The sequence below is a fragment of the Eumetopias jubatus genome, unplaced genomic scaffold, assembly GCF_037043125.1.
Source record: "Eumetopias jubatus isolate StellerSeaLion01/CBP00866 unplaced genomic scaffold, mEumJub1_p1.0 scaffold_10, whole genome shotgun sequence".
NCBI classification, from domain to species: domain Eukaryota; kingdom Metazoa; phylum Chordata; class Mammalia; order Carnivora; family Otariidae; genus Eumetopias; species Eumetopias jubatus.
In genome coordinates this window covers 125,323,602-125,567,394 of record NW_028274816.1, presented here as the reverse complement: position 1 = coordinate 125,567,394, position 243,793 = coordinate 125,323,602, and the positions used below count along the sequence as shown (strand labels likewise).

General features: G+C 41.2%; 4 protein-coding genes, 1 non-coding gene and 3 pseudogenes across 11 annotated transcripts; 6 read left to right on the top strand and 2 right to left on the bottom strand.

Annotated features, from left to right (window-relative positions):
- The first annotated feature begins 1,076 nt into the window (after positions 1-1,076).
- Positions 1,077-16,203, top strand: GIT1 (GIT ArfGAP 1). The gene is made up of 20 exons (XM_028109326.2): positions 1,077-1,303; positions 6,765-6,898; positions 7,376-7,488; positions 7,611-7,716; positions 8,226-8,443; positions 8,529-8,623; positions 8,953-8,995; positions 10,911-10,959; positions 11,392-11,464; positions 12,037-12,134; positions 12,532-12,643; positions 12,774-12,907; positions 13,072-13,224; positions 13,361-13,591; positions 13,684-13,737; positions 13,905-13,991; positions 14,114-14,187; positions 14,292-14,474; positions 14,594-14,657; positions 14,814-16,203. Exons 1-20 carry the CDS (start codon positions 1,252-1,254, stop codon positions 15,024-15,026), a joined length of 2,286 nt encoding a protein of 761 aa, XP_027965127.2. The 5' UTR covers positions 1,077-1,251; the 3' UTR covers positions 15,027-16,203.
- Positions 16,204-16,595: 392 nt separating this feature from the next.
- Positions 16,596-22,802, bottom strand: TP53I13 (tumor protein p53 inducible protein 13). Of its 3 annotated transcripts, none has more exons than XM_088028402.1 (7): positions 22,708-22,802; positions 20,282-20,350; positions 20,013-20,054; positions 18,000-18,128; positions 17,679-17,873; positions 17,026-17,590; positions 16,596-16,934 (listed from the first exon to the last, which is right to left on the bottom strand). In XM_088028402.1, the coding sequence occupies exons 5-7, from the start codon at positions 17,835-17,837 to the stop codon at positions 16,822-16,824; spliced, it is 837 nt and encodes a 278-aa protein (XP_087884528.1). In that variant the 5' UTR covers positions 17,838-17,873; positions 18,000-18,128; positions 20,013-20,054; positions 20,282-20,350; positions 22,708-22,802; the 3' UTR covers positions 16,596-16,821. The 3 variants fall into 3 exon arrangements, with proteins under 3 accessions (XP_087884528.1, XP_027965109.1, XP_027965110.1); XM_028109308.2 differs by lacking the exon at positions 22,708-22,802 and adding an exon at positions 20,542-20,705; XM_028109309.2 differs by lacking the exon at positions 22,708-22,802 and adding an exon at positions 20,542-20,705 and having other exon boundaries at positions 17,763-17,873.
- Positions 22,651-36,034, top strand: ABHD15 (abhydrolase domain containing 15). 4 transcript variants are annotated; one of them, XR_015769364.1, is made up of 4 exons: positions 22,651-23,582; positions 25,595-26,116; positions 29,692-30,097; positions 34,009-36,034. XR_015769364.1 is itself a non-coding variant. In XM_028109307.2 (3 exons), the coding sequence occupies exons 1-3, from the start codon at positions 22,714-22,716 to the stop codon at positions 34,010-34,012; spliced, it is 1,395 nt and encodes a 464-aa protein (XP_027965108.1). In that variant the 5' UTR covers positions 22,651-22,713; the 3' UTR covers positions 34,013-36,034. The 4 variants fall into 4 exon arrangements, 3 of the variants coding, with proteins under 3 accessions (XP_027965108.1, XP_027965106.1, XP_027965107.1); XM_028109307.2 differs by lacking the exon at positions 29,692-30,097; XM_028109305.2 differs by lacking the exon at positions 34,009-36,034 and having other exon boundaries at positions 29,692-32,406.
- On the bottom strand, positions 33,061-184,489 carry TAOK1 (TAO kinase 1). 2 transcript variants are annotated; one of them, XM_028109304.2, is made up of 20 exons: positions 184,336-184,489; positions 129,019-129,240; positions 102,707-102,778; positions 97,674-97,775; positions 96,385-96,430; positions 95,744-95,840; positions 93,951-94,064; positions 90,997-91,088; positions 83,011-83,104; positions 80,560-80,641; positions 77,239-77,406; positions 74,429-74,632; positions 72,414-72,548; positions 64,646-64,882; positions 62,547-62,675; positions 60,279-60,482; positions 56,771-57,010; positions 52,928-53,140; positions 50,881-51,063; positions 33,061-42,298 (listed from the first exon to the last, which is right to left on the bottom strand). In XM_028109304.2, exons 2-20 carry the CDS (start codon positions 129,148-129,150, stop codon positions 41,837-41,839), a joined length of 3,006 nt encoding a protein of 1,001 aa, XP_027965105.1. In that variant the 5' UTR covers positions 129,151-129,240; positions 184,336-184,489; the 3' UTR covers positions 33,061-41,836. The 2 variants fall into 2 exon arrangements, with proteins under 2 accessions (XP_027965105.1, XP_087884527.1); XM_088028401.1 differs by lacking the exons at positions 93,951-94,064; positions 95,744-95,840; positions 96,385-96,430; ... (2 more) ...; positions 129,019-129,240; positions 184,336-184,489 and having other exon boundaries at positions 80,560-80,615; positions 90,997-91,086.
- Positions 80,678-80,770, top strand: LOC114214043 (U6 spliceosomal RNA; annotated as a pseudogene).
- LOC114213942 (large ribosomal subunit protein uL15 pseudogene) lies at positions 126,379-126,892 on the top strand (annotated as a pseudogene).
- Positions 154,522-154,628, top strand: LOC114214040 (U6 spliceosomal RNA). The gene has a single exon (XR_015769406.1). It is a non-coding gene; the product is annotated as a U6 spliceosomal RNA (small nuclear RNA).
- LOC114213941 (L-lactate dehydrogenase A chain pseudogene) lies at positions 160,506-161,480 on the top strand (annotated as a pseudogene).
- Positions 184,490-243,793: the final 59,304 nt, after the last annotated feature.

Here is a 243,793-nt window from a genome sequence, read left to right as displayed (position 1 = left end):
CAGGCCTAGTCCTGGCCACCCCTGCCTCTTCCCCACAAGCGAAGTGCTCTTGGCATTTTGCTGCTGCAGGGATGGGGGCTGGGTGCACGCGGGGCACACGTGTATGGGGGAGCATGCTCAGTGCAGGGGTGCACCCACGTGCGGCCTGCGCCTCCGCTTCCTGTCCCCCACCTACGCCGTCTCCCTGTGAAGTCTAGGAAGAAAGGCCACCATAAGAAAAGGTCCCTGTATGTTCTATGCACACGCCCTGGACACACAAACCTGCGGTGGCCCAGAAACACCGTGGAGGTATACAAGACGAATGCAGAGTGGATATTACTGCACACAGGCACAGTGGTCACTCCTCGGGAGGTCTTTAAAAACAGCCCAGATTCTTTCCTCTCGGGATGGAAGCATGGATGAGGTATAGATGTATTTTTAGCTGGGAGGCAGGGGAACACCTGGGCGTCCATATTGTTGGCGTTGTGCGTAATCAGCAAGGGTGTGACCACACGCACACCTGGACACACAGATGTGGATGCACGGGGGGGGCGCAGGTCGTTCACCTCACCTCAGCCAGACATAGGCGGGTACCCCAAACCACAGCCGTTTGACGAGGAAGGGGGCCTGGGCCTCCAGCTCCTTACCCTCTTCCCTGTTCCCCAAGGGTCACTGTCCCCGGGCCTGAGCCCCCTGGGCCACCCTCCACCTGGAAAGCGAAGGGGATGGGGCTGTGAGGGTAACTCACACTGCCACGGGGCCGAGGAGCGCGGGAGTAGAGGCCAGGGGCACAGGCGACGCCGCCCTCTCGGGCCTGCCTAGCGGCGGCCGCGGCCCCTTTAAACACCCCCGCCCCCTCCCGCCCGCGCTCCCGGCTTCCTTTCTCCGGGAGGCGCGGCCCGCAGGGCCGGGCGGCGGGGCGGGTGTGCAGGCTGCCCCTCCCCCGGTGGGCAGGGCCTGCGCCGCTTCCTGCAGGAGCGGCCCGGAGCCGCGCAGGGGGCGGAGAGAACGAGCGGCGAGCGGCGAGCGGCGGCAGGGCGGCGCGGGGCGGTGCGGGGCGGTGCGGGGCGGAGGGCGCCGGAGGGCGAGCGGGCAGGCGGGCACGGCGGGTTCCGGGCCAGCCCCGGGGGCGGACGGTTGGCCGGGCGCGCGGAGCCTAGCCGGGGCCTTGCCGGAGCCGGGCCGGGCAGCAGGGGCCGCCGCCGCCGCCCGGGCCCGCCGCCCGCGCCCCCCACGCTGGCCCAGAGGGCTGCGGCCGCGTCGCCGCTGAGGATGTCCCGGAAGGGGCCGCGGGCGGAGGTGTGTGCGGACTGCAGCGCCCCGGGTAAGCGGGGCCGGGCCGGGGGCGGGACCGCGCAGCGAGGCCGCCGGGCGGGCGCCGGGGCCTGGCGGGAGCGCCGTGCGGGGCCGGAGGGCGGGGCGGGGCTGGGGGCTGCGGCCTTCGGCCTCGGCCCCCGCCCGGGCCACTGCGGAGCCGCGTCCTTGGCGGGAGGGCCAGCTGGGGGGCCCCGGTTCCCTCGCGTCCGTGGACGAGCGAGGAAGGACATTCCCGGCGCCACCTCCCACCCCCCAGTCTGAGGGAGACAGGCAGCTAGCTGCACCCCCCCCTTCTATCTCTGTATCCCAACGGAAGCGCCAGCCTGGGGTGGCAGGAGGGCTGTGGCGGAGGCCAGCAAGGTTTAGGAGGTGGGGGCGAGTGTGGTTTTGTGTCATCTCAGTGCCACCCCCGCGTCTTGCACCTGCTGCTTGCATGGTCTGCGCGCCCGCTGAGGTGGCGGAGGTCAAGGGGCAGAGAGCTGGGCAGATGGGCCAGGGGAGGCCTGGATAGTGTTTCCTCGTGAGCAGATGACCTAGGACTCCCTGCCCCTGGTTCCCAAGGCCAGGGCTCCTTGCAGGGCCTGGTGTTGAGGGCCAGTCCAGCCTGGGCATCTTCTTTGAGGCATCCCCAGGCTGCCCAGGGGACTGGGAGCAACTAGACTCAGCTGTTCCTGTGCCCCAGGAAGGCCTGCTTCCAGAAGGTGGGCTGAGCATTGTCCCAGCTTTGGGCACAGACCCCTCCTAGCCCTGTAGCCCAGTCTGGCCAGAAATGGGTAGGGAGCAGTAACCCCCCCCCCCCGCCCCCGCCCGGGTGCCTAGAGTCCCAGGGTCGGGCTGGCTTCCTGGTCTGCCTCTTGGCTGTATTTACTGTGGTGTTTCCCTTCTTCCCAGCAGTCAGGTCCAGGCTGATGTGAAACCCCCCTGAGCTGCTGAGGAAGTGAGGAGCAGTGACCTGAGAGGCTGCTACCTTCTGATGTGGGAGGACACTGCCAGTGATGGGGCTCAGCAGCTGGCCTGGGGAAGGAAACCCTGGCTCTTGTCCATCCTCTTTTTAAAAAAGGAGCCATCTCCCTGGGAGACCTCTGGGCAGGCTCGGTGTGTCTGTGAACTCCAGGGGGACTAAGGGCACAATTAAGTGTGAGAGTGTGAAGTGCTGTTTCGTGGACCCATAACTTCCAGCCTCCCTTTGGACAGACCCAAGACCCCAGCAGGCTGAGAACCACAGATACTCTGGTGGTTCTCATGGGTCCAAGCTAGAGTCTTGGGTGACTGTGGATGCCTGGCAGAGGCAGGGTACTCTGTGGGTAGTTGTGACCTGCGACTCCTGTCAGGGCATGTCACAGTCTGGAGGGCCCTGAAGAAGCCATCGGGGCTGATGTATCCTTACCCTAATGAGCCAGAGACCGGGATCTCCTTCCCCTAGCCACATGCCGGTCTAGGGGTGGAAGGGGTAAGAGGAGAGCTTGCCCTCTCTGTCCCAGGCTGTTCTGTACCTCTGGGGGGGCCCGCGTAGCGTGGGGGTGGGGACAGAGGGTCCAGAAGGATCGGGAGGAGGGTGCTTAGCAGACATTCATCCTATCTGCTCACTCTGTGAGCCATGGCAAAACTTTCCTCACTCTGGGCCTCAGTTTGAAGCCTCTGGATGCCGAATGGGTTCAGGGAGGAGTGGTGTGTATCTGATGTCTTGGATTGCTCAGTTCCTGTCTGCAGTCATTGTCCCCCAGAGACCTTGGTGCGCCAGGTACCTCCTTTTCCCCTGATCCAGGATACAGGTCAGGAAGCGGCAGGTGGTGAGGTAGGCAGGGTGCTGACAAAGTCTTACACATCACCCTACCCCAGCACCTGGCATGGTGTCTGGCACATGGCAGGCACTCCCTGAGTGTTTGGATGCTTGTCAGGACCCCAGCTGGCTACTTGGGGCTACCCCATTCCCCCACCATCTGATGTGAGGAGTGGCATACTCAGTGTGGGCACTGTACCACCAGGTACAAGGCTTGAGGGTAATCAACAGTTGGGACCCCACTGGCCTCTGCCTCCTACCCGGTCATAGGCTTCTCTGGCTGTGAAAGGGCTTCCAGCCCTAGGAGTGGGGCTGTGGCCTTTTGGTGGTTGATTAACGTGGGGAGGCCATGGAGGTGAAAGGTGAGGTCCAGGTGACCCCGAAGGTCTGCGTGCTCCCCCTGTTTCCGGGCCTGGGCATACAGGTGACAGGTGCATTTTGTAAGGCAGCTGGACATGCCATGGTTGCTGTGGCAGCTGGTGCTCCCTCATCAGGTGCCATATGTGTACCTGCCTGCCATGGGAGTCCAAGGGAGGGGCAGGAGTCAAGGAACCCTGGAGAATGTGTTCTCCCCCCTTCCTTCCCCTCCACTCACTCTGCCACACAGTCCCGGCCCAGCCCAAGGGCCTGCTCCTCATCCCATGGGTCTCCATCTCAACTTTCCCACCTTGGCAGCCCAGGTCCCAGGAGTGAAGACCTCGGGGTGCCTGTCCTGCAGGCACTTGGGTGAGCAAGGATGGCTCCTGGCTAGGGACATTTCGGAAACCTGCAGGCTCATTTATTTCTTCACAGTGTAGATTGTGGGGTGGGGTGAATAGGGGGGCTTTCTTCCTCTTTTTTTGAGGTTTAACTTACGCACAGCAAAGTTCCTGCACCTTACTGTTTAGCCTGGTGAGTTTTTACGGTCTGTATACCTGTGTAACCGCCATTCCAGTCAAGAGTTAGAGCATTTCTATCACCCTCTGGGCCTTTCCTCTGCCTCCTCCCAGTCAGCACCCCCCAGAGGTAACGGCCACCCTGACCTTTATCCCCATGGATTAGTCTAGCTTGCTTTCAAGATGGTGGGCTTTTCCCTCTTTTCTAGTGAGGCTCTGCTCCGGAGACCCTGGCCCTTCTAGCAGACCTACTGCCCCTGGAGGCCCCGTAATGGCTTTGGGTGGTGACATGAATTCACCTTAGTAGAGGCCTCCATGGGTAACGTTATGGCAGGATCCCTCCTACCACTTGCCCCCACGTTCCAGACCCCCTGTCCTGAGGCCGAAGCCCGGGGAGGAAGGTTGGCAGGATGCTGAGGAGGTCATCATATCTCTTAAACCTTATGTTCCCTGGGGGCGCCTGGCTAGCTCAGTCAGTAGAGCACGTGACTCTTGATGTGGTGAGTTCAAGCCCCACTCTGGGCCATTGGGCATGAAGCCTACTCAAAACAAAACAAAACAAAACACCTTATGTCCCTGTCCTTTCTACCGCAGGTTTGATCTAGGGAGCCTCTTGGGGGCAAGGGTCCCTTAACCATTTGACTTAAAGAAACGCTTCTGGCCTGAGGAACTGGCTTAGGTCGGGCTTAGGGGCTCTGGCTGGGGTAGGCCCAAGGCCCCTTGGGCATATAAGTAGGTCGTAGGGTTAGGGTGGGTTTTTCATCTGTGTAATCAACTGAGCTGGTGCCGGGGTGCCCCGGGCCAGGACAGTGTCGCCTGTTCAACCTTCCTATTTCAGGTCACTGTGGAGGAGAGGTAGGACCCCCTCCCCCAGGCTGGGGGAGTGCCGAGCAAAGCCTGGGACCCTGTTCCGCAAATCCTAATCTCTTGGCCCCTGCCATATTCAGAGGCTCACCATGTCTGGCCGGGCTCTGGATAACTGTGCAGCCCTCTCAGGCCTGGCTTCTCCAGTAGGACCGTGGGCCTGGGGTGGAGACCTCAGGGCGTCCCATTTATGATCCTGGCCTGGGCGGCTCCCCACTTACAGGAAACCCCACCATTTCAACAAGAGGAATTTAGGCTGCGTCATTTCCAGCTTCCTGCTTGAGCTGCTGGAGGTGGCTGGCGGGCAGACCCCTCGCCCAGTAGTGCTTGGGAGTGGGGGGAGGGAGCTTTCCATGTGCCTCACTGGGGTCCCTCCCTGTTTGGGTAAAGCCAATAGAGTGTCCTGGGGCTCCCCCTCTTGGCACAGGCGGTAGGTCCCTTCCTCACGGGCCCCTAGGATCAGCTCCCAGAAAGGTGTATGGCAGGCACCTTGTTGCCCTGTGTTTTGGGGGGATGCCTAAAGAAGCCCAGACCCAAAGAGCTGAACCCCATCTTTTGCTTCTTGTTTCTTCCTCTCCCCATCGAGGGGATACTGGCTATAGGCAGAACTCAGGCTGCACCTTGACTCAGTCTCCTTACAATTCCCCTGGGAACTTCTACGGAAGTCTTTGAGGGGAAGGGTCTGAGAATCACCTCCTGGTTGGAGAAGCTCTCATTACCCCAAGCCTGTCCCTCCCCTGGGGGGCCCACTTCTGGACTCCCTGAGCACTGCCAGGCAAGGCAGAGAGCCAGTCCCCCACTCCACCCTCCCCACAGGGCTTCCTGAGACTGGGGCAGGGGGCCTGGGCAGAGCACAGTGTCCTGGGAGAGAGGCTCCCTGCCCCCACTCTCTGGAGGCACACAATGGCTGCTTTCTCCCCCATGACCTTTCCAAAGCCTGAGCTGTATACAGCTGTCTCCTCCCCATCTCCCAAGGGGCCCAGGATGGGTGGCATCTCCCCTGCCCTTGTAAAGGACCCCAGGAGCTCCCACCCTGTCCCGGCCCCTCCTTGTCGCCAAAGTTTGCTTCTCCCCAAGGAGTGGAGTGGCTTCCAGGGCCCTTGCCCACTTGAGGCTTCCCCCTTAGGGGCAAAAGCAGAAGGAGAGCAGTGGGTATGACCATGGCCTGGTGTCTGGCATCTCAGTGCCTGGTTCCACATCCCAGCAATCCCAGTCATTAGCTGTGTGACCTTGAGCAAGCACTCTAACCTCTCTGAGCCACTGTTTCTCATTGTAAAGCAAGGATAGCATTTCCTGCCTTGCCTGACAGGGGTGAGAGCGTGTGGACAGGTCCAGCTTGTACACAGTGGGTATCCAGCATTAGTTCCTTTGCCCTCCCCGGCCCTATTTAGAGGGGCTACAGCTCAGCCCATCAGTGATGCTGGCAGGGGGCTCAGCATGAAGAGGCCTCTTCCCTGCCAAGATGAGGGTGGAGGCAGGACCCCGTGGAAGGGCCCGGGGGTCCCACAGAAGCCTGGGTGCAGGAGGGATGTGGCACAGCCCAGACACAGGAGGGGTGCCTAGGGCTGTCCGGCAGGTGACAGCAGAGTTGCATCCGCTCGGGGCCTCCTGCCTTCCGTGGGGAAGGGCTGGGCTGGCTGTCTTGCTCCCTGGGAAAGGCTGCAGAATAGGAAGACATGCCCGCTGTGTCGGCCCTGGGGGCCCTGGGGGCCCCTCCCCACCCCCCCAGACAGGCAGCTGTCAGTCACCTGCTGTGCACCTCTGGGGAGATCCCTCCTACACGGCAGCTCAGCTTCCTCATCGGTGACCCGTGTGTCCCTTCCCAAAGCTCCTGGGCTTTAGGAAGCTGAGTGAGGGACTGTGTCAGCCTACTGTGGGCCCAGAGCAGGTGCCCAGGACACACTGGCCCTCATTGGGCCTTGGCTGACCCCCTGCTCCCACCCCGACAGACCCCGGCTGGGCCTCCATCAGCAGGGGGGTGCTGGTATGTGACGAGTGCTGCAGCGTGCACCGGAGCCTGGGCCGCCACATCTCCATCGTCAAGCACCTTCGCCACAGCGCCTGGCCCCCCACGCTGCTGCAGGTACGGGGCTAGGCCAGGCGGGTCCTCGAGTGGCACAGAGTGTGCTGAGCAGAGACACATTGCCCCCCCCCCCGCCCTCCGCACACACACCACTCTGGATTTGGCAGCTCCCGGGGGGGGGGGCAGCACCCCCTCCATGGGGCAGAACCCAGTCCTGACCCTTTCCACCCGTTCTTGCTTGCCGTGCAGACAGGCCAGGGCCCTCTCCCCAGCTCTGCTGCTCACTAGCTTGGCCACATAGTGCGGAGTGGGTCACTTCACTTCTCTGAGCCTTGGCACGCTTGCCGTGCGGCCTGAAGTGCTACACAGGACCCAGGTGCCCTGGCGGCCCGACTGGGTGGAGGTGTGATGGCGGCAGGCACGCGGCAGGGCCCTGGGTCCTGTCTCCAGCCACGCCGGCTGTGGCCAGCGCGGCGGTGTTTCCCCCAGGAGCCAGTGCGCGGTGGGCACTCCTGACTTGGCGCCTCTTCCCTGCAGATGGTGCACACACTCGCCAGCAACGGGGCCAACTCCATCTGGGAGCATTCCCTGCTGGACCCCGCGCAAGTGCAGAGTGGCCGGCGCAAAGCCAACCCCCAAGACAAAGTCCAGTGAGTTGGGCTTGGAGGGGTGGTGGCAGGGGCTGCCTGGCCTGGGACGCGGATCCAGGAGGCGGCCAGGTGACTAGCCTCTCCCACTCTCCTCCCCACTGCGTCCTGTGTGGCCTGCCCAGCCCCATCAAGTCAGAGTTCATCAGGGCCAAGTACCAGATGCTGGCGTTTGTGCACAAGCTTCCTTGCCGGGACGATGATGGCGTCACCGCCAAAGACCTCAGCAAGGTTGGAGGGGCCCCCACGGGGGACGGGTGGGCCTCCTCTCTTGTCACCCGCGACACCCTGACGGCCTTCTCCTTCATCATCACCGAGCCCTAAGCGCCAGAGGCAGTCAGGTCCGGCAGGAATAGTGGGCACAGCAGGGGGATGCGATTGCATGGTCAGGCGGCACGTGGCCAAGGCCCCTCAGCTCCTCAGTGGACACTCTAGGGCTAAAATCCCCCAGCCGCCATCCGAAAGGGGTCATTTCTTAGCCAGTCAGGGCCTCAGTTTCCTGCTGTGTAAAATGGGAAAGAAAGAACGGCATCTCCCTCATAGACCAGATCCTGTCTCGAGTAGAGCTCACGGCACAGGTAGATGGTGACTGATAGCAGGGCAAGTCCTCTGTCCCCCTATACCCCGACTCCAGCTGGGTCCCTTGGAGCCGCTAGGAGTCCCAGCAGCTGCCTCACTTGGTACAGCTTGGGGGGAGGGGGGCTCACACGCACATTTGTTGCACACTCTGCTCCTTGCAGCAACTGCACTCGAGCGTGCGGACGGGCAACCTGGAGACGTGTCTGCGCCTGCTGTCCCTGGGTGCCCAGGCCAACTTCTTCCATCCAGAGAAGGGCACCACACCTCTGCATGTGGCTGCCAAGGCAGGGCAGACACTGCAGGCTGAGCTTCTTGTAGTGTATGGGGCTGATCCCGGCTCCCCTGATGTCAATGGCCGCACACCCATTGACTATGCCAGGTGAGGTTCGGATGATGGGTGAGGCTTGGGCGGGTGGGGGTGGTAGACGGCTGCTGCAGGGCTGAGGCACGCCCCCTCCCCACAGGCAGGCGGGGCACCACGAGCTGGCGGAAAGGCTAGTCGAGTGCCAGTATGAGCTCACTGACCGGTTGGCCTTCTATCTCTGTGGACGCAAGCCGGGTGAGCGGAGCTCGGGGCAGGTCCGGCTGGGCCAGGCAGGTGGGACCCGGACACACCCCAGCAGCAGGTGCCATGGCGACAAAGCCGGCTGGGGAACACTGTTGCTAGGCAACTGGCTCCTGTGAAATTGATGCGGGCTCTTGGCTACAGCCCACTGGGATGGGGGGGGCTAACTTCAGGCAGCTCCCAGGGTTCTGGGGGGGGTGGCCTGCCCTCCGCCCTGTCCCCTGACACTTCTGGGTGCCAAGCCCTGCTCATGGCAGTGAGGGGGACTCCCAGCTGCTGAGGCCACCCCGCACCAGTGACTTGGCATTTTTATTTTTGTTCAGATCACAAGAATGGGCATTACATCATCCCACAGATGGCTGACAGGTGAGTGCCCACCTGATGCCCCTTCCCGGAGGCTGTTGGATGTCACGGGGGTGCCTGGGCCCCAGAGCCTCCAGCCCTCCCTCTCCTAGGCTTTAGGGTCCCCCACCCTTCAGGGGCCCTGTCCAGTCCTCACTCCCCGATGCTGGGCCCCAAGGCAGGTGAGAAATGTCAGCTCGGCACGGGGCCAGTCCAGCCTGAGCCCCACGGCCGTCCCACACAGGCTTGAGTCCCAGAAACACCCGCCCTAGGAGTGGTAGATTGCTGCCTTCTGTTTCCAGGGGCCCTCACCCCACTGTAAAATCTTTAGACAAGTGAAAAGACTATGGGCTCCAGTAAGACGGTGGGATTTGACTAACTTTGGGACCACTGACCAGGCCTCTGGTGCGCTCAGAAATTGTGCCGGGGCTGGGGGAGCAGGGCACAGCACAATTGAGGTGTTTCTGCCTCTGATCTGAAAAGCCTCAGGCGCTTAGGCTGGAGGGGGGGGGAGGGGAGGAGACTTGCTCAGCTCACAAGATGGATGCTTGCGCCACCTGGTGGCCACCTCTGGTGGCCAAGCTTTGCCAAGCCTTGCCTGCTGGCCTGGATCGCAGAGAGAGGAGGCTCCCTCCTCCTCCAGGAGCCAGTGTGGGCAGATGGGGATGGTCAGGCCTAGGCACCCTGGATCTTTGAATCCAGACCCCCTCTGTTCTGAGACGCCGGGACTCCCTCCTGCTTCTCTGGTCTTACTCCGCCTGGTGTGCGCACCTGCTTGTATGTCTGGTGTGTCTGTTACAAACAGATCTGGGCGTGGTCTCAGTGAAATGGTGGCCAAGCACCTTCCCAGTGCCAGCGACTGTTCCTGGCCCCGAGACACGGGTGACTCAGACGTGATCTCTGCCCTTAAGGAGCTTACAGTCTAGAGAGGGAGGCAACCTACTCAGACAGCTCTAGTTCAGTGGCCGGGGGGAGGGGGTGCAGCGAGAGAAGTAAAGGCAGAGACAGTATAAAGGAGCAGAGCCGTGCTGGGCCCTGCGGGCCGTCCGTGCGACTGGAGCACAGCGTGAGGAGCAGGACTGGAGGAGAGACGGTCGAGAGGTTCTGAGCACCGATGTGTGCAGTCGGCTCTGCCGTTTATTGGCTGTTTGACTTCAGGCAGGCTGCTTAACCTCTCTGAGTCTTAGTTATCTCGTGGAAACGAGGGCCACGGTGCCTACCTTTTCGGGGCATTGAGAGGATAAAGTAAGATAATGCGTGCTAAGCCCGTAGCATATTTCTTAAGTGAGCTTTTGGTAGGAGCATGGCTGAAGTCTGCCATAAGTATCTTTTGTCACTGAGCCGTTCTTAAGGCCGGGGTGGTGGGGCCTGATGTGTCAGAAAGATCACCCTGGCTGCTAGCTGGAAACAGGGATTGTAGGGGCGAGCCCGGAAGTGGGAAGATGGATGAAGAAACTGATGCAAAGGCCCCGGGGAGGAGGGACTGATGGCAGGACGTGGGGAAAGCTCCACCGGGGCTTGAGGGTGAGGGGACCTCCGGTGAGCCCTGGGAGCAGGCGCTGGTGCTGGGTGAGTGGGGCTCGGAGGGAGAGAGCAAGCCGGGCTAGGAGCAGGTTGAGGGGGAGGATGAGTTCCGTCGTGTGCGCGGAGATGGGTGTGAGCTTGCCGTGGGTGCTGCTGGGTAATTGCTGCCTCTGTCCTGTTCTTTCCTCTGCTGCCTCTCTCTGGACTTAGATCTCGGCAAAAGTGCATGTCTCAGAGGTATATGGTGCCTGCCGCGGGAGCAGGCTCTGGAGGGGGGCGCGGGAGGGTGGGGGGGGTGTTGGTGTGCAGCATCTGGGGTGTTGTCTTCCCGGGATTCCCTGCATGTTCGGGAGTCACGGCGGGGGCCTGGCCACCTCTCACGCCTGCCCTTCCCGTCTCCCTCCGTCATCCACAGCCTAGACCTGTCCGAGTTGGCCAAAGCCGCCAAGAAGAAGCTGCAGGCAGTGAGTCACCATCTCTGACCCTCGACCCCTGCCATCGCTCCCCCTTCCTCTGACCTGGTGTCCTTTTCCAAGTTTTCCAAGTCTTGGGCCTGCCCCTCACTCTAGCCTTTCTGGCTCCCTGCCCCCCACTTCCCTGCCTTTTGTCTCTGACCCTGCCCTCCACTGGGTCCAGGGCCCTAGCTCCACCTCTGACCTACGGGGGCACTAAGTGTTCTGATCTGGCCTCCCTTCTGTCCTCGCTCCACCGTGGAGCTTGACAGAGACCCCTGCCCCAGTTTCCAGTTCTGAGGCGGGGGGTGGGGGGAGGTGGGCTGGGCAGCGCAGGGGACACAAGCCGTTTCCCACATCTTATGACCTCCTGCTTGAGCTGGCCTTGTCAGCACTGGGGACCAATTGATCTGACAAAGTCTGGGTCCCCCTCTTTGCCTCTAGCTCAGCAACCGGCTTTTTGAGGAACTTGCCATGGATGTGTATGACGAGGTGGATAGAAGAGAAAATGACGCCGGTGAGCCAAGAGGGCATCCGAGGTCACGGGTGGATGCTGGGAGGGGCCGGGGCCTTTCCGGGCGGGGGACTGAGAGGGTGCCTGGGTGCAGTGGGCCCAGCAGGTCTGCATATCGGCCCCTGCTGCCTGTGAGCGGCCTGGCCAGCAGCCTCCCGGCCGCCAGGCGGAGCGTGCTGAGTTGGAGGCAGCCAGCCTGTTCCTCCGCCCCCAGCGGAGGGCCTGGGGCTCATCTCTGCTCTGGCTGCCTCCCACTCTGGCTCACTCCCCAGTCCCACTCCACCCCCCTACATCACTCCTTCCTGACCACAGCTAGATTCCAGCCCAAACTCTGGGCTGGGCCTGGCAAGGAGTCGCCTTGTTCTGTTCGTCATCGGCCTAGCCGGCCTCGCCCAGCCTTGCCCTGACCCAGCCTTGCTTCTGTGGTCTGAAGACCACCCGTGTTTTGAACACGAGCACTTGGTGGGCGTGGGGAGGAGCGAGGAAGGCTGCGCCCGGCACTTCCCCACCTCCGCCCCGCGGGCCTGGCCACGGTGGACGCTCCAGACGATTTGCTCCCTGCTCCTCCCCCACAGTGTGGCTGGCTACCCAAAACCACAGCACCCTGGTGACGGAGCGCAGTGCTGTGCCCTTTCTGCCTGTGAACCCCGAGTACTCAGCCACACGGAATCAGGTGAGGGGGCTGGGTGGGGGGCTTGGGGCAGTCTCCTCCCTTCCGGGGGTCGCCAGCTCTGTGGGTCCTGCCCTTCCTCAGCGGCTGCTGACTGGGCTGCCGCCTGGGCCTGCTCTTCTCCCCTGGCCCAGGCCTCCCTCAGGGCTCTGCTGGCACTGGGATTTGGAAATGGGGAAGAAGCTGGGTGTTTTGAGCACTTGCTGAGCAGCCTCTGGGGGGCATTCCAGCCTCTTCTCGAGAGCTTCCCTAGGCACCCAGAATCCATGTCATCCCTGACCCCCTGCTCTGGCCATGAGCCAGATAACAGGGGACTCCCTGACAACTTTGTTCCCACCCCACCCCATCTATCAGCTGTAAGGGGGCCCATCATGCCAGCCGGGTTCTTTCTGCCTTGTAGGGGCGGCAGAAGTTGGCCCGCTTTAATGCCCGAGAGTTCGCCACCCTCATCATAGACATTCTCAGTGAGGCCAAGCGGAGACAGCAGGGCAAGAGCCTGAGCAGCCCCACAGGTGGGAAGGGCATGGATAGGGCTGCGGGCAGTGGGCACTTTTTTAGAATATTCTTTCATGGGTCCTTTTTGGGGTGGCATGATAGAAGGGTTGTGTGGCTGAATCCTGAGTGACAGGACTGTGCCCTCAGACAACCTCGAGCTCTCTGCGCGGAGCCAGAGCGACCTCGACGACCAGCACGACTACGACAGTGTGGCCTCGGACGAGGACACGGACCAGGAGCCCCTGCGCAGCGCTGGTGCCACTCGGAACAACCGGGCCCGGGTCTGAGCACCGCCCCACCCCGGGCCTCCGACGAGGCCTGCCTCTATCCCCCTCTAGCTTGGGGCTTCGGGGACAAGTGGGCTGGTTATGGCCTTGAGAAGAGCCTTCTGCGGGCGTTCACCCCCTGCCCCTGATGGCTGACTAGCCTCTGTCTCACTCTGCAGAGCATGGACTCCTCAGACCTGTCCGACGGGGCTGTGACTCTGCAGGAATATCTGGAGCTGAAAAAAGCTCTGGCTACCTCCGAGGCAAAGGTGCAACAGCTCATGAAGGTCAACAGCAGCTTGAGTGATGAGCTCCGGAGGCTGCAGAGGGAGGTAAGGGCAGCAGCACTTACCCAGGATGCTAGGACTGGGGGCTCCCAGCATCCTGGTCGCGGAGGGTCCCCTGCTCCCGGAGGTGGGGCTGCTGCCTAGAGCCTCGGGAGGTCCTGACACCACTGTGCACTCTCAGATCCACAAGCTGCAGGCAGAGAATTTGCAGATCCGGCAGCCGCCAGGGCCGGTGCCCACACCCCCACTGCCCAGCGAGCGGGCAGAACATACATCGATGGGGCCTGGCGGGAGCGCCCACCGCAGGGACCGCCAGGCCTTCTCCATGTATGAACCAGGCTCCGCCCTGAAGCCCTTTGGGGGCCCACCTGGGGACGAGCTCACCACCCGGCTCCAGCCTTTCCACAGCACTGTGAGTTGCCTGTGGGTGTCCAGGCCTGGGGGAGACAGGGTGGGAGCTGCCGTGGAGCCCTCCGTGATGATGGCTACTGTGCCATCCCCCAGGAGCTGGAGGACGACGCCATCTATTCAGTACACGTCCCCGCCGGCCTTTACCGGGTAAGCAGGGCCTGGGGGAAGCGGGTCCATGTCTGCGGGTCGGTTCTGAGCCCCAGTGGGTGCAGCTTTTGTGCTGGCTGCTGGGCACAGAGGTGACCCGCGCTGCTGGGAAGCTGGAAGGCGGGTGGCAGGGAGGAAAAGCTGACTCCAGCCCTCCCGGCTTTCAGATCCGGAAGGGGGTGTCGGCCTCTGCCGTGCCCTTCACTCCCTCCTCCCCACTCCTGTCCTGCTCCCAGGAAGGAAGCCGCCACACGGTAACGTTCCCATCCCCGGTGCCCAAGGGGACAGGCCGAATGAGCTGTGTGCGTGGACAGCCATGGGCTGTGTGCATCTGTGAATGTGTACGTCACCTCCTCCCCCTTCCCTGATCCTCCAGAGCAAGCTTTCCCGCCACCGCAGCGGTGCTGACAGCGACTACGAGAACACGCAAAGTGGGGACCCACTGCTTGGGTGAGGCACCCCCGGGAGGAAGGCAGAGTGGGCCCTGGTGTGTCCGTGAGGGTGCAGGCAAGCGGCCTCACCACGGGAATGTCTCTTTCTAACCCCGGCCTCAGACTGGAAGGAAAGAGGTTTCTGGAGCTGGGCAAGGAAGAAGACTTCCACCCAGAGTTGGAAAGCCTGGATGGAGACTTCGACCCTGGGCTTCCCAGCACAGAGGATGTCATCCTGAAGACGGAACAGGTCACCAAGAACATTCAGGAATTGTTGCGGGCTGCCCAAGAATTCAAGCATGACAGGTATGGGGGTGGGACGCAAGGCTCATAGCAGCCCCTGGCTGTTGCGAAGGGGAAGGGCGGCCGGTGTTCCACTGTCCCTGCAAACCCTCCTGATTTTTACCCCCCCTCTTCCTCCAAAGCTTTGTGCCCTGCTCAGAGAAGATCCATTTGGCTGTGACTGAGATGGCCTCTCTCTTCCCCAAGGTACAGGGGCCAGAAAGAGGAGCAGGATTGGGAGGGTCTCCGGGTGGGGCAGGCGCAGGGAATGTGACTGCTGCCTGGGTGCGGATGAGGACACGCCAGGCCACGTTCGTGGCTCGTGGTTTGAAGTCCGAGGCACAGCTCTCTCCTCCCGTGCAGAGGCCCGCCCTGGAGCCTGTGCGTGGCTCGCTGCGACTGCTTAATGCCAGCGCCTGCCGGCTGCAGAGCGAGTGCCGGAAGACCGTGCCCCCAGAGCCCGGGGCCCCTGTGGACTTCCAGCTGCTGACTCAGCAGGTGATCCAGTGCGCTTATGACATCGCCAAGGCTGCCAAGCAGCTAGTCACCATCACCACCCGAGAAAAGAAGCAGTGACCACTCTCCCTGCACCCTCACCTGCACCCTGGGACCTCACTGGCCGTGGGAGCTGGGCCACTCCAAACACTAATCCCCACCCCCAAAAGAGCCACTGGCGCAAGTGCCCTTCGTGCTGCCACTTCCCCTGGCAGCCAGGCGCCCTGGTGCCCACCCCCCCTGCAGCCCCCACATTCCATGCACCTCCCCCTGTACATAGCATTCCCCCCCGCCCCGCCTCGCCGTGCAGGGGCCTGTAAGGCATCACTCCCAGCCCCTAGCCCTCTGGGACACCCTCAGCAAAGGGTCGGGTAGGGACACTCCAAGTGGGGCCATTCCCCCTACAGGCACCCCACCCCCATGAGCCAGTTCAGCCCTATTGGGGGCTGAGCGGGGGCATCCCCTCCTTTGTACATAATCTCTGGATGTCCCCGCCCTGTAGCCACCAGCCCCCCTGCTGCTCTCCTTTAATGCCAAACGGCCCCTGCCTAGAGCACAGGCCCCAACCTGTGTTCCCAGGGTCCCTAGCAGCAAACACTGGAAATTGTTTTGTTTTGTTTTGTTTTTTTCCTCTCTCTTCTCTTTCACTCCTTAATTTTAACATTGTGGTAACTGAGTGTCCCTGCGTGCCTGTGTGCGTGTGCGGGGCGGCAGTGCCGTTCCGGAGGCCTGGCCCATCTGGAGTTCTGTGAAGGGTGAGGGGACCGGAGCAGCAGGACCAGTGTTGGGGGTCAGCCCCCCCTTCCCCATTCTTGGGGCCAGGGACTGCTGGTAACCAGCTGGGGTCCAGCCCGTTGCCTCCCCTCATCTGTGCCCCCACTCCTGCCCCTTTCTCCATGAACTTAACAAAAACCACTTCCCTGCATCTCACCCCCCTCTCCCTTGTGGAGGGGGCTGTGCTGGCTGGGGCAGAAAACTGAGCACCTGAGCCTGGGGCTGGCTCCCCAGGGTCCCTGACTCAGCTGAGAGCCCCCTCCCCATAACCTCTGAGAGGCCAGCACCTGCGCCGCGGCGTCCGGATATCTGGCATCTGGGCTGCCGCCTGGGAGGCCGGAGACGCAGATGGCAGGGCCTGCCAGCTCTCCTCCCTGTCCCACGTCTGTCCTGGGGGCCAGGCTTTACTTGTGTGGTGGTGGGTGGGCTGACTGTCAAGAAGTGTGTCATGTACATTTGTATCAAAAATAAATAAGTGACCATGTGTTGTTGCTGACACTTAGAGAATTCGGGGACCTGGTGGGGGGGATTGGGGAGGTGGCAGACACGAGAAGGAGAAAGACCAACCTGGCAAGAGCACGAAGCAAATGAAGACTCCAGCTGCTGTAGACCCGAAACTATGGAAGCCCTTGTGTTCTAGAAAAGGAGCTGGGTGGTTTCTGTAATTACCACCACCTCCCCCTCCCCACCGTGGTAGCAGGCCAGGTTCTCTCACACTTCTAAAACTTTGGCTAAGGCCAGGTGGGCAGGAGGAGGAGGGCAGGTGGGTGCCTAACTTGATTTTGTAAACACCTACTTCAAACAAAACCTACGAGGCCCAGGACAGTGTCCTGGGTGGAAGTGTCCGTGTGGCAGACGCACAAGCTCAACCCCAGATTCTACCAAAATAATTTAATTAGAAACACAGGCAAGGGAGGCCGAAAGGGCCGCTTTCCCCATGGCGAGAAGCAAACCACACCACAGGGACAAGCCCCTTCGCGATGCACAGGCGGGACTGCTCCGTCTGGCCACCAGGGGGCGGTCCGGCACAGGGTCCACGTGGCAAGAGGTCGCGGCCTCCCAGGTGACAAAGCAAACCTGACACGGGCAGGGCTGGGGCAGGTCAGTCGGAGCTGTCCCCATCTGGGCCGCTGTCCGGGGTGGGTGAGAGCAGGGGTCTCCGGCGGGAGCGCTTGACCCGGCGGGGGGGCATCAGCAGCCTCCGCTTCAGCACAGCTACGGGCAGGGTGGGGACCGGTCAGAGAATGGCAGCGAGACCAGGGAGGGCCAGGGCTGGGCTGGGTGGGTAAAGAGAGTAACTGCTCACCAGCCACCGTGTCCTGGCTGTCTGCCGTGGGCTCCCAGTAAATGCTCTCCCCGCGTCGGAAGTTTCGGTGCAGCCGAGTGCAGAGCGTGGCCAGAGTGAGCAGCACTAACAGGAAGGTCAGGGCCATGGCAGCCCAAGCAGCCTCCTCCGTGCGCGGGGTGGGGCCCCGGGCCACCCGCGGTGACACGGGAGGTGCCGCTGCCCAAGGGGCTGGGGATGCCTCCCCTGGACAGGTGCAGCCCCCTGGGCTGCTTTGCCCTTTGGGCACTTGAGCCTCTATCCTGGAGCTGGCATTGCCTCCCAGCTCCTCAGACAGCAAGCGGAGAGTGGGCACAGGCGGCGCATCACCCCCCTCACCCCGAGCTGCCAACATGGGCTGCCTGGCCTCCAAGCTCCGAGGGGAAGCAGAGGCGAACCTCAGGCCTGAGGGGGTGGGCTGGAGACCCAGGGCAGCCCGCAGCCCACGCCTCTTGGCACCACCAGGAGGGAGGGGCCTGGACCCCCTAGTTGCCTCCTCTGCACCAGGGGGCCGCCAGCTCCGCAGAGTAAAGGCCAAGGCTGGAGCCTTTGGGGAGAGAGACAGGAGTCACCCTTTCCTTGCCCAGATAGCCCAATGCCCAACCCCACCACCAACCAAGCCCAGCACCCCTCACCTGCACACACCCTCTCCAGCACAGCCTCCCTCTACCTGGCCTTGGCACCAAGGACCCAGAAAGCCCATCAGAGCAGAGCCATGCCTTCTCCTTCCTCTGTCTCCGCCGCCGCCTCCTCTTCAGCAGGTGGGCAGCCCAGGCCGGCTCTATCCACGCCATCTCCAGCACCACCCCCCATGCTGCCAGCACCAGGGGCTAGGAAAGGGGAGCTAAGATGAAGGTGGGGAGCAAGTAGGAAGAAGTCCCTGAATTTTCCTTCCCCTGCACACAGGGCTACCGCCTCTGCCGGAGCCAGACAGTCACCTTTCATCAACCACTTACCCGCTCCTGAGTAAGGCTAGAGTCAGGGGCCAGTGAGGGCTGGGCCACACAAACGTGGGCCAGGAGGGCAAGCTGGAGCTTCAGCCAAGGGTGCACGCAGGGGTGGTAGAGGAAGCTGACATCCTCGGCCTAGAGATAAAAGCATGGAGACATCACGCCAGGACCAGAGCGCTCTCTGAGAATCCCAAGGCCTCCCATCCTGGGGGGCCAGCTTAAAGGGATTCCTGGGGTGGCCAGATGACCCATCTTCAGGACTCAGGAAAGGACAAAGAGCCCTGGATGCTGGTGAGCATTCCCTCCTGCCTCTGAGTGTTCCTCTCATCTCTCCACTCCATCAGGTGCCACCCCTCAAAGCTCACAGTTAACGCTCTCAGACCCCACTCTTCAGCTGTATTTCTCTGCACCTGCAACAGTGGCTCCCCAGGTCCCCAGTCTAGACTGTAAGCATCCCCCACAGGGACACCAGGTCTTCTATTTATTGACTCTATCTATATATTCAATCTCCCCCCAAACATCCAAATACAGGGCGCTCAGGCAGCAGATGCACAATCCCACGATGGAAACACTTCATCAATTATTAATTATTCTTTGACTGAGCTGACCTGATGCTCAGCACTGTGCCAGATGCTATAGGAGATTCCAAAAGACAACTCCTGGACTCTGCTTGCAGGGAATGTAAAGGAAACAGGGCAATAGAACTAATGCAAATGAAAGAGCAAACTAATAAAACTCAAAGTGGCTAGTTGCTCAATTATAAGAGCTAAGCTGTAAGCATTACATGAATTTGGAGAAGGTGATGAGTAAGGGCTGGCGTGATCAGGCAAGTTCTCAAGAAAGCTGACTGGGCTTTGGAGGTGGATGGGATGGATGGCAGGAGGGCAGGGAGCTGCCCACTTCAGCTTCAGGTCAGGATAGGCCCAGTGTGGAGAATAAGCAGCAGCAAAGGTACAGCAATGGGAATGAGCCTGGAACTCACATGTGTGGTGAGTAGACCAACACAACTGGAGAGAACCAAAGATCTGGGGAGGTCAGATGAGGTTTATTTAAGCAGGGCCTGAAAAAGCTGGGGGTAGGGGTGGGGAGAGGCATCAGATGGGTATGACCATGATAAGATGAGAATAAAGAGCCATTGAAGGTTTCTGAACAGTGGAATGATTTAATGAAAGGGTGTTTGAGGGAAGGAATCAGGTAGGTGGCATGAGGTTTCTTGACCTGGAGCTATTACAAGGTTCAAAAGATGTTTTGGCTCATCTCAGTTAAACATCTGCCTTCAGCTCAGGTCGTGATCCCAAAGTCTGTGGGACCCGCATCCATCATCGGAGCCTGCATCCATGGGGACTCCCAGCTCAGCGGGGAGCCTGCTTTCCCTCTGCCCCTCCCCCACACCCCTCCCCCCAACGCTCCTGCTCCCTCCCTCCCCCTCTCTCTCAAATAAATAAAATAGTAAAAAAAAAAAAAAAGGTTAGATGTTTCAAAAGGAAAACCCAAAGGGACAGGGAAGCTATCTGACCACTAGCAACGAAAACAGAGGCAGCCATGCAAGGCGAACCCACGGTTTGGTGCCTGGTAACCTCGGGCACACTCTTTACCTCGGCACACCCTTACCAACCCCCTTGCACTTCCTTACAGCTTCCTACTCCCCCCAAGTGCTATCACACACAGCTCGTTTAGTCCTCGGGAGCAGAGACGTTACTAATATCCCCTTAAGAAAACTGGGGCCCAGAGAAGTCAGGAGCCGTCCCACAGTCACACAGCAGAGTTGGGGCAAGGGTTGTTTTTTGGGTCAGGGTTGCCCTTGCAGCCTCCTGCCTACGGGCAGACAGCTACCGCCCGACAGCATTCCTGACGCAGCACTGACAGGGCAGAGGCCCGCGGCTCCCTGTCCTGGGCCTGACAGCACTGTCTCCTCCTGAGGGAAGAGGTGGAGAATGGAGCTGGAGAGCAGAAAAGGCGGAGAACGCCTGCCAGGAGCTCGCGCTTTCCCACCGAGGACGGCCCCCGCCTTGCACTTACCGGCCATCGGCTCCTCCGCGCGTAAGTCACTCTCGGCGACACCTATGCATGGGGGGAAAAGAGGGCTTAGAGCAGCTGGGGGACTCCGTGCGGGGGAGGGGGGGGCAGCAGGCCCCACACCGCCGGCCGGGAGGGAGACGTTGGCGACTGACGGCCAGAGGAACCGGCAGAGGTCCTCAGAGCGTGACTGTGGAGGGCGCAGCGAGGCCAGAGCGGGGCTGGGCTGCTCCTTCACACCCTTCTCTCCCACCCCCCCGCCAGGCTCCTACCTGCGGGGGCAGAGGCCACAGGCCGTCGGGACAACCGGCTCTCGCTTCCTCCTCCGGCTCCGCCACCACCTGTGGGTCCAAAGCACAGAAGAGCTGCGGCACTGGGCTCGGCGGGGGCCCTGCCCCTCTCCCTCCCGGGCCCAGCCCGCCAGGGGAGGGCTCCTAGTCCCCTCTCCACGCGCCACTCCTTCCAGGACGAACTTTCGGCAAAGCGCTTTGAGATCCGAGGCCGAAGCCTTCTCGCGAGCGGATGGCCTTACCTCACTGGGACCTAGGAGCCCCGCAAGGGCTGCCAGGAGAAGCAGCTGGGGCGAAGGCGGAGGAGGCGCCATCCCGGCCCGCCCGGGAATCTGCCGGCCGCCCAGCAAGCCAGGGGGCGCGCGCCCCTGCGTCGCCTCCCGCGCCGCCCGTGTGCCCACGTAGACCCCGGGCGCGCGCGCGCGGGCGCCGTCCCGCCCCCGCCTCCAGACCGCGCGCCCCGGCGCCCCAGGACCGCGCGCCCCCGTCTCGCCCCGCCCCGCCCCCGCAGCTGCGTGCTACTCTCGCCCCGCCTCCGCCCCGCCCCAGTGCCCGCCCACAACCGCAGACCCTGCGCGCACGCGTCCTAAACTCGAAGCCGGAAAAGTTTCGCGCACGAGCCCGGCCCCAGTGCACCGCGCTGCAGGACAGGCGGGGATCCCTCCTTAGCCCGCGCTTTCGTCCCAGCGCGTCTCCGCGGCCTGCAGAGCGCAGCTGCAGTGCATGGGTGGTGGGATCATGGAGCGAGGCGAAGGGCGGGAAATGAGATCCCAGTGGACCGAGTAGCCCCGGAGGGAATACCGGTACGCTCCTCCGGCAAACCCGCTTCAGACACGTCAGTGTGACCTGCAGCTAGAAGAGGGGCAGAATCAAGAAGTCCGAGCTGCGGAAGGAAGAGGGTCACCACTCTAGAGCTTCACCTTCAGTCCATCCCACCCGTGCCCTCGCAAATAGGGCCCGAACCCAGAGGAGCTTCGGAGGGTCTCGGGCCTCTACCCTCCCCAGGCCCAGAACTCCGAGGAAGCCGAAGCCGGGCCTGGGGCTGCTTTGCTCCCCCACTCCCGCCTTCGCTCTTGTTTGTTGAGCGATAGCCGGCGTGTGCTCAGGGAGATATTTGTCACCGTGAGGTGGAGGAGTCACAGGCTTCGCCCCCAGCAGGGAGCGCTGGCCGGACCTCCCCTGAAGTGGGGGCGGGGGCGCGGGCGCCGGCTCTGCTACCCTCTTTCCAGAGCCCTTCTCCTTGGCCCGGCTCAGGATTTTGGGGAAAGACGGGAACGTGTGTGGAGGGTGAAGGTTGAGATGCCCAGCCTCAAACTTCGAAATAGAGCCAAAGTGGGTTATTTCAAAATAGAGCAAGAACGTGACTTACAAGGGGGTTAATTATCCCTCCCTCCCTCGTTCCCCTGTAATTGCCAGTTACTGAAGTGATGAAGGGACTGCAACCTAACCCCTGCCACAGCCCCATCACAGGATGACAGGCATCCCCCTAGCAGCGCGCCTGTGTGCATCTTTCCCCCCCAGTTTGGGGCTGTTGCTTCTGGGGAAGTCTTTCTCAGGGAGCGGTGTTGAGGATTTCCATTAGCTGAAGCCCCTCCTGGGAGCCCCATGCGCCGGGGGGGGATCCGGACGGCGCGCTGATGCAGGCCAGGGAACGAGCAGCCCCCGGCAGCAAACCTGCTGTGGGGCGGGACGCCGGCCAAGCCCCCGCGGGCCCGGAGACGGACCCCCCGCCCGGCCGGGCTCTAGCGCAGTTGAGGGTGCCCGCACGGCCGAGAAAAACACCGAGGTCAGAGAGCGCGGCCGAGCCTGGGGAGGGAGGAGCGGTTAGTGGCTCCGGCTGCAGCTGCAGCGGCCCCGCGGGAGCCCGAGAGCCCGCGCTCGGAGCTGGGGTTTATTCACTTCTCCCTTTTGCGACTTCTCAGCTGCGGCCCCTGAGGGCGCAGCGACTCAGGGTCTCCCCGCGCAGCTACACACCAAGCGGGGCCGAGGGGAGGGGTCGGCGGGGACTCTGATGCTTATCCCGGTGCCCCGATCCGAGTCTCCCCACTCTCTGCCGCCAACACCCCACTCCTCGGCTTGCTGCCCTCCCCACTCCCTTCCGGCTCGCTGGCGCGTCCTCGCTCCCTTTTTGTGGCCTAGGCTCCTTTCACCCTCTGCTCCGGCTTGTCGCAATCGCTGTACAAAGGGCCTGGGGCGGGATTGGGGGGGGCGGGCGAGGGGAGCCGGGGCCGAACTGGCTGCCTCTGCAGGGCCACGGCCAATCCCGAGCGCCCACCGCCCACTCCCACCCCACCCCCACCCCACCCCCGCGCAGGAGAGCCCTGGGCAGCTCCGCCCGCAGAGCCGGGAGCTCGCCGAGGGGACGGCCCCGCCGCCTGCCACCCTCCACCCGCCGGGGGCTCTCCTACCTCGCCATGCCGCCGTGGGGCGCCGCCCTCGCCCTGCTCCTGGCCGCGCTCGCACTGCTTGGCCTGCTGGCCCCGCGGCTGCGGCGCGCCGTCGGAGCGAGGACCCTGCCGGGAGCCCGCGGCCAGGACCACGAGAAGGAGGCGGACGGCCGAGGGGCCGCGGCCCCGTTCAGCGACGGACGGGAGCCGCTGCCCGGCGGGTGCAGGCTCCTCTGTAAACCGTCGGCGCTGGCCCAGTGCCTGCTGAGCGCCTTGAGACGCTCGACTGCGCTGGAGCCGCGCCCGCGCTCCTGGCTCTCTGGGCCCCACCTGCAGACCCTCTGCCACTTCGTGCTGCCGGTAGGGCCGGGGCCTGAGCTGGCCAGGGAGTACCTGCAGTTAGCGGACGACGGGCTGGTGGCCCTGGACTGGGTCGTGGGACCTTGTCCCCGGGGCCGGCGGGTCACCAACGCCGGCGGCCTCCCCGCGGTGCTGCTGGTGATCCCCAATGCATGGGGGCGCCTCACTCGCAACGTGCTCGGCCTCTGCCTGCTCGCCCTGGAGCGCGGCTACTACCCGGTCATCTTCCACCGCCGCGGCCACCACGGCTGCCCGCTGGTCAGCCCCCGGCTGCAGCCTTTCGGGGACCCGTCCGACCTCAAGGAGGCGGTCACTTACATCCGCTTCCGACACCCGGCGGCCCCTCTGTTCGCGGTGAGCGAGGGCTCGGGCTCGGCGCTTCTGCTATCCTACCTGGGTGAGTGCGGCTCCTCCAGCTATGTGACCGGAGCCGCCTGCATCTCGCCCGTGCTGCGCTGCCGCGAGTGGTTTGAGGCCGGCCTGCCCTGGCCCTACGAGCGGGGCTTTCTGCTCCACCAGAAGGTGGCCCTCAGCAGGTGGGTAACGGAGGCCGCAGACCGGCTAGAGGGAAATAGGGATCTTGGGCTGACGAAGAAACGGCCCTGCCTGGTATCGAATCACATAGGTTTAGGGCAATTTGGGCAAAGTTCTCTTCACACACTTTCCGAGGCTGTCCAAACCCTCCAGTCTAGACAGAACCAGGGAAACAGCTTTAAAAGCCATGGACGGACTTAGCATCATTACGCTAGAACAGGGACTCCTGCCATGGGGCCCCACAGCCTCAGGTTCGCCCCAGGGTGTCCTAGCAACCTGAGCACCTGCCCCACCTGTAAGCAGAGGCAGCGCCAGACAAGTTTACCACTTAACCCACAGCTTGTCAAATCAGCAAAGAGGGTCCTGGAAGCAATTGCAACTGATTGTCCACAATGTTTCCTTGTAACATCTGAGGCTGGAGGTGACAGGAATCAGAAATTTTGTGGTATGTGATTTATTAACATTCTCTGGACCCCACGAAGGTTTTTGCATATTCCTTGATATTGATCCAAAAATGTAAAGAGTATGTCAACATACTTTTTTAAAAAATCTCCAAAAGGAGAGCAATCCACCATTAGGTTGACAGGTGAGGCTTTGGCACTGAAGAGGCCTGAACGACCATGCCCACAGCAAATGACCAGGCCTCAGCTTGCACTGTTGCCTTCCTAGGAGGTGGCAAAATGAGGTCAAAGACATTCAAGCAGAAAGTGTGGTGAGGCAGAAAGACCTGGGATGTCCAGTCAGACCCACGTTAGTTCAAATCCTAGCACTGGGTAGGTGCTCAGAAAGTGGTGGCAAATTGTGATTTCTCTTTTTCTCCTTGCTCCGTTTTGTTCTGAGAAGGTCAAACCCTGAGCTTAACAATGGCCCGAAGTGCTGTCACGGCAGAGCAGTCCAAGGCAAGGTGTTCTCATATGGCTTAATTGCCAGTTTCCATCCCCAAATGACACCCCCGCTCCCTGCCCAGTGCTGACTCGAGGCACCAGCTGACGGATAAGGTGAGGGAAGTGGAGAGGAAATCCGGGCCTTTAGGTTCTGTGCTGCCCATGGAAGTTTGGAATGGAAAACTCAGGGCAAGCCTCTTTGAATGTTTGCCGGAGACACACATCCAAATTCAACTGGAAGTCTGGATTGGTCCACCCAAAGCCCTGAGCTGCCCATCCCAGCCTTCGTGTCAGGGTGCCAGGCTCTCTCCATGGAGGTTGAAACAGGAAAAATGTCCCTCTTCCCCAGAGCAGTGGTTCTCAGGCTCCCATGTGGGAATTTACCCTCTAAAGTAATTACACTCCTGGCTACTTCCTCTGCCGCTCAGCCCTCTCTAGGAATACCTGTACCACGGCTCAAGGTTTGCCATTATCTGGACAGCATGTTAGCTTTTAAATATTAGACTAATATAACCTGAAGTAAAATGTTAATGATGGGGGGGATGTCACCTGCTGGTTTGAATAGTCTGAGCCAGGGAGTTCTAGGAGGGGTTCGGGAGGTGATGGTTCAAAGCAGGTTGCCTAGAAGGTCAGGAGTCGAGGTGAAGAGGAGGGCTGTCACTATGGATCAGCCGCTGTGAAGTCATTTGCTGCCCCAGGGCTAGGCAGGTTAATGCCATGAATGCAGGCCTGGGAGGAACTGTGACACAGGCATGAGGGGAGAAATGCCCTGAATGCCAGCCCATGTTGCCAGACCTTTCCATTTCCCAAGAGATCCCAAATATCTGCAATTTATGTGAAATCTCCTGGTTTTATATGATGACAGTGGGGTGCCTGGCCTGCTCAGTCCGTAGAGCATGTGACTCTTGATCTCAGGGTTGCTGTCCCTCCTTTGGGCATAGAGTTCACTTAAAAAAAAAAAATCTTTAAATGATGACAATGAAATGGAAGTTTAGTATCATACGGCCAAAGGGTGGCCTCTGTGGCCAGAACCTGGCCCGCGGCCTGCCCCTCTGGGACTCCTGCTGTCGATTCGTTTTCTCACTCCTCCCTCTCTCTCCTACCTTCCCTGTTCTGCGTCGTGCTGCCAGGTACGCCTCGGCCCTGCAGGACACCGTGGACACCCACAGACTGTTCAGGAGCCGCTCCCTGCGCGAGTTTGAGGAGACCCTCTTCTGCCACACCAAGAGTTTCCCCATCAGCTGGGACACTTACTGGGACCACAACGACCCCCTCCGGGACGTGGATGAAGCCGCTGTGCCTGTGCTGTGTATCTCCAGCGCCGACGACCCTGTGTGCGGGCCCCCAGACCACTTTCTGCCCACGGAACTGTTTCACAACAACCCCTACTTCTTCCTCCTGCTCAGTCACCACGGAGGCCACTGCGGCTTCCTGCGCCAGGAGCCCTTGCCAGCCTGGAGCCATGAGGTCATCTTGGAGTACTTCCGGGCCTTGACTGAGTTCTTCCGAACGGAAGAGAGGATGAAAGGGCTGAGCAGGCACCGGGCTTCGTTCCTGGGGGGCCGGCGTCGCTGGGGAACCCTGCAGAAAAGGGAGGCCTCTCCCTCTTCCAATCTGGACGAGATCTTTAGCTGGAAGCGATCGTATACGAGGTGAGACCTGTCCCAAGAACAGAGCTGGGCATGCCAGAGTCCTGAAACGGCCGTGAGGACGGAAGGGGGCCTGCAGCTGGAGGCCTTTGCCGCTGATTCGGCCCCCTCTCTCCTAGACTGGTCTGTGGAAAGAGATGGAACTTCCAGCAAGCTGGTGCTCACTTTACCCTGAGAACACTCCTGCCCCAGGCTTTGGTCAACACATTCCAGCTCTTCCTGGTCCGCAGCTGGGCTGTCACTGTCACGCTCTCCAGTCACCAACCCCCTAAGCCAAAGAATAGCACCCTTTGAGTCTATGGACTCGAGAAAATGCTCTGTCCCTAGCGAGGACCCTAGAGAAAATGGGTGTATGTGCGTCATCGGGAAGCTCTGTCCCACATAAATAATCAGCCCTCCGACCCTGATTCTCAAGCTGGAGCCACTCAGTGTCGGGAGGACAGGATGTTTGTGTCTCAGTCCCACTTCCCTCATTCGGTTCTGTGGTTGTGGCACTCTGCTGACTTCATGCTGCGGCCGCCGTGGAAGCAGCCTCCTAGAGCCACGGGGCTGCGTCAGTCTTGCGTGAGTGTGCGAAAGGCGGCCAAGGCAGTAAGTGCGGTGCCGAGGCTGGGCTGGTGAGGACCTCAAGGTACAGAGTGTGTCCGTCGTCTGCAAGCCTGAGGTCCGGTCTTCCAGACCAGTCCTGCGGATCTTGGTTGGGCTGATCTGGGGCTTCAGGCTAGGGTTTCAAGCCTAGGGAGATCTTCAGGATGATTTTAGGAAGAGGGAGTCCTCGCACACAGGGTCCGCCAGCCTCTGGGGCACTCTGGCTGCTCCCTCCAGTACCGTTCCTGGAGATTACTCCAGAAAGTCCTAACCAGGGCTGGTTTTCTTCTGCCGTGCGGGCTTCTCCTAGGTGGTGAAGAGTATAAACCTGCTATCCTTGGTGTTTTCTGGGTCGTTGCCCTCTTTTCTGACACTACTTCTAGCCTCTTCCTTTCCAGAGCCTGGAGAGACATCTGGGACCAGAGAAAACAAAAGTTGCAAGAGGTTGGCAAGCGCTTACTCAGTGACGTGAATATTTCACATTACCATGCTTTTTCTGCTCAATTTATTCAAAAGGCCATCCGTGTCAATGTAGAAAAGGCTTCTTCCTGGATCTGGCCACTCAGGGGCTGGTTTTATGGTGTTTGGTTTTGTGAGGAATAATGTTGAAGATCAGAGTAAAGCAAAGCATGGCATGGATTGATCCCCACATCCTGGTTTCAATTAGGCCATTAAACATTATCATAGGACATCTAGTTCTAGGTGTTGCTACGAAGTTTTATTTTAATTTGTCATCAAGAAAGAAGACACCTGTTATAACAGGAAGCTCCCTCCTGGCCTCACAAACAGCAAACCAATTTTAAAGAGGAGAGATGTTATCAAAAGCCATGTCCTGTGGCTCGGTATGAGGAATTCCAGGGGCCATAATTTCAGGTTTGGATAATCTTAGTCCAACCATGTTCTAGATCGAATAGGCAGTAACTAGGGTGCCTGGGTGGCTCAGTGGTTAAGTATCTGCCTTCGGCTCAGGTCATGATCCCAGGGTCCTGGGATGGAGCCCTGCATCGGGGGGGTTCCCCCTGCTCCGCAGGAAGCCTGCTTCTCCCTCTCCCACTCCCCCTGCTTGTGTTTCCTCTCTAGCTGTGTCTCTCTCTGTCAAATAAATAAATAAAATAGGAAGAAACTCTGAACTATCCCAGAATCTCACCTGAGATGCAGACAATGCTCAATTATATCTAAGGCACATTATCCTGTCATAAAAAAAAATCACTTCCCTCCTTCCTCATTTCTTGCTCCCCCTCCTCCATGGTCCCCACCTGACATTCTTTCACCCTTTCTGAGCAGGAGAAATAATGAGGAACTGAAATTTAAAGCCATTCTACTGCTCATTTACAGCATCCATCTAGGGTTTGCTGAGGAAGAATTACTGACGTCTGGCCATCCCCTCCCCCCAGCATCTGGTACAATAGGGATTTCAGTTAATTAGGGTGCTGCAGATCCCCCCCCCCACCATGCAGGACCCCAGGATCATTCAGAACTGACCGCAGTATGGGGGCAGCCCAGTGGGTTTTAACCTGTTGGGCTTACGGGGCCCCAATGGCTGAGCTCTGGATTATTTCTCTAGGCCGGATACCATGGAACTCTGGTTCTTTAAGGTAAAAGCTTTTGGAGAAATTGTGAGTGGTTTTCTTTTCCTTTTTTATAAGAAAGCCAAGCTTGCAGGGGTGGGGGGGTGGGTATATACATGTAACATTTTTCTTTCAGTGACAGCCCAGGTTTCACTCATTCCCTTGGACCCACAGCCCTAATACAGAGACTGATTATTTCTCCTGTGTCCCCTGTGCCACATGTGCTTATAACCTATCTCAGGAAGCTACTTCTTTCTCATCTTCCCATCACTTTTTCAGCAAATTCTGCCAAAAATGTGCAGTTCCTGTTCAAGCAGGTTTGGGTGACCCTGACCTTCAGTCTAACACTGAAGGAATCGTCCATATTGGCTCTGTTTTGGTGAACAGCTAATCACACGAAACCAGCTGGAAGAACCCCAGGCACACTATTCTGAGACAATATGTGACCCTTGAACAAAATCCCAAGTTATGAGTTTGAGGAAACAAGAAACAACAAAATAAAACTAAGACAACCCAAAGAAGTACCACTGAATTGGTTTTCCAGGTCTCGAGTCTTAAGCGATCTTTGCAGGCCTCATTCACTTGCTTGCCTTCCTTTTGGTCTCTTCATTATTTATTACCACCTTCAAGTGGTAAGAGAAAACAACAACTCCCCAAACACAATGGTTTAGAGGAGGTATGATCTCAGAAGTAGATGGAGTCCTCTGTCTCCTCCCATTGAATCAGAATGCAGGGAGCAAAGGACTGAAGGCTTCTGCTCTCGGAGACCTAAGACTGTGCTTGCTATGACTTAATTCTTAGTATTTTATGTTCTTTATACATAGGTTTCTAGGGTGTCTTGGCCAGAGATGATGGTATGTAGAAGAAAGCACCAGCTCCTCACTTTGAGGAGATATCATCTCTGTTTTGAGTGAAGGTATCCTTTTTGAGTACTGTTAAAAAAGAGGCCTTGACACAGGAAGTATCAGCTTGGCTTTATAGACAACCTCAAAATTACCCCCGAGTCAGAAGCTCCTCTCTACTTATCTTCTACCCAGACCACAGATCTTTCGTCAGTCAGCCACCCTTGGTATCTTCCTTTAGAAATGAACTTTAGCATGAATTCCTCTCCCTGCTTAAACAAGCAGATACAATTGGCCACTTGGGTATAACTTGGTAACAATGCCAGTAAGGATCTGTGATTCCCTAGCCAAGCCACAAAGGATGGCATCAGAAATCTTCCCTAGTTCTTACCATTGGCAGAGACAAGACTGAGGAGTTATACACAGAGAGTGCCCAGAGACGGAATGAACACCTCAGGAATTCTCACGTCACTGGTGGGACATGTAAGCTAGACTGCTGTTTGGCACACATCATGGTGGGGACATAAGCCAAGAAATAAGGGTGTCCTAAATGAGTTTTTGTTTTTGTTTTTTTTAAAAGTAAACCCTATGCCCAACATGGGGCTTGAACTCACAGCCCTGAGATCAGGAGTTGCATACTCTACCGACTGAGCCAGCCAGGTGCCCCAAGATTGGATAGAAGGTCACTTCTCATCTGGGAGTTGGTGAACCAAAATAATGCAAATGAGCTCGCTGGGTTGTAAAGACTTTTGGTTGGCTTGAGAATCAAGATCACAGACCTGATCCAGATTCTGGGAGCTGGGAGATGACATAAAGATTTTAATGAAAATAACCTTGCCAAAGTGACCAGAGGATGTTTTAAAGTGTCCAGGAAGAACTAAGAGTTTGAAGGAAAAGTGGAATTTCATAAAACAAAGACACTAACACATCAAAAATTAATGTCTCTAGCCTCTCCGCCTCCAGCCTTCCTGTATAATGATAATGAGGTAATACCCTAGTACTTATCACTAGTGTGGTTGAACAAAAACTTCTCCCCAACTTGTTTGCTTCTGAATAATAAACTGCAGTCTCCCCTGCAACTATGGAAAGTCATTATTTTTTAAATCTCTAGAAACAAAGGCACTGTTTGTCTTCTGAAGTCCTCAGTGTACTGAGCCATACATGCTTACCTACCTGCAGAGTTAAGAGAGTCTCCCTGCACATTCTCTGTTCACCGGCTGTTGCTTCACTTCTGTACATCTAGCTTTGTGTCTCCTGACACTAACCAGTGGCAGCTCTGTTTAATCAACAACCAGGCCTCCTGCTCTGGGCTAATAATTTCCCAGCAAGCTCAAAATTCCCTGGTCATCGATGGTACCTACAGAGATATTTCCCACTGAGCAATTAGTAATTTGGGCATTGAATATAGAGTACTGAAGTAGCTTGGAGATGAGGGTTCTAGTTGCTACTTTATCTGTGACTTGTGTGTCTTTGGGAAAGTTATTTTACAAGTTGCTCCATATGAAAAGACCGAAACTATAAATAGGCCCTAATTTTTTTTTTAAGATTTATTTATTTTAGAGAGAGAGGGGTGCGAGCGGGGGAGGAAGGAGGGAAGCAGTCTCCCCGCTGAGTGAGGAGCCCAACATAGGACTCGATCTCAGGACTCTGAGATCATGACCTGAGCTGCAATCAAGAGGAGGACGCTTAACCAACTGAGCCACCCAGGTGCCCCAATAGGCCTTAATTTAGGAGATCTGTTAGGATATAATGAAATAGTAAAAGTAGGTGAGATCCCATTCTCCAAGTCTACTTAGTTCATCAACCGGAGCTCAAAGACCTCTATGATGAGGTGTTATCTGCTTTCCGATCAGAATGTATTCCCCAATTCTTATAAGGCCAAGAAGTTCCAGTTATTCCACTGCAAAGCTGGGAAGGGCCTACATGAGCTGGGTCCTGGGTTGCTCATTTGAGGGCAAACTCTCCCACCCCCTTCTCAAACGTGTACACATACACATACTCAATAACCTTGTTATAGCTAATAGGTTTCACACTGGTTCATTTGTTCTGCTGGCCAAAACCCACCTGTTTTCCTAGTTCTTATAAATGATAGAGAAGATGTGGCTTTAAGATCTCACCATTATTAGTGATGGAGCTAAAGACCAGAACTCAAATCAGTGCTATTTATGCCATACTTTGCCTTCTAGTCCCTGGCTGAGATGACAGTATAAATAATGCCCATTTTAGACTTCATAATGTAAAGGATGGTAACAAAAGGGGAAAGAATTCCTCAGAGCTGCTCTAGTACACACCTCTGTGGGAAAGCCATGCACATTAATCTATAAATGGAACCCTTAAAGTTGCTTATTGCATAGCCTCAACACCCTCTGCAACTCTGTCTCCCTCTACCATTAAGAACAAGTATCTGCAGGGGCGCCTGGGTGGCTCAGTGGTTGAGCGTCTGCCGAAGGTCATGGTCCCAGGGTCCTGCGATCGAGCCTCGCATCGGGCTCCCTGCTCAGCGGGAAGCCTGTTTCTCCCTCTCCCACTCCCCCTGCTTGTGTTCCCTCTCTCGCTGTGTCTCTCTGTCAAATAAATAAGATCTTAAAAAAAAAAAAAAAGAACAAATATCTGCAGGTATGGTAGCAATTAAAGTCACTAACTGGCCAAGACACATACAGGAAAGCCTTGTTCTGCAGCTGGCATCTCTAAGATGTAAGTGACAGCACTAGCTTATCATCACTGGGGCTGTGGAGCTAGCCAAACACTGTGGTAAACTTTTACTTATGTTCAAATTTCTTTTACAGTCAGGTAGGATAGGCTTTGACCCCTAAACTTAACTCAGAGCATCTTTGATGCATTTAGACAATGACAAATTAGACATTTGTTTTGGGTTGTTGGTAGTGGATACAGGCTAGAAGTACAAGTTTTACAATACTCTCCTTCCATGATAGTCCAAAGAGCCCAAGTGTAGGGACAAGGCAGAAAGAAATCTTGTTTCTTAAACCTTTTTTGAGTTCCTCCAAATTCAAGGTAGGATGTTGAAAATGCTGGCGATAGGCGATCTGGGATCTAATCATGGCTCTCCCACCTCGCTGTTTGACCCAGGCAAATTACACTATATAAATTGTTAATCTCAAAAATAGCTCAGTATCACCATACTAGGAGTTAAAAAGCTGTGTTAAGGGCACCTGGGTGGCTCAGTTGGTTAAGCAACTGCCTTCAGCTCAGGTCATGATCCCGGAGTCCAGGGCTCCCTGCTCAGCGGGGAGTCTGCTTCTCCCTCTGACCCTCCCCCCTCTTATTCTCTCTCACTCTCTCTCAAATAAATAAACTCTTAAAAAAAAAAAAAATCTGTGTTAAAAAGTTAAAAGTGCTTTTCCAGACAATATTCTATTCAATAAAATAGCCAATACTTTTTTAAATGACACTTAAAACTTTCCTAATTAAAAAACATTAAACTCCCCTCTCCCCAGTTTAGCCTTCTTACAAAAATAGTCACTTTAACAGTGTTTTAAGCAATGGGCCTAGATATTTGTCCCATACAGGGGCAGAAAATATGATGATTTTCAAATCATCAAAAGGTGAGACCACCTTCTGAAGTTTTTACAAGGTTCAAGAACTGCATATATTCACGTGTCCATATACCATGTGTGGGAGGAGTTGGGAGTTCTATAGACTAGAACAGAGGTCTGTATAAAAACTGAAGAACCTGCATCAAACGATTAGAACCTAAAGTAGAATCACCTCACACCCACAACACAATAGGCCACTTCATTCTCTGGGCAAACAGAATATTGAGGCAATTAGACCAGAGGGTTTACGTCCACATCAGGGAGTTCACTCTTACCTCTTTCTTACACATTTTTGTAATAACACCAACATCCAGCACAGTGCCTGAGATTATCCAATAGTCAAATATACTTTATCTTTGGAAATAAAATTACTTAAAAAAGCTAAGCAGACACTCTGTGTACTAAAATTACTTTATTACAGTTGATTTTTTTAAACATTTCCTTTGCTATGATACAAAGGATACTTACAAACAAAATATTACATATGACCTTGTTTTCGCTCTTATGTTCTGACAACTTGGTAACAGCTTTAAATGCACAATCTATACAATTAATACAGGTTATATATGAACTATAAGGTATGTTGAACCAGAAGAATACTGACAATATACTGTACAATAAGCCTTACCAGTTAGTGCTGCGGACCATTTCTACCAAAAGGAAAATGCACATCTGTACAGTCACCTTTACCAGCTGGTGCTGACAGTGAGGGGAGAGGCTTCTTCCCCATTGCAACCCTTGATAAGCCTCCACTGTGGGCATCTGTTTGGTCCGAAAATTGAGAGGACTGTGTATATTTAAAATTAGTCATTGGTAAAGTGGCAGAACATCACTTTCAACACGATAATCTCTCACCAAAATATCAGTCCTAGTTTTAAAAGACCACAAGTCCTTTGTCTACCACGAAAACCCTACAGGCTCAAGGGCTTTGGGAGATGAGAAGATAAAGGCTGCCAAAAAAGGAGGCAAGAAACCAAGCCAAAATCTAGGTCTTGCAAAATCATCATTTTTCCCTTCACCAAAGGGAACTAGAAATGTACAAATTCATTGATGAACCTCAATGATAACGTATCAGTTAGCTGATAACCCTCATTTTATCTGGACCCCTGACTTGTGGGAATAACTGAAAGATTGTTAATAATACATACCACTTTTAGAAAAGAACTTCTTGCTTAGTTAAAATATTCCCTTTAGCCACCAAAGCTGGTCCTGGGCTATTACAGGTGTGCATTCATCTCTCAATGGTCTACTCAGAAATGATAAGGTTACAGCTTTTTTTCTTTTCTTTTTTCTTTTTTAAATAAAAAAAGCAATTGACTGAAGCATTTTTCTTTTTTTTTTAGGTAAATAGCAAAAATAAAAATAAAAACCAACCCTGGCATTTGCACAAATAATGCAAATGGAGCGATATGGCCTTTAAGGTAAGGAGTTAGTAGAAAGGAAGAGAGAAGTGAAGAAAATTCAGAGAAAACGATGTATTAACTTTTCTTTTTAAAAATTTCTACAATACATGTGCAAAAAAATCATGCTGGTTGAGGAAAACAAAGGGAAATGAGTATATAAAACTAAAAACATAAATAATATGTTTGGATGACTGGTGAAAGCAGAAACCAACCTGGGTTACAAAAAGGATTATACATTCAAGATGCTCTTAAACCCAGTGGGATAACTTATGTTAAAACTGTGTTAATAGTTACGTTAAAAATCTCAAGTTTGTTTTTAAATCTTCACAATACAAGCAAAGCTGTTTTAAAATATACACTATACATATTTCTCAAAGTCTCTCCAACCTTATTAATGTGTATTAGGCTTTTTCATATACTAAAACAAGGGGGTTCTGAAAGCTAGATTGCTCAGAGTAACCCATCCATTATTTAAATGTCTGTCTTAAGTTTTAAATGGGTTAAAAATTTTAGCAGACTTACATAAATACGATTTAGCAACACAAGTGTTAATTTAAAAAACTCTAAAGCATTTACAAATTATCTGGTTGGAATAGTCTGGGAAAGTTATGTGCACTATTACTTTAAAATGTTATTTACATCAGACCACTGCTTTTGTAAAAATTTCTCTAAAAGATAAAAAATAAAACTAAATAAATTTGGAGAATTAACCTATTCTAAAGTAGCAGAGAAGGATCATAAAAGGAAAGGTAAAATAAGAACAAAATTATCTTCTAATAGAAACCCCACATATCCTCTCCACTTGGATTTTGCCCTATGAAACCACCTGCAACTCCTATTAGGCTCATATATCAAGTGTCAAGATAATGTGGTAAAATATCTTGTCAGATAAATTACTGGCCTCAAGTGGATTTTTTTTTTTTTAATTTTTCCACCTTGTGTCTCTGGCTTGGATTATTTTAGAACACATATATGTAACTAATTGGTGGGGCACTCTAAGTAGGCACAATTCCCATTTAATGTGGAATAAAAGGCGTAACACATAAAATGTTGGGGAGAAGTGGTGGTGGTTTCTTCGATACTATGAAATGCAAGGAAGCACATTTGGAATGGGCACCAAAAAAGAGCTATCTGGCAACACACCAGGGGCAGCCAACATCTTAATAAACTAAACATAGCTGTCTATGACAAAAAGGGGGTTAGAAGGGTTCTAGGACCCTCAACCCCTCACTGTTTGATATGTGCCAAATAGTCACATGGACCAGCCAGAATCTGAAAACATTAAGCAGTTACATCTTTAAATCACATAATTCACTCCATGACCATGTGCAATTTATAATAACAATTATGTTCATGCTGAGGCAATGTATTTGAGGGCTCAGAAGAAGCAAAATGTGCCACTGAGAGAAACCTGTTCCCACACGACTGGTCTTCATGCTTTCAAGTGGCCCTAATACATCTTTGAAGCTAAGCCAAGCCATGCAAAAGCAAAGAGTACACACTTTTCATTAACAGTGGTATCTCATTTCTAAACTCCACTGACCACAGAGTTGCCACTGAAACATAGGAGTACTGAATGCACACAAATGAGGGCTCACGGATTTTTAAAAATGCATTTCCCTCGTCTGTGTTTACCAGCCTTTCATACCTTAGGCTACAAGAAAGGTTTAATGGGGATAATGACAAAGGAACATATGTAATTCTGGAAAAAGGAAAAATGCTCCAGAAATGGGATCAGTGTGCCAGCAGTTAGCATAGTTCATTTCATCTGAAAATTCAGCTACAGAGCCCAATAAACAGTTCCAAGCCATAATGTTACCACCTGCATAATTTACATAAACATGAGAACTCTTGCACTTTATAGACAAAACACACATCTGTAAACATGGCCACTGGGGGAGGGAGGCTCCCTACCTCATTCATGATTGAAAACATGTAATCATTATATTAAATAAAATGACTTTGCTTCAAAAGATGTAAAACCTGACCAATGATTATGCTTCATTTCCCCGTTTAACAACATTTAAGCATTAATTCTAAAAATGTCACCTAGGATGGTTTCAGGATTGGATGCTAGGACCACAACTGGTAATGACAGCAACTCCTCTCTAGCTGGCACAGACTTATAAACCTTAGTACAAAACCAAAAAATACAGAAACTAGGCCAATTTGTTAGCTACATATTTACAGATAATTACATGATTTTTCACTCATAATTGCTAAAAACTACGAGCGAAAAGGAAACTGTGCAGGCTGAATTACCCGTACTTTGGGGGGAATCCTTGGGCATCAAAACGCCCTTTTCATTCATTCAGAAGTCTCTTCTCTCCACTTTTTCATGGCAAGCTACCTACAATGTCCAGGTTGGTATATCCAGTGGGCATCCTGTCTCAGAGAGGATTAACTTTTTTCTCTATTAAAGAAGAATCTCTTGTATATTTAAAATCAAAAAATAAACCCCACACAATCAAACAGACACATACACACACGCAAAAAAATATCTCTGAAACTTCAAAAAGGATTGCTGGGAAACAGTTAACAGTGATGGTGACATAGTAAGTGGCTCCCCAGTTTTAATTCTCTGCCTTTATTTTCTTTAAAGGATATCTATTTTTGGGTGGGTGGGAGAGAAGTGCAAGTTTAAGAAACCCACAACAGGCAGATAAGGTGCATACTAATTTTTATTTCTTATAATCTGAAAACTATCATTAGGCCAAATGGGTTCTCTTCCCTTGTGTGAGTGAAATTTTGGAAATCTGAACATAAATGAGGGAAAAATTAGTCAACATGACTTTAAGGGGGGCTACCAGAATTCAGTAGAAACTATAAATGTACATTAACGGAAGAGTTCTCAGCTTCACTTCTTGCTCTACACAGTGTTTAAATAAAACTTACTTCCTTACAAATTAATAGTCATTTCCAATGTAGACCTACTGTGGTGTTTTCATAAAAGTGCAGACAACATAACCACACACACAGCAAAATAGACTTCAATCAGTAGTCCTTGCATACAAGAGGCAAGTCTGCTAAGTGTACAGCACACTCTTCATCCTTTAAGGAATCTGAGGATGGGAAATTTCCAGTTCTTAACTAGGAGTGAGTGAGTGCCTTCTCAAAGGCAATGCTACAACCTGGTTAGGGGCACTATCACGTTACATGAGGGAAAAACAAAATAGAGAGAACTGATTTCTCTTTAATAATGATCTGTATTTTGGTAAGCAGCTCAAAGATGACAGCCCAAGTTTTGGCTTTGTTCCTTAGAGAAGGTAGTTTTCTATCTAAGAAACAAGAACCTCTTCTTCCATCATTATAGGAGATTCACACTTATACACCTTAAATATATTATTTTCTGACTTGAATACAAACTAAACACTTCACATTGTGAGCATGGGACAGAATGAAGGACCATATAAACTTCCCAGGAAAGGGTTGCTGTGTTGGGCCAAATCTGTGCTTGAATAGCAGTGGCTCAGAAGGGCTAGAAGGTGCACGAAGAACTTACTATTAGCAAGCAAGAGGCGGCTCAAGGGAGAAAGCCCCACACCAATACCATATCCTTCTCTCCCAGTGGCCATTTCCTGTTGATCTCATAGTTTAGGAGAACCTTAGATGCTTTAGCAGTAATTCCTTTCTCGGCTGTTTCGGTCCTTAGCAAAATTTATAAATATTAGTATTAATGGAATAAAGAGAGCAGGAGGATCAATGGCATCACTCCTAAGAAACACGTTTAGATTGCGCATACGGAGACCGTGACTTCCTGGTTCTTTTCATCATCTCTGCAGAGGAATCACCACCAGTGTTTTGAATTTCCACGGTTCATTTCTCTCTGCATCACTTATCTTTTATTGCATCACAACACAAACTCACAGAAATGCTGACTGGCTCCACCCCAGCAGTATTTTACTGCATTGCAACTTATGGCTCCACGTTTACTTTCTTTCCACCCACACAAGTGCTAAGAAGGGAGTAAAAAAGAAAAGATTGCATCTAATGACCACCTTCTCATAAATATCAACCCAGAATACTCATTCTTAAGAAACACATGCATTCTTGCCTTAACTGAGGACTGAAATAACAAAGTAAGAGAACCTTAAGCGCCCTGATGGAACTGTACAGTATGAGTTACATCCACCTATCTATACACACACACAGACACTCATATGTATATACAGTATATACATACAAATGATAATAGCTATACCAAAATGTGCATATTTAACACAGTTTTAAAAAGCCAGTAGATCATGGTATAATACAATTTATTTCCACTAGTGAATGGCACACATGGAGAAATGCAAAGGAGGTGTTTCAAGTACAATATTTTTCACAGGTGAAAATAAACAGTATTATTCCAGTGTCCAACACAATGTATTCTATAAAAGTTTAAAATGCCAGACATTTAGTACTTAAAGAAGTAGAAAGTTACTAAAGTCTGCCTTATGGTCTGAAAAAGATACTCATAGAGTTTTCAATTTTTGGATAAGGGGTGAGGAAAAATAGGAGGGAGTGTCAAGGACAGTTTTAGTGTACTGAATGGTCTTGACAGCTAAAAATCATGACTATGCTAAAAAGTTCAATTCACCAAAGAAATCCTTGGCCTTGGGTACCAAGCATATTATACCTGTGGGGGTGGTTCAAATGCAGGACTATTCATCTCTAGGCATCGAAATGACTAAAAGGAATGGCAGCTCTAAATTAAAATAATATAAACACATTTTCCAGCTAACATGATCTATATCAATGAAAATACTTTCAGATACTATAATTGGGGGTTACAGTGAAATTTAATAAGAAGAGAAAAAGTATGTGCAAAAGGAAGGGAAGCCAATTAGGAATAATATATTTCAAGGTATGAGGTTTTGCATTTTTAAAATGCTAACTTAAAAAAAGGAAGAGAAAGTGAACACAAGAAACTTTTTACTGCCAAGCTCTGGATACCAGATATAGCATTGCAACTTTCTGATATGCTGGACAAATTTCCCATATTTTTTATTTTCTTAAATACATATATACCAAGTGAACACCAACACTGGGGAGGAGGTAGTATTAATTTGATCAAATGTTGACATTTGTACACCGATTCAGAAAGTGCTTGCTTCTTTCTTTAGGATCTCTCAAAACCTTTCAAATTTTCCTGCTACAACCTTTACTCCTGGATGATTCCTACCATGTATGAGATTCCTCAGAAGTTAGATCTTACAAACACACACAAACCAATTAACTGTAATTATTTTTGCAAACTATAAATATTTTAATTAAAATTAACTTAATGGAATAATCCAGGTATCATCATGACCTACACGTAAAACTGGTTGCCACACAATTAAATCAGATATAAAGCCCTACTGGATAGACATTTGGAGTCAGTATTCAATCACAATTTTACAAGTATATATGAACTCAGTATCTCAATTTGACTAATTTAAGTCCATAAGTAGATTTTAACATGTATCACTGGTAATGTTTTGGATTTTAAAGAGTTTTGTATGCAAAATTGATCTGCTCCCCTATTCCACCCCTCCAGTAGTACAGATGGGCCAGATTAATAGTTTTGTAAAAGGTATCAAATTCCATTACATTTTTGGACATTTAATTAATTCTAAAGACTTCTCCTATCATCTTCTTCCAAACAGGTACATTTCTCAATTTGTTTGAAATACTGTATATTTTAATGCAAAAAAAGATATTGAGAAAATTAAAAGCCCCTTTAATTAGATAGGACAAGTGCATATTATGTTCACCTAAAAACTGGTAATCTTGAGCATGGCCAAAAGAACAATGTATCTGAGTGCTACCTGAAACACTGCCTAAAACTGAGTGTGAATTCTACTGTTATTTTGGTTTTAAAAAGATTTACATTAAAATATTATTTTTTCTTCCAGTCATCTTTAAATGAATGCCAGAAACACCTAAAGGGGAGGATTCGTGGAGAGACTGAGCTGACATACCTGGGGAAGATTTACATTTGGTTGACAAAAACCAAGATTTCAACAGTGATAGATTACTGTTTGGTCATTAGTCAGGTCTAGGTGAAGAGTATCATTGAGAGGGACTTAGAGAATTCTAACTTGGAGCCCTCTGACCACATTAAAAGTAGGACCCAAAGTTAGCAGCAAGGGTTCTTCAAGACAACTGGGGAGGGGGCAGGACAATAACTTGTAAGAAGTTCTAGTCTCACTGGAAAGGACATTTTTTTTCCTTTGATTCATACTCATAGCTCCTTATCCACCTTCAACTCAATTTCCACACTGGCTGTGGAATACCAAGTAACATCTGACTTTTAGCATTGGGTTGATCCTTCATTGCAAAACAACATAAAACAAAACAAAATATGCCCCTTTCTGGAAAAAAGTTAGCTTTTGTTAAGAGATTCCCTGACCACTATAACTTTATTTTTTTTTAATTTGCCAAACTTGCTAGTTCCTTTTCAGTAGTACTTTAGCACTGAGGCTAGAGACTTCTGCAAGTGGTGTTTCCTATTGTGTGATGTTAACATGATGCCAAATGGTCACTAAGTCTCAAGGAACTAGAAGTTTGTAAAGTACTGCAGCAACAAAAACAGCCAGGAAAAAAAAGGACCTGCACATGCAGCAAAATCTACAGTGGTGAAGAGGATTAGTCAGCAGCTGGTAAAGTCATTGGCTCAGTGACTCCTGGTTCACTATGGCAACTACACATTTAAATAATTGGCTATTCTACTTGTAAACAGGAAATCCCATAAGCCAAAGGGGGGATAATCAAATTATGTCTTTGTAGTGTGATGAGAATTCCAATGGATGGCAGTTTGCAAATATGGCATCATTCATATGCCTCCGGCATTTGACTCATAGTGGCTATATGTCTCTGTTTTTATACAAAGTAAAAGTACTGTTTGGGGTCTTGGCAGTTACAGAGCTTAGCTAGGATGAGACATCACAGTATAAGCAACAAAACGTTAGGATATATAGGCTTCATCTCCTCACTCTGCTGCTGAACATACCCACCACATGAACTTTCAGGGGCCTCTCTCACCCTCTGGTCTCCCCTTTGAAGGCTCACAGGTTTGTAGATGCAATTCCTACACAACTCAGTGATCTCCTGAAGCACCTCCATCTCACCATGCCACAAAGAAGGCACAATTGAACGGACAAAACAAAAAACAAAAACAAAAACTGACAAACCTATGCAGCACTCAGAAAAAGAACTAAGTTGTTTTCTACTCTCTGAAAAAGTCAATGCAACCCTTTAGTGTTCATGGATTTCCACTTTTTTACTCCAAATGAGGCTGAGAAGTCAGACCAATTTAATAAAGAAAATACACTGATTGGGGGATACAGGTGTGTTTCCATAATCACTTGTTTCAGCATATGCTGCCTGCTGTGAGTGGCTCATGAGAATTTGGGGTACGCAGAAAGGCTTGAGATCTTTTCACAAATTTCTTAGGATATAGTTGCCCCAAAGTAATGACTCAAGCCACTGTGCTGCATTCTGTTTTTTTCAGTGTTCAGTAAATATCCCCAATCTAGCCGATTTCTTTTTATATAAACACATCAATTCCCCTTTTCAAAATTTTCCCAAAAGTTAAAAAACAAAAAACCCGGCAGCCAAATACTATGACATCCCAATTAGTAAACACAAACCAGAATGCTTTACAAAAATGAATGAAATATACCATATGCACTCAGCTCCCACACTGTAGTACCCAAGTGAGGAGGCTGCTGTGATGATGTCTGTAGGCAGTTTCTTTTGGCAGACAGCTCCAGCGGAATTGCCACTCTCAATTATTAAGTTATGTATAAGACATGTGTGACCCATTGGATATTTGTGAAGTGACACTCGTGCTTCTGCTCATGCCCTGCTCTGTCCGTCCCCCAGAAGCTGTCCGCCTCAGAGCCTGAGGGCTATTGCGGACTCCCATACTGCTACCTCGGGGTACCCCTTGCATTGGCCCTGAAGGGTGACCCCATGGCTGGGGTCCACCTTGCATTGGATGGCCCCAAGCTTGTGGTGGGCCACCCATGGGGTGACCCCAGTGAGGTCCTGGACCCCCAGTAGGATTGTGAGACCAACCAGAAGCTCCCGGGTAGCTGTGGCTAAATGCCTCAGGGGAGAGATTGGAAAGGACCATGTTACTAAAACCTAGTCTCATGCTTTCAGAGTCAAAAGCTTCAATTTCTCTGGCTTGACGCTCCAGCAGGCTTCGTATTCGTTCTGTGCGTTCATTCTGCAAAGCCAACATCTCTTCTTCAATCTGTTCAGCGTTGGGGGAGAGAAGGAAAAAGAAAACTGATTTATTTTTAAAAATCTATAAACTAAGGAAGCAATAATTACTCAGCTTTGAAGTGAATCACAAAAAGTTTACTCTGGCTACCTTATGGATGTACATTTAAAAACTGAAATGGGGCGCCTGGCTGGCTCAGTCTGAAGAGCATGCAACTCTTTTAAGAGAGGGAGAGAGAGGGGCAGAGGATCTTAAGTAGGCTCTACACCCAGCACAGGGTTCAATCTCACAACCCTGAGATCATGACCTGAGCTGAAATCAGGGTTCCAGCCCCAAGGTGGGTGTAGAGATTACTTAAAAATAAAAAAATAAAAACTTTTTTAAAAAAATTCTATAAAAAAACTTAGAGATGTACTGTAGGAATTGTACATAATTTATATTTTTAAAATACATGTAAGATCAGGGATGTCTGGGTGGCTCAGTCAGTTAAATGTCTGCCTTTGGCTCAGGTCATGATCTCAGCGTCCTTGGAATGAGCCCTGCATTGGGCGCCCTGCTCAGCGGGGCATCTGCTTCTCCCTTTGCCCCTCCCCTCTGTTCACGCTCTCTCTCATGCTCTCTCAAAATAAATAAATCATATCTTTAAAAAATGAGTAAGATCAAGTTCTTTTTAAAAATTAGATGTTTTTATATTTATTTTTCATTTGACTATAGTTGATGTTACATTAGTTTCAGGTTAAAATCAAGTTCTTTTTTTTTTTTAAGTAGGCTCCAAGCCCAACATGGGCCTTGAATTCACGACCCTGAGATCAGGGGTCACGTGCTGTACCGACTGACACAGCAAGGCACCCCCGAAATCAAGTTCCTAAAAGCAAAGGCAGGGGCGCCTGACTCAGTTGGTAAAGCATGTGACTCTTGATCTCAGGGTCATGAGTTCAAGCCCCAAGCCCCATGCTGGGTGTAGAGCCTACTTAAAAAAAAAAAAAAAAAAGCAAAGGTAATAATCTCTATTGAAATAATAAATCAAGGCAATTATGATCAATGGCTACTAAATCTATTAGTAAAAAGTTGAATGAAAAAGAAAATGGGTAAGGGGAAACTAGCCTTATCAGAAATCCCATAATGTCACTCTAATAAAATAAATATGAGGGGCATCTGGGTGGCACAGTTGGTTAAGCATTTAGGACTCTTGGTTTTGGCGTAGGTTGTGGTCTCAGGGTCTCAGGATTCAGTCCCGCATTGGGCTCTGGACTCAATGCAGAGTCTGCTGGGATTCTCTCTCTCTCCCTCTGTCCCCACTGCTCATGCTCTCTCTCTCTCTAAAAAATAAATAAATCTTAAAATAACTATGGTACTTGTATGAAACAATTAGTAAAAGAGAAATAGAATGAAGATCTCAGCATTTATTTATTTATTTATTTGACAGAGAGAGCATGAACAGGGGGAGGGGCAGAAGGAGAGGGAGAATAAGACTCCTCGCTGAGCCAACATAGGACTCTATCCCATGACCTTGAGATCATGAACTGAAGGCAGAAGCTCAACTGACTGAGCCACCCAGGTGCCCCAGTTTACAGGCTTTTAATGCAAGACAAAAGCAGTAATTAATTTAATGGGAGAAACAAATAGTGCAAGCACATTTGGCCAACATCTAGAAGAAAATGGAATGGAACCCCATCTTACACCACATTCCAGACAGACCAAAACCTTAAGTGAAAGCAAACAAAAAACTAAAAAGTTTTCATTGAAAAGTTAAGAGATTCTGTGTAGCTAAAAATTCATAGTTGGGTAGCCACATAATTAGTTCTGGAAAACTAGAAGTATTACAAATAAATATAGTTGACTGTATGTAAATTTTTATTAAAAAATATATAGTAAAGTCAATAGAGAACGAAAAAAAAAGTTGGAGAACTTTATGAATGATCAGACTGACAAAACCTGAACCCAATATCAATATTAATAGCACTTAAAAGTGTGGCAGTTAGACATTCTGTATCTCTCTTTTTTTAAAGATTTTATTTATTTGACAAAGAGAGACACAGTGAGAGAGGGAACACAAGCAGGGGGAGTGGGAGAGGGAGAAGCAGGCTTCCCGCAGAGCAGGGAGCCCGATGTGGGCCTCGATCCCAGGACCCTGAGACCATGACCTGAGCCGAAGGCAGATGCCTAACAACTGAGCCACCCAGGTGCCCCAGACATTATGCATCTCTTGATGTGATGCAAAAGGAAGTACACTATAACTCTTATGAAAATTCCCTGCAAAATTTTTTGAAAGAAAACAAAGTTTATTTTTTTTTAAAGATTTTATTTATTTATTTGACAGAGAGAGACACAGCGAGAGAGGGAACACAAGCAAGGGGTGGGAGAGGGAGAAGCAGGCTTCCCGCAGAGCAGGGAGCCCAATGTGGGGCTAGATCCCAGAACCCTGGGATCATGACCCGAGCCGAAGGCAGATGCGTAACGACTGAGCCACCCAGGTGCCCGAAGAAAACAGAAAGTTTAATCTAAATATAATCATGCCTCAAGACTTAATTACCAGTTTACAGGAAATATGAAGAGAGGAATACATTAAATGACACTATGAGGATGAAATAAGCCAAATCCGTATGTGAGAATTCCTACAGAGAGCAAATGATCCAATCCTCAATAAAAAAAAAGGTGTGTGGGTGGGGGGGGGTAGTGGTTATAGACTAAAAGAAAGACTTAAAAGATAATTAACCAAACGAAATGCCTGGACTTTGTTTGGGCCCTGATCCAAATAAATCAACTTAAGAGATAAAAGGGGAAATTTAAGCATGGACTGAGTATAATATTAACAATTCATTATTAATTTTGTTAGATGAATTATGGTTATGTTAAAGTCAAAAAGTCCTTACCTCTATTTTGGAGTCAAATGATGGTATGCTGAAATTTCTTCCCCACCTCCTCCCTCCACCACAAAGTTTTGTGTGCACAGCAGGGGGATAGGTAAGAAAAAATTAGCAAATTATTGAAGCTGGGTGGTGAGTACTTGGGGATTTCATTGTAATAATTCCTCCTACTTCTGTGTATGTTTGAAAATTTCCATGATAACAAGTTTTTTAAAAATAAGAAATAAAGAGGATTTATTATAAAGGACCATTAAATCAGTTATCAAGGTATTTGAGGATTTAAGCCAATACTCATTGCTCTCTGCAGAAATCTAACTCAACAAATGTTTAGTTTTTATGCATCAAATTTTCAGGAGTGTCCTTTTTAAAAAAATTAAAAAAATAGTGTCCCAGTTTAAAAAACTAAACATTTGTTTAGTTTTTATGCATAAAGTTTTCAGTGTCCTTTTAAAAAAAGTTTAGCATGGGAGACATATGCAAATAAAAGATCACAACAGAATGTGATACGACATAATAACAGATTTACAAGGTATAGCAGAAATAAAAAGGAATGGAGTGATTCGTTCTATAAAGGGAGAAAGATGAGGGCAAAGTACTCCCAGAGAAGGTAGTAGAGACTGGATTGTGAAGGAAGAATAAAAGTTTACCAGGAAGAGAAAGGGAAGGAAAAGATATTTTCAGCTGAAAGAACATGTGCAAAGGCATGGGAAAATGATAAAATAAGAAGTATTTGGACCAGAATGGATTCCAGTAAGAAGAGTTTGGAAATTATTGACTGTTCTAAGTACTAAAGTGTTAAAAAGTTTCAGAGTGAGCATTTCATATATGAAGGCTGAAGGAGAACTTAAGATTAGACATGAATGCTGCATTTCTGAGGGAAAGACATCAAATTAACTGTGGTGATTTCTGAGTGGTGGGACTACAGACATTTTAATTTCTATTTATGTTTTTCTAAACTTGTTAAGTTTTGTGGGTTTTTTGGTAAAGATTTTACTTTTTAAGTAATCTCTACACTCAATGTGGAACTCAAACTCACAACCCTGAGATCAAGAGTTACATGCTCTAATGAGGGAGTCAGCCAAGTGCCCCTAAACTTGTCAAGTTTTAAGAAAAATGATTGTGTATTTGTAAAATAATTTTCCACTTTTATAACTACATATAAAATGCCCAATTCATACAGAATTTACATATCTCTAAGGATTCAAATACAAATTTATCTTTGAAATATTTTTAATGTAAAACTTTCAAAAATCCATTTACTAAAAGCATTTATTTTAATTCAAGGGATCTAATAAATAATGTGAATGTGCTGAGTATATAACTAATCTGAATGTGTTGCATATTTTTTTTTTTAAAGATTTTATTTATTTATTTGAGAGAGAGAGAATGAGAGATAGAGAGCACGAGAAGGAAGAGGGTCAGAGGGAGAAGCAGACTCCCTGCTGAGCAGGGAGCCCGATGCGGGACTCGATCCCGGGACTCCACGATCATGACCTGAGCCGAAGGCAGTCGCTTAACCAACTGAGCCACCCAGGCGTCCTGAATGTGTTGCATATTATCTAAATGAGACTCATGACAAAAATATAAACACATTAATGCTTATCAACCTTTAATCTAGTAAGCATTGCTTCAATTTTGTTTGCTGATTAGTTTTGTCATTTAAGAAACCCAGAACATTTTTCAATAACATAAAAATGAAACTAAGATTTGTGATAGGCTACCTTAATTCCCATTTCTTTAAAACATGTTACTTATTTTTTCAAATTAGCAAGGTGGCTTCACTGGGTAGATAAGAGTTACCATAATTAAGACTTTTGAGAGGCTCTTCCAACCTATCTCCTTTGAAATCAAATGTGATATTTTTGTGTGAATATTTTCAGTTCAACAAAGAAAGGTCCTATAAAATGTTCCAATTGTCAATTCTTATTTAAAAAGTACCAATCATGTTGCTGATGCTGTGAAATATTGAGAGAAAATTAAATGAAATAATTTAAAAAAAGCCCATTTATAATTTGGAGATACTGACACTTTTCATGCATGTATAAAATTCACATGGGATTTAACATTTATAGTGATGTTGTTAACTTGCTGAAATTTTAATGTAAATGAAATATGAGAAAAGTTGTAATAAGACCTCACATGAGTCAAATGAGGCTTACTTAGTTGGTGTCTCAACCTAAAGAACAGTTTTTGGTTCATTTGGAGGCTGAAAACAATCCTCAAACAGGATTATTATTCATCTATAAACAACTAACATTCACTCCAATTCCACCTCTATTTTCAGACAACTGTTTCTTTTCTGTACAACCAGTAAGTACAAAGTGCAGAAAAATAGCTGTTAAATGGATTTGGTAGTTGCTAACTGACCCAAACTGCTTTATAGACCTGTACTTCACTTGAAATGTCAACATAAGCCCTAAAAATCAAGCAGCAACTCAAGGCACTATAGATTTATCATCCTATTATTTTTTTATTACTTTTAACACTAAATGACGATAAGCATTTTCCATTATCAAAGTAATATTTAAAAAGAACAAATCTACTGTATTAATATAGCCACTACTAGCATTCTTTCAATTCACTATAATGTCTTTTTTATTTCATTCAACATATCATAAGCATTTTCCCAATATTAATATTGTCTTTGTAGCTATCACTTAAATGACTAAGATTTCATTGGCTTGGCCATAATTACTGATCTCTATTTAGATGGTTAGGTGTTTTCTTTTTTTTTTTTTCCGAGTTTTTATTTAAGACTTTTTTCTTTTAAGATTTTATTTATTTATTTGACAGAGCACAAGCGGGGGGAATGTCAGGCAGAGGAAGAGGGAGAAGCAGGCTCCCCACAGAGCAGCGGGAGCCCAGCGTAGGTTAGATGTTTTAAATCATGATAAAATATGTTATAATGGGGGCGCCTGGTTGGCTCAGTTGGTTAGTCTTTGCCTTCGGCTCAGGTCATGATCCCAGGGTCCTGGGATCAAGCCCCATGTCAGGTTCCCTGCTCAGCGGGTAGCCTGCTTCTCCCTCTCCTCCCCACTCATACTCTATTTCTGCCTCTCTCTCAAATAAATAAATAAAATCTTAAAAAAATGTTATAGGGGTGCCTGGGTGGCTCAGTCATTAGGCGTCTGCCTTCGGCTCAGGTCATGATCCCAGGGTCCTGGGATCGAGCCCCGCATCGGGCTCCCTGCTCTGCGGGAAGCCTGCTTCTTCCTCTCCCACTCCCCCTGCTTGTGTTCCCTCTCTCACTGTGTCTCTGTCAAATGAATAAATAAAATCTTAAAAAAAAAAGCATGTTATAATGACTGTTTATATGCATAATTTTCCCTATATTTTGGATTTCTTTTCCTTAGACTAAATTCTCAAAGTCTCAAATGCTTAACAATTCCAAAACTCAATAAATACATCCAAACTGCTTTTCAAAATACATTTACAGTATATGAGAGTACTACTGCACCTTCACCAATGGGTATCAGTTTTAAACCAGGCTTTGTAGAACTTGTAGACTTTGGTTCATATATTGAAATAAGATTTTACCTGTTACTAATCAGTACTGTTTAACTCTGAACCACCAGGTGGAGCTAAAAATACAAATATATATATATATATATATTTTTTTAAAGATTTTATTTATTTATTTGACAGAGACACAGCGAGAGAGGGAACACAAGCAGGAGGAGTGGGGGAGGGAGAAGCAGGATCCCCGCAGAGCAGGGAGCCCAATGTGGGGCTCGATCCCAGGACCCTGGGATCATGACCCAAGCAGAAGGCAGATGCTTAACCGACTGAGCCAGCCAAGTGCCGCCAAAATACAAATATATTTTTATTTTTTATTTTATTTTATTTTATTTTTAAAGATTTTATTTATTTATTTGAGAGAGTGAATGAGATAGAGAGCATGAGAGGGGGGAGGGTCAGAGGGAGAAGCAGACTCCCTGCCGAGCAGGGAGCCCAATGCGGGACTCGATCCTGGGATTCCAGGATCATGACCTGAGCCGAAGGCAGTCACCCAACCAACTGAGCCACCCAGGCGCCCCCAAATATATTTTTAATAGTACCAATATTTCTTTCACGACACTATTTCTTTTTTTTTTTTTAAGATTTTTAATTTATTATTTGACAGAGAGAGCGACAGTGAGAGAGGGAACACAAGCAGGGGCAGTGGGAGAGGGAGAAGCAGGCTTCCCGCGGAGCAGGGAGCCTGACACAGGGCTCGATCCCAGGACCCTGGGATCATGACCTGAGCTGAAGGCAGACGCTTAACGACTGAGCCACCCAAGCACCCCTCATGACACTACTTCTAAAATACTACAGATGTTTTCCTTTTAGTGATAATTTTGAAGCGTAAGTGACAGAACTTCAGACTGAATTTAAATGTTCAAATTGGAATCAGATTTATAAATCTAACAAACTATAGATTTTTCTCAAAATTTATGTGTTCTCTCTCATCTTGAATGAGAAACATAACCAAGATAATTTTTAGAGCCAAGTGCCTCTCAAAGAAGCTAGTAATAAAGACAGCTGTCCCAGGGAAATAGTAACATTTTAGTTAAGTGATTTTTTAAGACAATTTTTTTGAAATATAAGGCGGCACTGTAATTTTATCCAGAAACAATAACAACTTTTTTACAAGTATTCTCTTATAATGGACCTAAGACTATACCAGCTGTTGGGAACTTATGGCTCAGGAATTCTTAAACACAGCTCCGAATTCTGGATACAACTGATATTCTACTACGGTCGATCCTTGAACAACATGAGTTTGAACTACATGGGTCCCCTTACATGTGGATTTTTTCCAGTAAATACAGTATAGTCCTGTAAATATATGTTCTCTTCTCTTGCTTAGTTTATTGTAAGAATACAGTATATACACACAACATACAAAATATGTGTTAATTGACTATGTTATCGGTAAGGCTTCTGGTCACTTTTGTATGTGTAAGAAAAGGTACATGCAAATTTTCAACTGTATAGGTTGTAGCAGCCTCTAACCCCTATGTTGTTCAAGGGTCAACTATACTTCTAACAACAAATGCTTTCCTCTTTATCTCTCAAAAATCTTCTGCCCATCATTCTTTCCCCCAAAACACACACATACTCACACACACTCAACTTTACTACCTTAAAGGATGAAATGAATTTGGGGATTCTAGTTCTATTCTTTAATATATCTGACAAAGAATAAGTAAAAAATAAATAAATACAGATACATCTAGAAGTAACATCTTCAGCTTGATTTTTCACCTGTGTGAAAATAATCTTCTGTCCTATAATTATCTTCCACCAATCTGTATAGTTGCAGGTCCAGGATGTATAAGTAAAGTATATATATTCTTGATCCTTTGTCCCTGCTTCTCCCAGGCAACTACTAACGTTCTTTTGCTTCACTAACCAACTTCCAATCTCCTTAGGTAGAGCTAGGTACATAAAAGAAGTGAGGAACACAGAGCCGTAGCTACTCTCTCCCAATTCAACTGTCTTCACATAACCTCATATCCTTCCTCTAGCAATTACTACTTAATTATATTCCCTTGATGTTTAGTACTCAATAATTATAAGGTTCATTACTAAATCAGTAATTTTAATTTAAAAGAAAAAGAAGAACACTACCAAAAGCAGAATTAAGGAGATACGGTATTGTGAAAACAATTCAATGCCACCTGTCAATATGAAAAAAGATTTATAAAATGCTTCTGCTGAAAGCAAACACTAGCACAATTACCTTCCTCATATTACTTATACCTTTTGTTCTAAGAGTGCCCTGCGGAGGGAGACCCTCTGTTCAAGCTCTCGAAGTTCTCGATCATGTTGTGCCTCGGCTTGCATCTTGATTTTGCTTTGATACGCATTCAACAGCTCCAGTTCCTGCTGCAGCTGCATCTTCAAAACCTGGCACTCTGCTTCCTGTGCTTCATCCAAACGTAGCTGAAAAAGAGAAAGAAAATATCCTATTGTGAGTTATCTATTCCTCACCTATGGAAAAGAGGAGGTATGAGAGAAGACAGAGTACTCTTTTGTAGGATAACAACTGTTCTCTCTCATACCTTGGAGTAAACATCTCTGAAAAAGGAAGGCCTAGTAACCATTGATGACATTAGGAAGATAAAGCTATCATGAGCTCTTTGGAAGATGCCTAAATAACCACATTTTTCTTAAGAAAAATCTAGAATATGATCAGATGATATAAGTTAAGACTCTGAATGTTTTCTCTCCAATGGAAATAACTATAGCATAAGGACCAGCAAGCAGCCTACTAGCCAAATCTGGGCAGCTGCCCAGATTTTTTTGTTCTTTAAAGATTTATTTATTTATCCTAGAGAGAGAATACGAGCGGGAGGGGCAGAGGGAGAGGGAGACAGAATCCCAAGCTGATTCCTCATTGAGCATGGAGCCCAACAGGGAGCCTGATCTCAAGACCCCAAGATCATGATCTGAGCTGAAACCAAGAGTCAGGAGGCTTAACCAACTGCACCACCCAGGAGCCCCAAGAATGGTTTTTACATTTGAAATATCTTTTTTTTTAAGATTTTATTTATTTATTTGACAGAGAGAGGGAACACAAGCAGGGGGAGTGGGCGAGGGAGAAGCTGGCTTCCCGCTGAGCAGGAAGCCCAATGTGGAGCTCGATCCCAGGACCCTGGGATCATGATCTCCAAAGGCAGATGCTTAACGACTGAGCCACCCAGGCGCCCCTGAAATAGTTACATTTTAAATGGCTATATAAGTACCCACATAATATCTTCAATTTTGCCTCCTGGCCTACAAACTCTAAAATATTTACTATCTGGCTCTTTAAGAAAATGTTTACAAAACTTATACAGAAAATATCTTGGGGTGCCTGGGTGCCTAAGTCAGTTGTGTGTGACTCTTGGTTTGGGCTCTGGTCATAATCTCAGGGTTCTGGGATAGAGCCTGGCATGGGGCTCCGAGCTCAGCAGGGAGCCTGCTTCCTTCCCCCCTCTCTGCTCGCCCCCCACCCCCTGCACGCTCTAAAATAAATAAATAAATTTTTAATTAAAAAAAAAACGAAAGAAAATATTTTATATTTGTACTCAAATGTGACCATTTGGATTCCAAATACAGTACTACCTTTTGCTCACTACCTAACAAAGCTGCTGCTCCAATCTTGATATATGCTATTGGGATATGTGCTAAACACCTGAGAGGCACTGGCAGAGAGCCTGTTTAAAACTTCAGGTCTAGGGGCGCCTGGGTGGCTCAGCCAGTTAAGCATCTGCCTTCGGCTCGGGTCATGATCCTACGGTCCTAGGATCGAGCCCCACATCGGGCTCTCTGCTTGGCGGGGAATCTGCTTCTCCCTCGGCCCCTCACCCCACTTGTGCTGTCTCTTTCTCAAATAAATAAAATGTTTTTTAAAAAAAAACCCTTCAGGTCTAAATGTACCAATGAGAATTCTATATATATCATGCATGCTTCCAAGCAATGCTCCAGAGAAGGAAGAATATGGACCATTACTACTATTTCCCAAGCTGCAGGAGAACGATCATTTCTAACTAGTATTTTTTTTTTTTAAAGATTTTATTATTTTGAGAGAGAGAGAATGAGAGATAGCACGAGAGGGAAGAGGGTCAGAGGGAGAAGCAGACTCCCTGCTGAGCAGGGAGCCTGATGTGGGACTCGATCCCGGGACTCCAGGATCATGACCTGAGCTGAAGGCAGTCGCTTAACCAACTGACCCACCCAGGCGCCCTCTAACTAGTATTTTAATTGCTGGGTAGAAGGAAAGGATCACTAACTTAATTTATTTTGCCTAATAAAACAAACTCACAGCTTGTGTGGAAAGCATTTCATTAATGCTGTGGTCATACTGCTCAGCCAAGATGGCTAACTTCCGGGTCTGCTCCTCCTTGAGCCGTTTCAGAACAGCCTTGTGCTCACTCTTTGGTGTCGTCTCCAATAGGTGATTTCTTAATGCTTTATACTGTCTGGTTTGGATTTTGCAGGTGTCCTGAAACTGCTTTTTTATTTGGAGTTCTTTAGACTGGGAAGAAAAAAACAGATGCATGTAATTTTTAATATATGGCATTTGGTGTACTTTAGGCTTACATTAAAATAAAGGCAACAAGGAGAAAGGGAGAAGAAAAACAAAAAGGTCAGATCATAAGGCTGCAGGTACTTTTGCACTTAGCTATTGGGTCAAACCACTGGATTCTATGCATTTTTATAACAAAAGCTCTAATTTAAAACATTAAAATATCCAGAAATTCATTTATCGCAGGACTTCCAGCAATACTTGTTGTTTTGTTAGTAAATTTGGTGACTTGAGTAAATATTAAAATTACCATGTGTACTGATGACAGAAAATTAAATTTCTTCTCATGCATTAAGTATAGTAGATATAAAAGTATTTTACTGGCCAGACAATATTTTATCAGATCTCTGAGGGAGAAAATAAGCGTATTTACTCTGTTCCTTATCTGAGGCACTTTGCTTTAATTTCTTTTAATAACAATCTCAACTCTAACTACATACTGAATAACAGACCCCACAAAGCAGAGTATTAGTAACTAATATTATTTACATTTAATTATCTTTTCTTTAAGGGAATAAACTAGATAGAAACATACTTAGTAATGGTTTACTCTTTAATGCCATAAGCAAAAACTTGAAAGTCAGTCAGGTTAGCTCATCTTTTAAAGGTCAAACAAAAGTTATGGGGCAAGGGAGAGGGCAACTTTCTTGGGAGTGGTAAGAGACATGAGCTACATAAATATTTCTGAGATAAAATAACTGAGCTCAGAGACAGAAGAGTTTTGGCTTTGGTTTCCGTTAATCATGAGCTATTATTCTATAAAGTATACTCAGTGAGCCTGTGAGAATATATTCATTTACTACACTAAGGCAGAACCTACACCTGAAATTATTTTAACTTAATATAAATACTGCCAGATATTGATTAGTTGATTCAGTATGCAACAAATGCACATCTTACCAAAGTAAACCACTTGTCAAGGAACTAGTCATTCACCACCCCTTGTAACATTACAGCATCAAATAGATCTTTTCTATATTTCACACCAACTGAAGCACTAGGTCATAGTCATGATACTTTATTCCGTGAAGGGTCAAGAATTGTCTAACTAGAAAGATAAACTCTTGGTTTAATTATGTGGAGTAGCACCACACTTAAATACTGTCCTTGGTTAACAAAATTCTTCCAAGTTAGCTAGGAGTGAAACAATGACATTTAGACATTCTCTCCTGCCTCTGTATAACATTCAATCTTTTAATAAAAGTTTTTATTTTTAAAATAGGATACCTAGAAAACTGTAATCATTCCATATCATTAGCCTAATGAGAAAAAGGAACTTGTAATTTTTTTGCAACAAGAACAGCAACACTTACAATCAAGAATAAACTATAGAAACCCCAAGTGCTCAAACTAAAGTCCCCCTACTCCCCATTAAAGTCTTGAAGGAAGTTGGAAGAAACAACTATTATGACTTAGGCATATAAAAATAGGATGACTTGGTGTTTCTTTTGTTCAAATGGAGCAAGTAGACAGATATATATAACTAAGAGGAACACCATGATTTTCTTCCCTACTAAAGTAACAGAACAATTTCCTTCATGGAAAATCTCAAGCTCACTGGTCATCAAAGGAGGCATTCTAAGTCATTCAAAGTCTGACTATGATTGTGAAATATTATTTTTCTCCTCACCATCTGTAAAAATAAAATCTAGTGTTAACAAGCTTTCAAACGAAAAAGGCTCCAAGAGCAAACAGAAAGGAAGGCTTAAATATCAAACAACCAACTATTCCAAGTCTTAGAGAAATGCAATCATATCAGATTTATGGTATGACTAGAGAAAACTAACAAGCTTTCAGTGTGGTTTGCTTCTGGGTGCTGTTGACTTTATTTATTTATTTATTATTATTATTTTTAAAGATTTTATTTATTTATTTGACACAGAGAGAGAGCGAGAGAGCGAGAGAGAGCGAGGGAGAGAGCACAAGCAGGGGGAGCGGCAGGCAGAGGGAGAAGCAGGCTTCCTGCATGAGCAGGGAGCCCGATGTGGGGCTCGATCCCAGGACCCTGGGATCATGACGTGAGCTGAAGGCAGCGGTTTTACCAACTGAGCCACCCAGGCGCCCAGGGTGCTGTTGACTTTAAAACAGTTAATTTTACAGACATATTGTTTTAAAAATCTTTTGGGGGAAATTGTTCTGTAGCCAAAAGAGTATATACCCTCTTTATTACAAAGACAAAATAAATCTGAAAAATCATTATGAATACCAATTTTTCTAAGTAATGATTAATGAAGGTTATATGGGTAGTCAACATAAGCTACTCTGTAAATGATGTTTATTAGTTATTTTGAAGACACAAAAAAGTGAAATTTTATCCCAGTTCACAAGGAAAGAATAAACCATCTTAATTTTGCTTTTATATTTCATTCAAGACAGTCTTTTAGAACGGAGTTACATGGGAATCAGTTACAATCGGATATAGTATAGTTTCTAGATTTTAACAAAGACTACCTCTGTGAATGAATTTCACTTCACTCCAGGACAGTTAAAAAAAAAAGTTTTATAGTTAAATTCTCAAATAAAAGGGGGTAGGGTAAAGTTTAAAAAGGAAATACTACGGGATATGGGCCTTACTGGATGTAAATAAAAGTTTAAAATTTGCAGACATATCCAAATTAACTGAGGTACTACTACAGATGACAGTCTATGCAGTGGATGATTTTGTTTTTGCTCATTAAGAGTAATGTGATTATATTCCTTCAAATATTTATTACAAGTTATAAAATTTGAAAACGTCCTGTAATTGTTAACTCTGGTTGACTCTGGGCTAGACCAGCTGGCTGGAGAGATAAGGGGAGAGAGGGAAATCTTTATAATATCCTTTGGTATCTTCACATTTCATACTATGTGAATGAATTCCTGTATTCAAAGTAAATACAAAATTTAAAGTCCTTTGGTATTATATATCACCAACACTTATTTATTGGGGGGAGGGCCATATAACAACTTGCTCTACTCTGATGTGCTAATTAAAAAAAAAAAAAAAAAAATATATATATATATATATATATATATGCCAACTACCTACGCCATGGTCTTACCTACACTACCAAGCAAAGAAAGCAAGCAAGCGGACTGGAGTAACACTGTAATGATTTCTTTGTTCATTTTAAGATAAGTACAGACAATGAAGGGAGAGGGAATAAAAAGACATTTTCTATTCATTGGCTTCTGTGCTGATTAAGAACTTAGTGTCTTTTTTGGAAACAAATCATATTTAGAGTAAGTAAGATTCCAAAATTATATTACTTGGAACAACAGAGAGAAGAAAACAGGTTAGCATGTTGACATGTCAACTATAGTATCAGCATTGGACATTTGGATATATTAAAAATCAGAATTTTGATTCTTATTTATGGCATGTCCTACAACTGTATACGAAAAAGTTTTGGTATACTGCTGAGAAATACATAAACCAAAAGTCTACAGCTACATTAAAACTAACCAAACATTCTTAAAGTGAGAAGAAAAAAGTTTATTCAATTTCTTTATGCCAGACCTCTGTCTTAGACTTTTACTGTTTACATGGATGCCTTTTATCTCTTTTCCCTTTTATCAAGAAGCTTAGGTTAAAGGTACCTTTAGACTCTTAGGCTGTTGTCGAACCTCCATGACATGCTTTCGCCTTAGTTCTCGTTCTCTTCGCTTGTTATATTCCAGCTGGTTGGTCAGCTCAGTTTGATGCTGCAATCTGATCAACTCACAGCGCATCTTCTGAATAGTGTTGAGATGACGGAACTCCAGTTCCTGCATGGATTCATGCTGTCGCAGTAGCATGGCATGCTCTAAGTCCTTTTGAGTCTGCCTTTTATTTAACTCCTAATCCACAACACAAAAAACAAAGGTATAATACTGCTGTATGATGCCAGGAAAAAAATCCTGAGAAACAAAACAACCAGGAAATAGATGTAATCCTCTGATTCAATAATGGCTACATAGTAAGTATGAGGGTTTTATAATATTTACTATAGTAAATGAACAATTAGTAGCACAAATTTTCTTTATGCTGTCCATTTACTATTTACTAACACTACTTTATGCATTAAGTTTAAAATCTATCAAATCTGTCTCAAAGGGTTTACTGTCCTTCCCTCTTTCCTTTCTTTATTGTTTCCTAATTTTATATTTGAAGAAGGTTCCTAAGCCATCCTCTGAATTTTTTCAGAGTATACTATTCAATTCTATTAGGAGGAGCATACCCAGTGTAGTGTAGTGGTTAAGAATATGGACTGTAGAGCTAGGCTACCTGTATTCTAATTCCTTTTTTTTTTTTTAAGATCTATTTATTTGAGAGAGAGCGAGAACACACCTATGGTAGAGAGGGGCAGAGAGAGAAGGAGAGAGAGTCCCAAGCAGAACTAAGCACGGAGCCCTACTTGGGGCTTGATCTCACAACATGGCAATCACGACCTAAGCCAAACCAAAAGTCAAACACTTAACTGGACCACCTAAGTGCCCCAAGGCTGCCTGTGTTCTAAATCCTTGCTCTGCTATTTATGAACTGCAAATCCTTAGGTTAGTTATTTAAACTCTCTGCTTCAGCTTCATCACTTCTCAAATGGAGATAATATAGCTATTTCATAGATTTAGTGTGAAGATGAAATAAGTTCATAAACAGAAAGGTCTCTGAATAATACTTAGCACATCATGCTCGATAAATTTTTTTTGCAGATTAAAAAGAACACGTGTTGGGCACCTGGGTAGCTCAGTCAGTTGAGGGTCTGCCTTCAGCTCAGGTCATGATCTCAGGGTCCTGGGATTGAGCCCCGTTATCAGGCTTCCTGCTTAGCAAGAAGCCTGCTTCTCCCTCTCCCGCTCCCCTCTGCTTGTGCTCTCTCTGTCAAATAAATAAATAAAATCTTAAAAAAATTTTTTTAAGAAGAATAAGTGTACCCCCCCCACCCCACACACACACTGTAGAAGTCAAACTTGCCACCTTTGCCTCTGCAAACCCTTTCTCCAGAGCTCCAGAGGCCAACAGTCTGGTGCAAATGCTTTCCAAAATTCCCCTCATGCTTATTATGACACATCTATTATATAAAACATACAGTTTTAAAACTAAATACCAAAATACATTATAGGCATGTAGCTTTCTTCAACTAAACATATAATGGACATGGGGCGCCTGGGTGGCTGAGTCAGTTAAGCATCTGCCTTCAGCTCGGGTCATGATCCCAGGGTCCTGGGATCGAGCCCCATATTGGGCTCCCTGCTCAGTGGGAAGCCTGCTTTTCCCTCTCCCACTCCCCCTGCTTGTGTTCCTGCTCTCTCTCTGTCAAATAAATAAATAAAATCTTAAAAAAAAAAAAATATAATGGACATATATCCCAACCAGATCAGTATAAAAAGATCTTAAGTTTCAATAGTAAGCTTCTGCTCTACAATTCCATAATTTTTCCATTCTTTTGCTTTAAACACATTTTCAGTAAATATCCATGCATGACGCATCATATAATCATGTTATTATTTCTTTAAGATACAATTCCAGAAGTGGATTTGGTGAGTAAGAACATATGTGTCTATTAAATTTTAAAAGCTATTGCTGGGGCACCTGGGTGGCTCAGTTAAGCATCCAACTTTTGAATTCAGCTCAGGTCATGATCTCGGAGTCGTGAGGCTGAATCCTAGGTTGGGCTCCATGCTGGGTGTGGAACCTGCTTGAGATTCTCTCTCTACCTCTCCCTCTGGCCCTCTACCCCTCATGCTCTCTCTCTCTAAAAAAAATAAAATAAAAAAGCTATTGCTGTGGGGCACCTGGGTGGCTCAGTCGTTTAAGCATCTGCCTTCAGCTCAGGTAATGATCTCCAGGTCTTGGAATCGAGCCCCACCATCAGGTTCTCTGCTCAGCGGGGAGCCTGCTTCTCCCTCTCACTCTCCCTCTGCATGCTCTCTAAATAAATTCTTAAAAAAAAAAAAGCTATGGCTGAATTATGCTCCAAAAGGACAGTATCAGTTTATACTTTATACTTACCAATACTGCCCATTTCCCCATTTTTTTTTTTAAGATTTTATTTATTTATTTGACAGAGAAAGAGAGAGATAGCGAGAGCAGGAACACAAGCAGGGGGAGTGGGAGAGGGAGAAGCAGGTTTCCTGCTGAGCAAGGAGCCCAATGCGGGGCTCAATCCCAGGACCCTGGGATCATGACCTGAGCTAAAGGCAGATGCTCAATGACTGAGCCACCCAGGCGCATCCCCCCCCTTTTTTAAGATTTTATATCATTTACCCATGTTAACAGCCTCTTGAATTATTCTTATCTAATTGATACAACTGTTTAAGATTTATTTATTTTAGAGAGCGAGAGAGCACATGCAAGAGCACGAGAGGGAGGGGTGGTGGGGCGGGGGGGGGGAATCTCAAGGAGACTCTGAGCTCAGCCAAGCAGGGAGCCTGGCTCAGAGCCTGACGTGGAGCTCAATCCCATGACACTGAGATCATGACCTGAGCCAAAACAGAGTTGGGGGCTTAACACCAACTGTGCCACCCAGGTGCCCCTCAACTGTTTTAATTTGAAATTCTTTATCACTGAATTTGAACAGTTATGCTATACTTGAAGCTTATTTTATGCCACCCTGGAAATAAATTTATCTATGCTCACAGGTGTCCCTGATAATAAAAACAATTGTTCTCATTGTGATAAGTTTTCCACATTTGTCCAGTTAATTATATAATTATAACAATGTATTAAATGCTAACACACAATTCATGCTTTAGATCAGAAGGCATAAATTATCCAATTAATTTTCTCATTTAAAAATTGTTTCCTTCATTTTTCATGGATTTAATATTTATTAAATAAATATTTAATACTGTATGCTTACTATGCGCCAGACACTAGGGATATAAAGACCTGACCAGAACCTGTGACTTTATATAATTTCCATTCTAGTTGGGGAGAGAGACTTCTTCCAAAGAGTGTATATGTGTAAGAGAAAGAAGTGCAAAGAAGAACATTTAAAGTGAGAAAGCAAGCCATGTGGATTGAGTATCTGGGAAAGAAGGATTTAGGCCAGGGAATTATGAGTACAAAGGCCTTGCAGCTGGGATATGAAAGACGTATTTCTGATATCACATCATTCAAACACACCTCCCTGACAAGGTCCTGCTCCAAGTTATGGCGTCCAAGTAACATTCTTCTCTTAAAGCGACGGCACTCCAGCTCTAAGTATTGCCTCTGTCGTCGTAGCAGATTAGCCTCTTCCTCTGCTTGGAAATGTTGTATATTTTCCTTCTGCTTTGAAAGCCATTCTTGTTTTTCTTTTTTTGGGGTGCTCTGGTTTTCATTCAGTTCCTGGAAACATAAAAAACTCAGTTCAAAATACATAAAAATTAAGTACATGAATACGGTTAATATAAAATTTGGTATCTGGTAAATTTAAATAAAAGTATTTAACTATGTCCTCTCTAGTGCTCAGGCAGGGCAATGACCTTAAGGAGGCTGGTAACAGTTCTCCTTTTTCTTGAGTGACCAGTGGAAAAAGAGAAAAGTACATTAGAAAACATGCATACCTTTTCGCTTTGCACAGCTACACTTATGATTCAAAAGCACACAATGATTGGTAAATGGAGTAAAAATATCTTTCTTTAAATCCTTCCCAAGAAGAGATAGAAGGTAGTGCTTTCAGGTAAAAATCACATGTAAATTAAAATTAGGGCTAAAATACAGTTATGTCTCACTTGGTATTTTTTTTTTAAGATTTTATTTATTCATGAGAGAGAGAGAGAGAGAGAGAGAAGCAGAGGGAGAAGCAGGCTCCCAAGGAGCAGGGAGCCCGATGCGGGACTCGATCCCAGGACCCTGGGATCATGACCTGAGCCGAAGGCAGACGCTTAACCATCTGAGCCACCCAGGCGCCCTGTCTCACTTGGTTTTTAACATTCTAAATATCAAGCTTTTGGCAAGATTATGGATGTACTCAATATAAAAAACTTGGAAATTAAATTAATTAAATTAAAACCATGGGAGAACAGAAACCTTTTTTATGAATGGTATTTAATATTTAGCATTAATGACCACTGAACGAATCAAAACCAATGCTTTTCTGTAGCATTTTAAGTATCATCTCAAAAACTACCTACATGAAAATACATTTATATTGGGCAAGATGAGAACATTCATCATATACTCAATGAGGTGAACCCTAGGACGTCAATTAATACTAGTATATTTTCAACCTAAAAAGCCATCAATATTGTAAAGAATACAAATCAGCCATCTTTCCTAAGTCTAAGCTGATTTTTCAGAGACTACTATGGTCCTTTCCCTGTTATTCAAGAAAAAGACAAATTCTTTATAACTTAAGTTCATAAGATATTCAAACATGTAAAAATAAAAAGCACATAAATTAGTAATTCTCAAATGAGGGTGTATATGCACACACACTACAGGAAGAGACAAGGATAACATAGGCACATACACAGAGAATCACCTGGTATCTTTTTTTTACTTATTTAAATTCAATTAGTTAACATATAGTGTATCATTAGTTTCAGATATAGAGTTCAGTAATTCATCAGTTGCATATAACACCCAGTGCTCATCACATGCCCTCCTTAATGCCCATCACCCAGTTACCCCATCCCCCCCACCCATCTCCCCTCCAGCAACCCTGTTTGTTTCCTATGATTAAAAGCCTCTTATGGTTTGTCTCCCTCTCTGATTTTGTTTGTCTTATTTTATTTTTCCCTCCTTTCCCCTATGATCCTCTGTTTTGTTTCTTGAGAATCACCTGGTATCTTTCTCAAAATGTTCTGCCAGGAAATTTCCCCACCAAAAGTCTAGTATGTCCCTTCCTCTACACTGAGAATCATTCGAAATGAACACACGCATGCACCACGCACCTATTATACACCTAAAGGATTATTTAAAGATTTATTATAGAGAGAGAGAACGTGCACATGAGCGGCGGAGAAAATCTCAAGCACACTCCCTGCTGTGTGTGGAGCCTGAGGCGGGGGGCTCCATGTCAAGACTCCAGATCACAACCCCAGCTGAGAGCAAGAGTCAGACACCCAACTGACTGAGCCACCTAGGCGCCCAGGAATGGTTTATTTATAAAGAAAGAAATGTGTGGCTTTTTTTTTCACAGCTCACATATTTTTATTTCTAATCAGTCAGTTACTTAACAAGTGCTTAGGAAAGCTATTATAAATAAAGTAACTTATGTTTTCAGGAGATGATTCTTTTTACACCTCAACTGAGGATCTCAGTCATCAGTCTTCATTCAAACTGATACACATTTCATGGTGACAAACAAGAAAAGAAAAATTTATCTTCATGGTTCTATGAGTTGCTCAATATTACGTATAATCAATAAGCAGATAACTGCCTTGAAAATGTTTATAAAATAAGTACCTCCTTAAGCTGTTCTTTTCGAAGTTTATATTCTCTTTTCTGGGACTCCAAAAAACTATTCAGTTCTTTCTTCTGTTGGGCCTGAATATGTTGCTGAAATTTTTTCTCCTCATTGGCCATCACTTTAGCCTATAGAAAATTTAAAAAAATGAATCAAATTAGTTAAGTTGATAGATTCAAAGCAGCATCTGAATACACATTACCAAGGATACCATTTTTTCCCATGATCAAAAAAATCAGTGTAAGTATTACCAAAATGAGAATACCCAACAAATTATTAATACTTGTTACTCAGTAACCTTTTTTATTTTTATTTAAATTTTCGGCAGTTAACATATAACAATATTGGTTTCTGGAGTACTCAGCATCTTCATTTGAATTTCAGAGAACCAATAAAATGGAACGCATCTTTAAAATGTTGATCTTGTACAGGGTCAGAATGTTTTCACCCCTTTTTTTTTCCATTTAGTAGGAGGAGTATGTTCTCCTCCCAATAAAAAAACAAACAAATACACATTTATCTAAAATATAATTCAATCATGACTTCTTATCCTGGTTGACTTGTATATGAAATAATGTAATGTTTATCTTTAAATTTAAAACTTGACCTTTTATTTATATATTGAATATGAAAATATTAATTATTAGACATATGTATCATAGTTTTCCCCTTATTTTATTTTTTATTTTTATTTATTTTTAAAGATTTTATTTATTCATTTGAGACACAGAGATACAGAGAGAGAAAGCATGAGCAGGGAGAGAGACAGAGGGAGAAGCAGGCTCCTCGCCGAGCCAGGAGCCCGATGTGGGGCTCGATTCCACGACCCCAGGATCATGACCCGAGCCGAAGGCAGACGCTTAACCATCTGAGCCACCCAGGCGCCCCTGTTTTCCCCTTATTTTAAAAGTTTTTATTTTTCAGTAATCTCTAAACCCAACATGGGGGTCAAACTTACAACCCCGAGATCAAGAGTTGCATATTCCACAGACTTTTGCTAGCCAGGAACCCCTTATTTCTGATGATATATGCAATGCATAATCATTGTAGAACATTTAGGAAGTATAGAAAAACACAAAGAAGGAAAATATTACATGAGTTTAGCACCCAGAGATAACCAATATAAACATTTTGGTGTATACCCTTCCTAATATTTTCTATGCATATCTATTTCTTAAACAAATTTGTAATCATATTCTATATCCCGTTTCATGAATTGCTTTCCTAAATATGTTAGTATCTACCTCTTCCTAAGTTATTAAAAATACTACCCAATGACCAACAGGATAATTCTTTCACCAAATTATTTCAAAATCAAATGTTTATTTATACCATAAATTATTTTGCTAAATTCTCTACTATTGTAAGAGAGTGGTTCTTTATTTTGGGAGGGGAGGAAGGTTGAACAGAGTAGCTATGATAAATAATGCCTTAATGTGGACTACCAGACATATTTGAAGATATTCTGTGAATTTACTGAGATGCTTACATTTTACTTGACAAACGTGACTATGAAAATAAAATGAAACTAACGGGACATCAAAAACCTTTACAAGAAAAGGTTTCACATAACAAGAATCTTAAAAAATGTGCTTTTATCATATAGTAAAATGACACTTATTTGTAAATAAACAAATGGGCTAAACCTTAATCTGACTCTCTTAATTTATAATCTTTAACATTCTCCTTATACATAATCTTCAATTGTTCTCTGATATAAAAATGCTGCTATAAATTTAAGGACAGTTTCCAAAAAATACACAGAAAAGGGAATCACAGATGATTTTTTTGAGACCTGAACCATGTTACTAATAGGTGATTTATCAAACTCTTCAGATAACCAGAGTACCTGAGGCCCAGAACAGATGAATGAATGACTTACCCACTGTGACACTAAATCTATCAAGTATCAGGAAATAATCCCGTGTCTATTGGTTCCCAGACTCAGTACCTGATATTATACATGTTATGTAAATGTCTCTCTCTCCAATTGATTTGCTTGGTTCTGGGGAAGAGATACTCTAACATCAAAATATTATCTTGGTTAATTCTGGGACGGTTACAAGCTAGAACAAATTAATAATACTGAATCAGCCACCTCTTTTTCCATAGCAGCCTGATGTTTCTTGATAAGTTTCTCCATTTCTGCAGCAAAATTGTTACGCTGAGTTTCCAGATCTTTGTCTAATCTGAGGCGATGTTCATCCATCTCAGCCTTTAGCTTATTTTCCAGAGTCATCAACTGCTTTTGATGTTGCCGCCTCATTCTCTTATAGCCAGACATCTGTTCTCTAAGCTCAGAGTCCTGCTCATGTTCTTGCATTTGCCTTGTAACCTAGACATACAAACAATGGACAGAAAAGAACAAAATAAAGCAAAACATTTCTTTCAAAAGCACTTTAGACCACTCTATTAACTAAGTAGGCAATTAATTTAAGAGATCCCAGTTAGCACTTTTCAACTAAATTTCCAGCAGGTCTTTAAAAGAAATAAACAAGTTGATTCTAAAATTTATGGGAATATAAAAGGCCAAGAATATCCAAAACAATCTTGAGGGGGAAGAAAAAGTTGGAAGACATATACTTCAGCAATCAAAACAATGTGGTATTGGGATAAGGACAGACTGAACTGATCAAAGGAACAGAATAAAATCTAGAAATAAGGGGCACCTGGGTGGCTCAGTTGTTAAGCGTCTGCCTTCGGCTCAGGCCATGATCCCAGGGTCCTGGGATCAAGTCCTGCATCGGGCTCCCTGCTTGGCAGGAAACCTGCTTCTCCCTCTCCCACTCCCCCTGCTTGTGTTCCCCCTCTTGCTGTCTCTCTCTGTTAAATAAATAAATAAAATTTTTAAAAAAATAAAATAAAATAAAATCTAGAAATAGACACATTCTCAGTCAACTGGATTTCCTACCAAAAATTCCAGTTAATTCAAAATGGAAAGCGTTTTTTAATAAATCCTGCTGAAACAACTGGTCCCTTGTTATGATTAGCACTGGGTGTTATATTTAAGTGATGAATCACTAAATTCTACCCCTGAAATCAATATTACACTATATGTTAACTTAGTAGATTTTAAATAAAAATTTGGAAGACACAATGTATAAATGTATAAATTGGATTTTTAAAGTGAGGTGAAATTCATTCACAACTCCAAGACTAAGTCGCATGCTCTTCCAACTGAGCCAGCAAGGCACCCCTAAAATTAATCATTTTTTAAAAATATTTATTTTAGAGAGAGAGCAAACAAGTGTGTGAGCAAGTGTGGGGAGGGGCAAAGGGAGAGGGAGAGAATGCTCAAGCAGACTCCCTGCTAAGTGCAGACCCCAACGTGGGGCTGGATCCCAGGACCCTGGGATCATGACCTTAGCTGAAACGAAGAGCCAGATGCTTAACCAACTGAGCCACCCAGGCATCCCAAATTAATCATTTCAAAGTGAACAACACAATAGCATTTAGAATATTCACAATGTTATACAACTACCACCTTTATCTAATTATAAAACATTTTTATCATCTCAGAAGAAAATCCTGTTCCCCATTCTCTCCTTGTAACCACCAATTTATTTTCCATTTCTATGGATTCACATTTATTTTGGATATTTCATATAGTCATACAATGTGATCTTTTATGCCTGGCTTCCTTCGTTTAGCATGTTTTCAAGGTTCATCCATGTTGTAGCATGCATCAGTATTTCATTCCTTTTTACAGCTGAATAATATTCCATTGTATGCATATACCGTAATTTATTCATCTGCTGATGGATATGGCTATTATGAATAGTGCTGTTATGAACATGTGTGTACATGTATTTGTTTGAGTATTAGTTTTTGATTCTTTGGGTGAACAGAATTGTTGAGTCATATGGTAATTCCAAGTTTAACATTCTGAGGAACTGTCAACTGTTTCCCACAGAAGCTGAATCATATTACATATACACAATTACAATATTATTACATACATATTACCAGAAACATACAGGAGTTCTCATTTCTCTGCATGCTCTCCAACAATTATTATTATTATTTTTTAAGATTTTATTTATTTATTTGACAGAGAGAGACAGAGCCCAAGCAGGGGGAGCAGCAGGCAGAGGGAGAAGCAGGCTCCCCACTTAGCAGGGAGCCTGATGCAGGACTTGATCCCAGGACCCTGGGATCATGACCTGAACTGAAGGCAGACGCTTAACCGACTGAGCCACCCAGGTGCCCCTCTCCAACAATTACTATTTTTCTTTTTTTTTAAAAGCCATCCTAGTGGGTATGAGGTGGTCCCTCCTTGTGATTTTGATTTGCATTTCCCTAATAACTTATGATATTGAGCATCTTTTCATGTACTTGTTGGTCATTTGTATATCTTTTCTGGAGAAATGTCTATTCAAGACCTTTATCCATTTTTTTAAGCGAGGGAGGGGCAGAGAGAGAATCTTAAGCTGGCCCCACACCCAGAGTGAGCCTGACACAGGGCTTGATCTCACATCACAAGCCTGAGATCATGACCTGAGCTGAAATCGAGTCGATGCTTAACTGACTGAGCCACCCAAACCCCCCCCACTTTATGAATTTTTTAAAAGCTTTATTTATTTTATTTATTTTTAAAAGATTTTATTTATTTGACAGAGTGATGGAGAGCACAAGTAGGGAGAGTGGCAGGTGGAGGGAGAGGGAGAAGCAGGCTCTCAGCTGAGCAGGGAGCCTGACATGGGGCTCGATCCCAGGACCCTGGGATCATGACCTGAGCCGAAGGCAGACACTTAACTGACTGAGCCACCCAGGCGCCCCTAAAAAGCTTTATTTTAGAGAGAGAGAGAGAGAAAGAGAGGAAGAGACAGAGAGAGAGCATGCAGGGGTAAGGGGCAGAGGGAGAGGAAGAATCCCAAGCAGACTCAGCACTGAGTGGGGAGCACTAGGCAGGGCTCAATCTCACCACCTTGAGATCATGACTTGAGCTGAAATCAAAGAGTTGGTCACTTAACCAACTGCAAGACCCAGGCGCCCCCCACTTTATCCATTTTTTAAATTGGATTTTAAAACTAAAAAATCTTAATTTTTCATCAAGTAGGAAAAAGAATAGATAAATTACAGATGAAGAAAAAATATTTGCAAGACATATATGAGATAAAATACTATAAGCAACCTTTATAAAGAACACCTACAAATCAATATTAAAAAGATGAGTATCTGAATAAGAAATGAAGCAAAAGGGCGCCTGGGTGGCTCAGTGACCTTCAGCTCAGGTCATGATCCTGGAATCCCGGGATCGAGTCCCACATCGGGCTCCCTGCTCAGCAGGGGGTCTGCTTCTCCCTCTGACCCTCTTCCCTCTCGTGCTCTCTATCTCTCATTCTCTCTCAAATAAATAAATAAAATCTTTAAAAAAAAGAGAGAAATGAAACAAAAGATGGGGTGCCTGGGTGGCTCAGTCAGTTGAGCGTCTGTCTTCAGCTCAGGTCATGATCTCGGGGTCCTGGGATGGAGCCCCACATCAGGCTCCCTGCTCAGCAGGCTCTCTGCTTCTCTACCTCCTTTCTGTTTCTCCCCCAGCTCGTGCTGTCTCTCATTCTGCTCTCTCTCTCAAATAAATAAAATCTTTAAAAAAAAGAAACAAGGCAAAAGACTTAAACACTTCACAAAAGAAGACACAAGAATAGACACAGGGAAATGCAAAAATACTACTACAAGATTCCATTTCATACCACTAGAGTGGCTAAAATAAAAAAGACTGACAACCCCAAATGTTGGAGAGAATGTGAACCAATTAGAACTTATACACTGCTAATGGGCATGTGAAATGGTACACCCATTTTGGAAAACTGGTAAGAGTCTTATGAAGTTAAACATATACATACCTTACAACTCAGTTATGTTACCTTAAGTATTTACCAAAAAGAAATTAAACTATCATGTTCACATTAAGATTTGTACAAGAATGTTTATAGCAATCTTACATGCCCAAAAGGTAATCAAACCAAACGTTCATCAATAAAGCATGAGTAAAAAAATTACATATTCACACAATGGAAAACTACTTATAGTGATAAAAAAGAATGAAATTTTGACTTCATTGGTTAGTTGGTTCAGTGTCTGCCTTCGGTTCAGGCTGGGATCAAGGCCCACATCGGGCTCCCTGCTCAGTGGGGACTCTGCTTCTCCCTCTCCCTCTGCTCCTCTCCCAGTCCATGCTCTCTCTCTCAGTCTCTCTCTAATAAATAAATAAAGTCTTTAAAAAAAGAATGAATTTTAATGAACACAAGACCGATAAATCTCAAAAACATTAAATTGAGCAAAATAAGCCTGATACAAGAATACATTTTGTGATTCCCTTTATATGAAACCCAAACAGTTAAAACTAATAATAGTGGAGACAGAAAATGGTTGTTCATGGGAGTGAAAAACTGACAAAGTGCGGGGTATGAAGGGAAATTATTGTGATGACTAGAAATTTTACATATCTTGTTTTTTTTAAAGTGATGGCTAACTTAGGCATGAACCATTGTAAAAACTCTTCTAATTGAATACCTAATATCCATGTATTGTATGAAAACAACCTAAGGCAGAAGAAAGAATGAGTTATGGTACATGGTAGTTATACTGAAGAATACAGCTTTGGTTATCTTGTACATAAATCTACATACACTCTGAATGTTTTATTTGAAATAAATGGAATTACTAGGTTTAAGAATATGGATCTTAAGCTTTCTAAATCCATAATTTAATAAATGTCCTTAAGAAAAGGGAAACTCTGTGTACTGTTGGTAAGAATGCAAACTGGTACAACCACTCTGGGAAATACTACAGAGGTTCTTCAAAAAATTAAAAATACAAACACCATATGATCTATTAATTCCACTACTGGGTATTTACCCAAAGAAACAGAAAACACTGGGGGACCTGGGTGGCTGCGCTGGAAAGTGTCCAACTCTTGATTTCGGCTCAGGTCATGATCTCAGTCAGGGTCTGCACTAGGCAGAGGAGCCTGCTTAAGATTTTCTCTCTCCCTCTCCCTCTGCCCCTCCCCTCACTCCATCTCAAAAACAAAAACAAAAACAAAAAAAGACAGGAAGGGAGGAAGGAAGGAAGGAAGGAAAGGAGGGAGGGAGGGAAAAAAGAATTAGAAAACACTACCTCTTTTTTTTTAAATAAATAAAAAAAATCTTTTTTTTTAAAGATTTATTTTTTTTTTGAGAGAGTGAGAATGAGAGAGAGAGAGAGAGTACATGAGAGTGGGGAGGGTTAGAGGGAGAAGCAGGCCCCTCGCCGAGCAGGGAGCCCGATGCGGGACTCGATCCCAGGACTCCAGGATCATGACCTGAGCCGAAGGCAGTCGCTTAACCAACTGAGCCACCCAGGCGCCCATAAATAAAAAAAATCTTAAAAAAAGAAAAGATTTTATTTATTTGACAGAGAGAGACACAGCGAGAGAGGGAACACAAGCAGGGGGAGTGGGAGAGAGAGAAGCAGGCCCCCCCCAGAGCAGGGAGCCTGATGTAGGGCTCAATCCCCAGGACCCTGGGATCATGACCTGAGCCAAAGGCAGACACTTAACTGACTGAGCCACCCAGGCGCCCCTAGAAAACACTACTTTGAAAAGATATATGCACCCATATGTTCACTGAAGTATTATTTAAAATAGTCAAGGTATGGAAACAACCCAAGGGTCCATCAATAAATGAATAAAGCACATAAAATACACACACACACACACACACACACACAGATAATGGAGTATTAGCCATAAAAAAGGAGATCTTGGCATTTGCAACAACATGAATAAACTTAGAGGGTATTATGCTAAGTGAAATTAAGTCAGACAGAGAAAGACAAATACCATGATTTCACGTACATGTGGAATCCAGAAAACAAATGAACAAACAAACAAAAATCAACAGACACTTAAAATACACAAAACAAACTGGTGGATGGTGGGATGGATGAAACAGGTGATGGGGATTAAGAGGTACAAACTCCCAGTTATGAAATAAGTAAGTTATGGAGATGAAAAGTACAGCACAGGGAATATACTCAAAAATACTAATAACGTTGTATGGTGACAGATGATGACCCTTATTGTGGTGAGTACTGATAACGCACAGAATTGTCAAATCACTACGTTGTATACCTGAAACTAATATAACACTGTATGTCAACTATACTTCAATAAAAAAAAAAAATGTGTCCTTAATTAATTTGAGGGAGCCAGAAACTGGGAATTTGTTTGGGAAACATTTAATATATGCCAAGTCACAAAGTCACATGAATTGGCCTCTCTCCACTAATACCTCTCTAGGTATTTATTAAAATAGTCATTAAAAAAAAAAAATCAAGCTATCTTTGCCACTTGCTGTGTTCAAAAAGTTATTTACATGTTGCAGAATAGCAGGAATGACCTGAATCCTCAGGATGGGGGATGGCATTCTTGACCCCAAGTCATACAGAGTCATGGGCCATTGCATGGGATTTATAAAATCTGCTTATGCAGGTGATAACTCTGATAAATTTTTTCTCAGATATATCTTTTATACTTCCTGTTATATTTTCTAACAGCCTACTTTTCCTATGATATCTTAATTTCTTTTTATTCCTAGTATCCTTCATCCTGTGTTTGTCCTACTTTTTTGACTGATCAGGGTAATATGTAGCCTGCTAAAATAACATCCTTATAATGGACACATAATCCATTTATTTATTTAAAGATTTTATTTATTTATGTGGGGGCGGAGAGAGAGAGAGCACACATGAGCAGGGGGATGGAGAAACAAACTCCCCGCTGAGCAGGGAGCCCCATGCGGGGCTCAATCCCAGGACCTTGGGATCATGACCTGAGCTGAAGGCAGACTCTTAACCAACTGAGCCACCCAGGCATCCCACCATTTTTTTAAAAGTAATCTCTACATGCAATGTGGGGCTCAAATTCACAACGTTAAGATCAAGGGTCACATGTTTTACCGACTGAGCAAGTCAGGAATCCCCCATAATCCATTTTTATTGTTTTTTGGGAAATTAGAAGAACTACATTTTGGATACATTAAATTGAATTACTTGATATTTCCCAAACATTTCCTGTCATTTAGCTTTGGTATTTCCTTACTGTTCTTTTTTTTTTTTTTTAAGATTTTATTTATTTATTTGAGAGAGAGAGAGTGAGAGAGAGAGATCACACGTAGGGGGGAAGGGTAGAGGGAGAAGCCGACTCCCCACTGAGCAGCGAGCCCGACTTGGGGCTCATTCCCGGGACCCAGGAATCATGACCTGAGCCAAAGGCAGACGCTTAATTGACTGAGCCACCCAGGTGCCCCTCTTCACTGTTAATTCTTATGTAGAAATAACATTTTTCTTCCCCTCTGTGCCTAAAAGCAACAAACTATTAAAAGCTCAAACAATTTGTTTTATTTTTTGTTTTTTAAAAGATTTTTATTTATTTATTTGAGAGAGAAGGAGGGAGAGAATCTCAGGCAGACCCCATGCTGAGTGCTGAGTCCCACTTGAGATCATGACCTGAGCTGACACCAAGAGTGGGATGCTTAACTGACTGAGCCATCCAGGCATCCCTAAACAATTTGTTTTATAAATATTTCTTTTATGCCCCAAATCAAAAGTAATCTGAATTCCTATTTAGTACCTTCTAGCCCTCTTAAGCATTTAATATATTCTAACATATTAGTTATTTGTGTATGTCTTGAAGACGTTACTAGTTTAACATCTCTCAAAGTATTCTGTATATCTTTCTCATAAAAGGCACTTAAATGATCAATGAGTGTTTTGCAAAATAAACCCCAAATCAAAAAAATAAGATATAGTTATACTTTAGTACAGACAGGTGCCACAGTCCAATATGAAAAATGTATTTCTAATTCAGGGGAAGAACGTACCAGTGATGCCGTCCGTATAGTAGCAAAGTGTTCTCGGTTACGATAGTGTGATTTATGACGAGACACTTGTGGCGGAGATTGTGGATCTGATGCTCTTGTTCTAGGATCTCCCTCTTCTCTGTAATTTTCTTCCTCCTAGGCAAAGAAAGAAACAATACGATTTCAGGTGAACAAACAGAGTTCACTTGAACTTTCAAGAAAATTTAAAGATAACTTGATCGATTTATCTTAAAGACATAATTTTAAAAAGCAAAAGCAAAAATTGTGAAGGTTAACATTTTATTTTCAACATAATTAGAATCAGGAAACATTATTACCTCAGTGTATGAAACAGCACACAGATTTAGGATGAGGAAATGTATCAGTTTAGATTTATATCCTAATTATTATATAGAAAATGGAAAAGCTTTAATAATTTTAAACAGCAGTAAAAAAATTAATTACTCTAAGGCTCTTGGGTTTTCAAATCGATAATATATCTTAAAAATACCTTTATAATACTCTGCCATTTGTCCACATAAGCAAAAAATAACTGTAAAAATTTTAAGAATTGATGTATTTCCTTATATATGCCTTAGAGTTCATTAACTAAAGACGAAATCAATTAAGTAGCAACCAACTAATTATAATTTTTTTTACTGCTGCTTCTATTGCCTAAGTATATAAAAATTAAACACAATTTTGCCCTGAAGAACACTTATTACATAACTAAATCATTCTTAATCACTTTGTGTGTGTGTGAGTGTAGCAGAACATATATAATATGAAATTTTCCATTTCAACCATTTTCACGTGGCATTAATTATATTCCCAATGTTGTACAACCACCACCATTTCCAAAACTTTTTCCATCACCCAAATGGAAATTGTATCTGCTAACAAAAATTCTCCATTTTATCCTCTACTCAGTCCCTGGTAACCACTAATCTATTTTGTGTCTCTATGAAGTGCCTATTCTAGATATTTCATATAAGGGGAATCATGCAGTATTTGTCCTTTTGCATCTGGCTTAGTATCACTTAGCATAACATTTCTTTTTTAGCATAACATTTCAAGGTTCACTCATGCTACAGCATGTATCAGAATTTCATTTTTTTCATAGCTGAATAATATTCCCTTGTATGTATATACCACAGTTTATTTATCTATTCATCTGTTGATGAAGACTTGGGTTAGTTCTACCTTTTAGCTCTTGTGCCTAGTAAGTTTTTAGGTAACACTGCAAGCTGTGAAGTTAAAAAGGAAGTATTCCTATTGGTTGCTAAAAACAAGTTACCTGACTTTCAAAATGTTTTCAAGAAAATTAAAAATTCTGCACTCAGAAGTGTGAAGAATAATGTAGCAAAACCCTTATTTCCTAAACCCAGAATTTACAATTACTGGCAATTACACTCAGTTTTATTTTAAAGATATAAACATTATGGACAGTGCAAGTCATTTTTTTTTTTTAAAGATTTTATTTATTTATTTGACAGAGACAGAGACAGCAAGAGCAAGAACACAAGCAGCGGGAGTGGGAGAGAGAGAGAGCAGGCCTCCCGCCAAGGAGGGAGCCCAATGTGGGACTCGATCCCAGGACTCTGGGATCATGACCTGAGCCGAAGGCAGATGCTTAATGACTGGGCCACCCAGGCGCCCTGCAAGTCACTTTTGATCATTACCCATCATAACTCTTTCTCTTAAAAGACAACCATTATCATGACTTTCATGTGTATACTTAATTATTTTTAAATACTTTATTTTTCATGAAATTAACTTCAAATTATGTATTACACAGTGTTTCTGTATTTCTTTCTTCTAAGATCGTTAAAATATCCTTTTTGTACTCCTAAAACATTAGTTTCCCAAATGCTGACATTACACTGGGAAAACAAGCCTACTGCCACTTTAAAAAAAGTTACCTAAGTATGTTCCAAACTTCTGAAACATCCAAGACAATCTCCTAATTAAACTAATCAGTGGAAGAAATTATTTACCAAAGTTGAAATTTTTTTCACTGAAAGCCAAATACTCACAGGTTTTAAATGGATGACAGAACTATTAGACATCACTGTGTGGTCTCCCTCCATCATATCCAGCTCACTCTTGTCATCTGAGGCATCTGGAAGACTGTTAACACTACTACTTTGGCTACTGGCACTGATGGACATGCTGGGAATAGACTGATTACTTCCAACACTATTCACTGTTCCTGTCCGGCCAACACCATGATCTTGTTCCTAAGGGAAAAGAGCATTAGGTTCAAATATCTGTATCTCTTTTGAAATTGCTAATTATAATCACCTATCACACTGCTTAGCACAGTCTTTAGAAAGAAACTAAGAGGTCTATCATGAGAAATTCCCTCTACTTGCCAAGACCAGGAAGCCTACCAACTGAAAAACAAACAAATAAAAATAATCAACAAGTAAACAACAAAAAGCCCAACCGTGTCAAAAATTCAGTTCATCAAGTTATGGTTATTTCCAAAGTGTAGCATTTTCTCTAAATTGTTTGAAATTTTTTGAAATCCACTCCTTTTTTTCTTTTTTTTTCTTTTGCCTGTACCAGTGCTGAAATCCATTTCTATCACACACCTCATAGGGTATATAGAGAAATTCTGGTCATTTCTCAATAATTCCCATGGCTAAAACAAACCCCAATCTTTTTTTAATCCTATAAATAACCACTTTTAGTTGTTGTTGTTTTTAGAGAGAGAGGGCTGGCATGCTCATGCAAGCGGGATGGAAGAGGCAGAACTAGAGGGAGAGAGAGAATCTCAAGCAGGTTCCACATGAGAGCTCAAGGCAGGGTCTTAATCTTACAACCTCGATCATGACTTGAGCCAAAATCAAGAGTCTGAGGCTTAACTAACTGGGCTATCAGGCGCCCCTTAGTTGTTATTTTTTAAGGAAGGCTTTTAAGTATATTTTCCTTCCTCAGAAAATATTCTCTAGCTCATCCTTCTTTCATCAATTAATTTAATATTAATTCCTATCTTTTTCTGTAAATTAAAAATTACATATTACTTGTACATTTAATCACATTCACAAAAATGTTTTTATGAAGTAACCAGGCAAGCCATGGTATCTGGCACCAACATTTTAGTACTCTTACCATACCAAGATTCTGTAAGATACGGAGAATTTCATACAGACATATGGCATATATATATGAACTTATATATATATATGAATTTTTCTTACATCCCAGCCCAAAAGAGATGCTGTTACACATTTAACTACATTAGAATTTTATTAATTTTACTTTACTGAAATATTTTATATATCTAAAAAACTCAAAATAATTTTTTTTAAATAATATTTATTTACTTTAGGGCGCCTGGGGGGCTCAGTCGTTAAGCGTCTGCCGTCGGCTCAGGTCGTGATCCCAGGGTCCTGGGATCAAGCCCTGCATCAGGCTCCAGACCTGCATCAGGCTCCCTCCTCGGCGGGAGGCCTGCTTCTCCCTCTCCCACTCCCCCTGCTTGTGTTCCCTCTCTCGCTGTCTCTCCCTCTGTCAAATAAATAAAATCTTTAAAAAAAAAAGTTTATTTACTTTAAAGAGAGAGAGAATACAGGGTTGGGGGAAGGCAGAGGGAGAGAGAATTCCAAGCAGACTCTGCACTAAGTGCAGAATCCCACACAGGGCTTGATCTCATGACCCTGAGGTCATGACCTGAGCCAAAACCAAGAGTTGATGCTTAACTGACTGCACCACCACATGCCCCTCAAAATAATTTTCTAATGATTACTCTATAAACTAAAAAACAAAACCAAAACTATAAGTTAAGAAAGTCTTGTATTTTATAGTTCATTAACTGTGTAGCACTATTAAAAAAGAAAAGTAACTATTACTCCTGGTCTCAGAATGCAAAGTGATCTCTCTCTCGCTGAAAAGCAATCAAAAAAACAAAGTCAAACAATGCTTCTTTTTTTTTTAAAGATTTCATTTATTTATTCGACAGAGAGAGAGAGAGCACAAGCAGGCAGAGTGGCAGGCAGAGGGAGAGGGAGAAGCAGGCTCTCCACCAAGCAGGGAGCCGGACGTGGGGCTCGATCCCAGGACCCTGGGATCATGACCTGAGCCGAAGGCAGCCGCTTAACCGAATGAGCCACCCAGACGCCCCAAAAGTCAAACAATTCTGAGAGGAGCAAAGAAAACTGAAAATATTTAGAGTAAAAAAGTTAGCTCCACAATAATAAGTTCTATATGTATATTTCCTTGTGAGAAGTTCTGTAACATTTCTACTGCAAATTTGTATTTCCATACTTCCTAAAATGGAAAGAACCTGGCCTTGAGATTGAGATACATGAATCCAAACCCATTTTAACCTATGATGAGTAACTACTCTGAGCTTTACTTTACTCATCTGTAAAATGTATTTCAGAACTATGCAGATGGAATGAATTATACAGAACTGAAAAGAATCAAGGATCCCTGACAGAGCACAATGCTTGGTAATTCTAAAAACTTCTGAATGACTACTGTCAACTTCCATAGTCTGTAATTTCACATTCTTCCAAAAGCATGTCCCATGGAATCAGACAATAAGGCAAAAGAGGGTTCAGTATCCAAAAAATTTGATGGGGACTGGATTAAAGTTGAACAGGTTTCTTTAATAAAAGACTTTAGAGAGCTTTACTATTATCAATGAGCACTACAAAGGGGCTGGGTTTAAAGAATGCAAAACCCTTTTTCCCACCTGGGATCTTACAGAACCAGTGTTAAGAAAACACAGTCTGGGAAGCACTAATATAAAACATTCATGGCAAGACAAGCTGCATGAGGAAAGAAGCCAATAAAGAAACAGAGCTCAATATCTGAGTCATTTCTAAGTCATTACCTCTTCTTCTTCCTGTGCTTCTACTGCTGGTCCATTATGTGCCTCCTGGAAAAGGAGTTTCTTCATCTTTCGATACTGTAGATTGTCCAGCTCTCTTACTGCATCCTTTGTCCTTTGAATGAGATCTATTAACACTGTTTCAGGGCGCTCACGAAGAACAAACATGTGCTGGATAAGAAGAGAAGGTAAAAGTCAGGTTGAACCTGTACATTTTTTCAATTAGTACAAATGTACCCCTTTCTGAGTGTAGTTACTATCTTAAGTAATCATGATAGATAACACATATAATCTATAGCTATCTAATTCTATTACACTTTTGACTTCCTGTATTTACAAAATTGTCATCTACACATATACACTCTGGGCATACAGTAACTACCCCTGTACATTTTATGGAAACATGATACCTTTATTAGCCAACTGAAAATGCAACATTGAAATAATCAAAGAGTCTAAACACTAAGAATCAAGTCCAATTAGAGCCCTAAATAACGGCTAAATAAAGGTTTACATATTCTTAGAACTGATTTCATAGAAAAGGTATTTCACGTCTGAGTTATATTAGGTTTCAACAGGAATGTATTTATGGTGAATTATGTAACTTAAACTTGGATATTATGAGTTCCTTTAGATGTTGGATAAACAATACTCCATAAAACACTAGCACTTAAAAGCCATTATATTATGAGTGATTTTTACCACTAACATTGAAATAAGCTTAACCTTATATAATACAGAAAAAAAAGAACAATTCCACCATTAGAATAATCTGTTATATTTTGATATATTTCTTTACAGAAGTTCTCTATGTATCAATTTTGTTTTGTAGATATATAGTTAGCATATAGATTGCAGAAAGACACGTTTTGCCTTGAGTTCTATGAAATGTACTTGAATTCTTATAGTACTTTTATCTTTGTAGTTCAAATGTATTTCTTTAAATAATTTTTTCTTTTGCCTTTTGATTTTTTAATTACTCAAAAGAAGCTTCATTTTTTTTTTTTAACGTAGTTTTTTGTTGTTGTTGTTAAGCGGGCCCCACGCTGGGCGTGAACTCATGACCCTGAGAGATCAAAACCTGAGCTGAGATCAAGAGTCGGATGCTTAACCAACTCAGCCACGCAGGTGCCCCTTTACTTAACTTTCTGACTCTGCGTTGTACCTTCAACACTTTCACAACAATTATCTGCTCCTCAATAAGGAGAGCACACTTGATCCTGTCATGAACACACTTAGCACACATGGAACCACCAGACTCCACTGATGTGTTTTTCATTTTAGACAACCACATAAGAACTGTAGGTGTCATAGTACAAACTCCTCAAAGCTCGCCTGGGCACACAACTCATGAGGATTTGGGTGCTTTCCCAAATTTCTTGGTATAAAGGTAAATGATTCTATTACCAGGGGTTCAGGCCAGCCTAGTTTTGTTAGACACTGTATTGTCTGACATATGACAGACAATTTCAAACACAGGACCATTCTGAATGCCTATGGATGCCATCCCCCGAAGAGGAAAAAGCTTCTCTAAAGAACTTTAACTATATGATATTTTATTCTACTTTCATTGTCATAAGTATTGTTATTTCAAATTCATAAACATAATGCCTATGGATTACTTCATCAAATGTTTATGCTAAAATAATTTAACTATTACCCTAATTCTGGACAGTTATTTCCAATTTTTAATTCTTTTTTTTCTTTAAGATTTTATTTATTTGAGAGAGAAAGACAGAGCAAGAAGCAGATTTCCAGCTGAGCAGGGAGCCTGATGCAGGGCTCGATCCCAGGACCCTGGGATCATGACCTGAACTGAAGGCAAATGCTTAACCGAATGAGCCACCCAGGCACCCCCAATTTTTAATTCTGAGATAGCTTCATACATTTAAAATTTTTTCTATTAACTCTTTTTATGATAAACTGAAACAGAAATATAATTAGGCCGAAGGGAAAGAAGTACTTGATAGATACTTCCTATCATTTTCAATTTCCTGCTATAAACCAGGAAAATGAATAGTATAATGCAGACTTGGGATCTAATCACCAAATATCTGGCCCTGGTGGGGTGGGTTATTTACCAAAACAGCTTCTTTTGCTTATGTAAGGCAAGTGTAAGAAGCCAGTCAGATTTTTTTCTTTTCCCTGAGCCTTGGCTTGGTATGTATCACTATTTCTAATACTCAATCTTCTTATCCAAAAATAATAAATCTTAAATTTCTAAGTTTGAAAGTTTTCTACATACAAATCTTGCTTATTTATCACTAACATAATTCCTAGCTATACTAAACTTTTTGCTGCTATTGTGAGTACCTATTTATTCAGGCTTTCATTTCTGAGACTATGACTGAGCTTAATACCTAGAATCCCACAAGCATTACTGAAACGCTACTGTTCTTCTACATATTGTGGCTGCAAATAATACTATACACACACACACACACATGATCTTTTCAATATCTTTGTATCTGATGTGTGTTGGTGAAAATAAACTGAACCTCTCTGAAGTTCTAAAACATTCATACAAAAATAGTCTACTTAAAACTTATATAAGGTGAAAAATCAACAATATTCCTTGGCATAAGGAGAGAGAGTCAAATCCTACTTACTATTGCCTTACCTAGATGTTTTAAGAAGTATATTAAGTTCAACAATATTATTATTGCTATGAATAAGATGGTCAAACTCCAAATAATAAATTTTTGAGAACAGAAAGCATATACCAATCATGTATTTAAATTAAGCAACCAAACCCACTGAAAACTGAATAGAATTTACATGATTCTTAAAATATTTTCATTGCCAAGTTAGGAAAATATATTTCTAAAAAGGAAACAGAAACGTGATACTCATTTTTAAGTTTCTTTTTAAAGCTCTTTTCTCCCACAATATTTATATAGATATACATTTTCTTTCATATTATTTTAATATAGGACAGATGAATATATAAAATATGGCAGATATAAAAACTAAATCCAAAGTTAAACTATGTTTTACTAACTTTAAAATATGACATTGTTTCACATGAATTAAAATGTGGAGTTATAACTTAGGAATACATTCTTACACATAGAAACAGCCAATTGGTACTATTTGGAATATTTATATATTCTATTCAGACATGGTAAAGCACTTAATTAATTTTGAAAACACAAATGAAAAAACTTTGCACCTAAGCAAAGTTCTAAAAGAGAACAGTATATAAAATTAGCATTTCAGTAAAAATTAGTAGAGCATACTTAATATTGATTCAAGATCAAAGAAGAATAAAATACATCCTTTAAATAATTTCTTAGGGTAGAAAACAGACTTAGTAAAACTGACCTTTAAAAGTTCCTCTGATGTAGGGCGATCTTGAGGGATTTTCTGGAGGCAAGAATCTACAAAGTTGCGAAAATAATCAGACCTATTGTAAAGGAAAGTATCAAGTGAACATATTGCTATTTCCTTTTAAGACACATCCACAAAAAATACAGAGAAGATTAGCATCCTGTGCAAGGATGACATGGAAATTCATGAAGCATTCATTTTTTAGCACTGGGTGTTGTATGTAGTGTTGAATCACTAAATTCTATACCTGAAACTAATATTACACTGTATATTAACTAACTGGAATTTAAATAAAAACTTAATTTAAAAAATCCACAAATCAAGGCATGCGTCTACTGGTGGGAGGGGGAATGGAAAAGGAATGATAAAAACAAATACAATCTACTATAATTTTATATGTCTATGAAAAGCTATCTAAAGCAACCAATGAATCTTTACCATTTTCCAAAGATAAATTTGTACAGATTATTTAAAAATCCTGCTCCCACAATTTAAGAAACAAGCAAGCAAAGGTAAAAAAAAAAAAGAGAGAGAGAGAAAGAGACAGAGAGGTAAACCAAGAAACAGATCCTTAATTACAGAGATCACACTGATGGTGACCAGAAGGGAGGTGGGTGGGGGGATGAAATAGGAGATGGAGACTAAGGAGGGCACTTGTGATGAGCACGGGGTGATGTATGGAAGTGTTGAATCACTATTGTACACCTGAAACTAAGATTACACTGTATGTTAAATAACTGGAATTTAAATTAAAAACTTAAAAAAACTTCTACTCCCACATATTTAAATATCATAACTTGTTCTATACTAAGGCAAAATTAAGGAAGCCGATTTTTTCCTTGTTTTCAAATTTCATATAACATTCTTTTCCATTTTTTTCTTTTCTCTAAGCCATTTCCCCTTTTTTTTGCTTTTTAAAAGATTTTTATTTATTTATTTATTTGACAGAGAGGGAGGGAACACAAGCAGGGGGAGTGGGAGAGGGAGAAGCAGGCTTCCCGCTGAGCAGGGAGCCCAATCCCAGGACCCTGGGATCATGGCCTGAGCTGAAGACAGACACTTAACGACTGAGCCACCCAGGTGTCCCGCCATCTCTCTTTCTTGTTTGCCTGTTGGGTCATCTTCTATATAGCATTTTTAGAACATCAATCTATTTGCTTTGAAGGGAGCAGTTTTATACCTACGTATTTCTAGACAAAAGGATAAAACGTCTATTAAACCCAGAAAATCAATTAGGATACTTTTTAAAACGTCAGAAGTCTGCAACATATTATTTTATACAGTGTTACTGATGAGAGTTCAGTGAGGAAGGTAGTAAGTAATAATTACTCCATCAATGTTTGTCTTTCATATTCACATAAAATTTTAAGTTCCTTGTAGGCAAGAATTCTTTTTTGAATCCCCAAATATAAACAGTGTAAAGACAGTCTGTTCAATATATTTATTACTGATATGTACCATAATGCTAAACTCCACCAAAACGTTCCTTCTAAGTATCTCTAAACAGGTAGCAAAGATCTATGAACGCGCCTTAAATATGTAATCTTTAAAAAATTAAGTCTCATTAATTTATGCATCTACTTGTCAATTTAAAAATACTTATTTAGTATCCTTGATATACCCCTAGAATTTTTCAAATGTTAGACACACTTGAATACAGAGATACATACACTAAAATTTTTTTTTTTAAAGATTTCATTTATTTATTCGACAGAGAGAGTGAGAGAGTACAACAAGGGGGAGCAGTAGAGGGAGAGGATCCCAGGACCCTGAAATCATGACCTGAGCAGCTGAGCCCCCAGTGCCCCAAAATTTTCTATCACTGATAAAAACCCTAGTTTTCTAAATCTATTCTCCAGAAACTTCTTTACATAAATGAATTTAATTTTATCAAATCAAGGAAGTACCAGGAGATGGAGTAACAGAGTATTCTGAATATAAATATCACAATAACAATTAGAACAATCCCAAAGTTATGAATTACCTGATAATTCTGATAAATCATCTTACCTATGTTTTATACTTGATAAATTATAAACCATTCCCCAATAAAACAGCACTATAGGTTGTGGCAATCTATGTATTTTAGTTATAAAATATTAAATGTTTAAATTATGCTATTATATTATATATTATTTATTATATAATTAGGGTTATATGTGTTCCTAAAATTCAAAGAAAAAAATAAAATATAAATTTTTGTAAAAAGCAATACTGTTTGCTTCCATGTGGCATCATCTATCCTTTATTTCTGAACTGAATTACATATATGTTATGAAAAGCAGATGTTAATAGAAGAGAAACATGATATAAGGGTAAGATAAACCAATTTAATATCTCTTCAGGTAATACTTTACCTAACTGAAATAAAATCATTTTGATAACATTATAAAAAAGTATTTAATCTATACAATGTTGAGTAATACATGTCTCAGCAATACTCACCATTCATTAGATTGTAGTGTAGGGGATTCATTTTGGGCTATGTGATATAAGGCACTCATTGCATTCATATTAAATAAAGGAGGCTTCCTTTCCGCTGTAAAAGAAAGAAACTTTCCTGTTAAAATATGTGCCTGTTATATAAGGGCATGCAAACACTGTTTAAAAAATTTGGTAGGGGGGCCGACCTGGATGGCTCAGTCAGTTAAGCGCCCAACTCTTGATTTCAGCTCAGGTCATGATCTCAGGGTTGGGAGACTGAGCCCCAGACAGGCTCTGCGCTTGGTGTGGAGCCTGGTAAAGAGGTAAAGTGTGTCCCTCTCCTCCCTCTCTCTCTCACAAAAATTAAATTTAGAAAAATTTTAATAATGTTTTTTCTTTTTGGAAAGTCTCATCTCAAACTCAGCAAAAAAAAATTGCATACAGAACTTTTTCAAGTGAGTCAATTTACACTAAGTTGCTGGCCTAATGCCCTACCATGCCTAAATACTTCAGTGTATATTTCCCATAAATAAGAACCTTCCACTAAAGAACCACAATTAAATCAGTCCATTAATACTGATACATGAGTTATCATCTAATCCTCAACCCTATTCAAATTTCAATCAAATGTTCCAATGTGTCCTTTGTAGCAACAGCAAGCCTTGGTCATTCGCATCAAGGAAAGTGTGCACCTTATCGAAGTTACTAAATTAACATAAAATTGTTCATAATATTTCCCTATAATCCTTTTAATACCTGTAAAATGTGTAGTGATGTCACTTCCCATTCCTGATATTGGTCATTTGTGTCTTGTCTTTTTCCTGATCAATGTGGCTAGAAGTTTATCAATTTTATTAATTTTCTCAGAGAACTAGTTATTTTGTTTTGTTTTCTAAGATTTATTTTAGTGAGAGAGGGAAAGAGAGGGCACTCTTGAGCATGGGGGAACAGGAGGGGCAAAGGGGCTGGGAGAGAGAGAGAATCTCAATCAGACTACCCACTGAGCACTGAGCCAGCGCTGGGCTTGACCTCAGGACTTCTGAGATCATAACCTGAGCGGGAATCAAAAGTCCCAAGCTTAACCAAGCTTGGGTGGTCCCAAGCCACCCAAGCGCATCTCAGAAAACTAGTTTTTTGTTTCATTGGTTTTCTCTACTGTTCTTGTTTTTTATTTAATTGATTCCTGCTTTGATTTTTTAAAGTTTTTATTTACTTATTTATTTGAGAGAGAGAGAGAGAGGGAGACAGCACGAGCAGGGGGAGGAGCAGAGGGAGAAGCAGGCTTTCCACTGAGCAGGGAGTTAAACACAGGACTTAATCCCAGGACTCTGGGATCATGACTTGAGTGGAAGGCAGATGCTTAACCAACTGAGCCACTCAGGCGCCCCACCTGCTTTGATTTTTTTAAATTCTCGTTGTTCTAATATCTTGGGTTGAATTTTTTTTTTTTTTAAGTATACTCCATGCCTGATGTGGGGCTTGAGCCAATCATAACCCCAAGATCTAAAGTCATATGCCCTACTGAGTCAGCCAACTGCCCTTTGCTCCTCTTTTTCTAGTCTCTTAAGGTAACTGCTGAAGTCATTTTGAAGTATAGAAGACTCTTGAATGTCCCTCAATTTGGGTTTGTCCTATGATTACATTTGGGTTATACATCTTTGGCAGGAGCATCACGGAAGTGTTATATTTTTCTCACTTTATTCTAGGAGATGATGCATGATTTTGAATGCTTCCATTATTGATGGTGTTCACATTGCACCAATTAAAGCTGTGTCTGTCAGGCTTCTTCATGGTAAGTTTGTTTCCTTTGTAATTAATAAGTATTTTTTGAGAAGGTACTTTGAATCTATACATTCTGTTTTTTCATAAAACTTTAATTTTCCTATTTATTTATTGTATGAACTTGTAGATTTCTATTTTATTTTATAATCTGCTACTATCCTTTATTTTGATGTTCAAAATGTCTCATGTTTGAGCAGTGAGAACCATTTTACTGGCTTCTTTTTGACAGGGTCCTATCATTTCTTAATCACTTCTTTGCTTTCTGGCACACTAAGATTTTCCAGGCTCATCTTGTACTTTCCACACTCCAGACTAAGGTTTCCACCATTTCTCCAAGGACCTGTGGCAACAGGTGTGCTCACTGCTACTGAGGTATCACTGTTCTTTCAGTGGACAGAACTAGGAAACACTAATGTATACAATATATTTATATACATACATGCACATTAAACATATTTGTTTATGAAAACTATGGAATTCTAGCTTTATCTCTTTCCATTATTTGTCACACCCTTCTGACAATGAGGAACCTTGCTCTTATTATCCTTAATTAATATTTTCTTATTTGATAAATTCTCCCTGTATGTAAACAGTCTCCCATCTTTGCTACCACATTCTTTTTGGTGTTTTGTTTTGTTTTTAACTACCACATTCTCTCTTGAGCAGATGCCCCCTTTTCTTGCTCAAGTTTGTTGTTGCTGTTTTTCCTTGCTCAAGTTTTGAAACCCCATTCCCAGTTACTCTACAGTGTGAACATTTTTTTATCCACTCAGTTTCTAAAACCCAACCTAACCTGGGTCACTTCTCTGCAGCGTGGCCCTCATCAGTCTTTATGAGGGAAGCTCTCTTCCTTTTGATCAGGGATAAACACTGTATCAGGCCACCCCCAAATATAGATGTCCTCCTTAGACTCTTGACCCTATATGATAGGAAGTTTCTCCTATTATCACCTCTTTACCCTACTTGGGCTCTGACATCCTATGCTGAGCCACCTCCATGGCTCATGAAGGGGTCATTGCCCCTAACTCCCACGTTGTTCAAGGGTCAGTCGACTGTATTGTTGAATTTGGTTTGCTAATACTCTGTTGTGGGTTTTCTGGATCGATGTTGATCAAGGATATTGGCCTGTAATTTTCTTTTTAGTATCCTTTTCTTTTTCAAAAATGACCTTTTGGTATCAGGGTAATGCTGGCCTCATAAAATGAGTGTGGAAGCGTTCCCACCTCTTCTACTTTTTTGGAAGAGTTTGACAAGGATTGGTATTAATTCTTCTTTATATGTTAGAATTCACCAGTGAAATGACCTGGTCCTGAACTTCTGTTTGTTGGAATGTTTTTGATTATTAATTTGATCTTCTTACTAGTGATCAGTCTGTTCAGATTTTCTATTTCTTTATGATCCAGTCTTGGTAGGTTGTATGTTTCTAGGAATTTATCCATTTCTTCTAGGGCTGTCCAATTTGTTGGCATCTAATTGTTCATAGTAGTCTCTTGTGATAATTTGTATTTCTGTGGTATCAGTTGTAACATCTCTTCTTTCATTTCTGAATTCATGTGAGTCCTCTTCTTTTCATGGTAAATCTAGACAAAGGTCTGTCTGTTTTATTTATCTTTTCAAAAAACCAGCTCTTAATTTCGTTGATCTTTTCTATTGGCTTTTTAGTCTCTCATTTATTTCTGCTCTGATCTTTGTTATTTCCTTCCTTTTATTAACTTTAGGCTTAGTCTGTTCTTTTTCTAGTTCCCTGAAGTACAAAGTTAGGTTATTTAAGATCTTTCTTGTTTCTCAATGTAAGCATTTATCCCTATGAACTGCCCTCTTAGAACCACTTTTGCTGCCTCCTATACATTTTAGTATGTTGTATTTCCACTTTCATTTATCTCAGGTATCTTTATTTCTCTTTTGATTTCTTCTTTGACCCACTGGTTGTTACAGTGGCATGTTGTTTAATCCTCATATGTTTGTGCATTTTCTGGTTTTATTCTTATAATTGGTTTTAAGTTTCATACCATTTTGTTGGAAAAGATGCTTAAATGATTCCAATGTTCTTAAATTTATTAAGACTTACTTTGTGGTCTAACATATGATCTATCTTGGAGAATGCTCCATGTATACTTGAGAAAAATATCATTGTGTTGCTTTTGGATGAAATGTTCTGTATAGACATGTCTGTTAAGTCTATCTGTTTCAATGTGTTAAGGCCAATGTTTCCATATTGATTTTTTGTCTGGATGCTCTATCAATTGATAAAAGTGGGGTATTATAATCCTCTACTATTATTGTATTGCTATTATTCCATTTAGGTGTATCAAAGTGCTTTACATATTTAGGTGCTCCTGTGTTGGGTGCATAAATATTTACAAATGTTATATCTTGTTGCTGGATTGACCTCTACACCATTATGTAATACCCTTCTTTGTCTCTTACCACAGTTGTCATTTTAACTTTTTTAAAAAAAGATTTATTTATATATTTGAGAGAGAGTGTACATAAGCACAGGGTGGGGAGAGGAGGGGAGCAGAGGGAGAGAGAGAGAGAAACTTAAGCAGACCCGGGTCAGCATGGAGCCCGATGTGGGGCTCGATCTCACAATCCTGAGAACATAACCTGAACTAAAAGAGTCAGAGGCTTAACCAACTGTGCCACTCAGGTGCTCCTTTACTTTTTTAATTTTTAGTAGGCTCCACACCCTACATGGGGCTTGAACTCATGACCCTGAGATTAAGAGTCACATGCTCTACCAACTGAGCCAGCCAGGCGTCCGTACAGTCTTTGTTTTAAAGTCTATTTTGTCTGATGTAAATATAGCTACTGCACCTTCTTTCTGTTTCCATTTACATGGAATATCTTTATCACCCACCTTCACTTTTAGTCTGTGTGTATCCTTAACATCTGAAATGAGTCTCTCGTAGGCATTACATAGATGGGTCCTGTTCAGCTACCCTATGATTGGAGAATTTAGTCCATTTATAATTAATTATTGATAGGTATGTACTTACTGCCATTTTGTTAATTGTTTTCTGATTGTTTGTAATTCCTTTGTTCCTTTCCTCTTCTTTTGTGATTTGATGATTTTTTGTATTAGTATGCTTAGATTCCTTTCTTTTGATCTTTTGTGTATCTACTATAGGTTTTTGCTTTGTAGTTACCATGAAGCTTACGTAAAACTTATATTTATAGTAGTCTACTTTAAGTTGGTAACAACTTAAGTATGAACATGTTCTAAAGTTCTACATTTTTACTCTCCAAACTCCATGTTTTATGTTTTTAATGCCACAACTGACATCTTTTTATCTTGCATATCCATTAACAAATTACTGTAGTTGTTATTTCGATTTATTTTCTTATTGCTATTTTTTCTGAAATTTGATGTCCTCGACATATACTTAATAACCAGAAAAAAAATGGTAAATTTTACTTTTATAGACACAATTGTACAATCAGGCACAAAGCCTGAAAAACAACAAACTAGGTAACTTTTTCATAAGATTAACTGTAAACAAGCATATGAACTCACCTACGAAAAATCCTCTACTTTAAGATTTCTTGGTCATAAGACATAACCAAGTTACTTCAATTTTTATAACAAAGTATGAAAGTATTTATTAATAACTATATTTATCAAAACCAGGGTCAGTACAATTGACTTACATTTGTTCTCCTACCTGCACTATAAGAACATAGTTTCCTTTAACTCATTATCCTTAACTATTTATTTATTTTTAAAGATTTTATTTATCTTAACTATTTTAAAGTTCAAAAGCATATAACAGATATATTTCTGAAGACTGCAAATCTAATTTGCATTGAAAATCATGCCTCTTGATCTGTACTGTCCAACAGGGTAGCCACTAGCCACATGTGACTATTTAAATGTAAATTTATTTAAATGGTGTAAAATCCAATATTCATTTACTCAATTGCAACAGCCACATTTCAAGTGCTCAAAAGCCATGCAGATACAGAACACTTCTATCACTGCAGAAAATTTTACTGGCCTGTGCTACTGTACACCTTTCCTCTGGAACCAGAAGCAGGCTTAAAATGTAGTTACTAACTTAGCACTTCATAATTCAAAACATCTGTAAGTAAAATTTTAAAAAGTGATTATGAAAGATTATAAAAGCTGAAGATGCCAAAAGTATGCCTAAAACTCTAAGAATTTCTTTAAACGTCTCACTCATTTAAAATTATCTAAAGGCAGTTTCATCTTCTGATATTGTTTTATTTTAAGTGTAAAGACTCTCATTGTGAAGGAATTCTATTTTCTTAGCTATAATAAAAAGAAGCTATGGGGTGCCTGGGTGGTATAGTTGGTTAAGCCTCCGACTCTTGGTTTCGGCTCAGGTTGTGCTTTCAGGATCACGAAATTGATCCCAAGTCAGGCTCCATGCTCAGCCTCTCCCTCTGCCCCTCCCCTTGTGCTCCTTTCTCTCTCTCTCTTAAATAAATAAATCTTAAAAAAATAAAATAAAAAAGAAGCTAGAAAGTCTGGAAAAATAAGCCACTTCACAAAAACTGGAGTTTAGACAGATTTCTTGCTGAGCACTACAACTGGTCAATGAATACTTTCTAATCAAATAAATATTAACATATATCAATAATATCTAACAGCACCATTAAGACAATTTCACTATCACCAAGGGGCACATGTATGTATCAACCAGCACAAGTATGTAAAAATACCTCATGGGCAGAGTATATTTAACCAGCTTCTCTACATTTATACCCAGGTTTCTTAAGAAACTAACTAGGATCTACCTGTAGGAAGAATTGAGGTTAAAACACTTTCAAATGGAAAAAACATTCTGCAAACCTCAAAGAGAGACCAAGAGATCAGAGGAGAATGACATGATGGTAATCTCCAAATCTCTGTTCGCTGATGCTGTCATACTTTAAAGTAAAATAAATAAATAAGATAGAGCTTGAAGGGAATAGTTAATGTAGTAATTACCATAAAAGCAAAAATATCTAAAGATTATGGAATTTTGGAAAAATATTAGACTGTAAGAGAGAAAGCCTGGTTTATAATGGAAATTACGATTTTCATCTACTATATAAGGATAAGCCTTTGATTTTATTTTACCTCAATTTCCCTACTTATTTTACAAAACTGATTAACTCAACTTGAAAATCATTTAATCAAATTACACATGGATTTTACTTTTTCTTTAAGATTTTATTTATTTGAGAGAGAGAGTGTGTATGCCTGCGCAAGCAGGAGGAGGAGCAAAGGGAGAAGGACAAACAGACTCTGCACTGAGTTGGAGCCCGAGGCAGGGCTAGATCCCACAGCCTCGAGATCATGACCTGAGCCGAAATCAAGAGTTGGACACTCAACCAACTGAGCCACCCAGGCGCCCTCACATGGATTCTATTTTTAACGTGTTATTTTCGATCTCTGGTTACTCCTAGAATGGTTCGATTAAATATTCCTAATATTTCCCACTTTTAAATAAAGTTTAATGGAATATTCTTTTTTTTTTTTTTTAAGATTTTATTTGTAAGTAATCTCTACACCCATCGTGGGGCTCAAACTTAAAGAGTTGCATGCTCTGTTGACTGAGCCAGCCAGGCACCCCTGGAATACTTTTATAAGAAGAAAAAAAAGGAAAGGATATAGGACTGGAAGGGGTAAGCTTGGAGAATCAAGAGACGAAGATGGACCTCATCTTTAATTATAGTGACAATTCAATTATCTACCTGGCTCACTTAAACTGGGAATGTTAGTAAAGTCATGATGGGCCACTGACTTAAGCATAGTTCCCTTTATGGGCAACAGAATAAAATGTGTGCATAAAATCAAATTGTTACAGTATGGCAGGCAGCCTGACGTCTAATTCTCATACCTAATTCAAAGTAATAAGTATCCTAGGTAGAGGTAAATAGTTCATCAGTGCTGTAGAGACTTTCTACAGATGGTAAATCTAGTAATCATAGACATATTTTAGATGTTTAACAAATAGCCATTAAATATTAGACATAAATACCTCAAACTTAATACCACAGTGGAAAATTATTCTAGACCTAATTTAACACAGCAAATATCATATGCCTCACCAAATATATATATAAAAAGTACCAGATAACCAAAGTGAAAACTTTAATAGATTTATTGTTCACTTTAGTAACTGACATAAAAGATAAAAAGCTATGATTTGGTACAGAAAATGAGGTAAAACACTGATCACAACTTACTATATAGTAATAAAGAACAATGCTTACCTAGTTCAATACATGTTATTCCAAGAGACCATACATCTACTTTGCCATCATACTGTCCTTCATCCATGGCTAAAATTACTTCTGGGGCCATCCTAAAACATAAAATGTCATTTAGAGTAAAAAAAAAAAAAAGTATACTACTCTTTAAAAATGTAATGACCATCTACATAGAGAAAACCTGTGTGAATTCTAGAAGAATTTTTATAATGAGAAATAAATGCACTACAGGTCATCAGGTAAATATTTACCATTGCATATATACTGTGAGACTCATTCTCACCATCTGTCATGATCATATAACAGCATCCTAAAGAAAGGATGCCCCAGAGCGGGATTGCATATTCTAATATTGTATAACCCTTAGGTGAGTGATTTTTTTTTTTAAAACTCAGTGGGGTTTTTCTTGTTATTTTTTTATAGTTTTTTGTTTGTTGTTATTTTTTTTGAGAGAGAGAGAGAGTAGGGAAAGGGCAGAGGGGGAGAAAGAGAGAATCCTAAGCAGGCACCAGGCCCAGTGTGGAGCCCAACTTGGTGCTTGATCTCAGGACTCTGAGATCATGACCTGAACCGAAATCAAAAGTCGGACACTTAACCAACTGAAGCACCCAGGGACTCCCCCTTAGGCTAGTGATTCTTAAATATTTTGGTCTAAGGATCCTACTATGAAGGCCTGAATTATGCTTCAAAGATGGAATCGTTATCATTAGCACTGAATACTGTCAATTGTTTTCCTTGAAGTGACAAGCTCACTCCATTTATTTGAGAAAATATCTGCCACAATAACCAACACTGAATAACCATAGTTTGTCACTCTTCCTTTTAAATAGTAAGTGTTCCATGATAAAAGTGGCTAGGGCAGCTCACAACAAAGACAGTTACACAATTATCAACCTTACAGGTGTCTTGGTTATAAAATGGAACACTAATTCATGTTTTCAATTAGAGTCTAACATTTTTGATGGTACTTTAATTTATACTTCACTTGTATTTGTTGTTAAGCACAGACAGACACTTAGAACAGTTGTTGATGCTTAGGTAGGATTGTCACCATATTCCCCAGTGTGTATGAGTGTGTGTGTCTAAGCCTAAGTGTAAAGACATCTAGCTCCTACGTTCCAAATACACCATATATAAATTAGTGAATATGTAAATAAAGTAAATTTTCAGTTGTCAACACCAGAGTGTTTCCAAGATTTTTTTTTTCTAATAGAGGGAGGGGCAGAGGGAGAAGGAGAGAAAGAATCTTAAGCAGGTGCTATGCTAGGCATGGAGCCTGATGTGGGACTCAATCCCATGACCCTAAGACCATGACCTGAGCCAAAATAAAAAAAAGTTGGATGCTTAACCAATGAAGCGACCCAGATGCCCCCCAAGGTTCTTTAAGATGTTGAAGTAAGTTTGGGAAATTACTAATTTAGGCAGAATTAAACAAGTAATTTTGTTTTTTATTGCAGAACTTTTCAGGACCTTTTAAATATCTAATATTCATCATTAATTTATAAATAGGAGAAACATTAAGAAATATTTGCTCACAGAATCCTTTTAATAGAAGGGAAAGGGAGTCTACCTAAAGTGGGGTTCTACATAAGAAATTTTTGGTCATCTAGAGCAGTGGAGGAGTAGAAATTCTTCAAGTTTTTAAATTCGTTTCCCTCTAGTGAATTTATGAGAATTATTTATCCCCTTGTACATTTTTGAGTTATCTAAATTTTATAAAGTTCACAGCTATAAAGGATATAATGCACAGCATATCTATCCATCTATCTATATATATATATACACTTTATACTGTATATGTGATTTAAAAATATTTAAAACACAGAGCTGCAGAGTTAGCTCATTTGATTTATTAAAAAACAACAACACACTGCTGTCTAACTCAATTAGTAATGCCAGTCTTCATTGTCGTATCAATCAGGCAAATAAGAATCACTTTCTGTCAAAAAAGTCTGACTTCATTTTCAATGCAAATAACATGTTAATGTGTCCCCATGACAACCATCTCAGTTATGAATTTTACTGGGGGAAAGATAACTGAGGAGAGAGAAAAAGCAAGGAGTAAAAGGAAGGGAAGGAAGATGACTGAAAAGGCACAAGGCCTTGCCAAGAGTTTGTGCCTTGACTCTTCAATATTTCTGATAGTTATTATATATTCTCAAATTGTTCTTCTGGTATTGCTTTGAGGTTTTTACAACCAAGATCAATGCTCATCACTGTAATATTCAGGATGTAAGGAGTCCTCTTTTTTATAAAGCAGGAGAGGGAGATTTGAAAGGTAGGTGGGAAAGAAGATGTAGTGGAACTAAGACACCACTCTCATATGGAAGTTGAAGAGCTGGACAATTATTTCCTTCAAACTTGCTGACATTAATACTGAATTATTTATGGATAAAACAGAGGATGCCTAGAACTTGCTTCACAATAATGGCAGGGTCGGGGAGGAGAAAAATGAGTACATAGAGCAGGAGTGGCCATGGGATATTGTTTTTGGGCTGGGTGACTGGTATGTGAGGCTTCATTATACTTTTGTCTACTTTTATGTATATCTGAAATCTCCATAATAAAAAATAAAACCAAAAAACTCCAAATCAGCTATTAGTCTTCAGGTATTCTTAGTCTGAAGATACTGATATATGATAAACATAAATCTAAAGAAAACACACAAATTTCCACTTAACATTTCTATCTTCTCCTCCACTTGGATTTTCACTGAATATTTTTACTCCCACACCCAAAATATGACGCAGGTTATAATACAGAAGAAAATGTCGAGGGGACAAATGAAAAAATAGGAGATGTAAAGGCAGCACTCCAAATCTATATTTGAAACTAACTATGCTTAAAGTTAAAATGTCCAAAATATTACCAGGCAAAAGATAAGGCATCTGAAAAAGTATAATCACACATTTCCTATTTCAATCATGAGTATCAATAGCAAATAGGATTATTCTTACCAATATGGCGTTCCCACAAAAGAATTGGCAGGAGATGCCATGGAAGCTGATCCAAAGTCAGCAAGTTTCACCTGGCCTGGTTCTGTCAGAAGGATATTTCCTGCTTTGATATCTCTGGGTTCAAGGAACACAGAAAATTATTTCTCTTTTCTTCATTAGATTGTGTTGAAAATAATAAAAATCAAATAAAAAATTTTAAAATAGGGAAGGAGAAATCAAAATAATTAAGTCCTAGGGTAATTTCTAAATTAGGATAATGAGAATTAAGTTCCAAAAGTAAAAACTACAGAAGTGATATAAATATACAGTGATAATTTTCTTCTCTAAAAAAGAAGACAAAACAGCAGTAAAGACAAAAGACAGAAAATCAAGTAATTCGAGTACAGTCTATACTTGAGTTCCTGTTTATTGATACAAATAATAAAAATAGAATTTAATTAGCTGACTGACCATTCCTTCATAATTTTAAGATTTCTGAGTATACCACTTAAAGTTAAAAAAAAAGATCTCATAGCCCAAATTTGTTTTTTTGAAAGTTATTCTTATCATTTCAAAACATTAGCATAGTTCTCCTAATTAAACATGAAATGAAAACTGAAACACATGGATAATGTAGTATCTAATAATCCAAATTTACTTTCAAGCTTACTTTTTTAAAATCAGCAAACATATTATCCATGCAAAATAAGAATATTATAGACATTTATATAATAGGATTGTATGTCCAATTGGCACCATAACATACATTTAACCTTTCCAAAAAAACCCCAAAAAACCAACCAAACAAACAAAAAAAACCCAACCAAATTTCCAAGCACTTGTCAATTCTAACTAGAGTATTGTAATGGATATAATATTAAATAAATCTTTTCCATTTCCTTTTTAAATGAGGAGAGGTACTTTGAGGTTGATAAGACCTTAGGTTCTAATTCCAACTCTTCCATTCACTTCCATTCACTTCCATTCACTTATTTGTTAGCGTGTAGATTTCTCTTGGACCTTACTACTTGGAGTAAGTACTACTTGGACTTTAAGACTTTACATCTTAAAAAAAAAAAAAGGGTAAGCCATTTAGCTCACAATGACTCTACTATATAGTTGAATATCAACTGCCTGGTCCACTGCTATTTCCTTTTAAAATAGTCAAAACATATATCAATGCTAAAAATGCATTATAAAATAGTTTAACCTTAATGTTACTATCCATTATTAAGGATCATCAAGGATTAATACTCAAAAGCATAGAGTGTTAAGTCCATGTCATGTGATCAATGGAACAAAACTGGCATTATCAGTTCCCTGAAAGACAAAAGACCTAAGCTTAGTTCCAGTCTAGTCTGGCTTTGTAAACTTCAGAAAAATTAGTCATAAACTAGGGCATCGCTTTATCTGTAAAATAAAAAAGGTTAAGACTACATAATCCCTAATGTCTTTTCCATCTTACAAATTAAATGATTCTACAATTATATTCCTACCACACATCTATAAAGTGCACAAACGTCAGAAAACCCAGCAGCACGTGTAGACAAAGATAAAACTGATCCTAAAAGAAAAATTATTTAATTTTGAATTAAATTAAATCTTTTATCATTATGGAAGAAAAAAACCTGATCCTAAAAGGAGATGAAATGTACTGGCATGTTTGTAAGACAACCTAAAAACTGAGTTTATAAGATTCTGAAATACTTTTATATGGCTATAACCAACAAAACTTTCAGGGTTAGTAAGTTCCACGGTTGATAAATCCAATAAGCCACTTGCTGTTAATACATGATAACTGTCAAAGTGCTTACCTATGGATCATGGTATGAGAATGTAAGTAGGCTAATCCCTGGAGAGCACCATGTGTAATTGCTGCTATTTCCACTTCTTGTAATGGCTTTTTGTGAACTTAAAATAAGAATTTATTGGAAGATAATTACTATACAGAATATTTTTGTTTAAAAAAATAAACATCTAATATTTGAGGCAATTTTAAAAAATAAACATTTAGTGAGAAGACTTGCTCCCCAAAACAAAACAAAGCTACTGAACTTTAGAACTGGAATTACAGTTGTGCCTAGCTGTTAAAGTATATAGCTCACAGCCAATTTTTCTCTAAGCTAAATAAATTCAACAATTAGTTAATAATAAAAACAAAAGTGACAAAAGAGAGGTTCTCCCTTTATTCTCACACATCTTCATTCTGAACAGAAGGAATAGGTTAAGCTAAATGACAAAAAATAAAGAAAAATGCTTGGTAAGTCATAATATAAAAAAAATTCACCTATTTTATGCTACTACAGGACAGTACATACCATGAAGAGAATCTTTTAGAAAAGGCGAAGGTTTTTACTCTATCTGTAAAGTTTTTACATTATTTAAGAAAATCATACAGAATTCTCATTATATTTTTGCTAATACTTTTTTTCCTGAATAATTAAAGGAAACCTACCTTCCAGTAAATCTGAAGCAGATCCTAAACAATATTCCATTACCAGCTACATGGGAAGAAAAATTATAAAGGCATTAAATTAGTAAAAAGATTCTATTTGAGATAAAATAAGTTCACCAAGGAGATCAAGAAGATAGTTTGAAGTAAATAACTCGTCATCATTTACCTTAAAAAATATTTATGTATTTAGCAATTTCTTAAATGATAAAGTTAAGCCAATGATACATTAATCTTTTATGCTGACATGTAATCACTTGTACAGGATGTATATTTCATCTATAATTACTAACTAAAACTATAAAGGAATATAGTTACATTGTTATAACTTATCAAATGGAAAACTGTACTCTGGATCTATATGTACAAAGGTTAGGTTACAGTTCAAATGCTTCCTTAAAGCAAACACAGAGCATCTCCTGTGTGCCAGATATTTTATATATATTAACTAATTTAATCCTTATAACCACCTTCTAAGGTAGGCCCTATTTATTACCCTTGGGGATGATTTCTGTTAAAAGAAAATTTACTCTTTTTTTTTTTAAGATTTTATTTATTTATTTGAGAGAGAGAGAGAGAGAGAGAGAGACACAGAGTGATCAGAGAGAGAGCACAAGTGGGAAGGAGAGGGAGAAGCAGGTTCCACACTGAGCAGGGAGTCAGATGCGGGGCACAATCCTAGGACCCTGGAATCATGACCTGAGGGGAAGGCAGACGCTTAACTGCTGAGCCATCCAGGCAGCCAGAAAATTTACTCTTTAAAGATACATTTATTATGCCTAGACCACTGTTGGAATACTACCTTGTCACCTCCATGGTAAGAAGAAAAACTTAATCTCCACTTCTTGTAATAATGTGTCTCAATTCTCTACCATTAGTATTATTCGGCCAAGGAATTACAATCAGTTCATATTTCACCAAAATTCACCAAGACTTTACCAAAATCTTTGTAGATTACAATATATTTATGTCAAAAGATATGCTAATTTTTATCCTCAAATAATAGGATTATTGTACAATGCTTGATAAACCATTTTAAAATGGTGATACTAAAAAATGTCAGAGAACATTTTACCACGCACATAAAGGTCAGCCAAATCTCTGCAGTAAACTTGCAAAAGTTTTATCTCTTATTGCCAAGGAGTTCTAAGAAAAGCTGCTCTTCCTCTCTCAGTATGAACTAACATTTCAAGGTGTTTTTGCATGGCTTTCCACAACCACCTTGAGACATTCTTGAATTAATTCTAAACCAATACCAACTAAATTATAGCAAGGAGAGGGCAAACACCTACCCATGCTGTGTGCTCACGTAAATAGCAGCCTTTGTATTCTATACTGTTGGGATGTTTTATTCTTTGTAGAAACTTGACTTCCTTAATAATATCCTGCCATTTCTGTGGGGAAAAAAAGGAATAAAGGAAAGAATTATGAAGTTGCTTTTCCTTAGAAAGTTATATAAGAAAAAAGTAATTACTAGCTTAAGCAGGATTAATGAGAACATACAACTTTGCTTTATTCGTAATATTTAAATAGCAAACTAATGAATTTGAATGAAATGACATTTGTATAGGTTAAACTCAATTCATAAGGCAGAAAAATTTTAGTTTGATAAAATTTATCATCAATGAATCTCATTAAATTTTACAATCACACACCAAGCATGTTGATGAAAACTATATACTATATTTCGTGATTTTTCTTCATCAGTTCAACTTCTCCTTTCTTTTTTTTGTTTTAGATTTTACTTACTTATTTGAGAGGAAGACAGAGAGAGAGAGAGATACAGCAAGAGCAGGGGGAAGGAGAAGCAAACTCCCCACTGAGCAGGGAACCTGACACGGGGCTCAATCCCAGGATGCTAGGATCACGACCTGAGCCAAAGGCAGATGGTTAACTGACTGAGCCACCCAAGCACCCTCTTTTTTTTTTTTTAAAGATTTTACTCAAAATGGATGAAAGACCTAAACATGAGACAAGAATCCATCAAAATCCTAGAAGAAAACACAGGTAGCAACCTCTTTGACCTTGGCCGCAGCAACTTCTTGCTAGACATGTCTCCAAAATCATGGGGAAACAAAGGCAAAAATGAACTATTGGGACTTCATCAAGATAAAAAGCTTTTGTACAGCAATGGAAACGGTCAACAAAACGAAAAGACAACCTACAGAATAGGAGAAGATATTTGCAAATGACATATCAGATTAAGGGCTAGTATCCAAAATCTATAAAGAACTTAGCAAACTCAACACCCAAAGAACAAATAATCCAATCAAGAAATGGGCAGAAGACATGAACAAATATTTCTCCAAAGAAGACATCCAAATGGCCAACAGACACATGAAAAAGTACTCAACATCACTCGGCATCAGGGAAATACAAATCAAAACCTCAATGTGATACTACTTCATACCAGTCAGAATTGCTAAAATTAACAAATCAGGAAATGACAGATGTTGGCGGGGATGCAGAGAAAGGAGAACCCTCCTACACTGTTGGTAGGAATGCAAGCTGGTGCAGCCACTCTGGAAAACAGTATGGAAGTTCCTCAGAAAGTTGAAAATAGAGCTACCCTACGACCCAGCAATTGCCACTACTGGGTATTTACCCCAAAGATACAAATGTAGTGATCCAAAGGGGCGCCTGCACCCCAATGTTTATAGCAGCAATGTCCACAATAGCTAAACTATGGAAAGAGTCCAGATGTCCATCGAGGGATGAATGGTTAAAGATGTGGTATGTATGTACACACACACACACACACACATACACACACACAGAGGAATATTACGCAGCCATCAAAAAAATGAAATCTTGCTATTCGCAATGACATGGATGGAACTAGAGGGTACTATGTTAAGTGAAATAAGTCAATCAGAAAAAGACAATTACCATATGATCTCATTGATATGTGGAATTTATAAAACAAAACAGAGGATCACAGGGGAAGGGAGGAAAAAATAAAATAAGATGAAACCAGAGGGGGAGACAAACCATAAGAGACTCTTAATCACAGGAAACAAACTGAATTTTGCTGGAGGGGATGGGGGTGGAAGGATGGGGTAACTGGGTGATGGACATTAAGGAGGGCATGTGATGTAATGAGCACTGGGTATTATATAAGACTAATGAATCACAGGCCTGTACCTCTGAAACCAATAGTACATTGTATGTATGTAAATTTATATAATTGAATTTAAATAAAAGAATGTTTAAAAAAATAAAGACTTTACTTATTTATCTGAGATAGAGACGGGGGAGATGTATGAGTGGGGGAAGGGGGGAGGGAGAGGGAGAAGCAGGCTCCCCGCTGAGCAGTAAGCCCAACTCTAGGCTCAACCCCAGGACCCCGAGATCATGAGCTGAGATGAAGACAGACACTTAACCTTAACTGACTGAGCCACCCAGGCGCCCCATCAACTTTCCTGTTATTTGCAGCTTTATTAACATGTAATTTACAGGGGTGCCTGGGTGGCTCAGTTGTTAAGCATCTGCCTTTGGCTCAGGTCATGATCCCAGGGTCTGGGATTGAGCCCCACATCGGGCTCCCTGCTCCGCGGGAAGTCTGCTTCTCCCTCTCCCACTCCCCCTGCTTGTGTTCCCTCTCTCGCTGTCTGTCTCTGTCAAATAAATAAATAAAATCTTTAAAACAAACAAAAACAAAAAACAAAAAAATCCCACGTAATTTACATGCCATATAGGTCACCTATTTTGTTTTTGGCTTATATGTTCTACCAAATACTAAGGTTATGTTTGTTTTTTAAACTCAAATGATTACTTTGAGATTTAAATGCCTAAATGCATACTTTCTAAATGCTAGTAAATAACTGTTACTATATAGGAAAGGTCACAGAAAAAAACAAGCAGTATGAAAGTATTTTCTTACACATTTTACTAAGAGCCTTCTTCATTGACAGCTTTGAAGAAATACAGATAAATCCTTGGCCTTAAGTTACTCCATGACAGCCTTACTTATGTCATATCCATAGTTACTCTTAAGCAACCAGCGAGGGGCGCCTGGGTGGCTCAGTAGGTTAACTGTCCTGGATCAAGCCCCACATCGGACTCCCTGCTTAGCAGGGAACTCTGCCTCTCCCTGTCCCCCTGCTAATGCTTGCTCTCTCTCTTTCAAATAAATAAAATCTTAAAAAAAGAAAGCATCCAGGGAACTCTAAAAATACAGATCCTTTGGTCCATACTCAAAGATTCTAGAGGCTCAGTAGATGTGGGATGGAAATTAGGAATCTGCTTTTTGTTCTTGTTTGAGTTTTTTCATTCAAAGTTTTCTACTAACTTGGGCCATATTTCTAAAGGCAGGGAAACTACTAGCATAACGGAAAACTTTGAGAAATGTTTTGTACTAAAATTTAAGATCATATATCTCCTATTTTATTTCACAAGTCCTCAACAAAATACAGCAAAATATGTTTACAGTATTGTTTTTTTTAAGATTTTATTTATTTATTTGAGAGAGAATGAGAGAGAGAGAGCACGAGAGGAAAGAGGGTCAGAGGGAGAACCAGACTCCCTGCTGAGCAGGGAGCCCGATGCGGGACTCGATCCCAGGACTCCAGGATCATGACCTGAGCCGAAGGCAGTAGCTTAACCAACTGAGCCACCCAGGCGCCCCCTACAGTGTTTTTATATAAAATGTGTACAATGTAAGATGCTACATTCTGAAAACATTTCATGGGCTTTAAATTTCAAATTTGAATGCTCTGGGATGCAACTCAGAACAAAGCAAAAGCCTGTATTCTTCAAGGTAAAAAAGACTTTCATGAAGGACACTAATAATTGGACGTGAAAAGATGATACACTAAATGAAATTTTATTTTAGATGTAACTAACCAAACAGACTCCAACACAGTACCAGTCGGCCTGTGAAAGCTAGTTCTACAGTTGTGCTATAGAATGGCAAATAAAATCAGAGTTAACTTGTAAGAAATGGAGTTTTTTAGGAGTTTTAAGAATTTTTAGAAAAATTTTTAGGTATCAAAATGATGGAAGAGGATATAATCATAATAGTGTTACCATACCCAAAAGATGATCTTAACAAAAATAAGATTTACCATAAAACAGAAACTCCAAAAAAGTAGAAAACCAGAATCTTTAAAAAGTAAAGACTAACCAGCAATTCCACCCCTAGCCATATACCTGAAATTATTGAAAGCAGAGATTCAAAGAAATATTTACATAGCCAGTTCACAGCAGCACAATAACCAAGTGGTGGAAGAACGTTAGTGTCCACTAACAAATGGATGGATAAACAAAATGTGGTGGTTTGCACACATACGCACACACACTCTCTCTCTCTCTATAACCTTAAAAAGGAAGGAAATTCTGACACATACCATAACATGGATGAACTTTGAGGATATTATGCTAAGTGAAATAAGCCAGTCATAAAAGGTCAAATACTGCATGATTTCACTTACATGAGACACCTAAAGTAGTCAAATTCATAGAGAAAGAAATGAGAATGGTGATTTCCAGGGGTGGAGGATGGAGAGAATGAAGAATTATTGTTTAATGGGTATAGAATTTCAGTTCTGCAAGATGAAAAGAGTTCTGGAGAAGAATGGTGGTGATGACTGCATGACAAAGTGAATGTCTTCAATGCCACTGAACTGTACATTTAAAAATAGTTAAGATAGTAAATTTTGTTGTGTGTACTTTACCACAATTAAAATAATTAATTTTAAAATTAAAGCCTAAAGATCCTAGATTTAGAAAGTAGAATACGTTATAAAATAAATGTATACGATTAAATAGAGTAACTATCTGAAAAGAACTAACCAGAATATTAGCAAACTAAAGTAGTATCAATGTAGTATCAATAATTTTTTTGTTTTTCAAGTTATTACACACTGCTTACTTTTCAGACTAGATATATAACTGCCTGTTGGTTATTAAAGTTTGTTTAAAACAAGCCTTAAGCAATTGCTAAACCATTAAGAAACTATACACAATATAATTTAATGTCAAATATATCTTATTCTTGTTTACTTTTTTAAAAACTGGTGATTCCTCTATGATACAGATAAAGTAATATATTAAACCACAGTTCTAAAAAGCTCACTTCAGCAGCACATATACTAAAAAATTAAAAGCAAGGGGCACAAGTTGGGAGGCCATTAATGTTGTTTATGGCTTTAGGTACAACTTTAATGGGTATATTTAGTTTCTGAAAGAAAATTCACTGAGATATACCCTTAATATTTGTATACTTTTATGTATGTATACTTTTTGAAAGAATTCCCATCTACCCCCATTAAAAACAGCATGTCTTTCTTTCATACGCCAATAAGAATGTATACATTTCACCTACCTCAGTAGACTGCTTTCCACTGTAAGACATTTTCTTGATAGCCACCACTTCATTGGTGCGTACATCTCGTGCCTAAAAAAACAAAGCAAGGACCATTGTAAAAATGAACAGATTACATCTGTGCAATTATTTTTCTGAGAATTAAAGCATTTATAAGCTATCATATCAAAAAGGACATCAAAAGTGCTATTAAAGCACATTTAAAAATAATAATAAATATATAATGAAACATCAAAATATCCAGGAGCTCATACACTGGAGAGAAAAATAAAGGTTTATCTTTCAGTGATTTAATTGAGAGAAAAAATACAGAAATCTTAATAGTACTATAAACAGAGACAAAACAAGACTACTATATATAAATAAGTCTATGCTAATAAATTTTGAAATCTCAATGACATGGACAATTTTCTGGTTAAAATTACTAAAACTGATCTAAAGAAAAAATGTGAGGAAAACACCAGTGGCATATTGCAAAGAATACCAATTAATTATCTTTAAAATAGTCTTAAGTGGAAAATAGTTTTACCAGAACTTTCCAGGATATAAGTGGTAACAAAAAGTTACCCCATTAATTTTACGAAGGCAGTATAACCCAGAAACTAAAACCTCACAAACAGTACAAAATAGACAGTACCAATTTCATTTGAAAATACAGACAAAAGAATTCTAAATACAATTTAAAAACCAAGTATTACACAGGGCATTAAAATAAATATTCATTTGGATAAAATACATATCACAGAAATGCAAAAGATTTAGATACTAGGAACACACGTACCACATTTTAAAAAATATTTGAGAGAGGGAGAGAGAGAGAGAGAGAAAGCTCACATGCTGAGCAGGGGGAGGGGCAGAGGGAGAGGGAGAAGCAGATTCCCTGGTGAGCAGGAAGCCCAACAGGGCTGGACCCCAGGACCACAATGCTTGATAGACTGAGCCACCCAGGTGCCCCTCATTTACCATGTTTTTATTAAAAGTCAAATGGGAAAAAAGTATATATATCAATGCTCAATAAATGCTGAAAATGCAGGAAGGGCCCAATGCTAAATGTACTCAATTGCAGGGAACGTTAAACTCCTAGAAAACCTAAATTAGAAAGGTAATTTCTCAACGTGACAAATCATGTCTACTGTAAACAACTGCTAATCAGAATTAATACTGTACAAGGATACCATAATTATCTACCACTCTTGTGGAAATTCTGAAAACAAAGTGATAAAAACGTAACAGAAATACGATCATTAACTCTTTGGAAGGGGCACCTGGGTGGCACAGTTGGCTGAGCATCCCACTCTTGGTTTTGGGTCAGGTCATGATCTCAGACTCCGCATTCAGCAGGGAGTCTTCTTGGGATTCTCTCTCTCCCTCTCCCCACTGCTCTCTCTCTGTGTCTCTAAAATAAGTAAATAAATCTTAAAAAAAAAAAAAAACCCAAAGAACTCTTTGGAAAAGAAGAGTCAAACTCTTACTATACCCACACACATGCACGCACCCACACACGCACACGAGAATAGCTGTAAATACTTAAAATGAGTTACTCTTGATTTTGGCTCAGGTCACAATCTCAGGGTGATGAGATCAAGCCAAACTGTGTTGGGTTCCATGCCGGGCAGGAAGCCTCCTTGGAATTTTCTCTCTCCCTCTCCCTCTGCCCCTCCATGCCACCTCCCCCAAAGCTCACTCTCTCAAAACAAAACTTTTTTTAAAAAAGACACCATTTCTGGAAACAACTGACATTTCAATTTCAATTAATAGTAGACTGGTTAATGGAAACTTGCACCACTTGTTATAATGGGTAAAGTGGACCTAGCCACTTAAGTTCTGCCTATTTTCAATGAATTTATTTTTCCAAAATGTTCTCTACTTATCTCTGAGTCCCTTGATTTTAATCAACAGGTGTTAACAGCAATATTCTTTTCTTTTATAAGAGCTTTAATGAGATAATATACATTCCATTCAATTCACATTTGAATGTGTACAAATGCTTTTAGTACAAAGATATATGCAACCATCACTATAATTTTAGAACTTCCATCACCTCAAAAAGAAAACTCCAAATTGTTCATTTAAAAAATGGTTAAAATGATAAATTTTATGTGTATTTTACACTAAAATCTTTTCTCTATTAAAAAAGAAAATAAACCCCATACCTTTTAGCAATTGCTCTCTTAATCCTTTTCCCCACCACTCCAGCCCTAAGCAACAACTTATCTCTCTGTCCCTCTAAGATTTGCCCATTCTGGACACTTCATATAAATGGAACCATATAACATGTGGTCTTTTGTGTTTGCTTCTTTCATTTAGCATAATGTTTTTAAGATTCATGACTCATGATGTTAAGCATCTTTTCTCGTGCTTCCTGGCCATTTGTACATCTTCTTTGGAGAAATGTCAATTCAGATCCTTTGCCCATTTTTAAATTGTTTTTCCATTATTGAGTTGTAAGAGTTCTTTATTCTAGACAAATCCACTATCAGATATGTGATTTAAAAATATTTTCTCCTATAGGTTGTCTTACAATGTTTTGAAACACAGTTTTTTGTTTTGATGAAGTCCAATTTAATCTATTTTTTCTTTTGTTGTTCGTGTTTTTGGTGTTATATCTAAGAATCCTTTGCCAAAACCAAGGTTATGCAGATTTATCCCTAGTTTTCTTCTAAAAGTTTTATAGATTTAACAGTTACATTTAGATCTTTGATCCATTTTGAATTTTTATATATGGTACCAGGTAAGGATCCAATTTTGTTTTGCATTAAACAGATGCACTTTTTAAAAAAAGACTTATTTATTTGAGAGAGAGAGCATGCAAGCATGGCATGGGGGAGAGCAGAGGAACAAAGGGAGAGGGAGAGAGAATCCCAAGCGGACTCCCTGCTGAGCACAGAGCCCCATGAGGGGCTCGACTTCACAACCCTGAGATGATGACCTGAGCCCAAAGAGTCAGGCACTTAACCAACAGAGCCACCCAGGAGCCCCCAGATGTAGTTCTTTTGTTTTTAATGGTGATTTTCTTTGTCTTTCTTTCTCTTTCTTTCTTTCTCTCTCTCCCTTTCTTTCTTTTTATTTTGAGAGAGAGAGAGCGTGAGCGGAGGGGAGGGGGAGCGGAGGAAGAGAAGAGAATCCCAAGGAGACTCCCTGCTAAGGGTGAAGCCCCACACGGAGCTGAATCCCACAACCCCAAGATCACGACCTGAGCTGAAACCAAGAGTCGGCCGCCTAACCAACTGAGCCACCCAGGTGCACCACCAGATGAACTTTTAATTAGCCTAAGACAAAGCCTGATTTAAAAGTGGGTATATTGGAGGTGCCTAGTATAGGCCCTTGGATTCCCCCCACCTTTATCTCTCTCTCTAAAAATAAACAGATAGATAAATAAATAAATAAATAAATAATAAAATAATGCTAAATGCAATGCAATTTTCTGGATTAGATTCTAGAACAGAAAAGAGACAGTGGAAAAACTGGAAAAATCTGAGTAGAGTATATAAGTTTAGAGTATCATTTGATCAATGTTGATTTCTTACTTTTGATAAATGTAATGTTGATAAATATAATGTTGACAAAACCATGTTACATACGTAACATGTTAAAATTAGGGGAACCAGGTGAAAATTAGAGAGGAAAACTCTTTACTATTATTATAAAATCTCCTGTAATGTTATTTTTTAAAAAAGATTTTATTTAATTATTTGACAAAGAGAAAGAGAGAGCACAAGCAGGGGGAACCCGATGTGGGGCTTGATTCCAGGACCCTGGGATCATAACCTGAGCCAAAGGCAGACGCTTAATCGATTGAGCCATCCAGGTGCCCCTAGCTTACTATTTTAAAATAACATTACTGCTCAGCGGGAAACCTGCTTCTCTCTCTTCCTCTGCCTGTCACTCCCCCTGCTTGTGCTCTCTCTTTCTTTCCCTCTGTCAAATAAGTAAATAAAATCTTAAAAAAAAATAGTAAGTTAAATTAGAAAATTATAATTTATTAAAATCCAAACTTATTAGTAATGTTACATTAAAATTAAATGAGATACCTCTGCGGATTATGTCTAAAAAGAATAAATAAAAATATATAATGCCTACATACATGTTTTTCCCTCCCTTCAGGATCACATGTTGTACTTCGTTATCATGTCTTATTAGTCTCCTCTAATCTAGAACAATTCCTTAACCTTTGTCTTTCATGACACTGGCATTTTTGAAGAATATACAGTGGTATCTTATAGAATGTTACTAAATTTGTGCTTGTCTGGCATTTCTTCATGATTAGATTCTGGTTATACATCCTTGGCCAAAATACTACAAGAGTGATATTGTCCTTTTCAGGGTACCATATCTGTAGGTATACAATGTCCTCCTTGATGTTACTAATTTTCATCACCTACTCAAGGCATTGCCTGTTCTTTCCCAATGTATATAGTTATACTTACTATTTCCTACCTTATATCTAACAAGTAATCTGTGAAGAGATACTTTTAAACCATGGAAACATCCTGCTCATCAAACTTTCCCTCTAGATTTAGCAACCACTGAAATGTTCTAGGCCCAATCTTCACTATGATGATTCAAAATGCTGGGTTTTTTTTCAACTCTACCATTCCCTTCCCATTTAACAGTTAGCATTCTTTTTTTTTTTTTAAGATTTTATTTATTTGACAGAGAGAGAACACAAGCAGGGGGAGCAGCAGGCCGGCAGAGGGAGAGGGAGAAGCAGGCTCTCCGCTGAGCAGGGAGCCTGATGCGGGGCTCGATCCCAGAATCCCGGGATCATGACCTGAGCCAAAGGCAGCTGCTTAACCGAATGAGCCACCCAGGCGCCCCATAATAGTCAGCATTCTATTATGAGGAAAAGCCCTCCCTTTTTATCCATCCATTCATCCATCATCTGTCATGGAAATAATGGATTCCTATTTTACTCAAAAGGCTATACAATCCATTACCATTTTTATACTGACGCTTATATTACAGGATTTGGCCAGTGGGAGCCCCCTCAATCTGGCTCTAGTGTCCTTTTGACAGGCCCCAACTTTTTTTTCTTTTTTTCTTTTTTCTCTAAGGCACTTTTTAACTTTCTGGCACAAGATGTTCTAAGGCTTATCTTTTAATGTTCCCTGTCCCTGAAATAGAATGAGCCATTACTCCAAGGAGCTCTTGTTCCCTTTAGTGAGGAATTCAAAATCTGTGTGCTCACTGATACTGAGGTGTCATTACAATGACAATCTTGTGGCAGACAGAGATAGGAGATATATGGGGGGGAAATATAACCTATCAAATCCCACAGGGTTCTTTCTTACTTTCCCTGAATCCATATTTCTCTTCTTTCATAGTCAGGATCCTAACTCTGAATAACATCAATATCATTCATTGCTTAATCCTTTAACACATAGTTTCAGAACTGTCACACCCATACCAATATGAAACAAATGTATTAACAGTTGAAGACTTGTCTGCAGTTTCCTTCTCCCAGACTGAAGGTATATAGTTAAAATATTATGTATAAAAGTTACTTGTATTAGATCTATTCTTTCCCCCAATGTGGTTATATCTGAAATACAGCTGGAGTCATTCTTCCTGTTTGCCTTTGATATGCACCCCATATATACTGATTAAATTTTAATTTTTAAATATATAAAATATTAATTCAAGGTAAATTCAAACAAGTGTCATTCCATCCTCTATCTCTTCCATTCCATTCCCCACCACAACCACCATCATTCTATATCTTGATTTGTTGATTGTATAGGGGCATAATTTATCTAATTTCATCAAACTATACATTTAGTATCTGTATATTTACTGTACATAAATTGCATTCAATAAAACCAGTCAATTTAAAAACTACTACCACCACAATGAATGGGCTACATGTCAGGATTTTCTCAGTGTGGTTCTTTTTTCTTTTTTTTAAGATTTTTATTTATTTATTTGAGAGAGAGACAGGGAGAGCATGAGCAGGGGTGGGGGAGAGGGAGAGAAACAAGTAGATTCCAGGGCAGAGCCCGAAGTGGGGCTCGATCCCAGGACCCTAAGATCATGACCTGATGACCTGAGCTGAAGATGCTTAACTGACTGAGCCACACAGGGGCACGCACCCTCAGTGTGGTTCTTTTATTGGGCCCAATTCTAAGATTCTATGTGTATTTTCCCCCTCTTCTGTATTTCTCCACAGTAGTGTAAATAGAGAAGGGACAAACAAAAACTCAAACAAAACTGTAATACAAAATAAAAGGTTATTTTTGAAATGTTTTCTAGGTCCCTCTTCCCTCATTTTGTGTCCAACCTGGAAATTAAACAAATGTGAGCAACAACAACCACACACATACGGCATGTGTACATAACAAGATTCTTCAAGGATATAAACCTAAATGTTAATAATAGCTGTCCTTGGGTAGTGAAATTATAGGTGGAGTTTTTATCATATTCTTTATTCTTTTTGTATCCAATTTACAAATGGGATATAAACCAAAAGTTCAAATTGTTAAGAATTTGAAACATATTTCTTCTCTAGGGACATAATATTTTAAATTGTGGTTTTATTCCAAAGGTGCCCACTAAAAAACAAAACAAAAAACTAAATCCATAATACTGCCAAAATATTAAACATCTGTATTATATTTGTCGTTTGGGGGGGAGCAATTTTAATAGGAAAAATAAAGAATGTGAGTGGAGTTTTCCCCTACAGATTATGAAAGGAATTCTTAGAGATGTTTTATGGCTTTAGAGTAACAGTTCACTAGCTCGCTTTTAAAATTACAAACTTGGGGCGCCTGGGTGGCTCAGATGGTTAAGCATCTGCCTTCGGCTCAGGTCATGATCCCAGGGTCCTGGGATCAAGCCCCACATCGGGCTCCTGGCTCAGCAAGGAGCCTGCTTCTCCCTCTCCCTCTGCCTCTCTCCCTGTTCATGCTTTCTCTTCTCTTTCTCTGTATCTGTCTCAAATAAACAAATAAAATCCTTTAAAAAAATTTTCTTAAAATAAATAAATAAATAAAATGACAATCTTTAAAATAATAAACATGTTTCTTTAACTACCAATTTTATCTCCTAGAACCTTTTATTTATGAAGTATTTATTTCTCTAAAGGAAAAAAAAGTCAAGAGACATTTACTTCCCTTTTTTCTTTTTTGGAGAAAGTCTATCTCTGGTTACTAATGAGCTTTTTTTTTTGTTGTTAACTTTGAAATAATTACAGACTTATGCAGGTGTTGCAAAAATAGTACAGTTACCATATACCCTTCACCCAGCTTCCTCTAATGTTAATATCTTGTATAATGCGGTACCATTATCAAAACTAACAAACATTCGTCAAATTATTAACTATTAACTAAACTGAGGCTTCATTTAAGTTACCCATTTCTCCACTAATAACTTCTTTGCTGTTCCAGGATCCTACATTGCTTGGTTATCATGGTGCCTTAGTCTCTTCCAGCCTGTGACAGTTCCTCAACCCTTCTCTTTTAGGACTTTGACACTTCTGAAGAGTACTGGTTATTTTGTATAATGTTACCCAATTTGAGTTTATTTCCTCATGATTTAAGTTTAGCATTTCTAAAATCAGAACAACACAGGGGCGCCTGGGTGGCTCAGTCATTAAGCGTCTGCCTTCGGCTCAGGTCATGATCCCGGGGTCCTGGGATCGGGCCCCGTATCAGGCTCCCTGCTCTGCGGGAAGCCTGCTTCTCCCTCTCCCACTCCCCCTGCTTGTGTTCCCTCTCTCGCTGTGCCTCTGTAAGATAAATAAATAGGATCTTAAAAAGAAAAAAGAACAACACAAAAATGATGTGTCCTCAGTGTCATGTCAGAGAGGGGGTATGTGATGTGGACACTGGTGATATTAACCTTGATCACTCGGTTAAGGCAGTCTGACAAGTGTCTCCACTGATTTTCCCATTTCAATTAATAAGTATCTTTGGAGCTATACTTGAGATTATGCATATATCCTCTTCTTCCTCAGACTTTAAGCCACTAATTTTAGCATCAGTGGATCCTGGTTCAACAATTATTCCCTTAGTCGTTCTACATTTAATAAAAGGAATTTGTATTCTTTTTCTATATATATATTTTTTCTTTATATATATATGTGTGTGTGTGTGTATATATATATATATATATATATATCTGCGGTGTGTGAGAGTAAGTAAGTCCCTACTAATACCTTCATAATTCTAACCCAAAACCACAGCCTTCCCCCTTTCCTTATTTGTAACTTCTTTCTCGGACAGTAAGGAAACTTGTTCTCATTATCTACAATACATTTACTTATTTATTCAAATCTATATAGTTTCAGAATTGCCAAACCATATCCCTATGAATAACAAAGTAACTAGACCTCCTTTTGTCTTTAACCTTATTCAGCCAAAATACTGTTTTCAAAATCATTTGAGATTAGTTCTTTTCTCCCTTACCCACTTCTGTGTGTTTATGTTATTCATTTATAATACAGTTAGGTTCATTTGTTATAGTCCATTTGTATTTCCCATCATAGTTTGTGTGTGTGTGTGTGTGTTTTAATTAATGAACCGGGGCACCTGGGTGGCTCAGTCAGTTAAGCATCTGCCTTCCGCTCAGGTCATAATCCCAGGGTCCTGGGATTGAGCCCAGCATCAGGCTCCATGCTCAGCAGGGAGTCTGCTTCTCCTTCTCCCTCTGGCACTCCCCCCTGCTGTGCTCTTCCTCACTCTGTCTCTCTCAAATGAATAAAAATATCTGAAAATTTTTTTAAAAAAATTAATGAACATTTAATAAACAGGTGGCATGTATACTGAAGTAGATTGTAATTTCTGGCAATTATGAATAAAACTACCATTAAACATTCATGTATAGTTTTTTGTGTGAACCTGAGTTTTCATTTCTCTTGGATTACTATTTAGGAGTGGGAATGCTGGCTCATGAGATAATAGTACGTTTAACTTTATTTAAAAACTACCAAACCATTTTCCACAGTGACAAAACCATTTTACATTCCTACCAGCAATTAATGAGATTTCCAATTGCTCGACATACTCATCACTACTTGGCACTGCCTGTTATTTCTTTCAGCTCATCTTTATTTCTGTCATTTAAGCATACAGTGGTATCTCATTGTGGTCTTAATTTGTATTTCCCTAAAATCTAACGATGTTGAGCATCTTTTTATATATTAGCCATCTGTATTTTGGGGGGATGTGTCTGTTTAGACCTTTTCCTTAATTTTTATTAGATTATTTTCTTACTGTTGAGCTGTGAGAGTTCTTCATTTTTCTAATTTATTTTTACTTTAGAGAGAGCACACGTGAGCAGGGGAGGGCAAGAGAGAATCCTCAAGCAGACTCCCTGCTGAGTTTGGAGCCCGATGCAGGGCTTGATCCCAGGACCCTGAGATCATGACCTGAGTCAAAAGCAAGAGCCAGATGTTCAACCAACTGAGCCACCCAGGTACTTCAAAAGTTCTTTATATGTTCCAGATACAAATCCTGTCAGATATGTGACTTGAAAATATTTTCTGCCAGTCTGTGGCTTTCCTTTTCATCTCTTTACAGTATCTTTTAGAAAATGAAAGTTTTTCATTTTGATAACAGTTCAATTTATAAATTTTGTCTTTTATGGATAATGCTTCTGCTATTAAAGATTTTCTCCTATATTTTATTCTAGAAGCTTTATAATAGGCTTTAAATTTATCATTATGATCCATTTTGCATTCATTTTTATATAAGGTATGAATCAAAGTTTATTTTTATTTATTTATTTTTAAGATTTTATCCACGCATCTGAGGGAGAGAAAGAGTGCAAGGGAGTGAAAGGGAGAAAGAGAAAGAAAGAGTGAAAGGTAGAGGGAAAAGCAGTTTCCCCGCTGAGCAGGGAGCCGGATCCAGGCCTCGATCCCAGGACCTCCAGACCATGACTAGAGTCAAAGGCAGACGCCTAACCAGCTGAGCCACCCAGGTGTCCCTATTTGTATTTATTTATTTATTTTTAAAGATTTCATTTATTTATTTGACAGACAGAGACACAGTGAGAGAGGGAACACAAGCAGTGGGAGTGGGACAGGGAGAAGCAGGCTTCCCGAGGACCAGGGAGCCTGATGTGGGGCTCGATCCCAGGATCCCTGGGATCATGACCTGAGCTGAAGGTAGACACTTAATGACTGAGCCACCCAGGTGCCCCCTATTTTTATTTTTTAAAAAGATTTTATTTTTAAGTAATCTCAACACCCAAGGTGGGGCTCAAACTCACAATCTCAAAATCAAGAGTCACATGCTCCACCAACTGAGCCAGCCAAGTGTCCTTCAAAGTTTATTTTTGTAAACTTTGTTCTAGCACCATTTGTTGACAAGACTATCCTTTCTTCATTGATTTGTCTTTGCACCTTTGCCAAGAATCTGTTGACTATTTGTATGGGTCTATGTCTGGACTCTCTGTTCTGTTTGATTAGTTTAGGTATTCATCCTTTCAACAATATCATACTATCTCGATTACTGCAGGTTTCTGAAATCAGATGATGTGAGCTCTTGAACGTGTTTTCTTTTTCAAAATTGCTTTGGCTATTCTAGTTCCTTTGCTTTCCCTAAAATTTTTAGAATATGCTTGTCAATATTTATTTTAGAAGCCTGCTGGGATTTTGATTGGGATTGCACTGAATCTATATATATCAATTGGGAGATAACATTATTTTGTCTTCCAATCCATCAACACAGCCTCTCTCTTCAATTATTTAGGTTTCCTTTGATTTCTTTCAATGTTTAATGGTTTTCAGAATACAAATCATGTACATTTTTTGTTGGATTTAAACTCAACTATTTCATTTTGTGGATACTATAAATAGTATTTTAGCATAAAACATTCACTGCTGACATATAGAAATACAATGGGTTTCTGTATATTGCTCTTGTATCCTGCAACTTTGCTAAACTCACCTATTAGTTCTGGGAGTCCTTTTGTAAACTGGGAATTTCCAAAGTAAACTATCATGTTGTATATAACACGGTAAATATGTGGGTAAATTTTAAAACTATTTTTTCTCTTTAATTCTTTAAAATACATATGACTGTTTAAAGCAAAACTTAAGACACTGAAAGATTCTTGATTTATAATGTATGCAGATGTGGGCACTGTCTGGCTTAGGTGGTGGAGCTTGCAACTCTCAATCTCAGGGCTGTGAGTTCAAGCCCCACAATGGGTATAGAGATCACTTAGAAACAAGAATTTTTAAAAATAAATCTAATGTATGCAGATGTAATACGTAAGACAAGAATAACATAAATGATATAGAGAGGAGTACATGATTTCTACATTTTTCTTGAAGTGATTAATATTAACAAATGAAACTGAAAAGAGGATGGGATATTCCTCTCATAGAGAATAAGTAAGATGATAATAGTCAGAAATTTGTTTAAAGTATATATATACATAACAAAATACTTGAGCTATAAGTAATTAAAGAGCACAACACTACATGTCATCTATTCTCACTGCCTGAGAGTAAAGGTAAACTCAAAATTGGCTATAGGTCTAAAGACAAACTGGATGCTGCAGAGAGCAAAAAAGAGGAGAAAAAAGAAAATATATACAACTAATCATTCTGTTTCAAACCAGGAAACTGTAAAGATCCATTCCGGGGCTATTTTAATGAACCAATAAGAATGACCTGAAATCACCATCAATTAATTATATGTAAATGGTCTTTCTAGATCTTTTTGTATATTTATATATTTTGTTATTTTTTTTTAAAGATTTATTTACTTACTTTAGAGAGAGAGAAGGGGAGAGAGAGAGCTCATGGGGGGCTAGGGACAGAGGGAGAGGGAGAGAGGGAATCTGAAGCAGACTCTCTGCTGAATGCAGAGCCCAGTGCATGGCACAATCTCACAACCTTGGGATCATGACCTCAGCCAAAATCAAGAGTTTGATGCCCAACTGACTGAGCCACCCAGGCTCCCCATATCTTTTATTAACACCAACAGTATGCTGTAACCATTGAAAATATAAAACTTGCAAGCCCGTAAAAGAATATAGATTAGTAAAATCTTACAGCAGAAAATAAGAGGTAAATATTTTACATCTCATTTTTTAAAACAAAGAAAAATAACTTTAAAAAATGAATTTGCAAGGGGCGCCTGGGTGGCTCAAATGGTTCAGCACCTGCCATCGGCTCAGGTCATGATCCCAGGGTCCTGGGATCGAGCCCCACATTGGGCTCCTAGCTCAGCAGGGAGCCTGCTTCTCCCTCTCCCTCTCCCTTTGCCTCTCCCCCTGCTCATGCTCTCTCTCTCTATCTCTGTGTCTCAAATGAATAAATAAAGTATTAAAAAAAATGAATTTGCGGGCGCCTGGGTGGCTCAGTTGGTTAAGCGACTGCCTTCGGCTCAGGTCATGATCCTGGAGTCCCAGGATCGAGTCCCATATCGGGCTCCCTGCTCAGCGGGAGTCTGCTTCTCCCTCTGACCCTCTTCCCTCTCGTGCTATCTCTCATTCTCTCTCTCTCAAATAAATAAAATCTTTAAAAAAAAATGAATTTGCCAGGATCATACATGGTCTGTCATATTTGTTAGCAAGCTACCTGGCTCCCAAGCCAGTGCTCTGTAACCCATCTACTGACATGTTGGTTCTACTTAAGGTATTGGAAACTAAAAGAGAAATTTCTATCTTCCTGGCAACCTAGAGACAGAAGTCCTTTTGGACATGACTCTTTGGTCGGCTTTCAAATACTTATAATACCAGCTCTTGCTCGATTAGCTTGCCTGATGAGACAGCCAGCATAGCTGGCTCAACTGGTGTATTTTTTAAACTTAAGGTGATCCTTATTGTCAATTAATGAAAATTCATAGATGTTTTAAAAACTACTTTTAGTCATCTAAAAAAGTTTGATGAGAGGGTCCTTCCTCTATATACCCTGTAGGCAAACACCACACATTATAAGCCCTGTCATGGGGTGGGGTGAGAGGAAACAAAAACCAAAGCATTCATGCATTCATGCACACTCACACGTGCAACACATACACACACAAAGGTTTATCTGATACCACGAGATACAAAGGTTAGTGATACAGAAATGGAATTATGGCAAAAATATTCAATTCTGGGCTACATTCAAACTTTTGAATGTACATCTACCTGGTGCATGTCTCCCAGACATCAAAACAATTAGCAGAAAACACCTACTTTGAGCAGTTGCCATTGATTCCTTGATGCTTTCATGCAATGGTTCCTGATGGGTGGTGCTAACCTGAACCTAGGTTTCCTGACTTCCTAAAACAGCATTTATCATCTTGTTTCCCTCACTCATTTTGTTATGAAAATATGTCAAACATACAGTAAAATTGGTATAGCTCAGTGAACCTTTTATGCCTTCCCCTAGGTCATAAGTCAGCAAACTTTTTCTATAAAGAGCAAGATATTAAATATTTTATGCTTTGTGGGCCAAATACATATTATCTTTCTTTTTCTGTTGCATTTTTTCTTCCTTTCTTTAATTTTATTATTTCTTATTATTTTTTAAGATTTTTTATTTATTTATTTGACAGAGAGAGACACAGCGAGAGAGGGAACACAGGCAGGGGGAGTGGGAGAGGGAGAAGCAGACTTCCTGCGGAGCAGGGAGCCTGATGCAGGGCTCGATCCCAGGACCCTGGGATCATGACCTGAGCTGAAGGAAGAGGCTTAACGACCGAGCCACCTAGGCGCCCCAAAAATAAAATCTTTAAAAAAATGATTTTTACATTTAGAAAAAAAATGTTTTGTTTTTTTTTTTAAGATTTATTTATTTATTTTAGACAGAGCGTGCACCCATGGAGAAGCAGAGGGAGAGGGAGGAGAGAAACAGACTCCCCGCTGAGAGCTGAGTCCCATGTGGGCTCGATCCCACAATCCATGAGATCACAACTTGAGCAGAAATCAAGAGTCAGACACTTAACCAACTGAGCCACCCCCAGGTGCCCCAAGCCCTCAGTATTTCTCTCCTAAATTACTAGAAAAGCTTCAAAATCAGCATCCCTTCTTTGATCTTTGACAACGCCAATCTTCCCTCCACATTGCTGCAAGAATACACTTTGTATATCACAAATGGAAGTATTTCTCTTTCACTTCAGTGGTCCCCTAAAGACTTCAGAATCAAATATACATTTCTTAGTATAGTATAGGGGGCTGTCTTCAAGAGCCCTTGCTTGTCTTTCCTTTTTACCTTTCTCTGATACATTCTCAGTCCCCACTAAAACCACAATTCAAAACCTACCTGCTTCAGTCACTTCAGCAAAGACTACTGACAAATTATGGACTTGGGGTAATACAATTTTACAGGTTTAAAATTTTTAAATCACTGATATTTTGCTAATATGTGATTTAACTTAGTACCTTAATGCAAAGAAAAGGATCATAACATTACTCTCTCCACTGTACAGATCGTGTGGGCAGGTCTAAAGGAGAGAAAAAATCTTGAGGCGCCTGGGTGGCTCAGTCGTTAAGCGTCTGCCTTCGACTCAGGTCATGATCCCGGGGTCCTGGGATTGAGCCCCGCATCAGGCTCCCTGCTCCGTGGGAAGCCTGCTTCTCCCTCTCCCACTCCCCATGCTTGTGTTCCCTCTCTCGCTGTGTCTCTCTCTGTCAAATAAATAAATAAAATCTTTAAAATAAAAAAAGAAAGAAAGAAGGAAAGAAAGAAGAGAAAAAAATCTATAGAAATTCTATACTTTTCATTATTAACAATGAAATACCAATTACTCCAAAAACATATATTTACATAATAATATATAAAAATTCCATGCAAGGGGTGCCTTGGTGGCTCAGTCAGTTAAGCATCTGCCTTGGGCCTCAGGTCATGATCTCAGGGCTCTGGGATCAAGCCCCATGTGGGGCTCCCTGCTCAGTGAGGAGCCTGCTACTCCATCTCCTTCTCCCTCTGTTGCTCCCCGTTTGTGCTCTCTTGCTCTCTCACTCTATCTCTCAAATAAATAAATAAATAAAATCTACAAAAAAAAAAAAGAGAGAAAAGTCCATGCAAGTCCAAATAATATCACACATTAACCTAGGAAAATCTCACTACTAAGACTGACCCAAAACAACCAATAAAAGCAGGCAATATATGCAAAATGACATCATGAAATTACTGAAGAGCAACAAATGCAGGCAGGCTTTAGAGACTAGAATGTTTGAGAGAGAATAGAATGACAAAGTGAGCTATAAATTTACTCCAGCTTCATCCCTGAACTTGTGGTACAGAAAAATAGAATCCAAGGAGAAAGCTAGGCTAAGGAGACAGAGGCCAGAGACAGGAGCTTCCAAAATGTCTGAGACTTACAATGCATCATCTCAAAAAAGGGAGCTGAAAAGAAGCAGCTCAAAAATCTGCAGGGACTCCTGGGTGGCTCAATTGGTTGAGCATCCAATCTTGGTTTTGGCTCAGGTCACGATCTCTGTTGCAGTGAGATGGAGCTCTGCGTCGGGCTCCCCACTGAGTGTGGAGTCTGCTTCAGATTCTTTCTCCCTCTCCCTCTGTCCCTCCATAATCTCGCACACACTCTCTCTCAAATAAATAAATAAAATATTTTCTAAAAAAAAATGTAAATTAGGGTACCTGGGTGGCTCAGTTGGTTAAGCATCCAACTCGATTTCAGCTCAGGTCATGATCTCAGGGTCGTGAGATCGAGCCCTGTGATGGTTTTATTTATTTAAAAATAAATAAAATGTTAGAAAAGAATCAAATGGACAGTTTAGAAAAACTGTGCAAAGAACAGGAGAAAGACAGAATTGAAATAGTGTAAAGTTTTCACACTGTTTGGAGCGCCTGGATGGCTCAGTTGTTAAGTGTCTGCCTTCGGCTCAGATCATGATCCCAGGGTCTTGGGATCGAGCCCCGCATAGGGCTCCCTGCTCAGCAGGAAGCCTGCTTCTCTCTTTCCCACTCCCCCTGCTTATGTTCCCTCTCTCACTGACTCTCAGTCAAATAGATCAGTAACATCTTAAAAAAAAAAAAGTTTTCACAATGTTTGAGAAATGGAAGAACTGCTAAGTTACCTATAATAAATCAAGAATATATAATTTCTGGGGCGCCTGGGTGGCTCTCAGTCAGTTAAGCATCTGCTTCAGCTCAGGTCATGATCCCAGGGTCCTGTGACTGAGCCCTGCATGGCAGGGAGCCTGCTTCTCCCTCTCCCACTCCCCCTGCTTGTGCACATGTCTCTCTCTCTCAAAAAAAAAAAAAAAAAAAAAAAAAGAATATATAATTTCTGGGGTGACGATTAAAAGAGTAATAAAAGAATGGATAACCAAAAGGTTAATATAGGGGAAAAGACAAACAAATGATCAACAGGTAAATGAAAAGGTGCTCAATATCACTAATCATCGGGGAAATTCAAATCAAAACTACAATGAGATATCACCTCAAACCTGTTAGAATGGCTCTTATCAAAAAGACAAGTGATAACAAGTATCAGCAAGGGTGTGCAGAAAAGGGAAACCCTGTGCACTGCTTGGTGGGAATGTAAGTTGGTATAAACACGATGGAAAACAAAATGGAAGTTCCTCAAAAAATTAAAAACAGAACTACCATATGACCCAGCAATCATACTTCTGGGTATGTATCCAAAAGAACTGAATTCAAGATCTTGAAGAGATATCTGCACCCCCAAATTCACTGCAGCATTATTCACAATAGTCAAGATACAGAAACAACCAGAACTATCTGTCAAAGGATAAATGGATAAAAACGTGGTGTATGTACATACACACACACACACACACACACACATATAAATACAATGGAGTATTAATTCAGCCATGAGAAAGAACCACTTGCAACAACTTGGATGAAACTTAAGGGCATTATGCTAAGTGAAATAAGTAAGATAGAAAAAGGCAAATGCGGGGCATCTGACTGGCTCCATCAGATGAGCATGGGACTCTTGATCTCAGGGTTGTGAGTTCGACCCCCATGTTGGGTGCCCAGACTACTTAAATAAATAAACTTAAAAGAAAAAGACAAATATTGTATATTATCACTTATATGTAGAATCTAAAGAAGCCACACTCAAATAAACAGAGTAGAATAGTGGTTACCAGGGGTTGGGAAGTGGGGGGAAATGGGGAGATACTGGTCAAAGGATATAAACTTCCAGTTATAAGACTAACAAATTTTGGGAATTTAATGTATAGCATGGTGATTACAGCTGAAAATACTGTATTATATACTTGAAAGTTGCTAAGAGAGTAGATCTTAAATGTTCTCACTACAAAAACGAAATAATTATGTGACAGGAAGGAGGTGTTAGCTAATGATATTACAGTGGTTATCATTTTGCAATATATAAGTGTATCAAACAGACACACTGTACACCTTAAAATTACACAATATTATATATCAATCACATCACAATAAAGGTGGAAAAAATTCTGGGGGGAAAAAAGACAAGAGAGATGAGAAACACTTTATATTTTTTAATTTTTTTAGGGGGGGGAGGGTCAGAGCAAGAGGGGGAAAGAATCTTAATCAGACTCCATGCCCAGTGCAGGGCCCCCAGCAGGGCTCAATCTCACAACCTGGGATCATGACCTGAACCAAAATCAAGAGTTGGACACTGAACCAACTGAGCCACCCAGGTGCCCCTAAGAAACACTTTAAATGTAAGTTTCCAGAAACTGTAAATGAAAGAAGATGGAAAAAGAAATACCAGGCAAGCATTTGCCAAAGAAAGATGTCTGATTAACATCAAAGTAGATTTTAAAACAAGAAATACTATAAAGATAGATAAAGACTGAAATTTTGTAATGATAATGAGACAATTCAACAAGAAGATACAATAATCCGAAATTTGTATATTCCTAATAACACAGCTTAGAAATGCATAAAGTAAAATAAGAGAGAGCTAAAAGGAAAAACAGATAAATACACAATCAGAAGAGATTTTAAATACAACTCTGAGTTGCTGATAGAACATGCACACCAAAAACAAACAAATGAAATCAGAAAGGATGCAAAAGATATGAAGAATATAATCAATGTATGTTATGTACTTGACATGCATAGATCATTACCCCCAACAAACTGCAGACTATATGTAATTTTCCAATTCTGGGAGAACACATTCACAAAACACAGAATATTGGTAAGTATCCAGGATATACAAAGAACTCATACAACTCAAAAAGAAAAACAACCCAATTTTTAAAAAATGTACAAAACATCTCAACAAACACTTCCCAAAGATACGTGAATGACCATTAAGTCTATGAAAACGTACTCAATATCCAGTCACCAGGGAAATGTACATTAAAACCTTACTGAAATACTATTATACACCCACCAGAATTACTCAAATTAAAACGACTGTCAACACCTAATGTTGTAGAGAATATGAAGCAAACAGAATTCTCACATACTGTTGATGGAAGTGTAAAATTTTACTCCTTAAAAAAAGTCTGGCAATTGGTCATAAAGCTCAACGTATACCTTCCCTATGATCCAACAATTCCATCCATACTTAAGAGAAATGAAAAATTGAGTCCCCAAAAAGATTTATAAATCAAAAGACTTGTAAGTCAAAAAAGGTTCTGAGATAAAGAAAGACATTATATACTAATAAAGGTTCAATACAGCAAGAAGATATAACAAGTATAAACATTTACAATACCTAATAACAGATCATTAAAATATATGAAGTAAAAATTGACAGAATTGAAAAGAGATATTAACAGTTCTACAATAACAGCTGGAGACTTTAATACCCCACTCATAATAATGGAGAGAACAACCAGACAGAAGATAAGCAAGGCAATAGAGAACTCAACACAATAAACCAACTAGATTTAATATACAGAACACTCTACCCAACAATATAGTACATATTCTTCTCAAGGGTACATGGGACAGTTTCCTAACGTATGTTAGGTCACAAATCAACTCTCAATAAATTTAAAAAGACAGATATCATACAAAGAATCTTCTCTGATCTCAATGTGATAAAGTTAGAAATTAGTAACAAAAAAAGGAAAACTAAGGGTGCCTGGGTGGTTCAGTCGGTGAAGCACCTGACTCTTGATTTCGGCTCAGGTCATGATCTCAGGGTTGTAAAACTGAGCCTCATGTCTCCCCCTTTCTGCCTCTTCCTCCGCACCCTCAAAAACAAAAAACCAGAAAACTACAAATTCACAAAGTTGGGGAATTTAAACAACATGCTTTTAAACAACAATGGATCAAAGAAGAAATCACAAGGGAAATTAGAAATACCTAGAGTTGAATGAAGACAAAAAATACAACATATCAAAACTTAAGGGGCCAAGTAAAAGAAATGCTCAGGAGGAAATTTGTAGCTATGAACACTTACATTAAAAAAAAAAAATTCTCAAATTAACAACCTAACTTTACAACTTAAAGAACTAGAAAAAGAACAACTAAACCCAAATTTAGCAGAAGGAAGTAAGTAATAAAGATTAAAGCAGAGATAAACAAAACAGAGAACAGAAAAATAAGAGGGAAAATCTATGAAATCAAAAGTTGGTTCCTCAAAAAGATCAACAAAATTGACAAACCTTTAAGCTAGATGGCCTAAGGAAGAAAGAGTACTAAAATCAGAAATTAACAAGGGGACATTACTACTGATTCTACAAAAATAAAAAGGATTTTAAGAGAGTACTATGAACAACTATATGCCAACAAATTAGATGAAAAGGGTAAATTCTGAAAAATATAAAACCTACCAAGACTAAGCCATGAAGAGACAGAAAATCTGAATAGTATGACTTATAAGTAGATTGAATCAGTAACCAAAAATTTCCCAATAAAGCAAAGCCCTGGACCCAGTGGGCTCCTAAAATTCAACAACAAGAAAACACACAACCTGATTTAAAAATGGGCCTAACATCCTGACACCTTACCAAAGAAAAAATCCAGATGGGAAATAAGCATATGTAAAGACAGTTCACATCATGTATTACAGGGAAATAGAAATTAAAACAATGAGATACTACTAGACACAATTAGAATGGCCAAAATGGAACACTGACAGTACCCTTTGGTACTGATGAGGATATGGAGCAACAAGAACTCTCATTCACTGCTGGTGGGAATGCAAAATGGTACAGTCCCTTTGTAAGATAGTTTGGTGGTTTCTTACAAAATTAAACATACTTTACCATGCAATCCAGCAATGGCACTCCTTGGAATTTACTCAAAGGAGGTGAAAACATATCCACACAAAAACCTGCACACAAAGGTTTTTTTCAAGGCAGTGAAATACTCTGTATGATGATGGGTACTTATCAAACGTTTGACTATACCCATAGAATTGTACAATATCAAGAGTGAACCCTAATGTAAACTACAGTGATTATGTCAATGTAGGTTCATCAGTTGTCTTCTGGTGAATACTGATAATGGGGGAGGCTATGCATGTGTGAGGGAAAGGACTATAGGAAATCTCTCTGTACCTTCCTTTCCATTTCGCTGTGAGCCTAACTAAAACTGCTCTAGAAAAATAAAGTCTTTTTTAAAAATGTTTTTAAATACCTCTACTTGAGGTGCCTAGGTGGCTCAGTCTGTGTTGGGCTCCCTGCTCAGCTGGAAGTCCGTATCTCCCTCTCCTTCTGCCCCTACCCTCAGTTCGTTCTGTAATGATCTCTCTAATGAGCTCTCTCTAAAAAATAAATAAAATCTTCTAAAGAAATAAAAAAATAAATATCTCTACTTAATTTAAAATCTTCATCTCAATTTCCTTAAGATGAAACTGTTCAAGTTTATAAAGTATTGCAACTTCACTTCTCAAGAGGAAGTATATGTATAAATATATTGTTTTAAGTTTTTATCTATTTACTTAAGTAATCTCCACACCCAATGTGGGGCTTGAACTCAGGACTCCACATCAAGAGTTGCATGCTCTTCCGACGGAACCAGCCATGCACCCCTATATATAAATCTTTTACTTGCTTATGGCAGTGTATTTTTAAACAATGAAAAAATTAACCTACTTTCTCCCATCAGTAAGTTTTATGCCAAAAGATGTCTTCTTTAACCTGTACAAGAAACTACCAAATAGATACACACCATAAAATATTTTCCACAGGGGTGCCTGGGTGGTTCAGTTGGTTAAGCAACAGACTTAATTTTGGCTCAGGTCACGATCTCAGGGTTGTGAGATCAAGCCCTGCGTCGGGCTCCATTCTGAACATGGGGCCTGCTTAAGATTCTCTCTCCCCTTCTCCCTCTGCCTCTTCCCACTTGTGCTCTGCTCTCTTTTGAAAAACAAACCAAAAAATCCCCAAAAAAGGCTCTTTAAATTAGTATTGCTTCTGGTTCTATTTTGTTTCTTCTCTGGGCCTACTTGGGCACTAATACCATATGGCTTTAACTATTGTGTTGTATTTTTTTTTAATTTATTAAATAAACGCTATACCCAATGTGGGGTTCAAATTCGCAACCCTGAGACCAAGAGTTGCATGCTCCACTGAATGAACCAGCTGGGCGCCTCTACTGTGTCATAGATTTTTAATAATTGATAATCCAAGGCTCCCTTCAATAGTCGCCTATTTAATACTCTTCATTATTTTCTAGGCTATTCACATTGCTTTATTCTCCTTTTCTTTTTCCCTCCAAACTAGCAAACATATTCATTAAGAGAAAATATAATGATGTTCATTACAGTATTATTTTTGTAGCAAAAAAAGGGAGGAGGGTTGAAAAACCTAAATATCTACTCATTTGGAATGATAAAGCAAATTATGATATATTGAATGGATATATAAAATCTGATACACTAGTTGTTATACATGTACACTTATTAATATGAAAAATAAGCAGCACTGTAAAAATTTTAAATAACAAATGATACCATTTTCATTTTAAAAATTAAATGGCAGGGGTGCCTGGGTGGCTCAGTGGTTAAGCATATGCCTTTGGCTCAGGACATGATCCCAGGTGCTGGGATCGAGCCCCATGTCGGGCTGCCTGCTCTGCAGGAAGCCTGCTTCTCCCTCTCCCGCTCCCCCTGCTTGTGTTCCCTCTCTCGCTGTATCTCTCTCTGTCAAATAAATAAAATCTTTAAAATAAACAAATAAATAAAAATTAAAAGGCAACTGAACAGTATATAAACACTACATGTTACAGATATATGTAGAATAAATAATTATCTCATTTTGCCCTGGACTATGAGGTTTCTAGGACATGGGACTTTCATCACTAAAACTGGGAGTCTTGGTTAAATTGAGATAACAGTCATCTTAGATATATGTACATTACTGAGAGGCTGAGAAGAGGTAAATGAAATATTATCAGTGGCTATCTGAAGGGAAAACAATTATAAGTAATGGTTTCTGTATGCTTTTCATTTTTCAGTTAAAGGTGATATAATACGCCCTTGTATGAACAAGCAAAGTTTACTAAGCATCTTTTAATGAAAATCTCAAACTACAATTATAGTTAAAATTCAAGAGAAAACAGACTTAGCTATACCAATAAAAAAGTAATGAGAGAAAAGCCAAATACTAAAACCAGGAATAAGCGGGAACATTACAACCAACCTACAGAAATAAAAAGGGTTATATGAGAATACTATTTACAACTGTACACCAATAAATTAGATAACCTAGATGAAACAAATTCCTAGAACCCACAAATAAAGTAACTTAAGAAAATAAAAAATAGCAAGAGACATTTAACAAGTAAGTACTTAAAAAGTAATCAAAAACAAAGTCCATAACCAGATTCCTTCCCTGTGAATTCTACCAAACAGTTAAAGAATTAACACCAATTGTTCCCCAACTCTTCCAAAAAATAAAAGAGAACACTTCCTAACTCAATGAGGCCAGTATTAGCCTGAGGCCAACACCAGACCAAGAAAATCACAAGAAAATTAGTGTCTCTTATGAATACAGATGTAAAAATCCTCAAAGTACTATCAAACCAAATCCAACAGCGTATTATATTATAAACATGACAAAGTGGAATTTATCCCAGAAATACAAGAGTGGTTCAATGTAACAAAATCAATAGTGTAGTATACTACATTAACAGAACAAAGGAGAAAAACCATATGATCATTTTAACTGATATCAAAAGGGTATATAACAGAGTGCAACAACCTTTCATGAAAAAGAAACACTCAAAAAATTAGAAATAGAAGGAACTTCCTCAATATGATAAAGGGCATTTAACAGCTGTTTCTATATACCAGCAATGAATAATCTGAAGAGAGAATTAAAGTAATTCCATTTACAACAGCATCTAAAATAACAACATACTGATGACTAAATTTAAGCAATGAATTAAAACACTTGTACACTGAAAACTATAAAACACTGCTGAACAAAATTAAAGAAGACCTAAATAAATGTTTAGAAGGGCATTTGTGTTCACAGATAATAAGACAATACTGGTTAAGATGCCAATACTACCAAGCATGATCTACAGATTTAAACAATTCATAAAAAAATTCCAACAGCAGAAATGGAAAAGCCAATCCTCAAATTCATATGGAATTGCAAGGGGCCCCAAAAAGCCAATTCTTTAAAAAGAATAAAGTTATCCCTGATCTTATACTACAAAGATACAGTAATCAAAACTGTAGATACTAGCATAAAGATGGATACGCAGACAAATGGAAAAGAACTGAGAGTTCAGAAATAAACCTATACAATGTGACCAATTGATTCCACAAAAATGTCAAGACAATTCAACGGGGAAAGAATAGTCTCTTTAATAGAGGGCACCAGAGCTTTTCCGTCTGAGCTGCTGACATGCCATCCAGACTGAGGAAGACCCGGAAACTTCGGGGCCACGTGAGCCACAGCCACGGCCGCATCGGCAAGCACCGGAAGCACCCAGGAGGCCGGGGTAATGCTGGTGGCATGCATCACCACAGGATCAACTTCGACAAATATCACCCAGGATACTTTGGAAAAGTTGGTATGAGACATTACCACTTAAAGAGGAACCAGAGCTTCTGCCCAACTGTCAACCTTGATAAACTGTGGACCTTGGTCAGTGAGCAGACACGGGTAAATGCTGCCAAAAACAAGACTGGAGCTGCTCCTATCATTGATGTGGTGCGATCGGGCTACTACAAAGTTTTGGGAAAGGGAAAACTCCCAAAACAGCCTGTCATCGTGAAGGCCAAATTCTTCAGTAGAAGAGCAGAGGAGAAGATTAAGGGTGTCGGGGGCGCCTGCGTTCTAGTAGCTTGAAGCCACATTTGAGGGCGTTCATTAAATGCTAACAAGTGCTTTTCTCTTCTGGTCTGGGTGTAAATGCTTTAGCACCCCTACCTCCTTACCTGTACATCAGAAATCCACCTAACAGATTCTAGGAGTAAGGGTATGAGGGCCTGAGACCCTCTGCCAACTCCCCTCAGAAAGTGTGAAAGAGAGCACCAGCACTTAGAGGACTTGGCCCAATACCTAACTTGAACATTTTCATTTATAACATGAGAATGATAGCACATGTAGTTGAAAGGCCAGTTTGCATTGTATATTCTGAATTTACAATGAGGGGGGAGAACACACTTTTTAACTGTAGTACAGGGCGCCTGGGTGGCTCAGTTGGTTAAGCGACTGCCTTCGGCTCAGGTCATGATCCTGGAGTCCCGGGATCGAGTCCCACATCGGGCTCCCTGCTCAGCAGGGAGTCTGCTTCTCCCCTCTGACCCTCTTCCCTCTTGTGTTCTCTCTCTCATTCTCTCTCTCTCAAATAAAGAAAATCTTTAAAAAAAAAAAAAAATAGAGGGCACCAGAACAACTGGATTTCCACATACAAAAGAATGAAGTTGGACCTTTACCTCACAACATACACAAAAAATAACTCAAAATGAATCAATGACCTATAAATAAGAGCTAAGACCATAAAACTCTTAGAAGAAAACATAAGGGTAAATCTTCATGACCTTGGATTTCACACTGGATTCTTAGACATGACACCAAAAGCATAAGTAACAATGACAAAAAATAGACCAACTGGACTTAATCCAAATTTAAAACTTCTGTACATCAAAGGACATCATCAAGAAAGTGAAAAGATGAGCTACAGAATGGGAGAAAATATTTGCGAATCGTCTATCTGATAAGGAATTAATATTCAGAATACATAAAGAACCCTTACAACTCAACAAGGAGACAAACAATCCAAATTTTAAAATGGGCAAAGGATTTGAATAGACATTTCTCCAGAGAAGATATACAAATGGCCAATAAGCACATGAAAAGATGCCCAACATTATTAGTCAATAGGGAAATATAAATCAAAACATCAAGATACTACTTCACACCAAGTAGGATAGCTATAATCAAAATAACAAAAAATAACAGGCATTTGCGAGGACGTGGAGTAATTGGAACTCTGGTAAACTGCTTGTGAGAATGCAAACAGTGCAGCCTTTATGGTGCAGTCTGGCAGTTTCTCAAAAAGTTAAACATAAAATTACCATGTGATCTAGTATTTTCACTCCTAGGTACACACCCAAATTTGAAAACAGTGACTCAAACAGATATTTGTACACGAATGTTCATTACAGCATTTATTCACAATAGCCAAAAGGTGGACATGATCTTGTGTCCATCAACAAATGAATGGATAAACAAACCATGATATAGTCATACAATGGGATATTATTCGGCTATAAAAAGGAATGAAGTACTGAAACATGCTACAACATGGCTGACCTGTAAAATGTTATGCTATACATTATGCTAATAGATATAAGCTATAAACAAAAGTACAAATATTGTATGATTCCATTCGTGTGAAATACCTAGAATAGGCAAATTCATAGATAAAACCAGATTAGAGGTTAGGTAGAGGGAGAAGGAGGAGTTGTTGCTAATAAATACAGAGCTTCTATTTGGGGTGATGAAAAAGTTTTGGAAATAATGGTAATGGTTGTACAACATTGTGAGCATAATTAACACTACAAATTGTACACTTAAAAATGGTTAAAATGGCAAATCTGATGGTTCTTTTAGCACAACACACACACATATACACACAAGAGGAAAAGACTTTGGTACATAACCTTCGGTCAAATAATTCTAGATTTTCATAACACTAAAATGGACTGTGTATGAGACTTTACAGAAGTCAGTATTCTGTAATATTTAATTTTAAAGTAATACAAGTCATTAGACTCCTCAAACCACTGTGCTAAAATGTTAAACCATATGTAAGTTAAAACAAAATTCTTTCCCATTTTTTCAATAATCCAAGAAGCTCAATAAATAAAACTACCTATTTTCATATTATACACATATATGTATGCAAGTGATTATAAAACGGACTATTGCCTATGTTTCTTTATATTATTGTTTTTTTCCCTGCTGGGGCTAGATATTAAGTAAATGCCAGTCACTGACATTAAGCCTTTAACACTTACAAAATACACTGCTCCAAAGCTTCCATGGCCAATTTCTCTGAGATCTGTGAAGAGCTTTTCTGGATCTTCTTTGAAAAAGAGCTCTGCAATTTCAGGGTCCTTCAGGCTGCCCGCTCGGTTAGTTGATGGCATCCTGCTGGGCAATCAGTTCTCTGATTCTAATTTTATACTGCTATCCCAATCCTTGGTTCATCTGTATGAATGAAGCCACGTTGGCATAAACTATTGTAGAGAAATAAGAAAAGAAAAAAGTCAGGAAAAGCAAAAGCTGCTAAGAATAATTAGTATAAGATCATTTTCTGACAGCATATACAAAAACTATCTCAGGTCTAGATTTTCACTGAGAAGGAAATGTGGTCTACTAGTTCCTCAACCTGGCTCATCATCACAATCACCTGTGGTACTTTAAGAAAACACAGATTCTTAATATCCATACTATATATGTATATACTACATATAGACTTTTAAAAATTAAACAAATCTTATGTCTTAGAAGTCTTTCTGTATCTGTACTTAAAGATTTACCTAATCCAGATGCAGTGCACCCTCAGAAGAGCTAACACATAAGCTATCAAAACTGCACAGCAACTTAAGACGTACCAATACTATGTCTCTAACACCAAGAAGATTCCCATCTATTAATGATATTCAAATATAAGAAAATATACAAAAGATTTAATTCAGTAAGTCGTTTCTTTTCCTTTCAGATACCATTTGCCAATGTTTAATCAACTCTAATACAGACATTCCAAAGAAAACTACAATGGGAGAAAGTAATAAATTTCACACAGATAACTGTTTCCCCATAAACCTGATTCACATTAAAATATGGCCTTTATCAAATCTGCATCATTAGATTAAGTAGATACTATAGATAACTGGTAAATTCCCTGGTGTTGTGTTATCAGTTCCTCTATATCTGATTACTCAATTTTATAAAAACAGCTGTCATAACTGAGAGGCTTCAGAACCTGGGTTCTGGAATGACACTGCCTGAACATGAATCCTGGCAACACTACAAACTGTGAGCTTGGGTAGCCTCATTTTCCTAATCTATACACTGAAAATAACCTATTTCATAGAATGGGATAGCATCCTCCAGAAAATCAGAGAAATAAGAAATAATGAACATTTACTTTATAAAATAATAAAAAATAACTATGGTATCATTTAGAATACTAAAAATAGGACAAGGAAATCAATAATCTAAAAGACAGTCCAGAATCAAACCCGTGTATGTCTGTCTTGGAATTCAGCCTACAACTAAAGAAGAAGAAATAAATGTTGAGAAAATTGAGAACCCATTCAGAAAAAATATACAAAAATTATAATCTTATCACATATCTTATGTAAACATTACTGCTAAGTGGCTTAAGAGACATCCCAAATAAATGAGGAAAAAATGAATTTGAGACCTGTTCCTCAAACTTAACACCAGAATTACATATGGGTCAGAAATACAAACATAAGAAATGAAACTGGGGTGTCTGGCTGGCTCGATAAGAATATGTGATTCCTGATCTTGGGGTCATGAGTTTGAGTCCCACGGTGGGTGAAGAGATTACTTAAATAAATACAATTTTAAAAAATGAAATTATATATAAGTACTAGAAGTAAGTTCCTCCATAATCAGAGATTGAGGAAACTTTCCTATGATCCAAATCCAAAACAACAATGACAAAGACTGGTATGTATTTAAAAGTATAAAAAAAAAAAAAATTGGGACAAGGGACCATAGAAAAAGACACTCCAAACAAAAAGATAAAAGAGGGGCGCCTGGGTGGCTCAGTCATTAAGCGTCTGCCTTTGGCTCAGGTCATGATCCCGGGGTCCTGGGATTGAGCCCCGCATCAGGCTCCCTCCTCGGTGGGAAGCCTGCTTCTCCCTCTCCCACTCCCCCTGCTTGTGTTCCCTCTCTCGCTGTCTCTGTCAAATAAATAAAATCTTAAAAAAAAAAAAAGATAAAAGATAAACTTGGAAAAAAGTTTGAAACTTATGTTTACAAAGGGTTAATAGCCCTAATATGTAAAAAGTTAAAGAAGACAATCTGATATCCTTAATACCTGAAAAGTTTCTGAAAACAGCAAAGAAAAAATACAGCAGATATGCGTAGTTCACAGAAAAAAAAATTATTCTTAAATTAACAACTTTAAAAAATTAAATTGCTTAGGGGTGCCTGGGTGGCCAGTCAGTTAGGCATCTGCCTTTGGCTGGGGTCATGATCTCAGGGTCCTGGGATCGAGCCCCACATCCACTTCTCTCTCTGCCTCCCCCCCAGCTTGTGCTCTCTCTCTCACTCACTCTCTCCCTCTCTCTCTAATAAATAAAGAAAACGTTTAAAAAAAATTAAATTGCTTAAATCTAACCATTAAATATATGAAAATATGTTCAAAATCACACCAAGTAAGAGAAATACAAATTAAAACTATACTAAGATTTCATTTTGTACCTATCAGAAAGGCAAAAACTCACCACATGCTGATGGTGGGGTGAAGGGAAATATGTAGGCACTCATCATTAATAGCGGTAATGAAAAAACAGTACAAACCCTATGGAGAAAAATCTAGCAAAAACATATATGCACTTATCATTTCACACAAAAATACCACTTTAAGGAATCGATTACAAAAGATACTTATAGAAAACATAAGAAATGATAAATGCACAAGGTCAGGAACTGGAAATCATTACATGGGACTATAAAATGGTACAACCGTTTTGGAAAACTGTTTAGCAGATGCTTATCAAGAAAAATAAACATTTACTATATGAAGGAGCAATTCCTGAACTAGCTGTCATTTATTCAAAGAAAAGAAGACAAAGGCACACAAAAACTTGCATACAGTAGCTTTATTCATATAGTCCAAAACTGCAAATAATACAAACATATATCAACAAATAAATGTGTAATAGAATTGTGGTATACTCACACAATGAAATACTATTCACAGCAATAAAAACGAATAAACTACTAATACACGCAGGAACACAAATGAGTATCAAAAGCATTATGCTCACCCAGCAAAAGAAGCCAGAAGAAACAAGAGTATGTACTTAATGATTTCCCTGTTAAATTCTCAAACAGGTAAAACTAGTCTAAAGTAATAGATCCATGGATACTTGGGGTGGGTATGGGGGACAAAAGGGTCCAAAGGAGCTTCTGGAGGTGACAGAATGTTCTATAAATTGAGGTAGTGAATTATGTAAGTATATACACTTTTATCGTGTATTACATTATGTAATTGGGCTGTAAAACTACAACTGAACACTTAAAATGGATGCATTTCAACCATATGTAAATGATACTTCAATGAAATTAACTTTAAAAAATTACATGGCTTGGGGCGCCTGGGTGGCTGAGGCGTTAAGCGCCTGCCTTCAGCTCAAGTCATGATCCCAGGGTCCTGGAATCGAGCCCTGCATCGGGCTCCCTGCTCCACGGGAAGCCTGCTTCTCCCTCTCCCACTCCCCCTGCTTGTGTTCCCTCTCTCGCTATGTCTCTCTCTGTCAAATAAATAAATAAAATCTTAAAAAAAAAATTAAATGGCTTAAATCTAAGTACCATATACACATATATAAAATCTAAGTACCAAGAGTGCCTGGGTGGCTCAGTCGGGTTAAGCGTCTGGCCTTCGGCTGAGGTCATGATCCCAGGGTACTGGGATTGAGCCCCGCATCAGGCTCCCTGCTCAGAGGGGAGCCTGCTTCTCCTTCTCCCTCTGCCTGGGGCTCCCCCTGCTTGTGCTCTCTTTCTCTCTCTCTCTCTCTCTCTGCCAAATAAATAAAATCTTTTTTTTTTAAACCTAAGTACCATATATATGATCTCTTGCATGTGCAATCCCTATATATAGTACAAATTTCTGAACTAGGTATAGAAGGATACATATTGAAATGTTAATATTTTCTGTGATAAAGTAGAGCCATGAAAAGCATTATTTATTAGCCTACACATCTGTATTATGTGAATTTTTATAGCGACTGCTTTTATAATTTTAAGAAATCTACAGTGTACTTTAAATTTGAGAAAAATAAAATAGAACATTTTTAGAACTAGAAGAATACATACTCTGACTAGGGAGAACATCCAAAAGGCTATCCACATTTTTTTAAGTTCACAAAAGACTTACGCATTTTACAATTTTGTATGTCAAAAAAAACTGAGTCAAACACAAAAACTGTAACTTCCAGAGCAAACAAAATTAAGGATTAACATTCCTTAAATATATAGATCATCATTCAAATTAGTCAGAAAGTAGCTAATTCACCAACATATAAATAAATGGCCAAAGGATATATATCAGCATTGCATAAACAAGTAATATAAATTACTGGGGAGAGAAGTTAAAACTTGAGGGGTATGACCATGAGTTTTGGATTCTCTTTTCCTCCTTTAACTCCTGGAAGCTTTGACCTAAGAGTGGCCTGAATTACAGCAAGGAAACCCATAAAGAAATCCCCTCTTTCCATCTAAAGGACCAGTAAAAGGAGATCCTATGATCTAGAGATTGTGGGGGGAAAAGCCATTATTTTCTCTTTTCTCTCCTCAGCCACAGAACTGCACTGCCCCAGCAACAGAAAAAAACAAACAAAAAAAACAAAAACAAAAACAAAACACCTCTTTGGCCAGAAAAATTGGAAAATAGGGCCACTATTGGTCCAAAAAGTATGAGGGGAATTCCCATTATTTTTTTAAACTCCTCTCTTCTTTCCCCATTTCACTTAAGGGGAGCCCCAGTTATGGGGAACCGTATAATGCACAGGTCTAGAGGCTCAGAGAAAAACGTGTTTTCTGATCAGAAGAACCAGGGAAAAGTCCACTGGAAATTGAAGAGTAAATGGAGGAAAATCATGGAGGAGAGCTGGAAAAGACATCCCTAATTCTTTTATTTTGGTATAAGCCAACAAAACAAAGACTGATTTGCATTTGTGTAAAGTAGACTCAAAGAAGCATAGCAAAGGCTACACTAGAGACAACTAATCTATAATATAAACCACTGCCAAGTCTCATTCTATCATTGAGAGGCACACAGAGGGCAAATCCAAAGAGCACAGCAAAGGTTGTGGAAATAGAACTCATACTGGAACCACCACTCACAGAAAGTGAGAGAGAACTTCCCATTTAAACCAGTTGGTGTCTACTAAAACAAAACAATCAACATTCTCTAGAGCATATTAATAGAACTCAGAAATGACAACATAATATTCACAATGTCCAAGATAAAATCCAAAATTATTCTACATGCAAAAACAATACACACACACACACACAAAACTGGTAAATGTCACAAATTATCAAGGGAAGAGACGACCAACAGATGCCTACTTTGAGATGACTCATGTTGGAATTACCACACAAAGACTTTAAAGCAGTTATTATAACCATAACAAATGAGGTAATGGTTAACATTCTGGAAACAACTGAAAAGATGTTAAGTTCTTAGCAGAGAAATACAAATAATGTTTTTTAAATCACATGAAAAATTTAGAACTGAAAAATACAGTATCACAAATGAGAGGTCCCTGGCTGGCACAGTCTGTACAGCATGTAACTCTTGATCTTGGGGTCATGAGTTCAAATCCCACGTTAGGCATATAACTTACTTAAAAAAAAAAAATGAAGAAAAAAAAACCTCATTGCATGGGCTCAAATGCACAACAGAGATGACAGAGGAAAGAGTTACTAAACTTTAAGACAGAAATTAATGAAACTAAAGAACAGAGGATAAAAGATTGAAAAAAATGAATAGAGCCTGAGTGACTAGTTGGACAGTATCAAATTGTCTATGTTTCAAACCACTGGTGTTATTAAGGAAAGGAAAAATAAATTGGTAGAGAAAAAAAATTTTTTTAGTAATGTCTGAAAACTTGACAGATTTGACAAAAGACATAAATTTAGAGATTCGAAAAGCTCAACAAACCCCAAACAGGGCAAATTCAAAGAAAATCAGGCTAGACACCTAATCAAAATATTAGAAAAAGATAAACTAAAATTTGAATGACAAGAGATTTTTGTGTAAAAAACAGTCCACAGAAAGTGGAATAATATCTTTAAGGTTATAAAAGGAAAGAATTACCAACCCAGAACCTAATTCTTTATCTAGCATTAGTCTTCTACAAGAATAATGGAGGGGGGGTTCTTACATGCTACAAAACCAAAACAATCTGTTGCTAGCAGACTTACTTTAAAAGAAATGCAAAATACTAAACAAAAGAAAGTTAGAGTAGCTACATTAGTATCAGACAAAATAGACTTCGGAACTAAGAAAATCACAAGGGATGAAAAGGAACATTATATAATGATTATGATTCCATTCATCAAATCCCAAATTTTTCTTCACCTGACAAAAGAGCTTCAAATTCATGAAGCAAAAATTGATACACTGGGAGACTCCAACACTCCTCTCTCAGAAATTTAAAGAAAAAATCTGAAAATATATAGAACAACACTATCAACCAAGTTTACCTAATGACATTTCTAGAATACTCTACTTGACAAAAACAGAATATACACTCTTTTCACGAGCACATATGATATTCACACTAAGATTACATTCTGGGGGGCGCCTGGGTGGCTCAGTTGTTAAGCGTCTGCCTTTGGCTCAGGTCATGGTCCCAGGGTCCTGGGATTGAGCCCCGCATCGGGCTCCCTGTTCAGCAGGAAGCCTGCTTCTCCCTCTCCCACCCCCTCTGCTTGTGTTCCCTCTCTCACTGTGTCTCTCTCTGTGAAATAAATAAATAAAATCTTTAAAAAAAAAAAAAAAAGATTGCATTCTGGGACATAAAACAAATCTTAACAAGCATAAAAAAATTTCAATTCATACAAAATACATTATCTAACCATAGTGTAATTACATTTAAAGTCAGTAACAAATATATAACTTTTTAAAAAAAAGATTTTATTTATTTATTTGTAAAAGAGAGGACAAGCAGGGGAAGCATCAGGTAGAGAGAGAAGCAGGCTCCTAAGGCGGCACTCGATCCTAGCACCCTGGGATCATGACCTGAGCTAAGGTAGACACTTAACCCACTGAGCCAACCAGGCGTCCCCCAACATATAACTTTTTAAAAAACCCACAAAATTTGGAAATTAAACACACTTCTACATAATCCATGGGTCAATAAATGAGTTTCAGGGGAAATCAGAAAAGAATACAAATTTGGGGCACCTGGCTGGCTCAGTCTAAAGAGCATGCAACTCTTGGTCTTGGGATTGTGAGTTCGGGCCCCACATTCAGTGTAGAGATTACTTAAAAATAGAATTTAAAAAAAGAATACAAATTGAAAGAAAATAAAAAAAACAACATAAAACGTGTAGGCTACAACTAATACAGTGCTTACAAAGAAATTTAAGGCACTAAATCTATATTAGAAAAAAAAGATTTCAAATAAATAATCACACTTCTATCTTAAGAATCTAGAGGGGGCATCTGGATGGCTCAGTCAGTTAAGTATCCAATTCTCTTTTTTTTTCTCTTGATCTCAGCGCAGGTCTTGATCTCAGGGTTGTGAGTTCAAGCCCCGCACTGGGCTCCACAATGGGCACGGAGCTTACATTAAAAAAAAAAAAAAAAAACAGTAAGAGAAAAGCAAATAAAACCAAAAATAGGGGCACCTGGGTAGCACAGTTGGTTAAGCATCAGACTCCTGGTTTCGGCTCAGGTGGTGATCTCAGGATGGTAAGAGTGAGCCCTGTGTGGGGCTCTGCGCTCAGTTCAGAATTTGCTTGAGATTCTCTCTCCCTCTGCCTCTCCCCACCTCTCTAAAATAAATGAATAAATCTTTTTTTAAAAACCCAAAAATAAATATAAGAAAGGAAATATTAAAGAAACAAGAATAGAAATCAATGAAATTAGAAAACAAAAAGCCAATATAGAAAAATCAATAAAACCAAGAGATGGTTCCTTTGGGTAATAAAAAAAAAAAAATCAACAAAACTGAAAGACCTCTGCCAAACTAACCAAGGAAAACAAGAACAGACACAAGTTAGCAAAAACAGAAATCAAAGGGGAAATATTACTACATACTCTTAGAACACTGAAAGGAAGAAGGAATAGCTCTAAGTTCCTGAATTTAATTCACCATTCTAAACAGACTAAAGAAAAAAGAAACACACGATCATATCAACAGAGGCAGAAAAGGATTTGACAAATCCAACATCCATTTATGATAAAAACATTAAAAAAAACTAGGACTAGAAGGGAACATCATTGGGATGCCTTGGTGGCTCAGTCAGTTAAACGTCTGACTTCGGCTCTGGTGATGATCCCGGGGTCCTGGGATCGAGCCCCACGTCGGGCTCCCTGCTCAGCAGGGGGCCTGCTGCTCCCTCTGCCTGCTGCTCCCCCTGCTGTGCACATGCGTGTGTGCACGCTCTCTCTCTCTCTCTCTCTCTCTCTCACAATAAATAAATAAAATCTTTAAAAAAAAAAAAAAGGGAACATCATTAACCTGGCTAAGGGTATCTACCAAAAACCTACAGCTAACATCTTCATGATTAAGACTAAAAGATTTCCCCTAATGATTAGAAACTAAGTAAGGATGTCTATTCTAATCACTCCCCTTCAACATCGTACTAGAAGTTCAACCATGCAATAAAGGAAAGAAAAAGAAAAGAAATACATAACAGAAAGAAAGAAAACTCTCTAGTTGCTGACATTACTGTGTACATGAAAAATTCCAAGGAATATACAAAATAGTAAAAGAAGAAAAAGAAATATTTAGATATGTCTAAAAGTATTTGGATAGAATTTACATAGAAAGAACAATAAATGGGGTGCCTGGCTATCTCAGAGCATGCAACTCTTGATTTCAGGGTCACGAGTTAAAGCCCCACCCTGGGCAGAGAGCTTACTTAAAAAAAGAAAAGAAAAAGAAAGGGAAAAAAAAATTAAATGGAGAGATGTACCATGTTAATGGACTAAATGATTCAGTACTGCTGAGGTCATTCCTCCCCAAAATGGTCCAAAAATTCATTGATTCATAGATTCAATATAATCTCAGGCAAAATTCAACAGAATTTTTTTTTGCAGATATCAACAGATTCTAAAATGTACATGAAAAGGTAAAGAACCAAATTAGTCAAAACAATTTTTAAAAAGCAGAATAGAATTGAGGGACTCACACTACCAGATTTCAAGACTTAATACAAAGCTACAATAATCAAGATGGTGTAGGGGCGCCTGGGTGGCTCAGTCGTTAAGCGTCTGCCTTCGGCTCAGGTCATGATCCCAGGGTCCTGGGATTGAGCCCCACATCAGGCTCCCTGCTCAGTGGGAAGCCTGCTTCTCCCTCTCCCACTCCCCCTGCTTGTGTTCACTCTCTCGCTGTCTGTCAAATAAATAAATAAAATCTTAAAAAAAAAAGATGGTGTAATAATGATAAAAGGATAGACACATAGTCCAATGAAACAAAACAGAAGTTCAGAAACAGACCCTCATGAATATGGTCAATTGATTCTTGACAAAGGTACAACAGAGAAAAGATCTCTCTTGAAAATGGCACCATAAAAATTAGACATCCATACGCATAAAAATGAAGTTTGCCTCACACCTTAAAGAAAAATTAACTCAAAATGGTCCATTTATCTCAATGTAAAAAGTTAACACTTTAAATAAAACATTTAGAAGATGATGCAGGAGAAAATCACTGCAACCTTAGGTTAGATATAACACCAAAATGTAATCCATAAAAAAGGCAAAATTGATGTGGCCTTCACCAAAATTAAAAACGTTTACTCTTCCAAATGACACTTTTAAAAGAATAAAGTCAAGCCAAAGGCTGCTAAAAAATTATTTTCAAATCACATGTCTAGAAAAGCATTTGTATCTGAAATCTATAAAGAATTCTCAAAACTCAATAATGGGGTACAGGAATGCACACTTAGATGATGAAACTATAAAGAAACTCCCAGAAGTTTTTACTGTAGTAAATGTCAGGATAGCAGTTACTTTAGGAAAAAGAAGGGGCTGTGACTGGGCTGAAACATAAGGAGGAACATCTAGAATGGCTAGCAAAGTTCCATTTCTTGTCTTAGGTAGTGATTACAAAGGAATTTTATTTATAATTCATTAAGTTATGTTTGCCAAATTTCTGGATCTGCTTGATTTTATAATAAATGAAAACAAAAATTATATATACTGTAGTTTTCACAAAGAAGGCAATACAACCAAGTGGTATAGATTATTTTTAGGTAGTTATGGTCAGTATTATGGACAACATTCACAAGTCTATACTTTCCTTATATTCTAAATTTTCAAATAATAATCACATGTTCAACTTCCACAACCAGAAAAAAAGATAAAGAAAAAATATCCACCATTTGCACACATTCTTTGGGCTGTGAGAAGACAGAAAAAAAAATGAAAAATTAAATGAACACAAATAAGACAACTCCAATGTTAGGAATCCCTGAAATACTCCATTACACTGTTAGGCTAGAGTTTATCGTATTCATTGCATAACTGCTTTTCTGTACATCCTCAAATTCCCAAAAATAAGGTACTTTATTATAAAAGTTAGCACAATCTTGGTTGCCCTGCACCCATTCAGAATATTGCTACAACAGAGTCATCAATGTTAAAACTGACAAAGGCACTTGGATTTGAGTCTTATCCATTTTAAAAATCTGTCATGAATAAATACAGGAAAAGAAATAGCACAGAGGAGCTTTCACAGCAACCCTAATCATAAGCTCTATTATTTCTCCAGTATGCTAAAAATGATTATTAGGTACATGAATACCCAACACACAGGACTAATACAATCAGATAAACTACAAGTCAGGTTTAAAAGATATAAATATTTATAAGTTCTTAAAGATATTATGAGACTATACATGAAATCTTCTTAAAAAAAAAACAAAACAGCCTGTTAGGTTACATTTTTTAAATGGAAAAAATATCATTACAGTAACTTATATCCTTCTTACTAAAAGAGAACAGTAAAAGGAAATTAACAATCCTATAAACAGCAAATGAGATCTTGTTTCTGGTTCCATAAAAAATAGACCAAAGAAGCTTATCATTTATTAGGTTACTTAGGCTTGAATGTAAAAGACATAAACAATTTTTATGGTCGGTACCATTTTGTTCAATCCTGAAACATTTACCTAAGAAAGCCCAATGGAAGTAGAATAAAAAATCCAATATAATTTATTTTAAAATCTCAGATCAAATTATGATTTTCAAAATTAAGTAACTGTTCCACATTTGTAAAACAAAGTCAAATAACTGACAATAACATCAGTCAAAGCAACAGAAAGATGATGGGGGAAGGGTACTGATAATCACAGCACATTCAGTATTACTTGAGGAATGCTCCTTGAAGTGATGTCATGCTATTCCATCTTTTAAGAACCTTCAGATTTTCACAAAAAGGACATTGTTGGTCTTGAGCAACTGCTTCAATACCATAAAGCCCTTTTTCCTACATCTGTTAATCAGAGGAGTCAGGCTTAGAAAACAGCCAACTCAAACATTCAATCCCTTTAGAGAAAGAAAAATTGTCCCTTTACACAGTCTAACTGGAACAATACATAGATAAAATGTAACTGATAAGATTGTATAATTAAGGACTTTCTTGAAAAGAATATTACTTTATCTCTCTTCAAAAATTAAAAAAAAGTAATACATGTATTTGGGGAACAAAACTTTTGAAAGGTAGAAAGGATTCACAAGAAAAAAAATACAAGTCTCCCAAATACGTATTTCTGACATATCCTTGCATAGATTACCTGTGTGTGATGGTTAATAACCTATAATGGCCTCCAAGTGTTCAAGTGAAAAAGTTGCACATCTCTCATTTTAAAATCAAAAGCTAGAAATGATTAAGCTAAATGAGGAAGGCTCGTCAAAAGCAAAGAAAGGCTAAGAGCGAGAGCTCTTGTGCCAAAAAGCCAAGTTATGAATGTAAAGGAAAAGTTCTTGAAGGGAATTAAAAGTGTTACTCCAGTGAACCCATGAATGGTAAGAAAGGGAAATAACTTTATTGCTGATATGAAGAAAGGTGTTTTGGGGTTGTTGAGGTTTTGTTTTCTTTTTGGTATACTGTTCTTGTTGTTCCTTTTTCTTTTTAAACTATAGTTGACACACAATGTTACATTAGTTTCAGGTGTACAACATAGTAATTCAGCAAGTCTATACATTATTCTTTTTTTTTTATTTTTTTTAATTTATTTTGAGAGAGAGAGAGAGAGAAACAGCATGAGAGGGAGAGGGTCAGAGGGAGAAGCAGGCTCCCCGCTGAGCCGGGAGCCCGATGTGGGACTCGATCCCGGGACTCCGGGATCATGACCTGAGCCGAAGGCAGTCGCTTAACCAACTGAGCCACCCAGGCGCCCAAGTCTATACATTATTCTATGCTCACCACAAGTGTAGCTATGTCACCACAGAAAACTATTACAATACCATTGACTTTATTTCCTATGTTGTATCCTCTGTCCCTCTGACTTATTCATTCCCTAATTGGAAGCCTGTATCTCCCACTCTGGTTCACCCATTTTGCCCATTCCACCACCCACTCCCCTCTGGCAACTGCCAATTTGTTCTCTGTATTTACGGGTTTGTTTCTGCTTTTTGTCAGCTTGTTTATTAATTTACCTTTATATTCTACATACAAGTGAAATCATGTTATTTGTCTTTCTCTCACTTATTTCACTTATTTGTCTTTCTCTGACTTATACCCTCTAGGTCCATCTATGATGTTGCAAATAACAAGATCTCATTCTTTTCTACAGCTTAGTAATATACCATTGTATATGTATGCCACAACTTCTTAATCCATTCATGTATCGATAGATACTTGGACTGCTTCCACATCTTGGCTATTGTAAATAATGGTGCAATAAGCATAGGGATGCATTATCTTTTCAAATTAGTGTTTTCATTTTCTTTGGCTAAATACCCAGTAGTGGAATTACTGGATCATATAGTATACTTCTAGTTTTAATTTTCTGAGGAATTTCCACAACAGTTGCAGTTTTATATTTCACCAACAGTGTACAAGGGATCCTTTTTCTCCACATCCTCACCAACACTTATTTGTCTTTTTTTTTTCCCCCAATATTTTTAAGTACACCCAATGTGGGGCTCGAACTCACAATCCCAAGATCAAGAGTCACATGCTCCACCGACTGAGCCAGCCAGGACCACCAGTTTCTTGTCTTTCTGATGCTAGCCATTCTGGTAAGTATGAGGTGATATCTCATTGTGGTTTTGATTTGCATTTCCCTGATGATGAGTAATGTTGGGCATCTTTTCACATGTCTATTGGCCATCTGTATATCTTCCTTGGAAAAATGTCTATTCAGTTCCTCTGCCCATTTTTACATCAGATTATTTGGGGTGTTTTTGTGTTGAATTGTATAAGTTCTTTATATATTCTGGATACTAACATGATATAGAGAAAGTTTTTGTGGTTTGGATAGAAAATCAAACCAGCCACAACATTCCCTTAAGCAAAGCCTAACCCAGAGCAAGGCCCTAACTCTTTTCAATTGTATGAAGTCTGAGAGAGTTGGGGAAGCTGCAGAAGAAAAGTTTTAAGCTAGCAGAAGTTGGCTCATGTTTAAGGAAAGCAGCTGTTTCCATACATAAAAGCGCAAGGTTGAAGCAGCAAGTGCTGATATAGAAGCTACAGCAAGTTATTCAGAAGATCTAGCTAAGATAATTAATGAAGGCAGCTACACTAAAAACAACAGATTTTCAATGTTGATTAAGCAGCCTTATATCAGAAGAAGATGCCTTCTAGGACTTTCAAAGCTAGAGAGGAGAAGTCACTTCCCTGGGCCAATGCAGCTGGTAACTACAGGCTGAAGCCAATGCTCACTGACTGTTCTGAAAGTCCTAATGCCTTTAAGAAGTATGGTAAATCTACTCTGCCTGTGGTCTATAAATGGAACAAAGCCTGGATGACAGCACATCTGTTTACAACATGGTTTACTGAGTATTTTAAGCCCATTGTTGAGACCAATTGCTCAGAAAAAAAAAAAATTCCTTTCAAAATATCACTGCTCATTGACAATGCATCTGGTCACCCAAGTACACAAGAGACGTGCAATGAGATTAATGTTGTTTTCACATCTGCTAATACAACATCCATTCTGCAGCCCATGGACCAAAGAGTAATTTCGACATACAAGTCTTATGATTTGAAAAAACAATTTGTAGGGACACACCTGGGTGGCTCCATCAGTTAAGCATTTGACTCTTGATTTCGGCTCATGTCATGATCTCATGATTTCCTGGGACTGAGCCCTGCCTCGGGCTCTGCACTCAGTGGGGAGTCTACTTGAAGATTCTCCCCCTCTGCCCTTCCCCCCACTTGCACACTCACCCTCCCCAAAGTAAATATATTAATCTTTAAAAAAAAAAGTTTGTAAAGCTGTAAGCGCCATAGATAGTGATTAGTCTGATGGATCTAGGTAAAGTAAATCAAAAACTTTGTGGAAAGGATTCATCATTGTAGATGCCATTAAGAATATTTGTGATTCATGGGAAGAGGTCAAAATATCAACACTAACAGGAGTTTGGAAGTAGATTCCAATCCTCCTGAACGACTCTGGGGGGTTCAAGACTTTGGTGGAGGAAGTAATGGCAGATGTGATGAAAATAGGAAGAGAATTAAAATTAGAAGTGGAGCCTGAAGATATAATTAAGTTGCTATAAACACATGATAAAACTTTAACAGATGAGGGGCGCCTGGGTGGCTCAGTCATTAAGTGTCTGCCTTCGGCTCAGGTCGTGATCCCAGAGTCCTGGGATCGAGCCCCGCATTGGGCTCCCTGCTCCGTGGGAAGCCTGCTTCTCCCTCTCCCACTCCCCCTGCTTGTGTTCCCTCTCTCGCTGTGTCTCTCTCTGTCAAATAAATAAAAATCTTTAAAAAAAAAAAAAAAACAAAAACAAAACTTTAACAGATGAGGAGCTGCTTTCTTTTAAGACTTTATTAAATTTTATTTATTTATTAGAGAGAGCACACAGGAGAATGAGTGTGCGGTGGGGGGGGGGGGCGCAGAGAGACAGAGGGAGAAGCAGACTCCCCACTGAGCAGGGAGGCCATTGCAGGGCTTGATCCCAGGACCCTGGGATCATGACCTAAGTGGAAAGCAGCTGCCCAACCAACTAAGCCACCCAGGTGCCCCTATTTATTTATTTTTTAACAGAGAGATAGTGAAAGAGAGTGCACAAGCAGGGGGAGCGGCAGGCAGAGGGAGAAGCAGGCTCCCCAAAGAGCAAGGAGCCCGATGCAGAACTCAATCCCAGGACCCTGGGATCATAACCTAAGCCAAAGGCAGACGCTTCACCAGCTGAGCCACTCAGGCATCTCAAGGCTTTGCTTTATGGCTGAACAAAGAAAATGATTTCTTGAGATGGAATCTACTCCTACTGATGCTGAGAGGACTGCTGAAATGACAACAAAGGATTTAAAATATTCCACAGACACAGCTGATAAAGGAGCAGCAAGGTTTGACAAGACTGACTCTAATTCTGAAAAATTTCTACTCTGAGTACAATGCTATCAAGCAGCATGTAACAGGGAAATCATTTGTGAAAGGAAGAGTCCATCTATGTGGCAAACTTCACTGTTGTCTTATTTTAGGGAAATGTCAAAGCACCGCCCCCCAACCTTCAGCAACCACCACCCTGATCAGTTAGCCACCCTCAATCAACATCGAGGCAAGACCCTCCACCAGCAAAAGGATTACAATATACTGAAAGCTCAAATAATGGTTATCATTTTTTAGCAATAAGGTATTTTTAAATTAAGGTATGTACATTTTTTAGACATAATACTATTGCACACTTAACAGACTACAATATAGTGTAAACATAATTTGTATATACACATGGAAGCTAAAAATTTCATTTGACTCATTTTATTGCAATACTCACTTCACTGTGGTGATCTGGAACCAAGCCCACAGTATTCTCTAAGGTATGACTATATAAATGTTAGTACTATTAAAGGGAATCAGACTAAAATATTCAGGTCATTTCAAAAGTATTTTGTGACATATACAAATTTTCTTGTACACATAAAAACTATCTCTGCGGGGGCGCCTGGGTGGCTCAGTCGTTAAGCGTCTGCCTTTGGCTCAGGTCATGGTCCTGGGATCAAGCCCCACATCGGGCTCCCTGCTCTGCGCCTGCTTCTCCCTCTCCCACTGCCCCTGCTTGTGTTCCCTCTCTCGCTGTCTCTCTCTGTCAAATAAATAAATCTAAAAACAAAAACAAAAACTATTCTCTGGGAAGATGACTGGAAACTGACAGTACTGGTGGCCAACATCTGAGAAAGAGACTCAAAAGCCTGACACAAAAATGACAGGGAGACTTTACACTGTCTACTTTGTATTTTTTGAATGGTCCTGGGATCGAGCCCCACATCGGGCTCCCTGCTCCGTGGAAGGCCTGCTTCTCCCTCTCCCACTCCCCCTGCTTGTGTTCCCCTCTTGCTGTGTCTCTCTCTGTCAAATAAATAAATAAAATCTTAAAAAAAAAAATCTTAAATATTAGAGTAAGAAAAATTCATTTTCAGGCCACAGCATTTACATGAAACTTAGTTCCAACAGTTTAATATTTTTTGCAACTTTCCACAAGCATTCACATTTCTAATGTTCCCCATCCACACAAACAAAGATTCTGAGAACCAGGAAAGTAATTCGTATGACCATTAAGATTTACAGTACTTGGTAAGAATCTAAATGCGGATTGATAAAATGAGCCTCTTTCCAGTTGTTTCCCTTTAAAAAGATCAGCACAGTGTTGTAATACAAAATTCTTTTTTTTTTTTAAGATTTTAAATAATCTCTATATCCAACATGGGGCTGAAGTTAAAACCACAAGATCAAGAGTTGAATGCTCTACCAACTGAGCCAGCCAGGCACCCAATACAAAATTCTTTTATTTTTTTAAGATTGATTGATTGAAGAGATTGATCGAGAGAGAGAGAGAGAGAGAGAGAGAGAGAGAGAGGACACAAGGGGAGGGCAGAGCAGAAGGAAAGGGAGAAGCAGACTCCCTGATGAGCAGGGAGCCTGACCAGGATCATGACCTGAGCCCAAGACAGATGCAGGTTCTTAACCAACTGCGCCACCCAGGTGGCCCACAAAATTCTTTTAATGTCTCTCTTACACATACACTCTCATCCCTCAAGTTTGGAAAGGAAGACATCAAAATGTTAATAGCTGTTATATGTGAGTGTGAGGATTTATAGACTTATTTTCTTCATTTTCCTTATCAGTACTTTCTAGTTTATTCTTTCAATGAACGCAGTTTATATGAATTTTTACAATGCAAATAAAAAACAGAATTGCATGATTCTTCAAAGTGCTAGAAACTTAAATGCAAGGTAGGAATGAAGCAGGAATTTTTTAAGTTTTTAACTCAAAACCTGTAAGTGTTACAACTTTGCAAAGGAGAAAGATTTTCATTTAAATTTTTCAAAATTCCTTGAATACACTGAAAAACATTCTTCTAAAACTATTATTGGGTCAAATATTTGGGGAGAAGAAAAAAAAACTATCAAACTATTTAGATATCTAGAATTCCACACTAACAAGTTTGTGAAAATCTCATGGAGATGATTTTGTCAAAATGGAAATTAGTTGCAAAACAACTAACCTGAATTCTTCAGAATATTATGAAAGACAAAAAAGACCAGGGAAATGTTCTAGAGGTTAAAGAAGACTAAAGAAATACTGATTTGGGAAGCAAAGGCAAAAGAAAAATTAAATTTTGTTACTACTTACAACCCACTGACAAGTCCTTGACACAGGCAGAGTGACATTCCTCTAGAAGCTCAGCTGCCTCCATGTTAATACTTTGCTAAGGGCAAAAGGCAATCTTAGCCCAATCCCCAAGATCCTGTAAGTCTTCTTTAACATATAAAAATTCCTTTGGAAACTTCCTTTATCTCTATCCCCCACCCAAGATATATGTTGGCAATCATTCCCCAAGCATGTGGCCCACCAATATATATCTGAAGGGTCTCATGACAAAGGTTTTATTAGACCGTAATAAATAACCTTTTCCTAACAACAGCTAGCCATCTCAAGGTCCTGGAAAACCTGCTTCCAAAATTCCTTAGAGACTTATGCTATTCCTAACCCCCTCCCAACTTGGAAGTATATAATCGGCCAGTCCTCATAACCCCAGCACAGCTCTTTCTGCCCACAGGTCCAGTCCCTGTGCTTTTAATAAAACCAACTTTTTAGGGACACCTGGGTGGCTCAGTCAGTTAAGGGTCTGCCTTCGGCTCGGGTCATGATCTTGGGGGTCCTGGGATCGAGCCACATTTTGGGCTCCCTGCTATGGGAAGCCCAGGGGGAAGTCTGCTTCTCCCTATCTGTCGGCCCCTCCCCCTGCTCATGCTCTCTCTCAAATAAAATCTTTTAAAAAAAACAAAAACAAAAACACCTTTTTGCACCAAAGACATCTCAAGAATTCTTTCTTGACCATCGGCTCCAAACCCCAACATTTCCTACCTTAATATGACAATTAAATGCCATGTACAGTCCTGAATTGGGGGGAAAAAATCCATCTTTAAAAGACATTATTGGGGCACTTGGATGGCTCAGTCAGTTGGGCATCTGACTCTTGATTTCTGCTCAGATCATGATCTCAGGGTTGTGAGATTGAGCCCTGTGTCCAGGTCCATGCTCAGCAGGGAGTCTGCTTGGGATTCTCTCTCCCTCTGCCCCTCCCCCACTCCCTGTACTCAAGCTTGCACATGCTCTCACACTCTCTCTCTAATAAATAAATAGATCTTTAAAAAGACATGGTGACAAACTGGAATAATCTGAATATACACTGTATATTTGATAAGAGTATTGTATTGTTAAATTTCCTAACTGTGGCACTTTTATTGTGTTTAGTGAGACAATGTCCTTGTTCTCAGGCAACACATGCTTCAGTATTTACAGTCATGTCTGCAATTAACTCAAACACGTCAGGGGATATCAAGTGAATGTCTACGTAATACAGCAGTAGTTACATGTTATATATGTTAACAACTGGTGAATCTTCAGAGTACAATGGGTATTCATTATACAAGTCTAGCAACTTTCCAATCAATTTTGTATTTCTCAAAATAAAAAGTTAGGAGATAAGGACAAAAAGGCCAGGGTGCCCCCTACAGGTCAAGGCTACCACTATCATGCCAAAGCTGCCCACTCTGGAGGATCCAAAAGTACAGGAGGTAAAACTGTGCTTAAAGTTGCAGCCCATCACTATGGAGCTCAGTGTGAAAAACCAAAGAGTTCATGCTCCAGGGGCTCCTAGTAAGGCTTGGTCCGTGGAACATACGACTGCTGATCTCAAGAGTTTAAGTTTGAGCCTCACATTTGGTGTAGAGATTACTTTAAAAAATCTTTAAAAAAAGGGGCACCTGGGTGGCTCAGTTGGTTAAGCTTCTGCCTTCGGCTCAGGTCATGATCCCAGAGTCCTGGGATTGAGTCCCGCATCAGGCTCCCAGCTCAGCGGGGAGCCTGCTTCTCCCTCTGGCCCTCTCCCCTCTCATGCTGTTTCTCTCTCTCTCCCTCTCTCAAATAAATAAATCAATAAAATCTTAAATAAAATAAAATCTTAAAAAAAAAAGCTCATGCTCTGCTGTTTAAAGAGAAAGATCTGCGGTGGTGTTTTAAAAAAAGGCAAGTTTGTCAACAAGTGCGCTCTGGACTTCTTTGGGCAGAGGAGGCTTCCTGTGTGGAGCCTTTACAGAATAATAGACTTGCGTTAATTATTCCACCTAAGATTTTTTCTTCATTGTTGCAAACAGCAGGCAAAATCTGAAGAGAATGTGTTGGACAAATTGGACTGGGTGCAACCTGACCTGGGAGAGCTGCCAAGAGGTCACCAAGGGAAACAGACTAACCCTTACTAGAGTATCTCTATCACTCAAGACCAAGACCAGAGGCCACTCCCTGAGATAGAAGATCTTAAGTGTGCCAAGTAGGGAAGCTGCCCTTTTCTCTGAACCACGGAAAGATGGGTCTACCATCCACACTCAGTCATGAGCCCAGACAGTAACTTATGTAAACTCCCACACAGTTTAAATTGACCAATAAGAGTGTTCTTTCTGGGATCACAAACGTTAACAAAGAGTTAATTTATGTGATTTGGCAGTTATTCTATACCATTTCCTGGCCATTAAAATGTTTAAAGGACAAAAATAATAAAATTTTAAAACTTAAAAGTTGGGGAAGGGGGAAAACTGGAAACAACCTAAAAGTCCAACAGTTTAATAACAAAAGCCCACTGAAAGAATGAGAAAGTATTACATCCAATTATAATTTAAAACATGGTAATTTGGGGCACCTGGGTGGCTCAGCTGGTTAAGCATCTGCCTTTGGCTCAGGTCATATTCCCGGGGTCCTGGGATCTAACCCCCGCTCCCTCTTCAGCGGAGAGTCTACTTCTCCCTCTACCCCTCCCCCCCATGCTTGCACACGCTCGCTCGCTCTGAAATAAAATCTTTTCAAAGTTAATAAATAAATAAATAAAACATGGTAATTTTATTGATGATTACTTTCAAACTTTAAAGCAGAAAGGTAGGAAAAACCCTAATAATAAGGAAAAACAGCAAAAGAAGAAAGATCCAACCAATTTTACTTTGAATTCACATAAAGGTGGTATATATCCAAGAGAATATTCAATACATAAAATTAGAACAAATTTCAGATTGCAGCACAGAGCCTCCTTGAGATCCTCTCCCTCTCCCTTTAACCCCCCCAACTTGTGCACTCTCTTTCTCTAAAATAAAATCTTAAAAAAGAACTAAAGATAAAAATAAACCACAACAAAAAAGAACAGTTAATACCTATGTAAATTTTAAAACATTAAGTTTTCCCAAAACACTGCTGAAAATTAAGACAAACTTCAAACTGCTAAAAATATTTCCAACTAGTTTATGTGAATATAAAAGATATTTAAAAAGGGCTCAAGCAAATTAAAAAAAAAATAGGCAATTCTCAAGCAAGCTTATACTACACCAATAAAAATCAAACCAATAAAAACAGACATGAAAACAAATGGTTTTGGGGTGCCGGGGTGGCTCAGTCGTTGGGCATCTGCCTTCGGCCCAGGTTGTGATCCCAGGGTCCTGGGATCGAGCTCCATATTGGGCTCCCTGCTCAGTGGGAAGCCTGCTTCTCCCTCTCCCATTGCCCCCTGCTTATGTTCCCTCTCGCTGTCTCTGTCAAATAAATAAATTAATTAAAAAAAAAAAAGAAAGAAATGGTTTTTTCAGAAATTGAAATTTCAGGGATTTAGTGGTCAAACCTAGTACTCTCAAAGGTACATATGTAACAATGTATGACAGGGATGCCTGGTGGCTCAGTCAATCGAGCATCTGGACTCTTGGTTTCGGCTTAGGTCATAATGGCAGGGTTGTGGAATGGAGTCTCAACTCCAGTCTGCGCTCCACCTGGAGTCTACTTGAGATTCTCCCTCTCTCATGGCCCCCTCCCCAGCCTCGCACTCTAATAATTAAAATCTTTTTTTTTTAAAAAATGTATGAGAAATAAGAATGTACACTGTTTTGCATTTCTGGAAAGCAATGCTGGGCTAGGCATCAATATAAAAACCCTCCTGCCCTTTGACTCAACTCTACCTCTAGGAACTAAAAAATAATTATAACAAATATGTTCATAACAGCATTATTTATAAGCACAAAACAGCTAGAAACAATCTAAAGGTCTATCACTGGGGCGCCTGGGTGCTCAGTCGTTGGGCGTCTGCCTTCTGCTCAGGTCATGATCCCAGGGCCCTGCACTGGGCTCCCTGCTGAGCGGGAAGCCTGCTTCACCCTCTCCCACTCCCCCTGCTTGTGTTCCCTCTCTGGCTGTCTCTCTCTGTGTCAAATAAATAAATAAAATCTTTAAAAAATAAAAAATAAAATAAATAAAGGTCTATCACTAGAGACATGAGTAAATGAATCCATCTGACAAATTTCTGTTAAGCCATTTTAAAAATTCTGGTTTCAAAGAATATTAATGGCATGGGAATGTGGCCACAATAAAAGCTTTAATAAGCTGTACAAATGCAATTTTTAAACATATAAATAACATTTATTATATCCTAAGCACTATATTAAGTACATTATATCCATTATCTAATTTATTCTTTTTTTAAGATTTGAGAGAGAGCACAGAGTGGGAGGGGCAGAAGGAGAGGGAGAGAGATCTCAAGCAGATTCCTCACTGAGTGAAGAGCCCGATGCAGGGCTTAATCTCACAACACTGAGATCAGGACCTGAGCTAAAAACAAGAGTTGGGGGAAAAAAAAGAAAAAGAAAAACAAGAGTTGGTTGCACAACTGACTGCGCCATCCAGGCACCCCTAATTTATTCTTTTTTTTCTTTAAGATTTTATTTATTTTAGAGAGACCGCACGAGCATAGGGAGGAGCAGAGGGAGAGGAACAAGCAGACTCCATGCTGAGCACAGAGCCCAAGACAAGGCTCAATCTTAGGAACCAAGATCACGACCTGAGTGGAAATCAAGAGCCAGATGCTCAACCGACTGAGGCACCTAGGCGCCCCCTTAATTTATTCTCTTAAAGGCACTATTAAGTAGCTCTTAAGTACAGATGTTATGAGGATTCAGATTTTTCACTTAGTAAAGTACCTGGCACACAGCAAATAGTACTATTTACTTTTATTATCCCCATATTACAGATTTTGAAACTCAAGATTCAGAGAAATTAAGTGATTTGCTAAAATCACATAGCTAAGGGGCCCATGGGTGGCTCAGTCTGTTAGGCATTTGCCTTAGGCTCAGGTCATGATCCCAGGATCATGGGATTGAGCCCCACATCGGGCTCCCTGCTCAGCAGGGAGTCTGCTTCTCCCACTTACTGATGCTCAAATAAATAAAATCTTTTTAAAAAAAAATCACACAGCTAATAAGTGGTGGAACAAAAATCTGAACCGAAAGGATTTAATTCTAGAATCTCCATTTCTTTTCTTAAGATTTTATTAGAGAGAGCGAGCACAAGCAGGGAAAGGGGCAGAGGGAGCAGCAGACTCCCCGCTGAGCAAGGAGCCCGATGTGGGGCTTGATCCCAGGACCCTGGGATCATGACCTGAGCTGAAGGCAGACGCTTAACAACTGAGTCACCCAGGCGCCCCTACCCCCACTTTTTAGTAAAGGAACTGATTTCCTTCTGGGAAATTACCTCTCCTCTACCTAGACAAGACTATGTATAAATATGCCTCGTTCTGGGGCACCTGACTGGCTCAGTTAGTGGAGCATGCGACTCTTAATCCTGGGGTTGTTGAGTTTGAGCCCCAGAGTGGGTGTAGAAATTATTTAAAAAATAGGATTTTAAAAATAATAAATAAATAGCCCTAGTTCTGCCCTCATAGATGATTGGACATGAACCCTACTAAGCCAATCCCACTCTCTGTTCTCAAGGATCCTAAATCTTGAGCAAATGAGACAAGTTTGGGGGGGAAATGGGTGGCACTAATTTATTCTGGTGGACTGTTTAGACTATCAATTCATGGGGCGCCTGGGTGGCTCAGTTGATTAAGTGTCCAACTCTTGGTTTCTTGGCCCAGGTAAGGGTTCTGAGATCAAGGCCCACATGGGGCTCTACGTTGGGCGTCAAGCCTGATTAAGATTCTCTCTCCCTCTCCCTCTGTTCCTACCCTCCACTCACCTGCTTGTGCTCTCTCCCTCTCTCTCAAAGAAAAAAAAAAAAGTCAATTCATTCCTGTTATCAACATCCCAGGAACTCCCAAACTGACTCTCCAACCTTCCTTTTATATCTATGAGCAAATTAGTAGCCTTACAATAAGTTTCTTTTCTCCTTAAGAGAGACTATGTCACTTTTCTGCTGGCAAACAAAGACTCTAATGGATACAGCACCCTTGATCATTTAAGATCTCTAAAGCACATCGAAAGTATAACTCAATCCTCCTGCTCAAAAATCTTAAATGACCCACAACTTCCCACTATCACAATCTTCTCTAGGGAGACTTTTCAGGGTTCTCCCCATTTGGGTCCAATCAACATTTCTGAACTTATTTCTCACCAATGGCATCATCACATATACTAGTGCTATCTTCTCCACTTGGAATGCTATCCCACCATCTTTGCCTATAAATCTTATCCACCATTCCAAATCTACTTCAGTTATTCCCTTGTGTGTAAATTCTTATCAATTCCACTAACACACCAAAATATTGTAAAAAAAAAAAAAAAATACCCATGCCATTTTGCAGCTATTTTATTCCATATTCTGCACTTATTTCTGTATGGATTATATTCTTCCACTGACCCCACTAACTCTTCCAAAAGGCAAAAGAAGGAGTAGAAATATGTCAAGTATGTGCTGTCACAATTCAATCAAGAATAGTATCTCCAGGGCGCCTGGGTGGCTCAGTTGGTTAAGCGTCTGCCTTGAGCTCGGGTCATGATCCCAGGGTCCTGGGATGGAGCCCCACATCGGGCTCCCTGCTCAGTGGGGAGCCTGCTTCTCCCTCTGCCTATCACTCCGCCTGCTTGTATGCTCTGCTGAATAAATAAAATCTTAAAAAAAAAAAAGAATAGCATCACCAGGGGCACTGGCTGGCTCAGTCAGAGAAGCACACGACTCTTGGCCTCAGGATTGTAAGTTCAAGCCCCAAGTTGAGTGTAGAGACTACCTAAATAAATAAACTTAAAAAAAAAGAAGATAGTATCACAATATTGGCTATAATATTATGAAAAAATTTAAATCAATCAAACAGTTTTTGAGAATTGGTGTATGCAAATTTGGGATCAACTTCTGCTTCTGAGCAATGATAGAGTAAATGGGACAGGATTTATTTTCCCGTCATAAGACCTGAAGAACTGGAAAAAAATAAAATTCCTTTTTAGGCACTGAACAAGAAGCAACACATGACCATAATCCCTGACAGAAGTAAAACAAGGTAAGTTCTATGGTTACTGGCTTTCTACCTAAAAATACTTTCCAGGATGCAGCACAAAGGAATTCCAAGTAAAGCACAGCACTCTCTGAGCTGAGACGACCAAGAGTATAGGAGGGCCAAGCCAACCAAAATAAAGTGGACTTTCTAGAGAAAGAATTCCAGAACTGTTTAGGGGATGCCTTCCAATATTTTGCTGAATTATGTTCCACATGTACAGGGTGAAACTCTGATAAGGCCAGGCAAAGAACAACTACTGGGGAGCTAAACTCCCAGAAATCATACAGGCTAGAAGATGTCTGAGTTCCAACTCATCCACAATGGAGAGTCCTTGTTGAAGACTTATGGCACTCAGTAGAGACCCCCAAAAGAGTCATAACTTAATAGGAACGCTAAATTAGCCCTAGTATAAAGACTACTCTAAATTTACCTTAGTGAAGCTTAAAAACAACCCTGAAGGGATTAAACTGATCCACAAGTAACTTACCTGCCCATCAGAACAAAGTTTAACATTCTTTAAAAATAGACAAAAAATTCAGCATAAAAAGAAAAAAGTGACAACATACTAGACTCAATCAAATAAAAGACATACCAAAAAGTGCTGGCTTCAGCAGCACATGTACTAAAATTACAACGATACAGAGAATATTAGCATGGCTCCTGTGCAAGGATGTCATGAAAATTCATGAAGCCGTCCATTAAAAAAAAAAAATTTTTTTTAATGCAGGGGTGCCTGGCTGGCTCAGTCAATGAAGCATGCAATTCTTGATCTCAAGAGTTATAAGTTCAAGTCCCATATTGGGTGTAAAGATTACTTAAAAATAAAATCTTTAAAAAAATGCAAATTAAAAAAGAAAGATATACCAAAAATCCCAGGAATATCCATAACTGGCAGAAAAACTGATCAACAAAAATAGACCTCAAAATGAAAGAGAAATTAGCAGAAAAGGGCATTAAATTAGTTATTCTAAATATCTATAAGCATTTAAATAATAACATATACATAATGAGGAGAGAAAAGAGAGAAAAAACCAAAACAGAACAAAATGGGACTTCAAAGGATGAAAAATACAATTCAGAAATTTAAAAATATACTAGATGGGACTAACGGCACATGTGACACTGAAGAAAACATAAATTTTTAAAAGATCCAATATGGAGACATGAAAATAACCATGTAATAGCACAGACAAAAAAAAGAAAAAAAAGTATAGGATCACAGTGACTGAGGGACGATATTAAGTGATCTAACATAAATGAAATTAGAGTACCACATAAAAGGGTGAACTAAAAAAAATTATTAGAAGAAATAATGACCAAAATTTAATTTTGATGGAAACTATAATCCCACAGATTCAAGAAACTCAATAAACACCTCTAGGATAACTTCAAATCAAGACGAAAGTACATCATAGTAAACTTACTGAAAAATCAATAATAAAAAAAGTCTTAAGACTAGTCAGAGAAAAAAAGACATGTTTCCTACAGAGAAACAAAAATAAGAATGACTGCTGAATTCTCATCTAAAATTGTGCAAGTCAAAAACATAATGGCATGACATCTTTAATGTACTAAAAAAATTGTCAATCAAGACTATCATATACGGTAAAAAATATATTTTAAAATTGAAGGTGAGGGGCGCCTGGGTGGCTCTGTCGTTGGGCATCTGCCTTTGGCTCAGGTCATGATCCCAGGGTCCTGGGATTGAGCCCCACATCGGGCTCCCTGCTCAGCTGGAAGCCTGCTTCCCCCTCCTCTACCTCCCTTGCTTGTATTCCCTCTCTTGGTGTGTCTCTGTCAAATAAATAAATAAAATCTTTTAAAAAAATAAATAAAATAAAATTGAAGGTGATTCTACACACCTATCAGAATGGCTAAAATAAAAAAAAATTATAACACCAAATGCTATGAAATAAGCTAGTCACAAAAGGCCAAACATTTTATGATTCCTTTCAAATACTATTTAATTCCCAGGGGCTGGGAGGGGGGGAATGAGGAATAAGTATTTAATTGATACAGAATTTTAACTGGGGAAAGATAAAAAGTTTTAGAAATGGATGGTAGAGAAGGTTGCTCAACAATGTCAATGTACTTAATGCCACAGAACTATACATTTTTTTAAAAGATTTTATTTATTTGATAGAGAGAGAGAGAGAAGGAGAGAACAAGCAGGGGAAGCGGAAGAGGGAGAAGCAGGCTCCCCGCTGAGCAGGGAGCCCAATGCGGGGCTCAATCCTAGGACCCTGGGATCATGACCTGAGCTGAAGGCAGACACTTAACTGACTGAGCCACCCAGGCGCCCCGCACAGAACTATACACTTAAAAATGGCTAAAATGGTAAATTTTATGCTACATATATTTCCCACAATTAAAAAAAAGGCTAGTGAAGATATGAAAAAACTGGATTACTCACATATCATTAGTAGAAATGTAAAGGTATTATTTATTTGAGAGAGAGAGAGAGAGAGAGAGAGAAACAGAGCACAAATGCGAGGCAGGGGAAGGGGCAAAGGGAGAGGCAGAGAGAGAGAATCTCAAGCAGACCCCATGCCCAGTGTGGAGCCCAATGCAGGGTTCAATCCCACAACACTAAGATCATGACCTGAGCTGAAACCAAGAGTCCAACCCTCAACCGAATGAGCCACCCAGGCTCCCCTCATTAGTAAAAATGTAAACTGTTACAGACATTCTAGAAAAGTATGGCAGTTTCTTACAAAACTAAACATGTGTGTGATATATGACCCAACAATTGAATTCTTGGATATTTATCCCAGATAGCAAAACTTAAATTCACACAAAAACCTACACCATTTGTATGCCTATACTTCATTTGTAATAACAAAAAACTGGGAAACACCCAAATAGCTTTTAGTAAGTAAATGGTTAAACAACACATGGTACATACATACCATAAACAACTACTCTGCAATAAAAACAAACCACTGGTACATTTAACAACTTAGATGAATCTCAAGCAAATCATGCTAAGTGGAAAAAAGCTTATTTCAAAAAGTATACACTGTATAATTCCACACACTCCCTAAATGTCAAAATTGTAGAGATGAAGAACACAAGTGATTTCTAGGGGTTCGAGTGGGTAAGGGAGAGAGGCAGCTGTGACAATAAGGGTAGCACAAGTGATCCTTGTGATGGAATTATTCTGTATTGACTGTGGTAGCTGTCATAGGAATCTACACATGTGATAAAACTGCACAGAACTAAATATATACACAAATTCACACACAGGGGTGCCTGGGTGGCTCAGTCGGTTGAGCAACTGCCTTCGGCTCAGGTCATGATCCCAGGATCCTGGGATCGAGCCCCACGCTGGGCTCTGCTCAGCAGGGAGCCTGCTTCTCCTTCTCGCCGCTCCCCCTGCTTGTGCTCTCTCTCTCCATCAAATGAATAAAATCTTTAAAAAAAACAACAGAGTGCTGTGTATTGTGTAAGACTGATGAATCACAGACCTGTACCCCTGAAACAAATAATATATTATATGTTAATAAAAAAAAGGAAACAAAGTAAAATTGGTATACAAAAAAAATAAAAAAACAAACACAAAGGAGTGTAGGCAAAACTGGTGAAATTTGAGTAAGGTCAAGTGAACTGTATCAATGTCAATTTCCTACTTGTGATACTACACTATAGTTACCCAAGATATTACCATTGGGGGAACCTGGGCAAAGAGTCGACAAGATCTCTCTGTATTATTTCTCACAATTGCATGTGAATCTACAGTTACATCAAACAAAAGAGTTTCTTTTAATTAAGGTGAAATAATTATCAATCAAAATCTGTGAGAATTCATTAACAGCAGATGGGCACTATAAGAAATGTTAAAGTAGGGGCACCTGGGTGGCTTAGTTAAGTGTCTGCCTTCAGCTCAGGTCATGATCCCGGGGTCCTGGGATGGAGCCCCGCATCCAGCTCCCTGCTGAGTGAAGAGCCTGCTTCTCCCTCTTCTCGCCTCTCTGCTCGTGATCTCCCTCTTGCTATCTCTCTCTTTCACAAATAAATAAATAAAATCTTTCAAAAAAAAAATACAGGAGTACATACCCAAAATTGAAAGCAGGTGCTCAAAGAGATACGTGTATACCACTGTTCACAGCAGCAATATTCACAATAGCCCAAAGGTAGAAACAACCCAAAGTCTATCAATAAATAAATAAACAGGGGCACCTGGAGAGCTCAGTTGGTTGGGCATCCGAATCTTGATTTCAGCTCAGGTCATGATCTCAGGGTCATAGGACTGAGCCCCACCTGGGCTCTGCACTCAGTGTAGAGTCTGCTTGAAAATCTCTCTCCCTCTGCCCCTCCCCCATCTCTCTCTCTCAAATAAATAAATAAATCTTTGAAAAAATAGATGAATAAACAAATGAACATGTGAGACACACACATTCCTTTTCAACCTTTTAAAAAGGAATGAAATTCGGGTGCCTGGGTGGCTCAGTTGGTTAAGCGACTGCCTTCGGCTCAGGTCATGATCCTGGAGTCCCGGGATCGAGTCCCGCATTGGGCTCCCTGCTCGGCAGGGAGTCCTGCTTCTCCCTCTGACCCTCTTCCCTCTCATGCTTTCTATCTGTCATTCTCTCTCTCTCAAATAAATAAATAAAATCTTTAAAAAAAAAGGAATGAAATTCTAAGATATGCAACTATACAGATGAGCCATGAAAAATTATGCTAAGTGAAATAAGCCCAGACACAAAAGAACAAATACTGTATGACTCCACTTATATTAGCTACCTAGAAAATGCAAATTCATAGAGACAGAAACAACAGAAGTTACCAGGCCCAGGGAAGGTGGGGATGGGACTGGAGCTGTTCTTTAATGAACACATAGATTGTTTTGGATGATTAAAAAAAGTTCTAGAGATGAATAATGGCAATGGTTACACAACACTCTGAGTGCATGTAATGCCACTGAACTATACACTTTAAAATTGTTAAAATGGTTCATTTTATGTAATTTTAACACAACTTTTTTTAAGATTTTATTTATTTATTTGACAGACAGAGACAGAGAGAGAGAAGGAACACAAGCAGGGGGAATGGGAGAGGGAGAAGCAGGCTTTCCGCTGAGCAGGGAGCCTATGCGGGGCTTGATCCCAGGACCCTGGGATCATGACCTGAGCCGAAGGCAGATGCTTAACGACTGAGCCACCCAGGCGCCCCGACACAATTATTTAAAGAATGATGAAGTGTTGTTTTTTTTTTTAAGAATGATGAAGTGTTACCAAAGATGAAAAGGGATTATTTCAAAATGAGAAAAGGACAGTTCAAGAATATACAACAATCTTGAGCACCTGGTGGATCAGTTGGTTAAGCATCTGCCTTCAGCTGAGATCATGATCTCAGAGTCCTAGGACAGAGCCCTGTGCTGGGCTCCCTGCTCAGCAGGGAGTCTTGCTTCTCCCTCTCCCTGTGCACCCTCCCACTCATGCCCTCTCTCTCTCCCTCAAATAAATAAAATCTTTAAAAAATTTTTTAAAAATAAAAATAAAAATGTACAATTCTAAATGTGTATGTACCTAATAAAACTTCAAAATGCATGAAGAAAAACTGACAAAACTGAAAAGAAAAAGACAAATGAGTAATTATAGTTGATATTTCAACATTATAATTGAGCAAACAGGTACAGAAAATCAATAGGTATACAGAAACTTAACACTCAAATAACCTGACCTAATTCACATTTATAAAGCACTCCATCCAACAAAGAATACACATTCCTATTATGCAGCCATCAAAAGGAATGAGATCTTGCCATTTGCAACGACGTGGATGGAACTGGAGGGTGTTATGCTGAGTGAAATAAGTCGATCAGAGAAAGACATGTATCATATGACCTCACTGATATGAGGAATTCTTAATCTCAGGAACAAATTGAGGGTTGCTGGAGTGGTCGGGGGTGGGAGGGATGGGGTGGCTGGGTGATAGACACTGGGGAAGATATGTGCTACGGTGAGCGCTGTGAATTGTGTAAGACTGTTGAATCACAGATCTGTAGTTCTGAAAAAAATAACGCAACATATTTTAAGAAAAAAGAAAAAGAAGAAGATAGCAGGAGAGGAAGAATGAAGGGGAGTAAGTCAGAGGGGGAGATGAACCAGGAGAGATGATGGACTCTGAAAAACAAACTGAGGTTTCTAGAGGGGAGGACGGTAGGGGGATGGGTTAGCCTGGTGATGGGTATTAAAGAGGGCACATTCTGCATGGAGCACTGGGTGTTATGAACAAACAATGAATGATGGAACACTACACCAAAACAAATTATGTAATATATGGTGATTAACATAACAATAAAAATTAAAAAAAATACACATTCCTTTCAAGTGCTTATGGAACATTAACCAATGTTCCAAACTAGACCATACACTGGGCCATAAAACAAGTGTCAACAAATAGAAAGAATTACAGTGCATTCTCTGACCCACAGAGTTAGAAATTAGAGTATTCCTAAATATTTGGAAATCAAACAATTCTAAATAACAAATGGCAGAGGTACCAAAGCTGCTGCCGCCAAGTCTGAATCCAATGCTGCCGGCCAGCCCACCTGCCTGCCAGACGTGTACCCCGATTCCTTATGGTTCTAAATCCAATATGGCAACTCTCATGGATCATTGGATCCAGAATCCAGACTATACCCCCCAGAATAAAATTACAGTTGTTGGGGCTGGTGCTGTTGGCACGGCCCATGCTATCACTCTCTTAATAAAGGACTTGGAGATGAACTTGCTCTTGTGGATGTCACGGAAGACAAATTGAAGGGAGATATGATGGCTCTCCAACATGGCAGCCTTTACCTTATACCAAAAATTGTCTCTGGCAAAGACTGTAACATGAATGCAAACTCCAAGCTGGTTATTATCACAGTTGGGGCATGTCAGCAAGACAGAGAAAGCCATCTTAATTTGGCCCAGCATAAAGGGAACATCTTTAAATTCATCATTCCTAATACTGTAAAATACAGCCTAAACTGCAAGTTGCTTATTGTTTCCAATCCAGTAGATATCGTGACATACGGCTTGGAAGATAAGCAGCTTTCCCAAAATACCTTTTTATTGGAAGTGGTTGCAATCTGGATTCAGTCCAATTCCATTACCTAATGGGGGAAAGGCTGGGAGTTCACTCATTAACTGTCATGGGTGGGTCCCTGGGGAGCATGGAGACTCTAATGTACCTGTATGGAGTAAATGTTGCTGGTGTCTCCCAGAAAAATCTGTGCCCTGACTTTGGCACTGATACAGATAAGCAACAGTGGAAAGAGGTTCACAAACAGGTAGTCGACAATGCCTATGAGGTGATCAAACTGAAAGACTACACATCCTGGGCCACAAGACTGTGGCAGATTTGGCAGAAAGTATAATGAAGAATCTTCTTTGGTGGGTGCATCCAATTTTTACCATGATTAAGGGTCTCTATGGAATAAAGGATGATGCCTTCCTCTGTGTTCCTTGCATCTTGGAACAGAATGGAATCTCAGATATAGTGAAGGTTAATCTGATGCCTGAGACAGAGGCCCATTTGAAGAAGAGTGCAGATACACTTTGGGGGTAACCCAAAAAGAGCTGCTGTTTTGAAGTTTTCTCATGTTGTACCACTTCACTGTCTATGCTACAACAGGATTTTAGTTGGGGGTTGTGTATATTATTGTCCTTATTATCGGTTACTCTAGTAATATTTAAATGACCCAGGAAAAACATCAGTTTTCCTAAAAATAGGAATAGTTCACAAAACCCTGCAGCCATATCCTGATGCTAGATGATACCTATCTCGTGTAGTCTTGAATTGGTTAATGCAAAATAGTTCCACCACCTCAGAGACACCACTGCCAGTGTTGCATATACTGCAGTTGCTCTTCAAACCAGGTATGTAGTTACTGTGTGTTATTTAACTCCTGGTCCCTTCACCCAACATGTCTAGTCCAACCACATCCTGGGATGCTTGAGACACTCTCCCTCTGCCCCTCCCTGCTTAGAGAGAGAGAGAGAGAGAGAGAGAGAGAGAGAGAAGGAAAGAAAGAAAGAAAGAAAGAAAGAAAGAAAGAAAGAAAGAAAGAAAGAGACATCAGTTCTACATAAACTCGTCTAGCATATAAACACTTACCAACTTAACTTATGAAGTCAACAGTACCAAGATACCAAAACCAGACATGAATAAGAAATCTATAGACCAGTATTTCCCAAGGATATGAATGCAAAAACTCTGAACAAAATATCAGCAAGTAGAAGCCAGCAACTTATGAAAATAATAATGTATCATGACACCAAGTGGAGTTCATCCCTGGAGTGAAAATCAATCAATAAAGCTCAGTATATTAGACTTCAGAAGCATAATAATATGATTTCAGTAGAGGCAAAAAAAAAGCATTTGACAAAGTTCAATTCATTCCTGACAAAAACTCCCAGCAAACTGAACATAGAAGAAACCTCCTTAACTTGATAAAGAATATCTGTAAGAGCCCTACAGTTAATATCATACGTAATGAAGATATCCACTCTCACCACATCTATTCAAGATTGTACTAAAGGATCTAGACAGTGCAATAAGGCAAAAAAAAAAAAAAAGGAGGAGGAGGAAGGAAAGGCATGCATTCACATTGGAAAGGAAAAAATAAAACGGTCTTTAATCATAAACATAACTGTCCACTTAGAAAATCTCAAATAATCTATAAAATAGCTACGTGAACTTAGTACTAAGTGAATTTACCAAGGTTGCAAAAATCAATTGTATTTTTACACAGTATTAACAAAATTGAAAGTTGGAGGAAAAAAAGTAACATTTACAATAACATCAAAAATCTTCAAATACTTAGGAATAAATATGTACAATATTTGTATGCTGATAACTACAAAGCACTGATGACAGAAATAAAAAATAAACTAAATAAATGCAGAGATATACCCTGGTGGTAGATTGGAAGACTTGATATCGTTAAAGGGTCAATGCTCTCCAAAATGACAACTCAAGTTGTCCTGCAAATGAAGGACGGGAATGTCCTCAAATTCCTTGGAGCAGGAACCCACTTAGGTGGGTTGACTTCCAAACGGAACAGTACATCTACAAAAGGAAGAGTGATGGCATCTACACCATAAATCTGAACAGAATCTGAGAGAAGCTTCTGCTGGCAGCTTGTGCCATTGTTACCACTGAAAACCCAGCTGATGTCAGAGTCATATCATCCAGGAATACTGGCCAGCAAGCTGCACTGATGTTTGTGGCTGCAACTGGAGCCACTCCTATTGCTGGCCGCTTCACTCTGGAAACATTCACTAACCAGATCCAGGCAGCCTCCTGAGAGCCAGGACTTTTGGTGGTTACTGATCCCAGGGCTGACCACCAGACTCTCACAGAGGCATCTTATATTAACCTGCCTACCATCATTCATTAAGTCTTAAGCTGCTCTTCCACAAAAGCAATAAATGGAAATAATGGAAAATAAAGTTTCTTAAAACAAAACAAAATAAAAACAAAGAGAAGACCTAAATGTAAAACCTCACACTTTAAAATTTCTATATGAAAGTATTGAACAAAAAATTTTTTGTGACCTTAGTTTATGCAAAGATTTTTTAGATATAAAACCAAAAACACAACCCATAAAAGAAATTGATAAACCAAACTTCATCAAAATTGAAAACTTCTGTTCTTTTAAAGATAATATTAAGAAAATAAAAAACGAGCCTAAGAGAAAAGATTTGCAAAACACATATCTAATAGGGGTGCCTGGGTGGCTCAGTTGTTGAGCATCTGCCTTCGGCTCAGGTCATCATCCCAGGGTCCTGGGATCGAGCCCCACATCGGGCTTCCTGCTCAACGGGAGGCCTGCTTCTCCCTCTCCCACTCCCCCCACTTGTGTTCCCTCTCTCGATGTCTCTGTCAAATAAATAAATAAAATCTTTAAAAAAAAAGTATCTAATAAAGGGCTTAAACCCAAATATATAAAGATTCATAACTAAGTAATAACAAACAGCCCAATTTTAAAATGGAGGGGAGGGGCAAATAATTTGAACACTCAGCTAAAGAAGAAATACACATCACAAATAAGCACAGAAGAGACATCGAGGAAATGCAAATCAAAATCTCATGAGCCTCGGGGCGCCTGGGTGGCTCAGTCGGTTAAGCGACTGCTTTCGGCTCAGGTCATGATCCCGGGGTCCTGGGATCGAGCCCCGCATCGGGCTCCTTGCTCTGCAGGGAGCCTGCTTCTCCCTCTCCTCCCCACTTGTGCTGTCTCTCACTATCTCTGTCTCTCTCTCTCTCTCAAATAAATAAATAAAAAATCTAAAAAGAAAAAAATTAAAAAAAAAAAAAAATCTCATGAGCCTCTTCCCCATTTAAGGGATGGGCTAAACTTAGTGACTCACTTCCAAAGAAACAGAGTAGGGAAAGAGCAAAATAGTAACTTCACAGTAGTGAAACCTGGCAAACACTACATTTACCAAGTGAGGAAGGCTAGTATCATCAGTGTTGTCACGTGGACATTATGTACCTCCCGATAGGATGTCTGGGGAAGACACTACACATCCACGATATTCCTTCCAAAAACCCATCATCTCAGGCTAATCAGGAGAAAAATATCAGGCAAAACTAGATGGGAGATATTCTTCAAGATACATAGCCAACGGGCGCCTAGGTAGCTCAGTCGGTTGGGCGTCTGCCTTCGGCTCAGGTCACGATCCCAGGGTCCTGGGATCAAGCCCCACAGCGGGCTCCCTGCTCCGTGGGAAGCCTTCTTCTCCCTCTCCCACTCCCGCTGCTTGTGTTCCCTTTCTCACTGTCTCTCTCTCTGTCAAATAAATAAATTAAATCTTAAAAAAAAAGAAACTATTCATGAGAAAACACTAAACATGCCCAAATTGAGAGACATATTAAAAATAACTGACCAGGGACGCCTGGGTGGCTCAGTTGGTTAAGCGACTGCCTTCAGCTCAGGTCATGATCCTGAAGTCCTGGGATCAAGTCACACATCAGGCTCCCTGCTCAGCGGGGAGTCTGTTTCTCCCTCTGACCCTCCCCCCTCTCATGCACGTGCTCTCTCTCAAATAAATAAAATCTTTAAAAATAAATAAATAAATAAATGACCAAGGGGCGCCTGGGTGGCTCAGTTGGTTAAGCGACTGCCTTCGGCTCAGGTTATGATCCCAGAGTCCTGGGATCGAGTCCCGCATCGGGCTCCCAGCTCAGTGGGGAGCCTGCTTCTCCCTCTGGCCCTCTCCCTTCTCATGCTGTTTCTCTCTCTCCCTCTTTCAAATAAAAATATCAAATATTTAAATAAATAAATAAAAATCTTTAAAACAAGAAACTGACCAATACTCATCAAGTGTCAACATTAAAAAAAAGTGTCAAGGTCATAAAAGACAAGGTACCATCACAGATTAAAGACCAAAGACACATAACAAACTGTAGTGTGAGATCCTCAAACTGAGAAGAGTTATTAGTGAAAAAAGTAGTAAAATTCAAGTAAGGACTAAGGTTAAGTTCATAATATTATACCAATGTTGATTTCCTTGTCTTGGTAATCATTCTATGGTTATATAAGATTAGGGTTGAAAGGCATATCTTAACATTCTACTAACTTTGCAACTTTTCTGAAAGCTTAAAATCATTACAAAAAAATGTTTAAACACATTATGGTATATCAATTAAAAAGCTGGAAAAAATGTAAAAAAGAATGCCCGATTCTAGTGAAATCTCTGAAGTTATAATAATCTCTGATAACTGAGAGCTATGTATTGAAATGATATCCCAGCACTTACTTTGATTTCTATAATTAAGCCAATAGAAGAAATATTAAATTTTCACAATACTTACTCCTTCACAGTTAATGAATTTTTTTTAAAGATTTATTTATTTATTGGGGCACCTGAGTGGCTCAGTCAGTTAAGTGTCTGTCTTTGGCTCAGGTCATGATCCCAGAGTCCTGGGATCGAGCCCCACGTTGGACTCCTTGCTTAGTGGAGAGCCTGCTTCTCTCCCTCTGCTGCTCCCCCTGCTTGTTCTCTGTCAAATAAAAAAAAAAAAAAAAAAGATTTATTTGACAGAGAGAGAGGGGGAGAGAGAGCAGGGGGAGGGGCAAAGGGAGACAGAGAGACTCTTAAGCAGACTCTGCGCTGAACATAGAGCCCGACTCAGGGAGATCCCACAACCCTGAGATCATGACCTGAGGGGAAACCAAGAGTCAGATGCTTATCCGACTGCGCCACCCAGACGCCCCACACAGTTAATGAATTTTTATGACACGCCAGAATATTAGCAAGTGAGAGATGCATTTTATTCTAAGCAATTACTGTAATAGCTCTTTAAGTAAAAGGACAATCACCAAAAAAAAAAAGCAAAACATCGGTTAAAAAAATTAAAAATTTAGAGTATCAGTTATCATATATTGAAAGAAATTATCATAGCAAATAATTAGTTTAATAATGCTCCATGGGGCGCCTGGGTGGCTCAGTTGGTTAAGCAACTGCCTTCGGCTCAGGTCATGATCCAGGAGTCCCCGGATCGAGTCCCGCATCGGGCTCCCTGCTCGGCGGAGAGTCTGCTTCTCCCTCTGACCCTCCCCCCTTCGTGTGCTCTCTCTCTCTCTCATTCTGTCTCAAATAAATAAATAAATAAATAATAATGCTCCATGTTCCAATGTCCAAATATACACAGTAACTCATGGGGGAAAAGGTACTACAAGAAAATCAAGCTTTCTTCTATCAAGCTTAAACCACTTGCTTTCATTTGATTTAACTAGACAATATCAAAACCAACCAGTAAACCAAAATACGCATAATTCATTCAATATTTACTATGACTTTGCCAATTCCTAGATGCTGGGGATTCAGAAATGATTAGATGGGAAAGACAAATAAAGGAACAACTGCAATCTCATTTAACAAATATTCATTAAATAATAAAAGATGAATGAAAGATAACCCCGCCTTGGGGCCATGGGTGGCTCATGGAGTTAAGTGTCCAATGCTTGATTTCATTCAGGTCATGATCCCAGGGTTGTGACATGAGCCCTGCATGGGGCTCTGCACTCAGTGGGGATTCACTTGAGATTCTCTCTCCCTCTCCCTCTGCCCATTCCCCTGCTCATGCATGCACACACACACACACACACACACACACACACACACACACACACACTCTCTCTCTCTCTCTCTGTCAAATGTTTAAAAAAAAAAAAAAATTGCAGGGTGCCTGAGTGGCACAATCGGTTGAGCAACAATTTGGTTTCGGCTCAGGTCATGATCTCAGGGTCATGAGATCCCATGAAGGGGCTCCTCACTTAGCACGGAGTCTGCTTGAAATTCTCTTTCTCCCTCTCCCTCTGCCCTTCCCCCCACTTGTGCTCTAAATAAAATCTTTAAAAATAAAAATCTTTAAAAAACTGCCCATATTTAGTGTATATATTTTGATGAGTTTGTACATAAGCACACACCTGCTTATGTACCATCACTGCAACCAAGGTACTAAAAACATCCATCACCTCCAAAAATTCCCTTGTGTTCTTTTGTGGTGTGTGTTTGGCTGTTTTGTTGGTCAGAACACTTAACATGAGAGCTGTCCTCTTAACATATTTTCCTATTTCCTAATGAAAGAAAGGGGCTGAGAATTTGTCTGTTCTTCCTTGCTTTTGTTCAAAATAAGGTAAGAGAAATAGTCATAAATAAGATTCACAATGCCCACTAGGTTTAATAGGAAAAAACTAATGTAGTTATTCTATAAGAAGTCTTACAGAAAACAGTTGGATCATCAGAAAAGGTGTGGTTATATACTGGAAATTAAGTTGAATACACATATTGTGTGGATTCTTCCATTAATGCAAGCTGAAGGTATACATTTGTCATCTGTTGTTAGTCTTGTATAATTTTAAAACTGAGAGGGGCGCCTGGGTGGCTCAGTCGTTAAGCGTCTGCCTTCAGCTCAGGTCATGATCTCAGGGTCCTGGGATTGAGCCTCACATCGGGCTCCCTGTTCAATGGGAAGCCTGCTTCTCCCTCTCCCACTCCCCCTGCCTGTGTTCCCTCTTTTGCTGTGTCTCTCTGTCAAATAAATAAAATCTTTAAAAAAAAAAAAAACTTTTCTAAATGAGAATAAAATGTTTATGTTTAAAGATTTTTTAAAAGACATTTATTTAATAGAGAGAGAAAGAGCACACAAGTGAGTGCAAGGGGCGAGGCGAGGGAAAGAATCTCAAGCGGACTCTCCTCACAGTGCAGAGCAGACGTGGGGCTCAAACTAAGGACCCTGAGATCATAACATGAGCCGAAATCAAGAGTTGGCCACTCAATGAACTGAACGGCCCAGGCACTCCTATTTATTTTTAAAATAAACTCTACCCCCAATGTGGAGCTCAAACTCATGACCCTGAGATCCAGAGTTGCATGCTCTACTAACGAAGCCAGCCAGGAGCCTCTTGAGTAAAAAAAAAAAAATTAAGATTTAGTGAGCATGTGCACACGCACTGGCAGTGGGAGGGAAGCGGACTCCCCATTAAGCACAGAGCCCAACATGGCTTGATCTCAGGACCTCCTGAGATCATGACCTGAGCTGAAATCAAGAGTCAGACACTTAACTGACTGAACCACCCAGGCACCCCTTGAGTAAAATTTTTAAAACTGATTTGAGATTTTATTTTCCCTCCTTAGACTGTATTCAATGCCATGTTTGGTACTTTGGAGAGGAAGGTTTTTTGGTTTATTGTGGTGATCATTTTGCTATACAAATATTAAATCACTATGTTGTATACCTGAAATTAATATAATGTTATACATCAATTATACTTCAATTAAAAAAAAGACATGTTTGCAAAAGTAATCTATGATAAAGAAGTCAGAACAGATGTGGGATGGATGGTTACTGAGGGGGAAGGGACAAGAGGGAACTTTCTGGAATGTTAGAAACTTTTTATAGCTTAATTTGAGAGGTAGATACATTTATAAAACTTCATTTGTGTAGTTTACTATTTGTATATTTTACTACAATTGAAAGAAATATACATAAATAGTTGCCAGATGATACAGGGCCTTTGTAGGTTTGAGCAGGTAACAGAAGAGTGGTGTGTTAGAGGATAAATCACAGCAATATGTAAGAAGAACTGAAACAGGAAAGGAAAAGACAGCCTTTATCTTTTTAAAAGATTTTATTTATTTTATTGAGAGAGAGAAAGAACACAAGCAGGGGGAGCAAAAGAGAGAGACAGATAATCTCAAGCAGACCCCGCACTGAGTGCAGAGCCTAACGCGGCGCTTGATATCACGACCCCAGCCAAAATCAAGAGTTGGACACTTAACCGACTGAGCCACCCACACGCCCCCAGACAGACTTTAAAGTAACGTAGAATTAGGGTAATAATACTAATACGTACATAACACAATATGCCAGGTACTATTCTAAGAGCTACATGTGTAATAATGCATCTAATCCTCTTATTAATCCTGTATGACAGGTATTATTATTACCCTCATTTTACAGATGATGAAACTGAGGCCCACAGAGATTAAGTAATTTGCTCAAGGTTACACAGCAATGAGAACAACCATGATAATAAACTTACTTTTTTACCACAACATACATACCTATGAATATACAACAAAACAAAAACCAAGACAAACAAGAGTGGCATTTTCAACCTACTAAAACTGTGTTTACAGGGAGGGAGTGCATCCAACAGCAACATCCCTTTTCCCCAACCTGAAACTTCAAAGTCAGCATCATCCTCTCACCATTATCAGTCTGCATTCCCACCTGACTATAAACCTCACCCAGGAAGGGCACCATCTGCATAATCACCCTTACATCTTCTACTCCTGAAATAAGGCTTCACAAAATAAAAAGTACTTTCTCACAAGAACATTAAAGGTCCTTGGAAAAGAGAACAAAGGATGAAACATATTCCAACGGAAGAAACCCCATGACTTCATAATGTACTGGATGAATACAGGTGAAGAAAGAGGTTCAAAGAATCAAAAACAATCCCAAAGTTTTTGGCTTGCAAGGTTTTAGAAAGGTTATCAACAGAAATAAAAATAAATGGCCACAAAAGTCTTGCACATAAATGTTCATAACAGCTTTACTTCTAAGAGCTAAAATCTGGAAATGATTCCAATATCAATCAACAAGTAAACAGATAAATAAATTATGGTATAACCAAACACTGGAGTATTACTAAGCAATACAAGAAATAAACTACTGATCCATGCAGCAACATAAATACCACAGACATTATGCCAAGAGAAAGAAAACAAACAAACAAAAATACATACTGGATGATTTCATTTCTATGACACTCTAGAAAAGACAAATCTAATTCAGAGTAATAGAAATCACACCAGTGGCTGCCTAGGAATAGACTGGGGTAAGACTGATTGCAAAGGAGCCTAGGGAATTTCCATAGGACAGAAAAATGTTCTTTATCTTCACTTAGTTGATGGTTTTCTGAACACTAAGAATGTGTGAATTTTACTGCAAGTAAATTATACCTCGAAAAAGTTTATTTTTTTTAAGATTGTATTTATTTATTTGTGAGAGAGAGAGAGAGTGAGAGCACAAGCAGGGGAAGCAGCAAGCAGAGGGAGAAGCAGGCTCCCCGCTGAGCAAGGAGCTCAATGCAAGACTCCATCCCAAGACTCTGGGATCATGCCCTAAGCCAAAGGCAGATGCTTGCTTAAACGACTGAGCCACCCAGGCATCCCAGGTAAAGTTGACTTTAAAAAACGTTTTTAACTAAAAAATACCAAACAAACAAAAAAAACACAAAAAAATTATTAACTTTTAGGTAAATAAGGGGAACCTTTAGCAAGGGGAGATGAAAAAGATGAGTTCATTTTATATGTGTTAAAAATGACATATCTATGAATATCCAAGAAATATAAGAACTCTCAGGTAGGCAGTTGGATATAATGAATTTGGGAGAGGCAGTGGAAAGAGAAGGCCAGAGAAAGAGAACCAGAGAGATAAATGAAGAAAAGTATCAAGTGCTAAGAGACATCTAGAGTAAGGGGGCAGTAAAATAAAATTTTTAAGAAGGAAGGGGATGATAAACAGTGTTAAGCATTACAAGGAAGACACTTAAGACCACACATGAATATTTTTTATTTTCCTTGTGAATTCTAAAATGTCTTTCATGAACACCTTTTATCCCCTAGCATTTAACATAGAATTTTGCAAACCGGGAAAGAGTCTCTCTAAACTCAAAGTCCTGCTCCCTGAAAATCAACCTAATAAATTAATGTTTTTTAGGCACTTTAAATGTTAAAAAAGAAAACAGGGTCAGGAAGGACTAAGGTCACCAGTAGACTTATGCTCTTAGAAATTTTTTTGCATGTTTTTGCACACATTAAATTACTAAGAGAATACCAGTAACATATCCTAAATTTTCCATGTGTACCACACAGTTAATTTACTAACTATAAATTTTTCTTTTTAAAGATTTTTTATTTTTAAGTAATTTCTACACCCAACATGGGGCTCGAACTTCAAACCCAAGATCAAGAGTCACATGCTCTACCGACTGACCAGCCAGACACTCCTAACTATAAATTTTTCATGTCTTTCCTCAGAGTTTTTGATGAAGTGCTTGTAAATGTGTACTACTTTTCTGCAGAGATGCATACTAGGAGGGTTTTCCCCTGATGCCTAATCCACCATTCAAATGTTTAATACCGACTATCTTTGAAAGGATACACAAGAAATTGTGGTTATCCATATAAAGGGGTAGAGTGTGGGAAGGGGTGAGGCATGGGAGGATAACTTACTTTTCATGATATATCTTACTGAATATTTTGAATTTTATATCATGTATAGTTATAACTTATTCTAAATAATTCAACTTTTTCCCATTATTTAAGCCTTTGATTTTAAGGCAAAAGCTGATGACCTCCCAAAGACAACCGTAGTCCCAAGATGCATGGATAGCTTGTATGACAGAAATGCTTTGACTTACTTCTCACAGGCCTTTCCCATTATAGAGAGCCTTGGCTCTGCCTATTAACTTCATGTCAAAGTACCGTTAGCCTCTCAAATATAAGCCAGTTCCTTCCCTCAATAGAGAGAGGAAGACAGTTTCACAAATCAGATTTGTTTCCTTTAATCTTTCCTAAAGTTTTCTTACAAAATCCTGACTCAGTCTTCTACTTTGACTTTTCTATTCCTAACAGCCAGATTTCCTCTTATTCTAATTACCAACACCCCCAAGACTAGCAATTCCCATACCTGAAAGGAAATTCTCACTAAGGAAGAGTAACAGAGAAATAAATCACATACACTAGTATTTCACATACAAAGAACTGATGAAAAACTTTCACACTGAAACACTAATAATAACTCTATTATGATACAGGCAGATATAAGAAGACGGTAAAAAAAAAAAAATGGATGAATACGAAACAACAGCTTTTAGGGCACCATGCTGGCTCATAGCTCAGTCTGTACAGCATGCAACTCTTGATCTCAGTGTTTTAAGTTCAAGCCCCAGGACAGGTGTAGAGATTACTTAAAAATAAAATCTTAAAAAAACAAACAAACAAACAAACAAAAAACGGGGGGCGGGGCCTGCCTGGGTGTCTCACTCAGTTAAGCGTCTGCCTTCAGCTCAGGTCATGATCCCAGGGTCCTGGGATAGAGCCCCATGTGGGATGCTCAGCAGGGAGCCTGCTTCTCCTCCTGCTAGTGCATGTACAAGTGCTCTCTCTCTCAAATAAATAAAATCTTTAAAAATTTTTTTAAAAATTAGCAGTATGTGATTGGTCAATCAAAAAGTTTTGTTTTTCTTCCCTCCATCCTACTACCAAGTAGATTCTATTTAACCAAGGAGAGTACAACTAACTCTTTAGTTCAATAACTGGCAGCTCTTATTACTACTAAAACTTAGATAAATTTCAACATAATTCACTTTTTAAAAGACTAAATAAGCTATAACTCAACATATGACAAATATTTACTAGAATTGAAATTCTCTTCAGAACACACCAGTAAGACGGCACTTCCTTACCCCTTCTGTGAAATCTATTAAGACCATAAGACTTGCTTTGGCCAATGGACAATAAGCCAAAATGACAGGACCCTCTTCTAGACACTTTAAGAGCCAGTGAGTTATTAGCAACAGTCTCCTTCCTATTGCCATGGAGATTACGGAACCACATGTTGAGATGGAGCTTCCATCAATGTGAGACCCTGCACAGCAAGAACAAGCAGAATCCTCCACCAACCCACAGTACACATATAGCATGTCAAGCAAAAAATGTCCTGTTAAAAGCCACTAATGTTTCTCAACTGTTTCCATAACACTACCTGATCTCTCCTGACAAATATACAATCAAAGCCAAAATCATTATACTTTGCTTATTGCTTACAAAAACAAAGTCATCCTCAACATATCCTTTCCCCTACCTCTAGTAAATCCCCAATCCCATCAATTTTTCTGCTTTAATCTCTCTCAAATCCGTATCAGCTCTCCTCCTTATTGAGACTTCTGTAATAACCTTCTAACCAGTCTCCCTACATATAATCTCTTCCCATTTATTCTCCATAATATGTCCAGAGTAATCTTTTTAAAATATAATCATATCACACTCCTGCTTTTATATGATTTTCACACCAGTTACGAGCACAGCAAAAATGGCCCTTCAAGAAATAACTGTAAGGGGCGCCTGGGTGGCTCAGTCGTTGAGCGTCTGCCTTCGGCTCAGGTCATGATCCCAGGGTCCTGGGATCGAGTCCCACATCGGGCTCCCTGCTCCGTGGGAAGCCTGCTTCTCCCTCTTCCACTCCCCCTGCTTGTGTTCCTGCTCTCGCTGTGTCTCTCTCTGTCAAATAAATAAATAAAATCTTTAAAAAAAAAAAAAAGAAATAACTGTAAGAAGTGCTAGAAATGTTCCATGATGTTCTGCATGATGGTTATATACTGTATACATCTGCAAAAATTCAAGAAGCTTACACTTAATATTACACCCTGATGTCTCAGTTAGTTAAAAAGAATAAGATGGCCCCAAAGTAACTTTTCACCTTCATTTTACCAAATATCCATCCCAAACCACGTAAATAAACTATAGCCACAAACCATTAGTAATCACCCTCTTAGATAACGATCTTTCATGCTCTCAGGTATTTAATATCCTTTCCACTCGTACTTTTCTTCAAGACCTAAATAAAATCTCATTCCCTCAGGGATCGTTCCACCTAAGTATCACTTAACTCTATCTTCACTTGTGCTACAACAACTCTTTGTACATTCCACTTCCCATAACCTTAGCATTCACTACACCAGTGGGTCTCAATCAGACATGAATTTGATCCCCAGGGGACATTTGGCAATGTCTGGAGACATTTTTGATAGTCACAGGGCAGGGAGGGAGTGCTACTGGCATCTAATTGGTAAAGCCAGAATTGCTCCAAAATATCCTATAATACACAGCACAGATCCCCATAACAATTAACTATCCTCCCGAAAATGTCAATATTGCCATGATTAAGAAACCTTGCACTGCATTATCGTATGTACTTATTTGCAAGTCTGTAACCCTACTAAACTGAACAGGAAGGATCAAGTCTTACCCATTTTTTGTATCCTGGCACAGTACTTAGCAAACAGCACTCAAAATGTGTAATAAACGGTGCCTAGAATACAGAACTCAAAGATCTATAATAAATACATGTATTATTACTGAATCTTCTTTTGATTAAAATAAAGCTAAAGCTACACAGTTTACTGGCTAAACTGGTAGCCTTTTTTTCTTCCAAAGATATTTATTTATTTATTTATTTATTTAAAGTAGGATCCACACCCAAGGTGGGGCTCAAACTCATGACCCTGAGAATAAGAGTTACATGCTCTACAGACTGAGTCAGCCAGGCACCCTATGCTGGTAGTTTAAATTCAAATTCATCAATTACTATTTTGATTTGGTGTTTTCATAGTATATAACAATAAAACATAAGTTATAACCTGAGTATCTCAAAAGTGTTACATTGAAATTGATTTCCATATTAAGTTAAGCATGAGTAAACCGAACAGCTTAATGACTATACTTCAAGAGGACTAAAAAAAGAACACTTTCAAAAAAAATGTTTTGGGCGCCTGGGTGGCTCAGTTGGTTAAGCGACTGCCTTCGGCTCAGGTCATGATCCTGGAGTCCCAGGATCGAGTCCCACATCGGGCTCCCTGCTCAGCAGGGAGTCAGCTTCTCCCTCCGACCCTCTTTCCTCTCGTGCTGTCTATCTCTCATTCTCTCTCTCACAAATAAATAAATAAATAAAATCTTTAAAAAAAAAGTTTTAATCTCATATCACAGTGCCACCAGATTAAGGTAGAGTAAAATAATGGTTACTAAAATTTGGGATACCATTCCCCTTAACTTCAATCCAATATAATTTAACAAAATGATGGTGCACTTTAACAAATTGTCAAAAACAACCAGTTTTTTTGTTATTTAATAAATATACCTCAAAAATAGAATCATTTTATTGTTAATGACTGGATGTACCACCTCAAAGACAGTCATAAAGCATATTTTAGGTGTTTGCTTACTGTATCTTTCACCATTCCTACCCTAATGTATTCCACACCAACACCTGGAGGGTTGAATAAAAATCCGTACTTCTAAGACTTTTAAATTAACTAGATGCCTGTTAAATTTAGTTGTTTAGAGTAAAATATCGGGAGGCTAATTATCCAACTGAAGGCAAATTTTTTAAAGAATGATACACTATTAAAATATCTACATTCCAAATCTGATAAACAAGTTTTTTGATTCCTATCTAAAGTTCTCAAAACACAACTTTCAAATTAGGTCCATTCCTCACGATTATAAAAAAATGTTTTTTCAAAAGTCACATTTGGCCCTCCTTACAGGCACAAAATTAATTCAATTCCAATACTAAAACTACTAAATGCAAAATCAAAGTAAAATATAAACCAAACCCCCACACACCCTTATTTATTAAATAATAAACAGCATCTACTTCATATGTATTCAGCCAGAGAAAGAAAAAATTCATTTGGTAACAATCCATTATTTAGGATTTTGGAATAACATCTTTCACTATAGTAAATAAACTCTTATAAAACTTATTCTTCTAACTTACTGAATTATCTAATACATATTACAAAAACAAAATTCATGTGTCAGTATTTTTATTTTCTTCCAAGCCATGCTATTCTTGAACACAGTGGTTCTCTCCAAACATTTTACTATACATTTGTATGTTTAATTAGTTCAATCAAATTGCCATGTAAACAAAAAGATATACAAATTCCATACTTTCCATTGCTAATAACCAAGTCTATTATAGGACATTTCTTTCCTAAATAGAAAATTTTCACATCTTTTCCTTCTTAAAATCCCTTTAAAGTTTTATAGCATTATTTTATAGAACTGAACATTCACACATAATACACAAAAATACTTGTCAGTACCTAAACTGAAAATAAAAGGAAGGATCTTTTCATTACTCTATTTTCAAATTATTTCTGCTTTTCTAGATAATGGAAATTAGCACCAACAACTATACGTCAAAGTAAAGAATCTGAGAGATGCCTGGGTGCCTTAGTCAGTTAAGCATCCAACTCTTGATTTCAGCTCAGGTCATCTCAGGGTTGTGAGACTGAGCCCTGCGTCTGGCCACAGCCAGCTTAAGATTCTCTCTCTCTCTTCCTATGCCCCCCCACCCCAAAAGGTAAAGAATCTGAGAGTGAACACGTTATATTGCTCCTCTGGGACTCAGAACCCTTGAACTCTAAGAAAAAAACAAAAACAAAAACAAATACCATACTCCTATAATGTGATGGTCCATACATCACAGTCATCATCTACCATATATACAGCAGGAGATTACTGAAACACTGCATATTAAATACTATCACACATACTATAGTTTCTATGCAACAATAAAGAGTAAAGTTTCCTTATCAAGTTCAGTTACAGGTAAATAAGTAATTTTAGTCTTTACAATTAACAGTATGGATGCTTTTAGCAAAGAGAGAAAGCTTTCCCAATTTTGAGTAACACTAAATTTCTAAGTGTAAAAAAGGAAAAACCTTGACCTTGTTTAGTAAATGCTGTTTATCAACTTTTTCTGAAATTTCTCAGTCTCAGGGAAAATAAATTTGAAGAAATCAATCAAAAATACAAACTAGAGACTCATAACCACTAGAACTGGACTAAAAACATCAACCAAAACATAAGCATATGGTTAGATGTCACGTACTGAAGCACACAGAAATTTTAAAAATATACTTAATATAGTTACTTAATATATTTAAACAGTCACCTTCTAATCCTATTAAAATACATGTTGCAGTATTTTTAAAATCCACATATGGACCAAATAAAAAGACATTTTTCTCAATATGTTCCAAATAAAGTTTTCCTTTTTTAAACAATAAATTCTTTTTTTTTTTAAGATTTATTTTAGAGAGAGCGAGCAAGCATGAGCAGGTGAAGGGGCAGAGGGAGAGAAGCAGACTCCCCATTGAGCACAGAGCCCAAAGTGGGTCCAACCCAGGACCCTGCGATCATGACCTGAGCTGAAATCAAGAGTCCAACGGTTAACCAATTGAGCCACCCAGGTGCCCCCAAAATAAATTCTGCAATTCCTAAGAAACTGTAATCATAGACATAGGATCTGACTCTAGATACATGATAACACAGGTTCCCGAATATGTATAAAAAAATATAAAAAACTCAGAAGTTACCATCACACCCAAAATTGCTGGTACCCTAATCAGGATCCCCCCCTTTTTTTTTAAAGATTTTATTTTTTTGTCAGAGAAAAAGAGCGCACAAGCAGGGGGAGCAGCAGGCAGAGGGGAAGCAGGATCCCGGCTGAGCAAGGAGCCCAACGCAGGACCCTGAGATCATGATCTGAGCCAAAGTTAGCCGCTTAACCGACTGAGCCACCCAGGGATTCCCCTAACCACAATCTTTTAGACAGAGTCCTCAGCACCCTAACAAGATTTGAGGCCTAAGAAAGGTAAATATGTATAACATAACTACCAAACAGACTAGAGACTAGAATCAGGAGAGATTGAAAGCAGACTTACTAAAAAAGAAAAAGAACAAAACAAGAATATCATACTTCAGAGACATTAGAAGTAAATAGGATGCTGGGGTGCCCGGCTGGCTCAGTGGAAAACCATGCGACTCTTGATCTTGGGGCTGTGAGTTTGGGCCCCACACTGGATGTAGAGATTACTATAATAAACAAAAAGTAAAAAGGATGAGTTGAAAAAGAAATTTCAAGAAAATTTAACTGTGTATCCAGAACACATAAAATACAGCAAAAAAAAAAAAAAGGTTCTTATTAGAATGCTTACCCTTACTTACATACCACATTCTATTATTTGCTACTCTTATTCATTTTAAAAAATTGTTTTTGTGACCCACTAAATTGAATTCACAAGCCATTAATAAGTCACAACCTGAACTTCGAAAAGCACTGGCTTAGAGGAACTGACAACCACTGGAGTTGTTACTTTCCTAAGTACCCACTTTAAGAAAATATTCAGGAGGTGGAAAAAATGAAAAGACAGAATTCCTCCAGGGCAGAGACCATGTCTTATTGGCATATGATCATCACTTAATGTTTGTTAATTAGTACATTGTGGAATACAAAGCACTTCAAGGTAAGGACACACAAAGGATACCTATAAAAATAACCCTAGGAGAACAGGAGTACTTTGGATGCCTTCAAAGCTAGGAAGGTGAAAAGAGCTCCAGGAAGTATAAGAGTGACATCAACTCTTTTTTTTTTTAATATATATATATATTTTTTTTAAGATTTTATTTATTTATTCATGAGAGACAGAGAGAGAAGCAGAAGGAGAAGCAGGCTCCCAAGGAGCAGGGAGCCCGATGTGGGACTCGATCCCAAGACCCCGGGATCATGACCTGAGTCGAAGGCAGACGCTTAACCATCTGAGCCACCCAGGCGCCCCTCAACTGACTCTTAAATATAAAAATCAAGAACCAAAGGGAAAGAAAATTTCGTTCTTTAGGATAAGCTTTATCCACAAAGGAAAAAGAAAATGTCTTGTGGAACTAAAGTCCACTAAGGGTACAAAACATTGTAAGCTACTCTTGATTAGAAATTCTAATCATTTCTTTCAAAAATATATTTTAAGCTCCAGATGTATTAATCCAAATCAAAATTATGGAATGCACTTCAGTCTTAAATATTAGACTCCATGTATTCATTTGTAAACATTTACTAAGTAGCTGGTGCCAGTGTGATAGGCAACAACTTACTGAGCGTTTACTATGTATCAGGCAATATGTTAAGTACTTAAGAAGAGTCATCCCATTTATACCTAAAAACCTTGTAAAGTGAGTACTATCTTCATTTTATAGGTTAGGAAAGTAAGGCTTAAAAAAGCTACATAAAGGGACACCTGGGTGGCTCAGTTGGTTGAGCGTCTGCCTTCGGCTTGGGTCATGATCCCGGGGTCCTGGGATGGAGTCCCATGTCAGGCTCCTTGCTCCGCCGGGGAGCCTTCCTCTCCCTCTGCCTCTGCTGCTCCCCCTGCTTGTGCTCTCTCTTTCTGACACATAAATAAATAAAATATTTTTTTAAAAAAAGCTACATAAAGAAGTTACACAGCTAATAAATGGTGAAATTAAGATATATTGTCAGTTTTATTATTAGTAGCTTCAAATCAGAATATTTAGTCCCATTCCATTGTCAGTGCTTTTCTCAGAAACTAAATTTTGCTTATCTTTTTTTTTTTTTTTTAATATTTTATTTATTTGACAGAGAGAGACACAGCGAGAGAGGGAACACAAGCAGGGGGAGTGGGAGAGGGAGAAGCAGGCTTCCCGCGGAGCAGGGAGCCTGATGCAGGGCTCGATGCCAGGACCCTGGGATCATGACCTGAGCCAAAGGCAGACGCTTAACGACTGAGCCACCCAGGCGCCCTTTGCATATCTTTTTAAATGGAATAATTCATCTACTTCTAAATCTGCGTAACACTATTGTAAGTTTATTGAAAGGAAAAATTAGCCCCTTCTCAACTTTAAACATCAGTTAGAAGCCAATTAAAAGTAGTTATATTTAGGGGCGCCTGGGTGGCTCCGTTGGTTAAAAAAAATCTGCCTTCAGCTCCAGTTATGGTCTCAGGGTCCTTGGATGGAGCCCCGAGTCAGGGCTTCCTGCTCAGCGGGGAGCCTGCTTCTCCCTTTGCCACTCCTCGGGCTTGTGCTCACTCTCTGTCAAATAAATAAATAGTCTTAAAAAAAAAAAAGTAGTTATGTTTAGAGGCACCTGGATGGCTTAGTCGGCAGAGCATGCAACTCTTGATCTTGGGGTCCTGAGTTCAAGCCCTTCCTTGGGCCTAAAGCTTACATAAAAAATAAAACTCAAAAAAAAAAAGGCAATTATGTTTAAATATCACTGACATTGGCATTTTTAACAGGCTGTACACCTGTACTTTCACTGACTTTATTTACATGCCAGGTACTTATATTTTGAAAAACCTTTCCACCTTTTATGGGCCACTTAATTTTGTCACTAGGTAAAAAGATGCTGTATTTCAGAACAAAAAGTCTGCTTCTAGCACAAATGGAAGAGACTGATAGAAATAATTGTTACCAAATGCTGACAGATACATCCCAATTGAAAATAATTGTTTCTAGTCCCTCCACACAACTTTTCAATTCATGTGAATTTTTTAGAAGGTCTATCTTTAATAAAATTAAACATCAATTTTTACCACTAAAGATAAAACACTTTAATCCAAAAATGGAATGTAACGGAATGAAATAATACAGGTTTGTATCTTTTTCACTTATATCTTAAAATTTGAAATCTTGAAGAATATAAAAAAACAATCCGGCCATGAACAAATGTAGAAACCTAAACATAGACAAACACAACACTGCGCTCCGTTTAACAGAACAATTTCAATTTTATGCAAGACTTGACTAGAGAAATAACACTTTTAGAAAGGACTCATTCAGGGGCGCTTGGGTGGCTCAGTCGTTAAGTGTCTGCCTTCAGCTCAGGTCATGATCCCAGAGTCCTGGGATCGAGCCCCGCATCGAGCCCCGCATCGGGCTCCCTGCTCTGCGGGAAGCCTGCTTCTCCCTCTCCCACTCCCCCTGCTTGTGTTCCCTCTCTCACTGTTTCTCTCTGTCAAATAAATAAATAAAATCTTAAAAAAAAAAAAGACTGATTCATATATGATCCTGAACTGAACAGCAGCTAATACATACCAAAAAACTCCTATAAAAGGTAAATTAGTATGAATGCAATTATTGTAACAGACACTACTGATAACCAAAAGGGATACAAAGAGAAAATTAACTGATTTTAATACACAAATCAGTCAAATGAAAAACACAGAATTTATTTCCAGGTAATGTGAATAACAGACTAATCTCAAATCTAATTTCAATGCCAACAGTTGGCCCCTAGATAATTTCTGGATTTATTAAGTATTTACATAAGTACCAGCAAATTACTAAAATAAATTATACTCTTTATGTTTAGATAAGAGCATCTAGTCTTGGGGTGCCTGGGTGGCTCAGTTGGTTAACTGTCAGACTCTTGATCTCAGGCTCAGGTCTTGATCTCGGTGTCCTTAGTTCAAGCCCCATGCTGGGCTCAGTGTGGAGCCCACTTTTAAATTAATTAATTAATTAAAATTTAAAAAGAGCACCTAGTCTTTCTGGTGTTCTGTAACTAATCCGCTTTTTTATTAACGAAATGGCATCGTAACATGGGACCAAATATGTATGTGCCTTGATATACAGAAAGCCTGTTTAATATTAACACACATTCAATTAATTACCATATCCATAGTTCTTCCCAAATCTGTATTATAGAAAACGCAATAATTATTTTCTATTCAGTTCACTCACATTTTTGGTCCTGTACACTGTTATGTTTCTTTAAAACCTCTCATAGTTTAAATATGTTTGAGAAACTGTCCTTTAGTTTGGAAGGACGTTTAGTTACTGTCAAGATAATCTTAGACTATTAAACCCAGTTGATTCTCAGAAATTCTTCCATCTATAAAACATGAGAATTATAACCAAATTAACAAATCAGATATCAGAATGCCAAAAGTTAAGTCATTAAAAGGGAATCCAGAGAAAGAGTCAGTTGTGAAAGAACAGGAAGTGATGTACACTGCCATTTTGTAGATGAACTATTTTGAAACATAAGTACCATACTAAACTGGAATCAACCAAACCCAGACTTAGCTCTCAGTATTCTGACAGTGGCATCGAGGTCAGCTGAAATAACCCTCAGGCAGTTTTTCCCTAATAATGAATTTATCTAATTGATAAAGAACATACTTTTACCACTTTTAAAATTCCTACAAGCTATGGAAAAGAGGGTTTCTTTTTAGTTGTCCTTAAGAGTATCTCTTAGTTTTAGCATGCATTTTGGAAACTGAGCAAGTAGTTTACTTATATTCCGTGTACATCCTTAAGTTTTGTAGCCTTTATTGACAAATCTTCTCTGCCTGCACCTTTCCAAAACAAAAAGTCACTCTTTGCTGAGCAGTATGCTTGGGTTTATACATACTAGTATATATGAATTATCAACAACAAACCATAACATACAGAATTAGACTTTATGGCAGAATTTCCCATGTAAGGGGAAACTCTACATACCACAATGCAGCTTTGTGCCATGAAAGATTCAAATGAGAAGTGCTGTTTAAGTCAAAATGAATTCAGTTAAAAATAAAAAGGGAATAAAGAAAGCAAGAAGAATTCTTTCTGAGGAAAAATAAACTGATTTAACATATCATTAATGAAATATCAAAATCATGAAATGAGAGGACAGAAATGAAATTAGTGCCTAACACTACTTATACTAACATCTTTAAAGCCCTGTCTTAAAACAGGTTTCAAAATGCAACAAACACACCAAAAAAGCTCTGATGAACAACATTAAATATATATAGTATCCAGAAGTATTTTAAAATAAGTCACCCACTAAGCAAAGCTTAAACACCAAATACAACTTGTTAGTAAAATATCTAAACAACCCATAGCTGTACATATTGTAGTCTTCGCTGCTTTGTAAAAAAAAAAAAAAAAAATTTAATCTTAGAACATTTATATATGAAACATTTTGAAATCACTTCATCAGTAAATCTAAATACTTAAAGAAAAAAGTATGAACAGACTTCAGACTACTGTTTGATCACAAAAAGCACTTGGCAACACACTTCCAGAATGTTACAATTTTTTTTATTTACTTCTACTCTACTAAGGACAAAACCAACAAGTACTACTGTAAAGCAGATAAGATGATTTGTTTTAAACAAATCTGACATGAAGCAAAAGAAGAGGAAAAGTGATTTACTGACTACATAACACAGATCCTATCACAGCATAATTAGGCAAATTAATGTCTGTTTTCTCATTTCCTTAAGAAAAAAAGCATTTCTACAAAAAGGTTTGTAACCTAATCATTTTCAGAAAATCCAATTACAATGTTATACAAAATAGTATGAACCCTAAAAATTCACAGCTCGGGAAGAATGTCCATAGATGGCCTGCCTGTATGCATTAATCTTTAAAAATTCTTCAAGAACTACTAAAATCACAGAAAAGAAAAGGAGAAGGCCATGAAAGAGTACAAATTTATTTTATTTGAATCTTAGTGAAAACCCAACATCCTCACCAAAAAAAATGTCAATCTAGTGTGTAAAGAGAGCGAGAGAGACATCAAAACTGTTCAAACATGGCAGGGTCCCTCTCGAGAGGCCATATCTCCCAACAATAACAACAGGAACAGATATACTTCCCAGGGACAGATCTCAGGGGAAGAATATTAAACCAGTACTGTTATCGATTTAAAACCAAAGGGAAAAGGGTAACCTTTCCAAGGGAAGCGCCATTACTTCCCTCTCCAGCTCCCCCTCCCTTTCAGCGTATACACGGGCCTGTGTATGAAGAAACTGCCTTGGACTTCTGCAGCATTGCAGTAGACTAAAGGATGGGGAAGGGGGAAGGGTAGGGGGAGAGAAACGCTTCCATCACCCCTGTAGGAGTATAGATTTCCTGAGCAGGGGTGGAAGCCACCCAGCAGGCTACCCTTCCCAAGAATACAGACACTACAAAGGAGGAGAGGGAGGAGCAGAGGGATGAGAAGGGAAAGGGACCTCGCGCCTTTAAATCGGGGTGCACATCAACCCAGTCTCCCCAAGAGAGCCACACCTTCCTCGAGACATCCCCTTCCACCACCCCTTCCGGTGACCCTCAGGAAAAAGGGATGTAATTGCTCTTGCCCCTCAAAACGGGAGGGCGCCTAGCTCACCAGCTTCTTCACCCCACCCACAGAAATCACAGACCCTCCTTGTCTCCCTCCCTACCCCACCCCCACCTCCCTTCTCGGAGAGGCCAGAGTGGGCCGAATTTCCCCGCCCCCTCCATGTCTCCCTTTCCCAAAGCAGAGGTGCCCTTACCCTTTCGCCGACAGGTCTGGGGCGGAGTAGGCAGGCGCAGCCCCCTGCAGCGCTCGGGTGGCCGCTACGCTGGAGGGCGAAGAGTGAGGAGGAGGGGGCCTGGCGACCGACTGCCGCCCCCCCCCCCCGGAGCCCCAGCAAGCCGCCCAGCCCAAGCTCTGCGACAAGGGGCGGGGGGGGGAGGGGGCGAGGGGACGACCGGGGTCGAGGAGGCGCCCTCAGAGCTTGGGCTCAGCTAAGATGGCGCGGGGAAGTGCTGGGAGCCGCCGCCGCTGCCGCCTCGGGGGAACCGGCCCGGGCCTCGGCCGCCTTCCGTCCTCACACAGCCGAGGCCCTCTCGTCCCCCGCCACGGCCCCTCGGCGGGCGGGCCCACGCGCAGCCCTCCGCCACCACCACCACCCCTGGGAAGGGGGCGCTCACAAAGGGAAGAGAGGCCGCGGGCCGGCCGGCCGGCGGCGGGGCGGGGTCCCCAGGGGCCGGGAGGCCTCAGAGGTTCGCGGGTGCCTCGCGCTCTCGGCCCGCGAAGGGCGCAGGCAAGCGGGACCCCTCCTCTCTCCTCAGACAGGCGGCGGCACCGACTCACTATCTTTGCCACCCTCCCTCTCTCTCTCTCTCCGAACCCTGAAGCCACAGAGCCCGGCCGCTGCCCAGGTTTCCCCCCCCTTCCCCGACACCACTCCCCTCCTCCCGACAGTCATCCCAGTCTCCGATCTCGCGAGATCTCCCGCCTGACAGGCCCGACCCTGCGCGAGACACGACTGCGAACGCGTGCGCGCCCTCACGGGAGCGCGCAAGTGCTTGCACTGGGCGGAGTCTCCCGGGTACCCGGCATCCCAGCCTCAGTCCAGCCTTGTCGCACGCCTCTGGCGGAACTCTTCTGCCACGCGGGCATCAGGTGCATTCATTTCACCCTGAAATCTGAGAAAGAAGAGTTTATCAGCTCTCCTCCTCTGTTCTCACTTCCAAAACATCCGCCCCCCCAAACCCTGCGAATGAGAAGTTGCCCTGGCATGTAGGATATCCAGTTCTTACACACCTTGGTTCAACTACTCCGTGGAATTCAGAGGTAATCTGGTCAGTGTAAGCAGTACGTAGTTGAGTTTTTGAGATTCTAAAAACTTATAAGAACTTCTGGAATGGTAATAAGAGTTGAGAATACAGATTAAACCACCCTGCATGTTGGTAATGGTAGGAAAGAGACAAATTCTTGTGAAGTTTTGGTTTATGTCTTTAGCAGATTGAGTGACGATAAGTTTTGGAAACAGGAGCAGCAAACAAACTAAAGAGTCCTACGCGTCCTAACGCAGGAAAGAGAGCTTCTAATTTTTTTGTGTGGTGAAAACGTTTTTTTAGAGGAAAACTCCTTCAGTGGACTATAAAGAGCAATTTTATTCAGGAACCAAAAAGTGTGCCTCAAGTGCAGTCATAAAAAAAATCTTGATTCTTCAAGTGGTAAGCAGTGAGATAAATAGATCTGTTGTGTGAGACTTATGAGTAAGAGTGTACTCCAGAACAACTGGAAGTTACAGTAAACTGGGAAAGTAAACTGGCTAGGATCAGAAAAACAAGATATCCTCTTCGGTGGGTTATACATATAATTTGTTCTAAATATGCTTTCTCGTAGTAAGGGGGTTTGCTCTGTCAGTCAGTCCTCTTTTCACCTCTATTGTCAACTACTCTCAAGTGGCAACTTCTCCTCAGCATTAAAACATGCCCTAGTTTCTTTGGAGGGAAAAGAAGGATTACAGTCTTCATCTCTCCTCCCCTTCAAAGCCAAGCTTCTGGGAAAAGTTGTCCGTCTTCCCACCTCCACTGAAACTGATCTTATTACAAAAGTCAAGAGTGACCTCCTACTTGGTATGTCTAGTGGAGTCATTTTATTTTATTTTATTTTTTTAAAGATTTTATTTATTTATTTGACAGAGAAAGAGAGCAGCAGAGGGAGAGGGAGAAGCAGACTCCCCACTGAGCAGGGACCCCCCCCCCCGGACTTGATCCCAGGGCCCTGGAACCATGACCCGAGCCGAAGACAGATGCTTAACCAACTGAGCCACCCAGGCACCCTAGTGGAGTCATTTTAATGCTTCTTGACATCTGCAATATTAGACATAGTTGATACTCCTTCCATCTTGAAATTGTGTACCTCCTTGGCTTTTCAACACCACTCAAAACCAGTTTTCCTTCTACCTTCTTGTCCTTGGAGCCTCTCTTCCTCCATCTACTCCTCAAATGATGCCCTTCCAATCCTGAGCCATTCTTCTGAAAGTTACAGCAAGAATGTTCTCTTCTAGTTATTTCATACATTTAGGAATGGAAAGAGATTCAGGCTTTCCTATAATATTTATTCTTAATTTTCTATGGAAAATTTCAAACATACACAAAAGGAATGGGATATAATAATAAACCCCCATGTGTCCATCACCTAGCTTCAACTATTATCAACGTTTTATCATTCTTGTTTCACCTATTCTCTCACAGCCTTTTCCACCCAGTGTAATCCCCCTCCCACCAATGTATTTTTTTTAAGATTTATTTGTGAAAGAGAGGGAGGAAAAAAAGAGAGTGAGTGGGGGAGAGGCGGGGCTAAAGAGAGAATCTGGAGCAGACGCCTCCCTGAGTGTGGAGCTCCGTGAGGCACTCAGTCCCATGACCCTGAGATCATGACCCCAGTCAAAATCAAGAGTCAGAGGCTTAGCCGACTGAGCCACCTAGATGCCGCCCCCCCCAAGCATATTTTTTTAACAAAGAATTTTATTTATTTTATTATTTTTTAAGATTTTATTTATTTGACAGAGAGAGACAAAGCCAGAGAGGGAACACAAGCAGGGGGAGTGGGAGAGGGAGAAGCAGGCTTCCTGCCGAGCAGGTAGCCCGATGCGGGGCTCGATCCCAGGACCCTGGGACCATGACCCGAGCTGAAGGCAGACGCTCAACCAACTGAGCCACTCAGGCACCCCCCCGAAGCATATTTTAAGTAAATCTCTAGTAAACCATCATAACATTTTACCTGAAAATACTTCAATATGTGTCTTTGAGAAATGCTTTGGTTGTAACATAACCAAATATTATCACACCTTTACAATAATTTCTTATTATTTAATTTAATACCCAATCCATGTTCAGTTTTTCCCAAGGTTTCCAAAATGTCATTTTACAGTCCATTTGTCTGAACCAGGATCTGAAGTTCTACACTTTGCCTTTGATTAATAGATATGTCTCTCTCTCTTTTTTTTTTTTTAAGATTTTATTTGGGGCGCCTGGGTGGCTCAGTCATTAAGCATCTGCCTTCAGCTCAGGTCATGATCCCAGGGCCCTGGGATCGAGCCCCACATCGGGCTCCCCGCTCCGCGGGAAGCCTGCTTCTCCCTCTCCCACTCCCCCTGCTTGTGTTCCCTCTCTCGCCATCTCTCTCTCTGTCAAATAAATAAATAATCTATAAAAAAAGATTTTATTTATTCATTCGAGAGACAGAGAGCATGAGCAGGGGAGAGAGGCAGAGGGAGGAGCAGATTCCTGAGGAGCTGGGACCCGGATGTGGGGCTCGATCCCAGGACCCTGGGATCAGGACCTGAACTGAAGGCAGATGCTTAACCATCTGAGCCACCCAGATGCCCCTAGATATGTCTCTTATATTGCTTTTCATGTATAACCAGTTCCCCCTCCCTTTTTTCTTCCTTTTTTTTTTTTAAGATTTTATTTATTCATTTGAGAGAGGAGAGAGTGGGAGGGAGAGGGAAAGAGAATCTGAAGGGCACTCCGCACTGAGCGCAGAGCCTGACGTGGGGCTGGATCCACGACCCTGAGATTGCCACCTGAGCCAAAACCAAGAGTCCGACGCTCAACTGACTGAGCCACCCAGGAGCCCCTCTTTCCTTTTTGTAAGCAGTTTATTTGTCTAAGAAATCAGATTATAGATCCTGTAGAATTTTCCACATTCTGGACTTACCAATTGCATCCTCACAATGTCATTTCACATTTGCTTCATTGCCCATATTTCTTATAAATTGGTAGTTAAATCTAAAGGTTTGTTCTTGTATAGGTAGTGTTTCTTTTTATAATATTTTGTGTCTGCTACTACCTCCTTCTCCCTCTTAACACCACCTCTACCATAAATTGTAGCTCCACCCCCTCTCTGATTCCCCAGCGTATAGCGTATCTTAAGAGACCCTGGCTGTCTTTTTAAAAACTTATTATTCCACATATCTACCTATGATCTGGTACTAAGAAGCCTCCCTCCTCAAATTCTTCAAGTTTCACACACAACACACCCATGCATACATACACGTGGGCTTATCCTGTAGAATTTGTTCAACAGTCAAGTATCATTGGTTGATACTGCAAAACATATCAGTTATTTAATTTCTAAAATTGTATCCAAACAAGAAAATTACACTCATTGATGGTAGGAAAATAACTTAATACTTAGAACAATGCAGATTTTGCACCTTCTGTGATTTAACTCCTGAACATTTCTCAAATTCATCCCTTTCTTCATCCCCACTGCCTCTGCTATGGTGGTTCATACTGTTTCTAACCTGGGGTACTGTAATTGCCTTCCAACTACTCTCCTCACCCCCTAGGATACCCCATTCTTTATACTGAGGAGAATGGTTTTAATCTTCCTAAAATGCAATTTTTAAAAGCTGAATGTGTCATTTCTCTGCTTAAAACTCTTCCATGGCAAAAAAAAAAAGAAAAAGAAAAAAGAAACAAAAAAACTTTTCCATGGCTCCCCAAAACCCTCCAAGTAAAATCCAGACAAAACTGCTGCATACCTCTCTAACTTTATTTAGGATGTTCCCACCATCCTGAACTATTATTCACTCTTCTGCAAACTGCTCATATAGTGTCTTCAGGATGCAGCACTGCACTCCTCTGGCTGAAAGACCTCCTCTAGTTGGCTAATATCCTTCAAGATTTAGCTCACAGGTCACCTCCATGAAAGGCTTCCTCATATCTCAATTAGGTATTCCTTGAGCCTACAAATTGGGGTCAGAAAGCTGTGTGAGGGACACCTGGCTGGCTCAGTCGGTAGAGCATGCCACTCTTGGTCTTGGGGTCCTCAGTTCAAGCCCCATGTTGGGTATAGAGATGGCTTGAAATAAAAATTAAAAAAAAAAAAAGTAAGCTAGCTATGGGGTGAAGAATAGGTACCAACCATGTTTTGACCTCGATAAAAAAGTTACCTAAGCAGTGACAAAACCAAGAATAAGCTTTTTCCATACATTGACATATTTAATCATCGCAACAAACTTGTGCAGTAGGTTCTATTATGATTACTTCCAATTTATAGGTAAGGAAGCTAGGGTTCAGAGAGTTATGTCACTTGCCCAAGATCACACAACTAATAAGTGGTGAGCTAGAATTTGAACCCAGTTGTGAATGAATCTAAACCACATTCTCCTTCCACCATATTCCACTCCTGGCACCACCAATCAAGGACAGCTTGATGCCATGCACATACTTTTTGTGTGTAAGAGATGCCTGACCATGTGTAATGTCAGTATATTTGTTGTCATGCACGGATCTATGGGTGAAAAGGCAGCTTGTCAATGTGCAAGTGGGTGCACTGACCGATCTGGTATCTGTCCGATTAAACAATCCTTTCAGTGTTGTTACTCAGTAAAAGACCAAGTCCTCTTCAACTCAATTTAACAAATACTTACTGAGTTCCTACTGTATGTTAGGCTTAAGTAAAATACAGAAGGGCAAATGGAACTAATGTTTATAGAGTTACTCTGTGCTGAGAACTGTATGAAGCGAGTTCTTTACATTCATTATCCCCTTAATCTTTCCAACAACCCTGAAAATAGGGTGATGATGATGATGACTCCCAACAGAGAGGAAGAAAGTGCAAAAAAATTAAGTAACTTTGTGCAGCTCAGCATGGAGAGCTAAAATTGCAGTATGAATTTTAAGCTGCTTTTTTTTTCACTGCTTATTGGTTCCCTTTCTCAAATCCCTCCCCATACAAGGAACTCAAAATCCTGTTAGAGGGGTGCCTCAGTGGCCCAGTCGGTTAAGCATCTGACTCTTGATTTCGGCTCGGTCATGGTCTCAGGGTCCTGAGATCAAGCGCACGTCAGGCTCTGCACTGGGCGTGAAGCCTGCCTAAGATTCTCTCTCTCTCTCCCTCGGCCCCCTCTCACTAAAAGAATCCTATTAGAGAGATTAGATCTGCATGCACAAAACTAAATAACAGGGGTGCCTGGGTGGCTCAGATGGTTAAGCATCTGCCTTTGGCTCCAGGTCCCGGGATCAAGCCCCACATTGGGCTGCCAGCTCAGGGAAGAGTCTACTTCTCCCTCTTCCTCTGCATCTCCCCCTGCTTGTGCTCTCTCTGTCTCTCTCTCCCAAATGAATAAATAAAATCTTTAAAAAAAACATTTAAATAACAATGCAAAACTACCTATTAGCAAACGATACACAGAACCAGACCTTAATTTATAGTTTCCTGGGCCTCAATTTCCTATGTAAGTGCAATAGACTAAAATGATCTTTGGATTCCTTTTAGTTCAAAAATCTATAATTACAGGAATGATGCAAATAACATGTACAGATAACTTGAATTCCAAAGCGTGTGTGTATGTGTGTGTGTGTGGCGTGCATTTAGAAGCAAAGAAGAAACACTTCTTTGGATGTTTTAACTGACTCCTATTAAAATGTGGGGGAACTGCATTGGTCGTGATAATATCTCCATTCAACTTTAACTAGCGTATAAATTTTTTTGCAATTACATTGTGATTATTTATGGAAACCTCTATCTCCTTACAGTCGAAGGCAAAAACCATTGAAGCTGAGTGCATGACAGGGTAGTTGGTGAGAAGGACGTGTCTTAGAATTTTCACTGTAGAAACCAGGGGTGAGGCACTCCATGAAACTGATAATCAACAAATAAATAAATCACTATGTTACTGGCAGCTCAGTCAGTGCATCCTGGGCTATCAGTTCATCCGCAGATTTTATCTTTAGGCTCCAAGACCAACCAAGGCAGGTTTAAGTCTGGTTGTCGTACCTCACCCAGACATGTCTACATAAGGCTGTCTCAGATAAGTATGGCTTCCACAGGCTGGAAAATAAAGCTCATCATGTATAAAGTTGTTTCTTGAGCTCTGCGTTCCCACATAATTGAGTTCATTTTGTGAATATCTTTTTTTTTTTAAAGATTTTATTTATTTATTTGAGAGGGAGAATGAGAGATAGCACGAGAGGAAAGAGGGTCAGAGGGAGAAGCAGACTCCCTGCCGAGCAGGGAACCCGATGCGGGACTCGATCCCGGGACTCCAGGATCATGACCTGAGCCGTAGGCAGTCGCTTAACCAACTGAGCCACCCAGGCGCCCTCATTTTGTGAATATCTTTGAAAGGGCCCTGCATGTGGAGGCAACAGATTTGTCCACTTTAACCCACAGGAATAGATAAATGCTGGGCCAAGGTACTCTGAGGAGAGTAGAATACAATTCAGCTCAGTAAAGTTCTGACCTAGAAACCTTTCAGTCTCCAGTATCTATCAGCTAAGCATCTGCAGCAAGCCATGAATAAGTTAAAGCAGCTGCTCCAGAGTCTAAAAGAAGTCCATGCCTGAAGATAGCAAGCAGAGGATGTGAAGGTCCTGCAGCAGCAGGCACTGACTCTGGAGTCCCACCTCCATCACTTCCTGGTGTCTGTCACTATGCTCCTTGGCATCAGTGTCCTAACCAGGCTGAGCGTTCCTTTCTTTAGCTGCAAATGGGGTTAACATCACCTTCCTCAAGGGCGCCTGGCTGGCTTAGTCAGTAGAGTGTGTGACCCTTGATCTCAGGGTTGTGAGTTAGAGCCCCATGTTGGGTGTAAAGGTTGCTTAAAAATAAAATCTTTAGGGCGCCTGGGTGGCTCAGATGGTTAAGCGTCTGCCTTCGGCTCAGGTCATGATCCCAGGGTCCTGGGATCGAGTCCCGCATCAGGCTCCCTGCTCCTTGGTGAGCCTGCTTCTCCCTCTGCTTCTCTCTCTCTCCCTCTCTCTCTCCCTCTCTCTCTCTCCTCCTCTGTCTCTCATGAATAAATAAATAAAGTCTTTAAAAAAGAAAAAGAAAAAAAACAATGGAAATCCTTTTAAAAAAATAAAAAATAAATAAAAATAAAATCTTTAGGGCGCCTGGGTGGCTCAGTTGGTTAAGCGACTGCCTTCGGCTCAGGTCATGATCCTGGAGTCCCGGGATCGAGTCCCACATCGGGCTCCCTGCTCAGGAGGGAGTCCGCTTCTCCCTCTGACCCTCTTCCCTCTCGTGCTCTCTATCTCCCATTCTCTCTCTCTCTCTCTCTCAAATAAATAAATAAATAAAATCTTAAAAAAAAAGCTATAAAGATTTTATTTATTTATTTGAGAGAGAGAATGAGAATGAGAGAGAAAGAGCATGAGAGGAGGGAGTGTCAGAGGGAGAAGCGGACTCCCTGCCGAGCAGGGGACCCGATGCGGAATTCGATCCTGGGACTCCAGGATCATGACCTGAGCCGAAGGCAGTCGGCTAACCAACTGAGCCACCCAGGTGCCCGAAATGCAAATTATTTAAATATGTAATGTCTAGGGGCGCGTGGGTAGTCAGATGGTTAAGTGTCTGCCTTCAGCTCAGGTCATGATCTCCAGGTCCTGGGATGGAGCCCTATGTCCGGCTCCTGGCTTAGCGGGGAGTCTGTTTCTCCCTCTGCCTCTCCCTCTGTTTGTGCTCTCTCTCTCTTTCAAATGAATAAATAAAATCTTAAAAAAAATAAATAAAAAATATGTAATATCTAAGTGGGAGATATAGTGAGAATTTGATTACTTTCAGTTTTGTACTACACGGAACTACAAAACATATTTCTGTGACTAAAGGTAGAGATGAAAAGAAAAAAAAATTTGAGAGACAAAGATTCGATTTTCGGGCGCCTGGGTGGCTCAGTTGATTAAGCGACTGCCTTCGGCTCAGGTCATGATCCTGGAGTCCCTGGATGGAGTCCTGCATTGGGCTCCCTGCTCAGCGGGGAGTCTGCTTCTCCCTCTGACCCTCCCCCTCTCATGTGTTCTCTCTCTCATTCTCTCTCTCTCAAATAAATAAATAAATTCTTTAAAAAAAATTTTTAAAGGGCACCTGGGTGGCTCAGTTGGTTAAGCAACTGCCTTCAGCTCAGGTCATGATCCTGGAGTCCCGGGATCGAGTCCCACATCAGGCTCCCTGCTCTGCGGGGAGTCTGCTTCTCCCTCTGACCCTCTTCCCTCTCGTGCTCTCTATCTCTCATTCTCTCTCTCTCAAATAAATAATAAAATAAAATCTTTAAATTAAAAAAAATTTTTTTTAAATATTTAAAAAAAGATACAATATTCATGAACCTAGTAAGTAGGGGTATGACTAGGAATCAGATGTTCACTGGGAGAATTCTGGAAATTAAGAATTGGAAGGTTGAATGCAATATGATAGGTGACTATACTTAGGATTTCTCTTAAAGGGTAATGTAGTTCGATTTTTTGAAGTAACAAACAAGACACACATTTTGAATTGTGTGCATTAGATTGTTTATTTCAAGTGTTAGCTCTTATTGTGTACATGTAAAGATGTGAATATTCATCCCACTGCTCTGACACCACCCTCTGGCAGGCACCCCATGATCAGTGCATCATGATTGTCTGAGACATCTGTGAATGTGGGAAGGGTTAGGCAGCATGTTTGTGGACTGAGAGGTTTTTGGAATTTATCTTCAGGACCAATTGGTGATTTTGTCATGCCCTTCTCTTTGGCTGACATCTGCCAGGATTCAAAAAAACAAAAATAACAAAAAATAAGAAAGACACTACCCTAATTTCTACCAGAGTTGTGCCACATAGGATCTGAAACAAACAGCTTGCAATCAAAACATAAAATAAGTTGCTATTTTATTGGCCTGGGATTGTCTTTGGGTCTCCTCTTTAGCCTTATCTTTACTAGGTAGTAATACTATACTAGCAAGAAGTCTTTTGGTTGAAAGTGACTATTTAAATCAGCTTAAGGGGGAAAAAAAGGAAATTTATTAGACCTTGTAATTGAAAAGTCCAGTGCCTGAGGAATTAAAAGAATTTTGTTAGGTGTCTGACTCCCCATTTTCTGTCTCTCCACATACCATCCCCAGTTCCCAATTGCTTGGCTATTTTTCTCTATAGACTGGATTTTGTTATAAGATTGTCTGTGTTTTGGGGCCCCTGGGTGGCTCAGTGGTTAAGCCTCTGCCTTCGGCTCGGGTCATGGTCCCAGGGTCCTGGGATCAAGCCCCACGTTGGGCTCCCTGCCCCGCGGGAAGCCTTCTTCTCCCTCTCCCACTCCCCCTGCTTGTGTTCCCTCTCTTGTCTCTCTCTCTCTGTCAAATAAATAAATAAAATCTTTAAAAAAAAAAAAAAAGATTGTGTTTTGTGAGGAATAGAACTGGCGGTTCAGGCGCTTTCCACTGCTGCCACCTAGTTTAATATACCCCAACCCTGAATGCTGCCGTTGCTACTGTCTACACACAGGAAATGAATCAAGGAATTGTTTTTGTTTTTAAATAGGCTCCATGCCCAATATGGGGCTTAAACTCACCACGCTGAGATCAAGAGTCCCACGCTCTGACTGAACCAACCGGGCACCCCAAATCAAGTTTCCTAATATTGGTTTTAATCAGATGCTTCCTTTACTGATATGTTGTGTTATGATCACTAGTGACAGGAGCCCCTGTCCCAAAGTTCAGGTTTATACATCCACTTAAACTTGCCTTCTATGTGATGTTTCCTACACAACCTGCTCTCTCCCACTTGCTGCCAAAACCCCTGAGCAGGAGACAGAGGTCTAGTCTAGTTATCATGAAGCTCATCCTTTCTCCTCCTCATAAATATTCTCAATACTGAAATGTCACAATATGGCAAATGTAGAAATTGAAGGCATTTGGGACTTTGTGAGGATGAACAGATGAGAATTTGGGGCTTATGGGCCATAAACATGTTTCCATGAGAGGTTTAAGCAAAATTCACATAGATCATACTAAGATGGACTTCCATCTTAGTTTATTTCATGCCACAGAAGGATGCTGGACCAGAGCAGGGGGCAGAATGGAGTGGGAGGAATGGCCACAGAAGTTCAGATTTACGTTGCCCCAGTTTACTGACCCCAAAGGCAAAGAAAAGCTTCCCACTCTCTCATAAGAGTACATAAAACACAAAGGAACAGCTCCAGGTGGCCCAGCTTGGGCCTTGTGTCATATGGTCTTCTGGGCTAGTGGCTTCACCAAAGGATGAGACATTTTGATTGCCTTAGCTGGGATTCTGTGATCACCCTGTGGCAAGAGGCTCAGAGTAACAGCTCCACAAGAACTACACAGAATTGATGTAGATGGAATGGAATAGAGAGGAAATTCCCCAAAGGAATGTAGAGTACTTTTTGCCAGAAGAAGAGAGAGCGATTCTGGACAGACAAAAACAACAGATGTTCACTACAAGTAGACTAGAACTGCTGGTGAGGCCAAATGATACGGTTTTGTGGGGATGCTAGCTAGAGTAGAATGTATTAACACTTGCTGTGCTCAGGTAAAAGAAAGCAACCATCACCTGGATACAAAAGAACTTTCATAGATCAGTGAGGTCTTCTCACCTTTACCATAACTCTGAGAAATGGGCAGTGCATACTCCTTTTACAGAATATATTTTTGAGACCCAAGCAACACAGAAAAGCACAGCAGAAGAAAAAACAATTCATATGACAGGCCCAGGTATAAATCTGGTATGTTCACTATTTTGGGAGGGAGGCGCCTTCCAGACATTCTCAAAGCCTTAGACAATCCTGAAAATATCTGGCATGTGCAGGAGCCCAGAAGACGTCCATCAGCCAGGCACAGAGTGCCGAGGTGACAGCAAGTTCCTGGGAACTCCAGCGAACGTGTGCATCTTTTCCTAGAGTTCTCTATCACACTGGCCTTTGTAGTTGCTTCTACAGAATAGTTGAATATTCTTCCGAATACTCCAAGATAACAGTTTTTATTCTCTCACTCTGTTTTTTTTTTTTTTTTTTTTTAAGTGAGCTCTTCGCTTAGTATGAGGCTTGAACTCACAACCCTGAGATCAGGAGTGGCATGCTCTACCTACTGAGCCAGGCAGGCGCCCCTATTCACTCATTTGTATTTCCATCTCCCACACCTAAACCAATTTCTGACATGTAGATGACTCACAATAGATGTTTATGGAATAGTGAATTGATAGATAGCAAACATTTATGGGATGTCAGTTATGTGTATTACGCTGGGCTCTGTGGATAAACAGATGAATAAGATACCATTACTGTTCTTGAGATCATAGCCTAATGAGAAAGACCAACATATAACCAGTTCTAAATCCTTTAGGACTCTTTGGTTGCAAGTGGCAGAGAATCAGACCCAAAGTAGTTTTTTTTTCTTAAAGATTTTATTTATTTTTGAGAGAGAGAGCAAGCACAAACGGGGAACAGCAGGCAGAGGGAGAAGCAGGCTCTCTGCTGAGCAGGGAGCCTGATGCGGGGCTCGATCCCAGGCCCCTGGGATCATGACCTGAGCCAAAGGCAGACGCTTAACCGACTGAGCCACCCAGGCGCCCCCAAAATTAACCATTTTAAAGTGTCTAGTTCGGTGGAATTAAGTATACTCACACTGTTGTGCAGCCATCACTGCTGTCCATCTCCAGAACTTTTTTCATCTTCCAAAATGGAAACTCTCTACCTGTTTTTTTGGTTTATTTTTTTAAGTAGGCTCCATGCCCCCCAGCGTGGAGCCCAACAGGGAGCCTGAACTCATAGTCATGAGATCAAGACCTGAGCTGAGACCAAGAGTTGAATGCTCAACCGACTGAGCCAGCCGGGCACCTCAAACTCTGTACCTGTTAACAACTTTGCATCCTGCCTCCACCCACCCCGTCCCTGCCAGTCTCCACTGTACTTTCTGTCTCTATGAATATGTCTACTCTAAGAACCTCATATAAGAGGACTCGCACAGCATTTGTCCTTTTGTGACTGACTTATTTCACTTAGCATAATGTCTTCGAGGTTCATCCACGTTGTAGGACATGTCAGAATTTCATTCCTTTCTAAGGCTGAATAATATTCCGTTGTATGTACATACCACATTTTGTTTAGGCAGTTGTCTGCCAATGAACATTTGGGTTGTTTCCCCCTTTTGCTACTGTGAATGCTGCTGCTATGAACACGGTGTATCTGTTTAAGTCCCGGCTTTCCATTTTTTGGGGTGTACAGGAGTTGAGCTTCTGAAGAACAGAAGAAAGAAACAGCAACTTTATTAAAAGGCTATGTCCAGTTCCCATAGTCCCCTGCCACTTCTGGATTTGATCACTCCCACTCTCCTGCCAGACCACAGAGTCAGCCCTTTCCACTGAAGACAAACATGAATACAGAGGTTTTCCCTATCACCACCACTGGCCACAACATTCCGCTTTGGTGGAATTGGAGAATGCACTGAGAAAGCTAGCATTCCTCTCAGATCAGCCTCTTTGAATGATAGTGGGGAGCCTAGGACTGAGAAACTTTGGGTCCCTGGGAGGGAACATACCAGCTGTGAAAAGTCCACAGCTGTACGTTGTCAGGTGGTGACTGCCTGTGAAACCTGTCAAGACTCTTGACAGCTCAGCTGAGAACCTAATTACCAGTTACAAAGAGAGACAGGAAAAACGTGTTGTCAGAGAGCTCCTGGCCAGAGAGAATGAGGTACCGTGTCCTGGCCCCGTCATCAACCTCCTGCTTGTTTCAACTAGAGCATAGCACATTAGTATAATTGACATTACACATGTTTATTATCTGGAACAAAGGAGCCATGTCAGACCACAGCCCTGTGTCAGCTGAGTCTTTGGTAATCACATAAATTGAACAGTGGCATTTGATCTGATTGTACAAGCACTTCCGATAGTCTCAGTGCCAAGGATAATACCAAGCCGTACTTAACTTTTCTCCTGGAATTTACACAAACTTCAAACAATCCTCCTTCTTTCCTGGAGTGAAGAGGAGCAGTGATTCTTTGTTCTGGTGAAACCTAGAGAAGGATAATATTTAAAGTCACAGTCAATCAGCAACCCAGCATGTTATCTTCCAAGGAAAATAAATTTGTGTCAACCATGCTGCAGAAACAATTTGAGGAAACCATCAGTCTTCACCAAGAATCCTTACATTGGGGGAAATTAACATTAGAGTATTGACATGCTAGTTTTTACAAAGTCTTGGTCCTCTAGTCTTGCAGAACACTCACACTTCCCACTTGGCTTCCTTCTTCAATTGTATCAGCAGGACCTGAGCAAGGATGCTAACTTTCTCAACGGGAAATTTTTTTTTCAAATTCTTGAAAATAAGGACCTGTTACTTATAGCAGCAAGAGATGGGAGAAAAGAGACTTAATATGTATTGGACACATCTGTTATGTTCTGGATACTGTGTTTTGCTGCTAATTTAATCTATAAACCCAACTGGCAATGTAGATACTATTATATGCAACTTCAGATGCCATACCTGGAGCTCAGAGAGGTTAGGTGAATTGCCCAAGAGGACACAGCTAGTAAATGGCAGAAGAGATTTAAAAAAATTTTTTAATACAGTTTATTATTATTATTTTTTTAGTAATCTCCAGACCCAAGGTGGGGCTCGAACTCACAACTCTGAGATCGAGAGTCACGTGCTCTTCCGACTGAGCCAGCCAGGCACGGCTAAAATTTTTTTAATGTATTTTTTTTTTCAGGACAGGGCTTGGAACCCACTTTTTTCTGGCTCCCAAGTCTGTGTTCTTTGTAATGCATTATACTAACCTCAGAAAAGAAGAAACTAAAGGGATTCCCCAGAGATAAAGCTGATAAAATCAGCCACTCTGAACTTATAGTGCATTTGATTTTCTTATGCAGGTATGGATTTGAATTACCTGGTAAAATACAAGGCATTCAGCAAAAACACTCCATCAGAAGCTGCTACCGAGAATAGGGAACTGGGATGGAAAATGGAAGGAAGGAAGGGAAAAGAAGTGGAAGAAGAAAGAAGGACGGGAAGGGAAAATGCCTGGGAAATGTAATGGGTAGCTGGAGGTTGTTCTCAGAGGCTTTCTACCTACACCCCCAAGAATGGTGCAGAAGCTGATACTCCTTTTTTGCTCCATTCACCATTTATTTTCTCTTTTTCTATAAAAGGATTAGCAGGATGGGCTCAGTGGGAAAGGAAGCCCCTGTGGGATCCTGTTACCAGCCATCTGTGCTCTGTTCTTTACTTTCGAACAAGACCGCTCCAAAACTCTGAACTGGAGAGGGAGTTGGAGCTGCATACAGATCAGCAGAGCTGTTGCTAACAGCTCTGACGCTTGCAGGATGACTCAACCCTCTGTGCCTGGCAGAGTCAGCTGTGGTCCCCTGGAGCCTCCTACTCTAGGGACAAAATCAGAGATGTGAAGAAGTGTCAAGATCCTTGATCTTGGGCAGGAATTCAGGCTGGAAGGATAGGTAGGGCCTGAGTCTCTAAGCGTTCTGGCTAATGATGGGGGAGGGATTAAGGTGACAGTGAGGGAAACACAGTCCTTTATATACTTTCGCTGCTCCACAAAAGGAATATTCCGTCTGGAGTACGGCAGTCAGCAAAAGCCATATGGCTGTGTCACCAGGAATTCAGCCTAAACACAAGTATCACTCACTTCCCTGGTGAGTTTCACTCAGGTACAAGCACCTCCTGCTATTCCCTCACTTTCAGAGAAAACGAAAGACTCTTCCAGTCCTTACACAGCACCATTAATACTTAAGAACATTCTCGTGCTGAACGGTTGCCACCTTCAGACCTCTCCCCTGGTCAGATGTCTAAGGTATGAGCGATGAGGAGGAAGCTACTTGTGCATCATGCCAGGAGGCATCTGGATTTACCCTCTACCAGGACCTCCAAACAACCCCAGGCTTCCTCGAAGAGTTTTCCTTTCACTTGGCTCCTTATCACTCACCAATAAATAGCCCCCAGAGTTTGGCTTCCTGTTGTCATGGCAACCTAGGAGAAATGGTTGAAGCTGCCAATAAAGGCATCTGCAAGAGCTCCCTAAACTCAAGACTCTTTGAAAAACAATAGTAGGAAGTAGAATCACCACTCTCCACCCTCCCCACCACACTACATACACACCTTCAGTTGTCGGTTTTATGAAGAGATTTAGTTCTTGGAACAGCTAAGAAAGTGGCTGTTTTGCCCCAGATGAAAGGTTCTCATATTTGAATGCAATCCTTTCTTTACACACTCTCCTAGTAATCTATCCAGCCTACCAGGTATTAGCATCTCTCGGGGTTCCTGGAGTTTACAAAATACCACTTATGTGCCCTTATACTTCATTTTTCTAAGCCTGTAGGAAGAATCTGGGTATTTGGTATTTCAGGGCCACACTGCTGGCTAGTTTCCAACAAAGAGTGAGAAGACTCCTGATATTCTCATATATACTATGTGTCAAAGTACTTTGTACTCTGTGTAGGAATGTTCACATGTTCATATTAACTACTATTCCCTGTCCACAAAACCCTTTAGCTCAAGGCCATACTGTATAGGAGTTAAGCTCATGGATTCTGTCAAAATTCCTATTTTGAATCCCTTTTTTACTCTCTACTTTGCACTTTTGGTGAGGCTGTCTCTGTTTCACTTTCCCCTTTGTGAAAGGGTGAGGATAACAGTATCCACTTCAGAGGGCTTTCATGAGGATTAAATAAAAGATGTAAGGTACTTAGATCAGTACCTGGTTTTATATATCAAGTGTGCCTCTAGATGAGTATGTTGCAGAGAAACAGACAAGCTACCTACCTTGTTCTCAAAGAGTTCACAGGCTAATATCCACCTGGTAGAGACAGACAAACCAATAATTACAGATAACATGACACATGTTTCTCTAAATAGAGAAAGAGAACAGAGAAGGGGGCCAGAAATTCAGCCCTGAGGATTCCAGGGATGATTTCCTAAGTCAGAAAGATGATTTATCATTAGGCACTCTGCGTTGCAGAGGACAACTCACTCCATTTATCTCAATAATTTTCTTTTAAAGGTATTTGCCGTAGAAACCCAGGTCAACTAACAGCCCAAGAGAGCAAGAGACAGCACTTTAGGTATTGTCATCCTGATGTTCAATCCTTAGCATGACTTAGCTATTTCTATTCCTGGCAGGGCCTCTTTTACCAATACCAACTGGTTCCTCCTTCTTTGCTTTGTATTGATGTTCTCTTCCTCGTAGTTCCTATTTCCTCAGAGCCATAGCTTGCCTTGACCCCCTCAGGACTCTGAATTTATCTCATGGCATCTCTTTATGTATCCTTTTAGCTCTTGTTCTTGTCCTTAATAGTCTCATTCTTTCGTTTTTCTAACTCAAATTTTAGAGTGTGAGAGAGAATCTGGTCGGTCTACTCCTTCGTTGGTGCCAGTTATGTTTTAAGTTATCAGCCAGGTTCTGGATTGTCCACTGTTGCATCAGATGACAATTCTGGTCCAGGCAGCTAAGGCAGAGGTACTTCCATGAACTGTACATGAACTGTGGCTACCTAGGGCTGCCTCTTCTGCAGAGGCTGTAGGTGAGAAGGTCTCTCTTAGGAAGGAAATATGGACGTAGCAGTCATGACATCGGGTTTAGAACAGAAAGAAGTAACAATGTATACAAAGAGCATGGAAAAGAGAACTGCAGTGGAATCAATCAAACATATTTATTGAGGCATTGGTTTTTTTTTAAGATTTTATTTATTTGACAGAGAGAGAAAGAGCACAAGCAGGGGGAGCGGCAGGCAGAAGGAGAGGGAGAAGCAGACTCCCCGCTGAGCAGGGAGCCCGATGTGGGGCTCGATCCCAGGACCCCAGGGTCATGACCTGAGCCGAAGGCAGATGCTTAGCCAACTGAGCCACCCAGGCGCCCCTATTGGGGCGTTGTTAAATGCCAGTCAGGATGCCAGGAGTACATAACAAATACTGTGGTAAATGTTACAAAGGCTGCTATGGGAACCCATTGAAGGGCCACCTGAACCAGACATGAGGTGCCAAGAAAGCTTTCTTAGAGGAAGGAAACTCAATTTGGGGGCCAGAAAGAAGGGTAGAAATAAAAAGGAACATGACACATTCCAGAATCTGAAAGTAGTTTAATGAGGCTGCCAAAATATGAGAGGGGATAGTAAGAGGCAGGCAGGGACTACATCATTCAGGTCCTAAAGATTGTAGTTACCATTTATTGAACATAGACCTGAACATTATGCTATTTTATGTGTATTAGCTTATTTAATCCAACAACCCTATGAGTGAGTGAGGCAGGAATAATTATCACTCACATTTTTCTTTAAAAAGACTTGATTTATTTGTCAGAGAGAGAGAGAACAAGCAGAAGGCAGAGGGAGAGCAGGAAGAGGGAGAAGCAGGCTCCCTGCTGAGCAAGGAGCCCCATGTGGGACTCAATCCCAGAACCCTGGGATCATGATCCAAGCCGAAGGCAGCCGCTTAACTGACTGAGCCACCCAGGCATCCCTATCACTTACATTTTTTAGACGAGGAAACCAAATGTCAGTGAAATTTAGTAACTTTCTTATTTTTTTTTTTAAAGATTTTATTTATCCATTCATGAGAGACAGAGAGATAGAGGCAGAGGGAGAAGCAGGCTCCCAAGGAGCAGGGAGCCCGATGCAGGACTCGATCCCAGGACCCTGGGATCATGACCCGAGCCGAAGGCAGACGCCCAACCATCTGAGCCACCCAGGCGCCCCTAGTAACTTTCTTATGATCCCTTAACTAGCACATACCCAAACTGCTAAGTTACACTTATATTATGGGTCATATTGAGGATTTTGGTCTTTAAGAGCAGTGGGAAGCATGGGAGCAATGGGAACCATGAAGAATTTTAAGCAAATCTGCATTTCAAAAAGATCACTCGCTTCAGAGTGTAAAGCAGATTGCAAGGAGCAAAGGGGGACATAGGGAGGCCACTTGGGTTCCTATTGCAGACCAAGAGAGAGATGGTAGTAAGGGGGACTAGGATGGTAATAGTGAGGTAAATGAATTCATTCATTTATGACTCTGATCAATAAATGTTTAATGGGCTCCTATAAGAGGGCTGGGCACTAAGGATATAGGAATGAAAAAGGCAGACGTGGTCTCTGTCCTCAGAGTTTGAGAGAGAAGACAGGAATTCATAGAGTTGAATGTGAGAGTGATGATAAAGTCTGGGATGATTTACTGGCTTGTGGTTGGTGCCAACACCCTTCCCCTTTCCACCTTACTACTCCCCTAGGATTTTGTATGTTCAGGTGGGGAGCAGGGATGGGGACCGGGGGTGAGGTGGGGACTAACTGGTAGAGTTAGAAAGGAAGACCAACACCAGTTAAGGAAGAGCTTTGTATGCCACTCTCATCAGCTCAGACTCTATTCTGGAGCCAATGAAAATGTGTAAGCAAGAAAATGGCTTGAGCAAATATACATGTGAGCAAGATCAAGATTTATCCCTTCTGAAATTTAGAATTCCTCCGGGGCTGTATAAGCCAATCTGAGAGGGTGAGAAAGCTGAAATCTTCTTTTCACATTCTGCCCTCTAGTGGCCAGAAAAAAAATCAGCCAGTTCCAACTCTACAGGTTTGGAAGGAGCTGCCTGCCAGATTTGCCCTGAATGTCACAGTTTATGCATCTCTCAGCAAGCTGTGTTGCTCAGTCTTCAGCAAAGACCATCCATTCATTTCAGGAGTCCCCCAGCTTCATGGACACAACTCTGTCTCTGACTACAGAGAACCCTCTTCTGAGAACTCTCACCAGCCTGGCTCCCCACCTCCCATGTGGACTTCTGCACTCTTCCTCTCTTTGATGCCCTTACAGGGCGTTATCTCTCAGTAAGCAGCCCTAAGGAGGCAGCAAAGGCTCACACTGCTGCCGTCAGGTGGGAACCCGGTGAAGTGCACATTGCATTTCCCCTGGAACCACTCCCTCTCAGAAAGTCAGTTCTTTTAAACTTGGTATTTTATTGAGCATCCACTTCATTTACATCCAAGTTATAAGACGAGAGTACCCCCTTCTACTCTCTGGCTCAAATCTAAGGAAGCAATGTGGAGGAGGAAAAGGCGGGAGCTCCTCCTCCCCATGAATTCAGCATTGTCATCATCACCAATACCAGCAACAGACCTGGAAAACAACTTTTCAAAGCCTTGAAAATAGAGAGTGGGCAGATATAGGGTAGCCTTTTCAAGGACATCTCCTGCTTTCCCTGGAAAGAGATGTTCTTCTCTCATACCTTTATCCTCGTCTCTTTGCCCCAGCGGCCCTGTGCTTCTAAGATGAAGCTCTGATAATGTCCATCACAATGAGAGAGTCTTATTAGTCTGTGTACTGTGGAAATGAATACTGGAATCACTTCTCAAAAACCCAGATTGATTTAAACACTCTCTGGCTGCGTTCCTTTGGCATCCTTGCCGGTGTGCTAATGAACCTGGGCCACAGTCTCCTCCACTCATTGACTCAGCACTTAGTGGTAAAGTGACCCTCATCTCGGCTAAGACAGCTCCCCTACGTGCTAAAAGGGTGATTTTGTGCATCAAACACTGATGCTGTTTTTCTGATTTAGCAGATACACACCACCCACAGACAATTTATTCCAGAATTTCTTTTAAAGCCAGGGGCTTTAAGATTTCTGACCGACAGATTCCCTCCCCCTTTCAAGCCCTCTATTCACCCAGGAATTTGCGATGGAAATAGTACTGCTGGCTAGAGTAGTGCGCATACCAGTGCTGCTGAGAGTTGGGTGGCCGTTGCCATGGGGGCAGGAGTGTTTGCATAGAACTGCCTATACAAGGTGGTAGTCTTGAGGACCGCTTAGATTCAGAGGATTCTAGAACTCAGCCAGCCCCCTCATTTTTCAGATGAGGAAATTGAGGCCCGAAGACAGGTGAAATGACTTCATTGAAGGTTCAAGGGCAAGTTAGGGACAGAGTTGTGCTCTTTGCAATACATCACCCTTTTCATGAAAACACTCGTGCTGGTCAAGTGGGTGTTCCGCCAGCCGTTTCCACTCATGCCACGGTGCTATCCTGGCACCACCAATTCCAGATAGGAGTGCTGGGAAATGTGGGACTGGCAACAGTGGCGTGTAAATATCCTTGCGTGTGTATGCATGCATAGTCTTGCATCCAGTTGTGCACACCTGTAGGTGCTTGTGCTAACGAGGGATTTGTATCGCTGTCTGATCACACGGAATTCCTTAAACCTCAGGGTTCCCATGAGTGAAATTCAGAGAAGAAATAGTACCTATCTCAAAGGACTAAATGAGAGAATGTATTGAAAGCACTTAAGTACAGTAGCTGCCATACAATAAGGGTTGGATATTATATTGTTTCTGTTAGGTCTTTCCGCAATGGAATGTGTCAGGGATGGCCTTTAAAGGCTTTAATTTTTTCACTTAATTTTCACAGTAACCCTTTGAAGTAGGTTCTTTCGTTTTCTATGTAGCACTGATGAGGAAACTAGGTCTAGAGAGGTTGAGTAACTTACATAAGGTCGCAGGGCTAGGACGTGGCTGAGCAAGAATCAAAACCAGGTCTGTCTGGTGCTAATGCTGGCAGTCTTAACAATTGGGTTATACTGCCTCTCCTCTAGAAAAGCAGAGGCATAACGGACCTACTCTACTATCTCTGGATTTGTTTGCTAGAACTCTAAACCCAAATATGTTAAGAGACATACTGCATGTGAAATGGCCTGGCTCATCCAGATAAATACATTTTAATTAAAGCCGCTGAAACTGTAAGCAAAGAATTTGTTCTCACTCCCCTTTAATTACAGTTCTTTATAGAGACCCTACTTAGCCATTTTGTACAAGAAACAATTTCCCAATGACTGAATGCCGTTTTATTCAACGTCCTATTGTTTCTAAACTCCTAGTTGGTCCTGGTGCGACCTATATAAAATCTACTGGTGTGCCTGGCTGGCTCAGTTGGCAGAGCACGTGACTCTTGATCTTGGGGGTCATGAGTTCAAGCCCCATGTTGGGTGCAGAGATTACTCAAATAATTAATTATTTTAAAAAATATGTATAGGGATGCCTGGGTGGCTCAGTTGGTTGAGCGTCTGCCTTCGGCTCAGGTCATGATCCGGGGGTCCTGGGATCGGGTCCCAAGTCGGGCTCCCTGCTCAGCGAGGAGCCTGCTTCTCCCTCTGCCTGCCGCTCCCCCTGATTGTGTGCTCTCTGACTAATGGATAAATAAAATCTTTAAAAAAATAAATTAATTAAAAAATAAAAATAAAAATGTGTTTATACCAGTCTACTGAAATCATGTCACAAATGCTCCGGATCCTACATATCTGGTAAGCTGTCTATTCTTTAAAATCTCTTTGGGCATAAGAGACAGAAATTAAACATTTTTCTCTCATTCTTTTTTTTTTTTTTGAAGATTTTATTTATTTATTTGACAGAGAGAGAGAGAGATAGCGAGAGCAGAAACACAAGCAGGGGGAGTGGGAGAGGGAGAAGCAGGCTTCCCGCAGAGCAGGGAGCCCAATGTGAGACTCGATCCCAGGATCCTGGGATCATGACCTGAGCTGAAGGCAGACACCTAACCATCTGAGCCACCCAGGCGCCCCTTTTTCTCTCATTCTTATTAAAAATTCCAGCTCTAGGGGTGCCTGGGTGGCTCTGTTGATTGATCATCTGCCTTTGACTCAGGCCATGATCCCAGGGTCCTGGGATCGAGCTCCACATCAGGCTCCCTGATCAGTGGGGAGCCTGCCTCTCCCTCTCCCTCTGCCTGCCACTCCCCCTGCTTGTGCTCTCTCTCTCTTTGTCAAATAAATAATTTTTTAAAAATCTAAAAAAAATTCCAGCTTTAGGATCTTTCAGAGTCTGACCCAAATTTCTCCTGTGGTCACATCATTCAATGTCAGATCAATTTCAATCAGAAATTAGTTGTTCTTGGGCGCCTGGGTGGCTCAGTTGGTTAAGCGACTGCCTTCGGCTCAGGTCATGATCCTGGAGTCCTGGGATCGAGTCCTGCATCGGGCTCCCTGCTGAGCAGGGAGTCTGCTTCTCCCTCTGACCCTCCCCCCCTCATGCTCTCTCTATCTCATTCTCTCTCTCTCTCTCAAATAAATAAATAAATAAATAAAATCTTTTTTAAAAAAAGAAATTAGTTCTTAGTTGTTTCTTTTTCGTATTCTCTCTTTTCTCCCTCAGTCACTCTTTTCATCCACTCTTGTACTTTCAACGATCCCTGTCAGATAGATGATTACCACATCAATCTTATTGATTCAATAAACATTAATTAACTTCTTGCTGTATGCTACAACCTGGATTGCACAGGTTCCGTCAGACATCTCTCCTAAACTCCAGTCCAGGTGTTGGTGGAACATCTTTGATGGGATGATGTGAGGTGTCTGATACCCCTGTAAAAGTTGCTCTGGGTAGGGCGCCTAGGTGGCTCAGTTGGTTAAGCAACTGCCTTTAGCTCAGGTCATGATCCTGGAGTCCCAGGGTTGAGTGCGCATTGGGCTCCCTGCTCAGTGGGAAGTCTGCTTCTCCCTCTGCCCCTCCTCCCTCTTGTGCTCTCCCTCTCAAATAAATAAATAAAATGTTTTTTAAAAAAAAAGTTGCTCTGGGTAGAGAAAGTACCTTGGCTTCTTTGTACCCCACTCTTGGCATTACCAGTCTGACCCTCCTTATCCTTACATTAGGTATCCACAGTTTCTGGAATTCTCTATACTGAAACTATAAATCTTGTCTTAGTCCAACTTGGAGCCATGGGAGAAATAACTAGTGTTATCACCCCAAAGTCAACAAAACTGAAACCTATGTCATCACCTTCTTCACCAAACCACACTGTGTTCTTAATTTCCTTCAGTATTTCATTTGATAGAAGCACTATTCTCTAAAATTTTCCTATGTCTCCTGACTGCCCTGACACAATCCACTTGCCATTTAGTAACTAAAGTAATGTTAAACACCAAGCCAATCATGTTATTCCCCTGCTTAAAACCAGTCCTCAACTTCCCTTTGCTCTAAGAATATAATTCAGATTCCTTACTGGGGCCTAGAAGAAACCCTGAGTGATCTGCTCTCTACCCACATCTACTCTCATCTCATGCCCCTCTCTTGCCATGCACCAGCCACACTGGCCTCCTTTCAATTCCTGGAAAATGCAAAACTCTTGTTTTGAGGCTTTAGCAGAAGCTCTTCCTTCTGCTCTTGGCATGGTCTATTTCTTATCCTTTGAGTCTTGGTCTGAAGCTATTCCACTTCTCCAACCTGCCTTCATCCCGAACCATTATTCTTTGTCATGGTACCCTGTGTTTCTTCATTTGCATTTATCCCAAATGATAATGTTATATATTTTTAGAGTATACCTATTTGTTGTCTGCCTTCTCTGCTAGATTGGAAGCTCTGTGAGGGCAGGGACCATGTCTACTTAGTTCTTCCCCTGGCATATAGTAAGTGCTCATAAATGGTAGCTGATATCATTGTTTCTGGTGAACTCCCTTTCTCATTTTATAAAATGACCACTTCAGACTCTGTAAACTACCTCCTCTAATCTCCAACTCCTTAAACCTGATCAGAGATTGCCATCCTATTCTCTTTTTTTTTAAGATTTTATTTATTTATTTTAGAAAGACAACGAGAGAGAGACAGAGCGTGCACACAAGCAGGGGGAGCAGCAGAGGGAGAGGAAGAAGCAGGCTATCCGCTGAGCAGGGAGCCCGACTTGGGGCTTGATTCCAGGACCCTGGGATCATGACCTGAGCTGAAGGCAGACGCTCAACCGACTGAGCCACCCAGGTGTCCCATTTTTAAATTTTTTAAAAATCTCTACACCCAACGTGGGGCTCAAACTCATGACTCTAAGACCAAGAGTCACATGCTCCACCGACTAAGCCAGCCAGGTGCCCTGTATTCTTCTTTAAATCCCCACCATCTAGCACAGCTTTTGGTGCATGGTATACAGTCACTATGTAATAATCAAATTAATAAAGCCAGAACAGAACATCTGTGAAAGAAATTCAAAGCTTGTCCCAGAAACTAGTAAAAAGAGGGGCGCCTGGGTGGCTCAGATGGTTAAGCATCTGCCTTTGGCTCAGGTCATGATCCCAGGGTCCTGGGATCGAGCCCCGCATCGGGCTCCCTGCTTGGTGGGGAGTCTGCTTCTCCCTCTCTCTCTACTGTTCCCCCTGCTTGTGCTCTCTCACTCTTTCTGTCAAATAAATAAATAAAATCTTCAAAAAAAAAAAAAGAAAAGAAACTAGTAAAAAGACACCTGATAGATTCTGAGAAAAGACAGGTACTGTGTTGGCCATATCTCAGATACATCTTTTCTTCAAAAGCCACAGAAAACCTCAAGAAGTCTCTTTTTGGATTTTCTTCCCATATGAAAAAAAAAACAGAGAAATCCAGGAATGAAGTGAAAATTGTATGAAATTAGGGCTCCTTGGGGCGCCTGGGTGGCTCAGTTGGTTAAGCGACTGCCTTCGGCTCAGGTCATGATCCTGGAGCCCCGGGATCGAGTCCCGCATCAGGCTCCCTGCTCAGCAGGGAGTCTGCTTCTCCCTCTGACCCTCTTTCCTCTTGTGCTCTCTATCTCTCATTCTCTCTCTCTCAAATAAATAAATTAATTAAAAATCTTAAAAAAAAAAAAAAGAAATCAGGGCTCCTTGAGCTGACTGCTAGGTCTTTAAGAAACTTAGTTTATTACTTAAGTTCATCACTTTAAAAAAAAGTGAATGCTGGGGTGCCTGGGTGGCTCAGTCGTTAAGTCTCTGCCTTCGGCTCAGGTCATGGTCCCAGGGTCCTGGGATCGAGCCCCGCATCGGGCTCCCTGCTCTGTGGGAAGCCTTCTTCTCCCTCTCCCACTCCCCCTGCTTGTGTTCCCTCTCTTGTCTCTCTCTCTCTGTCAAATAAATAAATAAAATCTTTAAAAAAAAAATGAATGCTACCTCTTTTTATTTTTTTAAAGATTTTATTAATCTCTACACCCAATGTGGGGCTCAAACCCACAACCCCAAGACCAAGAGTCGCACGCTCTACTGACTGAGCCAGCCAGGCACCCCAGTGCCACTGACTTCTTTCTAATTCTCCTTTATTCTGTAATGAATACCTACCCCCGGATATTCAGACTTACTTGGTCTAGCATATAACATTGATGTTTTTAACAGCTCCCTAGATGATTAATGTGCAGCCAGGATGGAGAACCAACTCCTAGGATGATGTTACAGACTGAATGTTTGTATCCTCTCAAAATTCATATCTTGAGCCCTAACCAACAATGTGATGATATTTAGAAATAGGGCCTTTAGGAGATAATTGGGTTTAGACAAAGTCATGAGAGTGGGAAAATAAAAAGCCAATGCCCAGTGAAGGAAGCCATCAAAACAAAAAGGCAACCTCCTGAATGGGAGAATGTGTGCAAGTGATATATCCAATAAGGGGTTAATATCCAAAATATATGAGCAACTTAGCTCAATGCCAAAACCCCCCAAATAATCCAATTAAAAATAGAGGAACTGAATAGACATTTTTTCCAAGGAAGAATCCAGATGGCCGACAGACACATGAAAAGATGCCCAACATTACTCATCATCAGGAAAATGCAAATTGAAACCACAGTGAGCTATCACCTCACACCTGTCAGGATGGCTAGCATCAAAAGACAAGAAATAACAAGTGTTGAGGATGTGGAGAAAAAGGAACACTTGTGCCCTTTTGGTGGGAATGCAAATTGGTGTAACCCTTGTGCCCTTTTGGTGGGAATACAAATTGGTGTAACCCTTGTGCCCTTTTGGTGGGAATGCAAATTGGTGACACTTGTTCCCTTTTGGTGGGAATACAAATTGGTGTAACACTTGTGCCCTTTTGGTGGGAATGCAAATAGGTGGAAAACAGATTGGAGGTTGCTCAAAAAATTAATACTAGAAATACCATATAATGGAGCACCTGGGTGGCTCAGTCGGTTAAGCCCTGACTTTCGCTCAGGTCATGATCTCAGGGTCCTGGGATTGAGCCCTGCATCAGGCTCCCTGCTCAGCAGGGAGTCTGCTTCTCCCTCTCTTTCCATCCTTCCCCCACTCGTGCGTGCACACACGCTCTCTCTCTCAGATAAATAAATAAAATCTTAAAAAAAATACCATATGATCCAGTAATTCCACTACTATTTACCCAAAGAAAACAAAAACACTAATTCGAAAAGGTATGCATCCCCATGTTTATTGAAGCATTATTTATAACAGCCAAGATATGGAAGCAACCCAAGTATCCATTGATAGATGAATGGATAAAGAAGATGTAATATATATACAAAGGGAATATTATTCAGCCATAAAAAGAATAAGACCTTGCCATTTGCAACATTATAGATAGACCGAGAGGGTATTATGCTAAGTGAAATAAGTGAGACAGAGAAAGGTAAATACTATATGATTTCACTTGTATTTGGGCTCTAAAAAAACAAAATAAATAAACAAGCAAGCCAAAAGCAGAAACAGACCCATAAATACAGAGAACAAACTGATGGTTGCCAGAGGGGAGGGCAGCGGGGATAAGCAAAATGGGTGAAGGGGAGTGGGACATATAAACTTCCATAGAATGAATAAGTCAAGAAGATAAAAGATACAACATAGGGAATATAGTCAATGGCATTGTAATAGTGGATTGTATGGTGACAGAGGGGAGCTACTTTGTGGTGGGCATAGCATAACATATAGACTCATCAAATCACTAGTTGTACACTTTATTATTATTATTTTTTTTAATTTTATTTATTTGACAGAGAGAGACACAGCGAGAGAGGGAACACAAGCAGGGGGAGTGTGAGAGGGAGAAGCAGGCTTCCCGCGGAGCAGGGAGCCCAATGTGGGGCTTGATCCCAGGACTCTGGGATCATGACCTGAGCCGAAGGCAGACGCTTAACGACTGAGCCACCCAGGTGCCCCACTTTATTATTTTTTTAAGATTTTATTTATTTATTTGAGAGAGAGAGACAAATAGTGACGGAGATAGCGAGAGAGAGCACGAGCAGGGGGAGGGGCAGAGGGAGAAGCAGACTGCCCGCTGAGCAGGGAGCCCGATGCGGGACTCGATCCCGGGACTCCAGGATCGTGACCTGAGCCGAAGGCAGTCGCTTAACCAACTGAGCCACCCAGGCGCCCCACTAGTTGTACACTTTAAACTAATATAAAATTATGTGCCAACTTTCCTTTAAAATATCATGAGGGTGGGGGAGCCTGGGTGGCTCAATCGTTAAGCGTCTGCCTTTGGCTCAGGTCATGATCCCAGGGTCCTGGCCAGGATCGAGCCCCGCATCCGGCTCCCTGCTGTGGGGGAAGCCTGCTTCTCCCTCTCCCACTCCCCCTGCCTGTGTTCCCTCTCTCGCTGTGGCTCTCTCTGTCAAGTAAATAAATAAAATCTTTAAAAAAGTAAAAATAAAAAAATAAAAAAGAGTAAGACACCCAGTCTACATATTTTGTTGTAACAGCCTGAGCTAAGACAATTGAGAATCCACTGGTATTTCATATGGATGTAGTGTTGAATCGATTTTCAACAAGTAACCATTATCATACAAGGTATTTTGGAACACTGCCTGGCACATAGAAAATGTTCAATAAATGTTAGCTATTAGTAGTAATAGCAATATTAGCATTATCATCATCACCATCATCAAGTAGATAGCCACAGGTTGTTATATACTTCCTTTAATTTTCAATAAAGAATTAAAAGTGCATTATTTTTCTGATAAAGAAATTAAGATTTAGAAGAGTTAAGCGGTTTGACCAAGGTTTCAGAGTGTAGGATTAAAATTATGACTGAAATTTGAATATTTTTAATTACATTAGGTTAATGACAGGAGAAACAGCTTCTTGTTTAGAGTTACTTAAAGTAACAGTTCCCAAGATGAATATTATTATTCATGCTTAACTTGATTCCTTGGCCATCATCTACTTTTTTTTTTTTTTTACAGATTAAGCCCTCCAACACTAATATAGATGATCTAGAACCAAATACAGGTGGGCAGAACTTTTAGATCTAAAAACCTAACAGTTTTGGGGCGCCTAGGTGGCTCAGGCATTCAGCATCTGCCTTTGGCTCAGGTCATTTTCCCAGGGTCCTGGGATCAAGCCCTGCATCAGTCTCCCTGCTCGGTGGGAAGCCTGCTTCTCTCTCTCCCACTCCTCCTGCTTGTGTTCCCTCTCTCGCTGTGTCTCTCTCTGTCAAATAAATAAATAAAATCTTAAAAAAAAAAAAACCTAACAGTTTTAAAATTCCGCAAAGAAAACAAAAACACTAATTTGAAAAGGTATACGCCCCCTATGTTCATTGCAGCACTATTTACAATAGCCAAGATATAAAAACAACCTAAGTGTCCATCAGTAGATGAATGGAGGGCGCCTGGGTGGCTCAGTTGGTTAAGCGACTGCCTTCGGCTCAGGTCATGATCCTGGAGTCCCTGAATCGAGTCCCGCATCGGGCTCCCTGTTCAGCAGGGAGTCTGCTTCTCCCTCTGACCCTCCCCCCTCTCATGTGCTCTCTCTCTCTCTCTCACTCTCTCAAATAAATAAATAAAATCTTTTAAAAAAATAGATGAATGGATAAAGAAGATGTGGGGTGTGTGTGTTTGTATATAAATATATACAACTGAATGTTAGTCATAAAAAAGAATGAAATCTTGCCATTTGTGGCAACATGGATGGACCTAGAGGGTATAATGCTAAGTGAAATAAGTCAGATGGAGAAAGGCAAATACTGTATGGTTTCATTTATACGCGGAATCTAAAAAAACAAAACAAAACGAACAACAGGGACAGACCCATAAATACAGAGAACAAACTGGTGATTGCCAGAGGGGAGGTGGGATGGAGAGATGGGTGAATTAGGTGAAGGAGATTAAGAGGTACAAACTTCCAATTATAAAATAACTGATAAGTCCCAGGGATGTAAAGCACATCATAGAAAATATAGTAAATAATATTTTAATAACTTTGCCTAGTGACAGATAGTAACTACACTTACCATGTGAGAATTCTGAAATAAATATAAATGCTGAATCATTATGTCATATACTGTAAACTAATATAATATTGTATCTCAACTATACTTCAGTTAAAAAAAGAAAAAAACCCTAATGGCTGCACCTGGTAACAATTAACTATTAACCTTATTTACAATACAAAGCCCCCAGCTCTTAGGCTGTCCCTCCAGGCTTGAAGAGATCAGATTGCTAAAGAGCCTTTTTCTAGAGGTTCATTTCTTATCTAGTACTCATGTCCTTCTACCCTTGTTGATTTCTACAACTGTTCATTTCCTAAAAACTCAGAATGCTCAGAAATGGGTCCAGAAGAGGGAAAAGGTGAGGAGAGGTACTATTGTTGACATTATCCCAGTATCCCCAGAAGCCCAGGTCAGTCCAGGACATTTTTTGTGCCCTAATTTTTACTGAGTCCAAAATTGGATCAGGTTTTTGACAGTCTGACTTCCTCGAGATGAGAGAAAAACCCAGAGATGGGCCAGATTCCTACCAGGAAGCCCTACATTTAACTTGGCTAATATTCTTTCATAAAGAACCAAATCAAAGCCATCTCTTTTGTGACATAATAACATTTTCTCTGTGGTCCCACATTAGAGCTACCTTTGTTATAGCACTTACCATTTTATCAAAATTTTTGATTGCCTATTGCTTCCCTTCATCTTGCTATGAACAAATAGAAGGATCATAACTTATTTATCTCTGTTCTCCCTCCAAGACCTGAAGTAAAGATATAATTTCAGAGGATATATTTTTGCTTTAATTGGGCCTGTATCTTTGTATCATACTACATGATTAGCTAGATGATAAACTTTAGTTTGCTCTATTCATCTTTATATCTTCCACAGCATCAGTTTTTAAGAAATATATGCTGAGGACCTGTTCTGCTCAGATACTGAATAAAGTTCGCCTGTTTAGCTGGGGAAAAGTCCATTCATAAACTTAACATTTACTAGATTCTTTTTATTTTTTATTTATTTTTTTAAAGATTTTATTTATTTATTTGAGAGAGAGTGACAAATAGTGACAGAGATAGCGAGAGAGAGCACAAGCGGGGAGGAGAGGGAGAAGCAGGCTCCCACTGAGCAGGGACCCCGATGCGGGGCTCGATCCCAGGACTCCGAGATAACGACCTGAGCTGAAGGCCGACGCCTAACCAACTGAGCCACCCAGGCACCCCATTAGATTCTTTTTTAAATTTTTTTATTTTTTAAAGATTTTATTTATTTGAGAAAGAGAAAATGAGAGAGAGCAAGAGCAGGGGTAGGGGCAAAGACAGAGAGAGAAGTAAACTCCCCTGCTGAGCAGGGAGCTCAAAGTGGGGCTCAGTCCCAGGACCCTGGCATCATGACCTGAGCCAAAGGCAGATGCTTAACCAACTCAGCCACCCATGCGCCCCTAGATTTTTTTTTTGAAGATTTATTTATCCATTTTAGAGAGAGAGAGTGAGTGGGAGAAGAGGCAGAAGGAGAGGGAGAGAATTCTCAAGCAGACTCCCTGCTGAGCACAGAGTCTGATGCAGGGCTTGATCCCAGGACCCTGAGATAATGACCTGAGCCGAAATCAAGACTCAGACACTCAACCGACTGACTGAGCCACCCAGATGCCCCTAGATTCTTTTTTTAACTGGATTCTTGGTATATGCAAAAATGATGGGAGATAGTATGTATAAAAGGCTGGGTCAGGATTAGTCTTATAGTGAATGCAAATCTGGAACTGGATTATTTTTTAAAGATTTTATTTATTTGAGAGAGAGGGAGAGAGCACGAGTGGGGGGGAGAGGGGCAGAGGGAGAGAGATAGGTAGACTCCCCGCTAAGCAGGGAGCCTGACATGAGGCTCTATCCCAGGACCCTGGGATCATGACCTGAGCCAAAGGCAGATGCTCAACCAACTGAGCCACCCAGGTGCCTCTGGAACTGGATTTTATTTATTTATTTATTTTTAATTTTTTTTAAAGATTTTATTTATTTGACAGAGAGAGACACAGCAAGAGGGAACACAAACAGGGGGAGTGGGAGAGGGAGAAGCAGGCTTCCTGCTGAGCAGGGAGCCTGATGCGGGGCTTGATCCCAGGACTCTGGGATCATGACCTGAGCCGAAGGCAGATGCTTAACGACTGAGCCACCCAGGCACCCCTGGAACTGGATTTTTAAAAATCATAAATTTGGGATCATAAAATAATAGGGCATTTTAGTTTCTAGGAAGAGCATAATCAAAAGCAGAGAGGCGAGAGTGAATATGGCATGTTTGGAAGGCATTGGTTGGGTGGTGGTAACTTTGTAGTCAAGAATCCCAAGCAAAGAAGGTATATAAATGGCTAATAAGTGCAGGAAAAGATACCCAACATCATTAATCATTAAGGAAATGCCAATTAAAATCATAATGAAATGAGATACCACTGCACATCCACTAGGATGATTATAATCAAAAAGACTGGTAATGCTAAGGGTTGATGAGGATGTGGAGAAACTGGATCTTCGTACATTGCTGATGGGGATATAAAACGATACAGCTACTTTGGAAGATAGTTTGAAATTTCCTAAAATGTTAACATAAACTTTATGAGTCAGAAATGTTACTCATAAGAACCACCCAAGAGGAATGACAGTATTTATGTCTACTCAGAAATTTGCACATGAATGTTCATAACAGCATTGTTCATAATGGCCCCAAAGTGGAAACAACCCAAATGTACCTCAGCTGGTAAATGGATAAACAAAACATGGTATATCCATACAACAGATACTGTTCAGCGGTAAGAAGCAACAAATTACTGACATGCTACCTACATGGATGAACTTCAAAAACATGCCAAGTGAAAAAAGCCAGACAACAAAGGATTCTATTTATATGCAATATAGAATTCCATTTATATGAGTTTCATAAAAGGCAACTCTATAGAGAAAGAAAGTTGATTAGTCATTGTCTGGGGCTAGGAGAGGGAGCAAGAATTGACAAGGTAACTTTTTGGGGTGAGAGAAATATTCTAAAAGCAGATCCTAGCAGTGGTTGCAGAACTCTATATATTTAGTAAAAATCAGTGAATTGTACACTTCCAGTAGGTTAATCTTATGATATGTAAATTATACCCCAATAAAACTACAGGTGGGGGTGGGGGTGTAGGACACAGGTTTAAATCAAATCCTGGCTCTACTAGTTTCTAGCTATGAGGCTTAGACAAGTCTCATAAACTGCATAAACCTTTATTTTCCCGTCTCTAAAATAGGAATGATGAAAATAGTACTTACCATAGCCACCCAATGAAGACTAAGTAAGTTCGTGAAGTAAAGCATGTAGTACATAGTAATTACTCAGTGAATGTTAGTTCTTGTTATTTTTAGTGTTATCGGAAGATGGGTGAGGTTATCTGCCTGATAGGATGAGCACATGGTCCACATTGGGGGCATGAGGGCTGGAGTGCAGTAAGTGAGGTGGGGCTAATTGATAGACACTGTGGTATTTGTATTTATTTTATTTATTTATTTTTAAGATTTTATTTATGTGACAGAGAGAGAGAGCACAAGCAGGGGGAACGGCAGAGGGAGAGGGAAAAGCAGGTTTCCCGCTGAGCAGGGAGCCCAACATGGGGCTCCATCCCAGGACCCTGAGATCATGACCTGAGCCGAAGGCAGACGCTTAACCAACTGAGCCACCCAGGTGCCCCTGTATTTATTTTCAAAAGGTACATGGAGGGGCGCCTGGGTGGCTCAGATGGTTAAGGGTCTGCCTTCGGCTCAGGTCATGATCCCAGGGTCTGGGGATCGAGCCCCACATCGGGCTCCTGGCTCGGCGGGGAGTCTGCTTCTCCCTTTCCCTCTGCCTCTCCCACTGCTCCTGCTCTCTCTCTCTCTGTATCTCTGTGTCTCAGATGAATAAATAAAATCTTAAAAAAAAAAAAGGTACATGGAGATTTAGAGGGAAGAATAGATCTCCAACCCCTAGAAGGAAAGGAATTAACTGTGGGACTTTTGAGGAGATAAAACAAGGAGCTAGGTGGCAATAAAAACACAGAAGGAAACTGCAGATAGGCAAATCTTGAGTAAAAAAGATAGGAAATGAGCACTAGCTGGATGACAATAGCTGCATTGAAAACCCTTTTCTAAATTGAATTTGTATATAGGTAAAAAAACTTAATTTTAGGGGCACCTGGCTGGCTCAGTCAGTAGAGCATGTGACTCTTGATCTCGGGGGTGTAAATTCGAGCCCCATGTTGGATGCAGAGATTATTTAAAAATAAAATCTTAAAAAAAACTTAATTTTATTTACTCATGTATTCGCTCATTCATTTAATCAACAAAATGTACAAACCAGAGATAATAAGAGCACCTACCATATAGAGTTGTCATGAATTAAATGGATTAATTCTTTTTTTTAAAGACTTTATTTATATATTTGAGAGAGAGAGAATGAGAGATAGAGAGCACGAGAGGGAAGAGGGTCAGAGGGAGAAGCAGACTCCCTGCTGAGCAGGGAGCCCGATGTGGGACTCGATCCAGGGACTCCAGGATCATGACCTGAGCCGAAGGCAGTCGCTTAACCAACTGAGCCACCCAGGCGCCCAATGGATTAATTCTTGTAAAGCACAGTTCATAATGTTGCTTTGTATATGATATTAGGGAATTAGATCTGAGTTTCTAAGAGTTGTTTTCAACCCGTTTATATTAAAGCTCACTAGTTAATTGGCAGCCCAGAACTGTTGTTGTCCACATTCTTGTTAGAAATATAATCTAGAGTTCACTGCCATTCCATACTTTTCCAAAGCTTAACTGAGAAAAATAACTTTTGTGGAGAATATGCAATAAGTTATCCATTTCTTTTATTAATTAATTAATTTATTTATTTATTTTCATCCATTTCCTTTTATTTTATTTTTTAAAGATTTTATTTATTTGAGAGACAGGGAGTGAGCAAGAGAGAAAGCAAGAGGTGGGGGGGAGGAGCAGAGGAAGAGGGAGAAGCAGACTCCCCACCAACCAGGGAGCCCCCATACAGGACTCAATCCCAGGACCCTGGGATCATGACCTGAGCCAAAGGCAGACGCTTAACCAACTGAGCCACCCAGGCATCCCCTATTGGTTCCTTTTTAAAGGTCTGTGGTTCTTAACCATTTTGAGATCTTTTTGAGGTCTTGGATCTCTTTGAGATTTAATGAAAGCAGCCGTTCTTAATCCAAAAAGCCTTTAAAAATAATGAGCTTTTGTTTATGTGGATTATATCTATCAATAATTACAGTTTAGTAATTAAAATAAATAATATTTTATTTTAAAATAATACACTTATTACAAATTAACATAAGTAGCATATTTTAATGAAATGTAACTATATTTTCCAAAACAACAGAGAATGTAATAAAAAGAATGTCAATGTTTTACATTTTTAGTTTCTTTTTTATTTTATTTATTTATTTATTTATTTTTTAAGATTTTATTTATTTATTTGAGAGAGAGAGAATGAGAGATAGAGAGCACGAGAGGGAAGAGGGTCAGAGGGAGAAGCAGACTCCCCACTGAGCAGGGAGCCCGATGCAGGACTCGATCCTGGGACTCCAGGATCATGACCTGAGCCAAAGGCAGTCACTTAACCAACTGAGCCACCCAGGCGCCCCAAAGTTTCTTTTTTAAAGTAACCTCTACACCCAATGTGGGGCTCGAACTCACAACCCTGAAATCAAGTCTCACACTCTATGGACTAAGCCAGCCAGATGCCCCTACAAAGTTCTTTAATGTCCACTTTAGCTAGATTCTCATACATGCATCCACATTCAGGCTGTTGCAATATGTTGTTTTAGCTGAAGTATATGAAGAAAATCTGGCCTCATATAGATATGCAGTTGGAAAAGGGGGCATTATTTTAGTAGACTTCTCAGAAAATTGTGGTTATTATTTGATACCACATGAAAACTCAACAAATGGTAATTTCTTCTTTTTTTTTAACAAGTGGTAATTTCTTAAAGGTTAGTTGCAGTGTAGAATCTGAGACCATATCAATGAGCTTTTTGTTCTGTTTCACGAAAATCCATTGGTCTTTCTTGCTCTTTGAAAGGATCTTTTACCCATTCATTGGTCATTTGAAAATATTGGTTCACTGAGTTATGCGGATCTTCCAAATGCTGACACATTTCATTATACAATATTTTAAAAATCACATTTATCATCATCAGAAAAGTCTTTTAAGTTTGGGGAAGCTGTCAAGCTCATGGTGGTAGAAATAAGTGTTCTAAAATTCTAATTTTTGTTTGAAAATTCAAATTTTATCATTGGCAACAAATCCTGCCAGTTATTTTTCTGCAAGCACAGGCTCACTTTGTTCATTTTTGAGAAAATTTCAGCCAAATATACCAGTGTGAGTAGCCATAATTTGTTAGTCATTGTTTCAAGTAAAAATGGTAGTCAGTGAGAAAAGCAGCTACCTCAGGTCAGAACTCAATGAATCACATAAATATTTTTCTCAAGATAACCCTCTGCTGTTCTTCCACATGGGGCACCGGTATCATAATTAAAGCACGGGGCACCTGGGTGGCTCAGTCGGTTGAGCGTCTGCTTGGGTCGTGATCTCGGGGTCCTGGGATCTAGTCCCACATCAGGCTCTCTGCTTGGTGGGGAGCCTGCTTCTCCCTCCCCCTCTGTGTTCTCTCTCTCAAATAAATAAAATCTTTTAAAAAAAAAGAAATAAAGCACGTTTACTGAGGGGTCAAGATTTAATAAAATTACTAATTTTTACTGCTTCATCAAGGACATTCTTAAGTAAAACAGCATCCTTTAAAAAAAAATTGCAGGGCGCCTGGGTGGCTCAGTCGGGTAAGCATCTGCCTTCAGCTCAGGTCATGATCCCAGAGTCCTGGGATCGAGTCCTGCATTGGGCTCCCTGCTCCTTGGGAGCCTGCTTCTCCCTCTGCCTCTCTCTCTCTCTCTCTCTCTCTCTCTGTCTCTCATGAATAAATAAAAATGAAATCTTAAAAAAAAAATTGCGAATAAGGGACGCCTGGGTGGCTCCGTCGGTTTAAGCGTCTGCCTTCGGTTCAGGTCATGATCCTAGGGTCCTGGGATCAAGTCCCACATCGCTCCCTGCTCAGCGGGGAGTCTGCTTCTCCCTCTGCCTGCTGCTCTGTGTGCTTGTACTCTCTCTTTCTATACCTTTAAAATAAAAATAAAAAAAATTTTCAAGTAGGGTGCCTGGGTGGCTCAGTTGGTTAAGCGACTGCCTTCAACTCAGGTCATGATCCTGGAGTCCCAGGATCGAGTCCCATATCGGGCTCCCTGCTCAGCAGAGAGTCTGCTTCTCCCTCTGACCTTCTTCCCTCTCATGCTCTCTCTCTCTCTCAATAAATAAATAAATAAAAATCTTTATAAAAAAATTTCAAGCAGATGGCAGTAAAGGATACAGTGTGTACTAGCATGGTTTGGTGCCACCACTTGATTTGTGTTAATGCATTTGCAGTTTTACCCACCAATGCTGTTAGTGCAAATGTCAACACAATGGAAAAAGGCAGATAACATCTTCCCATTATTATGCATATAAGCCATTCTCCCCCACCCCAAGGATTCCCAGATCACACTTTGAATCGTACTGCCCCAGAGCCTTTCCACCCAAAATAGGTTCTGAAGATTGACAGTGGTGGCGTTACCTAGAAGTTTGTCAGAGTTGCAGACTCTCAGGCTAGCCCCAGACATACTGAATCAGTGTCTGCATTTTAACAAAATCCTTAGGTTTCTGGTATTCATATTAACTTTGCACATTAGAATCACCTCGTGAACTTTTTTAAAACAACGCCAGATCCAGGCTCCCCAGTACTGACTAAATCAGGGTGTCTTGAGTCCCTGGCATTGGTATTTTTTTTTCTTTAAAGCTCCTCAGGTGATTCTAATATGCAGTTAACCTTAAGAACTACTGCTCTAGACTTTTCTTCCAGGAAGATGCATCTACTCATGGACACATTTTTTTTTCCTTTTTAAGAAAGACTTTTTTTTTTTTTTAGAGCGGTTTGAGGTTCACAGCAAAATTGAGAGGAAGATATGGAGATTTCCTGTATACTCCCTGCCCCCACACATGCATAGCTTCTCCCATTATCAATATCCCCTACCAGAGTGGTACATTTGTTGCAGTTGATGGATAATCCTTCAAAGTGACACGGTATTTTTGCATACAATTTTAGAGAAGTTAGAATAACCTGAATGTTGCTTATGAACCCCAGATTAAGAACTTTTACACTAGGTCCTTTAGATAAAAGAAGCATAGATCTAATACAACCAGGAGAGAGCTACTTATCTTCTGGGCCGCATAATAATAATAATAGTAATTTGCTTTTACTGAATTGTGTATGCTGTTGAAGGTGACATTGCTCACAAGATTTGCAATCAGAGAAAGCACAGGAGAAATTTATGTCAAGTCTTATCTTCAGGAAGAATAGTGATTTTCCTAAAAACAAAGCTGTTTTTGCCTGTGAACACTGCAAATACTGTTGCCACTGATTACATTCTCATCTTTTTGTTAGTTGTCAGGGAGCTTAAAGTAAATATTGTTCTTTGACCTTATTAGCAAGTATATAGAATTTCATGGTATGCATTTTTTGTGACCCCTCATTCTTGGCTTTATTTTAGTTGCCTCCCCTTATATTCCCTTTGCTTCACCTTTCTTATATATATTATATTTTGTCTTGCTATTTGTTTTCACAACTTTCTAAGCCACCTTAAGTTCTTCTTCTTTGCAAGACGACAAACTATAGATGAATGAATGAATGAGTTCAGTTAAAATAAGGTGATTCCGGAAAGCCCCATCCTGGAATCTCTACTAAAGACAGAACTAGTCATTTTTCTTAGATGGGCTATTAGATCAGATACTCTAAATGTATTTAATGGTCATGAAAGAAATATTTATTAAGCATTTACTATCAGGCTGTAGGCTGGGCAGGTCATCAAGAAATGGAGGAGCCCACTTTTCTTTTTTTACCCCAGAAAACAAGTTTTTCTGCTTTGTAAGCACCCCACTTTTCTTTTTTTAATAGAAAAGCTAAATATAGGGCGCCTGGGTGGCTCAGTTCATTAAGCGACTGCCTTCGGCTCAGGTCATGATCCCAGGGTCCTGGGATCGAGTCCCACATCGGGCTCCCTGCTCAGCAGGGAGTCTGCTTCTCCCTCTGACCCTCTTCCCTCTTGTCCTCTCTATCTCTCATTCTCTCTCTCTCAAATAAATAAATAAAATCTTTAAAAAAAAAAAGAAAAGCTAAATATAAAGAAAGGGAGTAGACAAGTCCTCCAAGGGAGAAGAGAAAAAAGTTACTGATAATTTTATTTTATGTATATTTTTTAAAGATTTTATTTATTTATTTGACATAGCGAGAGAGAGCACAAGCAGGAAGAGCAGCAGAGGGTGAAGTAGGCTCCCTGCTGAGCAAGGAGCCCGATGCGGGACTCGATCCCAGGACTCTGGGATCATGACCTGAGCTGAAGGCAGACGCTTAATCGACTGAGCCACCCAGGCATCCCGTTACTGATAATTTTAAAATCTTTATATTCCTTGACCCAGTAATTCTGCTTCTGAAAATTATCCTAAGAAAACAATTTAACAGAAGAATAAGAAAATATATATGTGAAGATGGCTTATCTTTACAATAGTGAAAAATAGGTTTTTAAGCAAGGGTGTTAGATGGGCAATAGTAACAGATACTTCTTAGGAAGGTGTGATAATAAATAACATAACACATGCGAATTACTTGGTGTACTGCAAGGCAAAAGTAAATGCTTAATAAAAGGTGCCCGGCATGGGGCGCCTGGGGGCTCAGTCGGTTAAGCAACCAGCTCTTGATTTAGGCTCAGGTCATGATCTCAATGTTGTGGCATAGAGCCCCACAGTGGGCTCCGCCGACAGTGCAGAGTCGGCTTGAGATTCTCTCCTGCCCTCTTCCTCTGCCCCTCGCCCCCAATAAATAAATAAATAAAATCTTTTTTTTTTAAGATTTTATTTATTTATTTGACAGAGAGAGCACAAGCAGCGGGAGTGGGAGAGGGAGAAGCAGGCTTCCTGCGGAGCAGGGAGCCCGGCGCGGGGCTCGATCCCAGGACCCTGGGATCATGACCTGAGCCGAAAGCAGACGCCTAACAACTGAGCCACCCAGGCACCCCTGTTCTTTTTTTTTAAAGTAAGCTCTACGCCCAGTGTGGGGCTCAAACTCACAACCTTGAGATCAAGAGTTGCATGCTCCATGGACTGAGCCAGCCAGGAGGCCCAAGGCAAGACTGTTTTTGAATAGATTTTTGAATAGTTTTTTAAAATCTATATTTATGACATGGAAAATTTTTTGATGGTTTTCCAATAAAGTATGGAGTGATGGCATCTTAAAAAAGTATTAAGAATTCTGAGTTAACGTTTAAAATTGTATCTTTCTAGGGGCACCTGGCTGACTCAGCCAGTTAAGCATTGGCTTTTGGCTGGGGTCATGATCCCAGCGTCCTGGGGTTGAACCCTTCATCGGGCTCCCTGCTCAGTGGGGAGTCTGCTTCTCCCCCCTCCCTCGGCACCCCCCCTCGCTTGTGTTCTCTCTCTCTCTCAAATAAATAAATAAAATCTCTTAAAAAAATTGTATCTTTCGGGGGCGCCTGGGTGGCTCAGTTGTTTAGCATCTGCCTTCGGCTCAGGTCATGATCCCAGGGTCCTGGGATCGAGCCCCACATCAGGCTCCTTGCTCCATGGGAAGCCTGCTTCTCCCTCTCTCACTCCCCCTGCCTGTGTTCCCTCTCTCGCTGTGTCTTTCTCTGTCAAATAAATAAATAAAATCTTTAAAAAAAAATTGTATCTTTCGGGGCACCTGGGTGGCCAGTTGGTTAAGTGACTGCCTTCGGCTCAGGTCCATGATCCCAGAGTCCTGGGATCGAGTCCCACATTGGGCTCCCATCTCAGCCGGGAGCCTGCTACTCCCTCTGACCTTCTCCCCTCTCATGTTGTTTCTCTCTCTCTCTCTCAAATAAATAAATAAATGAAATCTTTTTTAAAAACTGTATCTTTCTGTACCAAGTTGCCAAATAGGCTTTTAGATTAAAAAAAACATGGTTACTGTAGTTTCATATGCTAGAATTTGTCTGTATCAAATAGGACTCTATGTTGTAAACGGTAGAAAATCCAAATTTTTTGTTTTTTCCAAACAAAAATACAAAACAAAACAAAAGCTTATTGGCTCACATACCACTCAAAACAGTTTCTTGCTTCGATGGAGTTTGATCCAGAACTCAAACAGTGTCTACTTCCTTAGTAATGACTCCCTTCTCAGGTAGGCTCTCCTTTTTGGGGGCCAACCTGGCTGCTAACAGATTCTGGAGTTATATACACCCATCTGGTAGAAAAGATTTCCGTGATAGAACAAGGGTCCCAAAACTTAGTCTTATTATCCCTGAATATCCTGTCTTGGGACATATGCCCATTCCTGAACCAATTCAGGCATTAGGGGAGTTAAAGGGATATGAGATGTGCTAATTGGCTTGAGTTGTTATCCAAGAGTTGCATATGCACAGAAAGAGGGAAGTGAAAGGGGAAATATTGGAGCAGCCATTATTTTAAAATATGCTTTCCATAGGAGAAATGCCATAGTCATCAACCACAATATTTATGGAGCTTCTAATTTTAGAAACAGCTTGAAGGTCATTAGACTGATTTTTATTGCCTCTGTTTGCTTGCTACAGGAAATTTATTAAGGAGAAAAAGACAATAATTGTCTTGATATTTCTTGGTAAAGTTTAAGTTTATTTTTCTTTATAAAATACTTTGTTCTCATCATTTTCTCCAATATTTCTGTTTTTCATAGTTTGGAATTTTCATTTCTGCAAGAGAAATTTCATCTGGTCGAATACTGGGAGAGCTGTTAGTAGATTTCAGCGCAGCAACTTGAGCTTGGTTGGATTATAGAATAAAGATGGCTTCATCAGCTCTGGCATAGAGAGACTCAGGATACTTGAGCATATAAAGAATTTTAGCATTGGGGGCACCTGGGTGGCTCATTCAGTTGGGCATCTGCCTTCAGCTTGGGTCGTGATCCCAGAGTCCTGGGATCGAGTCCCCCACATTGTGCTCCCTGCTTGGCTGGAAGTCTGTTTCTCCCTCTGCCCTTACCCACCTCCCCCCGCTAGTGCTTGCTGACTCGCTGTCTCTTGTAAAAATAAATAAAATCTTTAAAAAAAAAAAAAGAATTTCAGCGTTATCCATCCCCAACAGTAGGCCAGAGATTTCTCCAGCCAGAGTTGGGTGAATGGATTGGACCAGAAGAACCAGCTTTTCACCCAAGATCTTCTGGGTAATAGCTGATGCCAACACAGATACATTCAACATGTCATGACCTTGCATACAAACAGGGTTAGGCTTCTGGATGGATGCTGGTCTTTCTACTTTAAATTTTAGAGGGCTATGAACACCTGCAACTTTTTTGAATCATTGAGTCAGACATGGTCTTGAGGCAGAAGTTAGAAGGTGAATAGCCAAGGTCTGGGTTGTTGTATTGGTGATCTGATAGGCTGACTTGACAGCTGGAAATCGCAGTGGTCTGAAGGTGCTCAATGATGGTTTAGGTGCTGCTGCTGAGGGGATAACACTACATATATTGAGACAGATGAGGTGTGGTCCTGACCACAGGCTTGCAAAGTTGTGCACTTCCATGTTGAGGCTGAAGAAGAATTGGCATGAAATTACTTGATGATGTTGCTCCTGCCTATGAGAGTGGATTACAGCATTACCTCCAGTTCTCATAGTCTCCATTGTCTCCATTTAGTGCTTGGTGAGGAGAGCCCCGTGTTCCTCCTGGCTTTGTGCAATAGTCAATGATCACAATGATCACAGTTCTTCCATTCATTGTCATGATGGCCTTGCTAGCTTCCTGAGGAGATGTAAAGCAAGTGAAGCCAAAGCCTTTGCTGCAACCAGCCTCCTTTATGACCCTGATTGTGCCCAAGTGGGAGAATTCTCTTCTCAGACATTTATCATCAATATCATCTTCAACATTTTTCACATAAAGGTTAGCACTCTTGCACCTGGTGAGTTTACTCTGTTTTATTTGATCAAATTTGTGCTTTAATGCAGACTCTCTTTCCTTTGTTCTGTGCCCCACCAACGTAAACTGGGTATCCATGAAGGACTTTTCAGTTTGTTCCTTCGATGGCTTTCTGAGCATTTTCAAAATTCTCAAAACTTACAAACCCCAAATCTCTGGATTTTCCACTTTCATCAGTCATTTGGTGTCAAATTATATGATAATTATATATTGAAAACCCTGAAGGCTTCACACACACAAAACCTGTCAGAACTAAAAAATGAATCTGGTAAAGTTGTAGGATACAAAATCAATGTATGAAAATCAGTTACATTTCTTTTTTTTTAAACCTTTACTTTTTTTTAAAGATTTTATTTATTTATTTGAGAGAGAGAGAGAGCATGAGCAGAGGGCGGAGGCAGAGGGAGAAGCAGACTCACTGACGAGCAGGGAGCCTGATGCAGGACTCAATCCCAGGACCCTGAGAACATGACCTGAGCTGAAGGCAGACACTTAACCCACTGAGCCACCCAGGCACCCCCACATTTCTATACACTAATAACAAACTATCAGAAAAGAAACTAAGAAAACAATCGCACTTACAAATGTATCAAAAAGAGGGGTGCCTGGGTGGTGCAGTTGATTGAGCATCTGACTCTTGGTTTTGGCTCAGATCTGATCTCAGTGTTCTGGGATCAAGCCCCACGTCAGGCTCTGCACTGAGTGGGGAGTCTGCTTGAGATTCTCTCTCCCCCTCCTTCTTCCCATCTCCCCTGAGTGCTCTCGCTCACTGAAATAAATGAATAAATATTTAAAAAAAACAAAAACAAATGTGTCAAAAAGAATTAAATACCTAGGAATAAGTTTAATCAAGAAAGTAAAAGACCTCATGATCCTGGAGTGCCGGGATTGAGCCCCGCATCAGGCTCCCAGCTCGGCAGGGAGTCTGCTTCTCCCTCTGACCCTCCCCCCTCTCATGTGCTCTCTCTCTCTCTCATTCTTGCTCTCTCAAATAAATAAATAAAATATTAAAAAAAAAGAAAGTGAAAGACCTGTCCACTGAAAACTCTGAAACACCGATGAATGAAATGAAGAAGACACAAATAAATGGAAAGATATTCCCTGCTCACAGATAGGAAGAATTAATATAGCTAAAATGTCCATATTACCCAAAGCAATCTGCAGATTCAATGCAATTACTATCAAAATTCCAATGTCATTTTTCACAGAAATAGAACAAACAATCCTAAAATTTGTATGGAACTACAAAAGATCATGAATAGCCAAAGCAATCTTGAGGAAGAAAAATAAAGTTGAAGGCATCACAGTTCCTGATGTCAAACTATATTACAAAACTATAGTAATCAAAATAGTAAGATGTTGGCATAAAAAACACATAGATCAATGGATCAGAATAGCAAGCCTAGAAATAAACCCACACCTATACAGTCAATCAATTTATGACAGAGGAGCCAAGAATATTAGGTGGGGAAAGGACGGTTTCTTCAATAAATGGTGTTGGGAAAACTGGACAGCCACACACAAAAGAATGAAACTGGACCACTATCTTATACCATACACAAAAATCAACTCAAAATGGATTAAGCCTTGAAAGTAAGACCTGAAACTATAAAATCCCCAGAAGAAAATGTACATGGTAAGTGACATTGGTCTTGGTGATGATTTTCTGGATTTGACACCCAAGAGCAAAGGCAAGAACAGCAAAAATAAACAAATGGAACTGCATTAAACCAAAAAGCTTCTGCATAGCAAAGAAAACCATCAACAAAACAAAAAGGCAATCTGTGAAATGGAAGAAAATATTTGCAAACCATATATCTGATAAAGGGTGCATACCCAAAATATATCAAAACTCATAAAACTGAATAGCCACAGAACAAAACAAAAAACCGATTACAAAATGAGCAGAGGATTGGAATAAACATTTTTTCCAAAGAAATACAGATGACCAACAGGTACGTGAAAAGGTGTCAACATCTCTAATACCTGGGAACTGCAAATCAAAACCACAATGAGATATCGCCCCACACCTGTTTAGAAAGGCTAAAATAAAAAAGACAGGAAATAACAAGTGTTGGCAAGGATGTGGAGAAAAGGGAACCCATATGTGCACTGTTGGTGGGAATGTAAATTGGTGCAGCCACTGTGAAAAACAGAATGGAAGTTCCTCAAAAAATTAAAAATAGATCTACATGTGGACCCAGCAATTCCATTTCTGGATATTCAACCAAAAGAAATGAAAACACTACTTCAAAAAGACATCTAGACCCCCATGTTCATTGCAGCATTATTTACAATAGCCAAGAGATGGAAGCAACCTCAGTGTCTGTTAATGTATTTTTTTTAAGATTTTATTTATTTATTTGACACACAGAGACTGATAGTGAGAGAGAGAGAGGGAGAGAGCACAAGCAGGGGGAGCGGCAGGCAGAGGGAGAAGCAGGCTTCCTGCATGAGCAGGGAGCCCGATGTGGGGCTCGATCCCAGGACCCTGGGATCATGACCTGAGCTGAAGACAGCGGTTTAACCAACTGAGCCACCCAGGCGCCCCTCCGTTAATGTATTAATAGATAAAGAAAACGTGGCACACACACACACACACACACACACACACACACACACACACACAATGGGATATCATTTAGCCATAGAACAGGAAATCTTGCCATTTGCGATAACATGGAAGGACCTTGACAGTACTATGCTAAGTAAAATAAGTTAGAGACAAGACAAATACTGTATGATCTCATGTATATGTGGAATCCAAAGCAAACAAACAAAACCAAACTTAGTTATAAAATAAGTCCTGGGGTTGTAATGTGTGCACTATGGTGACTATGGTTAATAATACTGTACTGTATATTAGAAAGTTGCTAAGAGAGTAGATCTCAAACATTCTTATCAGAAGAAAAAAATTGTAAGGTGTTAACTAGACTTATTGTGGTGATCATTTTGCAATATATACAAATATCGAATCATGTTGCACACCTGAAATATGTCAATTACATCTCATTTTTTTTAAAAAAAGCAGGCAAAATCATACTTCAGAAATACAATTAAGATCTTCACAAATTAGGAGTGAGAATTTTTTGACCATTTGCCATCCACTCCTTCCACTTAGTGGCTACTCCAAGCTAATTTGTAGTTTCTGATCCCATGTTCTAGGTTGAACTTAGACTTCTACCCCTTTTTCTGTTTAAACTTACTTCTAGTTAAAATATGGTTTTCATATCCTTCTGGAAATTATCTTTTTACCAACCACTGGTCTCTCTAAGATGACTTTAGCCTCATTTTTTTCTCAGTTTAAATTATTTGCTCTGTTCAGATATATACATTTCTGAGACTTTTTCTTCCTCTGATTTTTTTTTTAAGATTTTATTTATTTGAAAGAGAGAGAGAGAGCAAGAGCGGGGAGGGGGTAGTGGGGAGTGGCAGAGGGAGAGGGAGAAGTAGACTCCCTGCTGAGCAGGGAGCCCTTGATATGGGGCTTGATCCCAGGACCCCAGGATCATGACCTGAGCCAAAGGCAGAGGCTTAATGGACTGAGCCACCCAGGTGCCCCATCTCCCTCTGATCTTTTAAGAAACTCCCAAGTGCCTTACTAGTGAAAAGCCTATGACAGCTCGGTTTTTCTACCCTCTTATCTAAAAGCAAATATGCCAGGAACTAGAAATTTGGGAGGCCATATTAGAATTCTGTTAAGAATTTTTTATAAATTATGTAGCATAACTATGTCTTGAAAAATTATTTTAAATTTCATAATTTTCTCTTTCCTGTCATAATATGTGGTCAGTCAAATGTTTTTAAATTTGATATCAAATACTCAGGAATTCAAACTGTTGCTGTTTTTATGAGAAAATCTAGACTACTTCATAATAATCTGCTATAAAAATAGGAAGCTAATCAAACAGTAAGTTAATTAACAACAATTTATTGAGCATTTACTATGTAAAGGCTGATGTGCTAGGTGTTGAATAGAGTACTGGTTTTAAATCTACCATCAAGAAACTTGTAGACAAATTGAGGAAATAAGATGTAGAATAATCCAGAGTAGCCTGTGATAAGAATAAGACAGTCTTCTATTTCTTGCCTTACCTTGATGCTCTCATTCATGGCTTCTTGTGTCTAGATTTTCTGATCCTCAAAAGAGGAAAAGAAAATATTTGGGGCAAATCTGAAACACAACCAGATTCTCAGGGAATTCTCTGGACTAGATATGAACTTGTTTTAAGCCACTGTGCAGTTTCACCTTGACCCAGACTTTAGGAGCAAGCTGCAACAAGACTAGAGCTGGTTTGGGAAAATTTTTAATTTTTAAAATTAATTTTAAAAATGGCAAATTTTGTGTTGTATATTCTACCACCACAATAAGAAATATGTGTAAAAAAATAGCAGTTTATTTATTTATTAAAATATTTTATTTTTAGGTAATCTCTACACCCAACGTGGGGGGTCAAGCTTAAACCCTGAAATCAAGAGTTACATGCTCTACTGACTGAGCCAGCCAGGTGCCCCCCAAATTAGCACAGTTTAAAAAGAAAAAAAAAACCTGCCATGTTCAGTAGATGTTCAATCATTGTCTTCTCACTCAGATCCATTTTTTTAATAAATTTTTTATTGTTATGTTAATCACCATACATTACATCATTACTTTTTGATGTAGTGTTCCATGATTCATTGTTTGTGCATAACACCCAGTGCTCCAGGCAGAATGTGCCCTCTTTAATACCCATCACCAGGCTAACCCATCCCCCCACCCCCTCCCCTCTAGAACCCTCAGTTTGTTTTTCAGAGTCCATCGTCCGTCTCTCATGGTTCGTCTCCTCCTCCGACTTACTCCCCTTCATTCTTCCCCTCCTGCTATCTTCTTCTTCTTTTTTTTTCTTAACATATATTGCATTATTTGTTTCAGAAGTACACATCTGTGATTCATCTGTCTTGTACAATTCACAGCGCTCACCATAGCACATACCCTCCCCAATGTCTATCACCCAGCCACCCAATCCCTCCCACCCCCCACCACTCCAGCAACCCTCAGTTTGTTTCCTGAGATTAAGAATTCCTCCTATCGGGGCGCCTGGGTGGCTCAGTTGGTTAAGCGACTGCCTTCAGCTCAGGTCATGATCTTGGAGTCCCAGGATCGAGTCCCACATCGGGCTCCCTGCTCAGCAGGGAGTCTGCTTCTCCCTCTGACCCTCTTCCCTCTCGTGCTATCTCTCATTCTCTCTCTCTCTAATAAATAAATTTAAAAAATTTTAAAAATTAAAATAAAAAATAAATAAAAAAAAAGAATTCCTCCTATCAGTGAGGTCATATGATACCTGTCTTTCTCTGATTGACTTATTTCACTCTGCATAACACCCTCCAGTTCCATCCACGTCGTTGCAAATGGCAAGATCTCATTCCTTTTGATGGCTGCATAATATTCCATTGTGTATATATACCACTTCTTCTTTATCCATTCATCTGTCGATGGACATCTTGGCTCTTTCCACAGTTTGGCTATTGTGGACATTGCTGCTATAAACATTGGGGTGCACGTACCCCTTCGGATCCCTACATTTGTATCTTTGTGGTAAATACCCAGTAGTGCAATTGCTGGATCATATGGTAGCTCTATTTTCAACTGTTTGAGGAACCTCCATACTGTTTTCCAGAGAGGTTGCACCAGCTTGCATTCCCACCAACAGTGTAGGAGGGTTCCCCTTTCTCCGCATCCCTGCCAACATCGGATCCATTTTTTAGTGAACTTGTCCTTCCCACATTCCCTAGGAGAGGGGGTAACCTGAAGCAAACTGGACTAATCAGATTCCCTCTCCCAGGAATTTGGAATTGAGAAGCTGAGAGACTGTGGCAATTGGTGGATGGCATGTGCTTAAACAAAAAGGGAGTGTAGAGGCGAGGCCATGGCAGACCAAAGCCATGTGCAGGCTAAAGTTCGGTGATGCATAGAAGCTCAACTGCAGAGAAAAAGGAGACAATAGACCAAGTATGGCTAGGAGAGGTGGAGCAAGAAGCCTCGGTTACCACTTCATAGCTTGTCTTGTTCTGAGCTGGTAGCATTTAACTTCATGGGGGTAGTCTTTGCCTTAGGCTTCTTTAATATCAGGAATCTGTTAACTTGTCTCCATTTTGACTGCTGCTCCCCTGGACTAAAGCTTCATCATCTTGCACTTGGATTGTTCCAATTAGCCTGTTCATTAGTCTCCTTGCTCTACTCTTGTCCAATCCATTTGACATATTCTAATCAGAGTGAGCTTTAAAAACATAAATTAGGTCATGTTACATCTCTGTTTAAAATTCTTTTTTTTAAAGATTTTATTTATTTATTTGTCAGAGAGAGAGCACAAGCAGGGGGAGTGCCAGGCAGAGGGAGAAGCAGACTTCCCGAGGAACAGGGAGCCCGATGCAGGACTCGATCCCAGGACCCCAGGATCATAACCTGAGTCAAAGGCAGATGCTTAACTGACTGAGCCACCCAGGCATCCCTCTGTTTAAAATTCTTCATGGCCTCTATTGCTTTAAAATGAAATCTAAGCTTCCTTATATGACTTCAAGCAACTATATGATTGGGCTCTTGCCTCCCTTTCCAATCGCATCATAATATATCACTTTCCCCCCCACACTTCGTTATCTTTAACCACTATGGTGTATTTGTGAGAGAGAGAGTGTGTGTGTGTGTGTGTGTGTGTGTGTGTGTGCGCGCGCGCGCGCGTGCGCGCGCGCGCCATGGTCTACTTTCCTAACTGGAATACACTTCACTAGTTTTGTCTTGTCTTTCAGGTCTCAGCTCATGTCACAAGCTCAAAGAGTCGTTTACTTTAATACAGTGGTTCTCAACTGGGGGGTAATTTTGCACACCTCCCCAATGGATTTGTCAATGTCTAGAGACATAGTTGATTGTCACAACTGGAGGGGTTGTATGTTACTGGCATCTAATGGGTACAGGCCAAGGATGCTACTAAACATTCTAGTATGTACAGGACAGCCCCCTGCAAAAAAGAATTATCCAGTCCAAAATGACAATAAGTACAGAGATTGAGAAACCCTACAAATAACACCCTATTTAAAGTGGCTTTATTTCAGTGCCATGTTTATTTCCTTCACAGCACTTATCATAATATGAATTTATCTTATTTCTTTGTTTGTTGTTTGTTAATTCTCTGCATGTCCCATTAAAACATGAGCTCCATGAAGTCCAGATTCTCACTTGCCTTGTTCACTGCTGATTAAATGAATGAATGAATTCCATGAACCTGTAACTACTCAATTTCCCCACTAATTTCTTTTTTTTTTTGAGAGAGAGAGAGAGTGTATGCACACAGTGTGCAAGCGGGGTGGGGGTTATACAGGGGGAGGGGACAAGGGAGAGAGAGAATTTTAAGCAGGCTCCATGCCCAATACGGAGCCCGATGTGGGGCTCAATCTCATACCCCTGAGATCATGACCTGAACTGAAATCAAGAATTCGACGCTTACCTGACTGAACCACCTAGGCGCCCCTCCCCACTAATTTAAAGTTTTATTTTACAAATTAATCTAATTCATTTCCAAACCAGTATCTACTTTTAGTCATTAATTCAACCATTATTTTGTTTTGAATACCAACGATGTACCAAGCAACGAGCTAGGTGCTGGGTGTATAATAGGAAGTAAGACATGGTCCTTGGTCTTAAAGAGCTTATAAGTCAAGCGTTGGTTGGGGAAGGATACACAGAAGTAAAAAGGCCATGTATAGTTTGGGATGCTATGGGGAATTAAGGAGAATATATGGTGTCTGCCCTCAACAGGCTTTATCTCTTCCAGGGGTGGAGGTGTGGAATGAAAGATGCACACAAACAACTACAAATACCAGAAAAGAACACAAGAAAAGCAAGATCTGCACCAGCTATGGAAATCAGAGAAGGCTTTGCAGAAGAGGTGTTACTTGACTTGAGACATATAAGAAGACAGATGAGAGTTTGATAAAATGGGAGGAGGAAATGGAGAGAAGGGGAAAGGGCATTCCAGGCAGAGAGAATGGCAAGAGCCAAGGCACAAAAGTGTGTGTGCCAGGAACAAGTAGACATGTTTGGCTAAAACACAGGAGACCAGTGAGAGCTTAGGCTGGAAAGGGAGTCTGGATCCAAACTGGGTCAGTTGAATATGAATACAAATGACCCAGATCTTGCCCACATTTCCTATAATTTAGAGCAGCATTTCCTTCATGCACACTGGGAAAGGGAAGCCTGGAGAAATCTGGTGACTCACGAGTCATTAGTAGACCTTTATTGTTTTGACTGTCAGGATTTGGGGGAGGTTCCTGGCTTACCAAACCTCCCAGGACCTTGGTATGATGACACACGTGAAGGGACAGAGCTCCTGGTTTATAATAGGAACACTTCCTGTCTCAGTGTATAAACAGTGTGTTGCCAGATTTAATTTTTGGGGTGGGGGATTAAAAGGCTCAAAAAGGAGTACTTTTCCTTTTATTCCAAGGTATGATAGGAATGGGTGTACACTAATGAAGGAGGACAAGGAAACAGGAGGGGGACCAAATAACGGAAAGAATAGGTATGTTTGTTCGAGAAACAAGCTATGCTGAAGTATTTATTTGCAAAATTCCAGTTGCCGTAGCAATTAGATGCTGTTCTTTCCACTGTTCCTCCTCTTATCCTTTACATGGTCCTCAAAGAAGTCATTTCCTAGACAGTTGTAGTCCTTACCGTTTATCTTAAAGATTTTGGAACATTTATTTCCACCTGCTTTCCCTCTTCCCTTTTAACAGTCCAAATCCAGCCACTCACCTGGGAAGAACTGGATGGTGCTGGCTATTTCAGGAGCAGGATCTTAGGAACCCCAGGATCTTTACCCAGCCAGATCCTAGTGGAAAGGCCCAACTGCTGCCTTCTGAAGCAGTGTATAAATAAGTGATAAGTATAGGGACTAAGTAAAATGTAGAATGGCTAGGGGAAAAAAAAACTTGCAGGTTATAGACAGAATAGTCAAAATTCTTTAAAACCCAGAATAAGAATTATCCCTTATCGAGAAGAAATCTTATCATTATGGTTATGAGTTTCATATTGTCTTATTCCACTCAACCCTCCCAACAACCCTGTGAGCCAATTTAGCTAATATTTACTGAGCACTTATTTTGGACCACTCTTCAGACCCTGTGTTATCTCATCTAAACTATCACAACAACCTTTGTTGCAGATGATAATCATTATTTCAAAATTGAGAAAAGAACACAGGCTTAATTATTGGATACAGATGATGTGCCAAGGTACTCAGTAAGCACTTGGCATGCACTTTCCTGTGGCAAACCCTGGAAGTGATTCTATATTTTACTGAGGACCAAGGGGGTTAAATAGCTTGTCCAAGTCTATATAGCGAAGAATAGGAAGAAGCACGATTCAAAGCTAGGCTTTCTTATTCCAAAGTCCATTAACTTAAGCACTCCAAAAATAGAAATGGAAGTTCAGAGAGTTTAAAAGTCTTGCCCAAATTTACCCAGCCAGCAAGTCGTAGACTGATAATCTCCATCCAGGTTTGTTTGACTCCACAGGTGAAATGCTGACATTTCACAGTAAGGAAGGTAATCGAAAATAATTCAATTTGGGGCGCCTAGGTGGCTCAGTCGTTAAGCGTCTGCCTTCGGCTCGGGTCATGATCCCAGGGTCCTGGGATCGAGCCCACATCGGGCTCCTTGCTCGGCGGGAAGCCTGCTTCTCCCTCTCCCACTCTCCCTGCTTGTGTTCCTTCTCTCACTGTGTCTCTCTCTGTCAAATAAATAAATAAAATCTTTAAAAAAAAAATAACTCAATTCTTTCATTTGAAGCTAACTCTGAAAGCAGAGCCATCGAACTAGGTTGTATTTCCCTATATGCTTTATTTTTAAAAAATTTTAAAGGATTCTATTTATTTGACAGAGAGAGCGAAAGAGCACAAGTAGGGGGAGCGGCAGGCAGAGGGAGAGGAAGAAGCAGGCTCCCTGCTGAGCAGGAAGCCCAAGATTCCAGGACCCTGGGATCATGACCTGAGCCAAGGCAGATGCTCAACAGACTGAGCCAGCCAGGCGCCCCTCACCGTACTCTTTAAATATAGTTCCTTTAGAAGTTAGTTTGTGAATCACAGGCCAGACTTTTTGGTGTCTTGCTACTAAACTGTAAACTTATGGGTCAAATGGTTCCTATTCTAAAAGTGTTTTTACCACCTGTTTAGGGGAACTAGACATTTAAAAAGGAGAGAAGGAAGGGAGCAGACAGGCAGATAGGCAGGGAAAAGGAAGTGAGGGAATAAAAATAATAGTATAGTAGGGGAGATAGATGGAGTATTTATTTTTTTAATGGTGGCCTTTTTTTTTTTTTAAGATTGTATTTATTTATTTATTTGACAGAGAGAGACAGCGAGAGAGGGAACACAAGCAGGGGGAGCAGGAGAGGGAGAAGCAGGCTTCCCACTGAGCAGGGAGCCCGACTCCGGGCTTGATCTGGGATCATGACCTGAGCCGAAGTCAGACGCTTAACAACTGAGCCACCCAGGCGCCCCTGGAGTATTTATTCTTATCTTTAACTTCTGGACCTAATAAAGATCGACTTTCATTACGTATGTTTTGTAGGTAAGACCAGGATAGATTTTGCTAATTGGTGAATGTTCAAACTCAGTGCTTTTCAAACTTTAATGTACAGATGAATCACCTGGGGGGGTCTTGTTAAATGCAGATGCTGATCGAGTTCTCTAGGGTGGGGTTGAGATTCAGGATGCCAGAAAATGCTGATGCAGCTGGCTGAGGATCACACTGAGTAGCAAGACTCTAGCTTAAGTGATGTGACTCATTTTAATATAAAAATGAACATAAATTTGTAGAAGAAAAAACCGAATTCACATTATACTGTAAGTATTTATACTTACCTTCTTATTTAAAGATCGTCATGATGGGCGCCTGGGTGGCTCAATTGGTTAAGCGACTGCCTTCGGCTCAGGTCATGATCCTGGAGTCCCAGGATGGAGTCCCGCATCGGGCTCCCTGCTCAGCAGTGAGTCTGCTTCTCCCTCGGACCCTCCCCCCTCTCATGCTCTCTCTCTCTATCTCATTCTCTCTCTCAAATAAATAAATAAAATCTTAAAAAAAAAAATAAAGATCGTCATGAGGATCTGCTTCCTCCAAAATGAAATTTCCACTGGCCTGTCACAGCACCCGACATTTTTCACCCACAGTTCTTTGAGTTAAAATATCTCTCCTAAGGGGCGCCTGGCTGGCTCAGTGGGAAGAGTGTGGGACTCTTGATCTCAGGGTCATGAGTTCGAGCCCTACATTGGGCTCCATGCTGGATGTGGAGCCTACTTAAAAAAAAAAAAAAAGGGAGAGAGATATCCAGGATGCCGAGAGAAATAGCTTATTCCAAGGCTGGGATATGGAAAGTACAAAATAAGCTTGGGCTATGTTATTGTGCCCCCCACAAAAAAAGTAGTACTCAAAAGAATGGGGTATGTCAAAAGGACACAGAAGCCAGCTCAAAGGAGCTAAATCTGGGACAATTAGAGCATCAAAACAAATAATGATAGTAATGGATTATACAACATAGGAATCTATGAGTCCATATTAATATAATAAATAAATGAATAGACAAGCAGTAAAGCTAGAAAGATTTTCTTTGTACTTGAATGCTAACTAATAATCGCAGAAAGAAGACTAGAATTAGAAAATCATCATTTGGCAACTAGTAGTCATCGTTGATTCAGCCAAGAAACAGTGAATACTAAAATTAATGGGTGAAAATATGATGAGGAACAGGATATTTACATAGTCTCAAAAAACTTCCCCACAAAATACTTAATTACAAAGTAAAAAAGAGAAACTTTACAGTGGAGAAACCTGGCAAATACAACATTAATCAAGTGATCAAAGTTACCATCACCAGTCATAGCACAAATTGAAATTGTGTACCATTTGATGGGACACAGTGAGAGAAAAATACAGTATTGCTTCTTTGATAAATCTGCCAAAAGTGCATCACCTGAATCTAATCATCAGGAAACATCAGACAGGGGCCTGCCAACCCCGGCCCAGTAAGGAAAAAAAAAAAAAATCAGACAAACCCAACTTAAGAGATAGTCTAGGGGCACCTGGGTGGCTCAGTTGGTTAAGTGTCTGCCTTTGGCTCAGGTCATGATTCCAGGGTCCTGGGATGGAGCCCCATGTCTGCTTCTCCCTCTCCCTCTGTGTGCTCTCTCTCTCTCAAATAAATAAATAAATTTAAAGAAAAGAGAGAGAGAGTCTACAAAATAATTGGCTAGTAGTCTTCAAACATGTAAGGTATTGAAAGTCACAGAAAAATTAAAGAACTAGTATTACAGATTGAAGGTCACAACTAAATGCAACATATATCTTAGAAGGAATCCGTAGTGACAAAGGATGTTATTGGGACGTTATTGAAACGTGAATAGATTCTGAGTATAATATGGCAGTCATGTATCAATTTTGATGGTTGTATTGTGGTTATATAGAAGAATATCCATGTTTGTAGAAATTACACTCTGATGTATTTGTAGATCATGGGAGATCATGCTGGCAACTTTCACCCAAATGGATAGGGGTGGGGAGGGGTTATTCATATTATCTTGCCAAAAAAAAGTGAACTTATGAGGTTGAAGAAGTGACTCATTAAGGAGCTCCATTATCAATTAATAACATCTATTAAGTGTACAGGATCTTAGTATCCAAGCAGTATATTTTCTGACTCTAACCTATGGGGCATGATGACATTAAATAATCACTATTTAGCAATGTGGTTGACCCTGTTTGTTGCCTTCCCAACTGCTGCTCCCTTCTCCCATTTTTTATTGCTAACAGAACCCCAATTTTATTGAGATGGATACCTCGGTCCTTCCTATCCCCTGAAGGTGAATTTTAATTTGGTCTAAGCCAATCATGGTTTCGGCAAGAGCATGTAATATAATTCTTATTAATGATACATGAAACAGGTCTGCTGGGATGGGCGGGAGACCCTTGGGAAAGATTTTTCCTTGCTAATAATAAGACATACAGAATGAAACGGTTCCTCTTGACATGGTCATGTCTACATGAGATACCCTGGAACTGCAGCAGCCATCTTACAACCATGAGGAGATAAGCCTGAGGATACAAGCCAACACACTAAAGATGACAGAGAAGAAAGATGGGGGGAAAAAAGCAAAACCCCCAAAACCTCCTACATCCGTGATAATGTCATCTGTTGCTGAATTCACTGACTTAGTAACCATCCTATCTCCTGTCCATTATGTGAGAAAATTTTTTCCTTATTTATTTAGTTTTTAAAATTATTTTATTATTTTTTGTGTGTAAACTCTAAGCCCCAACATGGGGCTTGAACTCATGACCCTGAGATCAAGAGTTGAATTTTTTACCAACTGAGCCAGCCAGGCACCTATAAATTTTCCTTATTTAAGTAATTTGAGCTGGAGTTTTCTGTTACTTGCAACCCAAAGCAGCCTAATTGAGAAAGACAGCCTGGAGAAATTTTTAGTCCACACATTTTCTAAGATAGACCTAGTTCCCCTAAGAGGAATAGCCCTCTGCCTAGGTAAACTAACGTGTACCCCATTTCCACAAATGTGGATGGAGTTTGAGCTCATGGAAGAAGACAGTGAGCTGAAAGCTTCTTTAGCTCACACACGAAGCTTGACATGATGTTTCTGGAAACCTAATGGTGTTGCACTGGCTGGCTGGAGTATAAACCTTTGATTTGATACTTCCCACCATCTGGACCATTCTGCTTGATAGATTACAAAATTTTCCTCAAAGATTCATATGGAACATTCCATTCTTTAGCATAATCCCAATGATATATGTTATCATTTATTCTTTCTCATCCCTTTTTAATGTAAGGGGCAGAAATTAAAATGCTGTGAAAATCTCTGCTAACTGCATACTAAATAGATTCTCATTGAATAAGCATATCCTTCCCCGGCCCTTCCTTCTTAGTCATATACTGCAAGTGTTTGAATAAGCTTTGTGTTTCTGTCTTATTTTTAAAATAATCTTTACTTGTTTTGTCAGATTTCTCCCAATGTTCAATTTCTGTCATTTTGTTCCTCTTTTGGTCACATGCTCATTCTTGGATTTTGAATAGTATGTTGGTTAAAAACTTGAGATGGGCCTTTCTTATTTGCTATATGATCTTAAACAAGTTATGTAACTTCACTGCACCTCAATTTTCAAATCCATCAAATGGGGATTTGGACAGCACCTACCTCACAGGGTGATTGTTAGAATCAAGTGAGAAAATGAATAGAAAGATCTTTGTATAGTACCTAAGACTTAATTTGGTAACTCATTAAATAATAGGAATGTAGTACTAAAGTATCATCTACACACCACCTTACATAACTTTCTGTAGAATTTTATTTATTATAAGTTGTTTAATTAGTTCCCTATTTTTTTAAAGATTTTATTTGTTTATTTGACAGAGACACAGCGAGAGAGGGAACACAAGCAGGGGGAGTGGAAGAGGGAGAAGCAGGCTTCCTGTGGAGCAGGGAGCCTGATGCAGGGCTCGATCCCAGGACGCCGAGATCATGACCTGAGCCGAAGGCAGATGCTTAATGACTGAGCCATCCAGGTGCCCCTTAATAGCACCTTCTATTTAGACATAAACTATTGGTTAACACCATTTATTTATTGCTAACATGAATTCATAGCAAGTATGCAATTGCTTTTGTACTCGAGCAAATCAGGAAATCAAGACACAATTGCCATCATCAAATATTAATCTTCAGAGAACATCTCCACAAGGTTGGCCTGAAGACACTTGGATTCTACCAGTTTTTGAGGTGTTCCATAGTTAAGGAGTGTAGACACTGCTGTTACTTTCAGGTTTTTTCTGAAGTCATTATTTGGATTTATTTATTTATTTTTAAGATTTTATTTATTTATTTGAGAGAGAGAGTGAGCGAGAGAGAGAGAAACAGAGAGATAGCACAAGTTGGGGGAGAGACAGAGGGAGAGAGAAGCAGGCTCCCCCCTGAGCAGGGAGCCCGATGAGGGGCTCGATGCCAGAACCCTGGGATCATGACCTGAGCTGAAGGCAGACACTTAAATGATTGAGCCATCTAGGTGCCCCTATTTATTTATTTTAGATTTTATTTATTAGAGAGAGAGAACAAGAGAGCTGGGGTAGGGGCAGGAAGAGGGACAAGCAGAGTCAGCACTGAGCGTGGAGCCCAATCTGGGGGCTCCATCTCACTACCCAGAGATTACAACCTGAGTCGAAATCAAGAGTCAGCTGCTTAACTGACTGAGCCACTCAGGCACCACTATGATTTTATTTTGAAGTAATCTCTACACCCAACATAGGGCTTGAATTCACAACCCTGAGATCAAGAGTCACATGCTCTACTGACAGAGCCAGCTAGGTTGCCCCTACCACTTTTTATTAGAATGATCTTGGGGAATGACTTTACCTCTCTGATCTTCAATTTCTTCATAAACCTACTGTAGACCCTCATTATTTACAAATTCTGTATTTGTGAATTTGCCTATTTGCTAAACTTTCTTTGTAATTCCCAAATCAATACTTGTGGTGCTTTTGTGCCTCTTTGTAGACAGGTGCAGAGCAGTGAAAATTTTGAGTTGTCCAACTTGCACGTTCCTAGCTAAGGATGTAAAAAGCAACACTTTGCCGTCTTGTTTCAGCTTTCATATATAAACAAGTGTCCTTTTTATGGTCTATTTGGTGTTACATCTTTTGTATTTTTATGCTTTCTGTTGGTGATTTCACCAATTAAAATGGCCTCCAAGCATATTGCCGAAGCGCGATCTACTGTTCCTAAGTGCAAAAAGGCTGCCATGAAGATGCAGAAAATATGCATGTTAGATAAGCTTCATTCAGGCATGAGTTATAGTGCTGTTGGCTATGAGTTCAAAGTTAAGGAGTCAATATATATTAATATGGTGTCTTAAAACAGAAACACACATAAAACAAGGTTATGTATTGTTGAGCAATTGACAAAAATGTTATGACCAGAGGCTCACGGGAACCTAATCTGGTATTTCCCTTAGGAGCAATGGTTTGTTATTCACTAATTAAGTGTTCAGGGTCATATTATAGAATAACTACTGTAAATAATGAGAATTGACTGGCTCTCATAGGGTTGTTATAGCAAGGCTTAACTGGACTATTGTGTGCACATGTTCAGCATTATGCCTCGCACATGGGGGTTAGGCCCAGTGCAAGGTAGGGATGGGCAGGGGAGAGATTTTGGATATATTCTTGTCAGTTTGATCATGACACTTTTCTAAGCACCACATGGTTTAAAGCAGGATTATATTTGAGTTAAAGCCATGAAGATCTAGAAACTTCACAATGAAACTCTCAGGCTAAGCCACTGGATTCCCCTTGATAAAGCACCAAATAGACCATTTCCTTGTAAGTAAGAGTTTACTTCTACAAAAATAGATGACCTAGCTCATGAT

Excerpts from the sequence above, each read along its gene's own strand:
- TAOK1 (XM_028109304.2), bottom strand. The coding sequence starts at position 129,150 with ATGCCATCAACTAACCGAGCGGGCAGCCTGAAGGACCCTGAAATTGCA. Across the intron at positions 97,776-102,706 it reads GTGGAAAGCAGTCTACTGAG|AAATGGCAGGATATTATTAA; the intron begins GTAGGTGAAATG and ends TTTTCCCCACAG. Across the intron at positions 96,431-97,673 it reads TACGTGAGCACACAGCATGG|CTGGTAATGGAATATTGTTT; the intron begins GTAGGTGTTTGC and ends CTTCCCATGTAG.
- GIT1 (XM_028109326.2), top strand. The coding sequence starts at position 1,252 with ATGTCCCGGAAGGGGCCGCGGGCGGAGGTGTGTGCGGACTGCAGCGCC. Across the intron at positions 10,960-11,391 it reads CCAAGAAGAAGCTGCAGGCA|CTCAGCAACCGGCTTTTTGA; the intron begins GTGAGTCACCAT and ends CTTTGCCTCTAG. Across the intron at positions 13,738-13,904 it reads TCCCCGCCGGCCTTTACCGG|ATCCGGAAGGGGGTGTCGGC; the intron begins GTAAGCAGGGCC and ends CCCGGCTTTCAG.
- TP53I13 (XM_028109308.2), bottom strand. The coding sequence starts at position 20,613 with ATGGCGCCTCCTCCGCCTTCGCCCCAGCTGCTTCTCCTGGCAGCCCTT. Across the intron at positions 20,351-20,541 it reads GGCTCCTAGGTCCCAGTGAG|GTGGTGGCGGAGCCGGAGGA; the intron begins GTAAGGCCATCC and ends TTGGACCCACAG. Across the intron at positions 20,055-20,281 it reads TGTGGCCTCTGCCCCCGCAG|GTGTCGCCGAGAGTGACTTA; the intron begins GTAGGAGCCTGG and ends CCCCATGCATAG.
- ABHD15 (XM_028109305.2), top strand. The coding sequence starts at position 22,714 with ATGCCGCCGTGGGGCGCCGCCCTCGCCCTGCTCCTGGCCGCGCTCGCA. Across the intron at positions 23,583-25,594 it reads CAGAAGGTGGCCCTCAGCAG|GTACGCCTCGGCCCTGCAGG; the intron begins GTGGGTAACGGA and ends TCGTGCTGCCAG. Across the intron at positions 26,117-29,691 it reads TGGAAGCGATCGTATACGAG|TAAACCCTATGCCCAACATG; the intron begins GTGAGACCTGTC and ends TTTTTTTAAAAG.